Source organism: Dendropsophus ebraccatus, chromosome 9 (assembly GCF_027789765.1).
Source record: "Dendropsophus ebraccatus isolate aDenEbr1 chromosome 9, aDenEbr1.pat, whole genome shotgun sequence".
NCBI lineage: Eukaryota > Metazoa > Chordata > Amphibia > Anura > Hylidae > Dendropsophus > Dendropsophus ebraccatus.
Genome location: NC_091462.1, coordinates 45,889,785 through 46,138,713, shown reverse-complemented (window position 1 = coordinate 46,138,713; position 248,929 = coordinate 45,889,785). Strand labels below are relative to the sequence as shown.

Below are 248,929 nucleotides of genomic sequence, written 5' to 3'. Positions count from 1 at the left end.
GAGCTTGGATATGCCTTGAGTAAGAAATACAGAAATCATAAAATATACTGGTGGTCAGTGTCACACTAGTATTTGGAGGCTGTCATATAGAGCCTGTGTGTAAGTGGTGGTCTGTGGTCAATAGCACCTGTTACACAGTACAATTAGCAGTGATGATCGTCACCGGAGGGATGGTGAGTATGGTGTCTGTGTGTGTCTGTGTTTTTTTTTGGGGGGGGGGGGGTCCCGCGGGAGTTGTCCTCTAACCCCTAGACGACCCAGGGCGTATAGTTACGCCATGGAAGTCTGTCCCCAGACGACCTAGGGCGTAACTGTATGCCCTGGGTGTTTCTCCCGCTATGAAGCGTGCTCCGGAGCTGAGCAAGCTGACTAGTTATGCATGTTCCTCAAGTCGTTACGATTACAACGATATGTAACATGTATAACTTTTATATTATCTGATGGCTTGTAAAAAATTCTAACCATTGTTAACAGATATATGTTCCTTAAAATCGCTCCATTCCTGGGCTTACAGCACTTTTATCCTTTGGTCTATGGGGCTGTGTCCCATCCTTTCTGCGCCATGATGTTTACTTTCTATCGTTACCTTGATTGCAGATATACGACTTTTTGATCACTTTTTATTACATTTTTTTGTGGATTTGATGCGACCAAAAATGCGCAATTTTGCACTTTGGAATTTTTTTGCGCTTACGCCGTTTACCATGCGAGATCAGGAATGTGATTAATTAATAGTTCGGGCGATTACGTGCGCGGCGATACTAAATATGTTTATTTATTTATTTATATTTATAAAATGGGAAAAGGGGGGTGATTTGGACTTTTAATAGGGGAGGGGATTTTTTTTATTAATAAAAAAAATGTTTACTTTTATTTTTACTTTAACTAGAAGCCCCCCTGGGGGGCTTGTATATACATAGCACTGATCTCTCATAGAGATCAATGCTGTGTATATACACAGCAAAGATCGATCAGATCAGTCATAGATTGCTATAGCCTGCTGCAGGCCATAGCAATCTATTGCCGAGCCGGGATCAGCGTCATTCCGACACTAAGGCCCGGCACAGGCAGAAGAACGGATCTCGCCCCCCGCGATCGCATCGCGGGGGGGGTTGGAGATCCGTCCCACTAGACACCAGGGATGTGTGGATCTAAGCCTCTAAGTGCAGCTGTCAGGTTTGACAGCTGCACTTAGAGGCTTAATTAGCCGGTGCGGCAACGGGACCCGCACCGGCTAATAGAGGCACTGCCCGCTCTTAACACCTGCCGCGGCACCATGACGTATCAGATACGTCATGCGTTGCTAAGGGGTTAAAGAACCTCCAGACTTGCTAACATCTAGGCCTGGCCACGGGAGTTTGACTCCGTGAAACAGTTGCTGATCTACTTGCTCTGGCCCTGCTTCTCCCTCTGCCCACCCCTCTTGCTCTTCTAACCTGTCCTGTGGCTGAACTTGACTCCCCCTCAGAAGCACTGTCACTAGGCTTATCCACCCAGCTTGGGTCAGTCACCTCGTCCTTCAATGCGGTTTCAATAGTGGTGTGCACTGAGTTACAACAAGAAGCTAGGAAATGGACGTCTGCGGTGTGCCACTGCTCCCTCCTCAACGGGTGCTGCTGTGTCACCCTGACCAAAATCACTGCCTCTGCCCACTGCATCGCTTGGAACCCCATGCCCTCATCCTCGACCCTTACCCCGGGGCTTCACCATTTTATGGACACTGCACAGTCAAGGCTGAGAGAGCTGCACTAAAGATCACAGCAAGCCAAGAAAATATAGTGATCAGACTACTTTTGGAGGTAGTCGTATAGAGTCTGTGTGTAAGTGCTGCTATATGGTGTATAGCAGCACTTACACAAGGCAACTAGCAGTGAGCTTGGATATGCCCTTAGTAAGAAATACAGAAATCATAAAATATACTGATGGTCACACTAGTTTTTTGGAGGCTGTGGTATACAATCTGTTGGTTGCTGCACCTATACACTGTGTGCCCCCTTACACTGGGCAATCAGTAGTGAGCTTAGATATGCCTTGAGTAAGAAATACTGAATATATACTAGTGGTCCCACTAGTTCTTTGGAGGCTGTGGTATACAAGCTGGTGGTGGCTGCAGCTATACACTGTGTGACAGACCCTTACACAGTGCAATCACTAGTGAGCTTAGATATGCCTTGAGTAAAAAAATACAGAAATCAGAAAATATACTAATGGTCCCACTAGTTTTGGGGAGGCTGTGGTATACAAGCTGGTGGTGGCTGCAGCTATACACTGTGTGACACCCCCTTACACTGGGCAATCAGTAGTGAGCTTGGATATGCCTTGAGTAAGAAATACAGAAATCATAAAATATACTGGTGGTCAGTGTCACACTAGTATTTGGAGGCTGTCATATAGAGCCTGTGTGTAAGTGGTGGTCTGTGGTCAATAGCACCTGTTACACAGTACAATTAGCAGTGAAGTTCTATGCATGTGTACTACAAATCACAGCAATGCAATGTACTACAGCAGCACCACTAGCCTCAAAATCATAAAAGAGTACTGAGCACTTCTTAGGGGTCTGTATGCAACACCTAATGTCCCCTTTCTGCCAGCAGCCGATCACCACAGTGTGCTGAAATCGTGGTAGCTGCACTGCAAGTCCCAGCCAGCAGTCTGTAGTAATACAAATTAAAAATGATTTAAAGCCCTTACAAGGGCTGTTTGGTAGTTTCACTAGTATTCCCTGCCTACTGGAACGCTAATTCCCTCCCTAACGCTCTCCCTGACAAGCAGCAGCTCTGTCCCTAATCTCTCACAGCATGCGTCTGAAGCAAGTACTGCCGGCCGCGAGTTATATATGTCAGGGTCATCTGATCTGGCAAACCAATGGCTGCAATCCACATGTATGGGTCCCATGTGATCGCAGGATGTACCAAAGAGTCTCCTGCATGTTTATTGGCTGAGAAATTGCATCCAAACTTTGGTTGCAATATGAGGACGACAATACTGACTGAAATATACGTAGTGTGAACCCAGCCTCAAGCTGTATGACCAAGGTAAAAAAAAAAAAAAAAAGGTTTGAACCCCCTCATGCTGTTATACTTTGAATTGTCTTGGGCTTTTTGCAGTAAATGCTCCCCAACCCTTCCGCTTTCCTGTAAATTGTACCTCTAGGGATCTCCTTTATGAAGACGAGCTGTCATTCAAATAGAGAAGCAAGGCTGTGGAACATTTAGTGCAGCGGGCTAGTCCCCCACAGATCTAATATTGATGACCTATTCTAAAGATAGACCTTTAATTACCAGACATCCCTCTCTTGGGCCCAGGCCTTTAAACGTTACTTCAAGATTCCACATTATTTCACACAAGGACTGTGCCCTATGTCTGGCAACACCCTATTCAAGGGTTGGTGATGTGTTGTCCCTATCAACTTTTCTGAAAAATTATAGTATCGCTTACTAGAGCTTCTTCCCAAATTCTGACTCGATTCCCCCCTCCCCCGGGTTTTTCATCCCATCCTTCTCCTACCTTTTCCCCCTTCCCCACCCTCTTTCCCCTTACCTCCTTTCCTTCCCTTACATTTTTCCCTCACCTATTCCCGTTTTTTTCCCTTTTTAAACTCATTGATCAGTTATGTCGGCACCATCCACTGATTTACCTTGCTTACATTTGGCTATGTTTTTGATTGATCCAATTGCTATGATGACATAAGTGTTGCATATAAGTGCCACTTTTATTACTTCCTTCTTAATATCTTTGTACTGTTTGGTTTTTGATAAAACTTCATAAAAACAAAATTAGAAGAAAACCAGCATTGGTAAAGAAACTGTAGATCAGTGCACCTAAAAGAAGCATACTGTCATCCCTCACCATTGACTCCACTTCTTTCCTTAGTTAAATTAGCCAAATTAAATTACATTGCAAGCTGCTAAATGTATAGATTTTGTGATAGAATTTATGGAAATTTCAGTTTTAGCTCAAGTTTTCTTTTAAAAACATAAAATGATTTATGAATTTAGGGACCATGAAAAATGACATTAGGGGCATGTGTTAGTATGGAAATGGATGGAAATGGAAATTATTATTTCATATCAGCCCTCACTGCCAAAATGAAGTGATTACTGAATATTTTTGGTTCCCTCTATGATTGTACAGATAGCTTTTTTTTTTTCCTTGTAAAATATGGTTTTGTGATAAAGGCGGTGTTGTACTGTTGCATCTGCTCTTTGGAAGGTTAAAATGAAGAATGATACAGCAGCAAATAGATATTATGCCTTTACTGTATCACAAAGCCTGTCTGTGTTCTTTTCTGTACTATTTCTGTCTTTGTGTGTTGTGTCGAGATTTTTCTGGTGCTAGTTCTTTTGTTTCTGTGAAGTGATGAAGCGCCCTAACTCTGTGCTTTCAGATATATTTAATGCCATTTATCACAAACACTCTGTCGCTGATATATTCCTGGGCATTTTTTCAATCTATTCCTTTAGTTTTTATCTTGGCCTGTCTGAAGATACCACTCCAGGAATATTCTTTCTTTTGTGTGTGTGGTGCAATTACTGAAGCGCATAAAATGGTTATACGAAAAAATTTATCTCTTTCAGGTTCGATAGCAAAACCCCTAACCAAACAGAAGAGTGTCAGTGCTAGACACAATTTATAATACATCCTTTGACATTTTATGTCTCAGAGCAAATAAGCATCTTGCCATAAATCTAGGAGCAAATGTGATTAAGAGATCACAGAATTTTTGCAGGAACTTAAGGATAAAAGACTTCAGATGCAAAGCAGTTGAAATTGCTTAACAAAACATCTGACTGTAATATGCTTTAACAGCTTGAAGTTCCTACCAGCTGCAGGAATAACCTCTGTTATTCCAGATGTATGGCTTTTCTTTGAATAATCAATTTTTATTCAATTTTAAGATATACATCCAGAAATAAACTAGAATATATCCATCAACATTCTCAACGATGCAGTTGGCACAAAAGTCACCGCCACAAGAAAGATAAAAACACTTTTTTTGCGTTTCAATTAAAAAACCTATATACTTAACAAATATTCATATACTGGTTCAGTTTGCCCACCTCATCAACAACTATTCTTCAGGAAGAGAGCTAGAAATACCTTCTAACCAAAATCCATATAAATGTATATTTACTGGTTATCTGCCATGCACCATGTTGTCTTAGAGCCTATTAGCATTTACTATTGAATCAGATTTCCCAGCACCTTGTATATGTACCACAACCATGTGAATGGCACCATATTAAAACCTTAATGTGAATCTGTCATCTGCAAGTTTCAAACTCAAATAACACAAATTGAACTTTTAGAACTTATAGAAACACACACAGGTATATAAAAGGTACCATGTGTTTCTTTGATCTAATAATCATCTAGAAGTGGCCACAGTTTGGAATGTGAATTGCAGTTGACAGATTTACTTTAAATGGGCACTCTCGTTTTAAACGTTTGACATGTCATAGACATAGGATTTAAATACTGTGGGTCATGTGATCACCGGCCTCACCCACTGAAATTCACAGTGCTTAAAGGGGTATTCCGGGAAAAAATAACTTTTCCCCTATCCACAGAATAGGGGGAAAGTAGAAGATCACAGAGGGTCCGACCCCTGAACCCCCTGGCGATCTCCGTATCAGACCCCGGCCGGATCTGTCATGAAGAGCTGCTGGTCCGGCACGTGACCCCTGGCTCTATTAATTCCTGTGGAGTGTCGGAAAGAGCCGAGTGTGCCAGAAGAGCGATGTACACATCTTTTTTTGACACTGCATAAGAAATTAATAGAGCCGCGTGTCACATGCTGGACTTGCGGCTCTTTTCATAACAGTCAGCCGGGATCCGATACGGAGATCGACAGGGGGTTCAGGGGTCGGACCCCCTGCGATCTCCTACTTTCCATTTATCCCGTAGATGGGGAAAAAGTGAATTTTTCCCAGAATACCCCCTTAGGCTATGTTCACACTGCGTATGAGTTCGGCCGTAGTTCGTACGCCGCCGTACATGTGCGGCTGAAACTACGGGCGTGGAAATAATCGACATGCGGCCGGATGCGTACGAACTGCGAACATACGCCCGTAGTACAGTTATGCTTCCCTAGCTTGTTTCGTAGCGATCTGAGGCAGGTCATTTACTTGGAAATCTTCGCCCACCCCAATAAAACTCACAGAACCTTTTGGATCGAAAAATCAAGTTCAATTTGGCTGAAATAAGTACTTCGTACGGGACCGCACTGAAATCCACGGTCGTGAGTTTCAACATTTCCGTCCTCAAACAATGGTATTGTTCATTTTTCATGCGCCGTATACGATCCGGCTGTAAGCTCATACGTAGTGTGCATTGTGCGGGCGTACATCGTATACTTCAGAGCGAACGCATCAACCTCAAAACTATGTGCGTATATTCGCGGTTCGCACTACGGACGGAAACATTGCAGTGTGAACATAGCCTGAATGTGTCAGGGGAAAGGGGTCTGTCGTATGTAAGCTGGTTTCCTGTGACCTCCAAAATGATCCCTCCCCTTTCAGATACCGTATAATTATACACCTCCCCTGAGGCTGTGTTTACACATTGCTTTTTTGCAGCTTTTTCTGTGTTTGCAAAATTGCGAAAATTGTCTGTGAAATCACAGCTAACTTATTAATCATTTGTTCTGCATTGTATACACAGAGGAAAATGAAATGTCAGTTTAAATATGGTAGAATAAACTGAAGGTAAGGTAAAATAAAGTGCTAAAAAACATAGAGTGGTTTTAACAGCATGTACTCTGACCTTGTTACTGTTAGTAGTGGTGTTTTACAGGCTTTTGGATCATATTCTGTTTCATATATTAATGACCTAGGCAAGGGATTGCACAGTAAAATATATTTTTTTTATATTTTTGCAGATTATAATAAGCTGTGTAAAATGATAACACAAAGCAGGATAGTACAGATAAGTTATCTTTGAGAAGTGTCAGATAAGGTTATATGCTGATAAATATATGGTATGTAATGTGTACATGTGAGGAAACAGGGGCTTAGCTATAGTGGGTGCAGAAGGTGCAGTGGTTTTCTCCCTTACCAGGAGGCCAGTACTATAAATGAAGCATTATACTTGTTGGGCCAGTTGACAGATATTACACTGGAGCTTTCAAGTTTCAAGTTACGCCTTTGGGAGGGAATATACGTGCCTAGATTATTTACTAAATGAGAAAACGCTGGTTATAACTGGCAAGGGGCTTAGGGATTTTATTTGACAGTAAGTTCAACTGTAGCATTGACAGGCAGCTGCTGCTAAATCGAAACTCTAGTCAGACTGTACATAGAATAAAGTCTACAAGAATTACATGATGAAGACTGAACAGGTTCAAAAACAGATGACCATAGTAATAAATGGAATATGTGGGCTACAGTCCCCTGAAAGACTTAGAAAACATGGCTCTGGGCCAACTTAATAACTTGGCATAAATATATTAAGGGCAATGCAAAGGTCTCTCCAAAGATCTCTTTGTGTTCAAGACTGTAACAATAACGAGTAAATCTATGTAATGCAAATAAAGAACATAAACTGCGTACCTTTGGGTAAAACCAACTGGAAAACATGTATAAAACACAAAGTGAGTATTCTGCTCGTCTATGAACACCAGGGATCTATTTTGATCACAGCTTCCTCAGCAGGATGACTGACCCAAGGACAGTACCAATGTTGATAATGAAGCCACTGTCTACAGAGGCACTGCGCACATTGGTTAAAATAGCTGATGATAACTTTACTTCTGACGTGTTTCAAGATACAACTGATCTCTTCATCAGGTCCGTAACATTAAAAGACAGTAAAATTGCACTATATATACATGCGTTCGACAAGAAGACGAGGTCACGGAAAGCACTTCTACTCAGTTCACAGGAAAACACTCAATACCCATTATTATAGTACAAGAAAAATATGTGTGAGAACAAATGATGCATATATGCAGATCCTCCTGGGAGATAATTTGGTCTGGATGGGAGAACAGAGTGTGATAGGGCTTTATGATAGCGGTCTGAATGCAAACTGTCGTTTGTAAAAGCATGTCATAGAGACAAAAAAAAGCAAATAAATAGCCAGCACTCCACTAACGTTTGTCATTGTGCAGTTTGCACACTAACATATGGCTAACATATAGTCAAAAACAGAAAAATGCAACAACCTGCAAGTGTCAGGACACTCTCCAGCGTACACACGATAAAAACCTGTTCTAATTTTGTTTTTGTTTTTAAATAAAAAATTAGGTTCTTAGCAAACTATTTGATCTAATAGAACGTACCAACTCACCACATTTAGGTGAGCCCCAGAGAGTTTGTCCCTGTACGAACACTGGCCTCTCTCGGACTATAAGTCTACAAAACTGGGCATACAGGATCCAACACTCCCGACCCCCCGTTAGAGCGCCCTATACTTACCTAATCGCGCCGGGTCCAGCTTCCTGATGCTGTTGGTTTACGGAGATTTCAGCTCCCGAAGCCCAGCGCGCGCGGTCACAGGAGAGTCCGATGCCCATAGAGAATGAAGGAGCATCGGACTCCCCATTCATTCTCTATGAGCGTCGGACTCTGCTGTGTGCGTGGTAAGTAGGTAAGTATAGGGGATCTAGCAGGGGGTCAGGAGCCTGTCACCCCTGCACGGGGGGTGACAGGTCCTCTTTAATGTGGTGAATTGGCACTTTCTGTTTGGTCAAATGGTTTTCTAAGAAACTATTTTTTATTAAAAGAAACAAAAAAAATTTAAACAGGTCTCTATTGTGTCTACACTGGAGGGAGTATATGCGGTGAAATGGAAAATATAAAGGGAGGACTTGTTCTTTTCTTTTCTGTTGGATTCCCTTTTGGTTTTGGTGCAAAAACTGCATTGTTTTTTCCAGTCTAAATGCTTTATAGGGAATCTGTCAGGTCAGTACCAAGTACAGATAGATAGGGACAGATTTGGAGATTAAACAAATAATGCTTTTATACTTGCTGATTATATTCATTTTTTCATTTTTTTTATTTTAAAAATTAATAAAAGCAATTAATATGTCCGATATAAACAGATATGATATTAACCCCTTCCCCCAATATGACGTCCAGGGACGTCATGAAAAGCAGTGGCAGAACGCATCATGACGTCCCTGGACGTCATGGCTTCCCTGCCTCCCCCCTCTGTCCCTAGGTGAGATCGGGCAGCAGGAGGAGGCTGTGTCACACAGCACCCTCCTGCTGCCACTGCCCGGAGGGGAGCCGCGCCCCCCCCCCCCCGGCAGTTAACCCCATAAACGCCGTGGTCAATGCGACCGCAGCGTCTATGGGGAGATTCAGTGTCCCCCGACGATCGGGCGGCGGGGGGAGGCTGCAGAACGCTGTAACCCCCCCAGGTTGCCCCTAATCACATGTAATTCCCCCCAGATTGCCTCTGACCACCGCACGTTGCCCATAACCGCCGCACGTTGCCCATAACCACCGCACGTTGCCTGTAACCACCCCAAATTGCCAGTGACCCCCTCCAGATGGTCCGTAATCAGCCCCGATTGCCCGTAACCCCCCCATATTGCACGTAATCACCGCACGTTGCCTCTAACCACTGCACGTTGCCTCTAACTCACACACGTTGCCAGTGACCCCTCCAGATTGCCCGTAACCACACCAGATTGCCGTAACCACCCAAAATTACATGTACCCACCCCTGATTACCTATAAGCACTTCCGTTTATCCGTAACCACCCCAGATTGTCTGTAACCACCCCATGTTGCCCGTAACCACCGCAGATTGTCTGTAACCACCCCATGTTGCCCATAACCACTGCAGATTGTCTGTAACCCCCCCAGGTTGCCCCTAATCACATGTAATTCCCCCCAGATTGCCTCTGACCACCGCACGTTGCCCCCGACCACCGCACGTTGCCCCCAACCACCGCACGTTGCCTCCGACCACCGCACGTTTTTCATTTTTACTGTCTTATTTTGAATACTTTCCTCTAATACCTGTGGGGTCAAACCGCTCACTGCACCCCAAGATGAATTCTTTGAACGGTGTACTTTCCTAAATGGGGTGACTTTTGGGGGGGTTCTCTTCTGCTGACACTACAGGGGCACTGCAAACGCACCTGGCGCTCAGAAACTTCTTCGGAAAAATCTGCACTGAAAATGCTAATTGATGCTCCTTTCCTTCTGAGCCCGGCTGGGTGCCCACACAATGGTTTATGCCCACATATGCGGTACCGTTCTACTCAGGAGAACCTGCGTTACAGATTTTGGCATGCAGCTTCTCTCCTGTTCCTCGTGAAATTGAGAAATTTCAAAGTAAACAAACATTATTGGAAAAATTCTAGTTTTTCAATTTTACTGTCTTATTTTGAATACTTTCCTCTAATACCTGTGGGGTATGGTCACCACACCCCAAGATGAATTCTTTGAGGGGTGTACTTTCCAAAATGGGGTGACTTTTGGGGGGGTTCTCTTCTACGGACACTACAGGGGTGCTGCAAACGCACCTGGTGCTCAGAAACTTCTTCAGCAAAATCTGCACTGAAAATGCTAATTGGCGCTCCTTCCCTTCTGAGCCCCGCTGTGTGCCCATACAGTGGTTTATGTTCACATATGGGGTACTGTTGTATTCAGGAGAACCTGCGTTACAATTTTTGGGGTACTTTTTTTCTCTTTTTCCTTGTGAAATTGAGAAATTTCAAACTAAACGAACATATTATTGGAAAAATTCGTGTTTTTCATTTTTACTGTCTAATTTTGAATACTTTCCTCTAATGCATGTGGGGTCAAAATGCTCATCCTACCCCATGATGAATTCTTTGAGGGGTGTGCTTTCGAAAATGGGGTGACTTTTGGGGGGATTCTATTCTGCTGACACTACAGGGGCACTGCAAACGCACCTGGCGCTCAGAAACTTTTTCAGAAAAATCTGCATTAAAAAAGCTAATTGGCGCTCCTTCCCTTCTGAGCCCGGCTGTGTGCCCATACAGTGGTTTACGCCCACATATGGGGTACCGTTGTACTCAAGAGAACCCGCGTTACAAATTTTGGGGTGCAGATTCTCTCATGTTCCTTTTGGAAAGGAGAAACTTTAATCTAAACATATATATTATTGGAAAATTAAAATTTTCGATTTTTTTTACGGCCTAATTGTAAATACTTTCCTCCAGCCCCTGTAGGGTTAAAATGCTCATTATACCCCTAGATTAATTCTTTAAGGTGTCTAGTTTCCAAAATGGGGTCACTTATGGGGGTTTACAGCATACAAGCCTCCTAAATCAACTTAAAAAAAGAACTGGTCCCTAAAAAAAATCAGTTTTGGAAACTTTCACAAAATGTGATAATTTGCTAATAAATTTCTAAGCCCCATAACAGCCTAAAAAAGTAAAATATGTTTCCCAAATTATGCCAGAATAAAGAGGACATATTGGTAATGTGATTTAGTAACTAATTTATGAGCTATGACTTCCTTTTTTAGAAGCAGAGAATTTCAGAAGTTCATAAAATGCAAAATTTTCTAATTTTTCATGATATTTTGATGTTTTTCACAAAAAACACACAAAGTAATGACCAAATTTTGCCACTAATATAAAGTGCCATATGTGACGAAAAAGCAATCTCAGAATCGCTAGCATACGTTAAAGCATTACTGAGCTATAAGCGCATAAAGTGAGACAGGTCAGATTTTGAAAAATGAGCCTGGTCATTAAGGACAAGACAGGCTGCGGAGGCAAGGGGTTAATAAAAAATAGAGATCATGGTGCAAAAAATTACATTCCATACAGCCCCTTAGGTGAAAAAATAAAAGCGTTTTGAGAGTCACAATTTTAATCATACCTATTTGCAGAAAATTAAAAAAAAAATACAGTTAAAAAATAGTAAAACATTAGAAAAACTATGTAAACTTGCATTTCCATTTCGTTCCATCGGCAGCACACAAAGGGTTATCAGTTTCCTCTTCTCCTACTAGGACAGAAGAAAAAACAAAAAACAAAACACCTGATTGAATAATCAGCAGAGACCAATCCACCACAAGCACCTCCTCTAGAAACCCACTATAAGAAGGAGAGAGAGACCACATAACACTGTGTTTTTTTCTTCTGTCCTCCTAGGACGTTTTTATACTTTTTATATTAAGTTTTTTATGTTGGCCTGGCATACCAGGTTCTCCCGGGCCCCGCCGCCCCCCCCCCCCCCCCCCGGATCTATTAACATAAATATGCGGGGGTCTATTATTAGCTTGAGTAAGCAGATCCCTTACCAAGCTCTAGTCTCCCCGACTGTTTGCAAAAACACCTCGCTGAGGATCGTTTTTTCTATAGCCGAACACTACTCACCATATCTCGCTGGGATGTTGGTTACCATGTTCGGCAACGGCGGGGAGGGAAAGCCGGCTCCCCTCTCTGAGGAGGAAGTGTCGTCATGCCGGGACGTAGGACGGGCGGATGCGCCTACAATCACTTCCGGGTTGGTGAGTTACCGGAGTCACGGCCGTTGTTTACCTGGCCTCTCCTTGCCAAGGGCTCCGGCAGGTCCTGATGCGGGGAGAATCGGTTGGTTTGACGCTACCTCCTCGGCTCCCGCAAGGTTTCTTTCCTGGTAAGTTACCGAAGTCCTGGGCGAGCCCCGAGCCGGCTTGTAGGCCCCTCCTATTTCCGGGTAGGTTCGGGGGCCTGGTTGCTCTGCTGTGATATCCCTCTAAGCATTATTTTGTTCAGGTGGGGGAAGGCTCTTCCGTTAGCGCTCGCTATCTGGAGCATATATCCAGCTCTCAGAGCATTTGGCTGCTAGCACTCTGCCGGGTAACGCTGCCAGGAAGCGGTTGCGGTAAGATTTCTATCTGGGAAACCTGTCAGCCTGATTTCTTCCGGGTTTATGTACTGATGTTAGGTTGCTTGTTGTTATTTTTTACTCAGATGGAACGTCATACTAGCAAGAGAAGGAGAAAAGATAGGCACCGGTCCTGTACTCACTGTGGCCAGCCTGTCCCTGATGATTTTCGGGGTGATGTTTGCCGTATTTGTGCTGCATCTGGTGCGGAATCTTCATTCCAGGAGAAAGCCAGGGATTAGTTCTCATGGATGAAGTCTCAGCTCTCTGAGACTTTTCAGGGACTCCAGTCTTCTCAGGCTAAGAGGCCCAAACGTGCTGACCGGGTATCACCTTCCCCTTCGCAGTCAGTGCGGTCAGATTCCAGGTCTGAAGGGGAGATAGAGTCAGAATATGAAGACTCCCAAGACTCCAGAGGACTATTATCTGTTTGATAAGGAGCAAGCACCCCATCTTATCCGAGTGGTAAAGAAGACAGTGGAGTCTGGCGCAGCAGCTCAAGGGACATCAACCCGGAGGGCTCTCTATCATTTCCCTGCCAATTCTCATCGTTCTCTCCCTTCGCAGCCACTCTTGCAGAACCTGATGCAGGCAGACTGGCCTAAGCCTGAAAAGAAATGTTATGTAGGTTCGAGATTTAACTCAGTTTATAGTCTCGAACCCTCATGCTCGTCATCTTGGGAATCCCCTCCAAAGGTGGATATTCCGGTAGTCAAGCTGTCTCACAGATCCTATTACCCGTCAGAAGAATCATCTCTTCTGAAAGACGCAATGGACAGGAAGGCAGAGGCTGCCCTAAAAAAAGCCTATTCGGCTTCTGCTGCAGCCTGCAAAGCATCTTTAGCCACAGTGCCAGTGGCTAGAGCATTACGAATTTGGCTCAGTCGTTTATCCCAGGATTTGGAGGAGGGAGCCTCCAGGGACAAGATTCTTCAATCTATTCCAGATTTCAAGTTGGCAGCGGAATTTTTGGCAGACTATCCCCTGGATATGCTCAGACTAAACTCTAAAAATTTAGTTCTCAATACTGTGGCAAGAAGAGCCCTCTGGCTTAAAGAATGGTCCGGAGATGTCTCCTCGAAGAACCATTTCTGCAGTCTGCCGTTCCAACCAGACAGTCTGTTTGGACCACAATTAACATCCATCCTGGAATCCTTGAATTCCAAGAAAGGAGTAGCGTTTCCCCAAAATCGTAAAAAGCCTCGTTTTCGCCCCTACAGGACACAATCAAGGAGGTCTCCGCTACGCAACAGGCATTTTGGGCAACGCAACAAGCAGTCACGCCCCAAGAATTCCAAAGACTCCACGACGGACTTCAAGAAGAAGTCTTTCGGAGACAAGTCTTCCAACCAATGACGCCAGAGGAAAGAGCCCGACCGTGGGTGCCAGATTGGCTCGTTTTTCATCGGTTTGGCAAAGAACTGTTTCCGATTCTTGGGTGAGATCTTTGGTCCTAAGGGGCTACTCTCTTGAACTTGCTCAGACTCCCCCAGATACATGTTTCATAAATCCAGGAAAACCTCATCTAATGGCCCTTATTCAGGATTTCATCGAAAAAGGGGCTTTGGAAAGAGTACCATGGCATCAACGCGGAAAAGGGGTGTACTCCCGCATTTTTGCGGTCCCCAAAAAAGAAGGTCTATGGAGGCTCGTCGTAGATCTTACCTTTTTGAACCGTTACATTGTAAAGAGAAGGTTCAAGATGGAAACGATAAGGTCCGTCATTTCCATGCTTCAAGGAGGAGATTTCATGGCCACCGTGGATTTAAAAGACGCGTACCTCCATATCCCGATCTTACCAGCACATCGGAAATATCTACGCATAGCGATTCGAGTGGGACATCATCAAAGGCATTACCAATTCACATGCCTTCCCTTCGGCCTATCTTCGGCCCCACGTGTTTTTACCAAAGTCCTGGTGGTCCTACCAGCCCTCCTAAGACTCGAGGGCATTTTTTTCGTTCCTTATCTCGACGATTGCCTGCTGAAAGCTCCATCACAAGATCTACTGACACATCATCTGTCAAGAACAATCAACCTTCTGCAAGAGCATGGGTTTATAATAAACCTCAAAAAATCCTGCCTTGTTCCCTCTCAGACGTGTCAATTCCTGGGTTTCATTCTGGATTCAGCGCGGATGACAGTATGTCTGTCGGAAGATCGAGTAGCGAAGTTGGAGTCCCAGGTCACCTCCTTGATGTCTGTGCGGAGAACCTCGATCAGGGCGGCCATGTCAATTCTGGGTCTCATGACCTCATCCTTGGACGCGGTACCATGTTCCAGAGCACACATGAGGCCTCTCCAGAAGGACATTCTTGCTCAATGGAACAGACGTCCGTGGGGTCTCGACAACAAGATGGTTCTTTCTCACTCAACCAAGAGGGACCTACTTTGGTGGTTGCATCCAGGGCGGCTGATGGAAGGCAAATCCCTTCTAATGTCATCACAGTTGGTCCTAACCACAGATGCATCCAGTCGGGCCTGGGGGGCTCATCTGGGCAATCATTGGGTCCAGAAGGCTTGGTCTCAAACAGAGGCTCAGTTTTCATCCAACAGGAGAGAATTACGGGCAGTACGTTTGGCCTTAATGTCTTTTTCCCCGCTTGTCCTACATCACAGGGTCTTGATCCAGTCCGACAACCTCCCTGCAGTGTTTACATCAACAAGCAGGGAGGGACGAGGTCTCCACACTTGGAGGAAGAGTGTCGCCTCTTGATGACCTGGGCGGAAGACCATCTTCAAGAATTACGTGCAGTTCACATCAGAGGCAGTCTGAACTCCAGAGCGGATTGGTTGAGCAGGAATCAGGTGAATCCAGCGGAATGGAGTTTGAATCCAGAAGTCTTCATGCAGATTACGTCTTTTCTGGGACACCCAGATATGGACGTCATGGCGACCAGGCAGAACAGGCAAGTGGAGAGGTTCTGCTCAATTTACAAGCAGGATCAGGCGGATGGGCTGGACGGCCTCTCAATCTCCTGGAAGGGGATGCTAATATATATCTTTCCCCCTTTTCCCCTGATTCCGAAAGTCCTCAGCAAGATCCTGGAGGATCAGGCTACCGTCATCGCGATTCTCCCCTTTTGGCCAAGAAGGGCCTGGTTTCCTCGCGCGTGCAAGCTCTCGAGCGGTCGCTGTTGGGAAATCCCTCTTCGCCTGGACCTTCTCTTGCAGAACGGCCTGTACCATCCGGCTCCAGGCAAATTCCAGCTTGCGGTCTGGAGTCTGAAAGGGACAATCTGAAGAATCTTGGTTTAGCGGACGAAGTTGTGGAGGTATTAATGGCGTCTAGGAGACCTTCGACCATCAAGGTGTATAATAGAATACTTCGAAAATTCCATGCCTGGTGTTCAGTCAAAGAGGTTTCTTCAGCCTCCGTCTCCAGTGTGCTGAAGTTTCTTCAAGAAGGATTTCAGAAGGGGCTGAAGACAAATACACTAAAAGTACATTTTTCAGCCATTAATGCCTCTCTTCAAGGTATCCTCTCTAACAATTCACTAGTGAGGAGATTTTTCAGGGCCACCAGATTATTGCGCCCTCAAATTCGGGAACCGGTTCCTTCGTGGGATCTTCCCTTAGTGCTGGACTCCATGACTAAACCTCCTTTTGAACCATTGACGGAAGTGGCAGAAAATTTTTTGTCATGGAAAACCTTGTTCCTGGTGGCGATTACCACTGCGAAAAGGGTGGGAGAAATTCAATCCTTTTCAGCCAAAGAACCTTACCTCCGTTTCTCCCAAGATCACCTCATTCTGAGAACTCGCAAAGGTTTTCTGCCCAAGGTTCCTTCAACAGAAAATGTGAATCAAGAAGTATACCTACCTTCTTTCTTCCCTGATCCAGTTGACTCAGAACAACAGAAATGGCATCTGCTTGATGTAAAACGTGCAGTATTAGTATACCTGGACAGAACCAACGCCTTTAGAAGATCGGATGCGTTGTTTGTGCAATTTCAGGGCCCGAATAAGGGTAAACCTGCGACGAAAGCTTCATTGGCAAGATGGATACGCAGTGCAGTAGCTTCAAGTTACTCCTCAGCTGACCTTCTTCCTCCAGAAGGTTTCAGGCCCCATTCTACAAGATCCACCTCAACATCGTGGGCGGAGTTGGCTCAGGTATCCTTGGATGAGATATGTCGTGCGGCGACGTGGTCAAGCCCATGCACCTTTATGAAACACTACCGTGTGGATGTGCTAGCTTCCCAGGCGGCGACCTTCGGCAGAAGGGTGCTTGAATTGGCGACTGGGTGATGTCTTCCCGCCCTATATTGTTCACTGCTGTTTAAATCCCTTTGTGTGCTGCCGATGGGACGAAATGGAAAGTTCAAATTTTCTCACCGAAATTTCTTCTTTCCATGAGTCCCGAGGCAGCACAATATACCCATTAAATATCTTATTGCTGCATACAAACACAGTGTTATGTGGTCTCTCTCTCCTTCTTATAGTGGGTTTCTAGAGGAGGTGCTTGTGGTGGATTGGTCTCTGCTGATTATTCAATCAGGTGTTTTGTTTTTTGTTTTTTCTTCTGTCCTAGTAGGAGAAGAGGAAACTGATAACCCTTTGTGTGCTGCCTCGGGACTCATGGAAAGAAGAAATTTCGGTGAGAAAATTTGAACTATAGCTGTATTAAGACTGACCCATAGAATTAACATAACATGTAGGTTTTAGGCTATGTTCACACAACGTACTATTTTTGAAAAAGAACGACTGCTGTTTCCGATTAAACAGCATCCGTTCTTTTTAGCCTGGGCGGCACTGCGTTGAAATCAATGCAATGCCTCTTGTTTCATGCACATGCCGCACTGACAGCAGTGTTGTGTGTGTCTGTGTAAAAGAATGATCATGTCAATTAATAACAGCCGCTGTTCCACGAACAACGGCCGTTATTAATCTTCCATGCACACAAGGATGCAATCTGTTCATCCATAGTGTTGTATGGAAATCAATGCTTAATTGATTTTCCATTCACATCCCGAATGGGTCGTATGTAAAGTGCATTATTTAAACACCGCCAAAATTTGCTGAATTTCAATTTTTTTCCCACTTCATCCCATAAACAATATTTTGGTTTTTTGGTCATACATTTTATGGTAGATTGAACGCGCCATTACAAAGTACACTTGTTCCTGAAAAAAACATACATGGCCCTGTAGATGGAGAAATAAGAGTTATAGCTCTTAGAAGGCGAGGAGGAAAAAACAAAAATGCTAAATAAAAATAGGACTGGTCATTAAGGCCCGGACCTTAAGGGGTTAAAGGGGTACTCCGGCACTGATAAAAAAACAAACAATAAATCAGTCATAAACATAGTTTTCCCACTTACATCCCTCCTGAGTCTGTCTCCATTTGCATTTCCCACTGTTTGCACGTCCCTGAATGCACTTTGTCTCCTGTGATGTCTAACTTACTCTGTAAGGCTGGGTTCACACTATGTATATTTCAGGCTGTATTTGGTCCTCATATCAGGTCCTCATAGCAACCAAAACCAGGAGTGGATTAAAAACACAGAAAGGCTCTGTTCAAACAATGTTGAAATTGAGCGGATGGCCGCCATATAACAGTAAGTAACTGCCATTATTTCAATATAACAGCCGTTGTTTTAAAATAACAGCAAATATTTGCTATTAAATGGCGGCCATCCACTCAATTACAACATTATGTTAACAGAGCCTTTCTGTATTTTCAATCCACTCCTGGTTTTGGTTTCTATGAGGACCTGACATGAGGACCACATACTGCCTGAAATATATGTAGTGTGAACATAGCCTAAAACTGTTAGATGGCTTACAGCTTGTTCAGCCAATCAGAGCTGAGCAACCTGAGTCATCTGAGAAAGGGAGGCTGGCTTAACAGGGCTTAGACCTACCTCCCTCTTGATGATGTCATTGTCACAAAATGGCTGCCACAGAGCAGCCTGGGGTCAACAGTCATTAGGTAAGAATGAGTTTACTTCACTTCTGGGTGGGGGGTTGAGGCGGGGGGGGGGGAGATATGGAAGGGGGGCAGATAGGTGATTGAAACATATTACAAAGTTATATAACTGTTTCAATAAGTGGGAAAAAGCTTTTTGCTAAAGTGCCCCTTTAAATGTTAGAAATTGCAACTTTTGTTGTTAATCTGCCTTGTATTATGTCCCTTTTTGTTGCCTTGGTTACTACTAATCACCACACCACTGGAAAGCTGGGACCTGGACGAGCATGGGGATTAAATTCAGTCAGCTTCTGTCTTCCTCTCAGATCACAGATGGCTCTAGGGACAGTAAACAAGCCCTCTGTGATTTCGGTGGGGGATGCAAAGATGCAGGGCTGATTCAGCTCAACATCGCTGCATCCCACCCTCCCATCCTGCTGGTTCTACCAACCCAGGAAGTGAAAGCAGGATGCAGCGATTCTGAGTAGAGTTAATCGAACCTCAGAAATCCTAGATTCGATTGAACTTGAACATTCACGAACCTTCCGCATTTAATTGCTGATGCCTTACCGGTCCGTGGGGAAGTAGGAGAGTGCCTGGGTACCACCTGGAATTCAGGGATTCAGCCTAGGTAATAGGCAGAATCCCGGAATTCCAGGTGGTACCCGGGCAGTCTCCTCCTTCCCCACGGATCGGGAAGGCATCAGCAATTAAATGCGGAAGGTTCGTGAATGTTCGAGCTCCATCGAACCTAGGATTTCCCAAGGTTCGATCAACCCTAGTCCTGTGCTGAATTAGCGAGAAGAGAAAATCCCTTTAAGATTCTGTCAGTAATTTCAAAATTGTCTGACATATGGCCTGCACTCCCAGCTGTGAATATAAATACACCTAACAAAAGGTTTATGCCCCTTCCTGCTCTTAATTGCCTGGAGATTAGATGTAAACTCTTCTCTGTGGTACCAGCGATCGGTTTTATTATTTCATTAAAAGAAACCTGTGTATAAACAGGAGGCTTATTATTAGTCATGCCCTGATAACTCAAAACTAGCAGGTACAATTATTTCCACTTAAAAGGCACCCCAAAGTGCAAGTCAGGGGGCTGGAAAATATCTATAGACATCATACAGATATCCTGGTGATAAGTTCCCTTCAAATATGCTCATGAAGATAATTAACTATGCAGATGCAATTATACATGTGCTGATAATACTAGCTGCTGGGGTTATAAAATTAGAATGATAATGTTGCCAGTAGGCTTTGTATCTTTTATGTGACACACTGCGTTGTTTTGCAGATTCATTTTCAGGCTGACAGTGTTCGTAGAGCTTGTTCATAATAGTGAACTTTGGCATGTACTGTGGAGATCAGATTTAAAACATGAAAAAAAAAGTGTTTTGTTATTTTATTCAGCAGGTATGCACATAGATTTCCACCTACAATAACAAAAGGTGTTAATTCAGGCTATATACAGACACACAAGAGAGTCTAAAATAAAATAATAATATTGCATTTCTAAGCTGTGAGGCAGAGCAAACTTTAAATGGGGTTTTCGACCTCTATGGACAATGGACAACCCTACAGCCGGTGATTTATCTTCTCGCATTTGTCATTCCAGATAACCTAGGGCAGAAAAAAATGTTAATAGAACGTTTTATGTTAATGCAAGGCTAAAGACCCTATTACACAGGGCTACTGGAGGAGCAAACGAGCGCCATTACACGCGGTGGCCGCGAGAGGGTAAGTGCAGGGGACGTGCGGGGGGCTGCTGGGTGATCGCTAGATTGTCCGGGCAGCCCATAGAGGAGAGTGGCGGTCTGCTGCCGCCGATCCTATTCCACGGAGCAATGACAGCAGATCGCTGCTATCACAGTCATTTGTCTTTTTAACATGTTAAAAGAAAAACGACAGCAACGATCAGCCAAAATCGTTCATGTCAGCTGATCGTTGCCTTCTATAACACTGGACGATTATCAGCCAAATACGGACGATAATAGTTCAGTGTAACAAGGCCTTTAGTTTACACATAGAATGACGCATTTTGGGATTATATCTCTCTACATCAGTTAAAGTTGCACTTTATCTGTTGAAGGGAGATATGTTCCTTAGACACGTCATATCAATGTGCTGTGTAGAATAAAGTATTTATATTCTTACTTCATTTTTCTGGTTGCACTTTTTGGGACGGCGCAGACTACTGCAAGTACCTTACTTTTGTCTTTTTATTTGTGTTTATCGCCTATTCAAGCCCCTGTTTGGGAGCATTCTATCAATTGTACAGTTAGCTTTCTAGTCCCTTATAGTCCCTGATGATCTTGGAGTGAGTCCACTCCTGTCCAAGATCCTTTTTCTCTACCATACCCCAAATTTATTAAGGGATGATATACAAAAAGTCAAAGGAGCTAAAAGGTGTTATGTTTCTGTTATGTTTTTTCCTCCTGAGGTAATACACAAGGGGCCTTGGCATCTTTTTTACTGTTTATGTCTCACATTTCTTTTAAGTCACGTTAGTTCAAAGAAATCGGTTTTGTTTGTTACTAGCGTTCTTTCATGCTATATTCTCCTACCTCTTAATATATATTTAGTTGCTGCCTGCAGTTTATTTTACTGGAATAACTGGTCAATCCATATACTGGTTTTCAAGGCTGGTTATATTGATTATTTGCTCCTGTGTTTTTTTGTTTTTTTTTTTACTTGTTTTATTGATACATTTTTGCATCACATACAAAAGGAAGGAGATGCATTATCAACAATATTGTGAAGAAGCATATGATCAACAAATGTCCAAGTCACAAATGTACAGTGACAGCCATTAAAAACAATTGAGAAGAAAATAATAATAATAGCAATATCTGTATTGTGTACAAACCTATAACAGTAGCATACAGTTAAAGAGATAGAGAAACATAATTAGGTACCCATAATGTGAGTCCTGCACCCACAGCTATCACACCAATAGACAATATCAAAAAGAATGACTACTAGGCAAGATATGAACGCTGTAGGATGAGGGACGCACCACAGGAAAGACCATTAATATGCAAGAAGGTAAAGTCTGTAGCTATGGAGAGTTAAAGGGGTAGTGCGGCGCTAAGAAATTATTCACAAAATAAAACACATTATAAAGTTATACAACTTTGTAATGTATGTTATGTATGTGAATGGCCCCCTTCCCCGTGTTCCCCGCCCCCCGCCCGTGGACCCGGAAGTGTAGTGCATTATACATACCTGATTCGTGTCGACCCCCGTCCGCCGTCTTCTGACAGTGATGTAATCTTCGGGAGGCCGGCCGACCCACTCATGCCGGCCCCCCTCTGCCGCGTCATAACTGTACTCAGCCGCGATTGGCTGAGTATAACTGTGCTCAGCCAATCGCGGCTGAGCATACTTATGACACGGCAGAGGGGGGCCGGCATGAGGGACGGCAGGAGTCGGTCGGCCGACCTCCCGAAGATTACATCACTGTCAGAAGACGGCGGACGGGGGTCGACACGAATCAGGTATGTATAATGCACTACACTTCCGGGTCCACGGGCGGGGGGCGGGGACCACGACGAAGGGGGCCATTCACATACATAACATACATTACAAAGTTGTATAACTTTGTAATGTGTGTTATTTTGTGAATAATTTCTTAGCGCCGCACTACCCCTTTTAAGTATAAGTGTTTAAGAGCTGAGCTGCAGTTACAGGTCACCACTGCTACACAGTAAATAGAGACAAACTGATTGGCAAACTGATCAGACATCTCATTGGCATTGGTGCCAGATGTCCTCACCCCACCGATCACTTACTGATGAGCTCTCCTGTGAAAAGTACATCAGTACGTTATGCCAAAAAAAACCTTTAAGGGAGGGAGTAAGAGAGATATATGATTGCATGATCAGACCGTACAGGGTTGCGTTGTTAACTGTCACCATGGAGATGCATACACCTCAGGCTTCCTTTTAACACATTTTGTTAATAAATGGAATTTATTTTGAATGCAAAATATAGTGGATTATATTACAGGGTAAATGTTATGAGGGTTGTTATTAAAAGGCACTGGTATCACCACCATCATAGTCTGGATGGATGTGTTCTATCTATTTATTTTTAATTTTAGTGTCATAATTATTTATTTTTACTGCTGTTTTCCTCTGTAACTAGCGTTGATATGTTATCCCCAGTTAGGACTTGTTCACATCACAATTTGTGCCTCAGAAGAAACTGCCTGCTAAACTGTATGCACATAGCTTCTGCAGGAGCCAGCAGGCTGACTGATTGGTGCACTGAGGGCTAAAGGACCATCCCCACTGCACCGTACGTGCCTGTAAAGCCACCCTGTTCACTGCCCTATTAAAGTCTATCAACAATTTACGATTGTGTAACCGGCTGATAGATTACAGTGGTGCCTTGAATTACGAGCATAATCCGTTCCGGGATTGTGCTTGTAATCAAAATCACTTTTAACCCCTTAACGACATCGGGCGTAAGTGAACGCCCCCGCAGGGTGGGCTTTAACGCAAACGGGCGTACACTTACGCCCGATGTTTCCCCGATCGCTGTGTGTTCACACACAGCGTTCGGAGAAGATGGCCTGCTATAATGTATAGCAGGCAATCTCTGCTCGTCGGCACGGGGGGGTGATTAACCCCCCCCCCCCCCCCCCGTGCCGACGATCGCTGCTATCGGCTGATCAATACAGATCAGCCGATAGCAGCTGAAAACAGCTTTCTGGGTCATCGGTGACCCAGAAAGCAATGACGATGTCCGAGACAGCATCAATCGCCATTAGTGTCCCGGGAAAAGATGGCGCCGATGCCACCCCCAAGATCGCTGTGATAGGCCGTCCAGCACCGGCAAGCCCATCACGGCGATCAAACAGTCAAAAAAGTGTCTCCCCGGGTTCTGCACCCCTCAGCTAGGTGTAGGTGCACCAAACTGTGGTGTAGGTGCACCAAACTCACCTGATCCCGGCGTCCGGAGCGACGATCGGCGGTCCACGACGTCCTCGCGTCTTTGTCGGTTTCCTTCCAGGTTCGGTTGGCTTGCGTCCGGAATCTTCGGAAGTACTCGGGTCTTCGGGCTTCGGCAGGCCTCGGCCATCTCCGGCAGCTCCATTCTACTGCCCCCTAGCGGCTGATCAGTGAATATTATTGAGTTAAAAAGATTTCATTTATTTGTTCAAAAATTTTTTTTCCTTTTTATGCACCCTAACGCCGCTGAGTGCTAATCAGCATCGCACGTAAGTGCCCCGCTGATCAGCAACTTCTACTTTTTGGCACAGGGCGTTTTTTCCCCCCTATATCCTACCGCTACTGGCTGCTGATAAGTGCCGCACATAAGTGCGGCATTTATCAGCAGCTCCTTTCTTGGCGTAGGTATATTTTTTCTTACTGTCAAAAAAAACTGTAAAAAACACTACATTACACCACATTACATGAAATAAAGTTTTACACTACACCAGTACACATTTACATACCCCACATACTAGTCCCCATATAAAGATGGCCCCCAGGGTGTTTTCGGCGTCGGACGCATACGCTATTATTGCCTCTGACACCGAAACAGCCAGTGAGGATGAATGGGGGGGATCCTTCTTTCCTCCATTCATCCTCATCATCCAGTGACGTGTCTGGGGGTAGCGTAGCGTACGCTGCCCCCCAGACACGTCTTTTCCACCAGTACCGTCCCAATAAGAGATAACGGTATGGCGTGAAATTCTACAAACTCTGTGAGAGTACCTCAGGGTACACTTACAGATTTAGGCCAGGTTCAGACTATGTAAGTGTGCGGCTGTATTTGCGGCTGTAATTGTGCGGCGGTATTTTTGGTGGTTCATGCGTACGCTGGAAAGTATACGATATACGGCTGCACAGTGCACACTATGTATGAATCTACGGCCCGATGGTAAACGGACCCGTAAAAAATGAACAAGACCATTGTTTGCGGCTGGAAACGCGGCCGTGGATTGACAGGCGGTCCGTACGGAGTACTTCAAAAATAGCCGGCAATGATGCCGAATGCCGATGCCTCTAATAGTTAATATATTAAATTAACAAAACACATTTTCTTTGTAATAAAGTCCCTTTCGTTGGTCAATAATTTAATTCTAACAAATCCATCATTTTGCAATTAAATATACTGTTAAAATAAATATATAAATAAATGTATATTTATATATATTTATTTTTTTACAGTATATTTAATTGCACAATGATGGATTCTGAATGGAAACTGAATTTATTTCATCGAAAATGTGCTTTATTAATTAAATATTAATTAGTACAGGAAGCTCCATAAGCCGTTAATTCATATTGCCGGCAAAAGAGCATTCTGTACTAATCATCACTTTACTTTAATGAAAACATCAAATGTTTCTTCTAATTATGTTATCACAATAGCATTATTAGAAGAAACATTTAGAATTATATGTGCGCTCAGCTGATTGGCTGATCGGCTGAGCGTACAAATAATTAGCGGGTCCGCAGTACAGTGACTTCATTGTGCTGCGGACCAGCGAAGAGGACACATCGGGGTGAGTATAGAGCTCTCCCCACCCCCTCCCCAGCACTGCACCCCTCCCAGCAAGGAAGGGGGGGTCAGTTAACCCCTTCCTTGCTGGGAAGGGTGCAGTCTGACATCAGTCTGGCCCCCAAGGGGTTAAGGGGGATACAATACATCCTCCCTTAACCCCTTGGGGGCCAGACTGTAAGCAGCGATCTGTAAAGATGCTGCATACTGTAAGGTGCACAACACCGCTCACCACTCACTCCTGTTTGTGTGTTTTTTGTGTGTTTCTCCCTTTTTGTTTTTCAGATATCGGTATCCTGGGGATTACGTCGGATTCCGTGGACTACGTCGCTGACCAGCGTTTTTTTTTGTTTTTTTTTTTATAAAATGGTCAATGAGGGGTGTGGGGTGTTTTTATTTGAATAAAATTTTTTTTTAACTTGTGTCTTGTCTTTATTTCTTTACTTTATAGACTTAGTAGTGGAAGCCGTCTAATAGACGGAATCCATTACTAAGTTGGGGCCTAGTGTTAGCCGGTATAAAATGGCTAACACTAACCCCCCATTATTACCCCAGTACCCAATGCCACCAGGGGTACTGGGAAGAGCCGGTTGCCAGTGGTCGCGGAGCGTCAAAATTGGCGCCCCTGGACCGGGCGACAGCAGGCTGGTAAGATTTAGGCTGGGGAGGGCCTAAACCAATGGCTCTTCCCACCCTGGTGTTACCAGGCTGCTGTCGTTTGGTTTTTAACCCCGCTGGTTATAAAAATAGGGGGGACCCTATGCAGGGTTTTTTTTAAATAAATAAATAAATAAAAACGGCAATATGAATTAACAGCTTATGGAGCTTTCTGTACTAATTAATATTTAATTAATAAAACACATTTTCGATTAAATAAATTCAGTTTCGTTGTTCAATAATTTAATTTTAACGAATTCATCATTTTGCAATTAAATATACTGTTAAAAAATAAATATATATATAAATATATATTTATTTATATATATATTTATTTTAACAGTATATTTAATTGCAAAATGATGGATTAGTTTAAATTTAATTATTGAACGAAAGGCACTTTATTACAATAGATTAACCATGAGAGACATCGGCATTAGTGCAGAGGATCGCAAACCCCGGTAATAGCAATTCATGTAAACTGTTTCCCTGCTTTCCCAGATGCATCCAGAAGTGTTTGCATCACTTTCTTAAGATTTTATTTGTTATTTTTAGTTGAACCAGATTTCCAAGTAAATGACCGTATGTTTTGAGCCGCATGTCTATTTTTTCCCACGGCCGTAGTTTCATCCGCACATTTACAGCCGCATAAAAAATACAGCCGCACAGTTACATAGTGTGAACCTAGCCCCCGGGTACGTGCACACTGCGGAATGGCGAAGGATAACTTTTTGTGCATTCCGCAGCTGGCACCCACCGGCGGACTGATGCAGGCGCGTCTCCACCCGTGTCATAGACTCAATCCTATGCACAGGCGGATTCCGTAGTCTGTCCAAAGAATGAACACGTTCATTCTTTGGACAGACGATGGAATCCGCCCGTGCATAGAATGGAGTGTGACACGAGTGGAGATGCGTGCCTTCATCAGTCCGCTGGTGGGTGCCAGCTGCGGAATGCACAAAGGGTTATCCTTCGCCATTCCGCAGTGTGCACGTACCCTTAGAGTGTATGAAGGAAGGGACACCCGAATCCAGACCCCAGATGCCCCCCCCCCCATCCTCGGAATTAGTGGGAAGATCGTTCGGGACCTGATCTTCCCACTGCTGGATAAAGGTTACCACTTGTATTGGGATAACTTTTATACCAGCACCCCCTCTTCCGGTCCCTCGCTGCCCGAGCTACTGTAGCTTGCGGCACAATCCAAACATATCACAAGCAGTAATAGAGCCCTAATATTTAGCAGCCATGGAGCGGACCCAGCGCTTCTGGATATGAAGGACCCCGTATCGCACCAGGGAAACATTTTCCAGGTGACGTCCCACACACTGCAAAACAGGAGACCCCAGAAAAAGTGCAGAGTGTGGCGTAACAGGGGGATGTCACGGCCGTGGCGGCGTCCCGTGCTCTGGGCCGCCGCCGCGACCTCCCTCTGCCCCATGCAGCCGCCGGGGTTCTTGTGCAGGGACCCGGCGCTGCTACCTGTTCGGCCCCGGGGGGCGCCTTACCTCGCCCCACTCCTGTCTCCGTCTGTGCCAGCCGGCGCGCGTCCCCGCCTCCTAGGGCGCGCGCGCGCTGGCTGTCTCGGATTTAAAGGGCCAGTCTGCCCCTAATTGGTTAGTTGCACTAATCACTCCCTATATATTCCAGCCCTGCCCCACTACAGGTGTTGGAGCCTCTGCATGCTTTCCATAGCGTTTGGCCCAGCTCCCTGTTGTTCCTGACCTTAGTCCTTGTTCCTTGTTCTCGTCCACAGTCCTTGTCCCTAGTCCCTGCCCGCTGCCTTCCTATTGTTCCTGAGTCCTGTCCGCCACCTGCGATCACGCCTACAGACCTCAGCCTGCATCTCCTGCCTACTGCTCCTGCCACCCTCGCCTGCCGTCACTAGCAACCAAGCCAGGGGTAGCGACTTGGGGGTCGCCTGCCGCAGCAAGTCCATCCCGCTTTGCGGCGGGCTCTGGTGAAAACCAGCGGCCCCTTAGACTCCGCTCCCTTGTGAGGTTAGTGCCATCGCTAGTGACGGTTCAGTGGATCCACTACTCCAGGCGTTACAGGGGATCAGGAAGGACACCATTTTCCAGTGTGACACCTGTCCTGATCACCCCGGCCTCTGCATACAGGATCGCTTCAAGGCGTACCACACGTCATTGGAGATCTACATTGTCTAAATTCTGTCCCTTATTCCTATTTCAGGGGTCACGTTGATCCAGGGATTATTCTGATCGCCATTATGGAGTCAGGAAGGAATTTTTCCCCTGTGATGAGGCTACTGTCGTCTGCCTCACAAGGGGTTTTTGCCTACCTCTGGATCAACACAGGTTGAATTTGATGGACACCTGTAATTTTCAACCTTATAAACTAATAATTGGCCTAATACCCCCAAATATACTAAAATTGTCCCTTTTCCCCAGCTAAATAGGTATGGCCGCCATTCCCATTAGAGGATGCCATGATGCAATTATAAAGGCTCTGTGCTGCCAGGGCAGTAGAAACCCCCTACAAGTGACTCCATTCTGGAAACTACACCCCATAAGGAATCTAACAAGGGGGGCAACAGGGATATGACCCTCTGGTGACTGGCACATTTGTGCCGTGAATATAAAAAAATTGCATTTTTTATTTTCACGGCACATGTTCTACATATGTGCCCGTCACCAGTGGGGTCCATATGCTCACTGCACCCCTTGTTAGATTCCTTGTGGGGTGTAGTTTCCAGAATGGGGTCACTTGTGGGGGGTTTCTACTGTCCTGGCAGCACAGGAGCTTTGTAATTGCGACATGGCCTCCATCCTCCATTCCAGCCTCTAAATGGCGCTCTGTCCCTTTGGTGGCTTGCCCTGTGCCCATATGGCAAATTATGTCCACATGTGGGGTATTTTCATACTCATGGGAAATTACCCTACACGTTTTGCATTCGTTTTATTTTTTAACCCTTTGTGGAAATGGAAAAAATCAAGGCTAGACCAACATTTAGTGTAAAAAAATTTTATTTTTACACTAAATCATTGATTTTTCCTTTTCACAAGGGGTTAAAAGATTAAAAGAAAACACAAAATATGTAGAACAATTTTCCCTGAGTCCGTAAATACCCCACATGTATACATAAAGCGCCATGCGGGTGCAGGGTAAGCCTCCAAAGGGAAGGAGCGCCATTTGGTTTTTGGAGGCTGGATTTGGCTGGAATGGATTTCGAGGGGCCATGTTGCATTTGAAAGGCCTCTGTGTTGCCAAGACAGTTGAACCCCCCCACAAGTGACCCCATTATGGAAACTGCACCCCTTAAGGAATGTAACAAGGGGTGCAGTGAGCATATGGACCCCACTGGTGACGGGCACAAATGTGGAACAATGTGGTGTGAAAATGAAATATTACATTTTTTACACTATAATGTTGGTTTAGCCTTAAATTTTTCATTTTCACAAGGGGTTAAAAGAGAAAAAAACACAAAAAATGTGTAGAGCAATTTCCCCTGAGTCCGTAAATACCCCACATGTGGACATAAAGAGCCGTGTGGGCGCAGGGCAAGCCTCCGAAGGTAAGGAGCGCCATTTGGATTTTGGAGTCTGGATTTGGCCAGAATGAATGATGAACGCCATGTCGCATTTGCAGAGCCGTTGTGCTGCCAAGACAGTGAAAACCCCCCACAAGTGACCCCATTCTGGAAACTACACCCATCAAGGAATCTAACAAGGGGTGCAATGAGGATATGTACCCCTTGATGACGGGCACATTTGTACCGTGAATGTGAAAAAATGCAAATTTTCCCTTTCACGTCACATTGTTCCACATTTGTGCCCGTCACCAGTGGGGTCCATTTGCTCACTGCACCCCCTGTTAGATTCCTTGATGGGTGAAGTTTCCAAAATGGGGTCACTTGTGGGGGGGTTTCCAGTGTTTTTGCAGCACGAGGGCTCTGTAAATGCGACATGGCCCTTGAAATCCATTCCAGTAAAATCCAGCTTCCAAAGGCCAATTGGCGCTCCTTCCCTTTGGAGGCTCGTCCTGCGCCTGCTTGGCACTTTATGTCCACATGTGGGGTATTTCCGTACTCAGGAGAAACTGTGCTACAGGTTTCGTGTTTTGTTTTGTTTTTTATCCCCTTGTAAAAATGAAAAATGAAGGCTAGAACAAAGTTTTAGTGTAAAAAACAGAATTTTTCCTTTTTTACACCACATTGTTCTGAAAATCTGTGAAGCACCTGTGGGGTCCAGATGCTCACCGTACCCCTTGTTACATTCCTTGAGGGGTGCAGTTTTGTAAATGGTGTCCCTTTAGGGGTGTTTTTTAGGTTTTGGCACCCCAGAGCCTCTGCCAACCTGAAGTGGTACAGTCAAAAATGACCAAATAAAACAGAGGCATTGAAATTCACTAGGCGCTCCCTTATATCTGAGGCTTGTGGTTGCATCAAATAGCGCATTAGGGCCACATATGGGGTATTTCTATAAACTGCAGAAACGGGGAAATCAATATTGGGGTGCATTATTGGATTACAATAAATTCTCTGCACAGAAAATGCACAGAAATGCACTTAGCTTTTATTTCAGTGACTCCCCAAAAGGGTTAAAAAAACTTTCTGGATGTGCTTTTGCAGAGTTTGTGGGCTGCAGTTTCTGAAATGGGGTGCTTTGTGGGGCTTTCTAACATACAGTCCCCTCAAATACACTTTCACTGGGTTCACACTATGTATATTTGAGGCTGTATATTTGAGGCTGTATAGCAACCAAAACCAGGAGTGGATTGAAAACACAGAAAGGATCTGTTTACATAATGTTGTAATTGAGTGGATGGCCATCATTTAATGGCAAATATTTGCTGTTATTTTAAAACAACGGCTGTTATATTGAAATAATGGCCGTTATTTACCATTATATCACGGTCATCCACTCAGTTTAAACATTGTGTGAACAGATCCTTTCTGTGTTTTCAATCCACTCCTGGTTTTGGTTGCTATGAGGACCTGACAAGAGGACCAAATACTGCCTGAAATATACGTAGTGTGAACCCAGTTAACCTGAACAGGTCTCTAAAAATATCTGATCTTGAAATTTTATTGAAAATTTGGAAAATTGCTGCTAATGTTTTAAGCTTCCTATTGTCTAAAAAAATGAAAGATAGTTTAATAAATGCCGCAAACATAAAGTAGACATATTGCTAATGCTATTTAATATATAATTTATGTGGCATAACCATTTTCTGTATAAGCAGAAAAGTTCCAAAGTTGGAAAATGCATTTTTTTTGCAATTTTTTTTTTTCATAAAGAATCGTTATAAGTATCGACTCCATTTTACCAGAGATGTAAAGTACAATATGTCCCCAGAAAACAATCTCAGAATCAGCCAGATAGGTAAAAGCATTCCCAAGTTATTAATGAATAAAGTGACACAGGTCATATTCATAAAATTTGTCTCTGTCCTTAAGGCCATTTCAGGCTCTGTCCTTAAGGGGTTAAACCAAAGCAAAATTTCCCATAAGGAATCATAGAAATGCAGACAATTGGTTCCACACCCCAAAAATAATGATTTATTGTTCTGAATAACATGTACAACACTTGAAACAAACATTCAGAAACAGCAGAATATGTGATATTATAAGTTACCGTATACTAATGGAGAGAATGGGAAACACAAGGGCTGACAGAGACTGCAGGAAGCATGAAGGAAAGAGCGGGGAATATGTGGGCACATAATGCAGCACTCTCTGTCCGGGGAGAGAGAGGTTACAGCTATGGAGAGATTACCTCCATAGTCCTGTCCCCTGATGTAAGCCCCAGCCTAAAGTGGATCTGCTATGATTTGGAAGGTGAGGGAGACTTCCTGGATCACAGTACAGGGCTTTAGACCCCGCTATGCTGACCATGCCCCTCCCCCACTCCCCCTCCCACCCAGTACAGGGAGCTCTTAAACCAAAGCAATGCTCTTAAACCAAGTCACAATTTTGAAAAACTGTGAGCTCCTAAACCAAGTTACTCTTAAACCAAGGTACCACTGTACTTTTAAAGGAATTGTGTTTCCTAATTAAAACTGGATACTGATACATACTCATTTCTTATTTGACTTTATTTTCTGATTAATTTATTCTGTTTTCTGTTCTATAGTATGGGTCAGCCATCTTTTATGAGCTGCATTTAAAGGAGAAGGGGGGAAGGGGGGAACTTACTACAGAATGCTAACTTAGCTATTCACATGCCCGTGCCGTGTCGCTACCTCAGCTACAGGACCCCCACCAAAAGGCAATCCCCCCTAGTCCTGGTGATGCCACAACAACAGGGAAAATGGCTTCCTAGCTGTTGATTTGCCTTCTCAGCCAATCAGTGACTGCAGCGGCGTCCGCCCCAGTCACTGATTGGCTGAGCGGGCGGTCAGTCAAGTGGGTCTCGGAGACCGAAGGGGTCCCAGAGCGGAGATCTGATGCTGGAGAGACACGGAGAGAGGTGAGTTAAGCTTGTTTTTTGTGTCTCCCCCCGTCCCTCCCATTTAAAAAAAAAGTCCCCTTGCCGGACTTCTCATCTGGTAATATGTTTAACACCAGCCCCTTGAACCATGTGAATACCGTGTTTCCCCGAAAATACTTAACATACGTCTAGCATGCCTGACGCATGTCCTGCCGGCACATCCCGCTGCTGTTGCACTCCTAGTTGAGCAAGGATGTTAGTGAGTATTCTAGGGAGGTCCGGGGGCATGTCTTATTTCTCTCCCCCTGGCCCGGAAAAGAGAAATAAGACTTTCCCCGAAAATAAGACATAGGGGGAGATTTATTAAACTGGTGTAAAGTAGAATTGTCTTAGTTGCCCCGAGCAACTAATCAGATTCCACCTTTCCTCACAGATTCTTTGAAAAATAAAAGGTGGAATCTGATTGGTTGCTAGAGGCAACTAAGACAATTCTACTTTACACCGGTTTAATAAATCTCCACCATAGTGCCTGTTTTTGAGCAAAAATTAATATAAGGCACTGTCTTATTTTTAGGGAAACACAGTAGATGTTTATTGACTTCTATAGGAAAGTGTGCAGAGAGAGGGAGAGAGGGCTGCCTACTGTGGCCTTTACCTATTGTCAGGGGTGGATCCTGTGTTAGGTATGTATTAATGACATTATGATCCTGCCTTTAACAATAATAATAATAAAGAGAATGTTGAAAAGTGGTTTCTAGAGCGTTAGCCTATAATTAGGCCTAGTGGTCATAATGACAACTGCAACGTTTTTTAAATATTTTGTATATAGTAATATGGGACATAATTTAAAAAAAAAAAACATGTTTACCTTAAAAGCTTGAGTTAAACATTGGTCATTTAGTGATTGTGAACACATTGCCTTTAATGAAGATACACACTTGATGGGATGATATATGGTACAAAGGATGGTGGACAAGTGAAAATTTACTTTCTCTCCTCATTTAAGTACACTCTTACAATTTATGGAGGGAATGTATTATGTGTAAGTCAATAGGTCAAAGGTTGGACTGTCACCCAGAAAAGCTGCAAAGTCACTAAATCCTCTTTTTCGAAACCACCTAACATGGTTACAAAATGGTAAAAAGGCTTAATAAGATTCTACAGACATAATTGATTAGCTGGAGGACAGAGGTAATGTTCTTTTCCTGAACAAGAAGAATAAAAGTGTGAACAGGGCCTCATTTGTATCTCCCATAGTCCTGTATACTGAGCTTTTGGAATCAATTTTGACCAATACATATATTATAAAGTTTGCTACATAGATTGTATTTTAGTAGACTAAGTATGGAGTATCATTTAGTTTGATTTATATGTAGAAATTTCTCCCATATTTATCAGGAAGAGGGATTACAAATGGGCTTCAGCTATGTTACATCTCTGAAGATATCGCTATGGCATGTTTCCAGCTGAAGCAGAAGTTTCAGTAAAAGCATGTTGATAATTTATTCATATCTGTTGTGTAAAAACATTAAAGCGGACCTGTCAGATGGCTTTTGCTGACTAAAGTAAAGGCAGCATACACGACTACTTACCCTGAGGTATAACCTATATTTCAATCTGTTGCCCCACCACTGATATACCGTTTGGCTTTTATATGTAGGTCTGAACCTTGATGGACTTGGGATTGATGAAGCCCCCTGTTTCCAAACATGTAATTGACACCTATGAGCTTTGCACATACCCCCAAACACGTAGGTTGCAAATACCCTACGCTGTATAGAAATTACCCTCAACTAGTCATGTGGGTGTTCCTCAGAACTCAACTAGGCACTGATGGTGCACTCGAGTTGACTGTAATCTGGGAGTGTCTGTGCCTGCTGCATGTCACATCTTTATTATCACATATATAGAAAAAAGACAACTGCAGATGGACAATACATTTAAAAACACTTAAAAACCCAATGAGGGTAAACCATCTTCACAGGAAAAACACACATGGAATAAATATGGTGTTCCCTCCGCAGCTCCCCAAAATCAATAAGGCCGGGTTTACATTTTTCCGGCGGTGCGGCGGCGTTTCCCTCCGGAGCATGAGAAAAGCGCCGGAGGGAAACGCAAGGTGTGTGTGTGTGTGAAGGGGGGTAGGTGGGGTGGGTCAAGGTGTGTGTGTGGGGGGTCAGGTGGGTATGGGTGTGTTTGTGGGGGGGTGAGGCGTATATATACACCCTGCGATCATTATGGCAGTTCAGAGCGTGGCCATGCGGCGACCCCGCTCTGAACTGCCACGGTCCCGGGTGCTTCATGCTTCTAGTATAAGTGTAAAAAAAAAGTGTTGTTATTAATAAAAAAAAGTCCCCTAATAAAGTTTGAATCACCCCCCTTTTCCCAGGTTATAAATAAAAATAAATAAATAAACATGTTTGGTATGGCCACGTCCGTAATCGCCCAAACTATTAATTTATCACAGTCCTGATCTTGCACGGTAAATGGCGCAAGCGCACAAAAATCCAAAAGTGCAAATTGCGCATTTTTGGTTGCATCAAATCCAGAAAAATTGTAATAAAAAAGTGAAAAAAAAAATCGCAAACATTAAAATCCACCACTGAATACATACATGCAGGGGTGCGGTAGCATGTACACCCTGGAAACACCATTTGCATTACTTTATGTAGAACAGTGTAGGGGCTCCCACTATACTATACTGCAAGTACCTTAAAATCCCATTGAAAATGACAGGAAAACCTATAGGGAAAAGAAATGTCAACTGATGAGAGCAAATTGTGACAACTGATGGCAACTGATGGTTTTTGCTGAAAAAAAGGATAGAAAAACTGATGACAACTGATGCATTTTTGGCATCAGTTGTGGTCAGTTTTTAGATAAAAACTGCAACTGACGCCAACTTATATATGTAAACCCAGCCTAACACATCTAGGCCCTGTATCTTATATGTATGTAAAGATTCATCTTAATAGCCGACACTAATAACAAATACCCAATTAAAGTGCAAGTGCTCGTACAAATACATCCATAAATAAATAAATATAAACATCAGTGAAAAAATATTTCATGTAAATCTATGAAAAGTAATATATACTGAAACACCTATATGTACAAAAATCGGCTAACAAGAAAAACCCATGAATGTCATATCACCCAGGGCTCTAGAAAGGGGGGGCTCCAGGATGCAAATCCTACGCGTGTCTTCACCTCATGTGACTTCGTCAGGGGTCTTCATCAGTACTGCAATGACGCTCCAACATGTGTGAACATAGCCCTAATTTCTCTGTAGACTTTTGCACAATCAGCGAAGCTGAAACACCTGCTTCTGGCCAGTCTGAGATGGTGAATCACACCCTGCCCCCTCTCTGCATCATCAGCCTGTGCCTAGCAAACACACACAATGTGAGACAGAGTCATGGAAGATTTATCTCCTAAGGTGGGAGAGCAGAAGGAGCAGGAGACAATGTGGATCCGCACAGAGGTCATATTTTTTTACTTCCCGGATTTCTATCAGCTACCAGTGTGGCAGAACCGCACAGATACGGTAATACATTGTATAGACACATCTATATAACTTTTAATGTACTTTTAATAGAAAACAAGTTTTTCTTAACCGGAGTTTCCCTTTAAGATGAATTTTTACATATAAGATACAAGGCCTGGATGTGTTATTGATTTTGGGGAGCTGCGGAGGGAACAACATATTTATTCCATGTGTGTTTTTCCTGTGAAGATGGTTTACCCTCATTGGGTTTTTAAGTGATTTTAAATGTATTGTCCATCTGCAGTTGTCTTTTTTCTATTTATGTGATAATAAAGATAATATTGAGAATCTAGTAGATTGGTTTACGTTTGTGGGTGCGCCACTTTGGTGTTTCGATGCGTCTACAATGTGTGAGTTACTTGTTTGAAAACAGTGCAGGGGGCGTCATTACACTGCACATATAGCTTCTGTTAGGTCTTTTGTATGTAACAACAGCTTGCGCCGCTTGCTAGAAGGCGTGTCGGCGGCATCCATAGCAGCCAGACTGCTTCTTATTTTCTGCTCTGCCATTCCTTGATGTAGCAGTGGCTGATTAGCATTAAAGACCTTCCGCCAATCAAAGACCAATCAAACTTGAACCTTCCGCATTTGATTCCCGATGCCTTCCCTTTCTCTAGGAAAGGAGGAGATTGCCCAAATGCCACCTGGAAAAAAGGGAGTTAATAGGCTGTATCCCTGTTTTCCAGGCGGTACTTGGGCAGTCTCCTCCTTCCCCATGGAACGGGAAGGCATTGGCAATCAAATGCAGAAGTTTCGAGTTCGATCAAACCTAAGATTTCCCGATGTTCAATCATCTCTAATTAGCATTAGGTGTTTGTGATCTTAGTGATTTTGATTGACAGCTGACACTACCAGTGTCTGTATCTGGGCCGGACTGGGACTCCTAGTTCCATAAGTACCTTTACTTGTCTCATGTTCCTTGCCTGTGATAGAGCCTAGAAACCCTAGTGTATCTTGATCTAGCATTCCTCTGACCTGATTATCCTGTTTATCTGACCTCTGGCTTTTGGACCTCAACAATTCATTTTGGCCCCCGATTTTGTACCTCAGTATACCGAACGTTGCGGACTTGGACTGCTGACTATCCATTTTGTGTGTATTTGTCTTGTCTTGTGTGTTTTCACCATACGTTATTAGAGGGAAAGTTGTCCGCTGCTTTTTAGAGCAGAGTGCGTCAAGTAGGCAGGGACAGCTGTGGCGGGTGTCAGCAACAGGGACTGCACTTTTTTACTACCCAGTCCCCGTCCAAACAGCTTCCTGGGCATTTTTGGAGTGATTGGTTCCCTTAAATATATGTACAGTGGCATCATACCTGCAGATACTCTGTGTAAACTTTGCCATTGGTTTACAGAAGAATACTTAAAATAAACAAAACTACACCAAATATAGAAACATAAACATTTATTGTAAACATTTTGCTTCAAAAATCACTTTTTTAGTCATCAGATACAATGGCACTGTCAACATAAATAGGCAAATAACCACCTATGTAAAACTTTTGTTACTGCTCGCATAAGAACTCTTCCTGTAAGTGCATTTATCATTTTCAAATAAAACAAAAATAACAACTAAAGCAACTGAACTGAAGTGCAAAAATTCTATACATTTTTTTTTCTTTTTCTTTTTTTGTTTTATTAAATTACTTTAAATCTAGGTAGTCAACAAATATAAAATACAGTATTAGCATCCGAAATAGTGAATGAAAATACAAGATGCTAACATTCTTTTTATACAGATATTTAATTATTTTACTGACCAGTAATAACGTTACCCCATAGATACAGCAATGCATTGCATGAGGTCTGTTGAGTATAAGTGAAGCCAACTATAGCAATATATAGAGGTATAATGGAAAATGGAGCTGGCGAGCCAGGTACTGCAGGTGCTGTTTGTGAAGTTTCACCAAAAAGTAACTCCTTTCTTAGCCAGGGCAATACATTTAATCTTTGCTCCAGGTAAAGGAATGCTTTTGTATATTTTATTTGGTGAGACTGATGTGTATTATTGTGCGGTACCCTTAACTTCACACAACATGTTCACACAACTTTTTTCAGCTCTGTTTAAAATGAAGTCCGTCATTTTGAGTCTAAAATAACAGACGTCATTTAGCTGTCTAGCCTCCCCTTAGTGCAATGACGGCAATTGGTACATAATTCTTGTTTGGGTTAATTAATTGGCCTTTGGTTGTTGCTTAATTTAAAAATCCATTAAATTTAACATTAAAAACAAAAGAAAAACTGTGTGTCAACAACTACTAAAAAACGTCCGCTGTTTGCAAAAGACGTCCGAAAATAATGATCATCTTCATTATTTTGATGTCCGCGTTAAAAACGTCCGTTATTCAATACATTGTGTGCTTAGGACATCTGTCTTTCCACTGACTTCAATGCATTGCAATTGCAGTCAGTTTAATCGCGGCAATAAAAGACATTTTTTTAAATATCAAAATCGCCTGCCTTTTCTCTATTTTTGATGTTGTGTGAACATAGCCTAAAGCAGATCAGTAGTGTTGTTTGAAAAATCGTCCGCTGAAATATAGGCTGTCCGTAATGTTCACTGGATGCCTGTATGTCTCTGGAGTAAAGAGTCCTGTTAGACATGGCATTTGTCAATTAAAGGGTCCTGAGTTGTGGCTTAACATGGCCTTAACTGAGTAAATGTCATAAGCAGAGCATCTGTGCCAACCTTTGCCCACCATGGTTCTCTAGGATCACAGTTTTTAGTGTTTTAGAAGAAGCAAAATAAATAATTCAACTGCAAATGAATATATTAATCTCCAGTGCTTTCAGTCAAAGTTTTAGGAGCATCCATTAATGGGAAGGTTGGCGTAGAAGAAGTTATACCTATGACTAACTTTTCTTGAAAATAATTGTTCCTTACGGCTAATGAGGTTAGCACTGTAAGGTGCACATGTAGTTCAAGGCTACATGGCAATCAAACTTATTTTAATTAGATACAAAATGCTGTTTTTTATATCCCTGCATAGTACTAAACATTACAGATAGAAGTATACACACATTAAAGCTGTAGAGAACGGAAATAGAAAAGCAGCTTTAGAGGTAGCTAATGCAAAGTGAAATGTTTTCATTTCCTTTATTATTATTATAACCTTTAATAAAATGTAAACATGTCCATTTTTTACTTTCAGAAGGTTGTATGTTACTGTTTTATTAAAATAATCGGGGCTGTAAATTCTATGTTTTGGCAACTAAAAATTCTGAATTTAAATTAAAAGTGTAGATTCAGTATCTTCTAGCTAAATGTAGGCATAAGACATGCCCCATTGTGTATGTTTGAATATGTTTGGGTGTCATCTGCATATGGCACTATCATAGAATCAAAGACTACTCACAGTATCTATGGCAGTTTCAATGAACACACGCAGACCTAAGCCTACTTTATAAGTATGAGGTATAAAAGTGCACTTTTTTGCTTGTTGAAACAATGTGAGGACCCTGGAATCAATGTTGCGGTATATGGTCACGTTTTAATAGTTTAACTAAGTGACCATGTCTTTAAAAGTGCTTCAAATTTAAGAAACATTCACCCAATGGCGAGTTCTTTAGGCAACCACCACCTGTTGGGGAGCTCCTTGACTGCTTTCCCTGGAGCTGTCTGTTGAATTTGACTGAGATTGGGCAAAGTTAATGAAAACCTGGAAAGAAACAAAGCAACATGTCAATAACATTCTATTAGATTATTTATAAAAGGTAGACATGTGCAAGTAGTGAAATATTCTAAAGTTCAAAATTTGATTAGAATACCCATGTACATATATTTAAGGGAACCAATCACTCCAAAAATGCCCAGGAAGCTGTTAGGACGGGGACTGGGTATTCCCCATTAAAGTCAATGAGGAAAAAATGCTTGTTTCTTGGAGGTCACCAAGTCTATATTGACACCTTTAGAAAATGATGCTAACACCTCTGGAATGCAGTAATACTGCTCCCTGTAATATTTCATATTGCTATTTTTGTTTACAATGGCAAAACTGAAACAAAAGAATGCTGTTTCAATTAAATATAATGTTAATAAATAAATAATATATATATTTATTTACAGTAAATGTAATTAAAACAATATTTTTTTCGTTTTAGTTTTGATATTGTAATCGAAAAGTTAGCTAATACCGCTAAAGCCATGTTCACACAACGTATCTTTTGCATAAATTACGGCTGTTGTTGCAGTGGGAATGTGGCCTAATACCGCTCATGGTAATAGCTTCAATTTAATAAAGAGGACGTCGGGGGAACGTGGAAGGGCAACTATGGTATACGTGACTAGAATTGTTCTGCTGTTTTAGTAAAGCTCATTTAGATTTGAATTTTCAATCGGATACTCAATCAAAAACGAATCTTTCGAGTAGTGCAATACTCGATCGAATAGCTACTTGATCGATTATTGCTTGCTCATCTCTAATAAAAGGTCGAATTTTGCAAAGAAAAAAAAATCTGTTAATTGATTCGATTAAAGGAGACATGACCTGTCCATATGCCCTTTTATGGCTTAATAGTATCATGCAATGGAAGTGATTATATAAAATGTAACTAATATATGGCAGGTATGGCTTTCCCTAGAGATAACTGTTTATTTCTGGGCATTAGAGCATGGGTAAGCATATATTCATTACAATCATAATAATGAAGATTACATAATTAAAGGGAATCCGTCAGCTCCTGGGCACTACCTAAGGTGCTGACAGTGTGCTGTAGCTGGCAGTCCCCCAGTAAGCATGGTGCCTTTTTGGTAATTTTCTGTGCAGTGGATTATGTACAATATTAAGTCTCCTACTGTCACAGAGCTGTTGTTTGTGCCACTCTTGTCATGCATCCTCCTCCCTCTTCATGAATAATCAATGCTGCCCGGCCTCCTGCTCGCTCAGCTTTCAGATTGCAGATCAGTCTTCTATAGGCAGGTTATCTCTGAAAGAATCTTTCCTCTGTAATGTGTTGGAGCTGTGGTCTAGAGGTAACTCACCTGTCTAGAGACCTGCCAGCAGTTCATTCTCTGGTTCAAATACCCTGATGGAAACTAAATAGATGTCTTTATTTTTTTTGTCTCATTATTGAATAATTTTTAAGGCTATGTTCACACACAGTATTTTTGCTCAATATTTTGGTCAGTATTTTGAAACCAAAACCAGGAGTGGATTAGGAACACAGAAAGGCTATGTTCTCACACTTATGAAATTGAGCAGATGGCTGTCATTTAATGGCAAATATCGGATGTTGTTTTAAAAAAAAACTGTAATTATTTGCCATTAAATGACGGCCATCTGCTCAATTTCAACAGTGTGTGAACATAGCCTTTCAGTCTTTCCAATCCACTTCTGGTTTTGGTTGCAAAATACTGACCAATAAACTGAGCAAAAATACTGTGTGTGTGTGTGTGAACATAGTCTTAAAAATGATACAATAATGAGGAAAAAAGACATTTATTTAATTTCCATCAGGGGATTCGAACCAGAGAATGATGTGCTGGCAGGTCTCTAGACAGGTGACTTACCCCTAGACCACAGCTCCAACACATTAGGGAGGAGAGATTCTTTCAGACATAACCTGCCTATAGAGCACTGATCTGCAATCTGACAGCTGAGCGAGCAGGAGGCCGGGCAGCATTGATTATTCATGAAGCGGGAGGAGGATGCATAACAAGTGTGGCACGAACAACAGTTCTGTGACAGTAGGAGACATAAGATTGTACATAATCCGCTGCACGGAAAATTACCAAAAAGGCACCATCCTCACTGGGGTCGTCCAGCTACAGCACACTGTCAACACCTTAGATAGTGCCCGGGAGCTGACGGATTCCCTTTTAACCCCCTCCCGCCGCTGAGCAGTAAATTAACGTTGCTGCAGCCTATGCCTGATGCTGCAGCGACAACGCAGGATCAGGAGCTATCAGTGAAAGCTGGAGACCCGACGCATCTCTCAGCACCTGAGCCGTGCTCCGGTGCGAAGCGTTAGCCCTGTAGATACAGAGGTCAGCACGACCACAGCATCTATAGGGCTTCTGACAGAGAATTCTCCCTCTACAGAGGGGGAATTCTCTATCCGCTGTCCTTGGGGGGTCTGCGAAGTGATCACATAGCCCCAATGGTAGCCATGGAAACCTGAGGCTGCCGGTTTCCTGGCTATGGAAGCCGTCGGGAGGAGGAAGGGAAGGCTGAGTGTGCAGGGTGCATGGCAGTGAGCTCTGCCCCCTCCCCTCTCACCCCTGCCACTGTCACAAGATTGTAACAGTGGCAGGGGACAGAGGAGAGGGAGCAGACACATGGACATCATTATGATCCCATAAGCTGATGTCCTAAAACGACCTGGGCATTGAGGGATCAATGACACCAGGTCGTGAAAGGGTTAAGAACAAATTGGTATTACGAGAAATAACGTTAAGCATTAGAAATCTTTTCCAGTACCTCATCAAGAGTCGTCTGACTGACTGAGAAGTGGATGATGTTCAAGGTTCCCTTGTTAGATTCAAGCAGGTCAAATATACTAGCGACTCCTCCAGCAGAAATAGGGACATGGTATTCTGCCATAGTAAAATGCTTCTCCTGTAATGAAAAGTTGTATTATATTACTGTCCAATATAGTTAGAGCAAAGGCTATGTTAACACACAGCTTTTAATTAAAACTATTTTACCATGAATTGCACAATTGCAGTAAAGTAACGCTACTTTTGCTGTGATTTTAAAAATAAATAAATGCTATGTGTGAACAAAGCCTAAGAAGTTAATTTAGTGTCTTTCCAAATTGGAATTGTATTAGCCTTTTCATGTAATAATAAAGCAAACCCATACATACAACATTACATGACACAAGGTCAGTGAACCAATCAATGAACCTTCATAACATTTGGGCATGCTGCATCATTTGAGTTAATTGTGAGATCCTCAGAAATTCTTGATATTTTATGCGTCATGAAATGTTTTCTATGTTAAAATGGTTATACATATGGTAAATGGTCTGTGGTCCATGCCCCCTCTGTGCTTATATTTGGTCTTTTTTTCGCTTCAAAAAAAGTGACCAAACACAAGAAGCCCTAGTAATGCAAGGAAAGACACCTGTTTATTGTGCAGGTTGTATATCAACTGAGGGCAATTAACTTAGGCTAATATATTAACATATGCTAATTTTATCATCAACTATGCATGTTTACCAGGAGACAATGCCCTTTAGTATGCAATAATTCAGTCAGTATATCACTATGTGGTTACAGAGGTTTTGGTGCTGTGTGACAGGAGAGCTGACCATACAATGCAAGCACCCCCAGGATTCTCTGTGGATGTGCAGCTGCTGTACACATGCACAGTAAAGACATGTCCCACTCCATGTGCACTCAGGAATGGCTGTCAATCAACACCAAGCCATATCTGTGAGTGCAAAGAACTAAGCCCTCTTGTGTTTGGTCTCTCTTTGGTCTCAAGTGTTGATTTAAGCATAGAAAACATTTTTTTAAACTGCCTACAATCACAACCCCGTTGATTTCTTTAACAATATTTTTTGGAAGTGTCTATTTTTAGGGATATGTACTTGTTTGGGCTGATGTAACCAGATGCTGCATTTGGCTGAGGGTTATGCAATGTAACTTTGTTGGTCTGATAAGAGAAGATGTTGGTCGGCACTCCCACGAGTAAAAAGTTTTGTTTTAATACTTTGAAAATCTATTTCACAAAATCCACGAAGAAACACACAAGGCATGATCTGACGCGTTTCTGGCTCTCAGCCCTTAAAGGGGTAGTGCGGCGGTAAAGAATTATTCACATAATAACACACATTACAAAGTTATACAACTTTGTAATGTAAGTTGTGTCTGTGAATGGCCCCCTTCCCCGTGTCCCCCCCCCCCCGTGTACCCGGAAGTGTGGTGCGCTATACATACCTGTCACGTGCCGACTGTGCCCAACCAATCGCGACTGAGCCGCGTCATCAGCCGCCCAGCCGCGATTGGCTGAGCACAGTTATGCTCAGCCAATCGCGGCTGAGCATCGGATGACGCTGCAGAGGGCGGCTGGCATTCGGAACGACCGAAGAAGACGTCACTGACTGAAGATCGGAGACGGAGGTCGGCACCTGACAGGTAATGTATAGCGCACCACACTTCCGGGTACACGGCTGGGGGTGGTGGGACACGGAAAGAGGGCCATTCACAGACATAACATACATTACAAAGTTGTATTACTTTGTAATGTGTGTTATTCTGTAAATAATTCTTTACCGCCGCACTACCCCTTTAACTCAGACCATAACTTTGTTGGTCTCTCACATTTCCTGTAGTATCTGTATGTTATACAACATTGTACGATTGGTATCCTCTATTGCTGGGTCCTGAGCAAGAGTGCATTCCTATTCTGTGCTTTTTAGGTTTCTTGTATCCTATGTGTTTTTAGTATAACAGGTGACATTTTGTATGTAGTTGTCGGTTTCCCTTTATGAAAGAATAGTGTTGTTTGCAGTTGGCAGCTGCTGTTTTAGTCTGGACTATTTGCTCCTGTACTGAATATATGCACACCATATTAGGATTGGATTGAGTTTACGAGAGGTCTGCAGCTACTGATGGTCCAACAAATTTATTGAATTTTAATGTGCAGATTTCATTTTCTGGCTCAAAGGCAGTCCAAGAGTGGTCGAATTTATCCAAAGGGTTTCGCCTCTGAATAATTTTAGAACATTTTACTCCAAGATATTTCTTTAATTTCGACAAGACTGGCGTAGGAGGCAGAAAAAAAAGTTTATGTTACAGCTGGAGGGGCTGCTTGAGCGAAATGTAATTTTTCTCTGTGTTTCAGCTCCAGCTCACATATACTCTGCTCTCACAGTCCACTGCTTTACACACAATAGAACATCCTCTACACAAACATGTTATTTACAGAGCACAGAATCAGTCTGCTTAAAGCAAACAATCTTTTATTCCGAATAATCCATTTGCATTGCCAGAAATCATCAACCCCATACTTTCTTATTTTTACATTCACTACATTGCAATGTGTTTTTTTTAATACTTGTTTCCTTACAGGATTTCTAGCCCTTAAAAATTGAGAGTGACCCGCCAGCAAAAAAGAGAAAACTTCAATTGTTCTAAAGGATAAAGTTGCAAAAGAGGAATTGTAAGAAGACATTGGTTTCTTTAAAATATTACAATTCTTTTTTTTTTTTTTTCCCTTTAATAAAGCTCATTGAACGGTATGGGGTCCATTATCCGATAATCCCCCTGAATGTTAATAGGTATATAAAGCAAATAAACCACATCAGGGGTAAGTAATTAAGCAGTCAGCTTTGTTTTATTTCATACTAGAAAACCTTTACAGAATTATTAAGATGTATCATAGTAGAGGTTTTTTTTTTTTGGTTTTTTTTTACTTTGCTCTTTTGCTGCACAGAAACAGCTCTAGGCGATAGCAAAGTAGGATATTTGTTTTGGCAGGAAGCGCTTGGAGAGCATCATTATGGAAACTAGCTAGGGGAAAAGCACTCAACAGTCCAACATCCCAGCAGAATCTGGCTACTGTTGGGCTATAACTCCCATGATCCTCTGCCAGACGAGAGCTAAGGGGGCTGTAACTGGACAGTTAAGGGTATATTTCAATAATCTACGGTCAGTATTAAGCATTCTACATCTTAGTTTTTTTTTACAGTTTGCATTGTGCATTATATATGAAGCCTATTAAAAATGGAATGGAACATTTGAGGTAAAGCTCCAATCTTGGTGCCAAATTAAAGGAAACTCATTTTCTTACATGTAATAAATATGTAGCAGAAACTCACAAACCTTCATGACAGATTGGGCCATAGCACTTTTCTGAGTGCTCAGACATTTTTGGTGCCAAACTCTTTAAATCTTTAGATTAGGGAATTGATCCTTATATATGCAGCTGCGATTGGATAATTATCCATAGTAACTGATAATAACTCTGAAACTCATTGCCTGTGCCCAGATACTGTCAACAGTAAACAGGCTTTAAATGTGTACTCTGTCTATGGACCACTTAGAGGGGCTCCTGTGATCTCCATCTGTAGGCCATAAACAGCAGCTGTACTTTACTGACACCTACGGTATAAAATATTTTTAAATCAACACTATGTACTTCTTATCAAGTAATTACCATTTGGTCAAAGGAGTTGTTCACTATGGGGAAATGGGATACCACTGCTGAAACCCTGTGTGGACCCCACACAATGACATTTATATGGCTTAATAGGGAACATAGGCAAGACATGGTTAAGGAGGACTATGTTGTAGGTTTCTATTTGTGTTATTTATGCCTGAACTGTGCATTATTTGGTAGTATCACTGTGTACATTCATTCTGTACTGTAACATAATGTCTGTGTTGTTACATCATTACATCGTTATCAGTAGATTCTCATTGTACAAGAAAATGTTTCTTACTACTACTACTCTTACTATAATTAATAAGCTCAATCTCTGTATTTTCAAAATGTACTAGAAGCTAACTGAGAGATCAGCTACATGCTGCCTATACAAGTCTATGGAGATAGAAGCAGTGATGAGTGAGATGGGAGAGAGAGCGAGGCAGCCATAGAGAGAATTCACAAGGGGTTACTAAGTAATGAATCTCACCCAAGGACTTGATTCACCGCATAGACTATTCTCTACTGCTCTATAATGTCCTCCATGCTGCTGCTTCTTAGCGTCTACTATAAAGATAGAGATAGATCTGTAGGATCCCAACTTCTGTGTGTGTGTGTGCAGTGTGATTTTTTTTCCTGCCTCATGATGCATTATATTGTGGCTTTTCTTCCTCAAAATAGTGTTTTAGTTCATGGGTCTCGCTTCTCTTTATAAATCCTTCATGCCTGGGCGGAGGGGATTCTTAAGACCAGCATATTAGATGTGTTACCTTATTGACTGACTACCTAACATCCAGCTGCAGCATTTAGTTCCATCATTTTTCCAGAAATATTCCATGTGTGAAACAACCCTTCAGGGATTCTGATAAGACCACTGTATTATGTAGTTGTCTAAAATAGAGCTTCCAATGTACAACTTAAAGATTATATAAACAATCTATAGTCTATAGCTTCTCAAATCTAAATCCACAATTAATTATAGTTATTTATAACCATACTATAGCCATTTGTCTTTGAAATGTAGTGACACAGATACGTAAAGACAACCTATACATAAACTTGAAATGTTACCTTTAAAAAGGTGTTTGGGAAGTGTGAATGCATAAAGTTTGTAATTCTCTCAATGCTGACAGAGATGTCCTTCAAATGCATCTTCACTGTGAAGCCACTTCCAAACCTAAAAATATAACAAAGAATCAGCAGATCGTAACATATCAAAGAGTACGCTATTCAGTTATTATTCTAGAAGTCTGGAGTTTTCTGTAGCTAGGAAACACTTCCAGTCCTGAAGTGAGGATGTGAAGTGAGTGATGGGAGCATTAAAGCCACAATAGAAAATGTCAAGAGCTCACATAATGTAGACAGTGCGTCATCCAGTAACGTCACATTGTGCAGGTTCACTGGATGGAAATTAATTATTTGCAGTTTAATGCTTTCTGCCTCAGGCGCAATGCATTCACAACCGTTTAGCAGCATTGAATTTGTTGTTTGCGACCAATGCATTCTCACATTTATTAGCAAATGTGAATGGACAACTCTTTTTGATTGGTTTTACACGAATCATGTTGATGCATTTTTAGGCTTTTTTTTTTTTTAAATAAATACTATGGACAAGTGTTCCTTTAAAATATTATAACAAGAGAGTGACAAGTCCATATATATATATATATATATATATATATATATATATATATAGTGGTGGGGTGTCAAATCCCCGCAGTTTGCAGCAGTGGATGTAGATAAAAACTTGACAGGCACTGTCCGACAGTAGATATGGGACAAAGTCCAAAGCAGGTATTACTAAAAACACATTTGTTTGTCTCAAGGGACAACACATTTCGGGGTACAGGGGACCCCTTTCTCAAGTCAGGGAGACATGCCAGGCATGTCACCAGCCGAACAAACCCCAAAACAGATCTTAGATTAAAAGCAGCTATCCAAAGGTACAGGCGGTTGGGGTGGGGTCAGATTGTGAGTATAGAGTCGCTTTATCACCAGACATAGTTGCAGTTCTGCAACAACGTTCGGTATGTAATGAAATTGCCGATCACATTAAAGTCTATGAAATCCTAGCCAGAGGGTAAATACTCTGTATACACTCTGACCGGGAATCTAAGCAGCCGCACAAAAAACTGACATGTCAGTTTTGTGCAGCCACTATTCATTAAATAGCGGTTGCACAAGACTGACTGAGCAGACAATGGATAGTAAGGGTCCGGCCACACTTTACATTGTCGGCTATGGTAAAATGCATGCGGTGCGGAAACTGCCCCCATTTCAGTTCAAAAGAAAGGAGGTTCATCAGGCTGGTATTGCAGTATATTATGTGGTACGGCTGGGATGAACTTCACTGACACCAGCCGTACTGCAGCATAAGGCTCCCTCTACAAGCTTGGAAGTCTCCTCACATTGTCCTCTCAGAACTACCTATAGAACCTAAAAATTTCCAGGGAAAAAAATACATACCAAAAATTGACATTTGAAAGACATGCACCTTTTTACATGTGTTCTAAAACTCTAAAGTAGGGGGAAGGAGCCCCAATGCCATAAACTGAATTTTTGTGCCATTATTCAAGAGTATTAGTAAGGAAATGTATCAGTTCCTCCATATCCTCCCTTCTTGTTGTATATTCCCCTGCATTTAGCTGAAAGAACTGCGCTAAAATGAATATGTGATTCTAGAATTTGGCTAAAATGAAACACTCTGAACATTTAATCTTATCAAAATCTTATATTTTACTTCTGTTTTCAATTTAAGACCTTCACATACATAATTCAGTATGAAAAGTTAAAAGTAGTAACAGAATGAAGAATTTGCTGGATATCCTTGTGAGTGAAATACTGTAATGTTCAGCACTTCATCATAAAATATGAATTCAAGCTACTGTGACCTCTACAAAGCCTTGCACACTGCTGCAGTGAATTGTGGTTAGCTTTGTTATATGGATTAATAAGACTTCTCACTAGCATAATAAGTGAGCAGAATATTTCCATGGCATTAAAAAGTTCTAGGCTCTTCTCTGCTTACGGTGGATGAAAATTCTTTGTGCTGCAGAGAATGAACTTGTATGGATGTGTTGGGGTCACTTCTAAAGTTTTTTTTTCCTTTTAATAATATGGCACACACATTTGCGCCATACTATTCTACTGACGTTCTACTTTTTAAATTTGACCAAAATTTTTCTAACTTTGGGCATGGTAAACCATGCATATTATTTTTAAATAAATGCCTTTGTAAGTATAGTCTTGTACTGTCTTTTGTTATACATTGTCTAATTGGCCACTATTAAAGGAGAAGTCTGGCCGTTTTTTTTTTTTCCTGGCGTTTTCTAAAAGCTGGTAGCCTGCGGGGGGAGGGGGGAAGTTGATTTCAAGTATGCACTTACCTCTCCCCATGGCAGCGGTAAGCGGCTGCGGGACCCTTGCCGGAAGTTATATGTCCCCCCAGTTATGATGATGTCGCCATTCGAGGGAAAATGACTGTCCTGGCTGATGGACTAGCTGCTCAGCCAATAGAGCAGTTTCCCGCCACAGTCACTGACTGGCTTAGCGGCCAGTCCATCAGCCGGGTCATAACGTAGACACACATCCCGGAGCCAGTGGGGTTCCCGCGCCCGCTCACGCTGCTCAGTGCGGGTACGAGGAGAGGTAGGTTGTTACTTAAAATCTATTTCTCCCCTGCAGGCTGCCGGCTTTTAGAAAACCGCAAACTTTTCCTTTGAGCTGGGTTCACACTACGTATATTTCAGTCAGTATTGTGGTCCTCATATTGCAACCAAAACCAGAAGTGGAATAAAAACACAGAAAGGATCTGTTTACACAATGTTGAAATTGAGTGGATGGCCGCCATTTAATGGCAAATATTTGCTGTTATTTTAAAACAACGGCTGTTATATTGAAATAATGGCAGTTATTTACTGTTATATGGCGGCCATCCACTCAATTTCACCATCGTGTGAACAGATCCTTTCTGTGTTTTTAATCCACACCTGGTTTTGGTTGCAATATGAGGACCATAATACTGACTGAAATATACGTAGTGTGAACCCAGCTAAAAGAATATAGCTCAAAAAATCTGTTCCATTTATTATCAAACCAAACATGGTCAAAAAGACAAAGATATGTCCTATATCCTCATTGGTGTTACACTGATATATAAATAGCATTGCTTATCGAGTGCCATTTATACCTAATCTCAATCTATACAGGAACTAATAAATAAGAGTCAATTCACTTACCTGCTTTTTATGTGCTGCAAAGAGCCAATGCATTGAAACTTCCCTCTCACCATGATTGCCAATCGGGTGCACAAAGCTTCACACTCCTCCATGCTGGGAACACAGAATGAAAAGAAAATTAGTACATGTAGTATGTTATTACATTTTGGCTCGCGTTATATTAGTAAGACAAGATCTTTCAAGCATCACAAACTCTAGTATATAATTATTTCCACATAACTCATCATATGCATAGGAACTATACTGAAATACATGTTGTAGGCACTTTACAGTGAGTGCCCCCCTTGGACACCATTTTTTCCCAATTTTAGAATGCCCAAATTCTGTGTGATTAATTTATCTACATATTTTTTATAGTAGTCCAAGTGCCAAACTGTGTAAAACATAGACAATAGTCTTCATTAGAAATTTTCTACCATAAGTTGCTAAAAAGAGAAAGATCAAATAAATCCATCAGAGTGTAAAGGCCCTATGAACTTATTAGGCCGATAATCATCCTGTGTAATAGAAGATCAGCCAACATGAACGATGTTGCCTGATCGCTGCAGTCGTTTGTCTTTCAGCATGTTGAAAGACAAACGACTCATATAGCAGCGATCTGCTGCCGTCCCTTCGTGGAATAAGACCGACTGCAGCAGACCACTGCTATATGCTATGGGCTGCCTGGACGATCTAGCGATCACCCGGGCAACCCCCCCGCTCCCCCCCCGGACTCACCCGCTCGCAGCTGTGAGTAATAGCGGCAGCAGCGAGCAGGGAACGAGGAGCAAACGAGCGCTGAAATACAGCCTTTCAAACAGTAATTCCACCCTTTTATTTTTAGAGATAACAGCAAGGAGGTGCACATCAGCTTAGATAGTACACAGGAGACCCTAAGATAAGACACAGGCTGAGGGAAGACAACATATACAAGGCAGTCAACACACAGTAGAGTCTGTACAAGCAAAATAAACAATTGTTGACATTTTGCTTCAGAATAGGTACAAGGCAGGCAATAAACCAACACTAAAATGGATATGTGTGCTGTCCCAGCTTGGCTCCCAACAGGGATCCACTTATTGTATTCTATTTTGTATGATTTGTGTCATGTAAAATGTTAATATATGTATGCTGCCACCCAGTGACCACTGTTTTATTAGGTTCTCTTGCTATTGATGAGGTAATTTCCAATATGCCTTTGCTTCTGTTTAACTTCTCCTGTTCTGTAAGGTCATATCCTGCAGTATTCCCTATGCGCAGTCGTTTTGCTCTGAGCTGGAAGAAGAATTTATCTTAATAAACTTAATAAACTACTTAAGCCTAGCCATTGCATCTTCCTCACTGGATCTCCACATGTAGCTGATGTCACTGGGAGAATGAATATGGTGAGTTAACTATCTACCTACCTGTTTGTACAAAGACTGCTGCTTACACTTCTCTAACAGACATCAGTAGCAGAATAAAAGGCATCTATTGCATACAGTTTATGTATTGAACCTTAAGATAAAATGCAGTCAGTTTGCTCCTAGGCTCCCTCTAGTGGTGGCTGCAGGAAGCCAAAATTTCAGAATTTCACTGTATGTCTATGCATATCTAGAAAATTTGGTATCAGGAAATTTGGACCTAGAAAATTACATTGCATTGAAAGGTGACATTGACTTATATATATAAATCTCAAATCAATGAACATAACCTTTTAGCCACCTTTAGCAAGTGTCATAAGTATAAAAATATTGAATTTCTTTTGTTAGATACTATTTTGGAGGTGATCATTTTACTCTCAGCTGTGTGTTATCCCACCTTTTACTTGGTAGGATTTTTATTCTCTATCAGAAAATAATTTTTCTTTTACCTCTTGTTTGCCAATATTTTTCCCATTTTGTCTCTACAACATTGCCTCCATAAAAATAATAATAATAAATCCTTATCTCCTCTCTTATTTTCTCTTATTATACCAATTACCCTGCCTGTTGCCCCATGTTATGACAGGCTATTACAGTGCACACTATTCTATATTCTCCCCTATGCCATCGTCCTCACCTTCAATCTTAGAATTGCTCTTCAACCTATTCCCCGATATAAAGAATAAAAAGCAAATTGAAGCAAACATCTTAATTTATTGACACAGCCTAGCAATGCCTTCCTGCTTCAATTTTCAATTTCTTAAGCTTGACATGTGCATCTCAATATGTCATATTATAGTAAAGAGCAAGAGGGATTTTATATGGTGCACAAAATACTGCGAAAACTAAGACATGTGCAGTCATTATGTGATGGAATCACAGCACTAAATCAAACAGAGCTGGTGCGCTGGGTCCATCTGATTTATTATCACTTGTACATACTCTTCCATATCCTCTCAGAAGACATCGGCTATGCAATCCCAGATCTTTAATTTCAGATTCTGGAGAGGCTTATTAGGTGATAAAATAGAAATCAAGAGATAAGAAGAAGCGAGAAGCAGCTGAAGCAAAATCGTATAGAAAAGATTAACAAAGAAATATGTTTTTTTAAATGCTATTATTTAGTTTCCCCGCATCTACAGTTCTCACAATACCTAATAATCTTAAGATCCGAAACAAAACCACTGATGTACCATTGTACTGTATCAATTGTACATCTTCATAAATAGCTGCGTCGCTTGTTTCAAAAATATCCCCATTCACTATGTGTTGTGTGTACATAGTGCTGGCGCAGCTAGTCACCAGATATTTGCTATTTGATACGGGTGCATTCATTATTATGGCAGATTACTGGGAAAATTAGGCTGAGTTTTATGCTTGCAGATTAAAACTCTTCACTTTTCACTTTATTAAAAATAATGTCTGTTAACGGTATACAAAAAGGGATTTCCGTCATTGTCCGACACATCCCCTGCAGGCCTTTCAGGGTTTGCTGGTATCTGTTCAGAACAGATCTAGCATAGCAGTCGGCATTGTTTGGGGTCCTCTTTCTTGTATAATTTATACTCACCATTTGTATTTTCCAATATTGGCCATAGAAAGAGCAATTTGTAGTATGCATGGTATTACGGATAGAGAACGAGTTATACCGGATAGAGAGCGAGTTATACCTTGGAAGCATTGTATAAAGTTCCGTTTGTATTCTGAGAATAGGTTGGCAGCCTGATTACAGAATACACACTATGGCTATGTTCACACAACGTCAAAAAAGAGAAAAGGAATCAGAAAGTTTAACAGATTTGAAAAATTACTTCTAATAAAAAATCTCAGGTCTTCCAGTACTTATTAGCTGCCGTATGACCTGCAGGAAGTGGTGTATTCTTTCTAGTCTGACACAGTGCTCTCTGCTGCCACCTCTGTCTGTGACAGAAACTGTCCAGAGCAGTAACAAATACCCATAAAAAACCTCTCCTGCTTTGGACATTTCCTTTTACAGTTAGAGGTGGCAGCAGAGAGCGCCATATCAGACTGGAAAGAATACAGCAATTCCTGTAGGGAATACATTGGCTAATAAGCACTTGAAGGATTGAGATTTTTTAATAGAGGTAATTTACAAATTTGTATGACGTTCTGACACCAGTTGATTTAAAAATATTTTTCCTCTACAGTACCCCTTTAATGTAGGGGAAGAGGGGATCTCCATCACTTGGGCAGATTGGAGAAGTCGTTAGAAGAGTGGTTAAAGGGCATGTGTAAAGGTAAAAAATTAATGTGTCATCAAGTCTAGTTTTTATGTTTGTTTTTTATTTTAGTGATTTTCTTTTTCTAGTTTTCCATTTTACTATTTATAGTTTAAAATTAATTTAGAATTCTAAGGATTTGTTTTCTGTACAAACCACTTTTCATCAGTAACCTCCCTTTCATTAAAGACAGGAGTGAGTGAGAGGTGCCTCCAGTATATAGAGACACCATTCACAATAGATTCAGCTCACAGCTTGGTCTCCCCCTTTCTTACAGAATGACCTTTGCACAGGTCACAGAGCATGCTCAGAAAACGCTCCCATTCTAGTGAATAAGGTCTGTTGGGCCTAGGTCCATTGAGCTTGGTGCAAAGCATATCTATAAATGCTGTTAAAACCAGGCAAGATATTTGCCCTCATAATAAAAGATAAGAAAATAGGAATAGATCAGAAAAAACATGTTTGTGTCTGACTGTAAGTGGTAGAAGAAAAATGTTCTATTCCCAAGTTTCCCCACAGATTACAGTTGATTGCTGAGGTTTAAGCAGGGCAACGCACTTTCTGATCAGCTTATTGTCAAGGGACCCTTCTAGCATGTAGGGATTGTCCAAAGCAGAGAATTCTTTAATGTACAATTTTATTAGGTGATTGTTAAAATACATTTAAGATAACACTAACCAAACGTGTGCTCTAAATGAATGGTTTGCAGATGTATCATGGGATTGCTAGTATAGAAGAAACATCAGGGTGAAATCTAAAATTTAAAATGTTCTGATCAGAAACTGACAATGGGCTGAACTGTAGAGAAGTGAGTGCAATAGAGATGCCAGAGAGTGGGGAAAGATGCCCCTTCAAAGTCTTCTCAAAGATGAAACTGGCTGTTGGTGTTACTGCCCCTCATCTCTGTAGAGATATTGATAGGTATTTCAAATGTCTACATAACTCACTTTTTAGTATTTTGGCACTGCCTATCAACCATATTTGTATATGCTAAATATTATTGTACCTATGTTCATAGCTTTGGAGGCGATATGATTAAATTCAAATGGAGTCCCAGGTTAGTTAATGATCTAGTTATTGTGTATAGAATTATTATGACAATAAGTAAAGGTAGGTATTGTCCATATAAATTCCTTCTTACCTGTGAGATGTCAGTATCACGGCACACTTTTCTTTAACTTCTTCAGAGATGATTTTCCATAGATGTCTTTTTGTTTTTGGGTCCATTCCAGAACTTGGTTCATCCTACAGACAATTAAAAATAACTAAGTACATAATACCAATTGTTATATACCAAAAAGAGTGGCTTCTTGACAATAGGAAAATTTGACACACACAAAAAGCATTTTATAGGGTCACAGGGAAGGTGTATGCAGAACTTAAGGAGGGAATTTTTTTTAAAATTGTGTCTGGCACAGAGCAGCAAGATGTTGCAAACTTTTCTGCAACCCCCTGACTTGTGCAAAAACGTGTCACTTTAACATAAAGTGGCCCAAATGGGGCAAAGCTTTGCACACAAAACAGATTTACTACAATTTACACTAATGAGCCAGCATAAATGGTAGCTAAAAACTATGCTAGCTCCGAGTGGGTTCAGACCCATACCGATCAAAAGTGGGTAGAGGACTGCGCTGCAGAGAGGACCGCTCTGTGAGTTAAAAAGGAGCCCATTATAAGTCTGTCTCTTTTTTTAATTCAGGGTCACCCATTGATCAGGCCAAAAATTCCCGTCAATTCAAGCTAAATAATGCAGAATCAAACATTAAGTGATTACCACCTTCCAAAACATCCAGTGGTATGGTGAGCATCCAGAGATTGCAGGCAATTGCAATCAGCGTCCGTTCTTTACTAAAAAAAGAATGTTCTGTAAACATAGCCATAGAGTAATTTAAAGTGTATAGTGATATTTAGTATTTATAGTGATATTTAGGTCCCTATAAACCGGTTTTCCATCACCTCTGACCCCTATCTTCACTGACATCATCTGTCGTGCTGGTTTCGGAGAGGCCCATACACCTCAGACCTTTAGTTAATCATGAAGGTGTTCAGCATTCTGTGAATTAGAGGGCAATAAGTATTGCTGTATTTACCAGAAGAAGAATGGATGGCTTTCCAACTAGGGCAAGAGCCGTGGACAATTTCCTCCTAGTACCACAGCTGTAATTTGCAGTTATTCTGTTTTTATACTGTACAAGTTGCAGTTTCTGAAGTAGTTGATTGGTAACCTGTGAAAACAGACAACAGGAATATAAATGCACATACCCCGGACCTCTGCAGTCAGCTATGACACTGCATTTTTTTTTAAATTCCTGCCTTCCTAAAACTCCCAATCCTGACCATTACCAGTGGTTCCTGACCGTTACCAGTTTCAGCTATCAATGAACAATGGGCTCCCATGGTGGTCACACAGACATAACTCCTGGACCCCCACAATTACCTTGATGTAGCTGAAGTGGTTCTCTGAACTAAACAGCCCATTTCTGAATGAAATACAGATTTATGTATAGACACAAACAGTATAATTGCTGACGTTATAAATGTTTTATGAAATATATAGGCCAGATGAATCATGACTTCATTATTATGATGGCTCTAGTATACATATGTCATATAACTGATATTTAATAGTAGTATGTAAATAAAACTTCCTGCTTACATGTTTGATCCTTCTTTCTGGGATTCCATGTATTCTGGCATAATAATATAAATGTTCTTCTCCCGTCATCAGCTCGTCCAGTGCATCCTCTTGTGGACAGTACCCAAAGGAAGACCAATCTGTGTTGAACCCCAAAACATTCACCAAATTCCTTGAGAGATACAAAAAAGCAGGTAAGCAACACGGAACAAGGCCCAAACAGCAAAGATCTTATGGTAAAACACTGGGGTATTAGAAAGTATTTGATACTTAAGAGCTTTTTACATGAAGTTGGACTATTGTTGCCCCGTGTAGGAGACCCAGCAATAAGCCGACAAATGTGCAATTGCCTGTTCTTTGGCCGATTGCTGCAATTGTGTAGTCTTAAAAATCATCAGCTGACTAAAGTAACTAAAAGGCGTCCAAGCAATACAATCGTTGTTTGTGCTACTGTGAGGTGCACAAAGGCTCCTTATAGCATCAATCTATTGGATTGGTACATGTGTCAGGCATCCATCTGTCTGTCCAAAAGGGTCCTTACCCAAGATAATTTCGGACTTGGATGTTTCCACCTGATGGTGATATATCTCCAGTCAACATTTTGAATGTTGTTGTCTTCCCAGCACCATTGACGCCAAGGAGTCCAAAACACTAAGTAGAAGAAACATATTAACTAGTAAAGAAGTATAGATTTATAAAGATTTTCTTGTTAGGTTGTATAAATATTAAGTGTCATTGTCATGACATTTCTTAAAACATTTCCAAAGCGACATTAATCTGTTCTTTATTTATTCAATAATGAATAACCATTTGGAAGTATCTGTGACTTAAAGGGAACCTGTCACCCCCCGTGTGCCGGGGTGACAGGCTCCCGACCCCCCGCTACAGCCCCCTATATTCACCTGATTCCGCCGGGTCCCGCTTCTGGATCCGGTCGGGTCACGGAGATCTCAGCCACTGCAGCCTGGCGCGTGCGCTGAGAGATGAGTCCAACGCTCATAGAGAATGACATAGAGTCCAGCGCTCCGTCATTCTCTATGAGCGCTGGACTCATCTCAGCGCGCGCACCGGGCTGCAGCGGCTGAGATCTCCGTGACCCGAACGGATCCAGAAGCAGGACCCGGCGGGATCAGGTGAGTATAGGGGGCTGTAGCAGGGGGTCGGGAGCCTGTCACCCCGGCACGGGGGGGGTGACAGGTTCCCTTTAATTTCTACTAGAACTCTACATACATTAACCATTAGTCTTCATATTGTTTACCATTATAAATATTACATATCTATATTATAGTATAGAAAATGGCTGTTTACCTCTCCAGGTGGAATACCCAGGGTCATGTTGTTCACAGCAATCATATTTCTCTTGACCTGATGGAAAACTTTGGTGAGACCTTGCAAAAGCAAAAGATCTCCATTAGCATTGCCAGATTCGACTCGCTTTCTTTCTGCTGTTACATCTTCATCTTCTTCAGGGTTCTTAGTTCCAACTCTGTAATTCTTCAGGCAAGTCTTCTTAAAGAATGTCCTGGTCCATTAAAAAGAAGACATTAGAATTCCATCCAATAAGTGAGTGTCTTCAACTGGCCCTTTAAAGACTATCCATCCAAAAATTAACAGCTAAAGCATATGGCAGTCGGGAGAAATAATTTACTGTTCGACATGTTCTTAGACCTCCAGCCCACTCCTCCATACACTAGTTTAGAATACTCTGTAATATTTATTAGGACTTAGATCATCACTTTATAAATAGTTGGTGAAAATAGTAGATGTTGGAACAGTATATCACTGTAGCAACAAATCAGTTTCTGTTATAGCTGACGGCCACCCACAAACTACTTTATGTTGTGCCTTATAATTAGTTATACGTGTCCCTTGCTCCTATAGGCCATGTTCCCACTCTGTAAGAGACCGGCCAGTCTGTGTCAGAAAAGATCATCCCGGCCAGTACTGCAGTATCAGCATGATGTGTACCGCCGGTGAATTCAGATGCAGGCGCACACGTGCGCGCTCGCATCCGAAATCCCCACTGCACACAATGGAGCGTGTGTTCAATGAATAGCGGCCGCAGAAAACTGACACGTCAGTTTCTTTCGGTGCCGCTAGGGATCCCGGACGGAGTGTATACTATGTGTATACACTTCTGTCGGGATTCCTTAGAAGGTACCACTACGTAATCTCTGTTAAAATTATTATTATTATTATTATTATTATTATTATTATTATTATTAATAATTATTATTATTATAAAACTTACGTAGTGGGAACATGGCCATAGGATGCAAAGAAAAAACAATGCATGTAATATTTCTCTACCAAAGTCCTTTATATAAGCCCAGCCTATTTCATATAACAAACCGTAAAAATCTTATTTATTTTATTGGTGATAGAATTACTTGTCAGAGATACCTACTTTACACTGTAGATGATGCCATCATTAATCAGTAATCGTAGTATAAAGCAGAACGTCCCCTGGACAGCCATGGCCACATACATGTAGCCCAAAATATCCATTCCGAAAACATTTGGCTGTTCATAATCTCCAAAGACCTGAAATTGATTTTGTAAAGCTTGTTGTTGGGAAAGTTGAATCATGCCGTATCCAAAGCAGAATTGAGGGAAGACCTTAAACACGTTTATGAGGGTACTGTAGGTATTAGTTAGGCTCTGTAAAAAAAAACCATACATAGGGTACTGTCACAGATGCATACATAAAGTCACCATATTTTAATATAAAAGAAAACCATACAATATGGTCTAATTATATTTTTCTATATTTTTAATTCATCTCCAGCTTAAAGTGGTGTTCTAATGATCAAATGTTGTCACTCAGCAATGTTCTAAAATCCCATTAGGGATTAGGGAGTTTTTCTGACCTCTAAAAGAAACACCAGAAAAACTGCCAAATACTATCTTTCCTTATTTATTTATTTATTTTTGCCTTTTTGACTTAAGGTGTGAACAGTTTTGTTTTCAGTTTTTTTTTTTCGTCTTTGGTGTTTCAGAGATGAACGGAAGAAATTCCATTGAGTTCTATGGGAGAGAAATGGTTTTCAGAAAAACCTCACCAAAACTGCCACAGAGCCAAAAAAAAATGCCTGAGAGGAGAGAAAAAGCCACAGGGAAAAAAACAAACAAACAAAAAAAACGCTAAGTAAGTATGGCATTTCATAAAACTACATTGACTTAAAGCTAACATTTGGCCACAACATTTTTGCAAAGATTTTAGCTTCTGTGAAACCAGCCTTAAGAATAAATGCAGTGCTGGGAGCATGGGCATGCTCTTGCTTTGGAGGATATTTGCCTATTCTCGGGAACGTTATGTGTCCCAGTAGTTAGACCCCTCACCACTAGTTTTGCTCTGTTTTATAGATAGGGGATAACTTTTGATTATGAGAATATCTCTTTAATCCTAAAAACACAGTAAAGGGTAAAATATTGCATGAAACAGGAAACTCTCCGTAATATCAATAATGCATTTACTCTACTATATGAATACTATCCTTCTATCATACAGGCCAACCTTTTGTACATGAGTCTACCATTATGGGAATTCAAGAGCTATATGGTTAGTCTTTGTCATTATGCAGTCATAAAGTAAGCAAAGGCATCAGTTATTTATCATATATTCATTTTTTATATAGTGATTATGTTCATAAAGCAGTGAACATCCCGGAAAATTTTTGTATGCTGGAATCATGTTTAAAATGTGACACAATGAAAGTCCATGTACATCCAGTTTTGAGGTATTTTACTGAAAATAATAGAAATCCTGTTAGCCATAAAAAGAGCAAGACAGCCAAAAAAACTAAGCTTTTTAGTTATAGTAGAAGCTAAACCTGGTTTGTTCCAATAGATTATTTGTCAATGAGCCATTTAGAGGTCACAGAGATATGTTTTTGGTAAAATTTGCATAAAAAGAATTTACTTATTGGCTAAGTTCACAGAACGGGATGTTGCTGTCAGCCTTCAAAAAGATGGCCCATATTTGCCGATGCCAGTCGTCTAAAACGATCATGATCATTATAGACAAATCCACTAAATCCCGTGATGTGAACTTAGCCATAGATTGTATCTTAGCTATATGTATGGTTGGTCACAACTAAATGCATTGACCCACTACTTGGATTGTCCACATCATTTGGATTATCTCTGGGATATAGTTATACTGATCCTTTTTTTACTGAAGGAACTTCCTGGGTTTTGCTTTATTTCCAAAGGGCCAAAGAAATCTGAGCTAGGGCATCACCTTTTGTTTAATATGGTATTTACTTATAAAGATGATACAATACCTAGGTCTGACTACAATATTCTAACCTATTTATCCATTCTGTATAGTTTAATGCAGACACATGAAGTAAAGTATATACCTGGTAATCCGAGTCACTTGTGCTCTTAATTTGGGTGAGCATATACACTACGGAAGAGGAGATGATGGTATTAATGCCGATAAACAGGTTTATACAGACATAAGAAATGAAAGCCATTCCAGGATTCTTGAAGGTTCCGGCTATCAAATACATCCATGAGAAGGTTGCGTAACTAAAAAAAAAAAAAAAGATTATAAATCTCTAGTTCTGAACATCAGAAATACTTTATTGATATGCCATAAAGCGATTAACTTACCCAAACAAGATAAATAGCAGCGCCATGGCTCCTAGGTTGGGATAGTCATAGAATGCAGGTAGTTTAAAGGCTGCTATCATTGCTACGGAAAAGGCAACTGGTATGAAGTAGATTGCCTAAAAGAGGAAATTTAGATTGTTTTATGATGTGTGAATAAGTAGGCCCACGCACAACAGATAAGTGAATAGATATAGTTTGCTTAAGTAATAAATATAAAGTAAAAAGTGCAATAAGAAGTAAACCGAAATGTTTAAAAGTATAAAATACACTTAACAATAAAGTTACAAACAATTGGAAGGAAGGGGGGGGGGGGGGCTTATCTGACTGTTCTCCAACATCCAGAGCCGAGAGCTCCAGAACCCCCAAGATGATGGCTTCTCTTCTCTTTTATATACTTCCCAAACATTCCTGAATAAAAAAGATCTACCTTATACTGTGCATGTGACACTAGTTGTGACCAGGTTAAACTAGTTTTCTATGCTAAATTCACTTCAAATTACAACATGTTTGATATTGCTTTGCTTGACATTCTAATTGAAAGAGAGGAATAGATTCCTATCTATAGGAGTCTATCTTACTCCTATCTATAGCACTATTAAAAGTTTTACTAAAAAAAAAATTAAAAAATTCCACCTGTCAAGTTTTGATCAGTCATAGTATCTGTCCTGAGATTTCCACTGATCGCAAAAATGGGAAGAAATTCTCGGCTAATTGCTTCTTCTCTCTGCCATCTCCTTTCTGCAGGACATGGGCTCAAAGACTTTCACAAAGACCCATCTTCTGCAGTAAGGAGACTATGGGGGAAAAACTAAGCCAAGCACTTAGAAGAGCTCTTTTCCCCATTTGTTTATCGGTGGTGGGTACATTATTCAGCTCCTTTTCTGACAAAAAAAAAGCAAATCAATTTTCTCAATCGTACAAAACCTTAATATAAATTGCTTTACTGTGTGGTGTTCAAATTTACTAAAGTCATTCCTCATTGCTAACTAATTTCTCACTTCTAATATTTGCTTAAGGCTAAGCATTGTTATTCCCATGTTCCATAAAAACAATTCAATAGAATTTTAGTTCCATAAAAAATTTCAAATTTGTAATTTGAAATAAAAATGCATTAGAGCATAGATTATTTTCAACTAAACTTTTTTTTCCACAAAGTTTATAAACTGTGTTGGGTTTTCATCAAACTTTTGCCTTTTATTATATACACCCTTCAGTTTCGAAAATTGATGTCCATACACATGGCCGGGCATGAACTGCTTCTGTTCTTCGTAACTTTACTTCCTTTTTATTTTTACTTTTTTTTTTTTGCTTCTCAGAGATGCTCAGTCAGCAGATTACAGCCTCCAGTTCATAAAGTGCAATGACAAACACATGACAAATGACAGGGACCTGTCCTTCGCTGATCTTCTTAGTAATATACCCTGTCAGTGACAACTCCAAGGTCACTTGTGGAGTTTTGGCTGTGACTGGGCCTATTAGGGTTAATGAGGTGTAGGAGACAAGCAATGTAGCTACAGTAGCACAGACAGACTTAGATGACTGGAGACATTTGGCTTGGCTCTGCACGTAGCTTTCTTTTCCGAGATGAGGGCTTAAGGCAGCTGTCTGTGGTACTTAGATGATTTCTATTAAATATTTATATCTACTTTATATGTGTACAGGACAAGACTGCAAGCTTTTCCCTTGTCAGGTTGATTGAGGTGAAGACATAAAACATTTGTAGCTACTGATTGTACAATCCATAGAGAAAACAGGTTTGCAAAAAAAAACATATTTTCCGGCATATAAGACAACTTTTTAACCCTGAAAAATCTTCTCAGAAGTCGGGGGTCGTCTTATAAGGTGGGTATGGTCACCGCATATGGTGTGGGAGGTCAAAAATGTCCGCATCCCCACCATATGCGGCGAACGCTGTAAAAAACAAACAATTCAACTCACCTGTGACTCGTTCCCGGCAGCTTTGCGTCTCTGCTCATGTTTTCAGCGCAGGCAGTGTGATGCAGAGACACTGCCTGTGCCGGAGGTCCCTGAAGCTCTCCTGGCAGCCAAGTGTCTCATGGGAGAAGTTTTGGAGATGCTCGGCTGCTGGGAGAGCTTCGGGGACCTCCGGCGCAGGCAGTGTCTCTGCATCTCTGTTTGGGTTTTTTTGTTTTTTTTCTTCAACTTCAGTTAACCCCTGAAGCATCTCTGAGCTTTTCCAATTAGACACTCGGCTGCCATGAGAGCTTCAGGGATCTCTGGCACAGGCAGTGTCTCTGCATCTGTTTTTTTTTTTTTTTTTCAACTGACCGCAGCAGGGCTCCAGCTAGCAAACCCTGCTGCGGTCAGGCAGGGGTTAACATTTTCCAGTGTATAAGGCGAACCCCTGAAAATACGGTAGTATGGAAACTCAAACTAGTAATACATGTGTATATATAGTATATGTATATTATTTTACTATATTAAAAAATGTATGTATTTACCAAGTCATAAAGGAAATTTGTCAGCCAGTACAGGGCTTCCCCAACGCCAGCAATGTGCTGTAACCTCTTCGACCCGTTGTCATACTCTTTTACCACATAAGTGACAAAGCTCGCAGTGGTGATGGAGTAGCCGACCAGGATAGAGAGTGCCACCAGTGTGTTCACCAAGACTGTGGTCCTGCAAACAGAGAAGAATGAGTCTCTGAGGTGGGAGCTTGCACTCGGCAGATGGGAGCTGTACACTTCTTGGGCTGCTTCATTTCTCAGCTATTACTTATGAATAAAAACACAGAGAGGACTGCTACACAGTTGTTAAAGAGATAAATAATAGTGCCTGGAAAAGCAGACAGGTAAATACATCTTCGGCATTACTGCGGCACGGCTTTTAAATTATGAGTGTGACCATAATACCCAGAAACGTATTAAAGCCCTAACAGAAAGAAGAATTTCTAGAAATCTGGAATCCCAGAGGAGCACGAGGCTACATAAAAGACGGCAATATATTTTGTGTGAGGCTGATGCATTTGTATGCATGCTTTGCTACTGGATTCTTTTTTTCTGTGCTTTGGGTTTTATTAACCAATAAATTACATAGAAGAAATCACTGCACCATCCCTAATTAACTAACTACTTATAAGTTATGTATACAAAAAAAAAAGTATATACATCCTTTATTTGTGTAGCACCAACTTACTCCGTAGGGCTTTACATAGCTTGTCATCACTTGTGTTGGCCATTGTCCCCATTATGGCTTACAATCTATATTATATATACTCTCTATACTTATATTATATAGCATATACTACACAGTATGTCCATTAAAATACTATATATTACCTAAAAAGTTATACTAATAAGGTTATAACTAGAGATGAGCGAACCTCGAACCATCCGAACCCGAACTTTCGGCATTTGATTAGCAGTGGCTGCTGAAGTTGGATAAAGCCCTAAGACTATGTGGAAAACATGGCTCCTATCTGCCCAGTTGTAGGCTTATTCAGCCCAGGAGAGGCCATTGCTAGTGTGAAAATGCTAGAGTAGGGTCCATGTCTCGAGGACGCCTTTACGTTGGTGACATGGTACACTCTGTTTGATCAAATAGTTTGCTAAGATCCTTGCTTTTCCCCCCAAAAATTTATATTATTATTATATTTTAATTTTTAATATCTACAGAGTAGGTGTTTACCGTGTGTACGCTGGGAGGAGTATATACGGTAAGCCCTTACACCTGTTGGTTGCTGTTGCACCTTTTGTTTTTTGACTGAAAACATGGATATAGTCATTGGCTATATCCATGTTTTCCAGACAACCTTAGAGCTTTATCCAAGTTCAGCAGCCCCTGCTAATCAAATGCCGATCGTTCGGGTTCAGATGGACTCGAACCCGAACTCGGTTCACTCATCTTTAGTTATAACTCAATGAGTGCTTATTACATTGCAGATAGTTTTGTGGGAAAAGTGGACAATTAACTCAGCAATTGACAACTCTCTATATGAACACGTATCCACAGCTGTCAATCACTGAGTAGGACCACCCACTTGACTACTTAGCCTAGAATGAGCAGAGATTTACATGTATAAAGTGCTGGTTATCCTGCAACCTTATCAACAAAACTATATATCAATCTGCTTAACTAATTCTGTTCTGTAATAAGATGTTTTTAGATTGGGCTGCATTTTAAATGTGATACATTCCCTTTAACAGCAACAATGCAAATATTTGTGCCACTACCTATGCAAGGAGTTGCAATCAACATCTGAAACATAAGGGGGCTGCTTTCACATGAGGGAAACTATAGGTTAGGATTATTAAAGGAGAATTCCGGGCAAAGCTATTTTTATAACCAAGTGCTGGGGAGAAATAACATGCTTTCACCTCCCCCGCTCCAGCGCTTGTGGCCGCACACCACTCATCCAGGTCGCTGTCTGCTTCCTGGTCTGAGCCGGACCCGGGTTGTGATGGGTGCGGTCTGCTAAGCCAGTCAGCGGCCGAGGTGGGACCCTCCTACCGCCGCTTACAGGTTGAGAGGACCTCACACGTCACAATTTGGCTCCTGGCTCAGACCAGGAAGCAGCTGGGGACCTATGTACCGTAGCGTTGGTACGTGGGCACCGACGCTAAAGTGGGGGAGGTAAGATCATGTTATTTCTTTTATCTTTATCCTTATCTTCTTGTTAAATCATCCTTTTGTACTATTTTAAACATGAACTAGAAAGTTACATCCAGAAGACAATGTAGAATAATTTAGTAAAAATCGAAATATTGAACACGTATATAATAATAAAGCAAATTAAAAGGTCCTTACGTAGTTCCTTGAGATACAGCTCCGGGAAGAGGTTTGTTGGAGACTGAAATGCCTGTAGCAAAAATATTTCATAGTCATCCTTAATGCTTTTAATGATCTTAACAAACATCCTGTCTTATACCATAGCAAACTCTCTAAATCAACACTTATACACAATATCCTATAGGCAATGGATGCCATTGTATAATAGTGCAGAGGACTTGCCCACAGCAACCAATTAGGTTACTGGAAAATCATTCTTCCACATCCCTTAGAGAAGTCCCAAGAAGCACAAATGACCAGTCTGAATCTTATTAAGTAACAAGAGACCATCCCATACTGTTATATGGATAAGAAAACATTGCTTTGAATCAGGGCGAAAGCAAAGGAAAAACAGCAACTAACTGGCTGGGTAAATGGATGGAAGGTATCCCAGGTTTAATGAACATGCTGTGAACATGAATACACCTGTATTTCTTGGTTTGAACAAAGCAACATTTTGGCTGCTATTTCCTAGCAATAAATCCGCAATAAATCTTCCCCAAATCGTGAGGATTTACTGCTGTGGATTTGGCGACAAACAAGTTAATTTATTTAAAGTCAATGACCTTTCAAATTTGCAGTTCTGGATTTATTGCAGCTTTGAACTTTTCCATTGAAGTCAGTAGGGGAAATCTGCAATAAATCCCTAGTGGATCCTAGACAACAATTGACATGCTGGGAATTAAAAACCCAAACTTTGGGCCCTGTAAGGGCCCTTCTACATGAGAAGAGCAGGTCCCTATAATGAGTGCCAATCTTGTTGATTGGCATGAAGTGTACTTGTCATGACCATGACTGATCCAAAAAGGAGCTGGGAAAAGTCGGTGTTCAGCTAGTTCTCTCCGTCACTATGTCACGTAACCTGGATGGCTGCATAATGTAAGTCTATTAAACTATCCAGACGGAGTAGGGAGGGGAACGCATGGTAGCATAATCATCTCCTCGCTGGTTCTGCTGACCACTTGCAATCTGAAAACTCTGACCGATCAAAACTTTTGACATGTCTCTGTGACGTATAAAAAGTTTTTTCTAATGACAGGTACTCTTTAATCCCTTCATGACCAAAGGTAATTGATGCCTGGATGTCCACATTTAAGTAGCAATACTCTTCTCCTCGTTCTCTAAGAGCCATAACAATTATATTTCTCCCCCTGCAGTGCTGGTTGGGGCGTATTTTTTTTTTGCTGCTGCTGTCACTGACACCCTTAAACACTATGTTTGATAAAAATTGCGCAATATAAGGAGTCAATGATTGCTGCCGCCTGTCATTATGTCAGCTCCTGGTACATTAATGCGTCCAGTGCTGCTCACAATAAAGCCAGGAACATTTACAGATGTAGCAACTGCACTGGGCACGGGCATTTGCAATGTACATAAACGTATTGCTGACGTGAAGGGGTTAATGATCTATCACTTGGCTTGATCAGTTTAAGAATGAGCGGCATGAAAGATTGCTGAATTGTTTGCGTGGCCCTTTATTTCATCAACGTCAGCTGCACATCCCCCATTTATACAGGGTGATGGGCAGCCGATACCAATATTAATTCCTGCGCAAATGATTGATTAGCTGACAAACTAATAATTTCTTGTTAGTTGGCTAATCACTGGTCCTATACACGTAGGATAAGCATGGGAAATGAACATTTCTATGAACACTTATTAGGTCAATATTTGTTCCATGTAATCTGGCCTTAAGCCTAGATGGTTCTCCATTCTTACTCATAAACACTCCACTCTGTGATAGTTATGATTTTCTGAACATCATTGTATTATTTTTAGTATAATTTTGTAAGTTTAGTTATAGGAAGCCGAAGCTGACTACATCTGTGAACCGACAAAAGCTTAGACTATAAGTTACAAATACAGAATAATGAAATGTCACAAAGCTAACACCTCTTCTCTTAGGAAAAAAGGGCACTATTCCTGGACTGAAAGACTTACTCAGAGCCACACAATAAATGATATATTTCATATTTGTTTCACAGGTTGAAAATGGCATTGAAATCCCAATGTCCTGGCCAAGCCCCTGAACCAGAGTTCTAAAGCTGGAAAGTGGCAGGGTTAAAATCCCCTTTATTGGACTTTTTATTATTATTTTTTACAGGAAACCTAAGTCCAGCCTCGAAAATAGGATTTGATTCCCTTTCAAATCACTAAAGCTGCAGCAGACTTTTATCTGGCCATTTTAATCCCTCCTTTTTCAAGTGTCAAAAGCTCTTCTACTAGGAGGGATTTTTGATGCATTGTACTTGAGAGTAGTTTATCTCCATTCATTGTAGCACAGTCTGTCGTTTATTCCCGATGGGAAAGTAAAGGAACAGAAAGCACAGCAGTAAGGACAATGATTTGTACAATATGAGTGGCAATCAGAGAGTGGCAAGAAGACCAGCCCAGTGGTTGAAACATGAAAAGTGGAACATTTGAGAATGTAGAAATACACAAGCAGTAATCCTAGGGTCAGTGAACTTTTATATATGATAAGACAAGCTAATCGTGCTATTTAGATTCTTAAAGGCAGTGGACACCTTTAATAGCATTTTTTATGTTTGCTTTGGACTTATTATGGTGCAAAAAAATACTTTATTTATTGAATATTTACCTTAGCTTCTCTTCTATAGCATTTACAGTTTGCTGCAAAGCTCTATTTTCTCTTTATACTTGTACATAGTCTATGTCATTCTCCCCTGCAAACTGCCTTGTATTTCATTTCCTCTCTTTATACAGCCAGTATGATCTGATTTTTAAGTATTCTCTCCCTAAGCTACAATTTTAGCTGGTCTTTAACCTCTTCCCCTCCCAGATGTAATCTCTAACACTTAGAGAAGAAAGTCTGTCTGATAAGTTATCTTTCTCTCAGCAGCTGCTGAATGGTAGAAAACCTTTAACGAGACTATTTATAAATCTGCTTAATTTTACATTCAGAAAGCAAATCAACAATAATAAGCTGTAATGGGAACTTATCGCCACCTTTGGCCATATGAAACTACTGTGACTGCTGGTAAGCACATGGACAGTTACAGAGTAGTTTCGCATTGACCTTTGCTCCATGTCACTGCTGAGGGGTGGCTTAGCAATGGGAGGGGTCCTGGTGAGCACAGCAATGCTCCAGGCATAAAAGTAACACCTCTGGCCACCAAAGGCCTGATTAGTATTAAGAATAAAAGACACTTTTGTATACAATGATGCATCGAGTTTACATAACATAGATACTATTTCAGACTGCATTACAAGCTTGCAGTACCAGTAGTTTTATGTGGCGAAAGGTGGTAATAGTTTCTCTTTAAATTCACTCAAGATTTTGTAACTTTACATTACATTGTTTAACCAAATAAAACTTTGGTCCCATGACTTAGGCCTCTCAGTATACACCCAGAAACAACTGTCTACAGCTTTTCCTTTTGGGAGTGTATTTGGCTTAGTTTGTTAGATCCCCTGTCATGTTCTAAGGCTTCTTAAAGGAGAATCCTAGGCCCAGACACTTTTTTTCCAAACTGCAGGGTAGGGGGTGGGTGAAAAAACCACATGCACATACCTTCCCAGCTCCAGCAGTGGTGTCTATTGTCCCGGTCCCCAGCTGCTTCTAGGTCTAGGCATTGACGGGAGACCACTACAGCCGCTGACTAGCTGAGCAGGCTGGGAACGGCACATTCTAAGTCCCCTCTTTAGACCAGGAAGCCGGCGGGGACTGCAATGGAGGACAGCGGACACCAGTTCTGGAGCTGGGGAGATAAGTGCATGTTGTTTTTTTCACCCACCCCCTCCCAGTCAGTTTTGAAAAAAAATTCCATGCCTAGAATTCTCCTTTAAATGAGCCAGACATTAACTTTAAGAGATGCTACCTTTAAAAGGTGACAGTCAAAAGTTACTTTGCATATTTATGGGTTCATCCTCAACTGGCTTTGCCACCCACTACTGTGGGTGAAGTGATGTCCTAGAGATGGGCTAGAGTTTGATCTTGGATTGAGTAGATACAGCAGATTACAGGTAGCACCAGGGATGCTTTAATCCAGCTATGAGTCCTCCTCCTGCTTTTTACAAGTACTTGATATTAACCCTATACTGTGCTACATAAGAAAATAGTGATTTTATACAAGTATGTATATATCCTGAGCTCAAAAGTTGGTTTCTAAAAAAAAAAAGTACAATCCTGTAGTGAAAGCTCTTTCAAAAATGACCCATGAAGAATGAAGCAAGTAAAGCATCTGTATTATATGATATAATGCCTGGTTATTTTTAGCAGAGCAGTGGCACAAGTGCAGGAGTAGTTAGGAAACTGACTCAAGGGAATCTCCCTGGCGATCCGGAGGAGAAACTAAAAGCTATAATCATGATGGATCGTAGTATAATTAAGCTGTAATGTCAATGGGATTGAATGCAGGACCTGCCTAATGGCTTCTCACCGCAAGATAAATGCAGGCCTAAATCTAACGTGTTTACGGCAAATAAGCGGTGTCTAGAACATCAAAATGCTTTATTTTTTCAGCTTGGAATTCCCAAGTCTTCCAAGAATCTCTTCCACCAATGCTATTGTTTCACTGTTGCTAAGTGACTAAACTTTTATCAAATATTTATCACTTGCTGCCCACAGCTCGGTGGGAGGTTTCGGCATATAATTAGAGGTCTGTGTTTCAGATGGAAAATTGAACATTTTAGCTCCGAAGAAGACATCTTTACCGGGTAGTAAAATGCATATTTAGACCTTAATTGAGAGACGTAAAGGAAGAGAAAAAAAAAACATGATTCAAGTCTTTTAAGCACTACAGGGCTGGGGCTATTTGCCTTGCATGCGAAGTAGACTACAGCTGTGTGAACAGCATGCTGCTTATTCATATTCAACCCATGGAGGTACCTTGGTACATTCATGTAACTTCAAACACTGCCGTCAAGCATTAATTTTACATGAATGGCGGATACTGAACCTTTATGTACTAGTTGTCCTTGTCTGTGGCAGGAATCTTGATATATTCAGCTTAGGATACCAGAATAAACTTGATTTCTTAAATCATACCTATACCTGACTCTGTTTTCCCTCTAAGCTGATTATTTGACATGGTTTTACTTACTGTATTGTGAAGCCTCTGTGGGTTGTAATTTGGCTCTCAAAAGGAAGTTGCTGAAGCTGTTCAGGAAAGCTGGCAGACTGTGAGGACCCTCGTTGTTGTACCACACCTGCACATCAAGACAAAATGGCCATGGGAAGTTGTTAGCAATCAGATCCAAATAAAGGCAGGTAGTATAGGGATAAAGTCCATGGTTAACTAACAACAAAAATATAACAACAGAATACTTAGTGTATGCACTATTGTAGTTGTCCTATAGCAAATAGTTACACAGACTTCAGCATTAGAGATGAGCGAACCTCCAGCATGCTTGAGTCCATCCAACCTGATCGTCCGGCATTTGATTAGCGGTGGCTGCTGAACTTGGATAAAGCCCTAAGGCTATGTGGAAAACATGGATATAGCCATTGGCTGTATCCATGTTTTCCAGACAACCTTAGAGCTCTATCCAACTTCAGCAGCCACCGCTAATCAAATGCCGAACGCCCAGGTTCGGATAGACTCGAGCATGCTCGAGGTTCGCTCATCTCTAATCAGAATGTATATATAAACAGCTTTAGGCTATGTTCACACAACGTAACTTTTCGTAAAAGTACGGCCATTGTTGCTATCGCCATAGTATACGCTCCAGCCGGGATCTCTCGCGGCGCCGCAAACAACTGACATGTCAGTTTTTTGTGGCTGCTATTCAGTGACTAGCTGCCGCAGAAAGCTCGGTCAGTGCACACAATGCAGTGCAGTCATGGAACGGCGGGTCTCTTACGCCATGTGAACATGGCCTCATTCTTAATATATATTTTAAGAACTAATTGGGTTTCCTTTGTAAATAGATTAGATAGTACATTCTATTTAAAGAATAAAGATCAACTTTTGTGTAAAATGAGGGAAAAATCAAGTAAATCAATTTAAGAAAAAAGCCTCTTGTGATGGAAACATATTTTTATCTAAAGAACACAACTAATTTAAACTTTCTAAACTTTATAGTGTATCATCTTGACATATATTTTTTGGATTACCTTGCTTAGAGCCATATTCTCAGACACTGGTTGAATACTAGTGATCAGCGATGTTGGAATACCAAAACTCCATCCTCCATACCTACACACAAACAAATAAACAAGTGTTACGGTTATTATCATACAGAATATATTAATGCTCTTCAAATCATAAACATTCAAGAGATTGTAGTTATGTCTCTGTTCCTTGTCTTAGGGTAATATTAAACGGAACGATAATCGGCTGGATTGGCCCTGTCTGGCCAATTTCGTTCCGTGTAGTAGACACAGCGATCAGCCGATGATAATTTTCATCGGCTGATCGTTGATATAGCTTTGGACCTATAACTATCGGCCATCGACCGCGCTCCGCTATTACACGTGTAATAGCGGTGCGAGGCCGGCGGCTGACGATTAGCAAAGTAAATACATTACCTATCCATGGTCCAGAGCTCCTCCTGTGCAGTGCTTCTCCGGCGCGCTGCAGCTTTAGAGCGTCCTTTCTGAGCTGACAGGCCGCTCAGCCAATCACAGGCTGGACTGTGATTGGCTGAGTGATCTGTCAGTTAAGACTAGAGATGAGCGAACCGGTTCAGCCGGTATGGGATCCAAAAGTCCGAGTATATACCTCGTGCACGTGTGTAGAATAAAACTCTAAAAAAAAAGTGCTATACAGATATACAAGTACTATAGTTGGACCCTTGCGAGAGTGTATATGACATAGGTGTTTTCCTGAGGCACAAATATATACCTCATGCATGTGTGTAGAATAAAACCTTTTTCCTGCGTAGACCCTGTAATGATTAATTTCCTGCATAGACCCTGTAATGGTGAATATTGAAGTCTAAAAAAACAAAAAATTTACATTGAGATATTGAAAAGATAATGATGTTACTGACATGTAGAGCCCTAAATTCAACCAAATACACTACCTCCGTATCATATAGATGCTTTTAACTATGAAATCCGAAGAAATCCGAAATTCGGTCGAACCGGACTTTTCAAAAAATCTGTAAGTCCGGTCGGAACGAACTTTTGAAAAGTTCACTCATCTCTAGTTAAGACAGGATGCTCTGAAGCTGCAGCGCATGGGACCCGGGGAGAAGCGACCACAAGAGGAGCCCTGGACCATGGATAAGTAATGTATGCCAGTTTAGCAAGGGCTGCAAGGGCATCGGTAACAATGTCCATGCAGCCCTTGTTAAACGATTATCGGGCCGTGTAATAGGCCCAGTAAACGAGTGCCGATCTGTTTACAGTTAATATCTGGCCCCCATTGGCCCGTCTAATACTACCCTTACTCAATAGAGCTGTTGAAAGGGGCTATCTAAGGGCAATTCTTAGATTGCAGAAACCCAGTGATCACACGATCGAGATACTTCACATTTAGCTGGTAAGGTATGCTGCCATAGGCCATACATTTACTTGCAGGATTACATAGCAGCCATTTTAATAAATGCTTAAAGTGTCACTGTTGTTATAACTTTCAAAATCTAAATCAACAGTAAATGTGATATAAAGCAAATGTGCAATTTACATTCATTATTTATTTTTTAATTAATATGGAGAACACGGCACTTCCTGTTTTCTGACTGTTTTTTTCCCCTCAAAAACAGGAAACAGAAAACAGGAAGTCCTGTGTTTTTCAGGCCATCTGAGCGGTCACACAGAGAAGGCAGTCATGTGATTGATGGACACATTGAGCCATCACTCTCTGTTCTGGCCGGAATTTGTGTGTTTAGTCTGTTTTTTTTCCACCAGCACAAGTCAGAAAATCTGCCTTCAGGACACTGGACCTGGATTTCTGCTAAGTTCAGCTTTGTTTTACAGCATGAAAACAAAAAAATAATGAATGTATATTGCAAACTTGCTTTATATCACATCTACTGTTAATTTAGATTTTGAAAGTTATAACGACAGTGACACATTAATACTTAAAGAGGTCCAGTATGCCAGAGCAAGAACAGGTGATCTTTGTTACCAGATCTCTATTCTATATTTCCAATTCAGACTTAGGGTAGCTTCACACGTACCGTATCGATGCTTTTTTAACGCTGCATTTTTATCGCTGCGTTTTATCGCTGCGTTTTTGGTGCGATTTTTTCATGCGAGTTTTGATTTTCACATAAAAATCATGTGAAAATCAAAACCTGCATATAAAAAACGCAGCGATAAAAACGCAGCCATACGGTACGTGTGAAGGCACCCTTAAAGTGTCACTGTCATGAAATCAATAGTCCAGGCGATTTTAAGAAACTTTGTAATTAGGTTTATTAGCCAAAAAATGCATTTTTATCATGAAAAAGCAGTTTGAAGCTCTCCCCCCTGTCTTCATTGTTCTCCTATGGAGAGAGCTAAAGAAAAGACCGAAACAGGACAACAAAGAGTTAATCTACAAATACCTCACCTGTTATCTCCTGGGACAGTTACCACTGACCTGTCTGAGCTCAGATTACAGCTGTCACCCAGCTCTGTGCCTGTAATCCTGTTATCTGCTTTCTGCTGTCGGCTAACTCCCTCCTTCCTCCTCCCCCCTTCCCTCTCCCTAGAGCAGAGAGGGTACAACTCATGCATCAAGTCGCAATTTTCCGATTTTTTGCAGTGGATCAAAAAGAGGAAGGAGGGGGGGACCTGGGAAAAGGCTTTTTACATGCAGATAATGGCATATTTGGCTAATAAATCCAATTACAAAGTTTCTTAAAATCGCCTGGACTATTGATTACTGCAAAAAAAAAAAAAAAAATACGACAGTGACTCTTTAAGTGTCTCCTCTGTCTGGGATGTGAAAAGAACCCTGCAGGCACTGGTATGGATGCAACTGTGTTAGGATACACGGACTGCTCTATAGTTTGAAAACATCAATATACAATTCCCTATATATGAACTTTGTAAATGCCAGGGAGTTTGACCAGGTGAACAGGGCTTTGAAGTGGTATCTCAGCTTGCAGTCCCCTATCCTGATGGGACCCCCCCCCCCATGAGCCTAAGGGCCGATTCCACGGAGCGATAATCGGCCGAATCGGCCGATTATGGCTCCGTGGACTAGAGACAACGATCAGCCGATGATCGTTGATATAGGTCCGGACCTTTATTTGTCGGCCGCCGACCGCGTACCGCTACGTGGAATAGCGGTGAGCGGCCCGCGACTGAGGATATACATTACCTATTCATGGTGCAGGGCTCCTCTTCTCCTGCTTTTCCCGGGTCCCGCGCGCTCCTCCAGCGTCAGGGCGACCTGTATAAGCTGACAGGCCGCTCATCCAATCACAGGCCGCAGCGGTCCCGGCCAGTGATTGGCTGAGCGGCTTGTCAGCTGACACAGGCCGTCCTGAAGCTGGAGGAGCGCGCGGGACCCGGGAAAAGCAGGAGAAGAGGAGCCCTGCACCATGAATAGGTATGTATACTAGTTAAGCAAGAGCTGCAAGAACATCGGTAATGATGTCCTTGCAGCCCTTGTTTAACGATAATCGGGGCCGTGGAATAGGCCCAGTAAACGAGCGCCGATCTAGCAGATCTATCCCGTGGAATACCACCCTAAGGGCCCTATTCCACGGCACGATTATCAATCGCATAATCGTTAACGATAAACAATCCAAAAGACAGTTTTTGTGAAAGACCTGAAATCGTTCACCCATTTACATGGAACGATAATTGTAACTTATGATCGTTCTTGTGGTCGTCTTGTCGCTATTGCGTTCATCACTACTGCGAACGACCGAACGACGTCTTATTCAATGCGAACGATTTGCAAACGAGCAATGATAAAAATAGGTCCAGGTCTTATTAAACGATAAATGATTTCTCGTTTGGTCTTTAACCGTTAACTGCTATTCAACCAAACGATTATCGCTTAAGGCCCTATTCCACCAACAGATCTGACGACAGATTATCTGCCAAAGATTTGAAGCCAAACCCAGGAGTGGATTTAAAAAGAGGAGAAATCCAGTCTTTCCTTTATGACCTGTTCTCTGATTATAGTCTGTTCCTGGGTTTGGCTTCAAATCTTTGGCAGATAATCTGTCGTCAGATCTGTTGGTCGAATAGGGACTTTAGATTCGAACGACTTAACGATAATCTGAACTATAATCGTCCCGTGGAATAGGGCCCTTAAAACAGAGATGCAATCACTCTTCAATTAAAAGAGCAGTGTAGTCACCGTGAACGGCAATCAGTTCTTTCTTTATGGGGCCTCTGGGCGCTAAACTTGGAAGAGTCCTGTGGCCTGAATGAACAAATGAAAAAGCGACTGCACAAGTGCATTGAGCGTTTTAGCTATTGCAGATTAATTGCATCTTGGGATTGGTGGGGGTCCCGGCAGTCGGAAAGGGACTCTGTCTTCCTTGAGAACAGAGCGAGGGTAATGCATGTGCGTCACTGCTCCAATAATGGCCTATGGGAGCGGCCACTTGGCTATCTCCAGCAGCTCCCATAAAGAATTAATGGAGCAGAGGTCACGCTTACACACTGTTCACTGGGCTTTAAAGCTTTAGGGGGAGGTGGGGGGACTGCTGCAGCACCTGTTTCTTTCGGGGGAGTTTCTTGGAAAAGTCAGTCTTTAAGAACAACTTCCTTGAAAATCTATTTGTAGCAATGAAGAGCCTGATTACACAGAACCTCTCTGAAGATAATGCAGGATGTGAATACACTTAACATTGAGGACACACCTGCTGTTAGTGCATATGTTTGTCTGAACATTGAATGTCTCCAAGGAGATATAAAGAACTAGGCTAAAGATGTCAAAACAGAGAATATGCCAATTGTTTCCTTGTTTTCCTCCTGTGCGGACGTTTATACATTTGTGGAAACAAAATGGAAAAGCTGACATTTATGCTTACACCTGTGCTGTAAAGGTCTGAATTCATAAGCGTATGATGCCTATGCTTCTGGATAATTTACAGGTCTGTATTACAATTGATTCAACAATTTACATTACAAAAAAAAAAAAAAAAAAGAAAAACACTGCTTATCGTCTTTACTTCTATAGCTCTGTAGATTGCTCTTATTATGTTTCATTTCGAACATGTTTAAGAATGAATCTGAAACACTGAACATTTTCAATACATAAAGATACAGAAAGAAAATTGTTTTAGAGCTAACAATAGAGAATAGTGTTCAAGAGATGCCGTAATTCAGTAGGATGGTGAGTGAGATGGTGCAAACCTACCGTTTCTGGATAAACTGCAAGGTTGTTGTGAGGAGATAGTTCTCCATGGTTTGTCCTGTGAGATTGTATAGCATCTGTTTAGAGTAAGTCATCCGATGGGGAGGAACTGTATTGGGTGCATTACATACCTGGATAAAACAACATAGAATAGAATTGTAACAAGATAAAATGTCTATTTAATAACCTGTATGAATGTGTGACAGCTAGATCAATAAAGTATGGAGGACATTTTTGAAGAATGTGCTCGAACGTTGGTCTTAAATTATCCCCCCCCCCCCCCCCAAATTCACCTCAGGATTCAATCTTAGTGAATCCAGCCTGGCCTGCACCTGTCTTACGACGGGCACATAATTTTACACCTCCTCCTGAGCAAGTGTAGATTTTTGCCATGATTTACACCTGTGAGCAGGCGTAAATCATGGTAAATCAGGCATGGGAGGAGACCATGCCTCCTCCCTGCTTTGCCACACCCTCCCTGCCCACCCATGGGCCTTCTTCCTTGCCTATGCCTGGCCCACATAATAAACAAGTTAGATAGTATCTGCAATGATTCTTTAAGCAACAGTGTGCTAGGGCGAAGGCAGATAATTTTCAGTAATAATATGCACAGTTAGAGCTGTAATTTGATGTCACGAGTAACAACCAACTCTTTGTTGTATATAAACTAAGTATACAGAAAAAAATGCTTCCTCTCTGAATGCTGCTAATTGCTCTATTTACAAGGCACATCACAAAAAGAACAGTCATTTGGAATTGTGCTTAGTAGTCTTAATAGAGCGTAATAGTAATGGCTGCATTTAATGAAAGAAAATGTCTAACAACAATTTTCCCCTTGTGCTTATCCCTAACTTTGTATCTAGGTTCATTTATGATGGCGAAATTATAAATTGTATTATCTTGTTTCAAATTTCACATGCGTAAGCCTTTGCCTCCATTGTATGGAGGTCCTATGTTTGTACTGTAGATGATTTCATGGCACAATGGCCTGGATAGGACACAATAACAGTTATGGTTGCATTACAGAAAGGCTGGCCATATACATTAGATATCTGCTTTGCTGACAGCTATCTATCCCAATTTACCCCATACACATGCACTTCAGGGTTTAAAAAATTCATGTGTTTTGAGTGAAGAGATTAAAGTAACCATTTTAGCAGCAGCTTCATTTTAGCATCTCTCTTCTGAACCAAAGGATTGGATGTTTGATCCAACTGCCCCATACTTCTTATCCTTCATATCTGCTTAAGAGTAGCTTCACACGTACAGGATCCGCAGTGGATTTCCCGCTGCAAGTTTGCAGCGAAATCCGCTGCAGATCCTGTACTTTGAAGCTAAATGGGTCCCATACACGCAGCAGATCCGCTGATGGGGAGCGAGAAGAGCCGGGAGTGTCACACACAGCCACGGCGCCGAGCAGGTAATGTATCCCCGGGGCTAAGGCTGCAGGCGGGCGGCAAGGGCAGGAGGGTTAAAGGGGCTGGGTCCTATACACGCAGCAGATCCGCTGCGTGTATGGGAGCCATTCAGCTTCACAGTACAGGATCCACAGCGGATTTCGCTGCAAACTCGCTCGATTCAATTGTCAATTGAACCTAGCAAAATCTGGTTCAACACTGGTCAACATTAATTGAATGTTGGTAGAATGGTAATGGTAGATCGGATATATTATGTCCAGATAATAGCGAAATAAATTGAGCTAGCTTTAAATTCCTTACTAATAAAAATAACAAAGTACATTAGAAATGCAAATATAAATCCATTTCAGGTTGTAGCAGCTATCATAATAGTTTCACATATTTATGTCAGATGCAGACTACCCGGTCTCATTACACTTACCGTAAAGCCAGTTGAACAGCTGCAGGTACCATATGGGAGTGTCTGGTTGCCTGTAGAGATCCATAGCCCCAAGTTACTTTCAGTTAAGCATTTTCTGTCGGAAGAGGAACAAATGTAACACATCATTCCACTGGTACATTTTCTAATCAGTTACATATCTCAGCACATGACCTATTACGTTTGGGAAACAAGGATTTCGAATTTCGTACAGTTTTTTTTTTTTTTAAACATTAAATTCCTTTATCAGAGTTTTTTACAGATTACAAAGAGCTAATTATCAAAGAAGGCTGATGGGCTAGAGAAGCCACTGGTAACCACCCAATGCATCAGACAGCATGAAAGTTGATAAAAGGTTCCATATAGACCCATACCACAGTGTCTCCATGCACATAAACTATAGTGTCTCCATGCACATAAACTATAGTGTCTCCATGCACATATGCCATAAATGTATGATTAAAAAAGGATGATTTTTTTTTTATCAGTGGTGGACAGGAAAACTAGCCTTACTCTTCAAAAAGCGGTTGTGCAGCATTCAAAGTGTTAAGAATAATATACCCACTTCTATATTATATTATGAAGAATACTTAAAAGGACTAAAAGCGTTCAATGTATAAATGCACTTTCTTCTACAGTCTTCGACCTTGTCTTTTCATATAGTCATAGAAATCCTTTTTGAATTCTAATATTTTTATAATTTGCAGTAGGGAGGACATTATCCCACATATATTTAATTTTGTATTGATTTTACCTGCACATCCCTCCTCCCCTCCTTCTGAATTATTCCTCTCTATTTATGTAACCCTCTACAGTAGTAGCCTCTAGATTGAGGCTCTAAAAACTACAACTCTCAGCATGCACAGACAGGCAAATAACGGATACTTTTTTTTTTTACCTTCATGTCTTCGTGAGAATTATAGTAAGGATTTGAAATAGTAGCTATGTGATCCTAGTGTAGGGTTATACAGCGTGTTATAAGCAGGAGTTATTTTGTATTTGGTGATTTACAGAATTTTAGGCTATGTTCACACAATGCATTAATTTCATTAACAACGGCCATTCTTAAAACGACTACAACGTTGTTAATGAAATTAATACAATCCCAATAATTTAAAAGGGAAAAATGGCTGTAATGTATACACTTTGTATACACTATGGCCGTTCTTCACTCCGGCCGCTGAAAATAACTAACAGATCTATTTTCTACAGCAGCAGTTTGGTAAACATTTGCCATAGAAAATAGTCAGTGCACACAGTGTTCAATGGATAATTGGATCACGGACACACCCGAAGGTGCCCACAAACAGTAAAAATATTCCAGCCGGACCCTGCGCTTTAATACAACGGCCGTTGTTTAACAACTACTGTTGTATTACAGAGTGTAAACATAGCCTAAATATGTTTTCAACATTTGAAGAGGCAACTCATAATTAAGGCAAGTAGAAAAAAGACAAACTCAAAGCATCTTCCCCCCTGCTATGTAATGATGACCACACCACAATAAAGAAATCGCACATTACACGTTGAGTTGCCGCCTGTAGTTTTTCAACTTGCCTTCGATATTTTGCTAGTTATGGAAACGAGCACCCCGTGAAAGCGGATAGGGGGAGATTTATCAAACATGGTGTAAAGTAAAACTGGCTCAGTTGCCCCTAGCAACCAATCAGATTCCACCTTTCATTCCTCACAGACTCTTTGAAGAATGAAAAGTGGAATCTGATTGGTTACTAGGGGCAACTGAGCCAATTTCACTTTACACCATGTTTGATAAATCACCCCCGTTTCTAAAGTTTATTGAGACCAACAACCAGGACTGAGCTTCTCTTCTGTTTGTTTGCAACTCATTGTTAAAACCGGCTCAAGTAGTGGCACTATACTGGGGAATGGCTTTTTTCCAGCAGTCAAATTTACACAATGGAAGCTGCTTATTAAGTTAATTCAGCGGTGGAATAAAATAATGTTCTTGTATGCTTACGAGTTTTGGTCCAAGCAGAAGTTGTCTATGCCAGGGAACGAGGTCATTGCATTTACCAGGCCTTCACTTGTATCATTAGCAATTCTGTAAAATGAATCAAAATGCAATTAAGCAAAACATGAAAAATTTGCTGTCATAAAGAGAGCGGCATATGAAAGACGATTGGAGTAAAGTCTGTACCCATTCCACTTTACTATCATGAGTTTTTAAGGAAATAAATCATGGTGAACAATATTAAAGGCCTACATTTATTTGTACTTTCTTTAAACATTTATCTTAATTATATATTCCTCTCAAAGTGATAGTTGTTTTTTTGGAATATCAGATGAAAAGTTCCTCTGACTTGCAAAGAGCTGTAGCATTGTGCTGATAGAAGTACAGTATATGGGTCCCTATTGTTCTTTTTTCTTTTAGGCCATGTTCACGCAACACATGTTTTGTATAAATCCCGGCCGTTGTCACAATTTGCAACAACGGCAGGGATTCATAAAAAAACATACATGGTATGTGCATGAATGGAATCCCGGACGGAGTTTATACACATAGGGGGACATTTATTAACTTAAAAATGTTCCCGCAGCTCCGACGGTGCGGAGATTAATGTAGAGGCATACTGCCTCTACATAAATCCCGTGCGCGCGGCAGGAAACCTACGCCAGCTCAGAGCTGGAGTAGGTTTTCTGCTTATTTTTTCGGCAAAAGAATGATGAATTAAGCAGACCTTGAGTCCGCACCCCTCCCTCCCCGCCCACTCCCCGCCCCCTGGCGTATCGGTCGGAAAATGGCCCGATGCGAATAATTCATTCGCAAAGCGGACATTTGCGAATACATTTATTTGCATCGAGCCCATTTCCGACAAAAAATACGCATTTTAGCCTTGATAAATGTCCCCCATAGTATACGCTGCGGCCAGGATTCTAACCAGTCGCACAAAAAAATGACATATCAGTTTTGTGCAGCCGCTATTAATTGAATAGCGGCTGCACTGACATGTCAGTTTACACAACGGAGAGTGCAGTTTTGGCCACACGCTCCATTGTGTGCAGCGGTGAATTGGGATGGGGGCACACATGGATGCGCCCGCATCACAATTCTTCAGAAATGGAGATAGTCTGTCCGGTACTGCTTGATCTTAACTGACACTGGCCGATGTTTTACAATGTGTGAACATGGCCTTAATCTGGATGGATCCAATAGGGAAAACATCTCCATAATAAGATGCCATACAAAAGCATCAGACCGACCCACTGTAGTATGAATTTGCAAGTACGCTCTTTGCCTTTGTACAGTCCAGGCTACTTGCACAGTGAATGTTGTTTTAGTTGACAAAAATAAATTTCAGTAAGTGAATCTCACCCAAACACTACAGATTGATCTGTGGAGCCATACAACTCAGGAGTCAATAAGAGCTCTGGATACTCCGCATATCCTATAGAGAGTGATCCCAATCCCATTGCAGCGATGACAAATAATACTGGAAGCAGAATCTGTGAAATCAAACCCTTCCAGTTCCTCTTGGAGTTGTGGAACCTCTTTATAAACATGGCCATAATCTTCTTGAGCAGGAGCTTAAAACCCGTTGTATTTTCCATCCTGGTCAGTGGTTGATCTATGAAACCAAAGAAATTCAGCTAAAGTGTAGAGTTGACAAAGACTTGAATCGATCGATAACACTATTAGATCAATATATCACTTAAACAATGAAATAAGGTTATTTGACACGTTCTTAAATGACACTATTGAATCACTGGATGGTGCATTAGATAGCTATAGGATGCAGCTGAGTATATTAAAGATGACCTGTCAGCAGCCAAACAGGGGAGAAAGTCAGTGTCTACATTAGGCTTCTCTACAGGCATACCGTTTTATATCCATAGTCCTTTTTAGTGCCAAATATAAACATTTTTGTTAATATATATGTGAGGCTCAAGTGCCCAGGGTGTTTTCCCCAGCAAGGTAAGAGTCCAGGGTTAGTCAGCCCATATCCTCTTATTCATGGCTTCCATACCTGCTTCCAGCCTTGTGGGTGTCAAACAAGGGGAGACAGGCATAAGCAAGCAGGCACGTAGACTGTGAATAAGAGGAGAGGCTTAATTCTAATAAGTTAATTTAAGTTACTATATGTAGACTATAGTTGGCTTGAAACATACCATCTCTGTCAAACAAACTGTATGAGTTTGTAGAAGACTCATCATCTACTAGAACATTGTCATTGTTAGGGATGGGAACAGCCTTCGAAAATGGTTCATCGTCTTCATCCAGTCCATCTGTTAGTTTTAGGAAGACCTAAAAGAAAACAAATAAAATAAACCGGTGGATACTTTGTATATCATTTTATATTTCTCAGTAGGCATCATGCAATGCTTCATTATTCTGTAGTGGTGCCATAAGGGATCTGAACACTTTTCATTCAGGTTCCCCAGCAGTTGATCACATGGAATCCAACCAGTTCAACAATCCTTGATATGCAGATAAGCAAATCTAAACTGATGGCTAAAGCTAGACTTTATAAATTTTATTTAATAAACTGAAAGGCAGTCATTTGAAGGAATATGCACATTGCCTAAAACAATATTAATTTTATTATGTTTGTTTCCAAAGCACTTACATACGCCACTTTATATGTTTACTTTGTAAACATTATTTCTAAATTGGAAAGCAACATGAACGGAAAATGTCAAGACAACAAATCTACAGGCAAGACACTTTTCCTTTTATTCAGAGATACTAAAATAAAATGTTACTTAAAATACTATAAAATATTCCTTCAAATCTTATAGCTAACGCTGACATTATTGAATATCTTTCTTTTGGTGAAGAAGAATTTGAGTTTACAGTCATGACTTGAGGGAACTTTTCAAAAGTTAAGAATTACATCAATAGCCCTAAAACTCTTGTACAGCACTTCCTTAACAGCCTTAAAGGGGAACTATCAGCAGGTTCGACAAATCTAGCTTACTGATAGCCCCATATAGCGCCAGGGTATGTGTCTTCCCTTCCTCCTTGGTGCCAATCCCACCCTGTTAGTCGGGGTAATCTTAAGGGAATGGGCCAGATGATGTGGCAGTGCTCCTAAGGGTGCTCCAAAGTGGAGTTTACCACAACTAACAGTGCGGCACCGGGACATCCCAACCACTTTCTTTTAAATTGACCACCAGCAGCTATATTCATTCTTCTCTATAAAGCCGCCAGAGAGAGACCAGTACAGCACATTTCAAAATGTATGGATAAGGGCAAATAGATGGTAGCCGGTGGCAACTAATAGCTTATTTAAAAGCAGTTGATTAGTAAGATTAAAAAGGTTAAAATTATAACAAAATGTAGAGTGGACGCAGCACTCCTAGTATCCAACGCAGTTGGTGCCAGCGGTCTATACCCGTAAGGACCGTGGGTAGAGATATCCACAAAACGAAGAAAGTGACTGCAGCACTCCAGGAAATAGTATTCAAACTGTGAACTTTATTCCTCCCACAAAGTGCATTAGCAACGTTTCAGCTCATTCAATATGAGCTTCAATATGAGCACAGCTTGAAAAAAGCTCATATTGAGTGCTGGAGTGCTGCGGTCACTTTCTTCATTATATATATACACACACACACATCTTTTGGTGGCAGGTGCCTGGAATGGCTTTTTACGAGTTGTCAAAAATGATTCCATTTTGCAGTAACAAAAACACTAGTCTTCTAGAAAGTAAGCTAAAAAAATCCCTTTTTGGGATCATTTGGTTGTTCTGTGGTTGCATAGACCTGGTGATAGCAGCAGTGGCAGTGGTAGAAGTAACTACATCAGCAAGGGTACAATATAAAACAATGGCCAGGACAGATGATCTGTGATTATGTAGGCCTGATAGTTGCAGGTGGCAGCAGGGTTGATGGACTGATGGTGGTAGTAGTAGTGAGTGGACATCAGGGTTGGTGGTAGTAATAACAAGTCAGCAGCAGGGGTGGTGGACTGGTGGTAGTAGTTGGTCAACAGTATGGATGGTGGTAGTACTAGCAAGATGACAGCAGGGATGATGGCAGTTCTAGCTTTTCAACAGCAATAAGTGTATCTTCCAACCCCAAGAAAGCTAGAGAGCTTTAATTTGCAATTAAACAGACACAAAACCCTCTCTGCACGGCTTTTTCACAACAATTAGTGTAAAAAAACAAACTGACTTTGCACTGAAAAATCAAAACACTTTCAACATTGCTGCTTGAACTACAATAATTGTGTTTGTGGGGTCATACTCCAGACTGTGTTGCTCCCTGATCACTATCCTTTATAGAGATCAACTAACACCTGCTATCTCTAAAATGGCTGCTGAAGCTATGAGTAAAGGCCCTATTCCACGGAACGATTATCGTCCGTATTCGGCCGATATCGGCCGCTAATCGTCCCGTGGAATAGAGTGCAACGATCAGCCGACATTGTTCATGTTGAAAAACAAGCGACTGATACAGCAACGATCTGCTGCCGTTGCTCCATTGAATAGGAGCATCGGCAGCAGAAGCTGCTGTATCCTATGGCACCTCCCCACCGCCCCTCCCGCACTCACCCGCTCGCTGCTGCCGCGCTGAATAGCGGCGGCAGCGAGCGGGGAACGAGGAGCAAACAAGCGCTAAGAGCGCTCGTTTGCTCCTCTAAACGACCCGTGAAATAGGGCTTTAAGTGTATTCAGTATGCTTACCTCTTCTATGGTGGTGTCTGAGATGCCATAGCAGCCAATATGGAGGTCATTCAGGTGAGTATCCAGATCACGGAGGAGTGAAAGGTAGGCAGCTGATATCTCTTCCCTAAATGGTGGAAGGACATACGCCAGTTCTCCACCGACATCTTCCTTTAGTATTGCTTCAGGGATATGTGATTGGATTAAATCTGTCACTCTTTCTGACTCGCAAACCTGTTCATCCTTCTGACTTGGGAACTGCAACAAAATATATAACTTTAGTTAGAAAAGAATATAGGTGGGAGTGAACTACCCATGAGACAATTTTATAAGAAAGTTCTAGTACAGAAATATCTCTCTTAATTCCACTTCCCAACCGTTTCATGTACAGATCTCTTTATAAAAAGAAATTTGGCTCCCTATCTCCTTTAACCTCAGTGTGCTCATAATCTGTTAAATTACTGTTACACTTATTCTCTTATTCTAGCATAGCAAATGACAGTACCCGTTACTGAACTTTATCATTGTTCATTGTTTGTGTGTCCACAATATTCATTATCTCATATACCATGTGGTGGCACTCAACTTGAATTGTAAAATTCTAGTACTGTCTGGCCTGCGTGCCTATTGCAGAAAACAGAAAAAAATTGTACAACTGTTTACAAATGTTTTTATAAGTTGAAAAGAAAAAAAAGGGCGGTAAGACAGTTACTGACTTTACATTGCATTGGCCACTATAGGCCAAAGCCATCTTTTCCTGGAAGTTGCTAGACTCTTGGCCAACCAGAATGCAGAATGATGAAGGAGTCTAAGTTTACTTATTTTACGAAAAGGGTTTGCAGACATCAGGAAATGCTTTCTTGTATATATTTTTTTATTTCTTTTTTTTATATTGAATGTGCTGCATTTCCTATTTCATTGTAATATAATATTTGACAGTGGCAATGCTGACAGTGGCCACCAGGGGCACATGACTTGGCTCTTCTGCCTAGTGGCCCCTGCCTCATGGTGCACGGTCACTACATTTAATCATATCTGCATCCTCCGCTAGTGCCCCACGCTGCCCTAGATATAGTTAGAGCCTGCTAATAGTCCATTAACGTCCACTGCAATGTCATCGGTGCCATTCCTAAGCAGATTTGGTTGTGACATACAAACAATGTTTCTATAACTTTTTTAGACATTTAAAGAGTTTGCTCTGTTTATACAAGGTCACTGTGATAGCAGGGAAGTGCAGAATGGATACAAATGAGAATATTAATTGGTTTGCAAAACCCTTGCATTTGCCACACAGTTTTTCAACTCTCGGCGGTTTGCTTTCCATGGAAAAAGAGCAGCATGTCTGTGTCTAATTGTTTGGCCTTGTATATCTCCAGTGCCTTCATTAATGTATGGGCTCTGCATTCAATCAAAAAGTTCTTTTATGCATAGGCTGAGGGGGCTAGGAAAGTAAAGAGAGGATCTGCTACTTGTCCTGGCGCCCACTTATCCTAGTTTTATGCATGCAAGATGCATCATTATTCTGCCTTTGCTTTTATTTCATGGCCTTGTGATCAAGACATGTCTAGATTGTGAATTAGAACTTCTGGAGTCGATAAGCCGGTTCACATTTGAGGTCAACCCAATAAGATGCATCAGTCCTGATGTTTTAAAACCCAGCAAAGAATTCGTTTTGTTTAGTAACTTTTGTTTTTGAGAGTTTTTGGGTGAGTTGGGGGGGGGGGGGGGGGGGGAGTAAGATTGCAGAAAATAATCATGGTTAACTCTTTTCCTGTACAATCTGGATATAAATGTTTTCCATATCAAAGCTCTTCATTTCATTTTATTTATAAATTGTCTCGCTAATATATATTGGACACTTTGCCATAATGACAGCTCAACTTGTATGGAATTGATGAGCTGCAATCAGATGAATGAAGGAATAATGAATAATGAATGCCAGGAGAAAGTGCCTTACTGATCTCATTTGTTCTTCCTGAGCTGCATTCTTATAAGACTAGAAAATGTCTCCCTGCTGATATGAAAGGAGAACAGATAGCTTAAAACTATGTATAAATGTGGCTCAACAATAAAGCTCTGATCCCGCTGGATCTAGTAGGTATCTGTATTGTAACTTATTCTAATGGGTCCCATTAACTTAGACTGTTTGTTATATTTATGCTTATTTTATTGGCTACAATAGACGAGCAAATAATTCTGATGTTGTCAAAAGCAAATATAAGCAAAGTCGTATGCTCCAATGTGAATGCTTTACGAGGCTATGTTCACGCAACATATTTTTTAATGAAAACAACAGCCATTGTTTTCAATTAAAATAACAGCTGTTCTTTTCATAGTGAAATGTCTTGCACTGTAGTAAATACAACGGCCCTTGTTCACACAATGGATTGAAAAATGGTCTTTGTTCGCTATGGCCGTGGAAATAATTGACATGTCAATTATTTCCGCCCGTTCTGCATTGATTTCAATCCTATTTTCAATGCAACAATGGCTGTTGTTTGACACTCAAGATAACGGCCGTTCTTTTTGAGTGCCAAACAACGGCCATTGTCTGTACCTTTTGTGAACATAGCCTCAAGCGTTTCCTTTGGAGCTATACTGATTATTATACTGGGGCTAGACTGAAAGTATTGCTAGGTTTACATACAGTATGGGCTTAGTAAATGTATGCCTGTAGGCCAGACTTGATAGGTGTGGCCTTTATGATAAATGAAATGTAAGGTATAAATACATTGACCTCCTGAGAGACAAATCCAGTTCTGCCTGCAATCTGCGTAATGGTAGGCTGGAGTTGAAAAGACTACAGAGAAAAAGTTAGGAGTTAGATTTTTCCTGAAGCCCTCCATGTTATTATAATTATCCTTTATATACTGTGTCCTTTGAAGTGGCTCCTAAAGTGAAGCCCCTCTTTCAAGGGTAACAGGTTAAGAGGGAGATATATATATTTTTACTATATTTCACCCATTTAGAGTGGTAAAATCCACAGAGAACCTACAACACAGTCCCTATTTAACACATCACAGATTCACCACGGATTTGCGGTGCTTTCCACAATAGAACATATACTTAAATAAAGACATTTCCATCCATTTTAATGTATAGTATATTCCCAGAAAAATAATACCTTTTTTGTAAGGGTAAGTCGATATCCAGTTCCAAACTTCTCTTTGAGGAACCTTGGTGTACCACAGCACTTCAAGCCTCCCCTCTCAAGGAAAGCGATGCGATCACTTAGAACTTCTGCCTCATCCAAGTGGTGGGTGGACAAGATGATTGTTTTATCTGTGATGGAAGAACATATGGTTAATATTGATAGAAATATAAAATGTAATGTATGTAAAGGTTCATTACACAGAGGTTTACTGTATATACAGTACCCTTGATATGTTTATGTATAGGCAAAGGCTACATAATGTGGGCGGGTAGAAGGGGAGTAGTGGGGATGGCTTATTGCTTAATTGCAAATGTATGATAACTTTATCAGTGGCAGCTATTGTTCTTCAGCTAAACATTCGGGCGAATTCTACAGTCCTGGTGGATGCTGCCACATACCTTGCCTTTGCAATAGGGAATATTGGGGAAAGGCCATGAACCCCTTTGCTTTCTCAGGGTTCCTCAACACTTGCCAACTACTGTATAGTATTACTGCCTTGAGGATTTAGGGTCTGGGAGTGACTGAAACTGCTGTACTGCTTGGGACTGAAAGGGTAATGTTTCTTCTTGAGGAATACTCCAAGCGGTCTTTCATGATCCTCTAACAATTTTGAGGAAAAAAAGATACGTAAAGCAGCTCATTCCCCAGAAAGAAAGGTGCTTTCTCTCTTGTGCCGCTTTTTGGAGGTATTATCCCTGCAAGTCAATGTATGATTCATTCAAGAGCCTTAGAACAAGACTGGGGATTTTAGTAGCCAAGCCTGAATCTCTTCCATGGGTCCTAGGATCCAATTAGGGAGAGATTTTAGCTTGATACTAAATTCCCCATTCATGTTTTAAGGCTCTTGAATTTATCAAACATTGACTAGAAGGTATGATACCTCCAGGTAGTGGCAGCAGAAAGCATGCTCTTTTATTTCTTTGCATATTCCTTTCCCCAAAACTGTTCTTTCTTACTTAATGTTTTCAAGATAATTATAAGATATGAGAGCCAGTGGGAAATGGAATCAGTATCCTCCCGGCGGCGGGGGTTTAAGGGGGCTGGCATTTACATACTCGCAGTTAGATGACAATCCTGCTGCGAGTATGGAATACATTGAAACTGACAGTGTTCATATCCGCGGCGGATTTTGCAGCGTGAAATCCGATGCGGATCTTGTACATGTGAACTCACCCTTAGGGCACATTTTACCACACACTTTTTGTACAGTTATACTTCGCTACTGTTTCTTACCCATTTTATTTTTGGAAATAACCTCCCAGATACTTCTCCTTGAACAAGGATCCACGCCAGTGGTCGGTTCATCTAAAATGACTACTTTGGATCCACCAATCAGGGCTATGCAAATGGACAGTTTCCTTCTCATCCCACCAGATAAGGCCTTTACAGCTTTGTGGCGATGTCTGTATAATCCGGTTTCTTTTAACGTCCTGTAAACAAAACAGCAAAGATGTGGAAGCCGAGACTAGAATCCGTATTACTCTATGTGTCTTTATGGAACAGTGTGCGTAATAAGGATTACATATTCTTCAAGGAGAATTTCATCTCTCTGCATATTTATATTTTATTAAAGAGTGGGAGCTGCTAGTTACAGCTTGCAGGGCTGGTTATTTGGATTCAACAAAATTCAATGTCAACTCTAGTCATCAGTGAAAGAGCGACACCCAGAGGCCACGTGTTAAATAACTACTTAGTAACAATTCATGCAGCTTTTGGAACAAGCCACAATTACGAGAGAATAATCATAGGGAGAAAGCAATGAATTGTCCTCTGTGGAAAACAATCTGACACGTTTTATGCTACAAATACAAAGAAAATGCAGCTTACAGGATGTATATATTTTCCTTGTGTCATATGCTAATGTAGTCTACGGTCTCGCCTTGACAAAACGGGGAATATTTCTTTATGCTATGTTACAAGGTATTAGTTAATCATACTCATTGTCTTGCGGTATATGTGCATTATTGTTATACTAAAGAAAATCTATATTCCGAACTGAAACATTAAAAAGAACGGCTGAAAATCTGCTAATGTTCTCCATAGACATTAGATATCTGTCATCTGAAGGACTCTGTGAGAGACAGCTATCATGCATGACTCCCTCCTTAATGTGCATAGTAGTTCAGGGGGATAAATGGCTGACAGGCTCCTCAGATTCGGCACAATAATATTCTTGTTTCTTGTTGCATATGTTGAACTCAAGCCTTATAAACAGAAATCTAAAATCAATTGTCGATAGACAGCTTAAGGCCCCTTTCACACATCCATTTATTCTGTCAGTATTTGTGGACCCACAAATGCTAATAGTATATGTACCCATTCATTTCTATGGCCCCATACACAAACCGATACATGTTACGGATCTATGTTGGGTTGGGACCTATGCCACCAAAACCCCCCCAAAAGAAAACGGGCAAGCCGTTATATATTGATAGAAGAGATCCATGAAAATGTACATAGGTTGCGGGTGTACATCTGCGGTCCTGTCTGTACCTGCTGGTCTAGAACTACAGATGTGCAAATCAGGCCTAGAGGTTTACAAAAAAGATCTGGAAAAAGTATGAAGCAATGTCTTCCTGTTAACACAGAGCTGAGAAGCCTAAATAGCATTCTAATAAACCAGCTGCAATTGCCTTTTGGAGGTATTGCTTCCTATAGGTAACACTAGAGTTTGTTTTCTTTCTCCTAGACAAGAGCAAATTTTCAAAAATATATTCCAGGGAGAATTGTCTAAATTATTCCCTACACCATGTTGATCTTTACAAGCCCCCCTCCCCCAAGAGATACTATTCCATCAGGATGTCATACCTACTCCTAAGGCTTGGTTCACATCACAATTTGGGCCCCTGAAGCACGGATATGTAGGAAAGATCTCAAAACAGGGTGCCAATGTATACATGTTTAAATAAGCAGCGGCCCTATCATTTCAATAACTCTATGTTCGGGTCATTTACAAAACTTATGAGTTGTGGCTTGGACTAAAAAGCACTGCAATCGTTATATAGGAAAATTGCAGGGAATGATAGCTAGTGTCTACATTCAGGCCATAGAAATGGATAGCGCCCATACTTATAATATTTGTACCTCAGGGCACAAATCATGATGTGAACCTAACCTTAGCAATAGCATCTCAGACGCTTGACTAACATTAAATATAATACCCCCTAGAGCAGCTAAAAGTGAGATTCTGTAATATTCCCTTCCATAAAAAGATGTCCTGGTGACAGGTTCCCTCTCAGCTTAATCAACACTATAGACAGATGTTGTAGATATCTTCCCATAGCCACAGGTTACTATTTCTTCCTTATTTATGCAGTATTTAGACAACTGCACTTTCCGGGTATGTGATTTTAATTGTAGAAGATGTCATTATTGTGAGTTATTGTTGAGCACAAAACTATTCAGCCTATCCGTACATAACAATGACAAGAAAAAGCAAACCCCAGTAGCGTGCTACATTTTCCAATTACATTTGTCTAAATAAGACAATGAATTAATTCAAAATATCATTTATTGTGCGGTAATCTGTTTCTTGTAGGAAAACAACACAGTACTGACTGCAGTATGGGAAAATATGCCATATGTGAGTTATTAATGGACATGCACTATATGTTCTGTGCATATATACAGCTACATAAAGCTAAACCTGTCATATAAAGATCCATATTAAACCAACACCATCAGTACTATCTGCTAGGGTGCAGAACAGATGAGCTTGTGGGCGGTAGCAGAGCTGTTTTTGACATTAATGCAACTCATCAACATGGTATGTGTGGTTTTACCTAGGACTGTACTTCTACTTACTGAATTGCTTAAAGGGAACCCAAGACAATGCTAACTAATCTATCAGTACCATATTATAGAGCAGGAAAAACTGAGCAGATTGATATATATCTTTGTGAGAAAATGTTCAGTATAACTTGTAAAATGTTGATTAAAATCCCTACTCATCTGTGCTAAGGAGTCCAGTGGGCGGAGTCACTCTATGGACTGGACTCTTTAGCATAGAAACATCACAGAGTTCAATCAATAAATTACAAGTTATACTAAATCTTTTCCCATAAAGATATATATCAATCTGCTCAGCTCCCTCTGCTCTATAGCATGATGCTGATAGCTTAGGTAGCATTTTCATGGTGATGGATTCCCTCTAACAGAATTAAGTTAGAAAAATAAACAAAGAAGATTCCAAGCCATTTAATGATAAAGCCAGCCCTGCTACCATCTGGATGACATGCACATAAATACACAACATACACCCATCTCAAGCAATCTGCCTAGTAAACATATTCAGCTATGGTAAGGATGCATTACATTGAAACTATTCCAAGTGCACTAGGATGGAGCTCTTAATGGGAATTTGCATTTATATTGTGTTTTATGTGTATACAGCATTCCAAAGTGCTCCACAACATTCTGCAATCAATATAGGATCATCCAGTAGAAAAAAAAACGCAATGAGGCATCTTTTCGCCATCTCCTATCATTTTTCTGGACCATTGATCAGAAAGTTCTGAGCTGCAGATATTTAACTGCGATAAATCAGTACCTCTGTCTGTAACTTCCACATGAGACTGAAGGGAGGAAAACAGTAAAGAGCTTCCAGATACTTATTAAGGGAAAAAAAAGAACGTGAATTATCTCCAGCAGGACGTGCCGCTGATGGGCTGCCGTGACTGCAAATGAAGGTTGTCAATGTATTGATAGTTTACAATATACTTATAATTATTTATCAATAATGGGGCCTACGTAATAAGGCCAGCGATCAGCCGACAAACATCTCTTTCTGCGGCTAATTGCTTTGTTTTGCCTTGCTAAAAAAAATCCATGTTTACCAGCCACAGACTGACTCATGTAATAAAAGGTGTGTGGTTGAAGCAGAGACTAATACAACCCAATACAACTGTAACCCCCCACCCCACCCCAAACACATTGTAATAGGATCCTTAAAGGGTACCTGTCACTAGGTTTATAATGCCTTAAATGAGGGCATCATAAACTACCGAGAGAAATACTGAACAGATCGTGTGTTACTTATATCCTTTTGTTCATCAGTTCTCTTAATATGCAGGCGAATGGGATTATTGTATGTCCACTCCACCTGCTCTCCAGCTGCTGATTGGCAGTTGACTGACTATACACAGCATGGATAGGTAACTGCCAATCCGCAGCTGGTGGGCTGAGTTTTCTACTTCTCATGAATATCCTGGACTACTGAGCTTATGCACATACTGGAAAGGACTACTTATAATCCATGTTATGCACAGAACAACGTAAGTGATATATCATTCTGTTCAGCTTCTCTGTCACTAATTTATGCTACCCTTAGATAGAACACTATGAACCTACTGACAGAGTTTCTTTAAACAACCACCGATCTATGTTCATTTACAAGGGAAATGGGGCCCTGTAGGAACACCAAGAGGCAATATGTACAAGTGGGTGAAAAAAACAGACCAAAGGAATAAAAAAAAGTCTGAAAAAATTGTGTGAAAACAAAGCCTAAGATCATCCAGCAGCTTAGTTGTAGGAGCATATCCTAAAACTAAAATATCCTAACCAGACTTAGATCACTATAGAGTTTTACGTCTTGTTGCCTGGTGTTGAAATACAGATGCTAAAAAGTGTTGTTTTTGCCATGTAAAAGTGGCCTTAAAGAGGTACTCTAGTGAAAATCTTCTTTCAAATCAACTGGTTTCAAAAAGTTATATGGATTTGTAATTTACTTCTATTTAAAAATCTCCAATCTTCCCATACTTATCAGCTGCTGTATGTCCTGCAGGAAATGGTGTTTTCTTTCCAGTCTGACACTGTGCTTTCTGCTGCCACCTCTGTCTGAGACTTTTTGAGCTGTCCAATTTGGGCAGTGTCCTTACTGCTGTTCTAAAGCAATGTTTGTCTCTGTTCTGCTCAAATTATATCAAGTATACATCTTAGCACACTGGCAGAATGCCCATTGAATATAATGGCCTGGAAGTTATCAACTAGTATTGAGCAGGATTCAGTAGACCTTGTTTTGGGCCTAACTTAACATAATAAATATACCTCTTGACTTCTTCATGCAGCTGCCTCTTGTTCCATTGTGGGGCTTTAATAGAGCCATATAGCAGCAAATGTTCTTTGGTGGTGAGATGGTCAAATAGGACATCGTACTGCATGCAAACTCCCATACTCTTTCTGGCCTGGTCAAGATGTGTTCTTATATCATTGCCATAGACATATATGGTTCCTGATGAGGCACTGAAAAGTCCTGTTAACATAGAACTGAAAAATAGAAAAAAAAATATGAATTAAGTAGATCCTGACTAGAGATGAGTGAATTTACAGCATAGTAATAATGAAGAAAATTGCTGCTGCCTTCTAAGGGTGTGTTTACACAGAAAGATTTGAAGCCAAAGCCCGAAACAGATTATAAACAGGAAACATGTCATAAAGGAAAGCCTGAGATTTCTCCTCTTTTAAAATGCATTTCTGGCTTTGGCTTCAAATCTTTGGCAGATAATCTGTCAGATAATCTTTCTGTATAAATGGACCCTTACTGACAGCCGCTTCGGGCAGAGGTCGATAACCAGAGGTCAAACTTGATGGCATTTAAAAAAAAAAAAAAATAATTGTATATGTATTGCTTATGATACGCTAAAAATTGTTCTTACAGTGTGGTTGTTTTTCCAGCTCCATTATGGCCCAACAGCGCTGTAATGTGACCTTCATAGAAGTTTAAGTTTAGATTTTCCACAGCTGCTTTGGACTGGTAGATTTTGGTTAGGCCATGAAGAGACACTCCGACACTTAGATCTGTAGGTTCCTGTTCATTATATGGATAGAGGTCATCTCCTGCAGAAAAGGTCATATGACTGTAAGTACATCTCATGTATTGGCTAGGTTTTCCAATATTTGATCTATGGTAACAGCTGAATTATAGGAATTCATAGAAATATCTATAGATATATAGAAACATAGAAGGTTGTAGACAGAAAAAGACCACCTGATTCATCTAGTCTGCCCTTTTATTATTTATTTCTATTTTTTTTCCTTTCTTATTATCTTAGGATAGATATATGTTTATACCAGGAAGGTTAAAATTATTATTATTCACTTACTGTAGATTTACCTACCACATCTGCTGGAAGTTTTTTAAGCATCTACTACTTTTTCAGTAAAGTCAAGATTTCCCATGTTTCTTTAGATCTTTCACCCAAATAACCTCTTGTGTTCTTGTATCCAGTTTTTAGCCCTTTACCAAATGTGATTCTTTTGATTATGCCTGCCCCACCCCCATTTCTTTCTTTTCTCCAGACTATACAGATTTAGATGCTTAAGTCTTTCTGTATAGATGTTATGCTTCAGACCGTCCACCATTTTTGTAGCCTGTCTCTGGACCCATTCTATTTGCTGAATATCTTTTTTTTAGGTAAGGTCTTCAGTACTTGACACAGTATTCTAGATGTTGTCTCACTAAAGCTCTATATAGTGGGATTGCTGCCTCTAAATCCCTCTCTTCAGAAGTCTTTGTTAACACATAACTGCTAATATATTTGGATAGAGGATTCCTTCTCCCAAGTGCAATTCACAATAAATTATGTTTTAAAGTACTGCTATAAAATGTTTGGATGAATTTAACTTATTTACCTTGTACAGGGAAATATAAACAGAGTTTGTCACACCCATCCACAGGTTGTGTGTGGTATTACAGCTGAAGAATCATAGCTAATCCATGGACAGGTATGGTCCTTTTTTTGAACAATGTTGCCCTAATTCTGCACAACCTGTTTAAGGGTCACCTTGAAAATGCAGTCCAATATGCCATTATGTTATGAAGCAAGTGGGACTGAACAGATTGATATAATATAGTTTTATGGGAAAGATTCCAGGATGGCTAATTATAAATGTAAATATCTGCTCATTTAACGCTAAGTAGTCATGTGGGTGGTCCTACTCAGATGCTGACAGCTGTGTATCTAAGAGTACATGTAGATACAGCTATCAATCACTGAATAAGACCACACACCTAACAACCAGAATGAGCAAAGTGGGTGGTCCTACTCTGTGATTGACAGTTCCCTGTATATGCACACTTACACACAGCTGACTGTCAATCACTGAGCAGGACCACTGATTTCTTAGGGTCCTATTACACGGAGCGATTTTTAACGATTACTGACTAATGATAAATGATCGCAAATGTTTAACCTGAAATCGTTCACCATATTACACAGAGCGATGGTCGTTAGTTATGATCGTTACTACAATCGTTATTGCGATCGTGACTATGATCGTTTATTCCTTCTGATCCCAGCAAAGCAATGGGCAATTACACTGAATGATTAGTGAACAAATGCGGAAATTAGTGAACAAATGCGGAACTTGAGCGAACGAATGTGGAATTACAACTAACATTTAGCAAACGATTAGCAATAATTTTAGGTTCAGATCTAAATCAACAATCAACGATATACGAACGATTTTCCGATCTTTGCCTGCAATATTCGTTTAAATTTGAAGCATATAGCGATTATTTGCACGATAATCGTCCTGTGTAATAGGGCCCTTAGCCTGAAATAAGCAGAGATTTACAGGGGTATATGACATAACTATATATCAATCTTGCTACTACTTTATCTTACTATTCCTGCTCTTCAACGTGCTACCTTTAGATTTGACTGCATTTTCAGTGTGGCGGGATCCCTTTAAGAAAACAACACGTTAAATGAAATGTTCCATAAACAGAAGATAGGAGAAATTGAAACCCGATGGAACAGTTTATAGGACCAAAGTCTTGACCTCTTCCGGACACTGAACAATAAACTATGAGCGTATGAATGTCAAGGTTTACAGCTCATAGGTAAGCAATAAACTCTCAACATTTAACAAAGCCGCCCTCTAGAGATCTATGAATTACTTTCCTAGTTACCTTTTTTGTCTGGCATGCCATGAGCAATAAGATTAGAAATAATCAATCCTTTTGGTTTACGAGAGCATAGGTTCTGTAATCCACAACACTCCATCCAGAAAGACGGCAGAACCGGAAAATACCAGGGTGATCCGATGCCGTATTTTCCTTCAAGAAGCATATAAAGATGACTTAATGAAACAATGTCAGACATCTAATCAGAAAATCCTTATTCACTCTTCAGTTCTTACCAGGGAACACTATCCTTATGTACCAGCCAACAATAAAATAAATCAGAGCATCTATCACCATGATCCAGCACAACCAGCCAAAACAAAATGTGTCATTGATCACAGGGGAAGTATACATGTTATTCCACTGAATCCCTGCAATGACAAACAAAGGATTAATCTTGCAGTACAAGCACTATGCAATTACCGTATAAACAACAATTTTGTTATGGGCAGATAACAGTAAACCACAATCTATCAAAACATAACACCTCAAAAATCCTCTGCCAATATATTTTATTTAGCATAGAAGCCTATGCTTACTTGTCTACGCTATAGAAGTGTTTTTGTCATAGTGTCTCGACACTTTAGAATCCCCGGAGATTAATTATTTCTGCAGATTATTTCTTTAGAATTGTGTTTAAAGTTATATGTATACTTTAAATTAATTGAAACGAGTGTGAATGTTTCATTCCATCTCCCCATGGTCTATTCTGTCTGCAATAAAATTCAACAGAAAAAAAAATGTGTGTGTATATTTATATATATATGTATATATATATATATATTTAACTCTATTTGTTTTCTCAGCAAATTGTGTCTTCCAGCAGATAAGCTTCCAAGCCAGATTAATCACTTTTGCTACACACTTGACTTACGAGCCATTGGCTATTATTTAAATTTTCTGGATAAACATCAACATCTGATTGATTTTTCCCATAGTTATATTTTATATACAGTTTGTATGGTTACTATGAAGATTGTAGAGATTTATCATTGAAATGTTATGTTTGTGTACTAATATTTAATGAATAAATGAGAGTCTCACCTTCATCTTGTTCCTCATAGCGAATGATGTACTGTGTGGCATAGCTCAAAGCCGTCGGAGAGAAAAGACTCTAAAAATTATTAAAATAAAGACAAGAAATGAAAGGCTGAAATTTCATGGCGATTGTGTATATTTTATTATGATGCTTAGGCTCAGTTCATACCACATTTAGGGGAACATTTATGCCAGTCTTAAATTAGGCCCTGTCCCCTTTTCCCCACGCCTCTTAGTAAATTGGTCCAGGTCTTCACTTGGTACAACAAATCTACACCTGATTTATGCCAGGCGTAAATAATGATATATCAGGCACGAGAGGAGGTCATGCCTCCCCCCTGCCGTGCCCCCCCCCCTCCCACACACACACTTGTCATCGGATGATTGAGGATATAGCCGCCATACACCAGGGAGAAGGGACAAATCTGTGCCTTCTCCCTGGCATACACCAGTGATGCAGCCTTTGTAAATGTCCCCCTTAGTGTTACGATCAGTGCATAGACAAATTTTGTAATGTATACTTCAGATAGAGATGTGTACATCCTTACATTTCTTTTAGTTAAGGACTCCAATTTCTCATGAATTCCAATCAGTACAATATCAGGACATGCTATTAGAATATCAATACATTGGTGTTCACATATAGACAAACACAATATAGTCAAATCATGACAGAGTGTGATTAACTTCCACTGTTGTGAAGCCAATGGGCCTTTGGCATGTGTCTGGGTTCCATACCTTTTTAGAACTGTACTGATAAAGTTAGGCAACTATGCTTTGGAATACAATCTTGCATAAGATAGATACCGCACAGTGTGCTTACAATTAGAGTCCATGGCAGCCAATTGGAACTATATGGCATAAAGTTGCATATAAATGAGTTAAAGGTCCAGCTTAAGTACACATCAAATGTACATCAATAATGGTGTGAACTAAGCCTACAAACCATTGAACACTGAACAGAGTTAAAACTCACCAATAAGGTTTTTCCAGCAAACGACATACCACTCTCCTTAGAAACCACAACAATAAAGGGGAAGAAAGTGATGATGTAGATGAGACTGCCACTAAGGGCGGCCACATTGGTGTTGTTAAAGAAGACGCTGATAAGGTAACTCATGGCTATGACTGTCAGGCTGTAATCCAGGAAGAAAAGGAACATAATGAAGGCATTGCTTTGTGGCAGAACTTTTCCAAACTTAAGAATGATGACAAGGATGGCAATGGTGATAATAAGGAAACAGGCACATTCAATGAACCAAGCAAAAAAGTGGCTGCAGGAGTTGATTCCCATCATCTTCATATACTGCAAAAAGGAGAAACAAAACTCAATTATAATCAGATCTGAGATGTTGGACAAAGTACTTCTTCTATGTCACCCAAGGGTTATATACTCTTTGCTTCTAACTAGTTATATACATATCTCCAAAAAAAACACCTATTTGAGAAGACCACCAAATCCATTTTTTTACTGATTTGTCGAAGTTGCTGCCCCTATGGGTTGCATCGCACCCCCATTAACTTGCATGAGTCAAGGGGGTCAGGTGACCAGGCAGTGTGACAAACAGTGCAACACAGTAATTCCTGGTTGCAGACTGGGAATTGCATTGTAACCCCAGCCTAATAGAGAACATAGTTTAGATGTGAACATAGCCTTAGATTAAGTTTGGTCTATTGAAATGAATGGATCCAGTGGGGTATGCTGTGATATGTGTTGTTCCAGTTGATGTATAACACAAGTGTAGTTTCAATATGGGATCATATGAAATCGTAACTGGACGCTTCTCTTATATTGGCATCTATGTACCCTGAAATATGTTTCTGTACAGGTAAGTAAGAGTTCTAAAATATTGGGCCAACCCAATTCCTGTAGTCCAATTCCAATTTCTACAATTCACGTCTTGTTATGTCATAGAAAAAGTCATACTGCAGTAAAAGATGACATGTCATACCTCATGTAACCTAAGCTCCTTCTCATGGACAAGCTTCTTTACAAAGGCTGCGATGAAAAGAACCCAAGTAATCATCAAGGCAATGGGAAGTGTGAAGGACATGCTATAGAGAAAGCTGCGGAAACAAGAACGGGGGAGAAGTTAATTTCTGCTTATTCATTATGAAGTCATGGCTTTACAATTATAGTGGTATAGTGTATAGCTGAATACCTGTTCTTTTTGTAGCAGGGGTAAGGCATGGGCTGGTATTGTACACCAACATTATCCGTCGTTGTGTTTGTCTGCAGCTCGATGATAGCTCTATCAATATTTTCCTGCAAGTACACAAACCCTCGGCTGTATTTGTTCACAGTGTTATGTGGCCCAGGAGTCCAGTAGGAAGCCCTGATGGAGCCAGTGTCCTCTGACAGCAGTGAGCGCATGGAGATACTATATGATATCCGCATAGGGAGGCCAGAAACGGAACGCTGCTCCCTACTGGTACCGGAGGGGAGCTGGAAAGTAACCGCTGTGCGGAAAAAGAAATTACAATTACAGTGAAGAAACAACTCCAAGAATAAGGTTAGGTTACAACAATATACAGTACCAATATGATTCATTAAAGGGCTTGTGGCGCTATACATATGACAAATGCAGACAAATGCAAATATGCCAGAATTTTGGTGAAATTTGCCTGGCAACAATTTCAGTATTAGTATTTGATAATTTTAAGACAGAGTTCAATTAAAAATCCATGACCTCTGTTAATGGTGTGTGGCTTAAAGGGATTATACAGGTTTACGCTAAGTTCACACTACGTAAGTTCCGTAATAATCATGGCCGTTGTTGCAGATTTGCAACAACGGTCGTGATTACTACAGAACTTAAGTAGTGCTGCTATCTATGGAATCCTGTACGGAGTGTATACACATAGGGGGACATTTATGAAGTCCGACGTTTTTTACGCCGGACTTATAAATGTCCCCACATCTCCGGCGCCACGGAGATTTATGTAGAGGTGGACTGCCTCTACATAAATCCTGTGCAGGTCAGTGCGCACAGCCGAAAACCTACGCCCCCTGTCCCGCCCCCTCCCCGCACCCCCCCCCCCCCCCCGGCGTACGCAGCGGAAAGTGGCGATTTGCGAATATTTTATTCGCAAAACGGCCATTTGCGAATAAAATCATGCGCAAATCGGCACTTTCCGACAAAAAAAAAAGTGTACGCCCGTTGATACATGTCCCCCATAGTGTACAGTCCATCCGGGATCCCTAGTGGCACCACAAAAAAACTGACCTATAAGTTTTCTGTGGCCGCTATTTATTGAATAGCAGCTGCAGAAAACATGTCAGTGCACACAACGGAACTTGCGGCTGTGGCCGCACGCTCCATTGTGTGCAGTGGCAAATTGAGATGTGGGCACGCACTCATCAGGAGTGAAAATCATCAGGCCGGTACACTAAATTGTGATTTTTAAACAGAATTGAAAAAAAAAAAAAGAAGTATAAATTAGCCTAAAGTTGGTGCAAAATTCACCTGCGAAGAGATCATTTGTCTTCTCCAGCTTCTGTGCCTGGGCAATCATGGCACTAACACTGTCAAAAGGTTGGATACGGTTATATGACACGCAGGAGAGGAGACTGTCCAGGATTTGCATCAGGATTTGACTTGGTCTAATGTAAGCTTTATTGTCATTCAAAAACTGGATGTAATTCCCTATAGGAATACAAATGAAATATAGAATTATAGAAGAGATGGCATCTGGACCAGTGACTAGTATGGTGACTCTTTTGCTATATAATCTATGAACTACAGCACCTTTGAATACGTTTTTCAGGCACATCTGACTTAATACATATGCTGAGTTATAACCCCACTGGCTGAGGTCAGGACTACATGGTGATTTGGGCTGTGACAGTGGTCATGTGAGTTGAGAATGACCATGTTGCACACTGTATGGATCCTGCTGCATCGGCAAATGGAACCAAATTGGCGGCAAAGCTGAACACTAGACAATACAACTGATAATAATGATGCAATCACTTTACATTGCTGAAAATATCACGGCTTTGTATGAGCATCTCTGTGCTGATTAAACCTTTAAATGGGTAACATGGTGGTCATGCTTTTGTCTGGGGTTTAAATCCGACCAGGACTAGCATCTGTATGGAGAGTAAGGGATTTCTTAAATATCCACCTACCCCAACAACATGGTTTATTTGGCATTTAGCTTATAAGCCTCAAGAAGAAGAAGTAATGACAGAATGTGTTGGTGCTATAAAAATCAATAAAATAAATTATCCTAAATCCCTTGAAAGTTCTATAATCGTAAGCTTGCTATCAAATGAGATTTTGTGGCACAATATGGTATTTAGAAAGATATTGCATTAAATATTACATCTTAGTGATATAAAGGTCTGTATAAAAATACTGCATAGTGACACTGTGGCACTTTTTGTGGTAAACAGCGCCTTCTAGTGCATAAACATGGCATTGCACTTATGTACATTGCTGGTCTTTTTCCAGTTAACTTGTTAGTTTTGGGTTGAATCTTCTTTGGATCTAAACTAGCTGCCATGTGTTTTCACAGGACACAAATTGGAGTGGATACACAGTCACTTACCGGCTGTAGTTAATTTTTCAATCATTTCAGTGGTGTTAAACTGTAGGAAATCCTGCATAAATCCAGCCACAATAGTGTTGTTCAGGATGCTCTGAGAGTGCAAATGTTAATATTGTGAACATAATATCTAGCAAATAATAAATTTTTTAACTTAAATACATCTTGTGTGCATATGCAGTACCATCAATGTCAGATAACTGTGGATCCAACCACTGTAACCAGTAAAATGTTATCCACTGTGCCAGGAACACAATAGACTGCAGTATAATTAGGAGTCTACTGGGTGCTGGGTGCTTCTGTCAAGTTAAGTATCAGTGTCTCTCAAAATAAAAGAAACTTTTGTCACATCATTGGTTAGTGTCTAGGTGTTCAGACCAACTCTGATTTCTAGAAACAGCCAGAAGAAGCACATGACTAAGTAAGCTTCTTTCCAGTTTGCTGTTCTCCTTGTCTCACTGCCGGAGATGGATTCTATAGTAATTCTATGGAGACAGTCTCCTGCAGAAATACACGTTCATCATGAACAGTGCACAGGCCCTATAGTGGCATGGTCTGCCTTTATGGTAGCTACGCCACTGGGTCATGTAATGATTTCTGTAAAGTTAGTACCACACTAAAGAAGTACCTACCTGCACATTGTCCATAAGCACCATAGCTGTTGATATAGTGCTCCAGTTATTCACAAGTGTCTGAAGTTGGGTGGATAAACTACTGACCAGATTCTTGTAACCTTGCACTTCAAGTAGCTTGCTGTTAGTCTGTCCAAACAATAAGAAATGACATTGTAAGGAGAAGGGAAAGGGTTAATTCTCATCACATCACACTTCCTATCTGTCACAATGGAAGTATATAAAATGTTATTGTATGATATAAAATTGTAAGGTGTATGTTTCAATCCCACACCATGTCCTCACATTATTAGATATACTGAAGAGCCATAAAAACACAACCTGTCATTACTTGGCTGTAATCTCGGGTCCTATTCAGAAATGTGAGGATTAGAGAGAGTTTCCTTTCCCTAGTGTTAGATAGGATATGCTGCAAAGGGTCTATTATATATTCTGCTTTGTCTGCAACAATCCCTCTGCCTGCCTTGACTGCAAAAGATCCTTAAAAGCAGTTTCCATGTTTGCACCCTACACACCATTGGCATGCTTCCCCATATATGTGTCTATATGTTTGTAGGAGATACAACACTAAAGTTGGGTGGTTTTGTACCGTATTCATAATCTTCTCAGTTTCAGCTGTGTGCGGTGTGTAAAGAATTTTTCCATATAACACCGGCTTCAGCAGCATCCAGTAGGTGGATCCACTGGTTGTCTTAACAAGATTTGTGAATAAACTTGAGCAGAAAGTGCCTGAAAAATAGAAGTTATCATAAATGAATTGTAATAAGGGTAAAGGCATGAACTCATGCAGCTGATCCTGAAGTCTCGGGACTTACTGTCAGTAGGTATGCCATATATCTGCTCAAGTGTTTGAGCTCTTGCATCTTTAGATTGTACTAAAGTGGGGTAAAGTAGGTAAAGTGCACTGTAGTTCCCATTACAAAGATATCTGGCGACGTCAGTAAATGAGGGAGTGGAAGCTCGAGTACTTGGGGATTCTTCTGCATCCTAAAAAGAGGCAAGCATATAATAACACTCATTGTATTATTACACAGATACACCGACAACTTATATACAAAAACCGTAGCCACTTCACACATAGCCTTGGTTGCAGATCCATACATAACTAAGAAATCTCTGTAGTGAATGTGTATGCCAATCATTTGAAACCATATTTAGACAAGAATCCACAATTTTTCCGGACATATGGAAAAACCCAGCTGCCAAACCCTCCCGATGACTTTGGGAGGGTTTATGCGAAACGTACCACACTTCTTCTGCGCCTGGTTGATCTGGTCTCTCCACCAATGATTGTTTTTATGAAGTCTAGTTGACTCTGCAGATCATCTAAAGAAGGGAAGTCTTTGAAGAGTTCATCTATTTGCTGTATCAAAGCATTCAATGCAGCAATGATAATCTCAATGGTTGTTTGCCATGTTGAGGGAACCAGTAACTGTAAGAAGAAAAGACACATCAGTTAAGATCTGTGGAAAAAACACAACATTTTACCATATAACTCCCCTTCACATTATTTTTCATCAGATGCCATCTTGAATTTTAGATTTTTCTTCCTCTGTGCTATACCAGGGCAGTTTCTAGGCCAATTTGGCAACAGGGCGACTCTGAAATATAGTGCCCCCCCCTGGGTATATCTTGTATATTATTGTGTGACCCTCTGTGAGGCTGTATATACTGTTGTGTGACCCTCTGTGAGGCGGTATATACTATTGTGTGACCCTCTGTGAGGCGGTATATATTATTGTGTGACCCTCTGTGAGGCGGTATATACTGTTGTGTGACCCTCTGTGAGGTGGTATATACTGTTGTGTGACCCTCTGTGAGGCTGTATATACTGTTGTGTGACCCTCTATGAGGCGGTATATACTATTGTGTGACCCTCTGTGAGGCGGTATATATTACTATATGACCCTCTGGGAGGCGGTATATATTACTGTGTGACCCTCTGTGAGGTGGTATATATTATTGTGTGACCCTCTGTGAGGCGGTATATACTATTGTGTGACCATCTGTGAGGTGGTATATATTACTGTGTGACCCTCTGGGAGGCAGTATATATTATTGTGTGACCCTCTGTGAGGCGGTATATATTATTGTGTGACCCTCTGGGAGGCGGTATATATTATTGTGTGACCCTCTGTGAGGCGGTATATATTATTGTGTGACCCTCTGTGAGGCGGTATATATTATTGTGTGACCCTCTGTGAGGCGGTATATATTATTGTGTGACCCTATGGGAGGCGGTATATATTACTGTGTGACCCTTTGTGAGGCGGTATATATTATTGTGTGACCCTCTGGGAGGCGGTATATACTATTGTGTGACCATCTGTGAGGTGGTATATATTACTGTGTGACCCTCTGGGAGGCAGTATATATTATTGTGTGACCCTCTGTGAGGCGGTATATATTATTGTGTGACCCTCTGTGAGGCGGTATATATTATTGTGTGACCCTCTGTGAGGCGGTATATATTACTATATGACCCTCTGGGAGGCGGTATATATTACTGTGTGACCCTCTGTGAGGCGGTATATATTACTGTGTGACCCTCTGTGAGGCGGTATATACTATTGTGTGACCATCTGTGAGGTGGTATATATTACTGTGTGACCCTCTGGGAGGCAGTATATATTATTGTGTGACCCTCTGTGAGGCGGTATATATTATTGTGTGACCCTCTGGGAGGCGGTATATATTATTGTGTGACCCTCTGTGAGGCGGTATATATTATTGTGTGACCCTCTGTGAGGCGGTATATATTATTGTGTGACCCTCTGTGAGGCGGTATATATTATTGTGTGACCCTATGGGAGGCGGTATATATTACTGTGTGACCCTTTGTGAGGCGGTATATATTATTGTGTGACCCTCTGGGAGGCGGTATATATTACTGTGTGACCCTTTGTGAGGCGGTATATATTACTGTGTGACCCTCTGTGAGGTGGTATATATTACTGTATGACCCTCTATGAGGTGGTATATATTACTGTATGACCCTCTGTGAGGCGGTATATATTACAGTGTGACCCTCTGGGAGGCGGTATATATTACTGTATGACCCTCTGGGAGGCGGTATATATTACTGTGTGACCCTCTGTGAGGCGGTATATATTACTGTATGACCCTCTGTGAGGCGGTATATATTACTGTGTGACCCTCTGTGAGGCGGTATATATTACTATATGACCCTCTGGGAGGCGGTATATATTACTGTGTGACCCTTTGTGAGGCGGTATATATTATTCTGTGACCCTCTGGGAGGCGGTATATATTACTGTGTGACCCTTTGTGAGGCGGTATATATTACTGTATGACCCTCTGGGAGGCGGTATATATTACTGTATGACCCTCTGTGAGGCGGTATATAATATTGTGTGACCCTCTGTGAGGCGGTATATATTATTGTGTGACCCTCTGGGAGGCAGTATATAGAGCATAGCAGCACACTATACATAACATAGGATATCACACATACATACAGCATACACAGCACACTATACATACCACAGGATATCACACATATATAGAACATACACAGCACACTATACATACCATAGGATAGCACACATACATAGAACATACACAGCACACTATACATAACATAGGATATCACACATACATAGAACATACACAGCACACTATACATAACATAGGATATCACACATACATAGAAGATACACAGCACACTATACATAACATAGGATATCACACATACATACAGCATACACAGCACACTATACATAACATAGGATATCACACATACACAGCACACTATACATAACAGATCATAACACATACACAGCACATTATACATAACATAGATCATCACACATACACAGCACATTATACATAACAGATCATAACACATACACAGCACACTATACATACCATAGCTCATCACACATACACAGCACACTATACATACCATAGCTCATCACACATACACAGCACACTATACATACCATAGCTCATCACACATACACATCACACTATACATACCATAGCTCATCACACATACCTTTGCACAGTGGACTCTTTACACCCAAATATAGTGGAGTAACTTTTTGTAGCAGGGTGCAGTCTAGGAAGGGTTAAATCACCAGGCAGAGGTCCTATGCTAATAACCCTCCCCCACCTCCTGACTGAAGCTGCAGAGCCTTGTCAGCTAAGGGGAAAGGAAGTTAGAAGGAAGATAGATAAAGTAGAGACTGTGGGGTATGAAGCTGCCCATCACCCTGCTCCCCCCCCCCCCCAATCACATACACCCCACCACTGTACTGCTGATCCCCCACAGTGACCCCCCCTCCTTCCAGACAGCAGCAGCACTTACAGGAAGCTTCTCTTCATCTGTGTCCAGGCCGGGTCGGGGGAGGAGACGCTGTCACACAGGAGCTGCTGCCTGTGCTGCATGCTCTGTAGAGCCGCAGGGAGGAACGTGGAGGAGTCCCTGCTGCCTCCTCTATCCTCTTCCCTTTAGTCACAGGCCACAAAGGAGCCCCCAGGAGCCAGGTGCTGTGTGTGGGGGCGCTCTGAAGTCCGGGCCTGATGCCCTATGCAGAATGTAACTGCTGCTGAGTGAGGAGGGGGAGGGCGCCCCCTAGCTGTCAGCGCCCCGTGCAGTGGCCCGGCCTGCACGGTGCTAGAAACGGCCCTGTGCTATACTATCAGTCCCATGATGCCTCAGCACAGCATCACATGGGCAGCTATGGCCGGTATCTCATATGCATAACTATGCAGTCAGGTAATAATAATCACTATAATCTAATTATCAGTAACTGGTAGTAGGTGAACAGCCTGGGTGGCAGATTTCATGCAGTTACATTTTACAGTATATGTATGAGTGACACACACATCACCATATATTAATAGAAAAGAAACAGAACAGAGAAACGATATATGCGCCCGATAGGTTCCTCCAGTATATACACTGTAAATCTCATTCCTCAGAAGCTGAGGTGGATAATAGTGTTTGGTGTAGTCCTTGGTTCTAAGTATGCATCTGTACCCTGATAATACCAGCTGGATCACTTAGCCCAGCTGTTATAATTGGGCAAAATTAACCTACTGAGAAGCAGGAACTGCAGCAGTCAAACACCAAACAGCTCTTGACTGCTTGTTGTCAGGGGAATTCTGTCTCTAGTGACAGATAGACCACAATAGATCACAGAAAGTAGGGGAAATGCTAAACTAGTGCTATGCAGGGGACTGTGGGCATGGGCATATCACTAACCTTCACAGGTCTATTTTAGGCTTGAAAGGTAAAACATGGCTTCCCTTTCATTTCTGATCACTCATAAAGTTCTGAGTAGTTGACGCTTATGTTAGTATTTATGCTTTTACTATGTACACAGTGCTTTCTCCTGAATGTAATCTGCTTTTTCCTCCCTTTAGCTTGTCACCATCAGCAGCAATAGCTAATTGCCCAGAGCACGGCTGTGTTTGTGGGTTGTGATGTAACCACTTCCTTTTCAGCACTATGTCATGGCTTAGTAGACAGGAGTATGTGCTGTCCTGTGGTTTGCCAGGGAAGGGACAGGAGGTCCAGGGGTCAGTACTGCTGACCAACAAACTAGCTCTGCTTTTCTCCCCTGAGCCGCTGGGATTTAGAGATGGGATCCTACCATCAGGATTAAATGAGGGATATGCTTTAATAGAACTCCATACAAAGAACCCACAGTAACCCAGAAATCCATACTGTATCATTATTCATATTGCATGCCACTTACCCTGTATGACAGTTGAAGAATATCTACATTCTTGAGAAATATAACAGCCATTTGGTATCCTCGGACTGATGACAGATTACAGTATACTTGCAGTGGTTGAGCCACCAGGGACAGGTTTGTTCTACAGTTGTACAGAGTGACAAACCAACTGCTAATCTGTATAGAGAGGAAATTAGATATAAAGTTATATGTCTAAAGCCTACAGACCAGCTAAAATAGAAAAAGGACAGTGAAAAAAGTAAGATCTACAAAGAACTACTTCATAGGAAAACAGAACACAATTTATCATGCTTACAAGGGACCCCCATTTTACTGAATGGTGGGGTCTATTAGGATCAATCAACTATATCCTTTTTTTATGAGTTATTTATTGGCTCATTATATATTTACAAAAAAAGGTAAAAAAAACACTCACATCAGTTTTGTTACTTGGGATCTGCACATTCATCACTGCAGTAATACTCGCTTGACTCAGTTTTACTATATCTCTTAGCTCCTTTTCGACTTGGCTTCTATTGTGGAATATGCTTCCTATAGTTGCTGTGATAAAATAAAAGTTAGTATTAGTACATGTTTTACTATTTGGCTGCTTTGTGTGGCATGCACAGACAAGAACTGCCCAGAAATATCTACAAAGCATGTGAGGTAGTTGCGTTTTTGATTTGTTTTTTAACTGCTACTTTTTTCTGCTAAGCTTAAAAGACTGATGCTTAAAGAGGATGTACCATCAGGAATTCCCTCCCCTCTATGATGCGGCTCCATTACAATCAATAGAGCCGCGTCATAGAGGGGCGGGTGTTTCCTCCCACTGGGGGCGCCTCCAGTGCTTCAGCCCCGGCCTGGTAACTGTGGATAGAAAGGCGCAAATAAAAAATAAATAAAGTACACAACACATAAAATCCCCATAGCCCCCAATGCAATAATAAATGTAAAAAAGAAATAAAAAGTATACATATTCAGTATTGCCGCGTGCATAATGATGCTGGCAATAAAATTATGACATAACTAAACCTGCACGGTGACCGCAGGATGCAAAAAAAAAAAACAGAAAATAACTAATTTTGTAATTTTTTTCATGAAATGTGGGCATTTTTCACACCAATATTGTACAGATAGCGGCCAAATTTTACCACTAACCTAAAGTACAATATGTTTCGAGAAAACAATCTTAGAATTGCTAGGATAAGTTATAATATCACAGAGGTATAACCACATAAAGTGAGACTGGTCAGATTTAAAAAATGGGCTCTAGTCCTCAAGGCACTATCTGGACCGGTCCTGAAAGGGTTAATAGTAAATGTCCCCCTTTAATGTTTGGGTGTTCAGATCACTTGCCGGTCGCCTCTTGTGAAATCATATGATTCTATTCATTAGCAATGTACCTTGAGCAACATTTGCGCTTCCTCCAGTAGTTATATTGGCGAAGCTGCTTAGAAATGAGGTGATGTTTGATAAGTCGCTTACTGGAAAACTGGAAGAGATAATTGTTCAATGAATCACAGAAACGTCCAGAAACTATTGTAAATCCGAATCACAGAATGCTCTTAAAATGCCATCACCATACACACAAAACAGGACTCAGAAGGTCTTCACTTATTTGTCATACTTGGGTATGTTAAGAACGATGGCTTCACACATCTTATAGCTTCACAACGTCTTATTGCTGTTATTCTACCTACTGCTCCCTATGGTTTAATGCTGCTTTGTCTGTATTTACTAATGGAGCCTAAGGGTCCTTTTACACAGACAGACGGCCCGATATGAGTGCCGATCCGCTATGTAAAAGTCGAGGTACATTCATTAAAAAGGACCATTTAGGGGTCAATAATTATAATTGCCATTGAACGGCCCAACAAATCACTGCTGGATCATTCACATGACCATTCACCTCCATCATTGTCGGCAGCACATTTTCCTGTGTAAACAGGAGGAAACAATGATTTATAGGCCGGCACACTCTGTGTGATCAGCTGATAAGTGAGCATTTGCTCATTCTTAAAGGGAACCTGTCACCCCCCGTACCGGGGTGACAGGCTCCCGACCCCCCGTTAGAGACCCCTATACTTACCTCATCCCGCCGGGTCCCGCTTCTGGATTCGGTCGGGTCCCGGAGATCTCAGCCGCTGCAGCCCGGCGCGCGCGCTGAGAGATGAGTCCAACACCCATAGAGAATGACAGGAGAGTCCAGCGCTCCGTCATTCTCTATGAGCGTTGGACTCATCTGTCAGCGCGCGCCAGGCTGCAGCGGCTGAGATCTCCGGGACCCGACCGAATCCAGAAGCGGGACCCGGCGGGATGAGGTAAGTATAGGGGGCTCTAACGGGGGGTCGGGAGCCTGTCACCCCGGCACGGGGGGTGACAGGTTCCGTTTAAGGTCATTCTTTGCTTTTAAGGGAAGGTTCACATTACAAATGTACCACCCAAAGCATATATAAATCAGCAAAATGCCAAAATAGGATGCTGACATATACATGCAAAAACAGGCACAGCCCCCATTGACGTCAATGGTCCGAACATAGCCAGCAAATGACTATGTTTGGGACTTTTTCTAAATGTGTTTGGGTTTGGATCCAAAAACACTATAAATTAAGTGGGAGGTTTTAGAAAAAGTTCTCAGATGCCACAATCCAATACTGACATTTAGAACCTCTTTTCATCACAGAGGGTGTCTGATAGTGATAGTGATGTTCATTAAACCCCTTAGTGAACAGCCTATTATGGGCCTTAGAGACCAAACAATTTTCTTACTTTTTTCATTTTTTTTCTTTTCTTTTTTTTGTCCTTTTAAACTTTTGCTATGCCGCAGTAAAAATAGTATAGTATAGTTTTATAGCTTGGGTTGTTACGGAACCAAACATGTATGCTTTTTATTTATTTATTTATTTTTCACGCAAAATTCATTTTGTATGGGAAATTAAAATGACATTTTATTAATTGGGGGTAAGATGGGGGGATTTTTTAAAATTATGTTTTATTGCTCATATTTTTCTCTTTTACATTAGTGTATATTAACTAGTGAAGTTGAAGAAAACTTCAGGGGTTGTTTACATTATTATTTTTTTTTTAATTCCCCCCCCCAGCAAATTTGTAATTTACTTGATGCCTAAAAATGCTCTTGTTCTTCACTTAAGCAGCACATCACATGACCTGAGACATCATCACACAGGAAAGGGGAAAAGTAGGACCTGCGGCTCTATTCATTCCTATGGAGCAACGGAAAAACACTTGGCTCTTTCCGTTGGCTCCATAAGAATGAGTAGAGCCGCGGGTTGCATGCCAGACCCGCAGCTCTATTCATAACAGAGCTGGCGGGGCCTGATACGGAGATCAGCGGGGGGTACAGAGATTGGACCCCTGACGGCCTCCTAATTCTCCGCTATTCTGTTGATAGGGGAAAAGTGAATTTTTCCTGGACAACCTCTTTAGGCTCAGTGAATTTATATAACTGTATAACTCCATCCTCCAACAGTTTGCTCTCTCGTAGCAACTATGATCTGAAGCAATGCAAGTACAGTGAAACCTCTTTAATACAATGAAAAATTAAGTGAGCAATACTTTCACTTACATAGAACTCATCAATTTGTTGAGGTCACTCTCTATACCCATGTACACGCTATCCAGTAGTGATATAAGGGTTGTTACATTAAAGCTTTGAGCTGCCTGGATGACTTGAATTCCTGCAGATGCGACACTGACCGCATCTTGCAGCACTGTGAGGTACTGGCATGACGCATTGCAGGGTGACGCTGAAACATTAGAGCCAGCCAGTCCGCAGATTATAGAAGTGAGGTTCTGCAGCTGATATATCTGTAGGAAAGCAAAATTATTATGCTTAGATTTAATATATTGTATCTACACGAGCAGATAGTAAATATTAATGAGAGCAAATAAAGATAACAGTACAGCCTTTAAAAAATTACACTAAGGGATTTCCTGCCATTAAAAGTAATACCATCACATGCCAACGTCCAAAGTGCCATTTCTCTGGGCTATGAGTCTCATAATAATTTTTTCTGTTTCCCATCTGGGTAATGGGTCGGTTTCTAACCGTTGGGGTCCTGTGCATTGGTGCCTGTTACATAGTCGCAGGAGCATAACTTGAAGCTTTTGGCCCCCAATGCACAACCTCTAACAAGGCCCCAGCCTACCGCGTGCCACGGAACACTGGTGTCTTCTAAGTGGCAAATGGAACTTTGGAGACCTTCAAATTTGAGATGAGTGCACCTTAAACATGCTTGAATACCGGTGGATGCAAACCTAGGGAGTACAGTAAAATATGGATACAGCCTATGGCTATGTTCATACTTGGTTTAACAGCATCCGTTGCATACCAATGAACGTTGCTAAGCTGTCGGCGGCCAGGCTGCATTTAGGACATTCCTGCAGCCAATACCTCTGTATTAGCTGCAGAAACGTTCATATTTTAACATTCACTTGTAGGCACCGTGGGGTGTGCTCGCAAATCAATTAGCCATTCACGTCAATGTAATGTGCGGCCGCTGCCGCACTTTACATTGTGTGAACAGCTATTATATAATAGGCAGCTATTGTAATAGGAAGGTATATTAGGTTAACACTCGTTCTTTAGATCTCTTTAACATAACACTGTGTGAACACAGCAGGCAGCATTGCATTGATTTCAATGCAATGCCACCCCTGCAGTAAAGAACGGACACTGATTCCATTGCAATCGGCGTCCGTTCTTTACTGGAAAAAGAAAAACAAAGTGTGAACATAGCCTATAGCTGCATCCAACTTCTTCAGCCACTGATATTCAAATGCCGAACAATAGCACTCCATCTTTAGGATCGATCTTTGAAGGTGGCCACTAGAGATGAGCGAACCGGGTTCGGGTTCGAGACCATCCGAACCCGAACGATCGGAATTTGATTAGCGGGGGCTGCTGAACTTGGATAAAGCTGTAAGGTTGTCTGGAAAACATGGATACAGCCAATGACTATATCCATGTTTTCCACATAGCCTTAGGGCTTTATCCAACTTCAGCAGCCACCGCTAATCAAATGCCGAAAGTTCGGGTTCGGATGGACTCGAGCATGCTCGAGGTTCGCTCATCTCTAGTGGCCCCCATTTTACTTCATGGGCTCCTCACAGCACATTATGGATGAGATTGCGAGACACACATATATGTATATATATATACATATATATATATATATATATATATATATATATACAGTATATATATATATATATATATATGACATTGGCTTAGACAACTTGCCTTTTGATTGAGTATCTGGGAAACCATGGATCCATTCGCTAATTCATAGTTTTGAGTAAACAAATCCTGAATTGCCACGTCAAGGTGCCCTAAAGAAGATAAGATGATTAATAAGAGACTTTACAAGAAGAAAATCCATACTGAAATCAGTTCTTTAGTGCAGATTCTCAAACCCTTGGTAAGTGCATTAATTGCAGAAAAATCTATATTGCATTATAGAATCCGGCTTAATTAGTAGTTTCCTGTCTTGGCTATTGGAGCTATTCATTATACTTTAGTGCCAAGACCATTTAAAGTTCATGCAATGAATGGCTGAAGACATTGAAAGGCTGGTTACAAAGTCACATTCACTATACCCGCTTGCTGATCGGTAAGGTTGTTGGCTGTATTTTTCACACAGTTCATGATGGTTGCATAAGGTTCTATCAATGAAATCTGAAGAGCAACACTGAATTTTGGGAAGACATTTGTTATCCTGCAATAGATAATACGGAATCATGTCATCATTACTAATTATTTAGCAAATTCCAAAAGTTTTATTTTTAGCTAGATTTTTAGTATAAAATATATATAAAAACATTTTTTTTAATAAAGTTATAATTTAAAGTTAGACCGGGTTAACACTACGTATAACACCGGCTGTTCTGTAACCTGGCCGGGTCACAGAACGGCCGGTGTTACTGAAGATCATCCCGGTCGGTACTGCAGTACCGCGCAGAGGATGGTCTTCATTTCTGGTAAATTCAAATGCAGGCTCACCCTTGTGCGCCCGCATCCCAATTCACTGCTACACACCGCAGAGAATGTGTCAGTTCACACAATGGAGCATGCGGCTCAGGCCGCACGCTCCATTGTGTGAACTGACACATTCTCTGCGGCCACGATTCAATAAATAGCGGCCCCAAAAAAACTGACAAGTCGTTTTTTCGTGCGGCCGCATGGAATTCCGTCAGGGGGATACTAAGTGTATATGCTCCGGCCAGGATTTCATTCATTCCAATACAACGTATGTTTTGTATCTTTGCAACAATAGCCGTGATTTAAGCAAAATAAATGTTGTGCAAACATAGCCTAATAGTAGTTTTAGAGAAAAAAGTCTAGTCTCTGGAGTATCCAGTGATCAAAACTAACATAAAAAAACAAATTATTGTAGTATGGACCTACTGAGCATCCTAATCTAATCTAGTCTAGAAGCTGTGACACAACCTTTTTTTTCTCATGGATTCTAAAAGAATTTGTGGGAAGATAGCTTTGTGTTTACTGTATGTACAATTAGTGGCAGAGTATAGTAATAGGGTATCTTCACATGTACCGAATCGCAGCGGATTTCACTGATTTTACATTTAGCTAGTAGAATGTAAAGCCCCTCCCCACTTAACCCACCGCTGCCAGGCTAAGTTACCTATCCGCGCTCCCGCTTGCTTCTCAGCCTCCCGCCTCCCTGGCGTCCAACTTAGTCACTCAGTGTGCTGACCCGTCACAGCCAAAGATTGGCTGAGCCGAGTGTCATGGAGCCTGTAGACTGAGAAGCAAGCAGGAGTGCGGGCAGGTAACTTATTAGCCTGGCAGCGGTGGGTTAAGTGGGGAGAGGCTTTACATTCTCACAACGAAATGAATGGATTTTGCTGCAGAACTCACAGCGTGAAATCCACTGCAATACGGTACATGTGAAACTGACCTACAGGTATTACAGTATGGCACCATATGATACAGTATTATAACCATTTTATAATGTCAAAGGGGGTTACTGGGCATTAACTATTGGTGACCATTAATGTCTGATTGGCTGAGTGCAGACACCTAGCACCCCCACCGATCAGCCAGGACTCTATACTCAATAAGTAGTTGGAAGCAGATGGCTCCGTATATTGTGTAATGTTGGCGCTGGGTTACTGTAGCACAGATTCCACTGAAGTGAATGGCAGCTGTGCTGCAGTAACCTGGCATCACTGCTACACAATGAACAGAGTCAATGCTTCAAGCTGCTTATTGTGTGTGCTGTAGTTCTACCTAACAGCTGATCGACGGGGCTGCTGGGCGTCTGCACCATACCGATCAGACAATAATGGCCTGTCCTGTGGATAGGACATTAATATTAAATGCCCAAAAAGCTCCTTAAAGGGGTTATCCAGCGCTACTGAAACATGGCCACTTTCTTCCATAGACAGCCCCACTCTTCTCTCCAGCTTGGGCGGGGTTTTGCTGCTCAGTTTCATTGAAGTGAATGGAGCTTAATTGCAAACCGCACCTGAACTGGAGACAAGAGTCGTGTTGAAAGTGGCCATGTTTTTGTAGCACTGGATAACCCCTTTAAATATAAGGTTTGAGATCACTTATTGATTAGTAGAAATTTGAATGCTGAAAAAATATCCCAAGGGGTATTCCTATCTTAGCTCTCCATAGGATATGAAATAACAAACTGAACAATTGGGGTCTCAGAATGAGAATGCAATCAACCCAAAATAAATGAAAAACTCACAGAGTCTGGGTGTCATTAATTCGGGGACACCATAGAGAGTGAATGGAGGACACACATGCTGGTCATACAGGTACATTAATCAATTTATTGTGGGAACTATTGCGCACCAATTTTGGATTGGTGGGGGCCCCACTGGTTAGACCCCCAGCAATCAGCTTGTTATTCCCTATCCTATATATAGAAGGTAACAAGCTAAGATGGGAATACCCCTTTAAAATTGATTATGATTGTTTAATTGTCAGGAGAAGTAGCATTCCCATTTACCATACATTAACAATAGGCCACTACTCATTTATATAACAGATTATTGATAACAAGTTAAAGATCCAGTAGACGGCTTAAGGATATGTTCCCACAACGTCTTCTTTTGGCCATTTGATGCCCGTCTTTTAGAATGGCCGTTATTTGAGGCCAAAAAACAGCTGTTATTTCACAATAGCAGTCGGTATTTATACAATCATAAATGTTATTTGTCCAAAAACTAAAGATGTTGTGGGAACATAGCCTAAGGATGTGTAGTTTTAATAACTAATCTTATTGTTGCAATAATAGTTACAGTAATGCTAATACAAGTCATCTATATTAGATAAGCATACAAACATCTATATTAGATAAGGTCACTTCAAGCAGCACTTGATCGTAATAAAGTTTCTATGGTTTTTAGTGCCAATGTCAACTTAATGCAACAATCCTGAGTATACTTACTGTTGAGCTATGATGCTGCTTCCGGAAAAGCTGCTCAAACTGCTGGCCACATTTGTCAAGGAATCGGATAGCGCTGAAAATCCTTGTGAGTACGATGTGGCATTAAGACTTCTTGACATTAAGTGCAGAACGTCTGTTTGTAGAGCTTGGACTTGATCCGTCGTAGCGTTGTTGCCCGAACTGAGCAGAACAGATGTTAAATTTTGTACAGGAATCTTCTCTAGGTTGTCTGCTATAACTGTAGTATTACTAAAGATCCTCAGTTCCTGCATGAGTAGTTCGTAGATGCTATTCAGTAATTTTTCCTGGGAAATATTTGGAGACTGATACATTTCAGACAGAAATGAAATAATCCTCTTGGTAGCGGTGATATAAAGCGTCATTTCAGTGGGTACGTATTTTACAATATTAGATAAAATACTATTAATGATTTCCAAGTCTGATGACCAGGACTGTGCATAAAGTGTATTACAGGCCAGTAAACCAAAGTTAGACAGTATGTCTTGCAAGTTTAATTGTGTTAAGTTGAACATTGGCCAAACAGAGCTGGTAAGGTTGGACACAGCCTCTACGACACCAGTACATTCTGTCACTGACAATACTGTAGTGTTAAGTAGATGAGAGTTGGTAACATTGAGAAGTACAAAAAAACTTGGATCTTTTACCAGTGAGGCTACTGCCTGATAGATCTGGAGAGCCTTTTCATCCACGACACCATCTATCAAAAGAACTATTCTTTTCACAGTCTCTAGGACAGACAAAGATGAGTCAATGTCGGAAATAGTCCAGTTCATGGATAAACTAGTATGCAAGTTCTGCCAAAATTCTAACCAATTTGTCTGTTTCGTCAAATTTACTGCAGTCTCAATGAGTTCATTAATGCGACTCTCAACTGATCCATTTGTTAGAACCGAAGTCTTAATGATCTTTGACATTTGTGTCCATACCTGCTCTATGTTTGAAGTCTGAATGGCAGAATTATAATGTTGGATAATAAATTGAATTAGAAGATGGACTGGGCTGGACTGATTAAAAAACATGGATTCCAGATTTTTCATTGTCTGTATGTCAGTCTGAAACGTGGAATTGTGATGTGGCATATTGATGCAGACAAAGGTAAGACTGTCATTAAGGGACTGTATCAGAGAAGTCTGGAACCTTGACATGTTATTTAATTCTGCCAGGATGCTCATGGACAGTCTCATCATTTGCATTAAGCATGCCATCTCTTCGGCCAATGGCTGCAAATTGTCTTTACTGCATACAGTGTGGAATACCGGGGAGCTTTGTAATGCCAGATAAATCATGGCATCCAGTGTGTGGTTGCTGCTTACGGTGGCATCAGAACTGTTATACATGAGCTGCCAGTTGCATGTTGTTGCTTCCAGGGATACATTGAAGGTGGTGTTTTTGAATATGGTCTGGATAAGAATTTGTAGAACATCCCCGGCGGTGCAGTTTCCAGAATAGGCCAGAGAACTGTTACCTCCTAAGAATGGTGCCATTGCTAGGTAGAAGACATCCAAAAGCTCAGCTTCCATTGCAGATATGTTCTGAAATGGAACCCAAGTTAATTCGTCCTGAACTAATAAATGGGTGAAGTTGTAGATTTGATAGATGTCCTCTTTAGCAATTGTTCCTTTAGCTTGGATGTTATTAAGGATAGCCATCCCTTCTGTGATTATTGTGAGCACTTTTTTCGAGATTATATTGTAAAATGTAGATTCCGAGTTAAGACCTTTTATGGCCTGTATAGTCTGTTGCAGTTGACTTATAGAAGTTAAAATCGAGGAAAAGTTGACATTTTTTATTTCTTGAACCAGGAGCCAGGCAATCTGGACATCTTTTTGTATGTTTCCATCTAATTGGTTCCAAATAATTGTGATACTTGAATCAATGGACTGTCCATTTGTGAGATTGTTAAGATACTGCCATAGGTTAATGATGGCATTTAGAGAGTGTTGAACATCATTAGCGGTTCCTGAATAAAATTGTAGATATTTCACCAAGATGGCAGAAAGATCTTGACCATTAATGGTGTTATTCATTTGAGTAAAATTATAGAACATCTTTAGTGCATCCAGGAAGGGCTGGATAAATTGTGTATCGTTGGAAACAAAAAACTCGGTAAACTTTTCTATTTTAGAGATGAGGCCAGTTTGATTCATGGACCATAGAAGACTGAGCAGTTTAGTAGGATCATTGGAAATATCTGATCGGAATGTTGAAAACTTATTCACGAACATGTTAATCGGGTTAATCATGTCCGGTCCAGTTAAATCAACTAGAATCCTTGTCACATTAAGCACAATCTCTAACGTTTCTTTTAGTTGTTCATTTTCCGTTTTTGGAAGGAATGCTTTCAGCAGGTCTTCCACCAATATTTTAAGAGCATCTATAGATTTGTTAGGGGAGATACTGCTGAATGAACTGACCACAGCCTCTACATCTCTTATTATAATCTCAATCTCTTGGTAGTTATTACCTATCCACTGCACCACTGTATACATTGCATTGTCCCCTGAAGAGTTTCCAACGATTCCTGTCTTATTTTCTACATGAAGCATCAACCAGTTGACGATATTCAGCTTCATCTGCATGAATACTAGAATTTCACTGATGTTATATTGTAACACACTAGAGAGATTATATGTTTTCTGTCCAAGCTGTTGTATGATCCCTGATAGAATATGGGTGACTATGTCTATTTCATTCATGTCGCTATCCTTCAGTATACCCATATCATAGAGCATATGCACAATATTTTCCAGAGATGCATTTACTGCTTGCAGTATAGGTTGGTGTTCAAGAGTTAAACTTGCTACATTGTAGAGATCAATGAGCTGTTGGTAGATTGAGATACTAGCATTAAAGTTGATTATCCATTGTCCTAATATTGAAGAGATGACTGATAAATTGCCATGAATTGTTGGTTCTAATGGCAGCTGGTTTAGAAGCTGTGTCAGCTGAAGGGCCACATTAATCTTACAGAATAATTTATCTTTGTCAGTCTGGTTGGCACAGGTAGAGGTCTGAAGAACATTTTCTACTTGCAATAGGAGCTTGGTAATGTTGACCGAGTTCAGTACTTCTACAATGCTTTGGGGATACATAGTAGTGGTAAAATTTAGATTACCTTTTATTGTTGTGTTAAAAATTAAGTCTTTCAAGGTTAGAATTTCTTCATAGATGCCATCAGAAGAAGAATTATATGGATGTCCCATTGCATAAGAAAGTAAGAGAAATATTTCATTGATGAAGGTGATCTGTGATTGATTATACAACCCAAAATGCAGAAAAGAACTATTTGCCAGGCTTCTGTTTTGTATGAATGTCTCAAGCTGACTTATATCTGACACAAAGTTCTGTATTGCTTCAATGAGATCTGGGCAGGTCTGTCTATTAACACTACATGTCTGCACAACATCAATGAGGTGTTGTGTCGCATTTGCAATTTTGTTAAGCCCATTTTGTTCTGATATTGGTATACGGTCAGAGAAAGCACTGACAAGCCAAGACATAAGATCCCTAACATTGGTACTTTCATTTAATAGGGACTGGAAAATTGGTAGCATTTGATCAATGGTCTTAGTCACATCACTTGGCTGTGCATCCATGATATTATTAAGATACTGCCACATGTTGAGGATGGTATATAGAGATGCTTGGGTTTCATTATTGGAGCCCATATAAATGGGTAGATAATTTGCAAAGATGGCAGAAAGCTGTTGAATAGTAATTGTGGAGTTCAGTTTGGTAAATTCATTGACTATTTTTTGTGCATCCAGTAAAAGCTTGATATACTGTGTATCATTAGAACTGAATAGAATTTGTGAGATGACATTGTACAGGTTAGCTTCAATGCCAGTGCTGTTGGATGAAAACTGCATTGTGCTAATATTGTTCAATAACAATTGAAGCTCAGTTAAAATCGTTGTGATTTCCATTCCAGTTTGAAGACCAGCCAGTTCCTGTGTAAAGTTGTTGTATTGTGGTAGAAAGGTCTCTATGATACTACTCAGAGCGGTCTGCAGTACCTGTATAGTTTTGTTTGCATTAGAAAGGCTGAGAGGTATTTCAGATATGACCGAATCGGTGACATTAAATACGAGCTGAAGCAGCTGATCCAGTAGTTTTGCATTCTCAGAACTAGAACTATTCTTCAGAAAGTCATTGACTGTTGCGATGATGACGGTCTCCAAGCCACTTTGTTTGAACAAATTCCAAATTTCTAATAACCTGAGAAAAAAATTAAATAGTTATTTTAAATGACATATAGCTAACATATATTATGTAACTAATATATATATAAAAATATAATCCTGTGTATAATACCTGTGTGAATTAAAATGTTTTCTAAAAAAACCAAACAAAAAAACAACAACTATAGTTCTGTTTAGTCCTTTTATGGCATAGACGATTAATTACTATACTAGATTATATACTATATATTATTGTTGATTGTAAGTACATTGCCCTCAGAGGCATCTGCAGAGCTCAGACAAGGATCCACAACCAATGGGTACCTACATTTACTAACAGGAGCCAAAAGCTACAAACCAGGCAGAAGCTTCATTGTCTTGTGTTTTATAAATGGTCTATGCTATATGGCAGCATAATTTTCCACCTGGATATGTGTAATATAACATCCCAACTAATCTACTGGACCAAACTGCCTGAAGAAAAAATAATAATATGCCTATCTTCCTATATTATACGCATAAGCCACAACTTATCTTGTACCTCCATTGCTGGTCCACTAATGTCCTTTGTTTGGACTTAAAGTGTCCCTGTTCTTATAAAAAAAGAACATTGTACATGCTGCATGCGAGGCTGAGTGCTTCTGTCTCCGAATCCTTGTGATCTCCAGGTCAATGTATAAGAAAAGCTTCATTATAGCCCTGGGGAGCCATGGAGAGAACCACTCAGCCACATGCTTTTCTCAGCTATATCTCAAGATCGGTGGTGGGCCTAAGCACCCAGACCCTTATGGATCAACACTTTTGACATGAATCTACATTATTATTTTTTTATATTGACAGAGATACTTTAATTCTCTTTTGCAATATAAAATGGGGATATGATTGGTTGACACAAGCAGTTACAATATTTTATATGGCTGGAATGTTTATGGCTTAACGTTCAGAGAGAGAGCTTACCTCGCTTCAGAAGATATATTTTGTGTGCCATTCATGATAGTTTTTATGGCTTCCATTGCAAATGACACCCAGGCATTATATGGAGAGACAGGTTGGGTTTTAAGCATATCTTGTATATCCTGTACCATTGTGAGGACAAAATTTTGCACTTTGAGAATCAAAACATCTTTGGGAGAAGATGAATTCCAAGCAAGATCCAATAAGAAAGAAAGAAGCTTTCGAAACATGCTATTTTGTACCCAGTCCATCGGGCTGTTGTTGAACAATTCATTAATGACTGGTACAACGTTCAGAATATTCATTATGTTATCTTGTGTTGGTTGTGCAAAGACCTCTGCCGCCACCATAAGGATATATTCTGTTGCATTAAGATATTTTCTCATGCTATCAGGTACGTAAGGAATCACATAGGCGATTAGCACTTTTGAGGTTTGGAGCAAAGTAAGCCAGTCTTCCTGTGAGTTATTCCAATGCAGCAAAGCACAGATGTTCAGAGTAAAGTTTGAGAAAAAAGTTTCATCCACCCATAGACTTGTCTGGTTGGTGTTTATCATTATCATTTGATATATTGTAGTAATTGCTTTGGAAACATTCTGGCAGTCCATTGTTAGGAATGACTCCAAAGCCGACTGGAGATTTATGTCTCCAGCAGAATAAGACTGGTTAAGAATTTGTAGGAAATAATTATACAGCTGCAAAACTTCTGCACCCTCTGTAATATTGTGTGTTGTAATAGTTGTCTGTACAATCTTCATTATTTCGTCTATCTGGGTCATATTAAGCTTTCCAGCCATGAGTTTATTGATAACTTCCCAGATTGGTGTATACTCCAGACTTGAGTTGATCTGTTGCCAAACATCTGATAAATGGATCAAGTTTGCTATTTGACTCATTGCTTCTGGTTCTATTTTGGTCAATAATTGAATGAAGTCCTCTATTATCTGAGATGAATGGTTAGATATATTAGGGAAGTCAACCCAGTTTTGATCACTTGCCATCTTTAGAATTTCACTGCCTAAAGAGAAAATCAGTTCTGTAAGATCCTTGTTGCCACCAAGGCTTTCCATTGCATATGTGCGATTAAAGTCTTTTATGATATTCTCAATGATGTTGAATACTAGATTGTTGTTATAAGATAGTGGCTGTGATGCTATATCGGATATTGTATTATTGATGGCAGATACAAAAGCATTTAAGAAGGTCTGCGCAATTTGCTGCTCTTTTGAAGAAAGGCTGAGGATGTTGCTCTGTACCGACTGGATAAAGGCGTTCTGAAGGCCGCTTTTTTGAAAAGATGTCAAAATCTGTAACAGTATCCTATGGGGAAAAAATAGGACTTCAGTATCAATTCTTAGTCATACGTAATAAAACATTATTTACAGTAGTATTCATGTATACCTATTTATCAAACCTTTCAATGTTTTCTTCTAGATTTAGTTATTTTCAATGTTGTGTAGCCATAAGAAAGCTAATAAGTAAAATACAGTGGTCCCACAAGTTACAATATAAATTGGTTCCAGACTGATAAAGACGTCACAGGGTATCATAATTACCCATGGCCTCCATTCTATTATGCCACCAATGCAGCAATTCTGATAATCTATGCTAAATTTTGCAGTACACTTTCCATAATCCAACACTGGCATAAGTATAGAAATGCCCAACTAGAGAGGTTTTAGTTAAAAGGGATTCTTAATTGTCATTGAGAATCATAACCCCTTCCCACATTATGACTAACAGTACAGCGTGGTAAGCTGGTCAGTCCCATGAACCAATGGACTGACACAACAAGTGCCGACTGTGATTGAGTTTAATCAATGTTTGGAGAAATGGTAAAATTTAAAACGCAAACCTTGTGAGGAGCAAAGTTGAAATGCACAATGCACCATCAGAAAAGACAGGTGGACCATGAAACAAGAAAAAAGTTGATAGGCATAATATAAAACATACCCCCCAAAAAAATCTGTTTTGTAAATATGCAAATCAACAAGTTTGTTGTGCCCTGGATTCGCCCACCCAGTGCACTGATATTTCCTCCCTTCAGTCATATCCAAGGGAAAGGGATATCGGTGCACCTAGGGCTCTGGGCCCACCTCCAGTGCACCAAAGTAAGCCATTTGCAAACGGCCATTTATGAAACGGAGGAGATCTCTGAAACCGGGCGGCAGTATGAGGAACAGATCATGGCGTTAGATTTTTGGTTGGTGCCGCCAATTAGGTTGTAGAAATCTTTATTTAATAATTTTTGTGGTACATTAAATTAATCAATGAATTATACTGAATATATACTAAAAAGTGCAATCACTCATACAGTTACGTTAATGGAAAAGTGACAGCTCTTAAACTGCAGGAACAATAAAATGGAAAATAAAATGCTTCATCCTAAAGAAAAGAGCAGGCCACACCTTTATAAGCTTACTAAATATTAACACAATAGAAGCTAATGCTATTTACAAAGCCTTTGTGTATCACGGAAAAGTATGCAGTTTTATTCTGGTCTTTGAATTGGTCATAGGCAAATGCTAAAAATAAAAATCTGCAAACTGTAACATAAATAGAAGCTGTCAACAAGAGAGAAAGAGGTAGGATTAGTGTTGGAGGTCATACATACATTCTTTAGGTATTTCTCATGTACAAAACATGTCGAAGACATGAAATACCTGCTGTGTAGGTGGAAAAGCCTGAAGCCATCATTTTTTTACAACTAGTCCAGAGAAACCGTATAATTTTCAACTTGCATTTAAGGTGTTTTATTAACATTTATCTCATAATTTTTTTTACATTTTTTCTAGGGAACTTTGAATGTAGTAATTTAGTTGCTATACCAAAGCATTATTACTTTTTAGTAATAAAGTGGTGATCGATCTATTAGTTTTTGCTCAAACATAGTATTATTTGTAGCCTAAACCAGGAGTGGAACTGGCAGAAAAAAAGATTTGCACCTTTTTCTATGTTTTGTTCCCACGTGTAGTTTTAGCTAAAACATACCAACCAAAATACCATGCAGATACAACATGCAACATGAGAAAAAAATTACAAAAATTTGCAGGAGAGCCCTCCTCCTTAGGCAACATTGACTAATATATACCTCACTTCCCAGTTAGGTACAAGTTAATAATATTGCACCTCCTTCCCTGTCTGCTTCTACAGATGTCTTCCGGAGGAGATTCTCATACATCCCTTTCAGCTCTCTGACTGTTGCATGAAATGAAGATATCCAAGTATAAAATCATAGAAGTTCCTTTTTTTTTTTAACAGAAACATAGAAGCCATCTCAATATGTTTCTGGTATAGGTATAATACTGTATATCAATCCCTTTTGCTTTGAAGAAATAAGGTTTCTTATGCTTGGGTATCTTCTTTTGATGCAATTTGGACTGACAGCTACAAGAGCTATATGAGAAAGAGTTATGAGAAAGAGCTATATTCGTGTTTCACATTAGGGTTGCCTTGGGAGGAAGACTCCCATGTTTTTTGTTGTTGAATGTTTATATCCCTGTTGCTAAGGTCTGATTATTAGAGATGAGCGAACCTCGACCATGCTCGAGTCCATCTGAACCCGAACGTTTGGCATTTGATTAGCGGTGGCTGCTGAAGTTGGATTAAACCCTAAGGCTATGTGGAAAACATGGATATAGTCATTGGCTGTATCCATGTTTTCCAGACAACCTTAGAGCTTTATCCAAGTTCAGCAGCCCCCGCTAATCAAATGCCGAACGTTCGGGTTCGGATGGACTCAAACCCGAACCCGGTTCGCTCATCTCTACTGATTACATGATTGAGTGCCCAGTAGAGGGAAAAAAGCTAAAGTTAATGTGAAGGGGCAGGGGTATTGTCCACTAAATGGTGCCAATCGCTCCTCCCCGTCTAGGGGAGTACCATATCTTTCTTTACATTCCACTAATTTGTGAAAGAATTTGAGAAATACTGCAACTTTTGTTTTTCATTTTTGGCCTTTGTTTTCTGACAAAATGCCAAGTGTGAACTCATAGCCTCATAGACGACCATGACAGAGCTGGGGACCTTTGTTATACCTCTGGTTTTCCAAATAACCCATCAGCACCCTACTATCATCTGAAGACTTTTCCCTCTGTCCAATTATCTAGATGCTTTGGACATTTCTGTATCATCTAACCAGCAAGGATCAGCGTTACCGCCAAGCTTGGCCTCTTCTATAGTACAGCTGAATAGCATTGCAGAGCTCGACTGGGCATAACTGTATTTGGGGGAGCTTACCATTAATATGGACGCACGGCTATTTCAACTTGTAGAAGGGATTAGAAATCTTCATTTTTCTATGATCTCTTGTGACTGAATGGACCCAAAGGATGAATGAGACTTCCAAAAGGCCACTTTATACGAATACGAATATTTTCAATTGCAAAAAGTTTCACAACAAAAATGTTGTATATGAAAATCCCCATACCCTTATCTTACAGACATCCCTTCTAAGCAATGGCTTAAACTTGTTTTATGTAGTTGGATAACTATCAGTGTTTCAAAGACACTGTTGTGAGATTTCAGTGGAGTTTCCCACCTTAAGGGAAGTTAAGCGAAAGATCTTCTTATGTGTCCGATAGAACATGCTATGCATTGAGAAAGCTACACAACATTTTTTATACATGATATCTATTTATGAATTATAAAATGGTTTCAAAGGTGAACATACCCTCACGTATATGCATGTTTTAATAAAAAATATTTTCATTCTAAGTATCATTAGTAAATAAATTACCACTTACTTTTGTGCTTTGCTCTCCAAGGGCAGAGTGCTGTTTCTAAAGTCAAAGTAAACTTGAAGGATATCAGAAGCAAATGCAAATATCTCATCATATCCGGTAATATTGAGGCTTTTGAGAAAGGTGTTTGCTGCTTCAATTACTTGAATTGCGACCTTCTCTGTTGATGCAGAGTTACTGTTCTCACTTGCCATTATCTGAGTGATTATAGACTGCAAAGAAGTAATAAAATCATGTAACGTTTGGAGTACAATTGTGTTTGTTTGAATATCTTTGCCAGGGAAAAGTTGAATAATGGAGGTCACAAAGTTCTCAAAAGTGTTTGCGCTGGTGTTGGTCAAAAATTCAATGAAAGAAGATATTATCTTTGTTGCTGGGTTTTTCTGGGCACCTGGTTCTAAGGACATTATTAAATTTGCGATTGCTTTCAGTTCTTCAAGCCAATCAGAAGCAGAGACATTGCTGAATAGTATTCTGCACGCCCATGAGCTCACATTGGAATAGAATGGTTCACTCAACGATAAGTTCATGTTAGTTTGGAAAAAAGTAAGATAGTTTTGCAATGTGTTTTCACAACTTTTGGTAGATGTTATATTCTGTTCCAAAGTCATTAATTTTATAAGATTAGGGATAATTGTAGAAAAATAGTTTTCAAAAATATTAGCTAGGGAAAGATGTGACAGGTTTGTGCTCAGATGAAAGCTCGCAATGGTAAGATTGGCAACTCTGCTGATGATGGCAGAAAAGTCTTTCGACTCTTCAATGAAGGTTGAGACATTACTTAGCAGGTCAATGATTTCTGATGCCAGCATCCATTCATTAGAATTTGTGTTGCTTCTCAATAACTGCAACAAAGTATCATTCCAGATACTAACCAAAGTATTGTTTAACCTAATCTGACCGTGGGTAACGGCATAAAGTTTTATAATATTAAACATCTCATCCATGTATTTTACATATTGTGAAGAAATGGGGCTGTATGATGTCTGGTTCAATAGCAGAGATAGTAAAAATTCAGGTAGGTTTTCAGACAGCTGGTAAATAATATTAACCATTTTTTCATCTAGTGCAGGGCAAGTAATGTTAAAGGATGCAAATTTTTCAGTGATGTCCACCAAAGCCCTGTCCATCTCTGGAATCCAAGTAGCATTGAGACTCAAGCGGTTATTTATTCTAGAAACTAACTGGAGAGTCACGTTTAGCATTTTAGTTAGACATGCCAGCTCTTCTGCAATGGCACTTTCTGGGTAGGCTATACTGTGATTTACCGGCCATAAGGAATTTAGCGCACATTCCAAGATGCTATTCATTGTGATGTTCCCTTCTTTGTTAGAAAAACCTGTACTTGTTTGGTTATTGAACTCGTGTAGTATTAGTTTTGTTACATTTACGATGTCTGTAACAGAACAGTTTTGGGATGAGGAGGAGTTAGTGCTGCCCGACAGACATTGCATACTGAAATATAAGAGGTCCAGCAGTTTTTTCTTCAACATGGGGAACTCATTGAAGATGCTTCCATTCCAACCATCTAGGAGCAAACTGTAGATATTAAAAAGGACCTCCTTATCTACGCTGCTGTTGTGTTCTGCATTAGAAAGAATGCTAATGACTTTATGAGATATATTATATACAGTCTGTAAGTTATTATTAAAGGTTGTCTGTAAGTGTAAGCTGTTGGTTACAGACTCCATTGTTGCAAGGACGTTCTCAGTGAACAATAAAACCGAGGACAGATTGTCTAGTTGTTCATTGTGATATAGCTGTAATAGCTGAAACACAAAAGCAATGTCATTCTCAGTGATATCACTAAGTAGTGGGGTCCACATAGTGCCATTAATAAACTCTTGTTGAATAATCATTTCAATGACGGAGACAGTGTGATTGACTAATGTCTCCAAACTTTGGCCACTAAGTGCTTCCTGTAGTAGACTTTGTAGAGCAGGAATTATATGAGACTTGTCTAACCAAACCATGACGTTTTGCATTTCATGTGCAATAGGTGAAAGGGAAGGATTGTTTTCCATACTAGATAGAACATTGCTTACGATCACTTGTGCCATTGTAACCAAACCATCTATATTTCCAGTGGCCTGAAATGCATCAGTCGCATTCTTCACCAAAGCAATGTACCATTCTATAGTCTGAAGTTGTGTTTTTATCATCTCCAGCCCTTGACTAGTTTCCAATAGCAATGAAGTAGGGATTGTATAACTAATATTGGAAAACTTAAGAGCCTCAAGGAGATCTTGAATCAATTTCTCGGTTGCTGCTGTCAATTTTGCATTTCCTGTTATTTTTTCTAATTGTTGCATAACATAGCTGAGATTTGTGTGCATTTCCATTAGGGTAGACGGATTGCGGAATCCAATCATTGATAGGTTGTAAAGATAATCTAACTGTTGAAAAACATCTGTTGTTCCATTAATGGCTCTGAGCCATTTTTCGACAATGGAAGATGCAACATGAAGAGTATCATGTACAGGTTGTGGAAAGGGTAGTGTTTGGAGGAAATCCATGAGGCTTACAGAAAGTTCTATAGTACACTGCACTGAATTCATTGGTGTTTCTGTATAGCATTTAGACAATCTTATTATTTTATCCAGGTATGAAGTCAAATTTTTAACATCTACAGATTCAACTACTTGAAGTATACTGGTAATATTTCTTTGGATTTGGTCCATTATAGAAGAAGTGGTAGCAAGGTTTAAGTCACTTGCCAATTGCATGTTAATGAGTGAACTAACTTGTTCGATTAACGTGTTATAGAAATCTGGTGTAGTAGCACAAGAGACATTTTCATTTGAACAGGAGATCATCTGGAAAAGAGTATTTACAATAGCAATCTCAGCGCTGCTAAAGTTTGCACACTTCAGCGTAAAGTTACTGGCCATTGTCTTTGCAGAATTGAGGTCATTTATGTACTGCATGATATCTGACAGCTCTTGGTGGAACGCAATGATATAGCTGGTACAATTGGAAAATCTTGTCTGACAGGTGGAAACTAAGTTGAGAAGAGTTGGGAAGACATTTTCTACTTTTTCGAAGATCACCTTTTCTTTAGTAGGAATAAAGCCGGAAATGAGCTTCAGCAACTCTAGGGATACATTATTGGGGTTAGCGCTAATCTCCTGTAAATTTGATGGCGTAAGAAATGACAAAACGTTTCCTGCATAACTTTTAAAAGCTTCAGACAGTAAAAGCTGGGTGTAGTTGAGATAAGAATTTAGGAAGGCGAGGTTGTTAACCAAGGTGACATCCGTGCTGAACAAGTGCAGCATTTCCTTTACGTACATGTCAACAAGTACTGAAGTGTTAGTGAGGCTGGGTGTGTTCATTAACTCAATCGCAAGGCTGAATGCTTGAATAAAAGCTTTGGATATATTGGACGCAATTGGATTTAGGTTCAGGAGTGCTTGAAGGGTCTGCTGAAGTTCCTTAAATGCTGGTTGGTTGATGACAGTAAGAATTTGGAGTAATGTGCCATTGAGCGCAGAACTCTCAAAGCTGACGGTGGACAATGAGTTGATGATGGCTTGGAGTTCTACCAAAGATAGACTGGACATATTAGCCTTTGGAAGTAAACCATTCAGGTTCATTACGTATTGAACCTCCTTAACAATACTCAGTGTTAGGTTATTCACAATTCCAGTGCCGTTCAGTGACTGCATGTTCTGTAGTTCTGACCCAACAAGCACATTCATCTGATCCAGTAAGTTTAGAAGAGCCTGGCTGGTGTTGGCCTCTGTGACTAAATTGTCAGTAGTATTGTATATAAGGTGAAGAAGCTGTGCAAAGACTGTCCGCAGCTGGGGACTGGAAACGTTCTGCTCGAGCTGCTGAAGTATCAGCTCATCAATGTTGTTTTCTTTCACAATAGCCCATGCCCCTTGCACATATCTGTAAGAGTGAACACAAACAAAAGCCGTATAAATATACTGCAACATGCATATGTAATCAGTTACTAAAAGGTAAATATTAAATGCTATTATGGATGATAATATTATGGATGGAACTGCCCACTTAACCAATGACTAAGGCAAGACACTGATGCAGCCAGCTACTCTCAGAGGCTGAAGAAAGCATTGATGAGTAGGGACCAGATTATGTCAGCCTGGAAGCTGTGGGGGATCAGGGGAGGTGAGTATGACTTATTTCCTATTATCTAAAAAAAACCCTCTTTGCCATATAGTAAAAATAAATAAATAAATATATATACTATGCGGCTGAGCAGCTGATGATGCGCTGGAGGGGGGGGGGAGTCGCAGCATGAGGGAGGGCTGGAGAGGTTTGGCCAGAGATTTCTAGTTAACTTCTATTAAAAAAGTACGTATCAGCTGCTGTATGTCCTGCAGAACGTGGTGTATTCTTTTCAGTCTGACACAATGCACTCTGCTGCCACCTCTGTTCATGACAAGAAGTGTCCAGAGCAGTAGCAAATCCCTATAGAAAACCTTTCCTATACGGACAGGTCCTGTCATTGACGGGGGGGGGGGGGGGGGGCAGCATACTGCAGCTGAAAAGTACTGGAAGACTTGAGATTTATTTTTAATAGAAGTCAATTTCAAGTCTCTATCACTTTCTGGCACTAGAAAACATTTTTGCTGAACTACCAACCTTTTTCCTGACCACAACAGTCTGTCATTGGTAAATGAAAACAATGGTTTTGTTTGACATCATCCATTATTTATATGGACTCTATAATTCACAGTTATAAGGGTATAACTAAGTAAGATGTTAATTGTCACAATCTGAGGCCATGTTCCCACGGGTCACGAAAGCGCCGATGTCAGAGAAGATCAACCTGGCCCGTACTGCAGTACCGGCCGGATGATCTTCATTACCGCTGAATTGGGATGCGGGCTCATCCTGCGCACCCACACCTGAATTCCCCGCTGCACAAAATGCACTGTGCACTGAGAGGTTCTATTCACGGAATAGTGGCCGCAAAAAACTGACATGTCAGTTTCTTGTTGTGCCGTTAAGGATCCTGGCCAGAGTGTATACTATGTGTATACACTCTGGCCGGGATTCCTTAGAAGGCAGCACTACGTAAGTTCCGTAGTATTCACGGCCGTTGTTACAACGGCCGTGATTATTACGAAACTAACGTAGTGTTAACATAGCCTAAGAGTGTTTTACATAAATCTCCAAATGGTAAATCTTGGTGTATACGCATTTGTGGAATTGTAAGAAAACTCTTACAATTGACCAACTTGTAAATCTGGTTTCATCAATTAAAAAAATCCTGACATATACTTTGTGGACATCACACACAGATGAGGTGATCTAACATTGTAACGTAGTTGTTTCCATTATAACTTCAAATATTTATAACCCATATTGTATGTCTGACAAGACTGGAAAAACCAGTCCATCCTCATTTTTCAGGCTTAACTTTAAGCTTTAACAGAAAAAGTTCAGCATCATCCGGAAATAAAGCTGCTCTAAAGTTTCATGTTACAAAATTCTTCTTTTGCGTCGCCATCTAAGTAGTTTGCCAATCCTAAATAATATAATTACAGTACTCCTGACTTCTTTTTGCAATAACTGTTATTACTCCAAGGATATTTAAAGGAACAGTCTGTATTATCTTTAGTAGATAACAGGCTTTGTACAAGGTGCTAATACTAATACATTATTGTATGCATGCTGTGACTTGCCTTTGCAATAACTGTGATTATTATTGCCGACCAATGGCTAACACACTGTTACTGCTTCTCTGACCTCTCCGAGATATGAGATGAAAAATATACAGCAGCCTTATCATAAATATAATGAAGCTACATAGAGAAGGCATGGAGGACAGGAGCTCAGGTACCTCTATGACCCTTTTATTTTTAAAGTGAATCACCAACATTGATTTCCATTTTATTTAAAAAAAAAAAAAAAAAAAAACCTTAATAGGCCCCAAATTATAATTCATAATATATCTTAACAGGGTTCAGAGTTACGTTTTTCCCCCCACAATACAGAGTTTAAAAAATCCCCATCTTCCCCTAGTATTAAAGGGTTTTTGGCCTCTCAGAATAATTTCTATAGAACAGGATATGGGGTAAAAAAAATTAAAAATAATCAACATACTGACCACCACCACCATTGTTTTTCCGGAGGAAGTACTGTAATGATCTCCCCATCAGGGTGAGAATAGCTCTTTATAAAGGCTGTAAAACCCCTTTATATTGTAAAATACCTAATGTCTTCAGCTAAGTACTGCCAATTTTTTTGGTTATATCTGCGCTGAACAGTCATAATGTTAGGACTCGGGCCGTGCGTTTGGCTCGGCGTCCATAGCAACCAGAATGCTTATGTTTTTGACATACTCTGCTCTGCTGCTCCTGGTTGTAGCAGTGTCCAGTGTTGCACTCCACCTGCTGATCAGCACTAGGTGTGTGCAATCACAGTGATTTGACTGACAACTGACTCGCCTAGTTAGCTGTCAGTATCTGGGCTTGGCTGGGACTTCTAGTCCTATAAGTCTTTCACTTTGCCTCAAGTTCTCTGCCCGTGATAGTTCCTAGTTCCTAGACCTAGCTTTACCTGACTTTGTTTTTTCTGTGTATTCTGACCTTTGGCTTTTGTGACCTCGACCCCTCTTCTGGATTTTGATTTTGTACTTTAGCTTCCCGTACGTTGCTGACTTGGACCGCTGACCCTTCAAATTATTGTGTCTGTATTGTCTCATTTTGTTTTTCCACCAACTGTAGCATAGGGAACGCCGCCCAGTTGCCCACTGCCGCCTAGGGCAGAGTGTGGCAAGTAGGTAGGGACAGCTGGGGTTAGCTCAGTTTCATGGACTGCACTCTCTGTGTCTTATTATACCAGTTCCTGATATTACAGCACTGACTGTGTCCCTCCTGACACATAAAGTCTCAAAATTCGGACATGAATAAATTACTTATATAATTATATAAAAAAAATGCATGTAAATCTATTCATAGATTTTGCCAGTGGATTTAAAAGTTGTACTTTCAGTCAATGTTCTCACACTGGGTAAACCATGTGAACGGCCATTGTTTAACACTATCTATGGCCAGAATTAATGATCATGTTCATTAATTTTAGGCATAGGTAGTGGTAAACAATGGGCGTTCATGTTGTACATCTGTTGTTTTTACAGATTATGAACATAGCCTTAAGGTGACCATACACCATCAATAATCTGTTATCTGTCCTGTCCCCTGCCCATCCTCCACATGCACAGTAATGTTTGGCACAGCCGAGCAATCCTGTGTTCTCCATGATTGGGGCAAACTGCAGCCAAAAAGCTCTGCCGTGGCTTATCTCTCCCAGAACAAAGGGGTCAGGAGATAATTTTCCCTGAGCGTCGGGTACGGCCGATGAAAGTATAAGGTGTATAGTGACCTTTACTATAGGTCACTATATTACGAGCAAAGATGCAGACTTTACCCAACAGGTGTTTTTATGCTAAGGGGGTGTGGGAGGATTAAGGGTGTGGTGGTGGCTATTCACAAATTAAAGTTGCATGTGAATGTTCTCTTATCTTACCTCAGCATGACATCAGAACCATTACTGCTAATTCCATTCACTACTTCAGACACGGATTTAAGAAACTCATCCAGGTTGGTGGTGCCATTGCAAGTTGTGTTCAAACCATTAGAAGTACCTGAGGGTGCAATGAGATAATGTGAGTAATAACACAATATACATAAAAAAGCTCACTATTAAATATTAGCTTAAAGGCAGGTTTACTGGTTCCGTAGCACCTAAAGACAATGGAGTGTTCTCATCATATCACCTATCATGTTTCTATACCATCATTCTGCAAGTAGACCTTTCCAATACTTCACCATAATTTCCTATTGTGCAAAACTATTAGGGCATATGGCAGAAACACTGGAAACACTGCAAAGAGAGGCTGTTGGAGCATCAGCACTGGGAATGTCCTAGCAGTATATTATTGGCGTCTGGATGTTAGTGGGAAGTGTTATAAGACAAGAATAAAGGGGGCACAGGGGGATAAGAAGCAATGTGAGAAAATTTCAGCAGATGTGGTTGGTAATTCCACGGCAACAACAAGATATAAGCATGTCTGTGATGTATCTATCCTAAGGCTATTTTTACACCATTTGTATTTTTATTTATTTATTTAAGTAAATAAGGCCGAAATCGCAGACGTATTGATGGAACAAAATGAAGTGTGGGAGTGAGGCCTAAGATAAATACAAGGAGATTATGTAAGGGCAGACTAGTTGGAAAAGGTGCTGTTTTTCTGCCATGTGTTAATGCTTACTTCTAAAGTGTGTGTGTGATCTATTTATCTAGTTGTTTTTTGTTTTTTTTTGGGGGGGCGGGGGGGTTATATTTTATAAATAAAATGTAAATTACATTAAGGCTATGTTCACACTACGTAAGTTCTGCAGAAATCACGGCCTTTGTTACAGTGCCTGTGATTTCTGCGGTACTTACGTAGTGCTGCACATGGTAGCAGCGCTATAGAAAACTGACAAATCAGTGAATAGCGGTAGCAGAATACCCTGTCAGTTCACACAATGGAGCAAGCGGCTCTGGCGGCACCGCCAGAAAGTGGGACCCCTAGCGGCACCGCCAAAACCTGACATGTCAGTTTTCTGCGGCTGCTATTCATTGAATAGCAGCTGCAGAAAATCCTGTCAGTTCACACAATGGAGTGTGCGGCTCCAGCCGCACGCTTCATTGTGTGCAGCAGAGAATTAGGATGCAGGCGCGCAGAGATGCGCCTGCATTCGAATTTAGCGGCGCTAAAGATCGTCCGGCCGATACTGCAGTTCTGGCCGGGTTGATGTTTTCTGAGACCAGCCGGATCACGGAATGGCCGGTCTCTTACAAAGTGTGATCATAGCCTAACAATGGTTACTAGATTTCTGGAGGTGGTTACTAGATTTCTAGATGTGGGATGCTAATCCAGGGATTTGCTCTGATTGCAAAATTTGGAGTCATAAAGGGGAAAATGGAATTTGCCCCCTAAAGGTATTTTGCTTTCTCAGGATCAGCACAGTGAGGTTGTAGGTTGAAGTTGATGAACCATTGCTTCTTTTGAACCCTATCAAATATGTATCTATATAAGAAAGCAACATTTTGGAAGTACTGTATAGGTAATACTGTAAATGATCTGAATCTGCTCATTCTTATCTTCAGGATTATGTAAATAGAAGTCAAAGTACTGTACCGAGTAGTACCGTCTGATATGGAAATAGAATAGGTTGCTACAGTATTTAAAGGACAGAATGACCTACAGATTACAATATGTATCATTATTTATACAAAGGATTAACTCCTGGGTCACGCTAGTTATTAGATATGGATCGATTTTACCTTAAGGTGCCTGGATGTCAGTGATACTATATGTCTATATGTCTGTCTATATGTATATGATATTGGCAGTACAGATACAACTAACCTCCCCTATGATTGGCGCTGGCATGATAATATCTTACAATGCAGCTGGCAGAGAGGGGTAAAGTTCTATTTAACTGGCCTGCAGTCCTGTGCTGCTACGATGCCCTGTTGTCCTCCATTCTGCCACGCTGTACAGTTCAAGTAACTTATGTTACTCATGAGGCTATGTTCACATGTAGTAAGGGAAAAGATCATCCTTCCCGGTACTGCAGTACCAGCTGGCATAGTTCTGATACCGGTCACATCCGTGCGCACCCGCATCAGAACTCCCCACTGCACACTATGGAGCGTGCGGCCAGAGTCACTCGCTCCATAGTGTGCACTGACAGGGTTTTCTGCGGCCGCAGAACTGATATGTCAGTTGTTTGCTGTTGTTGGATCTCTACTTCAACTGTACAGTGCCGCATCAGAACGGAGCACAACAAGACATCGTAGCAGCATCGGACAGCAGGTCGATTACATAGAATTTACCCATCATCCCTGCACTGCTTATAGGGGAGGTTAGTTGTATCTGTACTACCTATATGGTATACATATAGAAAGTCCCTATGGATTATCACTGACATCCAGGCACCTTAGGGTAAAATCTGTCCATATCTAATTGCTAGCACGGACCGGGAGTTAATCCTTTGTATACAGTGTTATAAGATCTACAGGTAATCTTTCTTTCATCTTCTCCCCACTACGCAGCTATAGGGTATGTTCACACAATGTATAATTTTTAAAAAGAACGGCCGCTGCTTTCATTGAAAACAGCAGCCGTTTTTTTCAGCCTGGGCAGCATTGCATTGAAATGAATGCAATGCAGCCCTTTCCATGCACACAACACACAACAACAGTCGTTGTTTGGTGCAGCCATGCAAAATAGAGATCATGTCGATAACAGTGGCCGTTATTAGGCTTCCATGCACCACATCCGTGGTGTGTATGGAAATCAATGTTTTATTGATTTGCATACACACCCCCAATGGGCCATATGGAAATAAATGTTCCTGCGGCTGTCAGAGCTCTGACGTCCGCAGGAACATGGAAAAACTGGCTAGTGTTTGGCCAGTATAACCACGTTCGTTGCTAAGCGAGGGCCATTGTTATACTGTGTGTGAACATGGTCTTAATATTAGGCAGCACTTAGTGAACACACTAGTTGGGAACCACATTTCATTTTCTATGATTTTCTTATGGACTTTGTCAGACTGAATGACTTGCAGAATTGAATATTTTCTATGAGGAAAATATATATATTATATGTTGTATGTATGTAGCCCAATGACCATTAAAGTAACTTACAGAGATTACTGGAGGCTCCGTTAGTCAGAGGTGATATCAGCCAGAAGATCTTTTCAAGGGCTTGTTGTATCGGTAGCCAGCATTGACCAGATCCACAGGGAATTTGCTGATGGGTGGAAAAACAACATATAAATACCATTATCATAGCTCCAGAATTAGAGGTATATTTCTAAAATTGTCCATGTAATATATAAATATTTTGCTAACCTGTGGCAGCCCAAAACGTAATATACTGGATCCATACCCTCACCTCCCTTCATAAATATCAGGGTTTTACTGCCTAAACATTTAGGGCAGGGGTGGGGACCCCTTTTTCCGCCAAGGGATATTTGTAACATCATTCATGGACATTCATAATTATCAGTGTAAAAATTCTGTATATCTAATCCTGTACACCCCTTTAAATGTATGCATTGCATGGTTGTAATCCATGTGAGGCTGTCCAAAGGGGGCATTATTATTGTACCGTACATCCCCTGCCCAGGATTTAGGGGGGAGTCAGATGGTGGGAGCTTTATTATGATATTGATGTGATGAGGAGGTTGGGGGCCATGATAAGCATACGGAGTGTGACTGTAACAGTTGTAGGACATATATGGGGCTCAGGCAGGAGGATCTCATGATTTATGTGTTATTACCAAGATACTACAAGCCTGGAAGTCGCTTATAGCCCCAGGCTGTGAGACCGAGAAGCTAGCACAAGGAGGGGAATTTTCAGTAATGGAAATTCCTGCAGCCTGCCAAGATGCCAGAGATACTGAAGACACTAGTGATCAGCCTCTCTAGTGTCACTGCAGAGCTGTCCTGGCGGGGTTCTGCTCAGCCGAGCGTGCCAGCCTCAGTGTTCTAATGATCGTGGGGTCTCAGCACCCAGAACCCTGCTCATACAAACATCTGACAGGTCATATGTGTGCTGATCAAGGCCGAGGACCCTAAAGCTGCACTTCTGACTATATGTTCTTACCAATTATCAGTTAAGCTGTGTACACACCATGATGACAGTGCTGGACTCACTGAACAAAGGACACCAAGGCTGCCTTATAGACCCTATTGATCTATAAGGCTATGTGCAGACTACGTAAGAAACTGGCCGTTCCATGACTAGGCCGGGTCACGGAAAGGCCGGTCTCTGAAAAGATCATCCCGGCCGGTACTGCAGTACCGGTCGGATGATCTTTGCAGCCGCAGAATTCTGATGCGGGCACATCCGTGCGCACTGGCATCTGAACTCCCCACTGAACACTATGGAGCGAGCGGCCGAAGCCGCTCGCTCAATAGTGTGCACTGACAGGGTTTTCTGCGGCCGCTATTCATTGAAAAGCGCCCGCAGAAAACTGACATGTCAGTTTTCTACGGCACCACTAGGGATCCCGGCCGGAGCGTAAACTATGGGTATACGCTCCGGCCAGGATTCCATAGAAGACAAGGCAACATATATTTTCGTAAAAAGTATGGTCGTTGTTGCCGATTACAACAACGGCTGTAATTTTACAAAAATATACGTTGTGCGAACATAGCCTAATGGTGTAGTTCGGGTTCTGCAGAACCTCTGACAGTAGTAGGAACACAGCCTTGGTTAAATAAAAGAATATCTATCATAGGATTACTGTACTTTAATAAGAAACCATTACCTGAAACAAGGAAATACAGGACTTAAGATCACTTCTCATGCTTTGGTTAAGGGCAGTCATCAGGATCCCAAGTTGACCACTTGTTGATGTCTGGTTTTGCACTACATTTCATATAAAAACATTATACATTAAAAAAGCCCTTTTTGTAAATGCCATGTTACTGCCATGTTATACATACTGTAATATAGAACTTGAGTACAGCAGGTGGTATTCAGATAAGTAAGTATATCCCAAAGTGTTGCTGCCATCTAAACAAAAACCTTTTCAAAATGTCAAATAGAGACATGTGAAAAGTTTTGATCGGTTACAAGAGGTGTAACGCCAGAAATACTTGTATATCTCAGTAACTACTTTTACTCACTTTAACCCTTAGAGGACTGGGCCAATTAAAATTTTTGCGTTTTTGTTTTTCCCTACTTGTGCTTAAAAGGCCATAGCACTTGCATTTTTCCACCTAGAAACCCACATGAGCCCTATTTTTTGCGGAACTAATTGTACTTTGCAATGACAGGCTGAGCATTTCTTTTCTTTTTTTTTTTTTTTTCGTTTTTACGCCATTCACCCTGGGGTAAAACTGACTTGTTATATATGTTCCTCAAGTTGTAACGATTACAACGATATATAACATGTATTACTTTTATTAACAAATATATGTTCCTTAAAATTGCTCCATTTTCAGGCTTATAACGCTTTTATCCTTTGGTCTATGGGGCTGTGTGAGGTGTCATTTTTTGCGCCATGATGTTTACTTTCGGTACCTTGATTGCGCATATGCGACTTTTTGGTCGCTTTTTATTACAATTTTTCTGGATTTGATGCAACCAAAAATGCACAATTTCGCACTTTGGGTGCTTTTTTGCGCTTGCGCCGTTTACCGTGCGAGGTCAGGAATGTGATTAATTAATAGTTTGGGCGATTACACACATGGCGATACCAAACATGTTTATTTATTTATTTATTTTTATTTATAACATGGGAAAAGGGGGATGGTTCTGACTTTTATTAGGGGAGGGGGCTTTCTATTGATAATAACTTTTTTTTTTTTTTTTTTTACACTTGGGGGACTTCTAGTATAAGTACACTGATCTCTCATTGAGATCTATGCTGCATAGATATGTAGCATAGATCGATTAGATAGGCACTTTGATTGCTTCCGGCTGCTGCAGCCAGAAGCAATCGAGTGCCGAGCCGGGATCAGCGCCATTACGGCGCTGAGTCCGGAGCAAAGAGGATGTGTGAATCGCTCCTCCGGGACTAGACAACAGGGATGGCTGCATTCAAGTAATCGGATGCAGCTGGCAAGTTTGACAGCTGCATCGGATTACTTTATTAGTGGGCACAGCGATTGGACCGTGCCCGCTAATAGCCGCGGTCCCGGGCTGCGAGCGGCACCCGGGACCGTGGCGGTTCAGAGCGCAGCCGCCGTGCGGCGCCGCTCTGAACACATGGAGGCGGCCCTGGACGTACGGGTACGTCCATGGTCGCCTAAGGGTTAAAGTCCACCTGTCATGGCAAGTTGCTGCTGGATCAACTGCGATTTCCTCTCTTCATTCAGAAGTTTAAGTCTGTATGGATACAAACAAGCAATGAAACTGTAATGCGTCCTGATCCAATGGGGGTCGCACGCATTGTCTCATTGTCTGTTCATATCCGTGGAGACCCAAACTTCTAGATGAAGAGAGGAAATCGTTGCTGATGCGACAGCGGGCCATCATTAGAGGTACACTTTAAGCAAAATAACTAACACCTTTACACCAGTTTGATAAATCTCCCCCAAAGTGTTGAATTGATAATTTCCCAAAATATTGTGGTAACCCCAAAGTTATACAGAAGAGCCACTTATACAACGTTATCAAGCGGACATTGGATATTCATTACAATTCTGATTCCGTAAAGCATGAACAGATCAGTTGTACCTTGATAAGCAGTTTTCACTATGTACTTCATACATGTCTGTATAACTGTTACATTGATATTAGGGTAGAGGACAGAAAATCTTCCATTATATATTAAACTGTAAAAAAAACAAAAAAAAAAAAACATAGTATTAGATAAAATACTAAGGTTGGGTGACTTTCCCCTAAACCAGCAACAATGCATCTGCTGTGTGGTCTTCCACTTTACAGCCGTATTACACAGCCTGATGTGTAGTGTAAGCGAGTGCTGATCTGCTAGATTGACAATCGCTTACTAAGGGTCCTATTCCACAGGCCGAGCAGATCGGCGCTCGTTTACTGGGCCTATTCCATGGCCCGACAATCGTTAGCGAGGGCTGAAGGGACATTGTTACCGATGTCCTTGCAGCCCTTGCAGCATACATTACCTAGCAGGGCTTCTCCTCCGCTCCGTCTTCATCCCGGTCCTGCTCACAGCATCAGCTCTGGAGCGGCCTGACTGAGCTGTCAGACCGCTCAGCCAATCACTGGCCGTGGCAGTCCCGGCCTGTGATTGGCTGAGCGGTCTGACAGCTCAGTCAGGCCGTATTGAAGCTGATGCTGCGCCGCGGGACCAGGGGAGGAAGACGGAGCGGAGGAGAAGCCCTGCTAGGTAATGTATGCTGCTTCTCAAATCGTCAGTCGCCCATCGCGCACCGCTATTCCACAAAGCGATGCGCGGTGGGTGACTGATGATTTTAGGTTTGGGCCTAAATAAACGATCAGCCAATGACACAATCATCGGCTGATCGGTTTCTCTATTCCACGAGTGATAATCAGCCAAATTGCACCGATTCGGCCGATAATCGCTCCGTGGAATGGGCCCCTAAGCCTATTACACAGATCGGCGATTGTACAGCAAGTGCTGCATGGACATCATTAGCAATGTCCATGCAGCCCTTGCTGCGTATATAGAAAATACAAAACTATACTTTACCTCTTCATGCTTTCCAGTCTCCTTCTGGCTTTCCCCCCAGCCACCACTGACACTTCTAACATATATCTAAAGTGACAGACCACTCAGCCAATCACTGACCAAGATAGGACAGAACCATGGCCAGTGATTGGCTGAGCAGCTGATCACTTCAGAAACAGCTTCAGAAGTGCCAGGAACAACAGCTGTGACCAGGGACAAACCTGAAGGACACTGGGGAGCGTGAAGAGGTAGAGAATAGCTTTACTATTTTCTACATACTCTCACCAGGCATCGATGGTTTTTAAACTCGATGAAAGACAACGATCAGCTGAGGATCGGCTCCTCTGCCGATTGTTGTCTTTATTAGATAGGGATCTAATACAGATACGCTGGTCTTGATTAACTTCCCTCCTTATTGCTATTGGGTTGACACATGCCTTTACATTTTTATGTTAGCAGCATACGAAAGGATTCTGTGTAGTCTTAGGGCCCTATTCCACCGGACGATTATCGTTCAGATTATCGTTAAATCGTTCGAATCTAAACGATAATCGTTCGGTTGAAATGTAGTTAACGATGAATGACCGAACGAGAAATCATTGATCGCTTTATAAGACCTGGACCTATTTTTATCGTTGCTCGTTTGCAAAACGTTCGCAAATCATTCACATTGAATAAGACGTCGTTCGGTTGTTCGCAATAGATGCGAACGCAATAGCGAATAAATAGCGAAGAAAAACTATCGCAATTACGATCATAAGTAACAATTATCGTTCCATGGAAATGAGTGAACGTTTTCGGGTCTTTCGCAATAGCGGTCGTTTGAGATCGTTAATCGTTAACGATTATGCAAACGATAATCGTCCGGTGGAATAGGGCCCTTATCCTGTAATCTTATCCATCTGTCTCTTATGTCTCGCTGAAGCTTTGTACCAGAGGGTCAATAAAAAGCATCTGTTGCAATTTGTGGAAAAAATTTTGTGCAGTTTTGGAAAAACAACGGCCGTGATTCCTGTGGTACTTACGTAGTGCTGCAGGCCGAGGGAATCCCGGACGGAGTGTATACACACAGTATCAGCTCCGGCCAGGATCCATTAGCGGTGCCGCAGAAAACTCACATGTCAGTTTTCTGCGGCCGCTATTCAGTGGATAGTGGCCGCAGAAAACCCTGTCAGTGCACACTATGGAGGGAGCGGCTCCGGCCCATAGTGTGTGGTGGGGAGTTCTGATGCATCAGAACTCTGCGGAGCTAAAGATCATCCGGCCGGTACTGCAGTACCGGCCGGGATGATCTTTTCTGAGGCCAGCCGTTTCATGACCCGGCCGGGTCACGGAATGGCCGGTCTCTTACATTGTCTGAACATAGCCTTAATGTAAAGCATTAGGTTTCATTGTAGTGTTTACCATTTTACACCTCTGGAGTTCCATCATGGAGACCATTGTTTTGATGGCAAGAATAGCATTTGTGATGCACCTCTTTTCGTTCGAAATTACAGAACTGAGCCTATAGCTACTTTATCTATAGTTTCTTATTTTTCTACTTGAGATGACACAAACCCCATTTCTATTTTGAGTTCTCACCTTGGATTGTTGATCCATTCTGGCACATTAAACAACATATTCCAGAAGTCTGTATCATTTTGCACATTTTCTATCATTGTTGCAAATGTTTCAATTTTGGTGAGGAACACTGATCCATTTCCCTTAAAAATAGAATAAAATAAAGTTAAATAATTTATATTTTATGCATCTATGCAATGCATTCAGACTGTACTGCCCCAACAAAGAACCATCCATTCATTCTTTTCTATCCAAGTCAAAGATATTTCTGTCTCATATGAGATTTATATAGAACAAACACTTTGACACTGGCAGTTTCTCCCTATACCCACCAGCCCTGACTGATTGATTTTTCTCTATCCCCGAATAGCAAAAGATTAATGAACATAGGTACCAGGGACTGCCCCAATGACTCTGAGCCCTATTCCTGAGGCTCTCTTCCAGAGCCCTCTATCTATGAATATTTTAAAATGGCCAAAGCATTATACAGTGATTCATACATATATCACAGAATAGAGTGAATTGGTCAGTACTTCATGCTGCCTTTTGTTCAGGCAGCATGAAACTGATGACAGGTTCCCCATAGAAAAGCTTGCGCAAAACAGGTACTATAAATATTTCATATTCCAAATTTAAAGGTGTTTTCTGGGACTTTTTATTAATGATGTATGTATTAATTATGTATCATTATGTATTAGACTCTTGAGTTCACCTATGAGGTTTAGTCTAATTATTAAACCACAAGCCATATTATTATTATTATTATTATTATTATTATTATTAATAATAATAATAATAAATGTATAAACTGTGTTATTTTTCATCCATTTAAAGTTCTATATTTCAGACTTTATGATACCTGTGAGAAGAGTGCCCCCAGCACCAAACTTGTCATCGACTCGCTAGAATTGCAGAATGCCCTATACGTCGGTTGTTGAGCAGTAGGCAGCAAAGTGGTGATGGCACAGAAAGCCCCCTTTACGTTCCCTGAACTTAATTTTTCCAATGCAGTCTAAAAGAAAAATGAGTCATGTAATAAATCATTAGTCATCATTCTATGTACAGGTTCAACTTATGAGCAACTATTAAGCTTTTTTATGTTGTTATTATTATGACATATTTGCACATTTAATAATAAGGCTCTAATGCAAGTCTCCACACATGAGGAGCATTTTTTAGAGTGTACTTGTAAAGTTGTGTGAAAAATGATTATAGTGCCTACTGTGCACAATAATCATTTTTATAAATAAAAAATAAATGATTTATAACTGGGATTTGTAAAACCACTGGTTTAATCATTTCTCTTGTTCTGACCGTAGATATCTGTATTTTGTTGTAATGCAGTTTCTAAGTATTAATTTTCATTTATTCCAGAAAGAAGCAGCCCACTATAAAATCTGCTGATCCAGGTAAGTTATATGATTCCTATTTATATTATGGTTTATAAAACTTAAATTGATTTAAAAAATATAATTACCATCACCACACTGATGCTTCCTTCACCTCCTCCAGCCGTGCTGTCAGCTAAACGACAGAAATCATGAAAACCATGTTAAATAAGATTCTACATTACATGTCTGTATACTGAGCGATGAGTAAAACGTCCCTTTAGAGTCACACATTGTCTTATATCTATCATCTACACTTTTTGTTGTTTCACTTAGGGTCCTTTGACATGTGCTGATTATATCAGCAATTGTAAAAGGGCCAGGGACCAGCTAACAATCAAAAAATCTCTTGTTCGTAGGCTGATCAGATCTTTTGTGTGGACATTAAAGTGTAAACAGGAACAAGGACTATTATCAAGTTACTAGGTGGCAGAAATGATTCATTGATCAATTATGATTGAGTCTTGTAAAGATTCCGCAAGCGAGTGCTGATCTCATTTGCGGTGCTACACAGGGCCACAACTTTCCATTTATATTGAGCTGAATCGAACAAAAATACATTGTTGCTACCTGGAAACGGTCTACAAACAGGTTATCTGCCACTATGTTCTGTTTTTTATATCATTAATATTATATGTATCATTAGGGTGCGTTCACACGTACAGGATCTGCTGTGGATTTTCTGCTGCGGATCCGCAGCAGATTTCATCTACATAACTGAACACAGCATCAAACCTGCTGCGGATCCTGTACGTGTGAACGCACCCTCGAGCCGTAATTAAGTAGCAGTTGCTGATGGTTTCCAGAGAGCAGCAGATTTTTTCCACATTGAGTAATATAAAAAGATTATAAAAATATGTAAAACCAACAAAAAATGAAAACTTTATTTAAAATATGACACTTTATTTTTCATGACTATTATGCTAATATTAATCAAAGGTGTCAGGCAAACCTTAAAGTGTCTGTGTCGTTAACATTTTCAGAATATAAATCAACAGTAGATGTGATCTAAAGCAAGTTTTTTTTGTAAGTTATCATGCTGTAAAATAAAGCTGAACTTACCACAAATCCAGGTCCAGTCTCCTGAAGGCAGCTTGTTAGTCTTGTGCTAGTTGAAAAACAGATACTAAACACATGAAGTCTATGTTCACACCACGTTATTTTTTTTTTTTTTAGAAAAGAACGAGCACTGATTGCAAAGAAACCAGCGTCCGTCCTCTTCTGCAGCAGCGGCATTGCATTGAATTTGATGTCCGTTTTTAATTGAATTGCGCGCACCCCAGCGGGGCCCACAATTCAATTGTAAAAAGATAATGTTCCTGCAGCCAACACAGCGGTATCGGTTGCAGGAACATGCCGAACGCCGCGCGACGTCAGGCAGTATAACCCTGTCTGTTACTGTGCAATGGACAGTGTTATACATAGTGTGAACATAGCAAAGTCTGGCCAATACAGAGCGGTAAGGCTCCATGTGTCTGTCAATGAAATGACTGCCTTCTTTGTGAGCGCAGATGACCTGGGAAATACAGGACTTCCTGTGTTCAGACTCTTTGAGAAAAAAAGTCACATGTGTCGTGTTTTCCATAAAACTTAAAAAAAAAAAAATGAATGTATATTGCAAACTTGCTTTATTTCACATCTACTGTTGATTTAGATTTTGAAAGTTATAACGACAAGGACACTTTAAGGAAAGCTGGGGTGTGCCATGCTTTTTGTAAACATCCAACCCTTCATTAATAGCAATTATGTTAATTATATCTCTGGGGGACAGCTCTGATGGATGCCTCACTGACTTCTTTTAGGTAAGTAATGAAATTGTCATTTCACTGAAGGCTATTGGTTATCATATGAACCTATGCAAAGACACATTTAACTATAAGATAAGGAAGAACATACATGAAGTTGACGACTGATTATCTGAAGATCTCATCAGGTATGACGAACCTCCACCATCATAGTTAACAGATCGCTTTCGTAAACTGGGAACAGAGAAATAGACCTCTCTTTATTAAGAGAACAAATAATGTAGTACATGTTGTAAACTGCTCAGATCCTGCAAAAAAAAAAATGAAGCCCAGATGGAAGCCAAAAATTCCATATTTAAAGCATGCCAGACCATATAAACAAGATATACAATATTACCCACAGTTAATGTCCTCAAAGCTCAGGCCGTCCAGGCTTACAAAAACATAGCTTCTTGCTTCCAGAAACAACACCACTCTTGTACTCAGTTTGGGTGTGCGTGTTGCAGCTCAGTTCCATTGAAGTGAATGGAGCTGAATTGTAATACCACACACAACCTGGGGACAGGGGTGGTGCTGTTTTTGCAAGAAAGTAGTTGTGTTTTTACTAATCTTGGACCACTCATTTAACATAGCATATAGGGGGATGTCACAGGCCCTGTAATCATCTGTTATCTTACCAATATTCATTTACTATAATTGAATATTACTGTATATAGACAATATATATATATATATATATATATATATATATTAGTGATGAGCGAATAGTGAGATATTCGAATATTCGATATTTGTACGAATATCCCGCGAATATTCGAATATTCGATTCCATTAAAGTCTATGGGAACAAGTATTCGATTAGTGAAAAACATCTATTTGACCATTTAGAGGGTAAAACCGGAAGCTGGGGGATTTGAACGCTTATCGAATATTTATCGAATATTCGCGGGATATTCTTACGAATATCGAATATTCGAATATCTCACCATTCGATCAAATATCTATTCGATCGAACAGTATTCGCTCATCACTAATATATATATATATATATATTTCTTTTTTTTTTTTTTTTTGCTGCCACTAATGTGTAGTTTCCTCACATTTTGTTTCTCTCCTACCTTCTAAATGTTGTTCCTGTGTTTGGTACATATGATCTATTTGCGCATCTAGTATCTGAGTCACAGAGGAAATTCTGTAGAAAAGGGACCATCCCTGTACTCTGGAGATTTCTTGGAGCCAGGTAACCTGCAAAGAGAAGCATGGTGATCAGTAACAACTACATTTTAGTCACATATATTTCCTTTTGCAATGCAGTACACAGGTTTCATCACATGAAATTATATAACTAATGTATATCACTGGTCTCTTTATAGTGCTTCATTTCCCTTAAAGCGACAGGTGGTCATAGTGGTTTCCAGAAGCAAAATCGCCCAGTATGCACACAGTGAAGGGGATTCACGAAGGATACGCCAGAGGCGTACGTCTGTGCGCCTATTTATATAGTGTCTACTTTATTTTTTAGTGTTCTGCCCACAGTATGAAAAGACATTGCTTAAAGAGTATCTGTCAGTAAAAAATAACTTTTGACATGTGAGAGACATGTCAAAAGTTATTATTTATATATGAGGGCTGTCCAGTTTAAATGGACATTGTCATTAAAAAAACATTTGATATGTCAGCATGGTCGTCTTCCCGCTTGTTCTACTTATCGGTTAGGTTCTGAATACCCAAACTTTGGTCGATAAGTAGAACGAGTGGGGAGACAAAAAGCTAGTGAATGGTGCATGACTCAATATGTAGCATGGGTGCTGAAAAGCTGATCGGCATGGATGCTGGTGCCACTCTCTCCTGAGGATAGACCAACAAAAATTATGGAATCTGTTGGGTTCTGGTGTGTTTTCCCGTGTTTTGACAACAAAAACTACAGTGTGCATTATTGTGCAATGTTCTATGGTAATAATACACAAACAAGACACAAAGAAATCATAGCAAAGCATTAGGATCTAATTCTCATCTGGATATAATTGTCATTGAATATAACTTTACATTATTGTTCTATCTTATTTTCTTAAGATTAGGCATAACTATACATCTAGCACTCCCATCAAGTGAATAAACACTGATACCTGCTATCAATAGCCTCATTGTATTAGCTAATCCCTCACTATTCTGTGGACCTGTAATGATCTCTGTAAAGCTTTGCCGCGCTGGTTTGTTCAGTATTTCGTGACTATATGTTAGTTATATAACTGTTACATAAATGACGTATGTTGCGTCTAATAACTACCCTGCCTATTGACATTGATGTAGGTGGGACTCTGAATAAAGGGACCACACACCCACATGTTCAAAGAGCCGACAGTAACACTTCTTTTCCCTGATATCTGATCATAGCAAGTCCCGGGACACCTAAGTTATCAGTGCTAGTTTACAAAGAGTTATTGGTTCATCAAGAAAGAAATATAGGTGTGCACAGCTCCACGAATTATAATAAAGGACAGATGCATAAAATCGATATGTTTCATTAATGATATGGACACAAACACAGCGAACATAACATAAATGATAATGCACGCTAAACCACCAGATAATGAGAAAATACATACAAATAATCTTTATTACATATATCACCAACAAACTATTTAAAATAAGACCACATGCGGTCTATAAACATTCTGGAGGACCTCTGCAATAATCAGGGACTTACCATGACACCAAAAACTTATACAAATATAGGAAAATCGGAGTAATATAGGAGTAATAGGTGGCTGTACTGTATGTCTATAATCGAAAATGCATACAGCAAAATTACAGTAAATAGCAAGTGTCTAGGTAGAGATTGTACTCTAAAATACCACTGCAGCCACTATTCCTATATTCAAACAATAAGTAGACAGTCAAAATCAATGTATAAGTAAGAGTCCTATTACACGGAGCCATTTTTAACAATTAACGACTAACGATAAACGATCACAAACGTGATTGTTTATCGTTAAAGGGGTTGGCCACTTTATAGTAAAATAGGTCAGTACAAAGTATTAGTAAGTGTGCTCACTGTATATACTGACAGCAGCTCCCTGTGTACCTCATAGAGCTAAAATCAGACTCCCCTTCACCAGGCTGTACTGCCCTGCTCTGTTTTGTTTGAGTCCATTAAATGGCTGACATAGAGGAGCATGTGACCATGCCCCGCCCCCAAGTGTCCACCGTAGACAAATACAGGCTCAGTAGTGGACACTGGGGGGCGGGGCCTGGTCACATGCTCTTCCATGTAAGCAATCTTATGGACCAAAACACTACAGAGCAGGGCAGCACAGCCTGGAGGAGGGGAGTCTGATTTTAGCTCTGTGAGGTACACAGGGAGCTGCTGTCAGTATATACAGTGAGTACACTTACTAATACTGTACACTGAGCAATTTTACTATAAAGTGGCCAACCCCTTTAACCTAAAATCATTCACTGACAGATTTCTGAAGCCAAAGCCAGGAACAGACTATAAACAGAGATCAGGTCATAAAGGAAAGACTGATTTCTCCTCTTTTCAGATCCATTCCTAGCTTTGGCTTCAAGAATCTGTCAGATAAATCTGTCTGTGTAAACGCACCATGATAGTCATTAGTCACCATCGTTACTTTGATCGTCATTGCAATTGTTTCTATGATCGTTTACTCCTTCTGATCCCAGCAAAACAATGAACAATGTGCAATTACACTGATTAGTAAACGAATGTGGAACTTTAGCGAACAAATGTGGAATTACAGCGAACCATTAACGAACGATTTACGAAAACTTTAGGTTCAGATCTAAATCAACAATCAACGGCATACGGACGATTTTTCGATCGTTGCCTGCAATTACACAAAAAGATTATCGTTTAAATTCGAACAATATAACGATTTTTCGCACAATAATCTTCTCGTGTAATAGGGCCCTAAGTCTATCAACTCATTGTGGTGTCAGAGAGCCAACCCCACGCGTTCCGCTATGTCTCCATAGCTTTCTCAAGGGTATATAAGAAATTTCGTTCATCAGGCTGGATAGGGAAAGGCAGCGTATGAAATAAGTTCATATTGTATTTAGTTTACTTTTATTGTGATATTTCCTACTAAAAATATATCAATATACAAGAGCTTCCCCATTATCCTCTTTTGTCAAGTTGAACTTGTATCCAGTTGTTTTGTAGCTATATCTGTTCCTGGGATATCTGAATGATAACCGATTTGTTCAATAATGTATTTGCCCCTCGGTAGCCTGTAGCCGCTTTGGCTTATGGCTTTGGGATTATGCAAAGAGCAGAAAACATCCGCCTGTTCTGCTCTCCGATGTTCCACTTCCTTCCATTGGCCACCTCCATGACAACTTCTGAGATGGTAGGGACGGAAGCATGCTGCAGGCATTGTGTGCGGGGTAAAATGCCTGCACACAATGTCCAGTAGCTGCTTGATGGCCAGCAACATCAATAACATCGCGCTGATATTGAAAATCACCCAAAACCTGTTCCAGCTTCCTCTTGTCTTGGAAGTTTTAATCCAAGAAAGCCAGAGCAAGGAAGTGGAGTGCCAGAAAACAGAACAGGTATGATTTTTTTTTGCTCCCTGCATAACCCCTTTAAGTCAGGTAGGGTTTTGGAATGTTTATCTGTTTGTTTTTTTCAGAATTGTGGTGTGCTTTTCTCAGCATCTAGCTACCTCTGTAGCCATCTCTGTAGCCGTCACCTTCTTTCATTCATATCACACTATAAATATATAATTAAATTAACTTATCTTATGCTTATAATTTTACATATATTTTACATATAATTTTACACAGATCAGTATATTTACATATCAATGTTCACTTCAAGATTACTAGGGGAATAAATGTATGCACCAAAATTTTTTGCCACATTTTACATTTATTTTAGATACTTTTTTAGATATAATTTTATTTTAATTGTTAAAGGGGTGGCACTGTGGAATGGAGGTATGGCTTAAATGCACAATAATATAGCACTAATGTGACAGAAATGCACCAAATGCTAAAAAGCCAACCCAAAGATGGTACAAACAAACTATAAACTATGAATCTAGTACATTCATAGAGTTTGTGTGTGTGTGTGTGGGGGGGGGGGGGGGTGTTACACATGTTGTGCGCTATAATTTTGGTGCCAAATCAGTTGTTGGACAGATATTTAAAGCAAATTAAACAAAAAGGACTCTTCCTGAAAGGGATGTTTACAAAAATAGCCGTGTTTTTGCATTAACCTAAAGAAGCACTGTGCATTTTTTTTTCATTTGTTCCCCCGCTGGCGCACATCCTCAACAGCGATAATCAGTGTCCCGCGGCGCGGCTTCGTTCTGGTCCTGTGGCACCATTCAAATCCCACGCACGTTCACGTCACCGCTCTTCTGACCCCTCTTCTGTCTCCATGGCGATTGAAGGCCGGAAGTCACGCTCCCTAAAACATTCTCTATGGGAGAGCGTGACTTCCGGCCTTCAATCGCCATGGAGACAGAAGAGGGGTCAAAAGAGTGGTGACGTGAACGTGCACACAATTTGAACTGCGTCGCAGGACCGTAACAAAGTCGCGCGAGGGACACCAATCATAGCTGGTGAGTATACGTGAAGTGGGGACAAATGAAAATAAATGACCAGAGTGCTTCTTTAAAGCACCAAAATTTCTCCAGAAATACACCAAAACTGTCACCCCAGTTTTCCTGGTGCTTCTATCACTGTTGGACAGTGTCACCAGGGCAGGGCTTCGCCTCTGTGGAGTCTAAGCCCTGAGAGAAGTTCAGCAGACTCTAAGCCCCGCCTTAGTGACACTGTCCAACAATGATAAGAGCACACCGGAAAACTGGGGTGACAGTATCACTTTAAACAAAGTGCAAACTGATATTAGACTACTAGACAGAAGCAGCCATGCATATGGTCTATATCATATCTTTCATATAAGTTGTCACCCAGATTTCCCAGACTTCTAATTGACAAATCTGTCTAGTTATAAACCAATACAGCCGCCACCCCTTTTACAGTTAAAATTCCATGTATTTAGTTACTTGTTTTTTTTTTACAATTCCAGTGTATATAACAAACACCATATATATTTTTTATATACCCTTGCACCTTTGCTTTTCCCAAGAACAGTTCAAAAGTCATGTGAATAGGCAGATGCTTTAATGTGACGCACAGGAGACGTTACCAATGGTATCACATACAAATTGCTATGCAAAGTATTCCAAGGCATTTCTATAGCTGTAAAATAAAACAACTGTTGTGGCAGCACCATAGATCCTATCTAAACATTTTTGTTATTTCTTATATATATTAACCCTTAAAACATACACATATTTCACCTCCATAGTACTGGTTCAATAGAAAAACAGGAACTGTAGCCATGATACCACACAGATGGAGATATACTTTCCATGAGGACTAGTTAAGCACAGATCACAAAGAACACTGGAAGTGTACATAAAGCCATATGGCAGCATGTTCACTTGGAATACATGGATGTACTTTACACAACACGTTTCTTAGAACAAAATATTCCTCACTGAAATATTCTAGCCGCATCCAAATTACCAATCATTATCAGAAAATAACCTGAGCCCGATTACATGTAGACAGAAACTTCATTACTACTGGAAAGTTCCAGTTCATAAAGATGGTTATTCCAATAATTATATCAGGGGTTGCTACTTATAGAATTTTACAACATGAGAGATTAGATTCACCGCCCATTAATGTCTCCTGTATAGCCTGTAAAATAACCATAAAGTTAAAATAACATTCGGAGTGCCTAGAGCCAATGCTAGGTGTAGTTTAGGAGCTTACAGCATACTCATTGAGATCAATGTTTAAACAGTATGCAGGAAGCTCCTCAGCTCCCCCTAGTGGTGGCTGCAAGTGGCCTGGAAGCTGTATTTCTGTGTGCTGTGCTCAGCGACATTTAAAATGTCCATAGGCGGTAAATACAGCAGTGGCCTCCACTAAGTGGAGTTTTACTCTTTGGAGATGCATTAAAGGGACTCTCTGAGCAGTTTGCAGCTACCCAGAGAGCTGTGGCAGAGGGGAGCGGTATGATAACTAAAGAATTGGTATGCTGCCTAGATGACCAAGATAAATGTCAAGTCTCAAAAAGGCACGCTCTTCTTCCTTCTGTGTCCGGAGCTTTCTGCATTGAAAGCATTACTGGTCCTGCATCTTATGTATTATTGACAGGGCTAGAGATCTTCTGATTGGACCAAGAATCGTCAATCATACATTAAATGTGGGGACAGGGATGTTTTCAATGCAAAGAGGTCTTGGCACAGAAGAAGGTAGAACGAGGGTAGAATGAGAGGTGTTATTCTTATTTTATTTTATTTTATAGAGGGCCAATGCAGACAGACTTCAATGGAGCTGCAAATCAGTAACAATGAGGTAATTATCTGGGGATGCATCAAGAGTCCATGGCAGAACAGTAGGGGTTAAAATTACTTGTACTAGTACCCCTACTAACATTGTAATACTCATGGTAAGGACAAAGGCACGCAATGTTATAAGAAGAGCAGGTTCACAAACTGCAGCTGTAAAAAATGTAAGAACAATCCTAAGAACATCATTATTTGCCTTTACTCAATACTATTTGGAGTGGACAGTATTGGCGACAGTGTTCACGACAAGGCTTTTTGTGTGGAAAAGTACGTGACTATATAGTATACAGAAAATGCAACAAAAAGCAACCAGTTCAGCATACAATTATATCCACAATAAAAACAATTATACACAGTAGACACTGCTTATTATTGCCATTAAATATAGCTAATGTTCTTAATAAAACTATGTATAGATGTAAAGAGCTCTACTGAGAACTGTATAAAGAACATGGCTCGCTGTCAGCAGGCACCCTGACACTATTATAGAAATAGGTTACTGCTACACACCTAGTTTAACCCATTCAGCAGTAATTCACAGGATGTCATAATCCAGGTTATTTCATGCATTTCCTCATAATTTTTTTTCTGTCCTTCTACTTCTTCTGAAATCCTCCTCAGTTACACCATGCCATATATCGATAAAGCGCCTGGCTACAGATGTTTAATCAAGTTTTATTATTATTATTATTATTATTATTATTATTATTAAAGAGTATTCATGTTCTTATTTGATGGTACTCCTCTGCCATCCCTTGCCCACATATTATCCAATGTTACTGATCTATGTGTATATTACCGTATATAATAAAAGTAACATGTCAGTTTTACTGTAGTGAATGTAAAGAGTACCTGTCATTAAAATAACTTTTGACATCTCATCTAACATGTACAGTAGGTGCTTTAAACAGAGTTTAGTTGGATCCTTCATGCCCAATGTTGTAGACTTAGAGGGAGATTTATCAAAGGGTGTAAAATTTAGACTGGTGTAAACTGCCCACAGCAACCAATCACAGCTCAGCTTTCAGCTCTGGTGAAGGGAAAGCTGAGCTGTGATTGGTTGCTGTGGGCAGTTTACACCAGTCTAAATTTTACACCCTTTGATAAATCTCCACCTTAATGTTAGTATAAGAGAGGCCATTGTCAGTGTAGTAACCATCTCTTGGAGGTCCTCCTTAATGTGGTGAGAGGGTACACTCTATTTGAGCATCCTAATTTAAAAAAAAATAATCTTTAAAGAAGTTTTTTCTTTATTGTGTGTATGACGGAGGAGGGGGGGGGACTACATATGGTAAATCTTAGCACTATGTTATCAGACATATCAAAAGTTATTGATCTCAGCGAGTCTCACTGCTGAGACCTGCTGTGATCAGGAGATATAGCTGGAGGGAGAGCGTGGCAGCCAAGCGTTCCACTCCCCAGCTCTACCTCCTAATCGTTATTCCGATAGTGTATGTCTATGAGGCTCCATTTTCAGAATTAGTGAGTGGCTGGGAAGTGGATGGCACAGCCACCACACTCTCTTACCAACTAAATCTCCTAATTACAGCGGGTCTCAGCTGTGAGACCCTCTGAGATCAATAACTTTTGATTTTTAATAAACAGGTACTCTTTAAAATAAGCATGACAAAAAAAAATTGTTGACAATATTCAAATTGGGGGTTCAGAAAGGGTTAATAAGGTTTGTGATAGCTGCTCAGGTTTATTTGCAAGTTTTATGAATGTATTGTATATAGGTAAGTGAACTTATATACTGTCTTTTCACTGCCTATAAACAATGTAGATGCATACTTGCACTTCAGTAACCTCACACATGCCTAACTCTGACAGGTTATTACTGGTTACGTTACGGTAGAAAAGTCTTAGGTCTCCAGTTAGACCCAGATATAAGACAGGTGTGACGGGGTTATGTTGTGTTATTTTTGCGTGTGTTTTTCTAGTAGACATATTATAAGGGATGGGAAAAGTGCGCCAAGCTACTGTGTCCCTAGTCCAGCTGCAGGTCCTGTGTGTATCTGTGCTCATTGTTGACTTTGCCTCATGATGTCCTGGGAGCGTCCGCTCCTCCACTTAGGTCAAACACCGCTAATGGCACAATGATGTTTGTTTTGTGATAGTGTTAGTTGTCTTTATATCATTCTGATTTTACTCAGGGTACTGTGATAGTTCTATCTAGTGACTTCTATGTAAACACTGGAGTTTATATACAGCAGTCACTGAACTAAATGTGCAATTTGCCTGCAGACAGACAGACAGACAGATAGATAGATAGATAGATAGATAGATAGATAGATAGATAGATAGATAGATAGATAGAGATAAATAGCACTTCCTGGTTTATCTCAATGTTAAATCTGTTTATTCTCTGGTGTCAAACCTGCGGCCCTCCGACTGTTGCAAAACCACAGTTCCCATTATTCCCTGACATCCAGAGTCAAAGCTTTGATTGTCAAGGGATTATGGAAAATGTGGTTTTGCAACAGCTGGAGGGCCACAAGTTTGACACTTGTAGCCTAGAGGGTCCACCTCACCCATGCTTTGTTTAATGGTGTGTTTACACAGACAGATTATTGAAGCCAAAGCCAGGAATGGATTTGAAAAGAGGAGAAATCTCAATCATTCCTTTATGACCTGTTCTCTGTTTATAGTCGGTTCCTGGCTTTGGCTTCACTAATCTGTCAGATAAATCTATCTGTGTAAACACATCCTAAGAGATAAATAGACAAAAGCTTTGTGATTTTGGACAAGCCAATATGGCCACATACCAATGTTGTTAAGGCCCTATTACACAATGTGATTATCAGCCATACTCGGCTGATGTCAGCCATTATGGCCGATAATTGCTTTGTGTAATAAAAGACAACAATCACGATGTCGGCTGATCGTTGTCTTTTGACAGGCTGAAGCGCTAACGATCGACCTAGCAACGATCTGCTGCCGTCGCTCTGTGCAATAGGGGCCGCGGCTGCTGTCTCCTATGGGCGATCTGACGATCGCCCGGGCAGCCCCCTTGCAGCTTCCCACGCCCCCCCACCCCCGGCTCTTACCTGCTCCTCCTCACTTTCTGTCGGCATGTGTTATGGTGCCAACAGCGGGTGGGGAACGAGGAGCAAGCGAGCGCTGACCTGACAGGTCGTCTCTTACTTCCTCTTCACATTGCCCAGTGTAATAGGGGCTTTAGGTTGGTGCTTTAAAATGTTTTGTAATGACTTTAGGAGTCAGTAACTATATACAGGACATTTCCTAATGAGCACAATGCTGTATCGAATTTATGGGCACTGTTGTAATGAAACTCGGGACATTGGGTGGAGCTGTAATTATAACTATATTACTATTGCTATGTCCATAAAGCTTCTATGAAACTATTTTTATACAAGTCCTATTTGTCTAATGGTGCTTGGTTAAATTACTGACCAGTCAATATCCATTATCCTTGACAACTAAGTATCTCTCAATCACTCTGAGCGGCAAGGCCAGGTTACAGTTGAGAACAGTGAACGGCAATAAGCCGGATCTATGGAAAGTGGCATTTTATGCAAGACTTAATCCGAGAAAAATGAATTTAACATAAACAATGAATACTATTGAAATATATGAAAGCTCCTGTTCTTATCTTTAGCCCCCTTGGTCATATTAGCTGGGAACGCCCTTTTACAGTACACGTAAAGAAAGATCTCAGTCTTTATTCTATTGAGTATGAAGCAAGAAGATCTGAAGCCTGTACAGTATAAAGGATTGTTCTCTGAAATAAAATGTATCTTATAACACTCAACTATATCCTCCCTTACCAGGAATCCTCTTTGTTGGCTATGCTGAAAAGACGGTTCTACTTAGTAGGTCCTTGATGAGTCAACATGTAGAACAGTGAAGTACAGGCTTCTAGGACCAGGCCTCCTAAGACTCAGGATTGCTAGAAAGCTGTGACGCACTTGAGGTTTTTCAACTCTCCGTGAATGTGCCTCCAGGGTGATTCATTGTGTAGCTGGTTTTGTATAACTATTGTTCCTATTTTAATATCTGCTGCTGAATAAAGCAGCGGGGTTAAGGGATTATAACAGAAATAAAGGACATCCCTAGAGAGAAACTGGATTTCTTTTGAAACAACCTCTCTTTAATGTGATCTGAGCAAAAAAAAAGGATTTCTATGGGACCTGCCTCCCAGTCTAGGTAAGGGGAACAAGTTAAAAGTAGTAAGAGGTGTTGCAGTCAAGGGCACTTCAGTGCCACACCACTTGGACTCTTTATCGGGTGGATAAAGAGCAAATATCATCAAGCCACAGAGGAATATTATATAGGTACCACATCCGTCTTTGCACTATTGTCTATAAAACTATGTCTGCTGGTGATGGAAATCTGGTAGCTAAGGATATGTCAAACACCAATGCGAGTTCCACACATAAGCCCCATTTTAATACATAGGGCTTGGGCGCATAACCTTGTGTGGGGCAATTCCACAACAACCTGATTTTCTGGCACCAACTGCAACTACAAGCTGATCTGCAGATAGAATAATGGTGCCCTACAGGAGATAGATGGATGAAGAATACATCACAGCACATACAGTGATAAAAAAAAGACTGGTTTATGCAAATGCCGAACAAGGGGCAGCCTAGTGAGTGAGTGAACCACAACCAAGGTCCCAAGCCTGTGTGCATCCATATCCTTGGAATCGACCTTTTCTTTTTTTGTGTTACGCTACTGACATTGGATATTAGATAGATAAGAGAATAGGGAGAATGAGATAGATAGATAGATAGATAGGAAATAGATAGATAGATAGATAGATAGATAGATAGATGGATAGATAGATAGGAAATAAATAGATAGATAGATAGATAGATAGATAGGAGATAGATAGATAGATAGATAGATAGATAGATAGAAAAAAGATAGATAGATAGATAGATGGATAGATAGATAGATAGATAGATAGATAGATAGATAGATAAGCAATCTGTATGTTTTTGAAGTGTCAGAGAAAACCAGAGTACCCTCGTATCTTTCACTAAGTGTGCCACTGTGAAAATATGTTACTATTGCAGTATTTTCCATTGTTTACTTCTTGTTTTTTTTATTGTGAACCTTTGTCCTAAATTACATTTTGAATGAATGTTTTAAAGAGATTTCTCTCCCAGTGATCAAAGTTGTTTAAAGGTGAACCCTGTGATGTGTTTACCACACAGTGATGACACCGTAAATGCATGAATGTGCACATTTTATACATCCAGTTTCCATCAGCCATAAACACTACTACGTATTAAAAAAAAATCTTAATAAATATTGTAACTGAAAGTTATAGGTAAATCTGCAAAAAAATAAATTGTAATACATTCAAATACAATGTGTATAATAAACATGTAACGTGTGTGCAAATATCTGTCCAGCTTATATTCTGTTTAGATTAAATGATCAACTGATTTACATACAAGTTGTTTATCAACAATAGTAAATAAAAGAACTCAAAAGTGCTTGTTGTTTGTTATTTTTTTGTTTTTTTTCCTCATCATTTTCTGTATCAGGCCCTGTGCACACAGAGCAAGAGCAGCGAAATTGTCTGTGGAATGCCGCCAGCCTCCGTGTCATAATGACAATCTATGGGAGGCTCACGCGCTGCATCTGTTGGCACTGAAGAATGAACATGTTCATTCTTGAGCGCAGAGAGAGGAGCTGCGCGAGCCTCCCATAGATTGTCATTATGACACAGAGGCTGGCGGAATTCCACAGACAATTTCGCTGTGGAATTCCGCCGCTCTTGCTCTGTGTGAACGGGGCCTTACATGTTTTAGGTAACTATCATCAGCACTTGTTTGCTCGATCAATCATGCAGTCCTTTAAAGGGGTTATCCACAGCTACAAAAACATGGCCACTTTCTTCCAGAGACAGTATGAAGTGAATGGAGCTTAATTGCAGACCACACCTGAACTAGAGACTAGACTGGTGCTGTCTCTGGAAGAAAGTGGCCATGTTTTTGTAGCGCTGATTATCCCCTTTATATTCAACATTGTTGGCACATAATAATAATCCACAGCTGATAAATAAAATTTATGGCAGGTCAACAACATGCTTTTCTATGAATGCCCGATAATCACCACTGAGGCTTCAGATCTTTAGAAATACACAAATAGCTTTAGCTTTGGCTATTCAGGCATGAAGAGAATTGTAATTTTGCAACAGCTGGAGTTCCAAATATTCCCCATCCCTGGTATACCTGACCTGATTATATGCCCATAAATGATGTCATTTTTGGCCTTTAGCAACATGTAACGTTGTATTAAAAAATAATACAATTAATGGTCATTTATCTTATTCTCCTAATAATATAAACAATTGTAAATGTTATGTGGACAAGTTATGGCTGCAAATGACCCGAAGGACCAAGTGTAGGAAAAACCTAACATGAACATATGCCTCCCCAGCTATTGCTTAGAAATCAATAATATGTTCTAGAAAGAGACAGATTGCTCCTTTATCATGTTTCCTGTCCTACTAGGCAACTAACATACAGTAGCTATACACAGACCATGTATTGTGAGGCCCAGGGCTCCCGTACTTTCCACAGGGAGTAATTATGAGAACAATACCTACTCTAGAGGAATAACCAACACCTCATCCCTATTAGATTCTCGGATATCTCAAATATGTTTTCTAGTTCGGATACCCCAGCTGAATAACAGTTCCAAGAAGACAAGACGGCTCACCGTGCACTGGTTTCAGCATTGTTGCACCAGTAATGGGATCTATCGTGGACCTGCAGGGAGGATTGTTTGAGCCTGTCATGCAAATGTTTTGTTTCCATCTTAGAGCTATTTGTTACTGAACAAACTACAGGATTTTAAATAATCGCTTTTCCTAATTTCCATGATGATGACAGAGTAAGGCGCTGGGAAGCTCTGTTTCCTCTTATGTATGCGTAAACATCTACGTGTGATGTAATATTTACTTCTGTGGCAACCCTGACATAAACAGGTTATACTGCCCTGTTTTTCTGAGTATAAAACAAAAAAGTCCCATTAGACTTTTATATTTAAATGTGAAAAGTCACTTTAAAAAACTGATCGCTAGAAAGAGTCGGTATAAGTGCGTTCTATAAGAGTTCTCTTCCTAGCTCTGTGCATGAGACGGACTCCTTATTTAAGTCTGTTGGACCATCTTGGGTCTATACATAAGTACAAGGTTCACATCTGCGTTTCAGCTGGATCAACAATTAATGTATAATGTAATCAGTACAAACACTAGTTCTCTTGACAATACATGTTGGATCTTTACATGCCTGGCCTATTGTTCCCACAGGAGGAATAACGCTGTGAGAGGTGTCTGACAGCAGGTTACAGGTTATGTTTCTTATTCCATTAACCAGACAGAGGTTGCATGTATATGGGATGGTTGGAGAGAGATGGTTTAAGCCAGTATGAGCTATATAATATTGTAATTTTAATACTATAGGAACCTCTCATGAATTCCATACTGCCTGAACCATGAGTTATCAAGATGTTCTAGCTTGAATTGGTAGATGATTATGTATAGAGACAGATTTACCAGTCAGGGCCGATAGGGTGGGGAGAAGTTGCTGGGGTCACCTCCAATGCCTTGTGGCTCAGGAAGTAGGAATGTCATGTAAGGTTGTCTTAGAGGAATATTCCAACCTCCTGAGCCACAAAGCATTGGGGGTGTCCCCAGCAGCTTCTCCCCACCCTATCGGCCCTGACTGGTAAATCTGTCTCTATTAGAGACAAGCGAACCTGGAGCATGCTCGAGTCCATCCGAACCCGAACTTTCGGCATTTGATTAGCGGTGGCTGCTGAAGTTGGATAAAGCCCTAAGGCTATGTGGAAATCATGGATATAGTCATTGGCTGTATCCATGTTTTCCAGACAACCTTAGAGCTTTATCCAAGTTCAGCAGCCCCAGCTAATCAAATACCGAACGGTTTGCTCATATCTAGTCTCTATACATAACCATCTACCAATCCAAGCTAGAACATCTTGATCCAGGGGCGTAATTAGAAATGGCTTGGCCCCATAGCAAAATTTTGATTGGGCCCCCCCTCCCCCCCGACTGACCACTAAACGGTCAAGTGAAGTCATAACTACATAACTGCTAGCTCTGGTCAGGAGTGCTCGCAGGTAAAGGGACATTTGCAAAACCCAGGAGACCAGCAGGGCCACCCGATGCTGCAAATGATGACGGCTCAGGGGGCCCAGTGTATTGCAGGAGCAGGCCATGGGGCCCCCTGATGCGGCGGGCCCCATAGCAGCCGCTATGGCTGCTATAGTGGTAGTTACGCCCCTGTCTTGATCTAACATCTCTTAGAGGAATATTCCCAACATAAAAAGTTATTTCCTGTCTACAGTATAGGGTGTAACAGGCTGATTAGTAGTGGTCCCTTCACTAAAACTTCCACAAATCATGGGAATGAAGGAAAATGGTCCCCTATAAGAGTTTCTTACAGTATAACTATAACTATATAATGTAAGAGTTTCTTACAGTATAGCTATGAGGTGTAGGCATGGTCCTTAGTGTTAAGCGGAGAGGTCAAACTTTTTGGGTTTGGCACCGTTCTCTGGTCCTGAATGCTCTGCATTTGACTCCCCTTGGCTGTAGAGTTTGGATGCAGCCCTAGAAAGTCCTGGAAAAACATGGACTATTATATCTATATTTTACAAGACTCCATAAGGCTGCATCCAACCTCTGCTGCCATGTAAAGTCAAATGCCAAGCATTCGGGTTTGGGAACACTGATGAACCCAAACTGTTTGTCTCTCCACTTAACACTAATGGCAGTCGATGGGAAGGAATCTGCGGGTATTAGGGTATATTCACACAGGAAAAAACATGCCCATGTGAAGCTGCACCATGGCTTTCACTAAACCGCAGGCAGTTCGAGGGGCAGTTCTGAGGCTTCCATTGATTTCAATGGAAGCTTTTCAGCGCAATCACACAGAAAAGTAGTACCATGTCACTTCTTGTCTCCTAACCTCCCATTTAAGTCAATGGTAGAAGGGTTTTTAACAGAGAAACTGTTTAGGTTTTCTAAAAAGCAATGTATATATTTTTTTATACCAAAACTACTGTAAGAAGCATGGATGCAGGGAACTGAGGGATATAAGAAAAATAGTAAATTGGGCCATAGTTAGCTCAGTGAAAGGGGTATCTGACATTTATTCTGAGTTTAACATACTTATTTATACTTTTTATTGTTTGACCCTCTCATGGTGACATCGATAGGACTTTAGGGTCTTCTGGGTCCCGTGTAGAAGTCTTAGTGAGTACCCCAATTTACCTTCCTTTATGTATAAAAATGAGTTGGATTACAGTGGGTGCTCCCAAATACAGCAAGCCCTGGCATCTTCTTTAGGTTGGCTGGTGCTGACGTGGCCCTGCCTAATGATAGATAGATATCCCTAATCCCTAATCCCACAATGATCTTCTGACTCAAAGGTCTAAAAAAGGTAAAAGACAGACCATAGATAGCACAGGGACTATTCGGCACATGAGTACATCTGGCATTTCTAGAAGTGATAGGTTCTTATTGTCACGATACAGATTACTGCGTTTCACAATGTAGTAAAGGCCCTGTTACTCATTCTTTTTATACTCACAGTCATTCGTCTGTGTGGGAGGATATTTAACACGTGTGATGGCTAAGATGAAAAATATGACCACAGGCCAGATGATGAGGACCACAGACCATATCTAAAAGACAAGGAAATAAAACCATTTAGTATAAAGTCTGTACAAAAGTAAAATGACTAAAGTAAATAGGATCATAGTAAGGTACACAAAGAGTAGATAGACGGTATGTTTGTCTTGGATTTTATTGATGTAGTAGGTTGATAGCTGGACAATAAATGGCTCCTGAGTCACTTTGATCAGTTAGAATACGGCCATCCATGTGTTCTGACTGAAAAGCATTACCGCTGCCTTCACTTCTACATTATATAGATTCCCAGATACACAGTAGTTGTGTGGATACGGCTCATTTTATACAGCAATAAAAGAATTCCTATTTGCAGTTTACATCCAGTCCCAATTTGGTTCCCAAACTGAAATACTGAGAACTGTTGTAGTTGGTTATCAATGCAAGACATATGTCTCCAGCTTCACTCTAGTGATCGGTGCATGTCTGAACACCCAGACCCCAACCAATCAAAACTTTTGACGTGTCTCTTAGACAGTGACAACGATTCTTTAGGGTATAAACCCACACACCGTATACGCAGCAGATGCGCAACAAATACAGATTTGATGCTGTGTTCAGTTATTTAGTGTCACAGCCGCGGCGGCGTCCCGCGTTCCGGGCCGCCGCCGCGACCGCTTCCTGCCCCATGCAGCAGCCGGTGTCCATAGTCGGGGACCCGGCGCTGCTATCACCTCGGCCCCGGGGGGCGCCTCACCTCTCCACGCTCCTGTCTCCCGCTGTGCCGGCCGGCGCGCGCGTCCCCGCCTCCTAGGGCGCGCGCGCGCCGGCTGTCTCAGATTTAAAGGGGCAGTGCGCTCCTAATTGGTAGTTGCACCTAATCACTCCCCTATAAATCCCAGCATGCCCTGTCCCCTGTGTTGGAGCCTCTACATGCTTCCCATAGCGTTTGGCCCAGCTCCCTGTTGTTCCTGTGTCCTGTCCGTTACCTGGTCCCAAGTCCCTGTTCCTGAGTCCTGTCCGTTACCTGGTCCCAAGTCCCTGTTCCTGGTTCCTGTTCCCCTGTCACTCCACCTGTTCCCGTGTCCAGCCTGTCACGTGCTCTCTCATCTGCAGACTATTGCCTGTGCCATCTCCTGCCACGCCTCGCCTGCCGACACCAGCAACCAAGCCAGGGGTAGCGACCTGGGGGTCGCCTGCCGCAGCAAGTCCATCCCGCCTTGCGGCGGGCTCTGGTGAAAACCAGCGGCCCCTTAGACTCCGCTCCCTGGTGAGGTTTGTGCCATCGCTGGTGCCGGTCCAGTGGATCCACTACTCCGGGCGTTACAGTAGGCTCCAACCATGGATCCCGGCGAGGTGCCCGATCTCCGTGACGTCGCCAGAGTGGTCACTCAGCAGGCGCAACAAATCCAGAAACAGTCACAGCAGATCCAGCAACTCACTGCCGCCTTACAGCAGCAGACTACTGCCCAGCGCACACCACCTCCTGACGCTTCTTCTTCACTCCGACTGGCCCTCCCAAGCAAGTACTCTGGGGACTCTAAGTTGTGCAGAGGATTCTTGACTCAGTGCACCATGCACATTGAACTTTTGAGTAGTCAGTTTTCCACCGAGCGCTCTAAAGTGGCTTTCATCATCAGCCTATTAGAGGGTAGAGCCCTGGCCTGGGCCACGCCACTGTGGGACCGTGATGATCCAGTTGCTGCCAATCTCCGGGCCTTCCTATTCGAGTTTCGCTCCGTCTTTGAGGAACCTGCCCGTGCTTCTTCAGCCGAGACTGCTCTCCTCAACCTCTCTCAAGGCAGCTCCTCTGTTGGTGATTACGCCATCCAGTTCCGCACCCTGGCAGCCGAATTGGACTGGAACGAGGCCGCCCTATTGGCCACCTTCAAGAAGGGCCTGTCTAGTCGTGTGAGAGACGTGCTCGCTGCCCGAGACCTGCCTACCTCCCTGAACGAACTCATTCTACTGGCCACCCGAGTTGATACTCGTTTTTCGGAGAGGGAGGAGGAGGTTCGGCATGAACATTTACTAACCCGTTCCCGTCGCCATCCCCAGCTGGCGCCGGTTTTCCAGAATCCTGACCTTTCGATGTCCCAACCCTCTCCTGAGATTCCTATGCAGGTGGAACGGGCTCACCTGACGCCTGATGAAAGAATCCGGCGCCTGGAGCAGAATCTCTGTCTCTATTGCGGGGGTTCCGATCACTTCCGGCTGGGATGTCCCCTACGTCCCCAAACATCCGGAAAATGCTCGCACCTAGGTCCGGTGGGACAGGTGTCCCTAGGTGTGAATGCCACCATTCCAAGTCTGTCTATGCCAGTTTCCATCCGGACTCTCTCAGGACGAAATCATCAGACTACTGCCTTCCTCGATTCTGGGTCAGCAGGCAGTTTTATTGCGGCAACATTGGTCCAAAGATGGCGGCTACCCGTGACCCGACTAGCCAGGCCCCTGACTATCTCCTCGGTCACAGGCGAAATTCTTACCGACCGTGTGTACTACCAGACCGCACCTTTAGTCCTCCAGGTGGGTCCTTTACATCAAGAAAAGATATCCTTCTACGTCCTGCCCCATTCTTCCCCCGCGGTCCTCCTGGGACTCCCGTGGCTGCAAGAACATGCCCCTCAACTGGACTGGAGAACCGGGGAGATTCTCAGTTGGGGTCAGGACTGTTCCAACCAGTGTCTCAGGTCACCTCAGACCAAGTGTACTATGTCGTTTCCTGTCCCAGCCAAGCCTCTATCCGACCTATCGGCAGAAGACCAAGACTCGGCGGATGCCTTCTCTGCCGAGGTGTACCCTCTCTCCGTACCCAAGGCTAAGGTCGGGTCCTCTCACCACCGGGAGAACTTACAGAAGGTCCTCGTCCACAGACCCACAGTCCCTTGCCATGTTTTACCGCCTGATCGCCTAGCACCAGTCGTCACCTCCTCGCTTCGGAGAGTACCCCCCGGAAAGACTCATGTTCACCCTGCGCTTCGAAGAGGTATTTTGAAGTGGGGTCATTCCTCGTTGGAGGCCGGGCACCCTGGAGTCCGTAAGACCGGCCAACGGATCTCTCGCCACTACTGGTGGTCCAGTTTGTTTCAAGATGTCAAAGACTTTGTGGCTTCCTGTGCCATCTGCAGGCAAGAAAGAGGGGGAGGCCAAAGGGGGGGGGTACTGTCACAGCCGCGGCGGCGTCCCGCGTTCCGGGCCGCCGCCGCGACCGCTTCCTGCCCCATGCAGCAGCCGGTGTCCATAGTCGGGGACCCGGCGCTGCTATCACCTCGGCCCCGGGGGGCGCCTCACCTCTCCACGCTCCTGTCTCCCGCTGTGCCGGCCGGCGCGCGCGTCCCCGCCTCCTAGGGCGCGCGCGCGCGCCGGCTGTCTCAGATTTAAAGGGGCAGTGCGCTCCTAATTGGTAGTTGCACCTAATCACTCCCCTATAAATCCCAGCATGCCCTGTCCCCTGTGTTGGAGCCTCTACATGCTTCCCATAGCGTTTGGCCCAGCTCCCTGTTGTTCCTGTGTCCTGTCCGTTACCTGGTCCCAAGTCCCTGTTCCTGAGTCCTGTCCGTTACCTGGTCCCAAGTCCCTGTTCCTGGTTCCTGTTCCCCTGTCACTCCACCTGTTCCCGTGTCCAGCCTGTCACGTGCTCTCTCATCTGCAGACTATTGCCTGTGCCATCTCCTGCCACGCCTCGCCTGCCGACACCAGCAACCAAGCCAGGGGTAGCGACCTGGGGGTCGCCTGCCGCAGCAAGTCCATCCCGCCTTGCGGCGGGCTCTGGTGAAAACCAGCGGCCCCTTAGACTCCGCTCCCTGGTGAGGTTTGTGCCATCGCTGGTGCCGGTCCAGTGGATCCACTACTCCGGGCGTTACATTTAGATCTAATCTGCTGCGAGTTTGCTGCGAGTTTGCTGCGTATCGCTGCAGTAAATACGCTGCATATACGGTGTGTGGGTTTATACCCTTAAGAAACATTCTTTAAGTTAGCCTTCAAACAGCTGTTTCATGTATGTCTCACATGTATGTCAATTTTTTGGTATTAACAGTGCATATAAAATATCATGTATCCAGCCTCAAGTTCCAATTAAAATGGACACTTTTAGGCCATGTTCACACACTGTAAGTCTCTGATTAATCATGGCTGTTGTTGCCGATTCACAGTAATGGCCGAGATCAATTCAAAACTTAGGTGCAGTGCAGTTAGAGGGAATCCCAGCTGGAGTGTATACACATGCTATACACTCCAGCTGGGATTCATTGAATAGCGGCCGCACATCCCTGACATGTGACACATTGTCGGCTATGGTGAATTCGGATGCGGGCGCCTGCATCCCAATTAAGCACAAAGGAAGTTTATCCTGCCAGGATGATCTTCACAAACACAAACGGGGTCACAGAACGGCCGGTGTTTTACATTGTGTGAACATGGCCTTATTTTTAAAAAATCCATATTAAAAAGATAAGTATAGTACTGCCTTGCTGACAGAAGCCGAAACACGCCTAGCATACTAGCGAGACCGCACTATGCTTGTCTTTTTAATATGGATTTTGTTTGAATAAGTGTCTTCAATTGGAACTTGATGCTTGAATACAGTTTTTGTTTTTGGACATTCGTTTTCCTGGCTTGTCTCCAGGTGATGTTCCTTGCATCTCTAATTGGACTTGTACAGCCCGAGGTATGGTAATGATTTTATAATGGCATGATTATGGTAGCAGCGGTAAAAATATACTTTAGAAAATATCAAGTAACCCGTTTTAAGTTTGATCACTATGAAAGCCCTGTAAATTGGTTGATGGGTTTGATATATTGCAAATACCTGAAAAGTAGCTATGTTTCTTTGAAGACTATGGACACAGTTGAATGAAAATTGTTTTTTTTGTTATTGTGGTTGTTATGATGCAAACATTTTTTCCTATAGGTCTTTATTAAAATTTTCTTGCATTTCATTTGTTTTCACATACATTCCAGGCTGCTCTATCTCATCCATGAGAAGAGTTCTCTAACATCTCCAGTCCCTCTCTGTTCTCTTGAATGAACTCCCATGCTAGTTTATGACCGGATAACAGCTGATTTTTGAATTGGTCATAAATCTGTTTAAAAGATTGTTCAGGATAGGAGAAAATGATTTAAAAGGTGACAGAGCAGTCTGTAATCTGTGAGAAAGTATGCAGGCTGCAAAAGAGAAACTGGGACCTATGGGAAAATATTTTTTTGCAAAACAACAAGCGCATTACAATGGTAAAACAAATTGTATTGAAAGAAGTCCGTAGCCTTTAAGGCATGAAAAAAAGTGTGATTTTTTATCTCTACATTTCCTTTATGTTGAAAGGGTAAAGACAGAAGATGTCCTCCAGTTACATCTCAGGACAAAAGCACGTAATACGAGAAATCTTGGCTTTGATTGTTATACACATAGACATATAAATAAGAAGGTGACCTATTTTTAAAGGCATTGGACACCTCCTTAACGCCATTTAGAAATCTTTATTAAACCATTAACTTAATTGGACTATGTGTGACTCAGTGTTTCTTTTACACGCTAAGAAGGGTGCATTGCCCCTTTATTTGGACCTATAGTAGAGGCGTAAGCTCTTGACCCAAACCAATATCACTTAGTTGAACACTGTGACCAGTCTTACACAATGATCTTGCTATCTGTCTCGAATGTATTCCGGTTGCTTTATGCGGGCAGAATAAGGCTTAACCTAAACATCACATCCAATATTTAAAATAGCAGAAATGTAACATTCCATAAAATGTAATACAGCTACAGTCTATGGAGTCTGCATGACTATTCAGGTAAGCTTTGAACCAGAATGTTGGGTTTTGGTTAAACATTGTAAATAAAGAATTTTGTTATTGATGTAAATCTACTGTAAATCTATCTGCAATGGCAGACTTAATTTTTGCATAAAATATGCTGCGAAACCAGAAATGAATTATATGCGCTGTGAAATTTAAAAAAAAAAAAAAAAAACGCAATTCTTTTTCTTGGGGGCTTTTTCGTTTTTACGCCGTGTGTCCTATGTTATACATGTTCCTCAAGTCGGTACGTTTAAAACGATATTCAACTTGCATAACTTTTTTTATTATTTGATGGCTTTTAAAAAATAAAACCTTCTACAGAAAAAAAATGTTCCTTAAAATCGCTCCATTCCCAGGCTTATAACGCTTTTATCCTTTGGTCTATGGGGCTGATTGAGGTGTCCTTTTTTGTGCCATGATGTGTTCTTTCTATCGGTACCTTGATTGCGTACACATGACTTTTTGATTCCCTTTTATTACTATGTTTCTGGATTTGATGCGACCAAAAATGTGTAAATTTTGCACTTTGGCGGGTCTTTGCACTTACACCGTGCAAGATCAGGAATGTGATAAATTAATAGTTAACGCAATTACGCGATACCAAACATGTTTATTTATTTTTATTTATAGAATGGGAAAAGGGGGGTGATTCAGACTTTTATAAGGAGAGGGTTTTTTTTTTTTATTAATAAAGACATTTTTTTTTACTTATACATTAATTAGAAATCCCCCTGGGGGACTTCTAATACAACTACACTGATCTCCTATAGAGATCAGTGTAGCTGTATAACACAGCACCGATCTATCAGATCAGTGCTCTATTGCTATGGTCTGCTGCAGACCATTGCAATAGATTACCGAGCCGGGATCAGCGTTATTCCGATGCTGAGGCCCGGCCGGTTAGACCAAGGGATCCCCCCTCCGCAATCGCATCGCATCGGTTGGGAATCCGGCCACTAGAAACCAGGGATGGGCTGCAAAAAACACTGTTAGATGCAGCTGTCATGCAGCTCCCGCTAATAGCCGCAGCCGCAGTCCCGTGCTGCAGATAGCAGTTGGGATTGTGGCAATTCACAGCGGGGTCGCGGCGTGGCCCCCCTATGAACTTCTCTTGCGGATATATGCCGTACGGGTACGGCATATGTCCTTAAGAGGTTAAGGAGAAGGAGGCATTTTTGTCTCATAAGATATATCACAAAGTTTCTAATCTTCACTAGTCCTTTCCATCTAATGCCACACAAAAAAGCAGTCAAAAGCAACCAGATAAATATATCAAAGATACCTTTTTAATTTTAGAAAGAACCACGTTTGGTTCCAGCCTAAAGCAAGGTCTTTTACTTTTTTGTTTTTCTCTGCCAGATTTTTCCCACATCTAAGCATTTCTTGAGATGCATAAGTTAGTTTCCGATTCATAGTTGTATTATGTGGCACAATGGTATCTTTCCGAGCTACAAGTCTCTTCTCAGGCATTCTAGTCTATTCTTCTTTAATTGTTCCGGTTAACAGGAAACATCTTTTATATAGATATTTTGATTCCCTATAAAATGAAACCCATGTAGAAACCCGATTTTAATGCAATCCTTTATAGCACTACTCTAACATTCACTAGCCATTAACTTCCAAATGTCCTCATTTCCATAATGGGACAGATGTTGCTAGGTAAGCACGGCCAATAACATATATCTTTAAATGTCTTTTAATACAGGCTGTTATAAGACAGGTACAGGTGCCGGCTCTGACTTCACACATGGGCTGTGTTTCTTGAACATAATGTCTACCAATGTCTTTCCATGGATCTGCAATGTGTTTCTTTTAGATTCACACGCAGTAAAATAAAAGCTAATTACTAAATTACAAATAAAGGCCATAATTTGCAAAAGAAGGTAGTAAATAATGAGCAGTAATTAAGTACTGCTGTTATTGTATATGGCCAAATTTTAATGATGGCCGTATTTTACCTTTAGGTGTAAACATAGACTTAAAGCAAATGTACCTGATGGTGCCTTCGCTTTAAGTTTTGCCCATGGAAAGAACAGCACCGGCCCGGTTCCCTTGTACAGCGCCCTTTGTATTCTCAGGTACCGGCCGTGGGTGAAGCACTGGAGGCGGGCCGACCACCCTCAATGGCAACCCCTGCCCCTCTATGACACGTCTCCATTAGAATCAATGGAGCCACATCATAGAGGGGCGGGGATTTCCTCCCACCAGGGGGGCCCACCTCCAGTGCTTCACCCCTGGCCAGTGCCCGGGAATAGAACGGCCTTGTATGCGGGAACTGGGCCGTGATTAAAAAAAAAGGACCGTGGCACCGGCTTCCCAGTGCCTACGCCGTTCTATCCATGGACAAAACTTAAAGTGAATGTACCTGATGGTACATTTGCTTTAAAAAAAAAAATCTCAATTGTTGGTGGCAGAATTGCTTACTAAACATGCTATATGAGTGGAGCTCCTGGTAGTGAAAAATCATCTCTAACAAGAACGGATCTCACTGATCCATCAAGTGATTACTGGATCTCAATGTCATTGATACCTTGTTCCCACAGGAGCTGGGATGAGTATACATGTACTGTAAATGGGGGAGTCTGAAAAGATGTTGGCCGAACGATTGTCCAGCTACTAGCTTCACTTTTACAGTATAGCAACAGTACAGTATATATGTAAAACAGTCTAACTAGTGGAAATTTGATGACTTCAGATTTATAGATTTGTCTCCTAGATCCCCCTTTAGGCCATGTTCACACCACATATGCGTTGTATAAATCATGGCCGTTGTTGCAATTTGCAACAACGGACGTGATTTATACAACACATACCTTGTATGTGAATGAATGGAATTCTGGCCGCAGGCTCCATTGTGTGCACTGCAATACCAGCCGGGATGATCTTCAGTAACACCAGCCGTTATATGACAAAATGGTCGATGTTATACTCAGTGTGAACATGGCCTTAAGATGAAGCCTTAGAATAACCAAAAGTACAATAAAATGAACATAAACAATGACAGTGATTGTCCCTTGAGGCAAAACTGCAATACCAGACACAACATATGGACAAGAGGGGCGCTGTTGATGAAAACAACCAGACTCTATTCTTACATCACACCTTTGTATAAATAAACAATTTTTTAACCATTCAACCCATTAAAGGGTTAAAGAGAAGAATTAATCAAAGTAAGTATGCCAGTTTTCTGGCATAGAAAAGTCATACATTTCTGTACAAAGCCAAGTGGGTGGGTCTTTATGTAAAGGGGTTTTGGTCTCTGCTGCCCATCACTGCCATGGCAGGAAATTGATATATGTTGTAGCTGAAATCTAGGCCAGCATCTCAATGGCATAAATGCAGCCACCTCTATTATTAGGATGCTATTAGGCAGTGTGCTCCTCTAAATAAATTTGCAGCTACTCCAGCACACATTTTCAATATATAGCATACAATATACTTAAAGCAGATCACTATATAGAATTGCTCTAAACAGAAATCCTTTGAGTGCTGAATTCTTTTGTTTGCAGAAGAAGTTGTAATATGTAGTTGTTGAGAAGGTATGATAATGACTACCTGTGCTATTACCTAATGGAAGTATGAAGTGTCCAAATACAAGCCTAAAGCAGCTCAATGTCCCTTCCTCACTTACATTACACTATGTGCCTTTTAAACTATAGGGAACCTGTCACATTGTATGTGTATATATATATATATATATATATATATATATATATATATATATATATATATATATATAAAATCGCTGATCGCTTCATTCTTGGGAGTGCAGTGGGTGATTCTATCCTTTACCATATATATACATATACACAGTATATATATATATATATATATATATATATATATATTAATAAGTATAACGTATTAAGAAAAGTTATAGCAATTTTAATGAAATGTTTATATAAAGTCATTTTTTTAAGCAATTTTATAGAGCAGATCTGTATAAAGTCTTAATGTAGCGTTAGTCATACAAAAATCTATTTGATTGATAGGCCATTAGGATCTGATCAGATAGAGCACCTGGTCCCCACATCTGTAGCCGAGAGAACCATATATAGGACTCCCACTGATCAAATTTTTATAACCTAAATGTATACTGTGTATGTCTTTGTCCATAGTTGCACTTAAAAATCACTTTTAATACAGCTGGGATCACAATGTATCATGACCAAATATTTGGCATATGTTTGCCCATTAAAGTCTATGGGCACGTAGGGGATGTAGTGTGAATCTGTTTTTACTAGAATGGTTGATTTCTTATGAAAGGTGACAGTCCAGAAAGTGCAGAGAATATATCATAATCATCAATAATGTTAAAATAACAAGAAATTTCTAGTGACGTCTGGAACCAAAGACCAGAAAGGCATGTCTCTCAGACTACACGGGTAAAAAACAGAGAAAAGGGAACCGACCATTCAAGTTCTTATTCTTATTAGTGTTACAAGTTTTTTAAGCTTTTGAAGTTGAAACAATAAGGGTAAATGTCAGACAGCTCAGGACTGGGATAAAGGAGCTCTTATAGGACTGGAAAATGAACTTTTAAAACTCATTCAACAAACTTAGTGAGTAATGGCCCCGTGGATTAAACCTGATTACTTTCTTATTAACTACTTTAATATATACCCAAGACAATATTACATCATAATCCACAGTAATAGAGGAGTGCACTTACTGGCTGCCTGTAGACGCTTAACCAATTCTTCCATAGTAGCACCTTGAGTTGATGTAGAAATGACGTCATTATTCCGACAAGTTAATTTACAATAAAAAGTTTGCAATAAATAAATTAATTGTGTTTAAAAAAAATATATATAAAATCTTCAGTTTCCCATTCTGTGTTTACATGGTGGAGTTCACCGTAAAGCCATTGCGCTCTGAAGCAGTAGTCTCTGAGGCCCTGATTGACTGGTTGTGTGAGGCTCGGAGATTTCGTTGCTAACCAGCCCTGCCTGTTGCTGGTGTCGTGTAGAATGAGAAGCAGAGATGCTACTGATTCACAGTACGGCCTTTAAAAGAAACACACCTGCTATCTTCCCTCCCCTCGCAGTGCAATGACACACCTAGTAACATGTGTCACATTGAAGCAGGCAGATAAGGTGCGTTACTTTCCTTACAGGTGAACTCTACACAAAATGAACTAACTGTATTGTATTACCTGAGTTCATAATGAAATCTGGAGGCTACGCTTTACACAGAATGAGAACATTGTTTAGTATTATTAAATCGGGATCATGTTACGGCTATCCCAACCTATTCTGAAATGCGTATATTTTTGTATGTTTTTTTTTTGTATGTTTTTTTTTTCCCCTTGTCGGTTCCTTTTAGCTTTATTACATTTGTTTCGTAATGTGAATTTAAGAAGTTCTAGAATGTAATACAGTATAATGATTTATACAGAGCACACAGGAATATTGGGCCCCAGTAGAGGTCTCTGAAATATTACCCAAGCTGATATAGTAAATGGAGCAGCGCTCGCCTGGTTGTGTGGCTAAGTGTGCTGTCATTTACACATAAACTATATACGCTTATATGCATTGGTGTTTTGACACATTCATTGTCTGTTTACCCTATAATATATCTTTACCCCAGTACTTACAGTATATGGCTATGTTCACACTATGTAAGAGACCGGCCATTCCGTGACCCAGCTGGCCGTCCAGAACTGCAGTACCGGTCGGATGATCTTTCCGGCCGCAGTGTTCTGATGCGGGCGCATCAGCGCGCGCCCGCATCAGAACTCTCATAGCACACAATGAAGCAAGCGTCCGGAGTCGCTCGCTTCATTGTGTGAACTGACAAGTCTTTCTGCGGTCGCAATTTACTGAATTGCGGCGGCAGAAAACTGACATGTCAGTTCTTTTCGGCGCCGATGGGATACTATGTGTATACGCTCCGGCCGGGATCCCATAGAAGAATAGGCAGTGTTTCACATCGTACAAAGTACGGCCATTGCTGACGATGGCAACAACGGCCGTACTTTTACGCTGTGTGAACATAGCCTATTAGTATATGAGCCTGTATTTGTTACATCTGTATAGAAGCTCTAGGCTAGTCATTTACAGTTAGGTACTGCTACTAGCTGAAGATACGCCAGCCCTCCGGCCCTGCAATCTTGATGCCATATTTATTTATTTTAAGTGTTCCGATTAAGAAATACTTGTATGAGATTGTGGGGAGTCCGAACTCTGTGCTCCCCGGGGATCTCTCTATCGCCAATATGGCTCCTTTGCTATGAATCAAGCAAGGGGTCGGCACGTGACCTTCTTGATTCATGACAAAGGAGATGGGTAGCCAATAGAGAGATCCCTGGGGAGAACAGAGGTTGGAACCTACGCATTTTCATACTTATCCCTTATCCTGTGGATAGGGGACAAGTGTTTTTTAAATTGGAAAACCCCTTTAATCTTGTGGGACTCCAGATTTATTGCTTATATGGTATTCTATTATAACAAATACTCCTCTGCGTACCTGGCACTGTCGCCCCTTGTTAGTCACATTAAATTTGTGCAGAATACATTTCTATTTTTGCCATCTTTTTGAAGCAACTTTTTATTTTGCTCAGGTTGCACAAGGGTGTCACATGCCTCACTGTCAATACTGTCCCCTCCTCTTGTCACATGCCTCACGGTCCTTACTGCCCCTCCTCTTGTCACATGCCTCACAGTCCTTACTGCCCCTCCTCTTGTCACATGCCTCACAGTCCTTACTGCCCCTCCTCTTGTCACATGCCTCATGGTCCTTACTGCTCCTCCTGTCACATGCCTAATGATCCTTACTGCTCCTCCTCCTGTCCCATGCCTAGTCATACTTACTTCTCCTCCTGCCATCACATGCCTCACCGTCGCTACTGAACCTCCTCCTGTCACATGCCTTTTGGTCCTTACTGCCCCTCCTACAGTCACATGCCTCATCGTCGCTACTGAACCTCCTCCTGTCACATGCCTTATGGTCCTTACTGCCCCTCCTACAGTCACATGCCTCATTGTCCCTACCGCGCCTTCTTCTATCACATGTCTCACTGTTCTAGCTGGTGGTCTGGGCTGAATAGAGAAATGACTCCAGTTAGAGAAGATGTCTCCCGTCAGTCACTGGATGTAACTGTAATTATTTACAGAGTCTGCGTGTCCGATGTGATATTAGTATCTACCACTATATGGTTACTGTATGGGAGTAATGCTGGTCTGTGTACAGTGATTTTTATTCAGGAACAGTAAGGAGGTGATATTTTGTCACTAAGTGGTGGTAATATGTGGTTATGGTGTGGCAGTATTATTTTATCTATATATAATATTGGTCTCACCACAGCAGGTATTTTTTAGTAATAGTATGGTGGTAATGTATTTTTCTTATATTGTGATATTTGGTAACAGTGTGGCTATTATTTAAAACTGTACAGGACTTGAAGTAAATAGATGTGACTTGAAAAGAAATGTATGCATAATCCATATAGGATCAGGATGTAGTTGTCATATAGTAATATAAAAAACTAAAAATAGGACATTTTTTTGAGACAAGAGAAACTCAATTTAGTTTTTTTTTCATAAAAAAATAAATAAAAAACAGTCAACAACACATTTGTATTGACACTGCACCTCAGACAATTCCATAAAGGAGTAATAGATTCCATCATCCAGCTTATTCAGGAGATGAAGGTTGGAGGTTGAGTGTGCAGCCTTGGGGTAGTCCATCAGTAACGATGAAGTTTAGGATTAGGGAATGTGATATGGCTGAAAAGATAAGCAAAGCTTAACCAAATACTCACACGTTCATACTGGCACCCTCCCAACCACAGAGCACTTACAAGTATTAGCAATAAACTGAGTTATTCAGCTGTTACATCTAGCATAAGCCAATATATCCAGTTTTTTTTTGTTTTTTTTAATTTTTGGCAATTTTTTTGTTTTAGAAAAATTCATTCACATGTTGTATACGTGTTATTAATAAGGGGACATCAAACACTTTTCCATTCCATGATAAATATAACCTACAAAATAATCTGTAATGAGAACTATAAGGCTAGGTTCACACTGCGTTTTCAGCATCCGTTTAACGGATCCGTTTTTTTTAACGGTCAAAAAAGTAGTGTCAACAGTACTTTATTGTGCGTAAAAAAACACATCTGTTTTGATCCGTTTTTTTTTTTTTATAATGGAAGTCAATGAAAAAATGGATCAAAAACGGATGCGCACAAATGCGGATCCGTTAAACGGATGCTGAAAACGCAGTGTGAACCTAGGCTTATTTACAAAAATTATGATACCTAGGAGAAAAACTGTCAGGGTACACAAAAAGAGGAAGTCAAAGGGGGAGATTTATGACAGGGTGTAAATATACACCTGGCGTAAACTGCCCACAGCAACCAATCACAGCCCAGCTTTCAGTTCTGGTAGAATATAAGAGGAGCTGTGATTGGTTGCTGTGGGCAATTTACACCAGGTGTATATTTACACCCTTTCATAAATCTCCCCCAAAGTGTTCTAGGAGAGGGAAAGGAGGGAGGTAGAATCTTGTGCCCTGCTGACCAAATCCGAGCAATTGGTGTTAGCAGAATGGGTTAATCGTTAAAGGACATTCCCTACACCTTTATAGGAGCCAATTAAAGCACCAGCAGAGTTCGGAGCTTAAAGGTCTAGTCACCAGTGAGCGTATATACTAATAGGGAGGGCAGAAAGTAATAATACATGTGTGGAGCATCTAACCCCCCCACCCCCCACCCTGAGTGCCCAGGAGTGAAGCAAGATTAATCGCGGTGGTTTTCCCTGCCCATAGAAGGTTCTCAGATTTTTTTTTATGGGGGGAGCACTGGGGAGGCATGAAAGCGATACATAAATTTGGGTAAATAGATCATCTTCAAGATGTTGATCCTGCCTTGTAAGGAAAACGGAAGTTGCAACCACTTTTGGAGTCGCTGTTCAGTAGCCATCAGCAGGAGATCTAAGTTGAGTATAAGATAACTATCTATAGAAGCTGTGACCTCTACACCCTAGTATTTTAATTGACAAGCTGTCAGTGATTGAGGGAGTACAGAAGGGCATCGGGACAGAACTGGACCAATGTGTAGCTCTGAGATGACCCCAAAGGAGTCAATACGTTTGATAGAGATTGTAGAGAGAGGCCAGTGTCGGACATATATAATATGGTATCATCTGCATACAATGAGTTCTTCTCCATGATGGATGTGGAGACAGGAGACATGTTGCACACTCAAGTCAGAGGTCTGAGTGGAGTGACTTGAGTTTGTTTTCTTGATATGTAAAAGGACACAGAAATCCACTAATATTTTGTCTCCTTTTTAGTATATTAATACAAATATGTTAAAACGTTAATTTGATCATATATGATCCTATTTGACTTTGATAGATATATGAAAGGTTCCATGTTTCACTTTTTAACAGCTAGCTAACAGTTTCATCAGTTTTAAAGGGGTACGCCAGAGATTTTAGTTTTTTTCAAATAAACTGTGATGGAAACTGATACAGATTAGTGAATGAATTCTATTAAAAAAAAAAAGTAAAGTCAGCTGCTTTCAGCTGCTGTATGTCCCGCAGGAAGTGGTGTATTCTTTCCAGTCGACAAGGTTGCAAAACAATGCAAAGCAGTTATTACTGAGACTAAAAGATATCCGATTAGGAGTTTTATAAATTGCAACACCTGTAATGTAGTCTATGTAGTGGAATGCATTGAGTGTAACAAAAAAATTTGTCGGATGTTATAGATTTAAAACTAGAATATATAAACACATTTATGACATTACCCATACAGGATAAAGAAACCCTTCAGGGGCTTCACGTCACTTCATAGAGACACACCAAAATAATTTTGATAGTCTACAAACATATGCAATTGAAAGGGTGAACCTGCCCCCTAGGGGAGGGGACCTACATCGCAGGCTACATGATCGCGAGGTATATTGGATGTTTCTCCTTGACACGATTTAAAAAGGGGTTAAAATTCAGAAGGGAGCGCCTGTTATATTACTAATTACTGTTTGAGATTATAACATTTGGTCCATAGTGTAGGCAAATATAGTTTTCCACCTGACTTGTAGATATGAAATGTGGTGTATATAGTGTGGATTGTGGTGTGGATTGCTGTGGTTTTTAGACTGTTGCTACCCCTGCAACCCTATTTTGCATCTGATAGATTAAAGGGGTACTCCACACAAAAAATGTTTAAAGTGACTGTACCACCAGGCCCGGGCTGAAGCACTGGAGGCGCGCTGACCCACACCCAGTGGGAAGAAACTCCAGCCCCTCCATGTCATGACTCCATTAGAATCAATGGAACCCTAAGGGTGGGTCGGCCTGCCTCCAGTGCTTCAGCCTGGGCCTGGTGGTACAGTCACTTTAAATCAACTGGTATCAGAGAGTTTTACAGTAGTTATCAGCTGCTGTATGTTCTGCGTGAAGTGCTCTCTGCTACCACCTCTGTCTGTGTCGACAACTGTCCAAAGCAGTAGTACATCCCCATAGAAAATCTCATCTGCTTTGGACAGTTCCTGTCATGGACCGAGGTGGCAGCAGGACATACAGCAGCTGATTTTTTTTAATAGAAATAAAATTACCTTTCTGACACCAGTTGATTTGACAGGAAAAAATCTCCCAGTACCCCTTTCACTTTAAGGGCCAGTTCACACTGAGTAAATTTGGTGGAATTTGCAGCGGAGCTCTCACGCGTGCTTCTGCTTTCTCCCCTTTCCACTCAAAGAAGAGCTCCGCTGTGGAATTCCACTGAATTTACTCAGTGTGAACTGGCCCAAAAGAACTACACACCCACAATGGTCACTAAAATACTGTAACTTGAAAGTAGCAAAGACAAAAAATAAATAATTATAATAATAATAATAATAATAATAATAATAATAATAATTTACGGAAAATAAAATAGTAGAAATCAGACATTGCTTTTGTGGTTACAAAAAAAAACAACAAACTAAAAAAAATGGCCTGGACTAAATGATGGTACCTCTAGAAATTGTCCTATAATCAGCATTGCAGTTGTCTTCACACCTATAATCAATCGCACCATCTGTCGCTGTCTTTGCCAAAGTGCTCTTTAATGGTGCGTTCACACCTACAGGATCTGCAGCTGATTTTTTTGCAGCAGATTTCATTTAAATAACTGAACACAGCATCAAATCTGCTGCAGATCCTGTAGGTTTGAACGTACCCTAAGGGTATAAACACACACACCGTATACGCAGCGTATTTACTGCTGCGATACGCAGCAAATACGCAACAAATACGCAGCAGATACGCAGCAGATTAGATCTAAATAACTGAAAACAGCATCAAGTCTTCACCATCAAATCTGCTGCGTATCTGCTGCGTATTTGCTGCGTATCTGCTGCATATACGGTGTGTGTGTTTGTACCCTAAGGGAGATGAGTGAGGAGGAAAGAAGACTGAAACCTGCAGGCTGGAGAGGGTGCCTTCACACCTGAGACAGCTACAGCAGTCTGCTTACAAGGAGTCAAACAATATCTGTGGACAGGGGTGTTACAGAAATAGTTGACAGTAACTGCTTTCAAAGGTTGTACAAAATATTCAGCTAAGGGTACCATCATTTTGTTTCATTATTATTATTTTTTTTTTTTTCAAATTCACAATTCAAAAGCAATGTCTGATTTTCTTTAGTTAATTTTAAGTAAATTTTTATTTATTTATTTCATTAACCATTGTGGGTTTCTCGTTCTTTGGGGCACCAACAATTTTGTTATCATGTGTATATCCATAAAGTTTTGTAAAGGGGGAGTTTAGTGATACAATAATGCTTTATGTTTTATAAGAAATGACAGGTTTAGGCTATGTTCAAACTACGTGTATGTCCGGCCGGACATATATACGTGTAAAACTCCGGCCAGGATTTACGCAAGTTGCGGCCGGCTACGTACGGTCTGCGAACTTACGCCCGTAAGCTACGTACGCTTCCCAAGCGGCGTACGTAGCGATCTGACAGCGGTATTTTACTTGGATATCTTCGGCTAGCCCTGGGCACCCCACAGAACCTTTTGGATCGGCAAATCAAAGTGAATAAAAGAAGAAATCACCACTCCGTACAGGACCGCATGTTATGCTACGGTCGTAAGTTACAGTATTTCCGTCCCAAAACATTGGTCTGGTTCATTTTTTACGGCGCCGCATACGATCCGGGCGTAAGTTCTTACGTAGTGTGAACTAAGCAGCCGTAGATCTTATACTTTCCATTGTACGCAAACTACGTAAATCTCCGGCCGCTTATTCACGGAGCGCGCTACGGCCGGAAACTTACGTAGTGTGAACCTAGCCTTAACATATATTTTGAGATTCTAAAAATTTCAGTTGACAGTATAACTGTACCAGTTGTCATTATGAGAAGTGAGCATTTCAACCTGTGGTGGGGTCAGTTCTGGGGAGTCTGCTGGGATGTCAAGATCCTCAACCCAGAAGGGAGCCAAGGTGGGATGAGTGGTGCTAGACGGTTCTGAGGGAAAATTGTCGGAAACAATTGAAAGGCAGCCCAGAAAAAAATGGTCAGTGGTGTGCACTGAAAGGTTGGCTGCTCTGTGGCCTGTAGTATGGCCTGATTGGGTCAGTCTTGTGGTGTAGGGAACTGGATGGAGCGTAGTTAGGTGAAAAATCACATGTGGTTGTGGTTTGGAATAGTAGTGAACCCCTTAAATTTTAAACCACAATAATGAATTACATATTTGGACTGTGAGTATTGTTTAACTGTGACAAGTGGACTGTGAATTAAAACTGCCCTGAGGTCCTTGCAGAGTCAACAATGATCTGAGAAAGGGTTATGCCTGTTACTTCAAGTGTTTTTTTTTTTAGAACAATTAAGTCCTTAGCGCCACCTGGAGTTACCTGCAACCACCAAACTTCTATGCTTTAAAGGACAACTGTAACCAAAATGTATTTTTTAATATGTTATTACATAAGAAAAGTTAGACAAATTCCTAATGTACACTAATTATGGGAAATGTACATAAGGTGCTATTTCCCTCAAGTTAGTACATCAGGCACGCTTCAATTTCTCTAAAAAAACGTGACGTCAAGAATCGGGGTAATTCACATAAAGTGTCCAGCAGGGGGCCCACTATATGTAGAAGTCTATGTAATGTAGTGTCTATATCAGGGGTGGGGAACCTCCGGCCCCTGTGATGCGCGCTGCTCTGGAGGAGGAAGGAGTCGGCATACACAGCATCCTCCGGTGTCTGTGACAGCTGCCGGACACAGGAGGATGCTGTCTATGCCGGCTTCTTCCCCAGCAGAGCGGCGCGTGTCTTCAGTCTCCTGCAGGCCGCGCGCGATGACGTCATTTCATCGCGCGCCGCCTGCAGGAGAAAGACCGGCACAGAGGACCTGGGACAGAAGAGGACATGGGCAGCGTGGGAGCGGAGGTAAAGTGAGTGGGATGTTTATTTTTTTTATTTGGGGGTTAACTAGGCCACCAGGGACATGCCTGATGGGGGTTAACTAGGCCACCAGGGACATGCCTGATGGGGGTTAACTAGGCCACCAGGGACATGCCTGATGGGGGTTAACTAGGCCACCAGGGACATGCCTGATGGGGGTTAACTAGGCCACCAGGGACATGCCTGATGGAGGGTTAAATAGGCCACCAGGGACATGCTTGATGGGGGTTAACTAGGCCACCAGGGACATGCCAGATGGGGGTTAACTAGGCCACCAGGGACATGCCTGATGGGGGTTAACTAGGCCACCAGGGACATGCCTGATGGGGGTTAACTAGGCCACCAGGGACATGCCTGATGGGGGTTAACTAGGCCACCAGGGATATGCCTGATGGAGGGTTAAATAGGCCACCAGGGACATGCCTGATGGGGGTTAACTAGGCCACCAGGGACATGACTGATGGGGGTTAACTAGGCCTACCAGAGGCATCACTGGGGGGGTTAACTAGGCTACCAGGGACATGACTTGGGGCACATGCCGGCTTCTTCCCCAGCAGAGCGGCGCGTGTCTTCAGTCTCCTGCGGGCCGCGCGCGATGACGTCATTTCATCGCGCGCCGCCTGCAGGAGAAAGACCGGCACAGAGGACCTGGGACAGAAGAGGACATGGGCAGCGTGGGAGCGGAGGTAAAGTGAGTGGGATGTTTATTTTTTTTATTTGGGGGTTAACTAGGCCACCAGGGACATGCCTGATGGGGGTTAACTAGGCCACCAGGGACATGCCTGATGGGGGTTAACTAGGCCACCAGGGACATGCCTGATGGGGGTTAACTAGGCCACCAGGGACATGCCTGATGGGGGTTAACTAGGCCACCAGGGACATGCCTGATGGAGGGTTAAATAGGCCACCAGGGACATGCCTGATGGGGGTTAACTAGGCCACCAGGGACATGCCTGATGGGGGTTAACTAGGCCACCAGAGACATGCCTGATGGGGGTTAACTAGGCCACCAGGGACATGCCTGATGGGGGTTAACTAGGCCACCAGGGACATGCCTGATGGGGGTTAACTAGGCCACCAGGGACATGCCTGATGGGGGTTAACTAGGCCACCAGGGACATGCCTGATGGAGGGTTAAATAGGCCACCAGGGACATGCTTGATGGGGGTTAACTAGGCCACCAGGGACATGCCAGATGGGGGTTAACTAGGCCACCAGGGACATGCCTGATGGGGGTTAACTAGGCCACCAGGGACATGCCTGATGGGGGTTAACTAGGCCACCAGGGACATGCCTGATGGGGGTTAACTAGGCCACCAGGGACATGCCTGATGGGGGTTAACTAGGCCACCAGGGATATGCCTGATGGAGGGTTAAATAGGCCACCAGGGACATGCCTGATGGGGGTTAACTAAGCCACCAGGGACATGCCTGATGGGGGTTAACTAGGCCACCAGGGACATGCCTGATGGGGGTTAACTAGGCCACCAGGGATATGCCTGATGGAGGGTTAAATAGGCCACCAGGGACATGCCTGATGGGGGTTAACTAAGCCACCAGGGACATGCCTGATGGGGGTTAACTAGGCCACCAGGGACATGCCTGATGGGGGTTAACTAGGCCACCAGGGACATGCCTGATGGGGGTTAACTAGGCCACCTGGGACATGCCTGATGGGGGTTAACTAGGCAACCAGGGACATGCCTGATGGGGGTTAACTAGGCCACCAGGGACATGACTGATGGGGGTTAACTAGGCCACCAGGGACATGCCTGATGGGGGTTAACTAGGCCACCAGGAACATGCCTGATGGGGGTTAACTAGGCCACCAGGGACATGCCTGATGGGGGTTAACTAGGCCACCTGGGACATGACTGATGGGGGTTAACTAGGCCACCTGGGACATGACTGATGGTGGTTAACTAGGCTACCAGGGACATGACTGATGGGGGTTAACTAGGCCTACCAGAGGCATCACTGGGGGGGTTAACTAGGCTACCAGGGACATGACTTGGGGGTTAACTAGACTACAAGGGGCATCACTGGGGGGGTTAACTACAATAGCAGGGGCATCACTGGGGGTTAACTACAATAGCAGGGGCACTAGGGGAACAATACTGTGCCTTGCCCCGGGTGCTGCAAACCCACGCTACTAACGGCCGCACACGGTATGCGGCCCTCAAATGATTTTATTAATGCCCGACCGGCCCTCGACATGGAAAAGGTTCCCCACCCCTGGTCTATATAGTGCAGTCTATGAAGCTGAGCGTGCATGTATCGCCGGACAGGGGGAGGGAGGCTGGGAACTCTCATCATGCCCTTCTCACTGCTGCTCAGCCCGTACAGCAGCGTCTTATCACCTGGAGGGAGGAGGGAACTCTAAGCATGCCCTCCAGCCCGTACAGCATCTGGGGTAGGAGAGGGGCATCTTCTGTCTGGGGTCTAAACGGGGCAGCGTGGGGAGATTGCCACCCCTACGGCATCTGGGGTATGTAGGGGGTAGGAGGGGGGCATCTTCTGTCTGAGGTCTGCAGGGGGCAGTGTGGGGACATCTGATGCCACTCTCCCACTCTTTTAGAACTACAACTCTCAGCATGCGCTCCTGACTACTGCTTAGCCCGCATGGCATCGGGCAGCGCGGGGAGGGGGGAAGATAGTTAGATGCATCTCTCTCCCTGTGCTGCCCGTTGCCATGCGGGCTGAGCAGCAGTCAGGAGCGCATGCTGAGAGTTGTAGTTCTAGAGAGTGGGAGAGTGGCATCTCCCTGAGATCTGTCAGAGCCTGTGTACATCTCATGTGAATAGCGATACAGGCAGGCTCCGCTACATAGACTACACTATATAGACACTACATTACATAGACTTCTACATTTAGTGCGCCCCCTGCTGGTGGATTCCGCTAGTCATTCTGCCTGTCCTATAGCTTCAATGGGATTTCTCTCGGCCTCGAAGAATGACCATGTTTATTCTTTCAGCGGAGAGCAGAGGTGCACGAGAAATCCCATTGAATCAATAGGACAGGCAGAATGACAAGTGTAATCCATTGCCCGGACTTCACTTGTAAAGGTCTCAGGGGCTGGCTGGCACATTTTAGCCTGGGGGGCAGGTACACAGCAGTGGCCCATGAGTAGCCGGCTAGCGGCCCATCCTTCAAGGACCACTCTGGTCCTTACCTTTTATTACGCTCCCCACATCAGTGCGAGGAAGGTAGATGCCACCCACTCCAATACTTCCTCCAGCGGCAATGTTCTCACAGTTCGGATAACACATTGAGCCCTTCCAGTCATTTGTAAACAAGGAATTCCTACTGTTCCCTGTGAAGGGGTCGGAAGACACTTTCCTGTATAAGTCCATGGGACGGCTCAGCGCTGACACCGAACCATAGTCCCATAGACTTACATTGACAAAGAGACTTCTGGCCCTTTCACACAGAGCAGTAGGAATTCCCTGGTCACAAATGACCAGAGGGGCTGGAGACATTATCCAAACTGTGCTGCTGGCAGAAGTACAGGCCCGGGTTATCATCCACCATCCCTGCACTGATGTTGGGAGGGTAATATTTGGTAAGAGCACAATTGTGCTGATATGGTTTTCAGCTGCACAGTATAGATTCACTGTGCATCTCCCCGAGGCTACCAACCACTGAGTATAAGATGCTGGGAAAGCTGGGTGACCTCCATTACACTGAGTACAATACAAGATGCTGGGAAACTGGGGTTTCTGTATTTTTACCATAGTCACTTTTCCCTTCACATGATCACTTTTGCTGTTGAAATTCCCCCGCCCCCCTCATGTGCGCACCCCCTATTAGTAAAAATAATAATAAACATGGGATGCTGTGTGTGTGTGGAGGGGGGGGGGGGCTGCAGGGGATGCTGTGTGTGTGGGGATGGGGGGCTGCGGGGGATGCTGTGTGTGTGGGGATGGAGGGCTGCAGGGGATGCTGTGTGTGTGTTGGGATGGGGGTCTGCAGGAGATGCTATGTTCGGGTATAGGGGGGTCTGCAGGGGATGCTGTGTTTGGAGATGGGGGGTCTGCAGGGGATGCTGTGTGTGTTTGGGGATAGGGGGGGCTGCAGGGGATGCTGTGTGGGGGGGAAGGAGGGGCTGCAGGGGATGCTGTGTGTGTGGAGGGGGGCTGCATGAGATGCTGTGTGTAAGGATGGGGGGGTGCAGGGGATGCTGTGTGTGTGGGGATGGGGGGTCTGCAGGGGATGCTGTGTTTGGGGATAGGGGGCTGCAGGAAATGCTGTGTGGGGGGGATGGAGGGGGCTGCAGGGGATGCTGTGTGTGGGGGTGTGGGGATAGGGGGGCTGCAGGGGATGCTGTGTGGGGGGGATGGAGGGGGCTGCAGGGGATGCTGTGTGTGTAGGGATGGGGGTCTGCAGGGGATGCTGTGTGTGGGGATAGGGGGGGCTGCAGGGGATGCTGTGTGTGTGGGGATGATGGTCTGCAGGGGATGCTGTGTGTAAGGATGGGGGTGTGCAGGGGATGCTGTGTGTGGGGGGATGGGGGGGCTACAGGGGATGCTGTGTGGGGGGGGGGGATGGGGGGCTGCAGGGGATGCTGTGTTTGGGGATAGGGGGCTGCAGGGGATGCTGTGTGGGGGGGATGGAGGGGGCTGCAGGGGATGCTGTGTGTGTGGGGAAGGGGGGGCTGCAGGGGATGCTGTGTTTGGAGATAGGGGGGTCTGCAGGGGATGCTGTGTTTGGAGATGGGGGGGCTGCAGGGGATGCTGTGTGGGGGGATGAAGGGGGCTGCTGTGTGTGTGGGGAAGGGGGGCTGCAGGGGATGCTGTGTGTGGGGATAGGGGGGCTGCAGGGGATGCTGTGTTTGGAGATAGGGCGGTCTGCAGGGGATGCTGTGTTTGGGGATAGGGGGGGCTGCAGGGGATGCTGTGTGGGGGGATGGAGGGGGCTGCAGGGGATGCTGTGTGTGTAGGGATGGGGGTCTGCAGGGGATGCTGTGTGTGTGGGGATAGGGGGGCTGCAGGGGATGCTGTGTTTGGAGATAGGGGGGTCTGCAGGGGATGCTGTGTGTGTGGGGATAGGGGGGCTGCAGGGGATGCTGTGTTTGGAGATAGGGGGGTCTGCAGGGGATGCTGTGTTTGGGGATAGGGGGGGCTGCAGGGGATGCTGTGTGTGTGGGAGGATGGGGGGCTGCAGGGGATGCTGTGTGTGTGTGGGAGGATGGGGGGCTGCAGGGGATGCTGTGTGTGGGGAGGGATAGGGGGGCTGCAGGGGATGCTGTGTTTGGAGATAGGGCGGTCTGCCGGGGATGCTGTGTTTGGGGATAGGGGGCGCTGCAGGGGATGCTGTGTTTGGAGATAGGGCGGTCTGCCGGGGATGCTGTGTTTGGGGATAGGGGGGGCTGCAGGGGATGCTGTGTTTGGAGATAGGGCGGTCTGCCGGGGATGCTGTGTTTGGGGATAGGGGGGGCTGCAGGGGATGCTGTGTTTGGGGATAGGGGGGGCTGCAGGGGATGCTGTGTGGGGGGATGGAGGGGGCTGCAGGGGATGCTGTGTGTGTAGGGATGGGGGTCTGCAGGGGATGCTGTGTGTGTGGGGATAGGGGGGCTGCAGGGGATGCTGTGTTTGGAGATAGGGGGGTCTGCAGGGGATGCTGTGTTTGGGGATGGGGGGCTGCAGGGGATGCTGTGTGTGTGTGTGTGGGAGGATGGGGGGCTGCAGGGGATGCTGTGTGTGGGGAGGGATAGGGGGGCTGCAGGGGATGCTGTGTTTGGAGATAGGGGGGGCTGCAGGGGATGCTATGTGTGTGGGAGGATGGGGGGCTGCAGGGCATGCTGTGTGGGAGGATGGGGGGCTGCAGGGGATGCTGTGTGTGTGTGGGGATGGGGGGCTGCAGGGGATGCTGTGTGTGGGGAGGGATAGGGGGGCTGCAGGGATTGCTCTGTAGGCTCCAGTAATTACCTGGCTCCCTGCAGACCACCATCTTCTCTGTCTTCCGGCTCCTCTATCCAGGCTGTATTAGTGGCAGCTGGGGGGAGAGAGCAGCCCCTAGTGGCCGGAGGGAGAAGGTGCAGCAGTTTACTTTTAACTATAAGCCTCATAGGCTTTAGTTAAAAGTATAGGGGTCTGCTAAGGGGGCGGGGCTTGACGGCGTGGAGGGGGCGGAGCTTCAGCGGTGGCCCGCAATACAGCCTGGCCTCTCAGCGCTCTTAGGTGACAGAGAAAAGAGCGCTGGGGAGGCAAGAAGCTGCAGGGCGGCCCTGACACCTTCAACCAGCTGTCAGTGAGTGACAGCTGTGCGGCCCTTCAATGAAGTGGGGAAGAACGGCCCGGGGGGCAGATGCCACCCTGCCCCCCGGCCCAGCCCGCCCCTGAAAGGTCTCCATACACCTTATACTTTTGTTGGCCATAGCCACTGATGAACATGCAACTCCCAGCATGCCATGATAACCTGTAGTTTTCATGACAAACTAGTACAGTGGCACCTCAGTTTAAGAGTAACTTAGATTGAAAGTGTTTTACAAGAAGAGCTCACAGTTTTACAAAATTGTGACTTGGTTTAAGAGCATTGCTTTGGTTTAAGAGCTCCCTGTACAGGGTGGAAGTGGGAGAGGGGCATGGTCTGCATAGCATGGTCTACAGCACTGTACTCTGATCCAGGAAGTCTCCCTCACCTTCCAAATCATATCAGATCCACTTCAGGCTGGGGCTTGCATCAGGGGACAGGACTATGGAGGTAATCTCTCCATAGCTGTAAGCCCTCTCTCCCCGGACAGAGTGTGCTGTATTTATGTGCCCACATCTGCCCTGCTCATTTCCCCATGCTCCCTGCAGTCTCTGTCAGCCCTTTCCTCTCCATTCCTGCTATAATCTGCCTGCACTTACACTCAGCTATAAACACTGCTGTATAGAAAGGTTTCTGTCACTGTCCTCCTGCACAGCTCTGTGATCCTCACTTCCTGATTGGTCCAGGCTGGACACACACACCTTCCCCATTGCTGTCATGTAACCACACAGACCTCTGACAGCAGCCCTGCTTCTCTATTCTAGCCTGTTGTACTACGCTACTGCATTATGGGGATTTGCAGTTCCATCCTGTATCTACAAAGCGCTGCTGCAGTTTTCCAGGTTTATGCAGTCACTATACATTATACTCCACATGCTGTTTGCTATACTGTACAGTAACTTATAATATGACATATTCAGCTGTTTATAAATGTTTGTTTTATTAGTTTTACATGTTCAGAATAAAAAATGATTTTTGGGGGTGTGGAACCAATTGTCTGTATTTCAATAATTTCTCATAGGAAAATGTGCTTTGGTTAAAGAGTGGATTTGGATTACAAGTACGGACCTGGAACAAATAATGCTCGTAATTCAAGGCACCACTGTACTTGTACTTTCACAGCAGATAGAGAAACATAGACTCTAGACTACTATTGTATACTATGCAAAGGGAGGCAGAGCAACAAGTGCCGTGTCAGACCACACACAGCTCACGCAGGTCACACACTTTGTCCCCGAAGGCTTATTCCTCACATCTCTATAGGGAATAATGTGCGCTTAGAGAAGCATATTAACTAAGCTGCAACATTTCAGTTTATCAATATTTTATCTTTTAATCTCTTAAGCTATGTTCACACTTGTAAAGTGACCTATGTCCAGGGTATATACATTGACACACCAGTAGAAAGGTATTGTCGACATATTTAATTCAATGGACTGAACGTAGTCTACTAATGACTAAATTTGTAATTTGGAGTTACAGGGGGAGATTTATCAAACATGGTGTAAAGTGGAACTGGCTCAGTTGCCCCTAGCAACCAATCAGATTCCATCTTTCATTTTCCAAAGAGTCTGTGAGGAATGAAAGGTGGAATCTGATTGGTTGCTAGGGGCAACTGAGCCAGTTTTATTTTACACCATGTTTGATAAATCTTTCCCACAGTATACAGTGTTTCCTTGTAGTCACTATTGTACTATGCTCAGTCCATTATACTGAATGGACATTAGTACTCAAACATACATCTGTATGTATCAGAATATCTTTCTGTTAGTACTCTGATATATACCCTGAATGTATGCCACATATAGCAAGTATTAACATACCCTTAGGGCCATATTACACTGCCCAATGAGCGGTGTAAGCGAGCGCCTATTAAATGGCTTAAAGGGGTACTGCGGCGCTAAACATTTATTCACAAAATAACACACATTACAAAGTTATACAACTTTGTAATGTGTGTTATGTATGTGAATGGCCCCCTTCCCCGTGTCCCCCCCCCCTACACACACACACACGGTAGACCCGGAAGTGTGGTGCATTATACTTACCGCATTCGTGTCGACCCCTGGCTGCCATCTTGGCACAATGATGTAATCTTCGGGAGGCCTGCCGGACCACTCCAGCCGTCCTTAAGCCGTCCCCCCTCTGGCGCGTCATCAGCTGCTCAGCCGCGATTGGCTGAGCATAACTTTCCCCAGCCAATCGCGGCTGAGCAGCTGATGGCGCGGCAGAGGGGGGGCCGGCATGAGGGATGGCTGGAGCGGTCTGTCCGGCCTCCTGAAGATGACATCATTGTCACAAGATGGTGGCCGGGGGTCCACACAAATGCGGTAAGTATAATGCACCACACTTCTGGGTCTAGCGTGGGTGGAAACACGGGAAAGGGGCCATTCACATAACAAACATTACAAAGTTGTATAACTTTGTAATGTGTGTTATTTTGTGAACAAATGTTTAGCGCCGCACTACCCCTTTAATGATCATGCGACAAGGGCTTCACAGACATCACTAGCCATTTGTGTGCAGGTCTTGCTTTAAAGTTATACTCCGGTGTCATTATAAAGAAGACGATAAAGCAGGGCCGCTTCTGCCATGAGGCGGAATGAGTATTCTGCCTCAGGCGGCAGATTCTGCGCCCCTGCAGGGGGCGGCAGACAGCAGCCCTGCAGCCGCTCATCTGTCCTGCCGCAGCTGTCCGGTCCCGCCGCCAACGCTCATTGCTGTTCCCCAGCCGCGTTCCTGCGCTGTCAGTCAGCAGCTGTCATCGTCCTGCCCAGGGGCCGCGATGAGGGGACATCAGTGATTGTTGGCGGCGGGACGGGACAGCTGCGGCAGAACAGGTGAGCGGCTGCAGGGTCGGGGAGACAGCAGTGAGGCGATGAGAGCTGCTGACTGACGGCACGGGAGAGCGGCGGGGGACAGCGGTGAGCGTTGGCGGCAGGACGGGACAGCTGCAGCAGGACAGGTGAGCGGCTGCACGGCCGGAGCACGGGGGGTGGTGGTTACGGGGAGGGGGGTACATGTTGTGGTCCGGACGGGGGGGTTGGGGGGGCTGCTAGTGAGGGGGCGGCCACCTGAGGTTTCCCTCAGGCGGCAGAGACCCCAGAGTCGGCCCTGCGATAAAGATGTATATAATTACCTATCCATGCTCCCCCAGTGTCCTCCTGCTGTGTCTTTGCATCTCCGGATGCTGCCACCATAGATAAACCTATTTCTGCAATGACAGCCCACTCAGCCAATCACTAACCGAGACATGAAAACACCATGGCCAGTGACTAGCTGAGCAGACTGTAACTACTGAGACGGGTTCCTCTGTGGTGGATGCGCTGCGGTCAGAAGGGAGCCTGGAGACATGGCAGGAGAACACCAAGGGAGCATGGAGAGGTAAGTATAAAGTCTTTATTATTTAATATATACAAACGTCAGAGTACCCTTTTAATCAGCCATCGGACATGCATGAGCTATTACACAGAGTGATGGGCGGATAATTGGTGATGATTTTTAAACATTTTGAAAGGCAACGATCAGCCAAAGAGCGACTTATTTTTTGCTCCTCCGCTTTTTTACCTGATTCGGCAGATATCGCTCCATGTAATAGGGCCTTTACCCTGCTCACCACTGCAGATCACAAGTAAAAACTAGTGCTAAGACGACCATTACAAGGTTTTGTGCTAAAGTAATTTGCTTTTCTTAGAATAAAAAATTTACTCCAAACACCTAATGCAAATATAACTAATACCAAAGAAGAGAGGGGAAGTTTTATGGCGCCCTTCAAATATACAGCACTCAATATCTTATTGAGAGCCTAATAATGCTACTAATATGGATGAGCGAAGCAAATCTGACGAATTCAGATTTACAGCGAAACAGGCATTAAGTTCGCTTAGTATAGATTTGCAAATTCGCCAGATTCCCTTTCCAAATTCACTAAACATGGCGGCCACACATGTTAGTTTACAGAACTGTCTTTTGGTGGGAGCAAGGGATTATCCATAATCCCATACACCCATCCAATTATCTGCAAATCCCACTGTGATGTCAGCAATTCCCCCTCACCCTCTATATAAGGTGATTGGCTTCCTGGAGGCGGCCAGTCGGCTGTGTATAGTGGAAAGCAGGTTGCAGCAGGCAGTTAGAGCAGGGAGAGAAATACAGAGAGATAGGGACAGAGACGAGAGGATGGTGGATTGTGGGTGGTTTTCTGTGGGAGCAGTGTCCAGTACACCAAGTAACTGGGTGACTGTTGTTCATTATACCAAGTCACTTGGTGCTGGGTGTGCATTATAGGAAGTCACTGGGTGCTGGGTGTGCATTATAGGAAGTCACTGGGTGTGCATTATAGCAAGTCACTGGGTGCTGGGTGTGTATTATACCAAGTCACTGGGTGCTGGATGTGTATTATACAAAGTCATAGGGTCAGGCCCGGACTGATAATCTGGCAGGCTGGGCAAATGCCCGCTGGGCTGCTCAGATTATCAGTCCGAGGGCCGCCGACCAACCCCCCTCCGCTAGCCCTACCGGCCACCGCCGCTCTGCATCTGCTGCTGCTGTTGTCTGCTTACATTTTCTGTCATCAGCAGCCCGATGCAGACCGGCCCCGGAGTCTGACAGCTCCAGCCCCGCGGCGCCTGCACCTCTCTCATCTACTGCTCTGTGGCCGGCAGTAACGGATGACGTCACACGTCCGCCGACGTACAGTAGATAAGAGAGGTGCAGGCGCCGCGGGGCTGGAGCTGTGAGACTCCGGGGCCGGTCTGCATCGGGCTGCTGATGACGGAAAATGTAAGCAGATAACAGCAGCGGACCAGAGAGGACCGGAAAGAGTCTGCTGGATCCGAGGTGAGTATACTTTTGTTGTTTTTTTTTACAATGTGGGGGCTGTACAGGGGGAAATGCCATGTGGGGGCTACAGAGGGCCACATTTACTATGTGGGGGGCTGCATGGAGGGATAATATGTTGGGGGCTATACTATGTGGGGGCTGACTACACAGGGACCTATACTATGTGGGGGGCTACAGGGGGGGGTAATAATATGTTGGGGGCTATACTATGTGGGGGCTGTCTACACAGGGACCTATACTATGTGGGGGGCTACAGGGGGGGGGGTAATAATATGTTGGGGGCTATACTATGTGGGGGCTGACTACACAGGGACCTATACTATGTGGCGGGATACAGGGCGGGGGGGGGGGGGTAATAATATGTTGGGGGCTATACTATGTGGGGGCTGACTACACAGGGACCTATACTATGTGGGGGGCTGCATGGGGGGGATAATATGTTGGGGGCTATACTATGTGGGGGCTGACTACACAGGGACCTATACTATGTGGGGGGCTACAGGGGGGATAATAATATGTTGGGGGCTATACTATGTGGGGGCTGACTACACAGGGACCTATACTATGTGGGGGGCTGCATGGGGGGGATAATATGTTGGGGGCTATACTATGTGGGGGCTGACTACACAGGGACCTATACTATGTGGGGGGCTACACGGAGGGGGGGATGATATGTTGGGGGCTATACTATGTGGGGGCTGACTACACAGGGACCTATACTATGTGGGGGGCTACGGGGGGTAATAATATGTTGGGGGCTATACTATGTGGGGGCTGACTACACAGGGACCTATACTATGTGGGGGGCTACGGGGGGGGGGGGTAATAATATGTTGGGGGCTATACTATGTGGGGGCTGACTACAGGGACCTATACTACGTGGGGGGCTACATGGGGGGTAATATTTTGGGGCTATACTATGTGGGGGCTGACTACACAGGGACCTATACTATGTGGGGGGCTACACGGAGGGGGATAATATGTTGGGGGCTATATTATGTGGGGACTGACTACACAGGGACCTATACTATGTGGGGGGCTACAGGGGGGGATAATATGTTGGGGGCTATACTATGTGGGGGCTGACTACACAGGGATCTATACTATGTGGGGGGCTCCAGGGGGCGGGAATAATAGGTTGCGGTTATACTACGTGGGGGCTGGCTACACAGGGACCTATAATATGTGGGGGGCTACACCGGGGCGGGAATAATATGTTGGGGGCTATACTATGTGGGGGCTGACTGCACAGGGACCTATACTATGTGGGGGGCTACACGGGGGGGATAATATGTTGGGGGCTATACTAGTTGGGGGCTGGCTACACAGGGACCTATACTATGTGGGGGGCTACACCGGGGCGGGAATAATATGTTGGGGCTATGCTATGTGGGGGCTGGCTACACAGGGACCAATACTATGTGGGGGGCTACATGGGGGGGTAATATATTGGGGCTATGCTATGTGGGGGCTGGCTACACAGGGGCCTATACTATGTGGGGAGCTACATGGGGGGGTAATATTTTGGGGCTATGCTATGTGGGGGCTGGCTACACAGGGACCTATACTATGTGCGGGGCTTCATGGGGAGGGGGTAATATGTTGGGGCTATACTATGTGGGGGCTGGCTACACAGGGAGCTATACTATGTGGGGGCTACAAAGGTAGGATATACTTTGCGGGCTACACAGGGGAAAGGGCTATACTATGTGGGACTGCACAGGGCATCTATATTATGTGTGGGGGGCTATATTATTTAGGGGCTGCATATGGGGACCTGTGCTATATAAGTTCTGCTGCTCAGTGGGACCTATGGTATATGGGGACTGCTGCTCAGGGGAGCCTACTATAGAGGAGCATTGAAGTTGCCTATATAATGACATAACACAGAGGGTCTAATACTATATAGGCACACGGAGCTGCCTGACTACTATTTGGAGGCACATATTGGGCCTGATTGCTTATGTAGGAGCACAGAGGGGGCACTGTTACTGTGTAAAGCAATGGGGAATATAGGGTTATGATGAGGTATAAGGTTAGGATGGTGCTGCAGCGTGGAGCCTAAAGTCTTTGTCTCGCAGATTCTGGGGAGACGAGTGATGGCTGGAGAAATCTTCATGATGGGCTGAGCCAGATGGAAAGAAGAGGAAAAAACAGACAACTTTGACTACCAAGAACGTCACTTATGATTCATGTGGGAAGAAGCCTCCTGTAAGTCACTGGATGTAACTGCACTATAGTCACTTTTTGGGTGCATTTACACGTACAGGATCTGCAGCAGATTTGATGCTGGGTTCCGTCATTGAGTAACAATGATATCTGCAGCATGAAATCTGCTGCAGATCCTGTTTGTGTGAACGTACTCTTAAGGTCTGTAGATCCATTGTATAGCTGGATCTTTACCTCTATGTGGTCACTGCTAGAGATGAGTGACCTTACAGTAAGTTTAGGTTCACATGAACCTAAATGCTCTGAACTTCATCTCTAGTCAATGCTGAGGCAGAATATTACATTTTATATACCGGTAGTATAAAGGGAATATTAATACAGCAGTATTATCCAGTCACTGTATGGTGATGATGGTAGTGGTCATGGTGTGCCGTATTATTTGTCCCGTGTATACTTATTTTATTGGTAATACTTGTGTTCACATAGTGGATTTATTCAGTGACAGTATAGTGGTATTAGTCATGTTGTTGTTGTGATGATGGTAGTGGTCACAGTGTTGAGGTATTATCTGTTACTTGTAACTCTTACATAATCCAGTCCTACAAGGAAAGTGGATTATGAGCAAACAAATAGGCTCTAAAAATAGGGACTAAAAACCAGAGGGAAAAAGGGACCAGAAGCAAAAAAAATGTATAAAAATCAATTTTGTTCAATTTTGGGGGGTTTCAACTTGTAACAATATCATTGTCTTACTAAATATATAGATAGATGGATGAATAAATAAATAGATGATAGATAGATAGATAGATAGATAGATAGATAGATAGATAGATAGATAGGAGATAGATAGATAGATAGATAGATAGATAGATAGATAGATAGGAGATAGATAGATAGATAGATAGATAGATAGATAGATAGATAGATAGATAGATAGATAGTAGGAGATAGATAGATAGGAGATAGATAGATAGATAGATAGATAGGAGATAGATAGATAGATAGATAGATAGGAGATAGGAGATAGATAGATAGGAGATAGATAGATCATAGATAGATAGATAGATAGATAGATAGATAGATAGATAGATAGATAGATAGATATTTTTTTAGTAATTTCAGCAGCACAGGAAAAATATGGGTGCCAGGCAAATACTCCAACCACGAGTCCACAATATATATGTAAAGTAGCTTGACGGCACTCCAGATAAGGTGAGAAAAAAGGTTTCACATTTATTCACAAAGTGCACAGCACAGCATACAAAGTAATTAGGCAACGTTTCTGTGGCCTCTCGCCACCATTTTCAAGGCTTGAAAATGGTGGCGAGAGGCCACAGAAACGTTGCCTAATTACTTTGTATGCTGTGCTGTGCACTTTGTGAATAAATGTGAAACCTTTTTTCTCACCTTATCTGGAGTGCCGTCAAGCTACTTTACATAGATAGATAGATAGATAGATAGATAGATAGATAGATAGATAGATAGGAGATAGATAGATAGGAGATAGGAGATAGATAGATAGATAGATAGATAGATAGATAGATAGGAGATAGATAGATAGATAGATAGATAGATAGATAGATAGATAGATAGATAGATAGGAGATAGATAGATAGATAAAGAGATAGATAGGTAGAGAGATAAATCCAAGAATTCGCAGCGCTTCCATATGGTGAAAAAACTTGTATTTTATTCCAAAAAATCATCAGCCAGTGCAACGTTTCTATCTCATCACGAGACCTTTCTCAAGCATTCTTGAGAAAGGTCTCATGATGAAACAGAAATGTTGCACTGGCTGATGATTTTTTGGAATAAAATACCACAAGTTTTTTCACCATATGGAAGCGCTGCAAATTCTTGGATTTGTTTGAATAGGGGACGTGGTTCCAGTCTCCATTGCTGGCACTCCAATCACTTTTTCTGTGAGTGCACTCCATTCTGCTGTTTAGATAGATAGATAGATAGATAGATAGGAGATAGATAGATAGATAGATAGATAGATAGATAGATAGATAGGAGATAGATAGATAGATAGATAGATAGATAGATAGATAGATAGGAAATAGATAGATAGATAGATAGATAGATAGAAGATAGATAGATAGATAGATAGATAGGAAATAAATAAATAGATAGATAGATAGATAGATAGATAGATAGATAGATAGGAGATAGATAGATAGATAGATAGATAGATAGATAGATAGATAGATAGGAGATAGATAGGAGATAGATAGATAGATAGATAGATAGAAGATAGATAGATAGATAGATAGGAAATAGATAGATAGATAGATAGATAGATAGATAGAAGATAGATAGATAGATAGATAGATAGATAGATAGATAGATAGATAGACTTTGCACCATTCCCATCAATGGAACTGAGGTGCAATACAACACAACACGACCTAAGGACACAGTGTGATATGTAATGTGGGCTGGAGGGGTGTGAGTGCCAGGGCTGATTTTCAGTCCCAGTCCGGCCCTGCATAGGGTGTTGGGTGTGCATTATAGGAAGTCACAGTGAACACAGCTAGCAGGTTTCCTAGATATTCTTACTGATGACCACTGAGGATTTTCTTAACCCCTTCATGACCAAGCCCAAAATGACCCATATGACTGCACCAATTAAATTTTTTGCATTTCCGTTTTTTTCCTTCTTGCTTTCTAAGAGCTATAGCGCTTTCATTTTTTCGAAATACAGGGCCATGTAAAGGCTTTTTTCCCAGGAACATTGTAATTAGGGATGACCGAACCGTGGACTTTTGGTCCGACGGCATCTTCGCTCAATTACTATGCCTGCGATGCCTGCAATCCCGGGTGCATAGTTGCGATCCCGGGAATCTGCGGACAGGATCTTCCAGGAAATTCAAGATACATTCCCTGGTTCCAGGGAATGTATCTTGAATTCCCTGGAGGATCCCGGCCGCAGATTCCCGGGAGTGCAACTATGCACCCGGGATCGCAGGCATCACACTGGAGTGAGCGGTTTTCGGATCGGAAGTCCAAAAGTTCCGCTCCTCTCTAATTGTAATGGACATTTCAATCTATCATAACATCTATGACGGACACAATACTGGTATTCTAAAGGTCAGTCAGAATACAACAATATGTAAGTTTAATGCAGATTTTCTAATGTTTTATTATTATTTTTTTTAATAAATTCTTTTTTGCAAATAATTATTATTAAAATGGCCCTATTGTGACTCTATAACTGTGGCCCTATAACAGTTTCATTTTTTCACCTATGGCGCTGTATGGGGTGTCTGTTTTTTTGTGCCATGATCTCTAGTTTTTATTAGTATCCTATATGTGTAGATTGGACGTTTTGATCACTTTTTATTATTTTTTTTTATAAATATATTGTAACAAAAAAATCCAAATACAAATCCATCTCAGAAGTAGAAAGAGGTAAAAATTGGGGATCTAAAAACATCAAAGCAGAAGCTGCAGGGGACCCAGGCAGATCAGTGTTTCTTTTTTTTTAATATATATTTTGTTTTCATGCGGCTTCCTTTAATAATTGGACGCACTTGGTACTAGCTTTTTGTTAATTATTTGTTAAGACACATTCAACATTTATATGTTTGGCACACATTGACAATTACTAATACAGAGGAAGCAATGAATATCTTATCTAATATAATAACAGAAGGTCATTTCAATTTTTGGCAGCTTATAAGCAGTCATTATTCATATTGGTTAATTATTGAGCTTTAATACAAACTTATTATGCTGGATTTATATGGTAAAATGTTCTTAAAAGATAGCTTATGTATGACCTACTAGGAGTGGTTTATAAAAATACAAGTTATCTCTGTACCATATTTTTACCATTGATCTCAGGCTTGTAAAACACTTGCTTCCTCCTCACTTTGGCTATAACACATCTCTATCACTTCAGTTATCTGAAATATATTTCCTGTAGCTCTGCTATAGTAGTATTTCCTTATCCTCTTCATAGTAGAGCATCCTACATCAGCCCTGTAGCCTAGGTATGCACCTAGCTTTACTACTCCTTTACCACCTCTCCCTAACAAAGGGGTACAAATGTTTTCAAATCAACTGGTGTAAGAAAGTTATACAGATTTGTAAATTATTTCTACTTAAAAAAAAAAATAAATAAAAATCTTCCAGTACTTATCAGCTGCTGTTTGCCCTGCAGAAGGTGGAGTTTTCTTTCCAGTCTGACATGAGCTTTCTACTGCCTCCTCTGTCCATGACAAAAACTGTCCCCAGCAGGAGAGGCTTTCTATGGGGACTTGCTTCTGCTTTGGGGTTTTATTTGTTCTATACTGGGGTGAATCACTGAAAACATGAGGTGTTTCCGCATTATAAAATATCAGAGCTTGTACACGATGTCACTGTGTGGTGAATTTTATAAGTTTTAAGCAGAGACATTAAATTTTACACTACCATCTGGTTAGTATAAACTGTGTTGTCTTTCTGCACAAAAAAACTCGTAAATTTTATGAGACAGACATTTTTCCTTTATTCCCTCCTCTGTGTTTGTGTAATCCCACTGCTATTTGGGTTGTTCTCTGATCCCTGTCCCCAGCAGGAGGACAGGGATCAGATCCCTATAAAATGGCTGCTAGAGTTATACGCCTACACTTATATTATGTCTCCAACATCATGTCTATAATGCCTCCTGATTGGCTAGGAAAGCTGTTTGCAAGACATCATGGGCTACGTAGATGCCGTGAGCCAGCCTGGTATAGTTGAGGCAAATTGCGCATGCGTGGATAGCAGTTGAGCCACCGTACAGCACTTGAGCCTGGAAGACTGCTAGCACTGTCCAATGACTTGCTGACGCGGGGCGCTTAGGTAACATTTAGAGGAGTAATATAGAGGTGCTGGTATCCTCTGCATTTCCTACATCAGGATACTTGATTGTGTGAGTGGCTCGGAGCCAGGGCTTTATTTTGTTATTTATCCAGTGTCAATTTGATTCATATACAACCTGACATATTTTGTTGTATGTTGCCCCAGTATTTCTCTTATGTACAGTAGCACTCAGCTAGTTGTTTGACTTTTGACTGTAATGGTTATTAGGCTGTTTGTATAAAGGTTTTGGTCTCCTGATGAACCCTGATTGCGGGGAAATTCGTACAGACCCTGGTGACAGATTCCTTAGGGGCCTATTCCACGGAGCGATAATCAGCCGAATTGGATGATTCAGCCGATTATCGCTCTGTGGAATAGAGAGAACGATCAGCCGATGATCGTGTCATCGGCTGATCGTTCATTTAGGTTCAAACCTAAAATCATCGGTCGCCACCCGCGCATCGCTGTGTGGAATAGCGGACATGGCGGGATTTGTCTGAGCTGACAGACCACTCAGCCAATAACTGTCCGGAACCGCCGTAGCCAGTGATTGGCTGAGAGGTCTGTTAGTTCAGACAGGCCGATCAGAAGCTACTGCGGCGCGGGACTGGGAGAAGGAGAAGACCTGCGCCTGGACAGGTAATGTACGAAACAAGGGCTGCAAGGACATCGGTAACAATGTCCCTGCAGTCCTCGCTTACGATGTCGGGCTGTGGAATAGGCCCAGTAAACGAGTGCCAATCTAGCAGATCGGCACTCGTTTACATCGTTGATCGGGCCCTGCTCGGCCGGTGGAACAGGACCCTTACTGTCACTATTTTGGCTATTTAGCATCTTACAACTGACTTTATTGGTGGGTCAACTTTGTTATTGCATGGGCTGGTAGCTACGGTCTAATATATTAAGTGATCTCAGACTTGCATCTTTATCTTGAGAGTTTTTCTGGACTATAGAGTTTTTAATGCATGTATTAAAATGTATTTTTTTGTTTTAATTTACATTGCCGCAGTGATAAATATATAATCCTATATAAGGCCAAAATAGTGCAGTCTATGCGCACCCAAAGCTATCCAACATAAAAACCAAAAAAAAGAAATTACAGATGCAAGACCAATATATATATATAAGTACTTATTTTTATTTAGATAATCAAAGAATAATTATTTCAGTTAAAAAATACATAATACATAACAAAGGGGCTGGAACAAATACAAATCCCCATAAAAACGGTGGATTAACTAGGTTCTTATACATAAGATGCTATATCACAGAATAAATAACAGTAAAATAGAGAACCTATATATACATACACGTATACTGGGCACTGGGTTGGTACTACATATAATATATAAATACAACTCAAAGTGAGTACATAGAGAAAAACCCCATTTAAATGTAGTAAATACTACCCATACATGTCCTTGGTATACAAGTCCACCTCACCATACACCCGACGCGCGTTTCGCGTGTTGCTTTATCGAGGGTGATATGTTATGTATTATGTATTATGTATTATGTATTTTTTAACTGAAATAATTATTCTTTGATTATCTAAATAAAAATAAGTGATAAATATAGCTACCCTAATGTCATATGATCTTTCCTCCTTCTTGTTGATGTGGCCAGTGCTATTTTGGCAGGATCAGCTAAACAAACTATCCAGGGTTCAAGTTTGTGCTAAACCAAACTTCCAGCAAAGTTCTGACCGAGCTCTGGGTCCAATGGGTTCAGTTGATTCACTTCCCTGCTGCCAATTAGCTCTGTCCAGTGGCCCCATACACTTATAATAGAGTTGTTTGAGTAAAGTAACTGTGAGCCAGGGAGTGTAATGCACTACCAGACGCCTCTCCCAGCTCCTTCTTCTAATCACTAGGGGTCTTAGCAGTGAGACCCAGACTGATCAAAACTTTTAAAAGTTTAACTGTTAATTTAAAGTTCACAGCCTCTCTACAGTGTTCGTCAGCACCTTTATTGGTCATATGTTAAACTTTAATTTTATTCCTCAACCACCCTATAGAATAGGATGAAAGTTGGTCTATATACTTTGGCTCTGGCAATATACCCAGACTGCTGATTCTCAGAGCAATCTCATAATACCTGCCAGCACAAAAACATTCCCTGTATAGCAGTTTTCAAATTTTAAAGTTCTATTTAGCAGAGGTAGAGTTACAGAAGTTTTGGAATATTTCCCAGAGCAGACGTATCATTTGACTTGCAGGAGCAGGTATATAATTACTGAGGATGATGAGCAATCTGAAATCACAGTAAATCTTATAAGTGATTTATTATCCAGGTTTACAGGTCATGTTATATAACAGGCAATGAGTGAAACATCATAAAGCTTAACAAAGACCCTTCACTAAGTAACATAAATGTAAATGTAATTATTTTTCTTTGAAGAAGAGGTGTTAAACAAATTTGTGCCAAAAAAGATAAAATATTATAGGGATGATACTTTGCCTAATGTAGCTGTTAAACAGGAAAGTTTACAAATGAATGACTTATGGTGCCCATACACCTTTAACCAGTAGCGGACAAATCACATGGGCAGCTGGTTCAGCTGCACAATGGCCCGGGGTGGTGGAGGGGCCCACTTATACTGCAGTATAGCACAGACGTCAGGTCCCCCTGGATAATTCTCTGATGGGCCCTGATGTCTGTGCTGTTCATCATTCTTCTGTGTGTAGGGGCCGGTGTTACCTATCTTTCTGCAACTGAGCTCAGCGCCATGCTCCTCATCCTTGGATCCGGCAGTTTTTTTTTGTTTTGTTTTTACAGGGGGAAATCTGCACTGTATACTGTACCTAATGGGGGACTTACCTACTCCTCCCCAACAAAAGGAGGGAGAGAAAAATGGAAAAACTCATCTGATCAAAGTAGACATCTCCTTTGAGTCAATCGATGTAACTGCACTGTAATCAGTTATATAGAGAAGGAATTTAGGGATATGGTTAGGATATGGGAGGCCCAAGCATATTTTTTGCACAGGGGCCGTTAGCCGTCTGTGTCCGCCCCTGTCTTCAACAGCTGATCAGTCAATAGTTGTCTCAACCGATCCTTGTATACACATAAAAATTTGTCTTGGCCAACTGTTTACATGTTCTGAATAGGAACAAAGGATTTAAACCACTTTGAGGCATTTCTGCATGCGGCTTACGTACACAATAAACATCTGGCTAAGTTCAGCCACCTTTTATTTATTATGTGTTTTGGAATGTGTTGGCGCTACCCCTGACATGATCAGTATACTGCCTCTCCACCCATAGCAGCGTTTACAGAACTGTGATACAACAAAGAAATGAGAAAAACTGAAATCTGAAATGCAGATGCACCTTCACCTTGTTCACACTACTTTGGTTATGTATAAGGAGTTGATGAATGTTATGTTTAAAAAATAAATGTAAATAAAGCACTTATGAAAAGTTACGTCTAGTGCTCTGTATATGTTTTATGGAACTTGTATGCCCATGTTAAAAGGTTATCCAGCACTAAAAAAACATGGCCACTTTTCCCCCTCTCTTGTCTCCAGTTCAGGTGTGGTTTGCAATTAAGCTCTATTTACTTCAATGGAACTGAGTTCTAAACCCCACCTGGATACAAGAGAGGGGAAAAAGTGCCCATGTTTTAGTAGTGCGGGATAACCCCTTTAAGAGAAGTCTGGAGATTTGAAAAATCTGTCATCCAGCAGAGGCAGAGGTAACATAATAAACAACCACTACTTACCTCTCCCTGTGCCACCTAAGCGCTGGGTGACAGGCACTGGGACCCCAACTGGAATGCATTTTCCCCAAGTTCCGATGATGTCACGACTCGGGGGAAAATGCCTGCGGTGGCGGCCCTCCCCAGTCAAGGACATGCTGAGCGAGCAGTCCATCAACCAGGTCATGGCATCGGCTGTGAAGGAGATCCTGGAACCCGGCGTGGGTCCTGGAGCAGCAATCCAGAGCTGCAACGGCACAGGGAGAGGTGAGTAGTGATTGTTTAATATGTTCCACATGCCCCTGGCGGATGAAAATAATAGAAAATTAATGATTGGTCTTAGCAATTTCCCCACGAGCTGCAGAAACAAATAATGTATACCTACAGATGTTTGCAAAACTAATAATCACCAGGCACTGGAAACAACCCACTAAACCCCACCATGAAATTTCAAGGTTTCTAAAAACTGGGACATCTGGATGAACAGCCCTCATTACCAGCATTACTAATTTACCCTATATATGCCCCCCCCCCCCCAATCCTATCCACTCTCCAGGTAACTCTTTTACACTATTACTTCATCCACCATTTGGATTCTTTCTATGACTTTGTTATTCTTGTCCACCTTGTTCTTTAATTCTTTATGTTCTTTTATTCACCTGTTTTTAGGTTCTATATTTCATTGTTTACATTAAACCATTCACCTTGGAAGTTTTGAAAGTAAACAGATACTAAACACCTCTTCCAGGCACGCATGGAACGGCAGATCTACAATAGAAGAACTTTGTTGTAGAAGATAATATCTGAGGTTAGGTACACAAGTGCCAATTATTTTTATATACTATATACCGTGTCTATTATCAATGCATAGTGTACCCCCTCAATGACTATTACTAAAAAATTGCATTTGTATTCTGTAATGTTCACTTAAAGGAATGAAATGCTGATAAAAGGGATATCAATGCAAATTCTCCTTTTCATGTCAATAGCTGTGATTAGTTGGGGGTCTCAATGCTGAGTCGGGAGAAGTGAGTGGTAGATCTCGATCTAGGCAGCTCCACTATTGGGGAGTCTATGGGGCTGCTGGACAGAGAGTGGGGAAGTGCAACCTGTTGCAGCTCGTTCTCCTGCTCAGTGGGAGTCTCAGCAATGGGGCCCCCGCTGATCTAACCTTTTGACAAAATAGTTTAATGGCAGGCAAAATTTATTTAGCTTTTGACATGTTGCCTCAGGCCTCATTACCATACAGCAGGAATGGTACACCAAACGTGCTCACTGCTAGTACACCTACTGAATCACATTATAAGTCTATGTTCCCACTATGTACTGAAAAGCGTAAACTACGGACGGTTTTGTAAAACAACGGACGGAAATAATGATCAGGAACATTAATTCCAACCGATATTTTACAACAACACCCATTGTTCGTGCTTATGAGTACATAGTGGTAACTTGGTCAAAGCCTGCCTGCTCTGCCTACGGAATTCTCGTAGAGAACTCCCCGTGGATTCCCAGGCTCTACGCCACTCACCCCAACTTCACTTTCCGCAGGTACTATAAACTCCATTCTATGGTCAGGTGAAGTCTGCCATCCACCCAAAGAATGACAGTAAAGTGGGAGCACGCGGGGACGAGCAGCGGAATCCGCGGCAAGTCATCTACGTGATTTCCTCCTGGGTGAATAGTACATTATGCCTGATCTACCATGTCTCACATAAGGGCCTCTTTTGTTTTACTATAAATGCTATACAAAACTGAAATAAATATAAGAGTAAATAAATACATTCCTACACTGACTGGGGCTTTGTGATGTGATCGGGATAGCTGCAGACAGAGCTATCCCGCTCACATCTGTGTCCAGCGCAGGAGGTAATGAGAGTCAGCAGCGCTCCCGCAGCCGACTCTCATTAACCCCTTAAACACAGTGATCTACAGCGATGGTGGCGTTTAAGGTGCTCTGTCACTGAGGGATTGAGTCCCGATCGCATGTGCCGACAGGCGGAGGTAAGCTCCTAACCTCCGTCCTGTCGGTTCATCAATCCATGTATAGAGTCTGCTCTCAGGCAGGCTCTATACATAGATCGCTGATAACACTGATCTATGCTATGCTATGGCATAGCATAGATCAGTATATGCAATCTAATGATTGCATATTTTACAGTAAATAAAAGTGTAAAAAAATATATAATAAAAAAGTTTTGAAAAGTTTTAAAAAAAAACCTTATAAAACCCCTCCCAATAAAAGTTTAAAAGACCGCCTTGCCCATTATAAAAATAAAAATATAAATAAACATGTTACATATCGTAGCATGCGGAATTGTCCAATCTATTAAAATATAACATTATTGTTCCCACACGGTGAACGGCGTAAACGAAAAAGATAACACACCATGATTGCTGATTTTATTAAATTATATATAACAAAAAAATTAATAAAGAGCAATCAAAATTTTTCTGTTACACCAATATGATATTAATAAAAACTAGAGATCATGGCGCAAAAAATGACACCCCAACCATCCCTGTAGGTAGAAAAATAAAAGCGCTATGGCTCTTAGTAGGCAGGGAGGAACATTACATTAATTTGACCCCGACTTTTGTGCATCAAAGGGCCCTGTCTTGAAGGGGTTAAATACTGATAAGGCCTTTCATAATCTCTGGGTGTACTGACCAGAAGCAGATTTCTTACGTAAGCTATGTTCCTACTACGGGATTTTAGTGGGCAATGGCTGCCGTATATTGATAAAGATCGCCGCAAATAATGATGTTAGTGCAGCTACTTCTGGTACTGCAGCTCAGTCGCTTTAATGGTAATGTTAATGTTTATGAGATGATATTGACTCCATAAGACGACTCGTGCCCATATGCCTTACAAGCTTTAGGAGCCCCTCAAGCAATGGTTTTCCCTGTGGCTGACTTGGCTGAGAAGCACTACACAAATAGCTGGTTCCAGAACTAGTATTCTTTATTGCATCCGCAATAAACACTCCTACTGCTGGAACCGACTCTACTAGTTCAATACTTCCTTGAAGAGGCATTCTGGATTTTTTTCTCTTGCTTATATAATGCATCATAGGCTATTGTTAGAGAATGATGTAGAGGTTCTTGCATTTGCCTTGTGCTTGTGATGTGACAGGCTTTTTGTGTGTCACCCCTGAAATGGTTTCCCAATGCTGCCTTTATTTCCTATAAATCCTCTGGCTTTGGAGATATAAGGGGTTGGGTTCTTATCTCTGCCGCCGCTCATTAGTTAATCAGGCTTCAGGTGCTGGAGTTTACCCCTGTGAATTGATTAGACTGATAAGTGGATTGGGTAATGGTGCGTTTACCCGGAACGTTTATCGTTCAAATTTTCGCGATAACGATCACATTTGAGCGAAAATTGTCTCATGCACACACAGCGAACATTCAAGCGACAAGCGAGAAATCGTTCATTTTGATCTTTCAACATGTTCTCAAATAGTCTTTGGTCGTTCGCTAAAAATTTGCAAATCGCTTTGTGTAAACAGTCTTTCACCGATTCACCCTATGTGTCAGGTAGGCTTAAGCGATCTTAAAACGATCACAATAGCGATTTTTCTAATGATATATTGTTCCATCTAAATGCTGATTATTCTAAAAAAAGTAGTTACTTTGAAATCGTAAATAGTTCGCTTAGGTGAAATATCGCTTCGTGTAAACGCAGCATCAGTTCACATTATATGCAGATTTGTTGCATTTTGACATACAGTATATGTATATTGTCTTGACATTAAAGAGATTTTAACTATAATTACAATTACGTGTTTTATAAAGACAGATTAACTGCAACAGTTTTATTGTCCACAGCTCCCCGGCTCCTACCTCTCTCTGTAGACAACTCATGTCACCGGAGGCTTGTTTGGATCTTATCTTTGAGCCCTGAGTACACCCCTCTGAGTGACAGTGGTACCTTGGAGTACGAGCAAATTTTTCCATAAGAAATCATTGAAATGAAGACAATTGGTTACACACCCCAAAAATAATGGTTTTTTTTTCTATTCTGAATAACAGGTAAAACAAATGAAACAAAGATTTATTACCAGATGAATATGTGATATTATAAGTTACTGTACAGCATAGCAATCAGCATGTGGAGTATAATATATAGTAAGTGCATAAACCTGAAAGACAGCAGCAGTTTGTATATACAGGATGGAACTGCAGATCCCCATAATGCAATAGCCTAGTACAACAGGCTAGAATAGAGAAGCAGGGCTGCTGTCAGAGCTCTGTGTGGTCACATGACAGCAATGGAGAAGGGGTGTGTGTTCAGCATGGACCAATCAGGACTGACAGAGACTGCAAGGAGCATAAAGGAATGAGCAGGACATATGTGGGCACATAAATCTGGGTAGAGAGGGGTTACAGCTATAAAGAGATTACCTCCACAGTCCTGTCCCCTGATGCAAGCCCCAGCCTGAAGAGGATCTGCTATGACTTGGAAGGTGAGGGAGACTTCCAGGGTCGGAGTACAGTGCTGTAGACCCCGCTGTGCAGACCATGCCCCTCCTCCACTCGCCCTCCCACCCACTACAGTGAGCTCTTAAATCAAAACAATTCTCTTAAACCAAGTGACAATTTTGAAAAGCTGTGAGCTCTTAAACCAAAACACTCTTAAACCAAGTTACTCTCAAACCAAGGTACCATTGTATAAATAGTAATGTATAGCCAGTGAAAGGACTGGTAGAGGAAAGAGGCAGAAAGGGAATGAGGGGAGTTAAGGGTGAATCGGAGGCAAAGGACATGTGGCACTATGGAAAATGTGTAGCCATTGACTGTGATTGATTATTCTGTTGTTAGAGATAGATGTAGAGATTAAGATTTAGTGTGAACCTGCTGAGGGGAACAAGCTTGAGGTGAAATGTCACCAGCAGCAAGGAGAGGTAGAAAGAGGGATAGTGCGTGTGAGCAGGATAGGGTGTGAGGTGGTGTGTGTGTTTGAAGAGTAAGGTTTAATCTTTAGAGGGAGATATGTAAAGGAAGTCACATGAGTGAGTAAAAGGGAGAGATAAAAAGTTCTTTACTTGATGTGGGAGTATGGAGGAGTTCTACATTCTCTTTACAGATTATCAGACGAATGGGCGTACATTGGAGGGCTCGTTCCTAATCATCGGCCAATGTAAAAGCCAATGAATGGACAAATGCTTGTTCATCGGCTGATCACGTCTTGCAGCCAAAAAAGTATGCTTACCTGCTGCACATCGTCCTGTATAAACACGATACATATGTCTAACAATTATGAATTTAAAGAGTCACTGTCATTAATTTTTTTTGCAGAAATCAATAGTCCAGGCGATTTTAGGAAACTTTGTAATTGGGTTTATTAGGCAAATATGCCATTATCTGCATGTAAAAAGCATTTTCCCAGGTCCCCCCCCCCTCCTTTCCTTTCTGTCATCCACTGCTCAGAATCAGGAAATCTCAATCAGATGCATCCTGTCTGAGCTATGGAGAGGGGAGGGGGGGGAGAGACGGAGTAGAAATATCAGCAGCAGAAATCAGAGAACAAAGGATTACTCAGCGGGGGAGCTATTCAGAGTGCTATTCAGAAGTCAGATAGGTCAGTGGTGACATCAAAGGAGAGAGGACAGAGGGTAATGTAGCTTTAATTAACTCTTTGTTGTCCTGTTTTGGTGTCTCTTTTCCCTCTCTCCCTAGGAATACAATGAAGACAGGGGGAGAGCCTGAAACTGCTTTTTCATGATAAAAATTCATTTTTCTGCTAATAAAGCCAATTACAAAGTTTCTTAAGGTCGCCTGGACCATTGATTTCTGCAAAATTATCACAACAGTGACTTTTTAACCCTTTAACCCCTTAACGACATCGGGCGTACCCATACGCCCCCGTTGCCTGGGCTTTAACGCAAACGGGCGTATAGGGTTCGCGGCGTCCTCGTCTTCGTTCGGGTCTTCGGCGTCCTCCGTGACGTCACGTTCCGCTTCTCTCGGCTATTTTCGGCTCCAGCGTCGGCTTTTTCCGTATTTTGCGCTCTGCTGCCCTCTAGCGGCTGATATGTGTAATACACTTATCAGCAGCTACAGGGATGTTCAGAATGTAGAAAAAGTTGTTTTGTTTTTTTTTTCAATTTTTTTTTTCTATTTTCCGCACCCTATCGCCGCTGAGTGTTGATCAGCATCGCACGAAAGTGCGCTGCTAATCAGCAACTCCTCCTTTTTGGCGTAGGGTGTTTTTTTTCTATATTCTACTGCCACGGTCTGCTAATAAGTGCCGCACATAAGTGCGGCATTTATCAGCAACTCCTTTGTTGGCGTAGTTTTTTTTTTTATACTTACTGTAAAAAAACACGTAAAAAAACACTACATTACACCACACTACATTGAATAAAGTTTGACACTACACCACTACATACCCCATATACTAGTCCCCGTATAAAGATGGCCCCTAGGGTGTTTTCGGTGTCGGACGCATACGTTATTGCCTCCGACACCGAAACAGCCAGTAAGGATGAATGGGGGGATCCTTCTTTCCTCCATTCATCCTCATCATCCAGTGACGTGTCTGGGGGTAGCGTAGCGTACGCTGCCCCCCAGACACGTCTTTTCCGCCAGTACCGTCCCAATAAGAGATGGCGGTATGGTGTGAAATTCTACAAACTGTGTGAGCGTACCTCAGGGTACACTTACAGATTTAGGGTACGTGCACACTGCGAAATGGCGAAGGATAACCCTTCGTGCATTCTGCAGCTGGCACCTGCCGGCAGACTGATGCGGGCGCATGTCTCCACCCGTGTCATAGACTCCATGTTATGCACGGGCGGAATCCATCGTCCGTCCAAAGAATGAACACGTTGGACGGAGAGCGGAATCCGCCCGTGCATAGAATGGAGTCTATGACACGGACGGAGACGTGCGCCTGCATCAGTCCGCCGGCGGGTGCCAACTGCGGAATGCACGAAGGGTTATCTGTCGCGATTCCGCAGTGTGCACGTACCCTTAGAGTGTATGTAGGAAGGGACACCCGAATCCAGCCCCAGATGCCCCCTCCCCCCCCATCCTCGGAACAAGTGGGAAGATCGTCCGGGAACTGATCTTCCCACTGCTGGATAAAGGTCACCACCTGTACGGGGATAACTTTTATACCAGCACCCCCTCTTCTGGTCCCTCACTGCCCGAGCTACTGTACCTTGCGTCACGATCCGAAAATATCAGAAGTAGTAATAAAGCCCTAATATTTAGCAGCCATGCAGCGGACCCAGCGCTTCTGGATATGAAGGACCCCCTATCGCACCAGGACAACATTTTCCAGGTGACGTCCCCCACACTGGAAAACAGGAGACCCCAGAAGAAGTGCAGAGTGTGGCATAACAGGGGGATCAGGAAGGACACCATTTTCCAGTGTGACACCTGTCCTCATCACCCCGGCCTCTGCATACTGGATCGCTCCAAGGCGCACCACACGTCATCGGAGTTCTACATTATCTAAATTCTGTCCCTTATTCCTATTTCAGGGGTCACGTTGATCCAGGGTTATTCTGATCGCCATTATGGAGTCGGGAAGGAATTTTCCCCTGTGATGAGGCTACTGTCGTCTGCCTCACGAGGGGTTTTTGCCTTCCTCTGGATCAACACAGGTTGAATTTGATGGACACCTGTAATTTCCAACCTAATACCCCCAAATAAATTAGAATGGTCCCTTTTCCCCAGCTAAGTAGGTATGGCCGCCATTCCCATTAGAGGATGCCATGATGCAATTACAAAGCCTCTGTGCGGCCAGGACAGTAGAAACCCCCCACAAGTGACCCCATTCTGGAAACTACACCCGATAAGGAATCTAACAAGGGGGGCAGCGGGGATATGGCCCCCTGGTGACGGCCACATTTGGGACGTGAAAATGAAAAAAATTGTATTTTTTATTTTCTCGGCACATGTTCTACGTAAGTGCCCGTCACCAGTGGGGTCCATATCCTCACTGCACCCCTTGTTAGATTCCTTATGGGGTGTAGTTCCCAGAATGGGGTCACTTGTCAGGGGTTTCTACTGTCCTGGCAGCGCAGGAGCTTTGTAATTGCGACATGGCCTCTATCCTCCATTCCAGCCTCTAAATGGCGCTCTGTCCCTTTGGTGACTTGCCCTGTGCCCATATGGCACATTATGCCCACATGTGGGGTATTTTCGTACTCAGGGGAAACTACCCTACACGTTTTGTGTTCCTTTTCTTTTTTAACCCCTTGTGGAAATGGAAAAAAATCAAGGCTAGACCAACATTTAGTGTAATTTTTGTAAAATTTTTACTCTAAATCATTAATCTTGTCATGATTTTTTCATTTTCACAAGGGGTTAAAAGATATAAAACATTTAATGTGTAGCGCAATTTCCCCTGAGTACGGAAATACCCCACATGTGTACATAAAGCGCCATTCGGGTGCAGGGTAAGCCTCCGAAGGGACGGAGCGCCATTTGGTTTTTGAAGGCTGGATTTGGATGGAATGGATTTCGAGGGGCCATGTTGCATTCAAAAGGCCCCTGTGTTGCCAAGACAGTTAAAACCCCCAACAAGTGACCCCATTATGGAAACTGCACCCCTCAGGTAATGTAACAAGGGGTGTAGTGAGCATATGGACCCCACTGGTGACGGGCACAAATGTGGAACAATGTGGCGTGAAAATGAAATATTACATTTTTTACACTATAATGTTGGTTTAGCCTTGAATTTATCATTTTCACAAGGGGTTAAAAGAGGAAAAAAAAACAAAATGTGTAGAGCAATTTCCCCCGAGTCCGTAAATACCCCACATGTGGACAAAAAGCGCCATGTGGGCGCAGGGAAAGCCTCCCAAGGGAAGGAGCACCATTTGGATTTTGGAGGTTGGATTTGGCTAGAATGGATGATGAAAGCCATGTCACATTTACAGAGCCCTCGTGCTGCCAAAACACTGGAAACCCCCCACAAGTGACCCAATTCTGGAAACTGCACCCCTCAAGGAATCTAACAAGGGGTGCAGTGAGGATATGGACCCCTTGATGACGGGCACATTTGTGCCATGAAAGTGAAAAAATGAAATTTTTTACTTTTACGTCACATTGTTCCACATTTGTGCCCGTCACCAGTGGGGTCCATATGATCACTGCCCCCCTTGTTAGATTCCTTGAGGGGTGTAGTTTCCAGAATGGGGTCACTTGTGGGGGGTTTCCAGTGTCTTGGCAGCACGAGGGCTCTGTAAATGTTACATGGCGCTTGAAATCCTTTTCAGTGAAATTCAGCTTCCAAAAGCCAATTGGCGCTCCTTCCCTTTGGAGGCTCGTCCTGCGCCCCCTTGGCACTTTATCGCCACATGTGGGGTATTTCCGTACTCGGGAGAAACTGCGCTACACATTTTGTGTCTTTTTTTGCCTCTTATCCCTTTAAGAAAATGAAAAATTGAAGGCTAGAACAACGTTTTAGTGTAAAAAATAATTTATTTTTTTTTCACGCCATATTGTTCGGAAAATCTGTGAAGCACCTATGGGGTCCAGATGCTCACCGCACCCCTTGTTACATTCCTTGAGGGGTGTAGTTTTCTAAATGGTGTCCCTTTAGGGGTGTTTTTAGGTTTTGGCACCCCAGAGCCTCTGCCAACCTGAAGTGGTACAGTCAAAAATGACCAAATATAATGGAGGCGTTGAAAATCACTAGGCGCTCCCTTATATCTGAGGCTTGTGGTTGCGTCAAATAGCGCAATAGGGTCACATATGGGGTATTTCTATAAACTGCAGAAACGGGACAATAATTATTGGGGTGCATTTCTCTGGTAATAGGTTTATAATTATGAAAAATATTGGATTACAATAAAATCTCTGCACAGAAAATTAAAATTTTCAAATTCCTTACACACTTAGCTTTTATTTCTGTGACTCCCCTAAAGGGTTAAAACACTTTCTGGATATGCTTTTGCAGATTTTGGGGGGTGCAGTTTCTGAAATGGGGTGCTTTGTGGGGCTTTCTAACATACAGGCCCCTCAAATACACTTGGGGGCTCGGTTCACACGTTGTAAGAGTGCGGCTGTATTTGCGGCTGTAATTGTGCGGCGGTATTTTTGGTGGTTCGTGTGTATGCTTGGAAGTATAGGATATGCGGCTGCACAGTGCACACTATGTATGAATCTACGGCCCTATCGTAAACGGACCCGTAAAAAATGAACAAGACCATTGTTTGCGGCTGAATATGCGGCCGTGGATTGACAGGCGGTCCGTACGGAGTACTTCAAAAATAGCCGGCAATGATGCCGAATGCCGATGCCTCTAATAGTTAATATATTAAATTAATCAAACACATTTTCTTTGTAATCAAGACACTTTCGTTGATCAATAATTTATTTCTAACGAATCCATCATTTTGCAATTAAATATACTGTTAAAAAAAATAGATATATAAATAAATGTATATTTATCTATATATTTATTTTTTGACAGTATATTGAATTGCACAATGATGGATTCGTTAGAAATAAATTATTGACCAACGAAACTGTATTTATTTCAACGAAAATGTGTTTTTTTAATTAAATATTAATTAGTACAGGAAGCTCTATAAGTTGTTAATTCATATGCCGGCAATAGAGCATTCTGTACTAATCATCACTTTACTTTAATGAAAACATCAAATGTTTCTTCTAATTATGTTATGACAATAGCATTATTAGAAGAAACATTTAGAATTATATGTGCGCTCAGCTGATTGGCTGTTCGGCTGAGCGCACATATAATAAGCCGGTCCGCAGCACAGTGACTTCATTGTGCTGCGGACCAGCGAAGAGGACACATCGGGGTGAGTATAGAGCTCTCCCCACCCCCTCCCCAGCACTGCACCCCTCCCAGCAAGGAAGGGGGGTCACTTAACCCCTTCCTTGCTGGGATGGGTGCAGTCTGACATCAGTCTGGCCCCCAGGGGGTTAAGGGGGATGCAATACATCCTCCCTTAACCCCTTGGGGGCCAGACTGTAAGCAGCGATCTGTAAAGATGCTGCATACTGTAAGGAGCACAACACCGCTCACAATGATGGGTGTTGTGCTCCTGTTTGTGTGTTTTTTGTGTGTTTCTCCCTTTTTGTTTTTCAGATATCGGTATCCTGGGGATTACGTCGGATTCCATGGACTACGTCGATGACCAGCGTTTTTTTAATGTTTTTTTTAATAAAATGGTCAATGAGGGGTGTGGGGGTGTTTTTATTTGAATAAAAAAATTTGTAAACTTGTGTCTTGTCTTTATTTCTTTACTTTATAGACTTTGTAGTGGAAGCCGTCTAATAGACGGAATCCATTACTAAGTCGGGGCCTAGTGTTAGCCGGTATAAAATGGCCAACACTAACCCCCCATTATTACCCCAGTACCCAATGCCACCAGGGGTACTGGGAAGAGCCGGGTGCCAGTGGTCCCGGAGCGTCAAAATTGGCGCTCCTGGACCGGGCGGCAGCAGGCTGGTAAGATTTAGGCTGGGGAGGGCCTAAACCAATGGCTCTTCCCACCCTGGTGTTACCAGGCTGCTGTCGCTTGGTTTTTAACCCGGCTGGTTCTAAAAATAGGGGGGACCCTATGCGTTTTTTTTAAAATAAATAATTAATTAAAAAAAAACGCATAGGGTCCCCCCTATTTTTATAACCAGCCGGGTTAAAAACCAAACGACAGCAGCGTGGTAACACCAGGGTGGGAAGAGCCATTGTTTTAGGCCCTCCCCAGCCTAAATCTTACCAGCCTGCTGCCGCCCGGTCCAGGAGCGCCAATTTTGACGCTCCGGGACCACTGGCACCCGGCTCTTCCCAGTACCCCTGGTGGCATTGGGTACTGGGGTAATAATAGGGGGTTAGTGTTAGCCATTTTATACCGGCTAACACTAGGCCCCGACTTAGTAATGGATTCCGTCTATTAGACGGCTTCCACTACTAAGTCTATAAAGTAAAGAAATAAAGACAAGACACAAGTTTACAAATTTTTTTATTCAAATAAAAACACCCCCACACCCCTCATTGACCATTTTATTAAAAAAAACATTAAAAAAACGCTGGTCATCGACGTAGTCCACGGAATCCGACGTAATCCCCAGGATACCGATATCTGAAAAACAAAAAGGGAGAAACACACAAAAAACACACAAACAGGAGCACAACACCCATCATTGTGAGCGGTGTTGTGCTCCTTACAGTATGCAGCATCTTTACAGATCGCTGCTTACAGTCTGACCCCCAAGGGGTTAAGGGAGGATGTATTGCATCCCCCTTAACCCCCTGGGGGCCAGACTGATGTCAGACTGCACCCATCCCAGCAAGGAAGGGGTTAAGTGACCCCCCCTTCCTTGCTGGGAGGGGTGCAGTGCTGGGGAGGGGGTGGGGAGAGCTCTATACTCACCCCGATGTTGCCTCTTCGCTGGTCCGCAGCACAATGAAGTCACTGTGCTGCGGACCCGCTAATTATATGTGCGCTCAGCCGATCAGCCAATCAGCTGAGCGCACATATAATTCTAAATGTTTCTTCTAATAATGCTATTGTCATAACATAATTAGAAGAAACATTTGATGTTTTCATTAAAGTTAAGTGATGATTAGTACAGAATGCTCTATTGCCGGCATATGAATTAACGGCTTATGGAGCTTCCTGTACTAATTAATATTTAATTAAGAAAACACATTTTCGTTTAAATAAATTCAGTTTCGTTGGTCAATAATTTAATTCTAACGAATCCATCATTGTGCAATTAAATATACTGTCAAAAAATAAATATATATATAAATATACATTTATTTATACATATATTTATTTTAACAGTATATTTAATTGCAAAATGATGGAATCGTTTACATTTAATTATTGAACAATAAAAGGGACTTTATTAGACAGAAAATGTGTTTTATTAATTCAATATATTAACCATGAGACACATCGGCTATAGTGCAGAGGATCGCAAACCCCGGTAATAGCGATTCATGTAAACTGTGTTCCCTGCTTTCCCAGATGCATCCAGAGGTGTTTCCATCACTTTCTTAACATTTTATTTGTTATTTTTAGTTGAACCAGATTTCCAAGTAAATGACCGTATGTTTTGAGCCGCATGTCTATTTTTTCCCACGGCCGGAGTTTCACCCGCACATTTACAGCCGCATAAAAAATACAGCCGCACAGTTACAGCGTGTGAACCCAGCCTAAACCTGAACAGGTCCCTAAAAATATCTGATTTTGAAATTTGACTGAAAATTTGGAAATTTGCTGCTAATGTTTTAAGCTCCCTATTGTCTAAAAAAAAATGAAAGATAGTTTAATAAATGCCGCCAACATAAAGTAGACATGTTGCTAATGCTATTTAATATATAATTTATGTGGTATAACCACTTTCTGTATACGCAAAAAAGTTTCAAAGTTGGAAAAATGCATTTTTTCAAATTTTTTCACATTATTTGGGATTTTTTCATAAAGATTTGTTATGAGTATCGACTCCAATTTACCAGAAATGTGAAGTACAATATGTCACGAGAAAACAATCTCAGAATCAGCCGGATAGGTAAAAGCATCCCGAAGTTATTAATGACTAAAGTGACACAGGTCATATTCATAAAATTTGTCTCTGTCATTAAGGCCATTTCAGGCTCTGTCCTTAAGGGGTTAAGGACGGGGCCAATTTTCGTTTTTGCATTTTCGGTTTTTCCTCCTTGTGTTTAAAAGGCCATAGCACTTGCGTTTTTCCACCTAGAAACCATGAGCCCTTATTTTTTGCATCACTAATTGTACTTTGCAATGACAGGCTGAATGTTTGCATTAAGTACACTGCGAAACCAGAAAAAAATTCAAAGTGTGGTGAAATTGAAAAAAAAAAAACACATTTCTTTTATTTGGGGGGGAATGTGTTTTTACGCCATTCGCCCTGGGGTAAAACTGACTTGTTATGCATGTTCCTCAAGTTGTTACAATTAAAACGATATATAACATGTATAACTTTTATTGTATCTGATGACCTGTAAAAAATTCAAACCATTGTTAACAAATATACGTTCCTTAAAATCGCTCTATTCCCAGGCTTATAGCGCTTTTATCCTTGGGTCTATGGGGCGGTGTCAGGTGTCATTTTCTGCGCCATGATGTTTACTTTCTATCTGTACCTTGATTGCGCATATACGACTTTTTGATCGCTTTTTATTACATTTTTTCTGGATTTGATGCGACCAAAAATGCGCAATTTTGCACTTTGGGATTTTTTGGCGCTTACGCCATTTACTGTGTGAGATCAGTAATGTGATTAATTAATAGTTTGGGCGATTACGCACGCGGCGATAGCAAACATGTTTATTTATTTACTTTTATTTAAAACCTGGGAAAAGGGGGGTGATTCAGACTTTTATTAGGGGAGGGGGCTTTTTACTTATAACAATACTTTTTTTTTACACATATACTAGAAGCCCCCCTGGGGGACTTCTAGTATATACACAATGATCTCTCATTGAGATCTTTGCTGTATAGTTATACAGCAAAGATCAATGAGATCGGCACTCGTTTGCTTTCGGCTGCTGCAGCCGAAAACAAACGAGTGCTGAGTCGGGGATGGCACCATCTTGGAGCGGTCCCTGGCCGGCAGCAGTAGCGGAGATCGCTCCTCCGGGACAACGTCCCAGAGGAGCGATCTCCCCCACTAGACATCCGATTACCGGATGCAGCTGTCATGTTTGACAGCTGCATCTGATTACTGTATTAGCAGGCACGGCGATCGGACTGTGCCCGCTTATACTCGCGGTCCCGGGCTACAAGGGGCACCAGGAACCGCGGCGGTTCAGAGCGGGGTCGCCGCCCGGCCCCGCTCTGAACACCTCTTACAGGTGCATGACGTACGGGTACGTCATGCGTCCTTAAGAGGTTAAAGGGCCACACGAACGATCCAGTCATTATTTGTGCCGTCTGGCCAAACAACTAAATAAGCCATGTAAATAATCAGTAAACAGATCACTGCTTGTTATCTACACCTGCTCTATCCTTTCAAAAGGGCCTTATAAGTACCAGAGTAATAAAGGTGAAGGGAAAATAAACACGTCAGTTTTATTGTTATAAGCCATGGGTCCCCAAACTGCCCCCAACAGCTGTTGCAATGCTACATTTGCCATCAAGACTGGAAAGCCAAATCCAAAGCTTGATGGGAATTGTGGTTTTGCAACAGCTGGAGGGCCGAAGTTTGGAGACCCATGTTATAAGCAGACTAAGGGCCATACTACACAGGGTGGGAATTGGGAAAATACTGCTACATGCATTGCTACGTGTAATAGATGCACAGCCGATAGCTGATGAAAGTACAGTAGTAGTGAAAAGGAAATAATAAAGATGATCCTTACCTCTCCACGCTCCCCTGGTGTTCCTAGGTTCCCCTAGGTTGTTCCTGGGATTCCCTGCTCACCTCAATGAGCACTTTCTAACCCATCCCTGCAGTGACAGGCCGCTAATGCAATCACTGGCCTCGAGGCTGCGCCATCTCAGTCAGTGATTGGCTGAGCGGCCTGTCACTACAGAGATTTACACAAAACTGCAGAGCCCATGTAATCAAAGAAACAAAACTGTGAATATAGGAACACAGCCTTATAGTGGTTACCTTTGGTTAATTTCTTGATCAATTGTTTTGTCAATACTTCCGATTACGTTGCCATTACTGATATTGCACAGAAATGACTATAGAATTGCATGCTCTACAAACAGAATTTTTCTCTGCAGCCATTTCACAAGGGTAGATGGCAATCAGAGGATTCCTGTTCCCATCATAAGGGCTGATAGCACAGTGGGACCCATTATCTACCAGACATTTATACAGTAGCTTATCTTGTAGATATGCATATTACGTGATGGTACCCATTTCTTGTCCCTGTGTCAGGAACTTACCTGACCACGCTCCAGCGACATCCTCTTCAGCTGGAGCGCAGGGCCAGTTGACGTCATGGAGACCTGACGGCGTCCTTGCTTACCAGCGGCGCCAAGGGCTCCAGCGACGCGCGGCCACTCAGCTGAGCAGAGTAGTGCTCAGCTGAGCAGGATTTGGCTCAGGCTTAGTGGCAGAGGTTCCTGCCACCCAGCTTGCAGCCTCCCATGTGTTAATTAACAGGACTCAGGAGTTCGGACCAATCACATTCTGGTCCGGGCTCCTGGTCCTGTATTTAAAGAGCCAACGGTCATTTCCTGATCGCTGTTTATTAGGTTAATACCCTGGTCCCAGCTCCCCTGTGTCTATTTCTGCGATCCCCTTCCCAATTCCCTCTGCTTGCTTGCCTTGTTATCTGACCTTCTGCCTGACCTTTGACTATCCGATTGCCTACTAACTTTGTACTGCGCTGCCTGTTTGGTTCTGACTTGGCTTGTTTACTATCCCATATTGTGTTCGTCTGTCTTGTTTGTGTTCGTCTGTCTTGTTCGTCTGCCCGCATGTTTTGATGCCTCCATGGACTTTTAACTGCATATGTTGTGAATAAAGAAGTCATTGTGCCACATATGGGTGAGTGCCCTTATCTTTCTCTCTCTGCTTGGATTGTTTTGTTCCACATATTGTGTTCGTCTGTCTTTTTCCACATATTTCAGCATAGGGAACGCCTTTGTGGTTGTCCACGGCCGCCTAGGGCCGATTGAGGCAAGTAGGTAGGGACAGTGGGTGGGTCCAGACCTAGGGCCCACTGTCTTGTCCTGTTCGTACCTCCTGACACCCTGTTCTCCTCTTATTGACTAGTGTAGCACTATCTGTCATTTTATGTACTGATTTATTACTTTGTGCTCGCCAGGTGTTTGAAATTTACTTTATATTGAAGAGGACTATTTGCAATACAAAACAGTATGCAAAAGTTGATTGCTCAATGAAATTCAGTAACCTATTTATGACGGGAAATATAGTTTTTACTATAGTTCTGAGAAAGACCAAATAAGACAATCTAACAACCCCAGAAACTGTGACCATTATGTGAGGGGGAATCAAACCCGAAGGTAGTTGATATGAAACACATTCTCTTGGGTTATGCTGCGTTTACACGAAGCGATAATTCGCCCAATCGATCGTTTAACGATTTTTAAGCAACAATTTGGTTTTTATAATCGTTTTTAATCATTATTGCGATCGTTTTTAAAATTGCTTAAGCTCATCTTTTACATAGAGTGAATCTTTGAAAGACTGTTTACATGAAGCGATCTGCGAATTTTTAGCGAACGATGAACAATGATTTGTGAACATGTTGAAAGATCAAAATGAACGATTTTTCGCTCGTCCCTTGATCGTTTGCTGTGTTTACACGGAACGATTATCGCTCAAATGCGATCGTTATAGCGAAAATTTGAACAATAATCGTTCCATGTAAATGCAGCATTAGCTAGCACAATTATGGTGCCCTGTGTGGCCGATGTATTAAAAGTTAAGATTCAGCAGTGCTGATAAAGCAACATGTTGATAATCCCACTGTAATTTCCAGCTGCCTTTACTGACATCATAGCTTGCTGACTGTCTATGCTTAGGTGCATGTCGTGGGTGCGGCATGCCTCTGATAAGCTGCCAAAGGCTGTAGCATATACCTCTTCTTCCTGGATCCACTTTTGGATGAAGTATTTTCTGTAAAATTGTGTTTTTATTTTTAATTTTTTTTTTTTTCCACACTGAACACCAGGGAACCCTAAAACTACACTGCCAGTTGTCTTTTCATCTGAATTATTTAAATATTATAACCGTCATTTATTACTGTCAAGTACTATAAGCATGGTATAAAAAAATTTACCGTTCAAGACAATCTAAATTGGGAAAATATACTGTAGCCTTGATGCAGTAGTTAAAAAGCACTTTATAAGCATTTCCTGTAATAAGTGTATATTGGTGATTTGTATAACTTTTGGGGGGGCAATACAATACTATAATAAAGATTTTCGCCTGACTTCTTCTTTAATGTCTAAAAATAACAAAGTTAAGAGACAGTATAAGGCTACAAACCCACTTGGCGGGTCTGCAGCGAGTCCCCTCGCTGCGTATATTTGCAGCGAGACTCGCTGCAGATCCCGGCCCTATACTTTTAATGGCAGACAAACACGCAGCAGGGATGTACATCCCTGCTGCGAGTTTGTCTGCAGCCCACCCCATTAACCCCCCCAGCCACCGGAGCTGATACTTCACCTGATCCCAGCTCTCGTGGTTCCCGGTGTCTTCAGCAAGCCGGAGCGGGGACAAGGTGAATTATATGCTCCAGCCAGCCGCCCGCAGTCCCTTTAACACCCAATCGCCCACCCGCAGCACCGATCACTCGCACGCCCTCCCCAATCGCCCCCCTGCAGCCCCGGACGCCCGATCGCGATCGGGCGACTGGGGCTGCGGGAGGTGTTAAAGGGGCTGTGGACGGGCGGCTGGCTGGAGCATATACTTCACCTGGTCCCCGCTCCAGCTTGCTGAAGACACCGGGAACCGCCGGAGCAAGCCGGAGCCGGGATCAGGTGAAGTATCAGCTCCGGCGGCCGTGGGGGGTTAATGGGGTGGGCTGCAGACAAACATGTACATCCCTGCTGCGTGTTTGTCTGCCATTAAAAGTATAGGGCCGGGATCTGCAGCGAGTCTCACTGCAAATACGCAGCGAGGGGACTCGCTGCAGACCCGCCAAGTGGGTTTGTAGCCTTAAAGGGAAACTGACAGCACAGATTTGCATAGCAGAGTGTTGCTAGTTACTTATTTAACAAGAATTGCATAGGCACCTTTATCTTTATTGTCTGATCCGACATGATCTATAATTTCCGATGACAGGGTTACAGAGGAAGCTCTGTGACACTGTGTAACGCCAGGAGTAGTGGATCCTCTGTACCGTCACTAGCGATGGCATAAACCGCACCAGGGAGCGGAGTCTAAGGGGCCACTGGTTTTCACCAGAGCCCGCCGCAAGGCGGAATGGGCTTGCTGCGGCAGGCGGCCCCCAGGTCGCTACCCATGGCTTGGTTGCTAGTGACGGGGGGCGAGGTGTGGCAGGAGCAGTAGCCACTAGGTCCTTGACATCTTGGAGTAGGCTGGGCCACCAGTAGTGGCGGGAGATCAGTTGCCCGGTCTTTTGGGCTCCAGGATGCCCGGCCACCAAAGAGGAATGTCCCCACTTCAAAATCCTTCTCCGAAGTGCAGGGCGTACATAGGTCTTCCCCGGGGGTACTCTCCAAAGAGCCGAGGTGGCGACTGGCATAAGACGATCGGGAGGTATGATGTGGCGAGGGGAGTCCTCTTGCCCCATGACATCAGATGCTCGGGAGAGAGCTTCGGCCTTGACGTTCTTCTCAGCCGGACGAAAATGGATAATAAAGTTGAAACGTGAAAAGAAAAGCAACCACCTGGCCTGCCGGGGATTGAGACGTTGGGCCGATTGGAGATAAAGAAGGTTCTTGTGGTCCGTGTAGATGTTAACCGGATGCCTGGCTCCCTCTAGAAGATGACGCCACTCCTCCAGGGCCAACTTGATCGCCAAAAGTTCTCTGTCTCCAATAGTGTAGTTCCTCTCGTCAGGGGAGAAAGTCTTTGAGAAGAACCCGCAGGTTTTTGTCTTACCAGACGCGTCCTTTTGTGAAAGGACGGCTCCAGCGCACACTGAAGATGCATCGACCTCAAAGGAAAAGGCTTTAGTGGCATCCGGGCGGACTAGAGCAGGAGCAGAAGCGAAGGCAGACTTTAAGCTAGAGAATGCTTGTTCAGCCTCGGGTGGCCAATGCCTGGGGTCCGCCTTCTTCTTAGTGAGAGCCACAATGGGTGCGACCAGAGTAGAGAAATGTGGGATGAATCCTAGGAGGCGCTGGATAGCTCTGAGACCCACAGGGTGTGGCCACTGAAGAACAGCCGAGAGCTTGGCTGGATCCATCTGTAGACCCCGGTCAGAGACGATGTACCCAAGGGAAGGAAGGCTGCCCTGATGGAAGACGCACTTCTCCAGCTTGACGTACAAATGGTTGGCCCGTAGACGTCGTAGAACCTGGCGTACTTGTGTCACGTGGGTCTGCAGGTCAGGGGAGAAGACCAGGATGTTGTCTAGATAGACGATGACACAGACGTAGAGAAGGTCTCGGAATATGTCAGTGACGAATTCCTGGAAGACCGCCGGGGCATTGCATAGGCCGAATGGCATGACCAGATATTCGTAGTGCCCATCCCTGGTGTTAAAGGCGGCCTTCTATTCGTCACCTTCACGAATTCGGATCAAATTATACGTTTCCCTGAGATCCAGCTTGGTGAAGACCCGTGCTCCACGGAGACGGTCGAATAGTTAAGGGATGAGCAGAAGAGGATATTGGTTCTTGACAGTCACCTTATTTAGGCCCCGATAATCAATGCATGGGCGGAGAGAACCGTCCTTCTTCTGCACAAAGAAGAACCCTGCGCCCGCTGGGGACAAGGATTTGCAGATAAAACCCTTCAATAAGTTCTCCCGGATGTAGGAGGACATGACCTCAGTCTCGGGTACGGAGAGAGGGTACACCCGACCACGTGGTGGAGAAGTTCTCCACCGTATTTACTTGGGAGAGCCAGTCGAAGTTTCGAAGAGGATGCTGGAGGTGGTGAGCGCTGGGCTGTAGTATGCTGCTGTAAGGCGGCAGTCAGTTGTTGGATCTGCTGAGCCTGCTGGGCGACCACTCTGGCTACGTCACGGATATCAGGCACCTCGCCAGGATTCATAGTTGGAGCCTACTGTATGCCAGGAGTAGTGGATCCTCTGTACCGTCACTAGCAATGGCATAAACCGCAGAAAAGCTGGAGAAATTGCACCCCACGCTTCTAGAAGTAGCTCCCACAAGTTGGATGGGCACTTCTGGCGTACCATACGGTCAAGCTGCTCCCACAACAGCTCAATGGGGTTCAGATCTGGTGCTTAACAGATGGCGTCAGGCAATCTTCCAGCATCTTCTCATTTGTTCTGCGTCTCACAAACGTTCTTCTTTGTGATCCAAACACCTTAAACTTGGATTCATCCGTCCACAACATTTTTTCCAGTCTTCTTCTGTCCAATGTCTGTGTTCTGTTGCCCATCTTAATCTTTTAATTTTATTGGCCAGTCTCAGATATGGCTTTTTCTTTGCCACTCTGCCCTGAAGCCCAAAATCCTGCAGCCGCCTCTTCACTGTAGATGTTGACACTGGTGTTTTGCGGGTACTATTTAATGAAGATGCCAGTTGGGGACCTGTGAGGCGTTTGTTTCTCAAACTAGAGACTCTAATGTGCTTATCTTCTTGCTTAGTTCTGCAACGCGGCCTCCCACTTCTTTTTCTACTCTGGTTAGAGCCTGTTTGTGCTGTCCTCTGAAGGGAGTAGTACACACCGTTGTAGGAAATCTTCAATTTCTTAGCAATTTCTCGCATAAAATAGCCTTCATTTCTAAGAACAAGAATAGACTGTCGAGTTTCAGATTAAAGTCCTCATTTTCTGGCCATTTTGAGCGTTTAATTGACTCCACAAATGTGATGCTCCAGAAACACAATCTGCTCAAAGGAAGGTCAGTTTTGTAGCTTCTGTAACGAGCTAGACTGTTTTCAGATGTGTGAACATGATTGCACAAGGGTTTTCTAATCATCAATTAGCCTTCTGAGCCAATGAGCAAACACATTGTACCATTAGAACACTGGAGTGATAGTTGCTGGAAATGGGACTCTATACACCTATGTACAGTAGATATTGCACCAAAAACCAGACATTTGCAACTAGAATAGTCATTTACCACATTAGCAATAGAGTAAATTTGTTTAAAGTTAAGACTAGTTTAAAGTTATCTTTATTGAAAAGTACAGTGCTTTTCCTTCAAAAATAAGGAGATTTCAATGTGACCCCAAACTTTTGAACGGTGGTGTAAGTATTCAGACCCTTTACTCTGTAATTAGTTGAAGCTGCTTTGGCAGTGATTACAGCCCCTTGAGTTCTGTCAGGTTGAATGAGGACCGTCAATGGACATCTAGTTTCAGGTCTCTCCTGAGTTGTTAAGGCCCTATTCCACGGAAAGATTATCGGCTGTAATAGGCCGATATCGGCCGTTACGGCCGATAATCGTCCCGTGGAATAGAAGGCAATGATCAGCCGACAATGTTCAACTAGCCGACAACTAATACAGCAACAATCTGCTGCTGTCGCTCCGTGGAAGAGGAGCAATGGCAGCAGACCGCTGCTGTATGCTATGGGCTGCCCGGACGATCTAGCGATGGCCCCTCCTGCACTCGCCCGCTCGCTGCCACCGCGTGGAATAGCGGCGGCAGCGAGCGGGCAACGAGAAGCAAACGAGCACTGACAGCGCTCGTTTGCTCCTCTATGTTGGCCTGTGGAATAGGGCCTTTAGATTGAGTACAAATCAGGACTGTGGCTAGGCCACTTAAGGACAAACACAGAGTTGTCCTTAAGCCGCTCCTTTGTTGCCTTGACTGTACGCTTAGGGTTATTGTCTTATTGGAAGGTGAACCTTTGGATCAGGCTTTTGTTCAGAGCACTCTGGATTAGGTAATTATTGAGAATAGGGATGGTCTGAACCTGCCGAGGTTCGGGTTCGTATGAACCCGAACGCTCGGCATCAGATTCCCGCTGTCTGCCCGCTCCGTGCAGCGGGTGGATACAGCGGGAGAACCGCCTGGAAAACTGGGATACAGCCTATGGTTATGGATGTATCCCAGTTTTCCAGGCGGTCCTCCCGCTGTATCCACCCTCTCCACGGAGAGGGCAGACAGCGGGAATCATTTCGGGTACGAACCCGAACCGAACCAGACCATCCCTAATTGAGAATAACTTTTCTCTACTTTATTAATCTTTCCCTTAACCCTGACGAGTCCCCCTGTCCTAACCACTGAAAAACTTCCCACACGATATTACTGCCACTGCAGTGCTTCACTGTAGGGTTGGTACTGAGCATGTTATTAGCAGTCTCTGGTTTCCTCATGACACGATGCTTAGAACTGAGTTCAAAAAGTTCAGTTTGTTTTTTTCAGACCAGACTCTTGTTTCTCATAGGTTGAGAGTCCTTTGGGTGCTGCAAACTCCAAGACGGGCTTTGTGTGTTTTTTAGTGGGAAAAGACTTCATTGGATTCCTGTCACCTCTCTTACCAAATCCTCTTTCCCAAGTTAATTTAGCCATTTCAGTCCTGGCTGTTCCAAACTTCTCCCATTTAAAAACTATGGAGGTCACTGCGCTCTTGGGGGCTGTCAATGCATCAGAAAAGAAAAATAGGAGGCCGCAGAGATTAACTTAAAGGGGTAATCCCCACAAGAGCTAAAAAAATTAAATGCTCCCAAACCTAGCTGGTCTTACTCGCCAAGTCCCCCTGAGTATTTTGAGCCATCTCCTGTTTTTCTAGTTGCTGCCGTTCCTGGGTTAAAAGTTTTTCTGAGAGCCATCTATAACCAAGATAGGAAACTACATTTCCCATCATGCATTGCTTCTCCCTGATTGGACCCTTTGTACCCGTCCCCTTTGCTTTCTTCCAGCCCACTGCCAACAGGACTGTGTTTACTAAGCAAAAGAACACACAGTGATCATAGGGGGGTCACTTGCTGCAGAGGGAGATGTTCCCAAAATTAATTTTCTCTGCAGCAGGCTGTGAAGGCTGTGAGTGACGGCGCACGCTACTCCAGCTCAGGGCCGGATCCCCGGGCTGGAGTAGCAGGAGGAGGAGGGCTGATCTCTGGGGACTGTGAGTAACGGGACCGGATCTCCTGGATAATGAACTTTGTCCCCCTGTGAGACCCGAGTACCGGCGGGAGAAGGAGCTTGCCGGGTCAATGCATACAGAAGCGTCTCTCACCAGATCAGCGGTGCGGCTTTCAGCAGTGACCCGGCAAGCTCTGGCCCCGTCACTCACAGCCCCCCCTGAACCCGGAACTCACCCGCGGCCCGCAGCCCCCCCCCCTTGACTCACTGACTGGCCCGCGGCTACCCCCCCCCCCCCCCGGGACATGTGTGTGTTATATTAGCCTGTGGATGACAGAACTGCGCTGCATCCAACCCCCGCATCCGGAACTCACCCGCTACTCCAGCCATGCCGATTCAGGTGATCCAGCGCCGTCACTCACAGCCCCCACGGAGCGGGCACAGTCGCTCACAGCCTGCTGCAGGAGAGGTAATGAACTTTGTACTCCTGTGAGAGCCGAGTACCGGAGACGGAGCTTGCCGGGTCACCGCTGATCTGGTGAGAGACGTTTCTGTATGCAGTGACTCGGCAATCTCCGTCTCCCGCCGTTACTCGGCTCTCACAGGAGGACAAAGTTCATTACCTCTCCTGCAGCAGGCTGTGAGCGACGGCGCCCGCTCCGTGAGGGCTGTGAGTGACGGCGCCGGATCCCCTGAATCGGCGTGGCTGGAGTAGCGGGTGACTTCCGGGTGTGGGGGTTGGATGCAGTGCAGTTCTGTCATCCATGGGCTAATATTACACACACAAAGGCCCCGGGGGGGGGGGGGGGGGTTGCTAGCCGCGGACCAGTCAGTGAATCAAGGGGGGGGGCTGCGGGCCGCAGGTGAGTGCCGGGTTCAGGGGGTGGATGCCACGGCTGATGCCGCCGCCGTCCAGCAGGTGAACAGCAGCAGCAGCTGTGACTGTCTCACTATCCTCCTTCACTTCAGTGAGACGGGTTAGAAGCGCTAACCCGGTCCATTGAAGAGAGGGAGGACACGTAATGTCGACTCCGAGGGTGGGGGCCAGGAGCAGGGAGCGTGTCAGGTTGGATTGAGAGTTGATGATTCTATGCATTCGTGGGGATGAGTGAATCTAGATAACAGCAAAACTGTGCAAAATCCATAATAACTTTATATTGGAAAGATGGAAAGCTACGAGTGGGCAACGTATTAATGCAAAAATAATTTTGGGGGGAATACCCCTTTAAAGTGTCATAGAAATAAGTCTAAAAACATATGTCCACAAGAAATGTAGTTTTTTCTTCATAATAAATTCACTAAAACTTGGTTGTCACATTGTCATTATAGAGTACTGAGCACTAATTTATGGGGGTAAAACTGGAAACTTTTTTATTTTAGGAAAACAAAGTTCTGGCACTTCTAGAAGATAAATCCCTAGTCCTTCTAGATAAGATTGAACTCCCTGGTGAGGAAAACAAAAGGTAACTGTTTTAAAAAACAACTTAGCGAATGGTACCTTATTTTGACTCTAGTTAATATCTGTAAAATATCTTTTGTATTTTTTCTTTGGACATGATTTACATCCCTTTAATTTACACAAAAGAACAATGGGCTTAGTTCATAAAAAATACAGATAATTTTTATTATGAATAAATAGGTACCAATACATATAACATTTCATCTAAATGAAGTTAAAAAAATGACCACAGTAAAAAATAATCTTAAAAACTGGGGTTGACAGACGTAAGTTATCATGGATATTGCAGTTAAATTAGTATCCTATATCCTGACCACAATCTTGATGTTTAATCAAGAGGGTGTATATCTACCAGGTCTTTAAGACTTCACAATGCCCCCTATATCATGCTTTCTCCGGTTGAAAAAGATCTATAACTAACTACTATCACAAGTTTAGGCCTTATTGCACTTACCCATGCTGCCAGACACCACAAGAGCCGTCCCTACGTACGTTTCTCTATCCTCGCTTCATCAGGGAACTGCCTACTTCTATTCCTTACCCCCTTATATATGCATAGATTCTCATTAACTCACCCCCACTTCCGGGACCATGGCGTGCCGACCCGGAAGTGGAGGCCGCGTCACATCTGGGCTGGCGGCTCACTCCGAGTGCGCATGACCGCGGCGTAAACGTCAGGGGCATGCGCACACCTGCAGCCTGGTACTGCAGCCTGAGTTGTTAGATTACCCCGTCCCCCTTATCTCAAACCTGTGTGTGTAATGATTTACATCCCTGCCCAATGATTTCTTGTTGGATTATAAAATTTTACTGAAAAACCAATAAAAATTTTTGAAGGAAAAAAAAAACTCAGCGAACTTTGTGAGATATTTTTATTGCAGGTTAACAGATGCACAGGCCAACGTCTGTTTCACAATTCACAGTTTTGTAAATATTTCTTACAAGATTTGGTGAGTGCTACAGATTATTCTTTAGGCTACGTTCACACGTAGCAAAAGTTGTTTCTAATATTAAACCAGTGTATAAAATGCATTTACAAAGTCTCCATACTCTTCACTTGTTTAACATTTTATTATGTTGAAGCTTTGTGCCACAATAAAAAGGAACCATAAGGCTACATTCACACATAGAAAAAGTGTTGTAATTCTGCGCCGAAATTCTCTGCTGTGGAATGCCGCCAGCCTCCGTGTCATAATAACACTCTATAGGAGGCTTGCGCAGCTCCTCTCTCGGCGCTGAAGAATGAACATGTTCCTTCTTCAGCACGGAGAGAGGAGGCGCGCAAGCCTCCCATAGACTGTCACTATGACAGGGAAGCTGGCGGTACTCTGTGCCGAAATTCTCTGCCGCAGAATGCCGCCACTTTTGCTACATGTGAACGTAGCCTTATGGTTCCTTTTTATTGTGGCACAAAGCTTCAACATAATAAAATGTTAAACAAGTGACAGAATGACAGAGAATAACAATATAAATGCATGGGGGGGGGGGGGGGGTCAAATAGGCCAAAATGAAATTATATAGAGCTCTATCTAATTAATGTTTTCTGTCCATTGTTAAAGTTGAGCCAAGAAGAGTCACAGATTTCCTTCATGACCACCCAGGATGGCAGGAAGGATTAGACTGTTGGTTCTGCTGGTTTCTCAGAACTGGTTTAGGCGGTGTTCAAACATTTTTTTAAAACATTTAAAGTTTCATATTTGAACCCTTACCTTCACTAAGAAAGATGGACATATCGACATCATTCCATTAATTTTTTTATGTTACGTCCTATGACAATGAGAAGACACCTACACATACCAGAGGATCGATGCTGTCAAGGTATTTATATTAAGCTGGGTGAATCATGGTTAAAGGATTTTTTTACGCTTTAGAGAAACAGAGTGTATTACCTTACTTTTAAGGGAACAAAGTTTCATTACCACATCTGAGGTATTTGACCTTTAAAGGGTACATGTGATTAAAGATCAATTTACATTTTACATAAAGATTTAGGTTAAGTTCACACAACTAGAGATGAGCGAACCGGGTTCGGGTTCGAGTCGATCCGAACCCGAACGTTCGATATTTGATTATCTGGGGCTGCTGAACTTGGATAAAGCTCTAAAGTTGTCTGGGAAACATGGATACAGCCAATGACTATATCCATGATTTCCACATAGCCTTAGGGCTTTATCCAACTTCAGCAGCCACCGCTAATCAAATGCCGAAAGTTCGGGTTCGGATCGACTCGAGCATGCTCGAGGTTCGCTCATCTCTACACACAACGTAATTTTTTAATAAATAACGGCGGTTACAACACCAGCCGCTGTTTAATGAAAATAACATTGTCTCCTATGGAGTCCCGACCGGAGTGTGTACACTCTGTAGACACTCCGGCTGGGATTCCATTTGGCTGCACTTTGCATTGTCTGCTATGGATAATTGGAATGTGGGCACACCCGAAGGCACCCGCATTCCAAATCAAAAGAAGTGACGTTCATTTGGCCGGTATTGCTATACCGGCCATTGGGAACTTTACAGACAGCGGCCGACCAGTAACACGGCCATGTCACAGAGCGGCCGCTGTTATACCTTGTGTGAACTTAGCCTTAAAATGTACATGTCAGCAAGTCCGCTGACCCCATCAGCAGTGAAGTCCACTCTGTGCCCGGAAGTTTGAGTGTCCATGGCTATGAACATGCTGTGACAGAAATGTGCACAACCCCAATTGGGGGTTGCACACATTTCCGTCAGGAAGTGTTTCTAGCAATAGATACCAAAACCACCGGGCTCAGAGTGAACTTCACTGTTGATGGGGTCAGCTGACTTGCTGACATGTACATTTTAATATAGATGTAAAGTGGTGTATGCACTGCTAGTCACAGGGTCTATAACTCTTAGGAAAATGGAGACTCCCCCAATGACTATTTAGCAATCCTATCCAATACAAAAGAGGTGAAGATACTGTACATGTGAGCACCTCTCTTTAGTCTTATGGAGTCACTTACTTGGTCATCTCTATATAAATCTCCCTTAAGATTCAGCAAAAAAGATACACATGCTATACAGAGCAATATTTTATGCCTATGGGCCTCCGCTAATCTAAATCCAGTCCTGCAGGCAATAATGTATATAATCTTACCCATGTCAAAGAATATGCATTACCTGGAGAAACCTATATTCATGTGCAGGGTCAGTCTTCAGTTCAATATTATTCTGGTTTGAAGTACCTGGTTGGTAGCTGTAATGTACTTTTCCATGGTTTTGTTAACATTCCTTTACTTGTCTGCTGAAGTTTTGTCATAAAAAAAAAATCTCACCATCAGGGGCTATAATCTGTAATCTGAACCAGAAATACTGAAGTTCAAGGAGTCTTCCCATCTTAACTAGAAGCAAATTATAACATATTGCTAGGATCCTCCATCACTACATGTTCTTGAAATGGCAGTACAAAGCTTCTTCAGCACTCTTTCTGCACAGGGTTTTATTCCATTTCCCTGCACAATCATCTATTCAGAAAAAAGGGGGATTAACTAGTGCTGTAGAACTTTATTCTGAGGATTGGAGGGGGTGGGGGGTAGAAGTTGAACCCACTCATTCATTATGTGTTATTCCAGATATATAGGCTGTAAATGTTAAAGTGACAGTGTCGTTATAACTTTCAAAATCTAAATCAACAGCAGATGTGATATAAAGCAAGTTTGCCATTTACATTCATTATTTATTTTTTAGTTATCATGGAAAACGCAGCACTTCCTGTTTTCTGAAATTTTTTTTACTCGAAAACAGAAAACAAGTCCAGTGTACCCCAGGCCATCTGAGCACTCACAGAAAGAAGGCAGTCATGTGACACATTGAGCTGTGACTCTCTCTACTGGCCGGAATTCCTGTGTTTAGTCTGTTTTTTTTTCAACCAGCAGAAAATCTGCCTTCAGGAGACTGGACCTGGATTTCTGGTAAGTTCAGCTTTGTTTTACAGCATGATAACAACAACAAAAAAAAAATAACGAATGTATATTGCAAACTTGTTTTATTTTACCTTTACTGTTGATTTAGATTTTGAAAGTTATAACGACAGTGACACTTTAAATCTCAGCCTAGAACTTCCCCATGTAACTATAGAGCAACAAAGTGATACTGCTATACTTCTTGCTTTGGTTTTCACAGTCATATCTCACAGTTTAGTGTTTTCTGAGACCATTTGTCTGTACTTTTAACTTACAATTAGCATTTGGTACAAATGTAAAAAAGAATATAATAGGATCAATGGGGACACCGGACCAGGGTCATTGCTAGGATGACTGAATTAAAAATTTGCTGGACTATTTAAGTCCACCCACAGTAAAAGCATGCCCACAGAAGGTTAACATAACTCCCCTGACTTTTTGGAAAATTATAGCCCCCCAAAAAATAAAAAAATAATTTTGCCTCTTAGTGCCTACACTTAGTAATGGTGCTCCTTGTCATCCTATTACTAATATTGCCCCTTAGTAGCCCTCACCTAACATTAATGCACATGGTGCTTTCACTCAGTAATAATTTCCTATAGTACCCACAATAAGAAATAATGCTTGAAATAACAGAGACCTGCCCCCCCCCCCATACACACTGAACTTTTCTATCAAGAGGCTTGGGGTACGTTCACCTTTCACGCACTCCACCCCATGCTACTGTATATACTTTTTTGAAAGTACTGTATCCAGTGTAAGGAGGGAAATCCTGCATAGGTGCTCATCAGCTGACAACAAATGGTTTGGAAACAAAAACATAGGTTGTCTCTATGGTATGTTTACCCTTGGGTGCACGTATGGGAGGTGGAGGTTACAGGCCCGTGAAAGAGGTTTTATAATGATGACAAGAGGGAATTCTCATAGGAAAGCATGATCTTCATAGGGTTACTTAACAATGAACTTTCAACTTGGTTTATGGTTGCTTACAGTGTACCTATCATTTCAGAAGCCATCAAGTTTGTGTACATTGTTATTATAATTTAACTATTTCTGATGGAAGAATAGAGATAAGAGGGCTTCTGTCCCAGAAGCCTGGAGCCTCAAACACCCCATGATTTGGACATGTTCAGACAATATAGACACACAAATATATTGCTTCTCTATTATTACCTTGCCACAAGTTAGTTCTATCTCAAGGAACACAATGCATCAATTTCTATTGTGTAGAGAGTAATTCTCCTAAGTCAGTAATTTACAGTATTCTTTACATTTTACATTACATGGTTAACCAAAGTATACATAGACATTACAAAGACATGTATGTGAACTATAACATTGCCAGGCTTTACTGTTTTTACAATATACTTGAATATATTTCAACACAAACATTTTCTAAATAAAATGACTTTAACACTTCAAATAGTTAGCAAGTGAGGTGCTAAAATATTTTAAAAACATCATTTTAACTTTTTTATTTTTTTTATTTTAACCAGTGATAAACCTCAGATTTCAAATACTTTCTATCCTGAGAGGTGCAATCCACAATTCTCATTATTACAGCTTGGTGATGACATTTATTTGGATTACACACATACAGTAAGAAGTACTGTCAAACTGGGTACATTTTAAACCTTTTAATGTGGCATTTTTTTTTGTTATATCCAAGACAGGTAAGGAAACAATGGTACTACTAGTTAGGGAGGACACTTGCTTGTAGGCACTTCTGCATCAAACAGCAGAAGAATTTAACAGTAAAAAAGGGTGGTGCTCTGGTTTAGTTAAGGCCGTATTACACAACATGATAATGAGGGGGAAGGGAACGCCAACCTGTCAGTTTAGTGCTTGCTTCCCACTCCCCCCCCCCATTCCCCACTTGCTGCCAGTGCTATCACATGCACAGACAGCAAACGAGGAGAAGCAGGAGGGGCTGCTCTAATGATCCTTAGATTGTTTGAGCTGCTCATTGAAGTCAGAGTGACAAGCAGCAGACCGCCTCTGACATGATCAGGATGTCGGCCGATCATAGCCTTTTAACATGTCCTATTACATGAAACAATTATCGGCCTGAATGGCAGGTAATCCGCCATGTAAGTTCGATGATCTTTTTGTGTAATAAGGCCTTTAGGTAGTCCAAGAGATATCGATTCCCACCACAGAATCAGCGGCACTCACCTATGGCACCCAATAAAATGGAGCCGTTTCACAGAGGGGTTTCCTCCCACTGGGGGGTAGGCCGGCCCCCCTCCAGTGCTTCAGCCCCAGATTGTGCTTGGTAACAGACCGGCGCCATGCGTGGGAACCGGGCCGCAGTTCAAAAACAGGACCACGGCACCAGCTTCCCTAGGCAGGTGCTGTTCTATTCATGTGCAACATTTAAAACTAATGGTACATTCACTTTAAACAGTTTTAAAGCATTACTGTCACTTTAAAAAACTTTTGACAGCACCAATAGTTAATAGGGAAAAACAAAGGGCTGAGCACTTCTTTCCTTAGTTCACTGCTATCCCTAACTCATTGCAGAAGTCAGATTTTATAGAAAGTCTATGGAGTGCAACTCCTCCAATAGAGCATGGAACCAGGGATTGAAGCACTCACCTGTGCACTTCTCCTGGCTTCATCTTACAATTGGTAGAGGGCTGAACACCCAGATCTCAAATATGTTTTAAAGGGGTTATCCAGTGCTACAAAAACAAGGCCACTCTCTTCCAGAGACAGCCCCACTCTTGTCTCCAGCTTGGGCGGGGTTTTGCTGCTCAGTTCCATTGAAGTGAATGGATCTTAATTGCAAACCGCACCTGAACTGGAGACAAGAGTTGTGTTGTCTCTGAAAGAAAGTGGTCATATTTTTGTAGCACTGAATAACCCCTTTAAAGTAACAGTAACCCTTTCAGGGTACACAGTAACACTGGCTCAAAGTATGCACAGCCTTAAACTTAAACTTTAGTGATTTTACTGCTGTGCTATAGGAAGTAGATAGAATGGAAAATAAGTGTTTTAATATCTTGTTAGGCTCAATGACTGCTAAAAGCACTTGGGTTGCCAAATGTCTGTCCAGATTGAAAATTAGAAGCAGTTTCTTGGCAGTTAAGACATGGAATATTCTGGTACTACGTCTAATCTGAAATGTTGTAACTATAGAAGATGCAATATTGTATAATCGAAATTTACAACCGGCTCTGTTGAAATAGAATGTCATACAAATAGTAAATTACTCATGGAATTTCCTAGTTGTGTAAAACAATAAATATAATTGCTTCAAGGGAAGCTGTCACTCTGTTAATGCTGCCCATACACGACAACAACCCCCCCCCCCCAAACAAATGGATTTTTGGTAGTTTTAAAACTCAGATAGATAGGTAAGTAATGCGTTATGCCTATGCAGAAGGTTCGTTTTTTTTTTAACCTCTACCTGGAGTTCCCCTTTAAACCTGATGGTGGATGCTATGCACTTGTGGTACATGTTCCCTCTGGCTTTCATCACCTCCATCTACACAAATAAGAAGAGACCTATCATATGAGCCAGGCAGGGAAATATGGAGAGAAGCCTTGCATCGTCATGGGTGCAGCTCTGTGCTGTGGGAGATACAAATACTGGACCCTTAGCTTTACACGTAAAATCTGCTGCGATTCCCGTACTGTTATTTTTAATAGGATTACATACTAGCAGCGCAATTTTCACCCCGCTGCGAGTATGCAAATGCCAGCCCCCATAACTCGTGGCGGCCTAGTTGCGCACATTACCGTTCCACAAACGGGACCGCCACGGGTAAAGTGGGCCAGCATTTACATACTCTTAGCTGGGTTAAAATTCCGCTGCTAGTATGTAAGCCTATTCAAAATTACAGTGGCTGGAATCACAGCAGATTTTGCTGCAAACTCGTAGCGTCAAATCCGCTGCGATTTGCTATGTGTGAAGGCACCCTTAAGGTGATTAGCCACACCCTGTGGGCACTTAATACTTATATGCATATATAAAACAACACAAATTGCCGGGCTTATCAGCAAAAGTTTGCATATGTAAAGGTATGCCTGTGAAAGTGCTTGTATGCCCCATCAGATGCTGTAACTAGTTACACTTGAAATGTTACTCTTTGTAACCTAGGCATATAGTGGGAGATTTATCAAACATGGTGTACAGTGAAACTGGCTCAGTTGCCCCTAGCAACCAATCAGATTCCACCTTTCATTTTCCAAAGAGTCTGTGAGGAATGAAAGGTGGAATCTGATTGGTTGCTAGGGGCGACTGAGCCAGTTTCACTTTACACCATCTTTGATCTCCCCCTACAGTCTCCATATAGGGAATTACCCTGTTAAAAACCATAAATGTCAAGACATATGGGATGACTGATCCCAATAAACGGAGACTGGATAGTGAAAAGTACATATTTATTGGGACATAGTGAGCTGAAAACTGTGAATCATATGTGTAATATATTACAGGGCTGGCTAATAAGAATAAGAACTACTGCAAACTGACGTATAGCATGGGTGTTATTTAGTAGTAAATTTATTGCTCTTGTAAGTGTTGGGATGCTAAAGTGGCCTTCTGTGAATGTTGCTCTTTGTAGTTTCAGTCACAAGTTGGGAAAGATTTCTGTTTTATACTGGGTGTTGACTGTTTTATTATTCCTCTACTGGCGATAGAGATATTTTAGACTTGGAGTTGAAATCAGAAATAGATCAGGGTATAGTTGAGGTGAGGACATCCAAATATTGTATATGTTTCAGTGTTTTGGACTCTTTGTAGCTGTTGTCTCAACCACTTTGACTTCATTGATTGTCCGTTTTTTGCACTATGAGGGTCAGAACACAGGCATTTATGCAAGTTGAATAATGCAATGGCGGCTGCCATTGCATTATTCAACTTGCATAAATGCCTGTGTTCTGACCCTCAGAGGATAAGGGAAATACCACAAACTGTGGAGTCTTTGTATGCTGTAAGAGCCATTGATTTAGGGAAAGATTGGCCACTGATGGCTCAGAATGCTTTCAGGACTGCAGGTCATTGCAGGACCTCAGCTCAGATGTGTCCTGGTCATGCCCCTCCATTCCCATTCATTTTCGCTGTCATAAAGCACACATAGAGGCAATTCAAATGAGCGGTGTCCTATTTCAGCCAGTGATTGGCTCAGTGGCAGTCATGGAACACATCGGAGTGCAGGAACTGATAACAGAGGCTGCCGAGGAACGAGGGGGTACTATCTTTGTTATGCAACCCGGGCATAGTTATTTATTAAAAAAAAAAGTTTTTACTTGACAACCTATTTAAAGGAAATGTACCAGTGGTACATCACTTTTCTGTTTTTACCATAAATACACCGGCACCAGCGTGGGGATACCAGTGCAGCTGTCCTTTTTTCGAACGGCAGATTGGTTCCCGTGCACAGTGCCTATCTATTTACCAGTGAAAGAAACCCCTCCCCTCTATGACGTGGCTCTATTAATTCTAATGGAGCCTTGTCATAGAAGGGAGGGGTTTCCTCCCACTGTGGTCGGGCCAGCCTGCCTCCAGTGCTTCAGGCCGAGACGGTGCTTGGTAATAAACCGGTGCCATGCCTGGGAACTGTGCCATGGTTCAAAAAAATAACTGGCACCAGGATCCCTGTTTAGGCACCGTTCTATTCATGGTAAAGACAGAAAAGCGATGTACTGCTGGTAAATTCGCTTTAAGCCCCCTTTTCACCAAGGGGGCACCAAAATAACAACTGTTAGAGTTGCCATTTTTTACTATATAGAATGATGCAGCGGCGATCCACAAAGTTGTAGCCATATAAAAGATATGTTAAAACATTAATGGTTCAGTTACTGTAATAAACAGTAAAAAAAAAATACATTTCACTTACAAATGTTCACTGTTCGAAGACAGAAGAAAGTGTTTACTTACCAATTGTGATTAGATGACATGTTTAAAGATTGTAAATCATGAGAGCTGTATAGAATAGTGCAGTATATCACACAGAAGTGAGAATTTATAGCACTGTTTATTAGAGTAAAAGGTCACTTGAGTCAGTATACTGTATGTAGGTACAGCTGACAGTTACTAATGGTAATTATAGCTGACAATTTAACATATATATTCCTCAAGTAGTAAGCGGGCATGGGAAAACTATAATGTTATAAATGTATGGTTATGTGTTGCCCACATATGCCTTAATGAAATGAACAGAGAAAAAAACATATTTTTCTATTATGGTATATTGTATTTTTTCTCCATTGAATACTCTGGGGTAATGGACACATTTAAAAAAAATACAAAACCAACATAACCATAACCAAGCATAACTATAAACCTGTCTCATCGAGACCACCAATTTCCTTGCCCCATTATATAATCTGGGCCAAGCAATTTTTTTAGTTTTTCTATTGTCCTCCTAGAGCTGTAACTTTTTTTTTATTTTTCTCCTGACATTTTTTGCAGGATAAGTTGATCTCTTTAATAGACGAATTTTGGGGGGTTCATTTAATTTCTTAATTAATTTTTATTAATTTTATTTTGCAGGGTAAAGGAAAAGAATGCAATTTTGTCATTTTGTCTACTGTTCAGTAAAAACATGATAACAGTGATATTTCACTGTGCATAATTAAAATATATATATATATCTATATCTATACACACATACATATTTTATTGTTGTGACGGATGTAGCAATGCCAAATATACGTTTTTTGTAATGTTTATGCTAAAAGTAATTGTAATGGTAAAATATTTTTTTTCTAAGAGTGTTTTTTTTAATAACATTTTTTAAAATTTACTTTTTATTTAGAGGTTTTGATAGACAATCTGCTAATCCAGTGAAGTGTATTCTGCGTGCCAGCATTAGGGGGCCACCACACTGGGAACATAGAGGGAAAAGGCAGTCTCATAATATAGAATGATCATGATCATTATTAGCGGCCGTCTATATTACGAGACAGCCAACTTTCCCTGCTATATTCCCGAAACATTGTTCTGCAGACCAGATCTTGGAGCTTCCAGTATCATGATTCAATATGATGCCGGAGCTCCGAAACTGTTTAAAAGTTCACACTGCTGTACTGACAGAGGCCTGCGAACATTAGCGAAAACTTTGAAACAGTTTCAAGCTCCCAGGTTCATAATAAATTGTGATGCTGGAAGGAACCATATCAGAACAATCGTGCTGATTGGTTCTGTTTAAAGGTTTGTTAAGGACCATAATATAAGTATTTGTAATCTTTTTAAATATTTAAAGCGACTCTGTACCCACAATCTGACCCCCCCCCCCCCCAAACCGCTTGTACCTTCGGATAGCTGCTTTTAATTCAAGATCTGTCCTGGGGTCCGTTCGGCAGGTGATGCAGTTATTGTTCTAAAAAACAACTTTTAAACTTGCAGCCCTGTGCCCAACGGCGGGGGCTTAGAGTATCTGTGCCCTAACTTTGCACCGCCCTTCGTCCCTCCTCCCCACCCTCTTCATCATTAGAAATGGCACTGGCAGGATGTTTCCTATTCCTCTGCAGTGAACATCGAACAGGTGCCTTAACGATCCAGCCCATGTACAGTGTTCACACAGCTGATGAATAGGAGAATACCTGCCTGGAGCATTCCTATTGATGAAGAGGGTGGGGAGGAAGGACAAAGAGGGTGTGCCAGCCTAATGCATACACAATCTAAGCCCCGGCCATTGGGCACGGGGCTGCCAGTTTAAAAGTTGTTTTTTTAGGAAAATAACTGCATCACCTGCCGAACGGACCCCAGAACGGATCTTGGATTAAAAGTAGCTATCTGAAGGTACAAGCATCTTGGGGGGAGTTTGTCAGATTGTGGGTACAGAGTCGCTTTAAATTTACGTTTTAGCATACCCTGTGAATAAAATTGAGTTTATCCAGGGCATGAGAATAAACCTAGATCTATAGGAGTCACTGTGATAAGAGTATGCTCCTTTTATGTATTTGGGTATTTCCCCCTTAAAGGGGTATTCAGCCCAAAGTAAAGTTTAATAAGTTGCAGTCCCTGGGGAGAACATAACAAACTGCCTATTCTTACCTTTCTGTACTCCCCAGTGTCCTCCTATGTCATCTTCAGATCCCTGGCTGAGTGATTCAAGACAGACTCACCTAGGGGGTGACAGCCAACTCAGACAATAACTGGCCGTGACACTGACCCTTCTCAGTCATGGATTGGCTGAGTGGGCTGTCACCGCCAGATGAGTCCGTCTTGAAAGTGGAGGTGGGATCGTTCAGCCGGGACCCAAAGATGACATTAATATTGATAACATTCTTAATTTGCACAGTTTTGTATGTGTTGCTGAAACATTGGGCTTATAATGAAATCTACTTCATCTACTGAAGCACTGACACTGTGCAAGCTTCAAAAATATTCTCACTTGTTTTATGGTGAACACTAGAGTTGTAGCATTGACGTTTAGGAAAAATATATGTGTGACTAAGCAATGGATGGTGTTTCCAACAACACAAAGTCCTTCTCATTCAAGTCAAGTCCTTTGTATAGTAGACATATGTCATTTTCCCAATGACTCTTCCAATATTAACATTGCTAGAACACTCCTCTAGTTTGTATGCGGCTTGCTGTAGGTGTTAACAATTTTTTTCTGGTGAAACTCATTGTAATTTTAGGACTTTATTGATAAGTCCTGTACAGTTTATACTGTTTTATAATATTATTATACTCAATCTAAGGGTCATTTACACAGCCTGATATGGGGCTGTGAAAGGACGCAAACAAGCGCTGATCATCGCTTGCTTGCAGTACCTCTACAAGGAACGATGAATCGTAAGGCCGTGCCGCGTCTATGATCGCTGTAACTGTTCGAAGGACCATTAACATCCATTAATATTGGCCGCACATCTCCTTTTTACATAGAGATGTGTGGCCAATAATGACAGAATTTCCAGGGTTTTCCCGCTTATTGGCTGATCACTAGCACTTTTACAAGGGCTTATTATCAGCAGAATGAACGTTTCTAGGAATACTTGTCGCTGATATTTGGCCCTGTGTAGAAGGACCTACACTGGGACATGTTGGTTAATAATTTCTGAAAGATTCTAATCTACTAAGACAATGTCGTATGATGCAGTATTTGACCTTCATACTTATTTATCATATTTATTTCTTAATATTATGAGAATTTGTTTTTAAATTGAAATCATCACCCCCTTTTGCATTATGACTTCTCTACACAGGTGTAAAGGGTAAATTTAGCAGTTTTCATACCTTATTTTATCACACATCATGGTGCTTGTTTCTGTAAAAAGTGATCTTTTATCATTTGAGGATTGTGCCACCTGGGCGGGGCTTCACGGCCACAGTGCCACTTAGCCCTGCCCACATCACCACAATAGGCCCCACCCCTTATTGACATCATCGTCACATAGATCCGGCCCCCTCAAAGGCCATTGGAATGGGCTGGCTTAAAGGTCTAGACCCCACCACCTCTAGGTCGGCCCATACCAATGGCTGCTGAGGGGGTGGGGCCTATGGAACAATTACATTTTGTAGGGGCGGGCCTATTGTGACTATGTGGGCGGGGCTAAGTTGCAAGACCAATTTTACTTTGCAATGACAGACTTCATTTTTCAATAAAATATGCTCCAAACCGGAAAAAAATATTTTTTTCTCAATTTTGGGGGATTTTGTGTTTACTCTGTTCGCCCTATGGTAAAGATGATATGTTATCTATATGTTCCTAAAGTCAGTATGATTACAATGATAGGCAACGACTTTTAGGCTGGGTTCACACTAATGTTTTTCTTATATGCTAATGGATCCGTCCATATTAATTGAATGGATAAGAAAAAAACTGATGAGCAAACTGATTGCAAGATGTTCTCTTTTTTTCATTGTCCGTTTGCATTTTGGCTTTAAAAAACTGACTTTTGTTTTTTATCAGTTTGCTTCAGTCAGCATCAGTTTGCATCAGTCAGCATCCGTGTACATATCAGTTTATTTTTCTCTCCTCACCTTCACGACGGCACCATAGGAGGATGGGTTGTACCCTAGGGACAGAAAAAAGCACGAGAGGTTAAAAGCCCCTCCCCTTCCCTCCAGCACCAGTGCTTTTTCCTGTCCTGCTAGGGCAGACACGAGAGGGGGGGGATCCGCATGAAGATGAGGAGAGATCCCCCAAGAAGCAAGATCAAGAAGGTGGGGGTCGATCGGGGCCTAGGTCTCCTTCCTCCTCCGTCCCTTACTCGGGTTTGGTCTATCGTCTCTTCGAGACCTCGCTCCGGATCCAGGACTCGCGCGGGAGCAGCCTCCGGAAAGGTACAGCAGTGCAAGGGGGCCGGCCGGGCTGCTCTCCTCCTACTACTACGGCGGTCCGGCGTCTTCCGGAAGTGGGCCGCAGTGTCGGCCTTCACTTCCGGAAATACGTCATTCCGTAGCGCCGGAAGTATGTCACTCCGTAGGGCCGGAAGCTACGTCAGTACACTTCCGGTCCGGCAACATCATTTAAAGAGGACGGCGCAAGCGGGCGAATCGTCTACTATGGAGATGGATTCCTCCGCTTCAGAGAAGACTGCCTCGGCGGTAACTGTGAGTACCCCCCTTCCAGTCGCGCTTCCGTGTGTCGATCTCTGCATGCTCAGTACGCTTCCAATGCCAACTCTGCATCAGGGCCTCCTCGGTTTTATGGTATATTCTAACTCTGGATCACTCTATGTCCTAACACAGCAGTCACCAGAGTGATGTTCACACTTACATATATAGTTGTATATAGTTGTATATCTATAGTTTATGAGTTATTATACTCATATTTATAGACTCTTGGCTCTCATGTTTATTCATAGGAGACTAAAGAATCTACCACTGCAACTACCTCTACAGGCAAAAAAGAAAAATCTAAAACACCTGTAAAAAGATGTGTATTATGTAATAGCAAGATCCCTTCCAATTATAAAAAGAATATCTGTGCAGGATGTATAGGGGATATTATTAAAAAGGACAGAGCATCCTTCCTGGAAGATATCAGGAAGATGATGAAGGACGAAATCTCAGCCTCTTTGGCTAAAGAGCCAGTCGTCCCTCCTCAGGTTACGCCTTCTACTGTACCTCTTCCAACTGTCCCCCCTGCATCCCCACCAGCTGGCTCTGTTATCAGGGACACTACCCCTATTATTCCCCAATCTATGGAGCCTGAACCCCCCACACCAGCCTCTATTGAAACAGACTCAGTTATGTCATTGGCTTCCTCTTCTAAGCGGAAAAGACATTCATCAGACTCATCATGTGAATCTGGCCAGATCCCTGAATCTTTGGATCTGATACCAGATGAAACGGAATACAGGGAAGAATCTAAAAAATACATGTTTTCCTCCGACCATACTCTACCACTCCTTAGAGCTGTTAGGAGTGCCCTAGGGTTTGAGGAAATACAAGAAGAAATAGCGCCAAAAGACCAGATGTTTCAGGGTCTTAAACCCAAGAAAAAACTGGTCTTTCCTGTACATGACACACTCCAGTCCCTAATTCTGGATGAATGGTCTGATCCAGAGCGAAGGCTTCAAGTCCCGGGCAAGATTAAAAGAAGTCTTCCATTTAGTAAGGAAGACGCGGCTAACTGAGGACAAATCCCGTTAATTGATGCTCAAATGGCCAAAGGGACAAAAAAGACCCTCTTGGCCTTTGAGGACTCTTCCCAACTAAAGGATCCCATGGATCGGAAAGCCGAAAGCCTATTGAAAGATGCGACAGCTTTTCTTTCAGATGCTACCACTGAATCAGTAAGATTTGCAGCAAAAGACGGGGTCCTCACGAACGCAGCACGTAGAGCCCTATGGTTAAAAAATTGGACGGGGGACCCCACTTCCAAGACTAAACTCTGTGGAATCCCTTTTAAGGGAAAATATGTATTCGGCTCTGCCCTTGACACCATCATTGAGAAAAGCACAGACAAAAAGAAAGCCATTCCAGAAAGCAAAGTCCCATAGAAAAAAGAACAGTTTAAAAACCCCAGATATCAAGAGTCAGGGTAAAGGTAAAGGGGGCCGCTGGAGCTATCCTAAGGGGGGCAAAGGGAAAAATATTTTTTACAGTCCCAAAACCCCCCAGGATAAGCAATGACGCTTGTCCAGTAGGGGGGAGACTGTCGGAATGTTCAGCAGCCTGGAGCAGTATTACAGAGAACAACTGGGTCCTGAATATCATCAGGGAAGGCTATCAAATAGAACAAACTTATCCTTCCCCAAAAAGATTTGTCATCTCCCGACAGTCTCCAGGTCCCCTACAATCAGAGATGGTGGTAAGTGTTCTCAATCTCCACGACATGAACGTCATCTTGCCTGTTCCCCGGGAAGAAAGGGGATCAGGCCATTACTCAAGTCTCTTCCTAGTAAGAAAGCCAAATGGAACATACCGGTTGATAATAAACTTAAAACTGTTAAACAAGTATGTCCAATACCTAAAGTTCAAAATGGAGTCGATAAAATCCACCACTCCACTAATAGCCAAGAACACCTGAATGATCTCACTGGATCTCCAAGATGAGAGATTCGCACTTATGATAAACAAGAAATTATGTCATTTTCAATTCAGGGCCCTTCCCTTTGGGATATCATCGGCCCCCAGAATATTCAGCAACATTATGTCGGAAGTAGTATCATCCCTACATATTCGGGGTATAAACATGGTGGCATACCTGGACGATCTACTGATAGTAGCAGAGTCACAGGAAAAGGTCTTACAAGACTTGGATACCACACGCAATCTACTCCAGTCCCTGGGGTGGATAAAAAAACGTCAAAAAATCGGATCTGGTCCCATCTCCCAGGAAAGTTTTCCTGGGGATTCTTCTAAATTCGGAACTCCAGATGTCGTTTTTCCCAGAGGAGAAAATAGTAAGACTAACAGAAAAGATTCGGAAGTTCAAAATAAACCCACTGCCTTCAGTCCGAGAAGCAATGTCGGTTTTAGGTTCGATGACAGCCTGTATCCCGGCGGTTCCCTGGAGTCAGGCTCACTCCAGAACCTTACAGGCTCAAATACTGAAGGTATGGAACAAGAGACCCATGGGCCTCGAAAAGAAATTTTTCCTTACCCTTCAGGTCAAGTCTTCTCTCCGCTGGTGGCTTACAAGACGGAAACTGAAGAAGGGAATAGAGTGGAATCCTCAACCAAAACATGTAATGAAGACAGATGCAAGTCAGACAGGTTGGGGGCCCAAGTAGGAACAAAGATTTTTCAGGGTACCTGGGATCAGGAAACCATGAAACAATCTTCAAATAAGAACTCAAAGCAGTTCAGATATCCTTAATATCGGCTCTAGATATCTTGAAAGGAGGTCATGTACACATCCTTTCAGACAATATCACAACCGTAGCCCATCTAAGACATCAGGGGAGTGCAAAAAACAACAGACTCTGGAAAATATCTCAACAAATATTCTCTTGGGCAAAGGCTCATCTCTTATCTCTTTCAGCGACACACCTAAGAGAAGTAGAAAACATACAGGCAGACTTCCTCAGCAGGAACGAGATCCACCCTGGCGAATGGTGTCTGAAGAACCATCTATTCCTTCAACTAGTGAAACGCTGGGGCCAACCACAGATTTGCCACCAGACCTATTTGCCACCAGACAGAACAGGAAGGTAGACAATTTTTTCCCCTAAATCCCGCAGATCACCCTACCGGAGTAGACGCGCTAACTCAGAAATGGCATTTCAAGATGGCATATGGGTTTCCTCCAATCCCCTTAATACCCAAGGTATTACAGAAGATCCGGGAAGAGAATCTAAAGGTGATCCTTATTGTCCCGTATTGGCCCAGAAGAGGTTGGTTCGGCCTTCTCAAATCTTTAGCCCTAGAAGAACCAATTCTCCTTCCACAGACATCAGGTCTGCTGTTCCAGGGCCCAATAGTACATCCGGAACCTCAGAAATTCCATCTGTCTGCCTGGATCCTGAGGAGTCGATGTTAAGAAGTAGAGGTTTATCAGAGACTGTAATCTCTACACTGATGAAAAGTAGGAAAAAGGTAACCGCATCCATCTACCTTAAGGTGTGGAAAGTTTTTTCCTCCTGGTGTCAGACTCCTCCTCCCTTTCCGGCAGAGCCAAATATAGCTCGGATCCTAGACTTCTTACAATCAGGTTTGTCTAAAGGTCTTAAACCAGCTACACTGGAGGTCCAGGTTTCGGCACTCTCAGCCATTTACGACACAGACCTAGCAAGTCACCGATGAATTAAAAGATTCATTCGCGCTGCTTCAAGAATAAACCCCACAATCCAGAATATACATCCTTCTTGGGATCTAAATGTGGTGTTAGAAGGATTGACGGGAACTCCCTT

General features: G+C 42.1%; 2 protein-coding genes and 1 long non-coding RNA gene across 4 annotated transcripts; 1 reads left to right on the top strand and 2 right to left on the bottom strand.

The window, feature by feature from the left end:
- Window positions 1-37,252: 37,252 nt before the first annotated feature.
- ABCA12 (ATP binding cassette subfamily A member 12) lies at window positions 37,253-113,291 on the bottom strand. 2 transcript variants are annotated; one of them, XM_069983202.1, is made up of 42 exons: window positions 113,061-113,291; window positions 110,878-110,966; window positions 109,911-110,035; window positions 109,496-109,651; window positions 105,016-105,201; window positions 104,585-104,756; window positions 104,359-104,498; window positions 103,770-103,898; window positions 103,141-103,231; window positions 102,054-102,233; window positions 100,749-101,046; window positions 100,539-100,653; window positions 99,563-99,892; window positions 98,593-98,662; window positions 97,785-97,919; window positions 97,555-97,701; window positions 95,297-95,477; window positions 94,689-94,907; window positions 89,877-90,073; window positions 88,614-88,771; window positions 85,511-85,747; window positions 82,992-83,127; window positions 82,198-82,450; window positions 80,842-80,925; window positions 78,867-78,960; window positions 77,031-77,158; window positions 71,888-71,969; window positions 70,875-70,980; window positions 65,791-65,842; window positions 63,486-63,663; window positions 61,024-61,139; window positions 60,768-60,939; window positions 58,811-59,064; window positions 57,712-57,925; window positions 56,945-57,054; window positions 56,425-56,575; window positions 55,859-55,993; window positions 54,910-55,013; window positions 50,147-50,239; window positions 46,980-47,085; window positions 42,234-42,371; window positions 37,253-39,473 (listed from the first exon to the last, which is right to left on the bottom strand). In XM_069983202.1, the coding sequence occupies exons 1-42, from the start codon at window positions 113,099-113,101 to the stop codon at window positions 39,381-39,383; spliced, it is 6,195 nt and encodes a 2,064-aa protein (XP_069839303.1). In that variant the 5' UTR covers window positions 113,102-113,291; the 3' UTR covers window positions 37,253-39,380. The 2 variants fall into 2 exon arrangements, with proteins under 2 accessions (XP_069839303.1, XP_069839304.1); XM_069983203.1 differs by lacking the exon at window positions 110,878-110,966 and having other exon boundaries at window positions 113,061-113,131.
- A 503-nt stretch (window positions 113,292-113,794) lies between these two features.
- Window positions 113,795-175,367, bottom strand: LOC138801767 (uncharacterized). The gene is made up of 17 exons (XM_069984862.1): window positions 175,182-175,367; window positions 164,673-164,766; window positions 148,795-148,921; window positions 147,828-147,910; window positions 146,021-146,067; window positions 145,403-145,555; window positions 144,565-144,686; window positions 142,050-142,147; window positions 140,134-140,234; window positions 138,503-138,608; window positions 135,326-135,443; window positions 127,823-131,716; window positions 123,081-124,397; window positions 117,922-122,160; window positions 115,094-115,212; window positions 114,738-114,826; window positions 113,795-113,899 (listed from the first exon to the last, which is right to left on the bottom strand). The coding sequence occupies exons 1-17, from the start codon at window positions 175,248-175,250 to the stop codon at window positions 113,795-113,797; spliced, it is 10,881 nt and encodes a 3,626-aa protein (XP_069840963.1). The 5' UTR covers window positions 175,251-175,367.
- A 26,553-nt stretch (window positions 175,368-201,920) lies between these two features.
- Window positions 201,921-209,718, top strand: LOC138802074 (uncharacterized). The gene is made up of 3 exons (XR_011364677.1): window positions 201,921-202,001; window positions 206,370-206,508; window positions 209,529-209,718. It is a non-coding gene; the product is annotated as an uncharacterized lncRNA (long non-coding RNA).
- Window positions 209,719-248,929: the final 39,211 nt, after the last annotated feature.

Excerpts from the sequence above, each read along its gene's own strand:
- ABCA12 (XM_069983202.1), bottom strand. The coding sequence starts at position 113,101 with ATGGGTATAGAGAGTGACCTCAACAAATTGATGAGTTCTAT. Across the intron at positions 97,702-97,784 it reads CATAAGGATAGTGTTCCCTG|GAAAATACGGCATCGGATCA; the intron begins GTAAGAACTGAA and ends TGCTTCTTGAAG. Across the intron at positions 57,055-57,711 it reads TGGGTATTCCACCTGGAGAG|TGTTTTGGACTCCTTGGCGT; the intron begins GTAAACAGCCAT and ends TCTTCTACTTAG.
- LOC138801767 (XM_069984862.1), bottom strand. The coding sequence starts at position 175,250 with ATGACGTCATTTCTACATCAACTCAAGGTGCTACTATGGAAGAATTGG. Across the intron at positions 145,556-146,020 it reads GAAGCATCAGTGTGGTGATG|ACTGCATTGGAAAAATTAAG; the intron begins GTAATTATATTT and ends TTTTTCTTTTAG. Across the intron at positions 113,900-114,737 it reads CCCAGATACTCAATCAAAAG|CTAATACAGAGGTATTGGCT; the intron begins GCAAGTTGTCTA and ends ACGTTTCTGCAG.